We start from the raw sequence: 288358 nt of genomic DNA, 5'->3' as shown, positions 1-288358 counted from the left end.
GTATTTGTCTTGTTTATATATAATAGTGTTTTGGGACAACTCATAGAAAGTTACGTTTTAGTTTTAGGCTGGTGCGGGTGGTGGCACGTCATTTAGGGAGAGCTAGGCAATGCCTAATGGCAGTGAGGTATTGCAACACATAAGTTGCCAGCTATATGCAAGGTTCCCCCATTCAGCTGTGTTTATTTTTTCTAAATAAAGGTAGTTGAATTATCACATTACTATTGTGAGTTCATCCGGTTGTGGTTTGAATTCTTTCACCAAAATATCATACTAAATTTGTCTAACTTAAGTCTTCTCATGGCTAAGTGCCTGGGTGTGTTTGAAATTAGCGTGACTTACATACATGTCTAAAAACCGAAGGTGAGGGCCATCAGAGGGAGGTGATAATTGGGACATCTGAGGACCTCTGTTGTTTGCTAACACCCCAGAGGTGTCGGGGGTCGGGGGAGGTGTTCTTCTCAATGAAGTGCTTTTCTTTTTCAACCCTTTATCTCCATGTAGCCAACAAAAAGGATCGTTTTCCTACAAACAGTAGCCAATGCACTCCAAACCCTTTAGTCAATACTTCATAAGATTCGCAGACACATAGGTGTGAACTACTTTCAGCTTGGGTCGATTTTGCAAAAAATCAACTGTTTTCTCAGAGCTTTATCATAGGTTTGATCCGATCATATGAAAGGCTTAGGAGATAGGGTGTTTTATCTACTAATCAGAAATTTGGTGGCTCGGTCCCTGGCTCCTCCAACCTGCATGTTGAAGAATATTTGGGCAAGATACTGAGCCGGTGCATCCATCAGAGTGTGAGTGTGTGAACTTTAGGTTAAACATGTTTAGGTTTGACAAAAAAGGATGTGTCTGAAAGGCTTGTAGTAAGATCTCTCTCTGGGAGTTCAAAGTGAGTAGAAAAGCGTTACATAAGTGCCAGTTTGTTTACCATTTGCCATTCTTCTTTTGGCTCTTACACCAACTCTACATCCATGAATCTTTTCTGTGGTCTTCCTCTTTTCATCCTGCCTGGCAGCTTAATCGACAACACTCTTTGCCCAGTATACCCACTATACCTCCTCTGCACCTGACCAAAACATTTCAGCCTTGCCTCTCAGACTATATCAGCCCTAATTTCTAATCTTGTCTATCCTGTTCACTCCCAATTAAAATCTTTAAAAAATCACTACCTTGCTGCTAAAGTAGAGAAAATGGTACCTGGTAAGCTGCTTACTGTACTTTTTTTGGTCAATTAATCCACAGCAAAAATAACCAGGTTGAATTTGAAGGAAGGAAGTAGTACGATTTTGCTGGCCTGTGTCTTTAGTGCTTTCTTGCAACTTCCTGGCTTTTGCTTTTTGGTGTGAACCACAAGTAATATCTCCAGCTCTGCTCAGGCTTTAAGGTCTGATAGTAGGATGACATCATGTAGAGAGCTATTATCAGGGCCTCAGTCCTCGTTCCATTCCTACTAGCACAGAAGGAAGGAAGAGAGTCTGATTGAAGGAAAATGCAATGTGCTCTAGGTCAGACTCTGAGTAGCCAGAGTTCATACTACAAATGGCAGCCACATTTATATAATCTAAAAGAAATCACTGTGTTTTCTTGAACTTTGCACCAACCTCTCTAGGTTTTGTTTCTATATTAAGCTTTGATAGAGCTTGTTTTCCTAGCACTGGGTCTTCCCCCACTCCAACCTTGTGAATCTGTTGTGGAGTATGTTCTCATGGCCTCTTATATACCCTGAAACAAACAAGCATTTCAAATCAGAGAGAGTGAGAGAGAGAGCTCAGAAAGAAAAAACGCCCCAGTATCATGACAGACAAACATGCTCTGCCAACAATTTTGAAAAAGCTGCACGCTCTGACCAAACCACACCTCACCACATGTAGTAAGGATGCAGAAGGGCAAGTATTAACAGTACACTATGACTTGAGCTGAGCGTGTGCCTGATAGTTTTGACGTTTCTCACGGTGGGTCAGGTGCTTTCTTACTACAACGCTGCATGCCCATGCACATCTCCCTTTTATTTCCAGCAGTTTCCCTCACCACTCCAAATTTGCTTTTCTCTTGTGCAACACATTTAAAGGTGACTGCACGCACTCCCTCTTTTTTTTCCTCATTTCTCCCAGTGTTTCCCACACTTCGCGCACCTTGAGAGATCTAGCGCCCTTTGGCGCTCATCCATTTGGCTGTCATAACAACAGAAGGACCAACATGTGCGTAGGCTTCATAATAAAATAATCTTTGCCCTGGGGTGCTGAAACTCTGCAGCTACTCCCAGACAGTTTCACTTGCCCTGAGAGAGAGAAAAAAGGAATCGCTGAAATCTCGTAGAGACATGCACTCTCGCTTGTCGTGCAATGCTGTACGTTCGAGGTGAAATACAGAGCAACGGAATGTGCAGCCTACTTGTGCACAAGAAAGACGTAGATGTGTGTTGAAGAGCATGCAAAACTGGAAATGTATCCATATTTTATAATGTTTTTGTAGTTTTTGCTCCAGAATATCAAAATTCATATGGACATGTCAAGCTTGAGCTGTTGCTTTAGCACTTGACTTTACATGAAGTAAAAGCCACATCCTGGGACTATATTAAGGCAGTTTTACTTCCTTTAGTCTTAATATTTTAAATTGCATAAAGGTTTCATGCATAAAAACAATCTCTGTATTCTATTAGTAGATAATCATGACACAAGATGGTTTTATTTAGGTTTCTTTATACAGCATACTTATTTAGAAAAGGAAAACCATTTGAATTATTCATTTTCGATTCATCTTAAGAGAAATAACTGTGATTAAAGTAATTAAAAGAAACACATGCATTGAAAAGGAAATACACACGTACACACAAAACAAACACACAAACAGAAATTGAGTTGTCATTCACTTTCAGTGCAGCAGTAAGTTTTAAAATGCACGAAAGGTGTTTAAAGATGGGATGCATTTGAGATTATCAGTGCCACAGTTGGTTTCATCTGTGGTTTACAATATGAAAAAGCAGGTTCATCCTGTTTGCTTCCAAACTTCTGCTACTTGACTCCTTCGTGCAGGATCTAATGGCCCTGTTATTACAGCGTGATTAAGAAGCCTGTTCTATAAATTTTGTGTGTATAAGGGAGCCAGTGTAAACAACTAAAGCATTCTTTTCTCCTGGTTCTCATTTAATCTCTGGCAGCAGCAATTTGAATGAGCTGAAGTCATCTGACTGTGTCTTTAGGAAGACAAAAAGTGTCTGTTTGACGCATTTCCACCCTCCTGCTGAATCATGTTTGAACACAAGACTTATGGTTACATCAGTATTTATTTAAGGTGATAAATTGCTCATTTAGTCATAGCCTTAAAAACGCAGATCTCAGTCAACATGACACTAACATTTGTGACATGGGCTTTTAACTTTTTAGCCCTGCAATCAAGCATCTTTTATCATTTCTTTCCTGATAAATGTAATGTAATGGTTTACAACCTGAAAAGAAGTGACAAAGAAGTGACTTTTAACACTTAACACTTATACAAGGGTACTAGAAAGCTTGCACAAGAGAGTTCAGGCTGTGTTGAAGAATAAAGGCGGCCATACCAAGTGTTGAATTTAAAGTTCATTAGAAATACACAAGTTAGAGATGAGTGGAGCCATCCAAATATTGATATTATTGTAAAAAACATACTTCAAACATGCAATTTGAAAGATGTGTGAACCCAAAGCACTTTAAAGACAGGCACATTTGCATCCCAGGTCTCCAAAACAACCAGTTTCAAAAAACATGAAAAGCTGAAAGGTGTGTTTTATTCGTGTTAGCTAATTATTGTGGAAAGTAAAAACCAGCTTGATGATGGTTCATCTCGTAACTCAGGACACACAGCTCTCTCCTACATAAAATGTGTTTATAGGTTAAAAGTATCAGTATCAGCTGCAATACTGGTGCTGTAGTTGCAGTACAATTTGCAGTATTGCACACTGCAAACAATCACACAAATTCCAAACAAACAAACAATGTCCCCTTTACCTGGCAAAGAAATTTGGAGTGGCTTGAGACTTTTGCATGGTGCTCTGTGTGTAACACCCCTAAAGCAAACCTATCACTTTTAAAAATTGTTTATAAGACTAGGCTGTAAACATTTACCTTTTTTATTTTATTTTTATTTTTTTTATATTTCTGGCAAATTTAGCTGTCAAATAAAGGTTGTGGAAGTAGAAAGCTACAAGTGTAAGTATTTCTTTTAATGAGTGTTCTTTGTTTGCTTAGTTGTTTAGGTAGTTGTTTGCTGAGTGTTGGGGAAACATTCAGATCTTTTTTCTTGATATATTAGTCAAAGCAATAGCACCACACTGTAAAAATATGCCATTACAACCTCAGTATACTCTTATGTACATTTGGACATTAATTATGTGTTGTTACCAAGTATATAGTATATGGTATATTATACTATACTATAATGGTATTACATTATAATTTGATTTCTGTTACTGTTATGGTTGAATGCCATTTCGGCTGTTTTTAAAGGTTAATGTTAGTAACTAAATGGTTATCCTGTATCTTGATTTTCATTGTCTCAATTTATTATGAGTGAAAATTTAAGTATGTTTCTTTGGCAGGCTAGGAAGTAGATGCAAGCTTTAATGAAGCAAAGAAAATGGTTAAAAATCCCTATAAAATGCTGCTGTTTACTATTACCAAGTTTACTTTGAGAGGGACACTGTTTCTTCCCCCCAGAGAGGAAGCGTGATTTCGTCCTGTGTGGGAGGAGGGGAGGTGTGGAGGAATAGTGGGAGGAACTTGTAGAGTTGCCCACCGATTTCATTGAGAACTCGGAAGGCAGCAGGTTAACATCTATGAACTGAGTCCAGCTGAAGACTTTCTCTCACCCATCTCTCGCTGTTGGATTTACCTTCATATTTTTTTTTCTTGGATATTTATTTCAAGACAACACCTGGATTCATCAACTGCGGATCTATGCGAACCCAACGCGGGAGTCAACAACATTTGTGAAGTTGAAGAGGAGGAATGTATCGTTTCTTTGTGAAACTAACATTTCTGATTCCAGCAATCGCCATCGCACAAGGTAAACAATTTTTATTTATTTATTTATTTTTGAGCGTGCATTGCCACAGAGCATGACCGAGACTTATCTGTGATATTCGCAACAATTAAAGTGGGCTTTAGAGAAGTTTGTGAATTATAAAGAGGAAGAGAAAGACACTCGATTAAACTGATTTGAGTGATTTAAATGTGATGCTGTATAATTATGATCGGAGTATTAAAAAGTTGCATAAATAAATCTCGATGAAAGTTTTCCAGCTTCTCTTGGCCGTGGGAAAGTGAAGAAACCAGAAGCTGCAGTGCGCTTGGCTGGCTCCCCCGGTGTGCGCTAAATGAAGATGTCGCGAGCTATTTTGTCCGCTCATTGCAGAGCAGTCACACTAAAATCAGCTGAGCTTATGCGGTAGATGCAGCAATGTTGGAACCACGATCAAAAGCTAACTAACTGAACACAACATTTAATTTGTTTTCTTACTCTAAATTTATATCAAGAATTTTATCAACAAATATTTTTAATGCTTTATAAAAAAAAACGACATTTAGAGTTTTAGACAATAAACGGTCTATTTGTAAGCTGTTATTGGACCACTTTCATGTAAAATATGAGATAATGGAAGTTGGTGCGGAGGGACGCGGATTTTTTTTTTTTTTTTTTTTTTTTGGGGGGGGGGGGGGGGGGGGGGGTTGCAAGCACCTTTTGTCTACAAGTGTGGGAGAGTGTTGTGAGTCCCGGGTTGGCGGGGGGTGGAGGAGGAGGAGGAGGAGGTGCTGTTATTCCCGTCTGCCCGGTAAACAATACCCGAGGAGGGTGTTTTATGGCTCGTGCTGCACCACGATTTCTTTTGTTCAGCATCTGAGCCCCGCAGCTGCTGCGCTCTCCCCGCAAAAGCGTGCGTCCCCCCGCAGCCCCCTCCCCTGAATTAAAAAAAAAAGACGAAAAAAAGCCACGCACCACGCGCTTCTAGCCTCACCAGTGTCCACGAACAGGCTTCCCAATATCCCCTGCGGACACTTGTGGAACAAATCAATTTAAAAATCACGACGCGTGTGCATTAAAATTTGCTAATAAAGCTGTGTTAAAAAAAAACAACAACCCAAAAAACAAAACTTAACTGCTGGATAATTCCCTCATGATTTCACCTGCAGCTTAATCCCGATTAATCCCAGTGTGCTCATTTCCGTCCTGTGTGCACAGAGAAACTGTGCTGGGTAAAACATGTTTTGATCTATATATTTGTTTATGCATTCAACAGGTCTTAAATGCTCTCTACCCACCGAGGCATGCCTTAATGGAGGAAGATGTGAAGCCACCCCAAACGGAAATGGTGAATGCAAGTAAGTAACAGGGAGCCTAAGAGCAACACATGAAGATGCTGCTGCAGGCAGTGAGGAAACACCATAGCTATCGTTTTTGTGTGTTACTTGGAGCTTGTATGGTCGTAGTAGTGCACTGTGGGGCAATCGTGGTACTTCTTTACGGGTGGGGAAGAAAAAGAGGCCACATATTCCCCCTTTTAATTCCAGCCTTTGAGCGGTCTCTCTGCTCAGCAACCAGAGGCCCTTAAGTTTCCTCTGGGCTGCTGTGCTCCTGTACCCCTCCGAGAGCTGCATTGCTCTCTGCACACATTCCCTGAAAAGAAAAGACTTTAAAGGAGTGCAGAAATGAAAAGAGAGAGCAGCCTCAGAGTGCTGGGGAGATGAGAAAGGGGAGGCCGGACACACACACACACACACACACACACACACACACACACACACACACACACACACACACACAAAGCCCCCCCCCCCCCCCCCCCCCTTCATCAGCCCCTTAATGAATGCAAGTCCCCCTTCACCTGGCAAAGTGAGAGGACGCGTCCAGTCCTAAATCTTGTTTTTCTGCTCTTTCATGGGCGACAGCTGGGGCTCGCCCGCCGCCCGTCACCCATTGTCCTGCAGTCAGAATAATGCTGTGTGACTAATCTGAGTGGGGCTTCCCATCATGCCACAGCCACCCCAAACACCACAACACACACCAAACCCCTGCCATACCTCCCCCTCCTCCAAAAGGCTTCTCTCCGTCGTTTTGAATGGCTCTCTCCCCCAACCACCCCCACCTCACCCGCTTGTGATCTCCATTTGAAAGCCAGATGGCTGGGAAATGTAATTGGATTGGATGTCAAGAGAGTGAGATTAATTGGAATAAAGTGCAGAAATTTGAGGGCGAACAAGTGGGAATAGACAGGGAGGCAGCTTGTGGGGCTGTTTGTTTAGAGTGTGGATTGATGTTTTTGGGTGAGACGTTTTAATATGCAAACATATTCCCTTGAGCTGGCCTTCCTGTAAATTTTAATATAATGTAATGAGACACCAACTTTTATCTGGTCTGAGTTGGAAACTGATCCTTTCTGAAAGCATCTTTATGTGTGATTTTTACTTGTGGCGTCACTTTATTTTTTCTCCCCTCTTGAAAGAAACTCAGAGGTGGCCTGGTTTGCCCTGGGGCATGTGATCATGGCAGGCTCTCCTCTGGTCTGCGGGGACAAGGGAGAGCTATTGAAGGACCTACGCGAGTAGCCCAGGGGCACCAATTCACAATATGTGAATCTGCACGCTCTGCACACACACACAGTCACACACAGCGCCCTGCACGTGTGCGCACGCTCTCACACAGAAACTCTCTCCACCCTCCGATCCCACAAAGCTGTTATTGTGTTCTTCATCTCTGCTCAGTCCAATTAAAAACAGACAGGATAAGAGCATCACTTCACCCACCCGCGCTCTCTCTTCCTCCTGGCTTCCCGCTCATTCATCATTCATCCTTGCCAAGCTAAGCAGCTATCAGTCATGGGGACACTGTGAGATTCGGGGGGTCAGGGTAAAGTGTCTGTAGCAGAGAATCTTCCAGCAGTGGTCCATATTTTTGTGCCATGCTGTGTCACATCAAATTCGCTTTTAAATTTTGTGCTGCTGACACATAGGTGGAAAGTCGGCTGAGTTAGAAAGGAGGGGATGCCTGCACTGCGACAAGAAAAAGGAAAGCAGTGGTGGAGTTCAGCTGAGGGCATCTAAATTGTGCGGTCGCCCTCACGTGATGTTTAGGGGAAGGTCAGCAGGTTATAACACATCAAACCCACAGAACCAACTATCGGAGATACCACTGAATCATGTTCTGCTTTTGTGGTTATGCAGCATATGGTGGCACAGTTTTGAGTGGTTAAGACAGATCTGAATCCTCTTTTCGGCACAGTTCTCACGAGTGCGAGAGTCGAATCACATGCCGACAATGATGAACAACATTACACCCTTCCTCCCTCCCCCAATATTACTTCATACCTTTAGGAAATCAGGAAAAGGATTAGATTTGTCTTCTTTATTCATGTTGCATTCACTAGAATCTGCTTTTTCTCAAGCTGATATTCAAATGAAGGATTTTAAGGTGATTTTTAACCCCAACCAACTGTAAATTCAACAAGAGTCAAAACCTCTAAAGATGGTAGCTTTAATTCATTCTACAATCACAGCAGTCAGCTTGGTAGAGTAAGGTTAGATTTAGCTAAAAGAAATATAACAGCTAGCTGTGTGGTTGACTGATTGGCTGAGATAGTAAGGTTCCCATGCTGGTTTTAAAAATGGAACAAGAATATGGTCTTAATGTGTGTGACAGCATACACCTCCAGAGAAAATCGAAACACTCAAAAGGAACAAAGGGGGAACCAGCTTTAAAACCTTTAATGCTGTTTCCTCGATTGAAGACAAATCTCTTTACATTAAAAGACTGAGTAACTTTAGGGGAAGTCGGAGAGTTTATGTAAATTGTGGCGATATTGGACGCGGAAATAGCAACGAGTGTCTGCAGTGGGGAAGTACTCGGTTGCGATTCTGTGAATTAAGAGGTTATCTCAAGGTCTGGGGCTTCCTGTTTCCCACGAAGCTGCAGCAGTCTTTTTTAATGTAGGCAACTTTAAAGTTTGAGGGCACAAGCATAGTGTGAGTCAAATTTAGTTTCCATTTGTCAGACTGTAATGAGGGCAAAGTCAGGTTAAAAGGTTGTTGCCCTCGGTCTGGCCTTTACGTGACAGACTCACTGTTATTGCTGCTTTGCTGAAATGGGTGCCGTTTTGGTCAGAGATAAGTGTTAAGAATAAACATCTCAACTGTCGCCCCACATGTCTCGAATACTGCACTGACAGAAATAGACCACACGAGAGAATTTCACTTAATGTGATGTAGCTAGTAAAGGGAGCTGTATGGTGTTGTTTATTGACGATAATGCGTCTCAGTCACAACCTGAAATGATTTTTACACTCTTCCTCTAAGAATGCTGCTCTTCTTTTGTCCTCCTATAGGATTACCAGGAAGGTCTCTATAAAAGCTCAGCTCCCTGAATCAGGGACATACAAGTGCTTAGTGGGTTTAAGGTGCCTGCTGGTGTTGCCTTTTTATTTGGGGTTTAAGCTCTAATGCTGCCACTCCCCTGGTTGGGCCCATTCCCCAGATGCCAGGGGCCACATGATATAGCACTGAAAGAGGCTGGTGGGGGAAAAAAAGGTCCCATCTTCTTACAGTTGATGTGCAATTTTCAGATATAGAACTCCCAGAAGAGAACGCATTGCATATATAATGTAAAGGCATATTTTTTCACACCTACTTTGGAGACTGATCTGGAAACCTTCAAAGCAGGAGATGCTGATGCAATGCTGTCAGAGCAGAGCGATAAGGGCCTGTGTCACTCTAGTGGGTGTTGAAAGTTCATATCTAGCAGTAGAGGCTATCAAATGAAATAACTCTTCTAGCCAGAAAATGTGTGCATGTCTTGATATTTCTAGTAATTGCATGTGCATGGGGGGGAATGTTATCTGGTTGGAATGTGAGTCACCCTTTATAGCGACCAAACAAGTAATGATGAATGAATATGTTGTGGTAACACACTTGTGCCCACCTGACTTGATGGTAATCTGAAGTAATAGACTCCAGACTACTCCATCGGCTTTCACTGATAATCATCACAAGAGGTGGAATGGCAGGCAGGTGTTTTTCCTGGTTTTGATCGTGAGCTGGGATGTTTTTACAGCGTTGTTAAGTGAGTGCAGCAGAACAAGGTGCATGACACACACACACACACAGGGAATCAGAGTTATGCCGTCGGCTGTTTACCGTACTTTTATGAATGAAAGTGAGCTCACTGTCAGGCTGTGCTGTTATTCAGACAGGTGCCAAATTCTTCTCATTCTGACCGCCTCTACCAACTTCACTGATTTTAGAGAGTGGAACAGAAACCGCTTTATTATTGTCCAATGATTCTTCTAAGATCCCCTTTTTTGAAGATATATGTTACTTGTAGAGAGTAATTTTTTTGTTTAGGAAGGTGGTTTGATTTCCAAGCAATAATGCGCATTTTACCGAACCAAATGAGCATGATTCAATGTTTAGTAAACACTTTATGCAGTTTAGCCCTTTTTAGGTTCAACAGCCTGAGAGTGCACAATCTTTGTATGACTATTATACACCCTTTTAATATAACAGTGTTTCTCTCTCATGGATTTTATTGCTGTAGTGGGATTTGAGAGGCTTCCAAATCCAGTGCATTTCTCATTTTCTCTAGCTGGGCTACATTGCTCCGCTCTTGGTCTTACTAACAGATGTGGACCCCAGGGGTCACATCTTGGCTAATGATGAGACACATTCAAGGGAACATCAACTAACCAGACAAAGCAAATGAGGAGGAAAGGGCAGAAACAAATATGTAATAAAGACAAAAGGACGAGTGAAAATCAAAAGAGAGAAGAAAAATAGTCGGTGATCTTGGAACGTTGTCAAGTATCATGAAAGGAAAAACCAAGACTGACAACATTATACATGCCGTTGATTACTGTACGCCACCCTCAGTCATTTCACATGACATTTTCCACAGCGGTGGCATTTCCAGCGCACAGTTGGGCACGTTTTGTGTCAGAGCATAAAGTCACCCCCAGAGTGACAGATGGTAGATCAGGCCCAGCAGGGAGAGTGGAGAGAGGGAAGAGAAGGCAAAGGGGCTGTCCCACAGTCACAAAAGTGTTTAGGGTCAGAGGTCGGGGAAGCATCTGCTCTGGCCTGAGGGGACATTGCAGCGCTGGGAGAGACCTGTTGCCGTGGTGTGTGCTGCTGGTCTTTTCAGCGTGTGGGTGGATCTTTATCTCTGACTTCAGGACAAACAAGGTCTATTACAGTCAGTTTGCGTGGGAGTTAACCACACACACACACACACACACACACACACACACACACACACACACACACACACACACACACACACACACACACACACACACACACAGGATGGTACACACACACCATTATTAACACCTCGTTTTTATCATAGTGGGTGAGATTTTTGTACCTCAGCAGTGAATTACCTTTATAATTCACTCAGTGTGTTTTCCCGGTGACTTCAAAGTCACCTCAAATGCTTTTACAATCTTGCGCCAATTACAACTGTCTGGACTCCCTGTAGAGGCCCTGCTAAAAACTCCCTGTTGGTCTCACCTATCTAAGTCAACAATAGAGTTTTGAACAATCCGGTGCAACACAAGGGGAAATCTGCAAAAGGGAAACAGCTACGAGTTTAAAAGAAAAATGTCCCTTTAACAGGAAAAAATGATTCCCCATGGTAAGCTGAATGAGAGCTAAAGTAGAGAAAACTAGAAGGAAATATTTTATGTGAAAAGGGAAATAAACAAAAAAAAGGGAACAGGTAAGTAAGAGAGGAATTAAGAATAAGTCGTGTGGTTTGGAGGCACAGAAGTTGCAACAGCTGACTTCACATGGGTTCTTTATGTCCCCGGAGGAGAGGTTGGCTTTGTCAGCACCCCTGTCTGAGAAGGGGACAGAAGGGAGGGGGAGGAGGAAGGGGAAAGGAGGAGGGGACACGAGGATGGGGGAGGAGAAGGAGTCCTGACCAACAGCTGCCTTCATTAACATGCACACCTGCTCCCTGTGGAGATACTAGGAGGCCAACAGATGCCCTCCTTTACACATAACCACTCACACACTCAGGTCACAGCTACACACAGTCACACAAGCCTCCCAATTCAAATGTAAACACTTTTCTGGTGACTTTAAATGCTCCCTCACGTGACAGATGGGACTGCAGTGTTATGTACGGGCTGCATATCAAATAATGTCTGTGCATTTCATTAGCACAATGCTAAAACAGTCAATTTCTTGTACTCTTTGGTCAAAATGTATTGATTTTTTCTTTTCTTTTTTTTTACAAACACCCTGTAACCACAGTGGGCAGAACCCATCTTTGTGAAATTTATGAGAGAATTTGTTCAACTAATCAGCCACTTTGAGCTGTGTGACTTAGCAGTAACAGTCCTTGGTCTGGATAGGAGGGAAGCAGGCTTAGGGCCTGAATGCAGAGCTTCATATCAGTCATCCATGAGCGGCACATTCCCCTTGATCTCTACGGTCATTGTGGATGAGTATGGACAGCATGGGGACGAAAGGTAGATGGGAACAGGCTGTTAGACTGCTAGACTATTTTGTGGCGTCTGTTGTCCCGGCAGAATGTATTTTCAAGGTTCTGAGGGAAGCTAATCCAGAGAGACGTATTAGAACAACATGTTATCCCTGTCACACTGCAGTGGGACTTTGTTGGGCGGGAAACTTTTAGTTCCCTTCTACACCTCCCCCTTACACGTCAAACCCCTCATTTTACTCCCCTTTTGTTTAGATAATTGTTCCCATGCTAAAAAAAAAGTCATGCTTTTCTAATCATTGCTGCTCCCTCTCTTCGCTGTCTGTTCCCAGGTGTCCCAGTGACTACATAGGCAGCCGGTGCCAGTATCCAAATCCCTGCAGTCCTTCGCCATGCCGCAACGGTGGCGAATGCCGCGCTGTTTCCCATAGCAACACGTTCGATTTCCGCTGCGTGTGCCGCCTGGGTTTCACTGACCGACTGTGCCTGACCCCCACCAACCACGCCTGTATGAGCTCCCCCTGTCGCAATGGAGGAACATGCCATCTCATTGCCCTCAATGCCTACCGCTGCGACTGTCCACCTGGATGGTCTGGTATGTATGGAAATGTTCAAAACTTGTTTTGTGACTACAAATCTTTTGCCCTTCTTTTAAGCCCTTTTTATGATTATTTCACTTTTACTATGTTACTTTCCAGGTAAAACCTGCCAGGCTGCCAACCCGTGTGCTTCCAATCCATGTGCAAATGGTGGCCTGTGCTCAGCCTTAGAATCCACCTACATCTGCAAATGCCCACGCGCTTTTACTGGTCAAACCTGCAAGCAGGATGTAAACGAGTGTGCCCAGACTCCCTCTCCCTGTCTCAATGGCGGCGTATGCGTGAATGAGGTGGGCTCGTATCACTGCCGTTGTCCTCAAGAGTACACAGGCCAGCACTGCGAGAACCCCTATCTGCCATGCAGCCCGTCACCATGCCAGAATGGAGGCACTTGCGTCCAGAAGGGGGACACCGCTTACGACTGTAGCTGTCTTCCAGGTATGGCACAAACATGAATTTACAGAGTAATGGTAGCTGCCACGTGGAGTTGTGGATGGTTAGTGTGGTAACAAAACACACAATTGTTTTTCCTGTTACATCAGTTGACCTACAAACCAGCCTGTTGTTGTAGTAAAATCTGATTGGGTGGAGTGGAGTAATCTGGAATCACCGCTCTTCCCCTCTCTCTCTGCCAGCCTGCACAGGCAGGATGCAGTTGCACAGACGTTTCCTTCTGATAATCGGTAGCGAGCCCCTACAATGGCAGAGAAACCCACATGCACACAAACCTATAGATTTACACACCCTATTCACGAGATCACAGACTCGCAAAAATAGCTTGTTTTTCACATCAACACTGCCAGCCTGTCTGCCACATTTATTGCTCAATGTTGTGGTAACTGCTGTTAAGAGTCAGGACACCAGATGTGTAGAAAGTGCACACACACTACATACGTGTAGATGTGGGGAAATAAAGAGGAGAAAAAACAATTAGGGATTTTGCATCAAACCTATACAGTACTTATGTTTAAATTATTCATACCATGCTTTCTAATTTTTATTAGAAAGTACTGTATAATTTTTCATAGAAGGTCACAGTTAGTTCCAAAGGTCACAATCTTACTTAGTAGCAGTGTACATTGCGGACTCTTAGGGAAAGTATTACCTCCTTATCCCTAGCACACCACATCAGTTAAAATAAAAGGGTGGTTGGATCAAGCTTTAACTTGCCTGTGTTTTTGTCTCATTATGTGGTCAGCACAGAGCCCGTTGTTTGGACATGCGGATGAATAACTGATGTTGTGTGTCGAAGTTTTAAGTCACGCTGCGTGCCAGTTGCGGGTGTCTTTGCTGGAATGCGTTTAGATAGCGCACCAGTACAGGCACCTGTGGAGCTGTGGGTTGATTGTTAAGCGGAGCTATTGTGCCTATAAAACACCCACACAAGCCTTTGATGTTAACAGAGGGGACAGGCTGTGCTCTGCCACGAGCTTGTATATCTATTTTTATGCAGGAAGGAAAGGTCTGATTATTACCCGCAATCAAGTGTCGCAAGAGCTTTTCTACATTTTGACTCGTTTGTTCTCACCCCACGCCAATCCAACAGGCTTCACAGGCCACAACTGTGAGATCAACATCGATGACTGTCCAGGCCACAGCTGCCAGAACGGTGGTGTTTGTGTGGACGGGGTGAACACCTACAACTGCCGATGCCCACCTCATTACACAGGTACCTTTCACTTAAAGGCTTTAAAAAAATCATCCAATAACATTTTAAGATAATAAATACCAACTTTTTTTTTCTCTTTTAGGTCAATACTGCACAGAAAATGTGGACGAGTGCGAGCTGATGCCCAATGCATGTCAGAATGGTGGGACATGCCATGACACGCATGGTGGCTATCACTGCGTCTGTGTAAATGGGTGGACCGGCGATGACTGCAGCGAGAACATTGATGACTGCGCCAGTGCAGCTTGTCACCACGGTGCCACCTGCCACGACCGCGTGGCCTCATTCTTCTGCGAGTGCCCTCATGGACGCACAGGTATGGCTCTTGTGACCCCTCTGTGAATGCTATGCAGACATATCATGATCTTAATGTTTAGAGAGTAAAATGTAATACATCCATGGCTACAGGTCTGTTGTGCCACCTTGATGATGCCTGCATCAGCAACCCATGCCAGAAGGGCTCCAACTGCGACACCAACCCAGTCAATGGCAAGGCAATATGCACCTGTCCCCCAGGTTACACTGGATCGGCCTGCAACCTGGATATCGATGAGTGCTCTCTGGGTATGTTATTAAGCTACCAGTTTGTCTCCTTTAGTTTGGATTACAACCCTCTGATGATTCTGATTCTTTGCAGTTAACACGCAGAACTGATTTATTACATTTATTTATTACACCTTGCATATTTAATGTTTTAGGTGCCAACCCCTGTGAGCATGGCGGTCGCTGCCTCAACACAAAGGGCTCCTTCCAGTGCAAGTGCCTCCAAGGGTATGAAGGGCCTCGTTGTGAGATGGATGTCAACGAATGCATGTCTAATCCTTGCCACAATGATGCCACCTGCCTGGACCAGATCGGAGGGTTCCACTGCATCTGCATGCCAGGTAAAGCATCGGTTTGTAATACAAGAAGACTACTTTTCTTTTGACATGTTTTTTTCCTTTACTTTGTGGTAAGAAAAGAAACGTGACCTGACCTATAACTCCCATTTCAGGATATGAGGGTGTGTTCTGCCACATCAACACAGATGAGTGTGCCAGCCAACCTTGTCTCAACAATGGCAAGTGCATTGACAAGATCAACTCCTTCCACTGCGAGTGCCCCAAAGGTGAGAAATAATCTGATTACTACAGTAAAAACAGCCACAAAAATAGCTTCCATGGTATCATTTTAACCCTCCCTTTTTTTGGCAAGACAATGGGAGCTAAGAAAAGAGGGTGGATCATTAACTATCTGTCAATGAGTGCCGTGCATGCAGTCCCCCGATTGAACGTAAATGATTTACTTCTTCTAATAGTGTCAGTGAAGCATTTACGAGTGTGCTGGACAGAACAGACAGGGCTGCAGAAACATTAGCATATTTGGCGGGCTGGAGAGTTTGTGTAAGAGCTTAGCGCCAGAATTGGGGGGGTAGGGTTTGGTTTTTAGCTGGTAAGCTGTGGACTATTGTGATGTGGTTTGAAAGAAAGATTTCACTGCACAGTAAGAGCCCGAAAAAGGAGGGGTGAAGGGAGTGTTGTGGAATGATTTGTTAGGACTTTCAGCACCACGTGGCCTTTTTTAGATGCAAATTTCAGCAATTTTCTGCATTTCTGCAAATATATTTCCTCTCAATATTGAAAGAAGTTTAATTCTCTGTTTTAAAAAAATGCATCTGCAGGCTTTTCAGGGAGTCTCTGTCAGGTGGACGTTGACGAGTGTGCCAGCACACCCTGCAAGAATGGAGCTAAATGCACCGATGGACCCAACAAGTACACCTGTGAATGTGCTGAAGGTACACCAGACTAATCCTTTCTTCTAATTTATTGCGTAATCTTGTTTGTCTTTCTTAGAAAAAAGTTGCGGGTGTTAAAGCTGTTCTCCTACATTACAGGATACACAGGGCAGCACTGTGAGATTGACATCAATGAGTGCTACTCCAATCCCTGCCACTATGGCACCTGCAGGGATGGCCTGGCTTCCTTCACCTGTCAGTGCCGCCCAGGCTACACTGGCCGCTTGTGTGAAACTAACATCAACGAGTGTCTAAGCCAGCCCTGTAAGAACGGCGGCATTTGCCAGGACAGGGAGAATACATACATCTGTTCCTGCCCACAAGGCACTGCGGGTGAGACTTTAATATTATACAACTTTGAAATTCTTCCAGTGAAATATGCCTGCACTTTCTTCACCTTTTTTCTGCCCCTTATGTATATTCTGATCTACAGGTTTCAATTGTGAAGTGAACCTGGATGACTGCAAGAGCAAGCCCTGTGACTACGGGAAGTGCATCGACAAAATAAATGGCTATGAATGTGCATGCGAGCCCGGTTACACAGGTGAGCGCTGGGTGGAGTTTACAGGTGCAGGGGGGTGGTCACCTGAGCTTTGGGAGGGGCAGGTAGAACAGGTGGCTGACGGACCCATTCCTGTGGAACAATGGTGTCATGTTGCCTATGTGGGACGGAGGAGAAGAGAAAGGGAACACAGCCTGATACATGCACACAGCACACACAAAGCACTGACTTTGTTTCCCGTCTGAAAAGATTGTGACGTTGAGCTTGCAAAGACTCTGTAAACTGATACTTTGAAAGGAAAAGAGAGGCTGTCCTTTAATCACATATCTGATGATTATTAGTGTGTCTGCACAACAAGCCAGTTAACACTTGATTTACTAAGCAAGCCAACCTGTAATGCACTAAAATACAGAACTTTGGTGACAGGCACTCTTTAAGAAATAGACCAGGCAGGTCACATGGATCCGGTTCTGACTGGTAGTGGTTATGTGATTGTGCTAAAACCAGGGATGGATGTGTGGTTAGGGGGAATGTGTGTGTGTGTGTGTGTGTGTGTGTGTGTGTGTGTGTGTGTGTGTGTGTGTGTGTGTGTGTGTGTGTGGATGTGAAGGCTGCCTCCCCCCCCCCCAAAAAAAAAAAAAAAATCTTTTTGTGCTGAGTGTAGAGGGCACGGCAGGACTGAGACACAGAGGGACAGAGGGCTATTGTAACTGAAGATCAGGCAGTTGGGCCCTCCTCTCCTGACTGATGAAGAGCATAGGAGGAGGGAACCGGGTACAAGATCAGAAAGGGGGGTGGGGTTAATTGTTACTCAGCCATGTGTGAAATAAGTCTGGCCTTCTGTCCCTGTAAACAGCCCTGGGTGAGGTTAGGTCTCCTGGATGGGGGTGGTGTGTGTGTGTGTGTGTGTGTGTGTGTGTGTGTGTGTGTGTGTGTGTGTGTGTGTGTGTGTGTGTGTGCTCCCCCCTCTCTGTGATTCAGCTGAAGGGCTCCTTCTGCCTATTCAACAGGGCCCTATTCAATCAATGTAGGAGAGGTAAAAGAGCCTCCAGAGGCCACCAGGCTTGGTACACATTGTATTTGTTGAATATTGAGGGAGTTTGTCTTTTTGTTTTTCATATGCAAAAAAAACCCTGCACAGATTATCTCAGTGAGCAAACTGTAAGGCCTTAAATTATATCACATGGGAGTATCCAGCTGTTTGGCTTCGATAATGGCCAGCTTAGTTATTGATCACTTCAGTTCATCCAAAAGAAACGTTTGTGACACTGTTCTTAAAACCAGATTTACTGTCTTACAGGAGCAATGTGTAACATCAACATTGACGACTGTGCCATCAATCCCTGTCACAATGGAGGCACATGTGTGGATGGCATCAATAGCTTCACCTGCCTGTGCCCAGAGGGATACAATGATGCCACCTGTTTGTCCGAGGTTGACGAGTGTAGCAGCAACCCCTGCATACATGGCAGATGCCAGGACCTTCTTAATGGGTGAGTAGGGATCCAGGTTGTATGAGGAAAAAAAAGTACACACACACACACATATATATTTATATATATATCAATTACTGAACAAGCCTTTCTACTAAAGATACAAATGTACCTGTGACTCTGGCTGGAGCGGCCAAAATTGCGACATCAATAACAATGAATGTGAGTCCAACCCATGCATGAACGGAGGAACCTGCAAGGATATGACCAGCGGATACCACTGCACGTGCCGAGTTGGCTTCACAGGTCAGTGTTTGGCCCTACCTGCACTTTTCTTTTTTATTCGCGCACAGATTGAATGAGGAGAGCCTTGTTGGCCAACATCTAACCAAAGTGTGTTCTCTAATTCCAACTGCTGTAGGTCCTAATTGCCAAACTAACATCAATGAGTGCGCCTCCAACCCCTGCCTCAACCAGGGCACTTGCATCGATGATGTGGCTGGATACAAGTGCAATTGTTTGCTTCCTTACACCGGTACGACATGTAACTGCTTATCTCCCACTGTGAGAATTACAACTGCTAACTGGATTGTTCATTTAACTAGCACCTGCTTTTAGCTGTTTGCACAGGTCTGATAGCATGAACACAATCTTCCAAGTTTCCACTGAAAAAGGATTAGATTGTTATATTCCGTGTTGTTTTTGAAAACATCACCCAGCGGCTACTGACAGGGATGTCTGGTTTTTGACGTCTCTGTGTGGAAAGATCTGCTCGTCTGTTTTGCTGGGATAATAGCGTGTGTGTGTGTGTGCTTTTTGGAATAACAGGCCGTTGTGGCTAATGTAACGCAGAGACCCGGACACTGCTCCGAGCACTAGTCCCACTTCCGCCATGTCCTGTTTCCTGTCTATGAACAAACAATAGCAGGAAACAGGAAGGCCTTTCCTGTTTGGCTAAGATGTCATGGAAATGAATAAGGAAGTGGAATGGAAACTGGAATTTAAAAAAAATTGTGTTGCTTTTAAAATTGTGTTTTGCAGTCACTGAAACTGTGGTGCTTATTTTATTACATGCAGTTAGGTACTCAAAGGAGCTCCTATGTAATGCCAGAGTGATTCAATCAATGTTGGTTTTTTTGGTCATACCAGGGGAAAATTGTGAGACTCTACTGGCCCCCTGCAGTTCCAGGCCATGTAAAAATGGTGGAATATGTAAGGAGTCGGAAGATTATCAAAGCTTCTCCTGCATCTGCCCTGAAGGATGGCAAGGTATACATTTTTCCAGCTAGTGTTTTTCTTTTTTTTTGATTGTTTGGCTGAATGTGTGTGTAGTCAGTTAGTATATAATTACCCAACAGTACAATACATTTTTTTTTGTTTTCCCCTTCAGGTCAAACATGTGAGATCGATATCAACGAATGTGTGAAGAGCCCATGCCGCAATGGCGCCCTTTGCCTCAACACCATGGGAGGTTACCAGTGCAAGTGCCAGCCGGGTTACTCTGGCCAGAAGTGTCAGACAGACATCGATGACTGCAAACCAAGTAAGAAGCAAATCTAAAGCCTTTTAAGTTCCCACTTTGTGTTTGACTTAAAACAAAAGTGGCAATCATACTTCCTTTTCTTGCATTTCAGATCCCTGCAGTAATGGTGGCCTGTGCCGCGATGGCATCAACAGTTTCACATGCACCTGTCCGCCCGGGTTTCGTGGTGGCAGATGCGAGCAGGACATAAATGAGTGCGAGAGCAACCCGTGCAGGAACGGGGCCAACTGCACCGATTGTGTGAACAGCTACACCTGCACCTGCCCACCTGGCTTCAGCGGTATCAACTGTGAGATCAACACAAACGACTGCACTGACAGGTAGCTCCCCTCACTACAATCTGTTATTATTAAACTGTTCTGATGAACTGACCCAGAGGAAAGTAAGGGATTTAACATTTCCTATTTTCTTGTTTCAATAGTTCTTGCTTTAATGGTGGCACCTGTGTGGATGGAATCAACACTTTCACCTGCCTGTGCTTACCCGGATTCACAGGGAGCTATTGTCAATATGATATCAATGAGTGTGACTCCAAGCCATGCCTCAATGGAGGCACTTGTCTTGACAGTTATGGGACCTACAAATGCACCTGTCCTCATGGCTACACAGGGATCAATTGTCAGGTAGGGAGAAATACTCTTATCTTTGTCTTATCACATGCCTAGGCTTCTTTACTACATCTAAGTACCTTCTCTCTTTTTTATCCTAAATTAGAATCTTGTGCGCTGGTGTGACTCTGCTCCCTGCAAAAATGGAGGTTCGTGTTGGCAGCAAGGTGCCTCCTACACCTGCCAGTGTCAGACTGGATGGACTGGCCTCTACTGTGACATCCCAAGTGTTTCCTGTGAGGTGGCAGCTAAACAGCAAGGTACGCTCATTTCGATTATAAGGTGAAGCTTTTGATAGTAAATTTGCTATAGTCTGGTGGGCAGTTTGTACATTCTGAAACTCCTCGTTTGTCTTTGATTGTAGGTGTTGACGTGGCTCACTTGTGCCGGAATTCAGGCCAGTGTCTGGATGCTGGAAACACGCATTATTGCCGCTGCCAAGCTGGCTACACTGGCAGTTACTGCCAGGAACAGGTGGACGAGTGCTCACCCAACCCTTGCCAAAATGGAGCCACCTGCACTGATTATCTAGGAGGCTACAGTTGTGAGGTAAAAGGATATATGAGTAATTTAAAGATGAATTGATTTATTTAAGTTATCTTAAATAAAGTCCTGGACAGGACTCTGTCAGCTAAGCCAGCTTGATAAACCATTGTCACCAGGACACTGATTTATATTTGGTGCTATGACTCTTTTCTGGGAACTTCCTATATATGTGGTACTCGTAAGGCACCTCCCAACCCCTTCATGAACATGCATGGAAAGCAGGGAGCAGTGAGAGCAGTAGCAGAGAATACAACCGTTATAACAGTGATTAAGTCAGTTAGAGCATTAAATGAGGAGCTGGGATAGAGGTGGGTTGCAAAGTGATTTGCAGATGCATATGGGAATCAGCTGAGCCACCAAGTGATTGGTTGGCATTAAGACAAACTGTTCTGAAGGGATTGCAGCTGATATGGATTTAATAGTCACTCTGAAATATGATATAATAGATACATCAAGAGGCTGTTTATTTCTGGTAACCCTCTAAACTTGTTTCTCATTTAAATAACAAAATATGCTTGAATATCTTTTATTGTCAGTGTGTCCCTGGCTACCATGGTGTGAACTGCTCAAAAGAGATCAATGAATGTCAGTCTCAGCCCTGCCAAAATGGAGGGACCTGCATCGACCTAATCAACACATACAAGTGCTCGTGTCCCAGAGGAACACAAGGTATCTTATAGTTTAGCATATGTGCATACACACATTCCAAAAAATATACTTGATAAATGAATACCTAGGTATCCATGGTGTGTAACCCAACTTATCTGTTTCCCGTAGGTGTCCACTGCGAGATTAACTTAGATGACTGCAACCCCTTCAGAGACCCACTCACTAATGAGCCCAAGTGCTTTAACAATGGCAAGTGTGTGGACCGCATTGGAGGCTACCAGTGTGTGTGCCCACCGGGTTATGTAGGTGAGCGCTGTGAAGGGGACGTCAATGAGTGTTTGTCAGATCCTTGTGACCCCAGAGGCTCCTACAACTGCATCCAACTCACCAACAGCTACCGGTGTGAATGCCGCACTGGGTATACAGGTACTGAATGTGGATCAGCAGCAAAAGTACAGCAAAAGTCTAAATGTTTTCTAAGAGTAGCTGACACATGCTTTTTGCTTCTGTGCCACAGGCCAGCGTTGTGACAAGGTATTTGATGGCTGCAAAGGGCGACCTTGCAGAAATGGGGGGACATGTGCTGTTGCCAGTAACACACCTCATGGTTTTGTCTGCAAATGTCCACCTGTGAGTAAAACATTATAGCGTCTACTTAAATGTTAGCACTTAAAAAGTCCTTTTAAACCAAAGCATAGCACACTAATCATAAAGTCTGTGTCATTTCTGCCCCTGTAGGGTTTCACTGGCTCCACCTGCGAGTATGACTCTCGTGCCTGTGGGAGTCTGAATTGCAGGAATGGTGGCACGTGTGTGTCAGGCCACCTAAGTCCACGCTGCCTGTGTCCTTCAACCTTCACCGGGCCTGAGTGCCAAACTCCGACTGACAGCCTCTGCATCTCGAACCCCTGTTACAATGGTGGCACTTGTCAGATAACTCCAGACCCTCCGTTTTTCCAGTGTAGCTGCCCCAGCAACTTCAATGGTCTGCTCTGCCATATACTTGACTACTCGTTCGTTGGCGGGTTTGGCCGGGACATCACCCCACCTCCGGAGGTGGAGATGAGCTGCGAGATTCCACAGTGTGACGAGTTTGCAGGAAACCACATCTGCAACTCAGTGTGCAACAACCACGCCTGCGGCTGGGATGGAGGAGACTGTTCGCTTAATTTTGATGATCCGTGGCAAAACTGCTCCTCTGCTTTACAGTGTTGGCGATACTTCAATGATGGGAAGTGTGATGGGCAGTGTAATAGCCCTGGGTGTCTCTATGATGGTTTTGATTGCCAAGGACAAGAAGGACAATGCAAGTAAGTGTCACAGAAATGTCTTGGGTGTTTTTTTTAAAGATTTGTGGGGCGGTATCAGAATATTAACCCAGTCTTATTTTGTTTTTCAGCCCTCTATATGATCAGTATTGTAAAGACCACTATGCTGATGGTCACTGTGACCAGGGCTGCAACAACGCAGAATGTGAATGGGATGGACTGGACTGTGCCAACAACATGCCAGAGAAACTGGCTGATGGACATTTAGTTCTTGTGGTCCACATCCCACCAGATGAGCTTAAGAACCGCTCTTCAGCCTTCCTCAGAGAGCTCAGCAGTGTCCTTCACACTAATGTGGTGTTCCGCCGTGACGCCAAAGGAGAACCCATGATCTTCCCTTACTATGGCAATGAGCAAGACCTTGTTAAGCATAATGTGCTGAAGCGCTCTGCAGATGGGTGGCCTGACTGGGCTTCGATGCCAGCCAGTGTTTTGGATCAAGTTAAAGAGGGTGTGTCATCCATCGTCAGCTCCCGGAAACGCAGAGAGTTGGATCCTTTGCAAATCAAAGGGTAGGGCACAACATAGAGAGTTTTAGCTATGTTTAACATTTAATCACTAAATAATTACACTGATTTGTATTCACATCACAAAAAGGCTAAAAAAGGTTAATGCTAATGTGACTATCTATCTCTGCTCATAGGTCTGTGGTGTACCTGGAGATTGACAACCGTCAGTGTTACCAGCAGTCTACTGAATGCTTCCAGAGTGCCACAGATGTAGCTGCATTCCTTGGAGCACTGGCCACCAGTGGGAATCTCAATGTTCCCTACATTGAAGCTGTCACAAGTACGTGTCTCAGTTTCAGCCATAAGATTTTCCATACATATACACATATATGCATACACAAACACAATGCATTTCAGTCATGTAAAATAATTTTATTTTAAACAATCATTCCAGGTGTGAGACCCACTCCCTCTGATTCAGAGCTCTACCCCATGTATATAATCTTCCTCGGTTTGGCTGCTCTGGGTTTCATCTGTCTGGGTGTTCTGGTGTCCCGTAAGCGGCGACGAGAGCACGGCCAGCTCTGGTTTCCTGAAGGATTCAAAGCATCGGAGCCAAGCAAAAAGAAACGCAGCGAGCCACTGGGAGAGGATTCTGTTGGCTTAAAGTAAGTGCACTCTGAAAGTGGAATGTGAAGGTTATTGGCACTGGCAGTGGGTCACTATATTTCCTTGACTTGTATTTGCTTTGCTGTAGGTGCTCTAATCTGCAACCTCTTTTCAATAGACCAATGAAACACTCGGACATGAACCTCATGGATGACAATCAAAATGAATGGGAGGACGAGGATCCGGAGTGCAAACGCTTCAGGGTAAGAAGAGTTTTCCTTTGCACCAAAGCTGTCCATTCTAAATTTTATCATCTCTGATACTAACACTGACACTAACTGGTGTGTCTTTCAGTTTGAGGAACAGGCCATGTTGGATTTGGGTGATCATACAGATCATAGGAAATGGACACAGCAACATCTGGATGCAGCGGACCTGCGGATTGAATCCATTGCTCCTACACCTCCTCAGGGAGACATAGAGAATGGATGCATGGATGTCAATGTCAGAGGACCAGGTGTGTAACTGGAAAACTCACAATTTCTCTGTCAGGGTGTCACAAACGAATAAAACATAAATTATCTTTTGAATTACAACTGACTGAAGATGCCTATATACTCACTGATCCACTCCCCCTTCTTTTCAGATGGTTTTACTCCCTTGATGATCGCCTCCTGCAGCGGTGGAGGACTGGAGAATGGCAACAGTGAAGAGGAAGAGGATCCATCGGCAGAAATAATCTCTGACTTTATTTACCAGGGCGCCAACCTCCATAACCAGACTGACCGTACAGGCGAGACTGCCCTCCACCTGGCTGCCCGCTATGCCCGCTCAGATGCTGCCAAACGCCTCTTGGAATCCAGCGCAGATGCCAACGTTCAGGACAACATGGGTCGCACACCGCTTCATGCAGCCGTGGCAGCAGATGCACAGGGAGTGTTCCAGGTAAATGCCCTGGAAATCCCCTCAGGATTTTATTTTCAGGACAATGTTTGTCCCAGTTTGACCCAACAGTTTAAATTAATTTAACAGAAAACATCTTGTGTCCTTGCAGATTTTAATCCGAAACCGTGCTACTGATCTTGACGCCCGCATGCACGATGGAACAACACCATTGATTCTGGCGGCCCGTTTAGCAGTTGAGGGCATGGTTGAAGAACTTATCAACTGTCACGCCGATGCTAATGCCACTGATGAATCTGGTAGCTAAAGTTTTATCAAACTACAATCTCTACAGTTTTCACAAATGGCTTATTGTGCTAGGGGTCATGATAATAAACCCCGAATTTGCACTCTCTGCAGGTAAATCTGCTCTGCACTGGGCTGCAGCTGTAAACAATGTGGAGGCTGCTGTGGTACTGCTGAAAAATGGTGCCAACAAAGATATGCAAGATAATAAGGTATGTGAAATGATATGCATTTAATGGAGGTTTTCCACAAGCCTTTGTCCTTACATTTACAGTGATTATCTAGTGTATGAAGTGTTGTTTAATGAGAAGTGGGTATTTCCACCCAGGAGAGCATACCTCCCTGCTAGAACATGTACTTGTATATCCTTGATAAGAACAACAGGTATAATAAGTCATACACATAAAAAACATGAGATGCGGTGAAAAGCAGCTTAGAGATGCAGCAAAGGTAGGCAATCTTAAGCAGCTTAAACACTGTATAAAAGTCCTGTTTGAGATTTGTTAGTTAGATCAACAACAAAACAAAAAAAACTGTTATCAGCTGCTGTCTAGACGTCTACAGTCAATTGTTGTTGCAACCTACGTAAGTGGCCAACATCATTGGTGGTGGTGTGCCCAAAAAAAAAAAAAAAGAAATGCCTGTTTTGTTATAAATTTAATGTTATATTCGTTGTAATTTCTGCTGTCCTCTTGGCCAGATCTCTCATGAAAAACAATTTTTAAATGTCAATGGTTTTACCCAATTAAATGCAGGATATATAAAAGTCACATTGCTAAAAATCTGAGCATCTGTGATACATTAATATATCATTATTATTCCTTATACTTATTCAGTAATTGTTATTCTCACACTGATAAATTAAAAAACAGAGGAAAAAAAGCAGCCGTAAATGCATAGTTGGAATCAACTGAACCGGCCAATCACAAAAGTTATGGGCTGCATCACTGCGATGTGTAGTTACATTTCTAGTGAGGTACAAATCAGATTATGCCGTGGGGCTTCAGAGAGGTTTGTAGTTACAGTGGTGTAGAATTCCTGCTGAAGCAGAAATCCCCATTTACACTGACTTTGTGGCCTGCCTTAACTAATGATAATCTCAATATTTGGTTTCTTTATAGGAAGAAACGCCGCTCTTCTTGGCAGCCCGTGAAGGGAGCTATGAGACAGCGAAAGTTCTTCTGGAGCATTTTGCCAATCGCGAGATCACCGATCATCTTGACCAGCTGCCCAGAGATATTGCCCAGGAACGCATGCACCATGACATTGTGCGTCTTCTGGATGAATACAATGTGGTCCGGAGTCCTGGGCTTCATAGTGCACCCTTAAGCACCTCCACCCTCTCCCCACCTCTCTGTTCCCCCAATGACTATCTCAGCAACCTCAAGCCAAACGTTTCGGGCAAGAAGATTCGTAAGCCTAGCTCGGGTGGAAAAGGAGGAAAGGACAACGGCAAAGATAATAGGCTGAAGAAGAAAAAGTCAGTGGATGGGAAGAGTAACTTGCTAGACACATCAGGTGTCCTCTCACCAGTTGATTCCCTCGAGTCACCCCATGGCTACCTTTCCGATGTTGCCTCGCCTCCCATGGCTTCCCCCTTTCAGCAATCGCCCCCAATGTCTTTAAATCACCTGCAGGGGAATGGAGATTCCCATCCTGGCCAGATGAACATGGGTAAGGATCTGAGTTGCATGGCTTTTGATCCTAACCCACCCCGTCTCTCCCATTTGCCTGTGTCCAGCCCCAACAGTCAGGGCGCAGCATCTATAGGTGGTAGCAGAGGGGGGCAGTGTGATTGGGTCTCCAGGATGCACTCAAGCATAGGCCAGCAAGGAAGCTTCACCCAACCACCACAGATAACCCATAACATGATGGGTCCTCTGCATGGTGTCAGTACTGCCACTCTGTCTCAGATAATGGGCTACCAGAATCTGCAAACCAGCCATCTGGGCTCGTCCGCTCACATGATGCAACAGGCTCACTCGCGGCAGCTCCAGCACCAGAACTCTAACAACACCACAGCCACTCAGTCCCTCAACCAGAGTTTCCCAACTGTTGAGCTGAATGGATCTGACATGCAGCAAAACAACTGCTCAGGCCGCACCATGCCCATCCACACGGTGATGCCGCAGGAGACCCAGATTCTTGGCACCCAGTTTCTCACCCCTCCATCTCAGCACAGCTATTCAGGCCCAATGGACAACACACCTAGCCACCAGCTACAGGTGCCTGACCACCCATTTTTAACCCCCTCCCCTGGGTCCCCTGACCAATGGTCCAGCTCTTCCCCACATTCCAACATGTCTGATTGGTCAGAGGGCATCTCCAGCCCTCCCACAAGTATCCACTCGCAGATGAATCTAATCCCAGACCAGTTTAAGTAAAAACTTGTAAAATGGACTGAACTCTTGTGTGGACTACATAAAAAATATCCAATGTTCACCATGAAAGACACAGAAAAAACTTGTTTCAAGACTGAACATGTTCTTTTTTCTATTTTCAGTTTTTATACTAATGACAAGAACAATTTTAGTAATTTTGTATTTATTTATGTGCTTTTTTGACTGAAAGATAAAGATGTTTTTATATTTATGCTTTTAAATTTTTATTGTTTTGGGGGTTTTTTTTGTTCTGTTTTTTATGTATGGGAAGACTAGAACCCATAAAAGGGAGTGTATATCAGAAAACAGCTCCTGAGTGTGTACACTGGCTATTTATTTCTGTCTTCTGTTGGTATATTTACTCGATTTATTTTAATATTTGACGTATCGGTCTTGACAGATTTTATCCTTGGGTTGCTTTATGTTTGTACTTTTTAAAAAAAATTATAGATTATTTTAAAGTTTCAGTATTAATTATATTCTAACCTCGTTTGTCCTTTTAATTTCCACAATTTTTGTTACTAAACTACATTTCACTAAGTCTTATCAGAGTCTGCTTTGATCAGATTTGTACATAAAGCATCACCTTTCATGATGTTGCTTGCTACACTATTGTCTGTAAAAAATAATGGTGGAGACAGTAACTGAGCAAAGGTATCAAAGATATAATACTTTAAAAATGTTGGACCTTAAAGCACAGAACAACTATGTCCTGTCGGCTGAGAGCTGCTTTTGAGAATGAGTTTAAATCATCTCAGTAAATCTGAGCCTATTCTATTGAATAGCAGTCTTGGCTGGCAATGAGTAATAGATTTGTGGTTATTCGTGATGCAAGGACTGTTTCTTTATTGCATACTTATATCACAAATCAGTGATTACATGTTTAACCTGTTTTGTGTTAAATGGCAAACCTGTAGTAGAACACTGAAATGTTACATTTGCCACAATTTCAAATAGTGCCAGTGCTTTTTGAAACGCAGTGTATGTGTGTGTGAATTTTCTTGTAAAAAATGTGGGGCAGAAATTGTGAAGGAAGCTGGGACCTTTGTATGTTTAATGGAATCACCTGCACTTTTAAAGGAGTGTGGTTTAAGGTGTTTAAATGTCACGTTTTATAAACTAATCCAGAGGTAAAGGTGTTTTTTTTTTAAGAAAAAATAATGAATTCAAAATCAAACTTCATGCAAAGTTGTAGTTTGCTAAGAAATATTTGCTGAATAAAAATGTTTTGTAAAAATGGTCTTGATTCAATAAAAGCTATTGTTAAACTTTAAAATGTGTGTCTTTCTGAATTTTACTTTATTTTCTGAAAAAGAAAATGCCTGCTAGGGTTGCTGATAAACATTTGTGTGAAACATGATGTTAACTGAACTAGATAAGAATAAATGTGTGTTTGCTACTATCGCTATTCATGCAGTGGGCTTGCTAGCTAATCTGCTGAAGATTATAGCTGATTTGAAAGTATGCCACAAAGGAATCATGTCATTATTTACATCTCTTCAAGTTTCAGTGGACTTATAACAATATGGTGCATGTACAGAGCTGACAGTTTTTCTTCCTGGTGCCTACCAGACAGGTTTAGGCCAGTACCAACAGTGCTGTCACATTATAATGCAATACTTTTTTTAAGTACATAATTTTGCTAACTGGCACTATGTTTGCTTAAGCTTAATTAAACTAAAGATAAACCTAAAGTACAATATTTCATTCCTTTGCTGTATGTGAACCATTCTGAGTCAGATAGAACATGTTTAATTTTTATCTGAGCCACTGAGTGTACACGTTTTGCACACTCACAGCCCGCTATTTGTAACACGGGCTCGTCCACTTTTTACTTTTATAATTGCATTAAATTTTCATGGCACAGATTCAAAAAGGTGCAAGAAGCATTCTACAGAGAGTTTGGTTCATATTGACATGATAGCATCACACAGCTGCAGTTGCCCTAAAGATGGTTTTGTGGAAAAATCTAACAAGATCAACAGATTCTGAAATACCAAGAAATACCTGTCCATTTTACACCCACAACCCAACCGAAGTATGTTCATAGCCACTCACATTCTGATTCTCAGTTTCAAGTTCAGTTGCCACTATGTAATAGACTGCTTAGATATCTGAATCAGCTGAACACGTATACGTAATAAAGTGTCTGAGCCCCCCGTCCCTTTTTTCACCTAAAACATCTTATAAAATGTGATATCCTAACATAAGTACTTACACTTAAAAATGCTTTATTTTTGATTGTTTGATTTATATCTTTGTCATTTTCACACCATTATCCAGCATTCGTCCAATGTAACCACATTTATGGCTACTTACTTTTTTTTGCCATGAATTTACAATTAAATTGTTTTAGACATATAAATTGACCAATACCGCCCCCTCCTGGATGTATTCCTCAATGAAAAGCAGCACACTTGTGACAAAGCCACATTTAATCACTTTGATTATTGGAGGCTGGCTTCACTCGCTGACTGTGTGAAGTTTCAGACCCACTCCCCTGCGTGGAAAAATAAGAATATTACACCTTAATCTGGGTTCACCTAGGCAGAGGGTTCTTCTTTCACTGTTTTTACATGATGACGGTGAAAACTGATGTGTGAGCCACCAAATGCAGTGATTGTCGATTTTTCATATACCTCTTTGTACCATTTTAGGTAAAAACAGCAATTAAAGAAAAACATTTCGTTTCGTACAAAATATATTTTAGAATAAACAGCTTTTTATCCACAGCAAAAATAAATGTTTAAAATACAATGTTTTATGGACGAGAGAGATAAGCATCAATTTCATTCTGTGCATGGTGATCCTGCACAAGATCACATTCACTGCTTTCCCTGTTCTATGAGTTTGGGATGGCTGCCATCTCTACCGTTTTACTGTGCCTTATAAGTCACCGAGCTCTGTGTGCTGACTCTCACACGTGCTCATTTCTACAGTGGATATAATAAATAAATAAAACAATAAATAACATTACTTGTAGTTATGAACTTTTTTGTCTGTTTAAAACAAATATTACAACAATATCCAATAGGAAATTAAATCAAGCAAATAATTGCTTTATTAATTATATCCAGTCTTATTAGTTTTAACTTTTGGTATAAATTATTTAGTTCTAAATGATTGCCTAATGCAACAATCTTATGTTTTAGGCTTTACTTTTTTATTACGTTAATTTGTTCCTGATTTTTTTTCTTATCTTTTATTAATCTTCACAGCTGTTTTTTTTTTTTTTTAAAATAGCGCTGCAGCGCCCTCACCAGGTGGCTATATGTAACTGGCGGTAACACCCGTCCCCATAGAGACAGGCTCCTACAACAGGGTTGCTCGTGCACCGTTAGAATCGCCAGTCCTCCGTCAGAGACGATGACAGCCTCAGTATGAAAGAGCCAGCTATTTGACATTAATGATTCCATCGAAAGCAGACTTCTGTGGTGGTTGCCAATCGGAATTTTTATTATTACTGTTATTATTATAATTATTGGATTAACGACCATCAGCCACCAGGCGAAGCTTTATCCTGAGAGGCCGGAGATTTGTGTCGCTGGGCAGGGAGGAGTCTGTTATTTCAACGTTAGCTGAAGCCAGGCCAGCATGTCGGCGTTTTAACAATACATCCATCTCAAATACAAAGCTTCGGAGAGGATCCTAATGTGCTCTTAGAGGTGAGTCTTTGCTACATGTTATATTATTGCTGTTAAATGTTGCAACGCTAGCTAACCTGCCACTGATACAGTGGACATAGCGGTGCTAGGTTAATATTGGGTCGTTCTGTTCAACTGGACTCACAAGAACCAGCTGTCATTTACTAAAAAAAAAATTCTTTTTGGTTTCATTTTTGAAGCTAATTCTAAAAGAACACAGAGCTATCATTTATGCCCGGAAGTGCCCTATAGTTACTTCAGTCTAAGACATTATTAGCTGATAATCAGATAAATAGCCAACAGCATACATATAGAAGGTGTTTTGGGCTCATATGAATGGTCGTGCTGACTGACAGCAGAGGCGACTACAGCACCTGCAGGTCAGACGAGGTGAGTCTTTGTGAATTTCATGTTAACGGAGCCGGTGCTGTCAGTGAGCAGGGCCCCGGTTGTTGTCCTGAAATCGATGATGTAATGGTGTTGGCTTCATGAGAAGAAGTAATACCCGTGTGTCTCTATGTTCAGGATGGATGTGGAGGTGAGTGCTGGCAGGGACAGCACTTGGAGGAGAGCAGCGGCAGCAACAGCAAATGATGATGGTGCTGGTGGTGGTGGTGGAGGAGGAGGGGTCATGGAGGCTCAGGTTGTACCGCTGGAGCTGTACGACTGTGCAAGAGCCAAAATAGACGCAAATCTCCGCTGGTTGTTTGCCAAAGCCTATGGCACAGGTAAGACTTTCTCTTGTGCTGCTGAGACCTTCTTGGATGTCAAGAATGCAAGAGGATTCATATCTTTTTATATGGATGAATATTTTATTGTGCATTTTGTCCTAGTAGTAGAAAGAGAGAAAGGTATATACCCTACAAAAGGTCCATGTCTAGAATCACATCTGAGTTGTGTGTAGTTATACAGATGCTACTATGACACAAATGACAATTTTAATAAAATGAAATTTGTGACCTTTTCAGTTTAAACATTATTGATTTCTAACTGTGTTATTAAACAGTCAGAATAACTGAAAACATCAGGATATGTTGACGTTAGGTTTCAAGTTTCCAGTTACTAGTCCTTTGTTTATGCAGATTGAGACTTCAGTCTACTTGGAAATCCACTATCCTATTTTTTGAGTGTTGATTTTCGACCACAACAATTGCAAATGTATTTTATGAGAATTAACTTTTCATACCGCGACAACATAGCAGCACTCCAGAGCGTCATTCCTGCGAGTGAATCCTTGGGCTGACATCTCGTGATGAGTCTTTCATGCACAGGTCACTGGCTTTGTCAGCTCTGATGAGGTCTGTTAAAATATTAAAAAATGATTGCTCTACATAGGCAGGCTGTAAGTACTGCAAATGTCTGGAAATCACTCTTTGAATGTGGGTTTTTATGCCACGCACTAGCAGATCTATCAGGAATGTGATCAGGAGGTCAGCTGTGCTCTGCAAGTCTCAGTTTTTGTTTTATCAGTAACAATAATGTATTTGGAAGTTGATCCGGAGGCAGTCATTTAGGAACGGAAAACTCATTGTTCTCATATCCACTTTATGAGTCAAGCAGTTGGAGTGCCTGCAATTAAAGTGTATCCATTCCTGTAGATGACTCAGGGAATTGACGCTGACATGGGAACTAAAACTGAAAATGCAGGGCTTATAATACCATAGAAATGAAGCCGAATGCTAAATTCTGCTCCAATCTACACACTGGGAATTACTGTATCTTTCAGATGACAATATAACTGTCATCTTCCATCAGTCATGTCAGCATGAGCAATCTCACATAAACAGATGGAGCATTTTAGTGTTTTACCATGAATGCGCAAAATATTGTATGCTTTCGTTGTGTAGACTAGAGCTTGGTGTTTGTTCGGGGCAGCGATAAGATGTCCATAATAAACACCAAACCATTACCATTATCTCAGAAAGCTTCCTGCTTCCCTTAATCTCATTGGCTCTTCCTGATGTGTGCCAGGGACTCTGGTGTCCTGTTTTATGCAGGCATTGATATAAAAGTCTATGAGGATTATACCAATACTATATGACATGGGACTCCTCAGTTTATTAAGCTATCACAACTATTTAGGTAGTAGGGAAATGATGAGCTAGATTGTCGCCGCCATTTATTCGCAGCTGTCAATCATGTGGCGCTTATCATGACAGTCAGTTTTTGTTCCTGCTTAGCTTAATGTGGTGTGCAGCTAGCAATTATCACTTCGACAAAGAAGCAACTGAGACCATAATTAAGCAGGAAGTGGTAAATGTTTGGCACTTTTCCTTTAAAGAAATACTTAAATGATAAATTGAACACTTCAATAGATATACCTGATTGTTGTTGGACCTCGTTTTGCCTTCTGTCTTATTTCTTTATAGCATAGATTCAACAAACATTTCTCAGATTTTGGTTAATATTGGCATCATGCAATTGCTTTGCCAGCAGCACGTCCATGATGTGAATCTCCTGTTCCACCACATCCCAAAGGCGCTCTATTAGATTGAGATCTAGCGACTGCGGAGGCCATTTGAGTAAAGTGAGCTTATTGTTATGTTTAAGAACAAGTGTCTTCTGGAAGCAACCATCAGAAGATGGGTATGCTGTGGTCATAAACAGCTGGGCGCTTAGCAATACTCGGGTATCGTGCAGCTTTAAAAAAAATGTTCATCTGGAGAGAAGAGATAAGTGTGGAAGACAGAACCACACTATCAGAACTCCTATTAGAGTGCAAACTGACGAACACACCGACACAGCAGTGCCGGGAGGACCGTGTTGTCTGTTGTGAAAGTCAGCACAGCAGTCACATGATTAAGTGTTTAATGGGATTGGACCTGAAGGCCTGTGTCTCTGAACAACACAGCCCGTTTGTTTAGACTCATGACATGTTTATTAATGGCCTGTGGAGAAACACTGAACGTTCCTGCACTGGAAACAGTTTCAAAGAAGAAACAGATAAACGGATAGTAAAAGTGTGTCGCTTTCAAACTACATAATTACTTTTTATGTACAGTTTTAATAGCTTTTAACAGTTGGAGTCAACAGTCTTATGTTGTATAATTTGTACAATAGTGGGCTCTAAAGGTCAGGGATATTGCTTTTATATTTTCTCCCACATAATGCTTAAGTGCTCTGTCACCTACTGTACAGATCAGTACAGTCCATAGATTTTTTGTTCTGTGCTTTACTTGATAAAAAAAATAGTTTTGAAATGGAAACTGAATGCCGTTTGAATGAACCGATACTGGAATAGTTGGATATTTAGGTAGATGTGGAAGTGCTGAGATTCTCCTGGGGCGCAGTTAGTGCTATCACCTTTCAGCTTGAGGGTTTCAGGTTCGAACTTGCTGAGGTCTTGCTCTCAGTTTGTTTGCCCTCAGTAAGCCTACATGGGTTTTCTATAAGTGCTCTGTTTTCCAGAAGCAAAGTTTTGTTTTTGTTTGTGTTGTTGTTTGGTTACTTGGCATATCTGTATTGGCTTTATACTTGGATGGTAGCAAGAATGGTTGCCTGTGCTGTTCACTCTGGGATGGACTGGCCACCTGTTCAGGGTGTATCCTACCCTTTGCCCAGTGTCAGTTGGGATAGACTCCAGCTCCCCTGTGATTTCAGTTGGATAAGCAGTTAGAAAATGATACATGGATGGATGGCTGTATTAGTGATCTCTCATGCACAATAATAAATGCGTACAATTAGAATAAAGGATCTGGAAAATTGGTGCCCACCTTTTCAGTTCTGTCTGCTTTGCCATGCTTTCAGGTGGGATTGGCTTATTGACTTACAGGCTATGTTTGCCCAACATGCTGTCTTCAGGAGGACTGTTCATTGAGCCGTCTTATTGGAGAGAAATGTTGCATACCCCTGCAGAGCCCGGAGTCTGATAGCTCTGCCTTAACTGTCAGCAGGATTTCTGCTGGTCAGTCTGACCTTTGTGCTTGAAAGAATAAGAACAAAGACTCATACATGCACACTGGGCTGGGTTTAAGTCCTGGATCAGATAGACGATAAATATCTAAGCAGTATTAACTACTAGAATTATGGAGGAGAACCTCTCCTTTCAAATTTATTGCTGCACACACACATACACATGCACACATCTCCTGATGTCAAGGTCCGTGAATCAATTCACTGAGCAGGAGCCGGGACAGCATCCCAGCCCCCGCCTCCGGCCTCTCCATCACCACAGCAACCAGGGAGGAAGAGGAACCATTCTGGGACAGCTAAGAGTGAGGAAGTGGGGGTATTTGTAAGAGGAAAACAAAACAGAGGAGCTCAGACATGCAGGGGTGTGTTTTCTCACATGATCTAGAATTCTCATTCACATATGGCAGCGCTACATCAGCGAAGCGTGCAATAGATCCTGTATGTGGACCATGACAAGCAAGCAGTCTGTCGTAAAAGACACAGCTGAGGTCTTCGCAGTCAGATGTAGTACCGAGCCTGCTGTGTGTGCGTTTTCCACTGATGGATGTTTGTCTGTTACATCACAGTCAGCATCATCCCTAATGTGAAGCAAAACGAGAACACATGCTTTTGTTAACTGATGCAAGTATAGCTGCTTATCTTCTCTTCTCACACTTTTATTCATCACTGTCATCGCTCAGTTCTGGAGATGTTTGACTTAGAAACAAACAGTCCCTCAAGAAGCCTGGCAGGGTGTAACTGCTAGTCCAAACCAATCATTTGATAGAGAAACCATAGATAATGGCAGTTAAAAGCAGTGCATTTTAGGCATATCTGTGTATGCGGACATTACAATATTTTAACAAGACAAAGATGTGCAAGGAAGCTCTATCTGGCTACGAGGTTTGCTGTACTGTCAGAGAGATAATTTGACATTTTGGAGCGATACACTTGTTCATTTTCTGCTGAGTTAGATGCAAAGATCAATATTATTCTCTTGTATGCACACCATCTCTGAAGCTGGAGCCAGAAGCAGTTAGCTTATCCTTGCAAAAAGACTGTGCACAGAAGCAAACAAACAAACCTAGCTCTTCAAAGTTAAAAAAAGAGCTAGAGTCTCCTAGAGACCTCATCATTTGCTTGCCAACATTCCTTCATTTCTGTGGTTATTCAAACAAGATGTAATGTAGTAATAGCTGAGCTAAGAGGTGCTGTAGACACAGATTTACTGCTTCCCCCTCCATCCACTTTTACGTTAACCTACACTAAGCACCTTCTGGTTTTTATTGTAAAATAGATACCACTGTGCCTGCTACCCATTTACTGATTTATCACAGAAATAAATTATACAGTTATACACTTTGTTTAGAGCAGTACACACCCACTCATACCCCTCTATGATGGACAGAACTACTAAAATACTAAATCCACTACAAGTTCAGGTCAGTTTTACATTAGCTTGCATGCTTATAATATTCATTATCAGATGGCTTTGAGGGTTTTTTTTTTTGGTTTTTTTTTGGGGGGGGGGGGGGGGGGTGACAAGAAACAACAGAGTTTCAACACACAGAAATTTCGTGAATGCTTCGGGCCTTAACTCCTGGATTAACATAAAAATAGCTTTGGCATGTCCATGTGCATGAGCAGGAGCTGGAGAGTGCTAGGCTGGCTTGGACGACACCATTAGCTTAACTATCACCACTAAGTCCCCGTTGGCTAAGTGGCTTAGGGCTTCAGGCCCAAGTGCTGTTTAACCACTGACTTTGAGTGCTCTCCTCATGCACTGGTTTCTTCTTAGACGGTCTAATACCCTTTAAAGCCTGTGTACTAGGAGCTTCTCTGTTACATAACACAGCAAGGCATTGGTTGGACACGTGTTGTATAAAAATAGTTTGTGTGTGTGGTTGTAAAGTGTGATTTGTACCTTTATACAACTTTGATAGGTAAAAAAACTTGCTGCTCACATTGTGGCTCTCATTTTGAAAGCATTTTGTTTGCCATCAATCCTTCCCCCAGATCATGTTCCTGCAGACCTGCGGGACCCCTTCTACACAGACCAGTATGAGCAGGAACACATCAAACCCCCCATCATCCGCATGCTGCAGTCTGGAGAGCTCTACTGTCGTGTGTGCGGGCTCATCCTTCACGCCGAGCAGGCCAGCTCACTCCAAAACCACCAGTCTGTCATCCAGGCTCTGTCGAGAAAAGGCATCTATGTCCTGGAGACCGACAACGCGCCAGTTTCAGATCTGGATCTCAGCGCTTCTCCCATCAAAATGGTAAAATGTGTCTTTCTAGATTGTCAGAAAAAGCAGACTCAGTTTTCTGAAAGATGAGTCACATTTCGGCAACGTCCCAAAGCCAGATTCTGTGATTCATGTGTAGCAGTTGTAACAGTGACAAAATAACAAATATTTAATTTGCTTTCATTTCACTGATTTACACACCTCCCCAAAAATCTCTTTGTTTTTTTTCCCATTGTGGTTAGTATTCCTCTGTAATAGTATAACCCAGTAACCTGGCAACCCACACTTACCATCTGTTAACAAGCTAATCTGACTTTCCAGAGCCAAATGTGAGCTAGTAGTGTTGGAATAAATAATGCACCAATGTAACAGAATTATTCATCAGGCAAAATGGATCAAAAAGTTTTTCATGAATTTTCAATTTTCTCTTGATGATTTCCATAATCCTGAAAATGTGCTCTAAATGCAAAAACAACACGTAAAAGGGAATGATTATTATATAAAAACAATATTGTACCATTACCATTATACCATTACTACTATACTAAAGTGAATCTGTGATTCCCAAATATTTAATACATAGAAAGACTTCATGAATGTTGTCACAGTAGGGGGCAGGAAAAGTCATTTCCGCCTAAGGCTTCTCAAATGCTATGTATCTAATGATGGATTCAAAGATAGCTCTTTATCTGTTCTCCCAGAGCGCACACATCCACCTCATTGATTCCCTGATGATGGCCTATACGGTGGAGATGATCAGCATAGAGAAGGTGGTGTCCAGTGTCAAGCGCTTTTCAACCTTCAGTGCCTCAAAGGAGCTTCCTTATGACCTGGAAGATGCGATGCTGTTTTGGATCAACAAGGCAACAATTAAACAGTGTTATTGTTATGACAGTTGGATTTGTGTGTTCGTCTGTCTGTGCTAACCTGCTGTATTCTTTGGTGTTTTAGGTGAACATAAAGTTGAGGGAGATCACAGAAAAAGAGTGTAAAATGAAGCAACATCTTCTTGACTCACCGAGTCACCAGAAGGTAATGATAATATAATAACAACAATAATAACTTTATGTATATAGCACCCTTTAAAAACAAGTTTCAGAAAAATACACTCACTGGCTACTTTGTTTGGTGCACATGTTCTGTTGCTTGGGGAAAAGCCAGACTGCTTGCATTTGATATGATTGCAGCAGTAACTCCAATAACCACTCCTTACAACCAAAGTATGCAGATGAGTGTTTCTGAATGCAGAGAGTAGGGTGCAAACACCCTTGCAGATGAGCTACAGCAGCATAAGACCACACCGGGTGCCAGTCCTGTCAGCTAAGACCAGGAAATGGAAGTTATAATTCAAACAGGCACATCAGAATTGAACAATAGTAGATTGCCTGGTCTGATGAGCCTTATTTTTCTGCTATGACATTCAGAAGTAGTTTAAACGCCACCTCAGCATTATTGCTGATCTATTACATCATGGATGTGCAGCAGGCAGCAAGTGCATGATATTAACATGTAAATATGGACTAAAATCTCTGATGGATGTTTCCCTGTTCTACATAGAGTGAAGGGAGTGCTGAAGGCAAAAGGGAGTCTGAGTATGAGCAACGTGCACATAACAAAGTGTTCAGAGAGTGTAGCTTCCCCTGTCTTGAAAAGAGTCTGTCTTAAGTGATGTTTTTTGCCTTTGTCTAATGTCCTACATGTGTGCATCTTGTCCTTAAAATACATATTAATTGTCAAGTAATCAGTTCTGTCTTCTACTGACATTGTCTTGCAAACCTGTGATCAGATATTCAAACATTTTTATTTGTGTGTGTTTGCACCTCATGCTTAAAGGATATATATATCATGCTTTATATTTTTAAACTACTGTCCCTATTATTTGAGGGCTTTAGGATAATTAAGCTGTGGGATTCTTTGTGGGGAACCAGTTTTTAATGTATTATATTTTTAACATAGGGATTTTTTTTTTCAAATTGTGTCTGTCATCATTAAGTTTGTGCTGAGTAAGCTTTTGGTAGTTAGTGTTTTAACGTATCAACAGATGTGCAGACAGTTGCCGCTGGATTGACGCTTGCATTAACTAGCTGCATCATTAGTAGCACAGTGTGTCTTTTGAGCTATGTCTCATTTCAGTTGTTCCCCCCTGATTCCTGAATAAATAGATATTGCTGATGCTTTCATTCGAACCCTTTCCGGTTATCTTTAAGACCAGATCTGCCTCCTTCCAATCAGGAGAAGATTCGATTCCTTCTGGCTGTGTCTGACCCTTTACTTGTCTGTTGCTCTTCCTCTTTGTGTCTCCCTCCCAAATTAACTCCCTCGTGTGCCTCTTGGATACTAGTCTCCCTCCAAATGGTACTGGAAGCTTGTACCTGTAAGTGCCACTGCTTGCAATCACCTGTGTGAATGTCAATGTGTCAACTGGAGGTGTGTGAGGTTGTGTATGTGTGTGCATCAGATGTGGCAGCGTAATGGAAAGCTGGGAAAAAACTAGACTAACAGGATGAAGGAAAAAGGGAATATATTTATGGGTGTTATATAAATGCAGTAAATTGTATAAGGAAGATGACACAGTGGCCCTTACTGGCAAAGGAAGGAACATCACCATGCTCGTTTGCTTTTATTTTCAAATCCTTTTTTACATCCTTTAATATTCAGCTGAGCTCATTCAGTCCTCAACTTCCTCCTCCCAAACCATCCATTTATCCACCCAGTGTTAGAATGGCTCATGGCTTCTTTTATTTCACCATTAACTTCCTCCCAATATCATTTCTTTCTGACCTCACTAGCCTGATATATTGCATGCTCTGGCTCATTGCTTACTGGAACCTGTGGAGTTCTCTCGTGTGGTAAAGTATTCATCATTAACCCCTTTCGTTACTTCATTGTACGGTTTATGACTTTTTCTCTTGCATATCCACGCAATACTTATCTGTGTTATGCTTAGCTTAAATATTTTATATGAGAATCATTAGCACCCTTCCCGATTCGTATCAGCGAAGACACACATTATGCACCACATGACATGTCACAACCAAGAAGCCCTAGACCCCAGTTAGTGCTGAAGAGAAGCAGAGATTAGTTTACAGCATGTGAGATGTTATGTTTATCTGACAAGTGAGAGTGTGATTCAGTGATTCATTAGACAAATGTGTGCACACTGTGTAATCCTAGGCCTTCTCTTGGTGTGTAGGTGCGTTACCGCAGAGATCACCTATCAGGTCGAACGCTCCAGCACTTCCCCTTGTTGGACGACCTGTTGAAAGACATGTGTGATGGCACAGCTCTGCTGGCTGTGATCCACTTTTATTGCCCAGAACTCGTTAGACTGGAAGGTACTGTAACACAGCTCTATTCAAGCCAGAAGTGTAGCACATACTGTAGCTGTCAATTTATCCTAATGTTATATAAGTCAGGATAGTTTTACCAAGAGGTGAATTAAAAGATCAATACGACTGTGAAGCAAAAGGAGCAGTATCTATGAATTTAAAAGGTTTAAGAGTACAGAGTAAGCCTGATAGCGTTGTCCTGTTGTGTGCAGATATCTGTCTGAAGGAGGTTCCCTCTATCAGTGAAAGTGTTTACAATATCCAACTACTGATGGAGTTTTCAAACGAGTATTTGAACAAATGCTTCTATCTGAAGCCTGAAGACCTGCTGTACTCCCCACCGGTACTAAAGGTGAGCTTGGAAACATAAAACACTTTTATAGTTACAATAAAATCACTGTACATTTATTTTTGAGTAAAAGTAACGTTAAATTTAACTGCTTAACTATTATACCTCAACAAAAGACGTGTTTTATGGATTTGTCCTTGTGGTCCTGCTCCTCTTGCCCTCAGTCTCAACACCTGATAGTGAATTGCTTTAAGCGATGGATTAAATCTAAAGAATACATATAAAGCCCAGTGTGCCTTGATCCTGTGCTATGCTGCTTTTTTGTCATGTCTTGCTTTTCTTCCTGATAGCGTCAGTTTTTGATGTCTTACAGAATAATGTGATGGTCTTCATTGCCGAGCTGTTTTGGTGGTTTGAGATTGTGAAGCCAGACTTTGTTCAACCCCGGGATCTTCAGGATATCAGAGATGGTATGGCACACTTTCTGCCTTCATCCATCAGTTTTGATTGAATAACACAAAAAGCACAGTCGCTACATGTACACAGATTGATTTGATGACTATATATATATATTTGTATTTACTGAAATGTTAGTGGCTGTTGTGAAAACGTGCCATTCTTCTATTTCCACAGTGAGACTGCTGCTGCAGCCTAAAACTTCTCGATCCTATGTACCCATCTCCAACATCACTAAACGAAGTTTCCTGACATCATCGCACTCTGCTGACACCCTGGCCACGCCCACAAGCCCTGACCTCAGGTATCATTACAAAAAACATCTATTGAGTCACTAGTCCAGAAAAAAAGAGTTTGGCTGTCTTTTCCCTAAGATCAAAAACAAAACAAAACAAAATTAACTAATGTTTTAAAAGTTACACATATACAAAATTATACAACATTAGGGCTAAACTACTGACACGATTGAGGTCTTGGGTTTATTGCACCAGATCATTTAAGCAAAGTGATTGGCTTTTATATTTCCCAGTTTAGCTTTTGATTGGGTCTTTGGTCACAGGACCCAGACAAGCATCATCTTGGCTCTTCTCCTAAATGAAGATCTGTGGGATGATTCGGAGTGCGGTGTCTCTCTTTTGTGTCTCTGCGGTAGTGTTTTAAATGCCTCTGCACTAAATATTTAAGCAATGTAAACTTAGTAAATTAAGAGGTTATTAATTTATACAATGATATAGATATACAATAATAATTTACACAGCTAATATCTCTCTCTCTCTATCTCTCTCATGCAGCACTAAATCAAGCTCCACAAGCCCATCTGTGCTGCCTCTGAGACAGAGACAACAGAAAGTGGTTGAGGAGACCACTCCAGGTAAAAAAAAAATCATCTGTGTTCTGAGCTGAGGTTTCTGCCTGAAGTCAAGAAGTAAATATATTTTTTCCTAACATGGATCATGTATTCTTTGTGCAGATATAAGGCATAGGCCTAACTCTCTGATAGGCCCAGATGCGCAACATCAGGGCTCCAAAATGGCCTGGCCAGAGAGAAGGACGAGGTGAGTGGTATACAGTAATTGGTTTATTCAGTTTCATGTTGCAGAATCTATCAGTATGACAAATTCTTTTGTTCAGCTTACCTAACTCATTTTCCTCCTTCTGTACTATTATCTCATCCAGGCCTTTATCCCAGCCTGCATCCTATGCCCTGCATTTTGCCCCAGAGGATGATGCAGACAGTATCAGTCTTGCTCGCTCCATTAGCAAAGACAGCTTAGCCTCCAACATAATGAGCATTACTCCTAAACACATGCTGGGTGCGGGTCTGTCTCAGCATAGACTTAGTGGTCAAAGCCTGCTTAGTCACATGCGCATAGAGGATGAAGAAGAAGAAATAGAAGAGGAGGAACTGGTTGCCGTTATCCATCCTTCTGTATTTTCTAGACATCGAATCGGGAGCAACATGGAGCAGGACGAGCTGGAAATGCAGAGTGCAGCTCCTGCCTCAAAAGTATGTAATGCTTCTCGTCCTTCCTGTTTCGATGCGGGCCCTTTTACTCTGGACTGCCGAGGCGACAGCTATTATCTGGAGCCTTTGTTGCCTGCCATCCCTAAAATGGCCAAAGAGAAAAGCATCAGCCTGAACAAGCAGGAGGAGAGCGGTGAGAGTCGCTGCAGAGGCACGGGAAATGCAAGAAATGCAACGGCCGGTGTCCCGCGGACCTCACAGAGGAAATCCCCCAGCAGCTGTACACCCACGCAAGTGGTGGAATCAGTTCCTAGCTCTCTCAGGCAACTGATCGAGGATTCAGCAGTCGACTCTCAGCCTGGAAAGAAGCAATCTGAAGGCTTTTTCCTTCACTTGTCAGATGAGCCAGACCAGCACAGTTCTTTCTCCATAGATTGCATGCCAGAGGCGGGGCCCGATTCTGACTCTGACATCGCAGACCTGGAGGAGGATGAAGAGGAAGAAGATCAGATGGAGCTGATGAAAGAGGAGGTGAAGGGAGGGAGGGGAAAGTGCCCAGAAGAGGACGACACGGCTGAATTTGGAGAATTTGGAGAGGGAGAGTCAGCCAAACTCAGAGAAGACATGAAGGTAAGCGAGCGGGAGGATAAGGAAGATTGCAGTGGGCGCTCTAGCCCTTGCCCTAGTACCATATCATGGGCGAGCAGCTGCAGTGCTTCGGGCAGCGCCAGTGTCAAGATGACCAGCTTTGCAGAGAGAAAGCTCCTCAAACTTGGTCTCCGTGACGGATACTCAAGTACCAGCAGCTCCCAAAAGACAACACCTGATGGCTCTGATGTCACCCCCTGCCCTCCCTGGCAACTGAGGAATGACTCCACCTCGGGTTTGCTGGCGAAAGAACCGAGCACTGTGATGGGGAAGAATACGGCACTTAGTTCTCCAGTTGTGCCTTCAGAGCTACTGCAACTTCACATGCAACTGGAAGAGCAGAGACGCGCAATCGAATATCAGAAGAAAAAGATGGAGACGGTGTCAGCCAGGCAGAGATTAAAGCTTGGGAAAGCTGCTTTCTTGAACATTGTTAAGAAGGGTGGGGGGCGCAGCGACACTCTTCCTTTACCCCTCAAACACTCCAAGGAATCCTTGGCGCTAACATCTGCTGACAGGAGTAAATCAAAGAGCCAGACCAGCAGAGATGATTCTTGTCTTGATGCTCTAAAGGTTCGAACAAAGGGAGGTCAAAGAGAGGAAGGACCGATGAACACAGACAACAGATTAAACGCTCTCTCCCAGGATAACGGAGCTGAACCTGATATAAATGAGTGCTCCCGTTCCATAGAGCTGCTCAATGAAGCTATTAGTACTATTCAGCAGCAGATGATGCAACTCTCATTACAGCAAAACCTGCTCATGAAGCAGAGCGTGGCCTCCCCTCCAGACTTGGTGCCGTCAGGCCCAAGCACACCCCCTGACACAAACCCAACACAACAAACACCTTCTACCTCAGACTCCAGATCTTATGCAGTTCACTTTGTAGATATCAGTGCCGGCAGTGCTGCACCAACTCGTCGTCCTCCCAAGCTTAGCTCCAGCCAGCGCAGCAAAGCCCCAGAGCTGAAACAGAGTAAAGAAAACAGCAAGAGTGTCAAAAAATCAAACATCCAACTTCCAGAATGTGCTGAAGGGGAGGAGGTGGAGAGTACTGCTGAGAGCTCTAGGACTGAGAGAAGCCTTCAGAGGAACACCACCTTCAGGGTCCAAGACAGCACAGGAGAGGGAACAGGGCGCCTCTCAGACAAACTCAAATCACCAGACCCACCAGTTATCTCCAGTACGACTCAATTTCCATCACAGGATGGAGAGCAGGAGAAGGACGCAGCTGTCAGGTCAAGGATGGAGGTTGCCAGTGGGGAGGAGAGCACAAGAGTCAAGGGTCAGCTGATTGAAGTCGACTTGTCAGAGCTCAAAGATCAACTCGAGGATGGCACTGTAGACGCCCCAGACTGCGTGGCAGAAGGCGAGCAGAAGAACGTGTTGGGCTTCTTCTTCAAGGTGAGATGAAGATGTTTACACATTTTGTTGTACTGTGTTTTAATTTCAATGTGGTATATTGGAGGTTTTTCTTTAATCTTCCAGGATGATGAAAAGGCAGAGGACGAAATGGCAAAACGTCGCGCTGCCTTCCTCCTCAAACAGCAGCGCAAAGCCGAAGAGGCGAGACTACGCAAACTTCAGCAGGAGGCTGAGAGCGAGCTCAAGCGTGATGAGGCCCGGTGAGTTTGGACATGAAATCACATGTTAAGAAATGATAAGGAGTGGTCCAAGGCGTGGGTGGGCATCTGGCCGCTGTATTAACTTTCCTTCTGTTTGCTCAAGGCGAAAGGCTGAAGAGGATCGCATTCGTAAGGAGGAAGAGAAGGCACGGCGAGAGCTGATTAAGCAGGAATACTTACGGCGGAAGCAACAAGCCCTGATGGAGGAGCAGGGTCTGGTCAAACCTCGCCCACGGACCAAAGCCCGCAGGAACAGGCCTAAATCGCTGCACCGTGAAGAGTCCAGCGGTCTCTCCAAAGGATCCGCTACACGTAAGAGTGTCTCTAGTACTTAAGCAGTAAAAATGTGATCGTGTTGTCGTCCTCTGAGTATCTGTGTGTGTGCGTGTGTGTCGTGCAGGTAATTCTCTGAAGGTTTCCATGTTGATCAAAGCCCAGGACTCTGCAGCAGGCTGCAGGGGAGGTGAACCTTCTTAAGCTGCTCTGCATGATGTGGACACGACTGATAAAAATAGGAGTGGATTTCAGAATAGGAAGATCAGTCCGTCTTTTTTCAGAGCAGACACTTCTGATTGGCTTTGATACACTTGTTTTATTGTTTTATGTGCAGCTTATTGTGTCTCTTTGGTCTTACATGTGCTTTTTTTTTAACTACATTGTTCTTTTTTTAATTATTGCTGTGAAAGTGCAGTAGTTCAGGCATAAAACTGGGCAAACAGCACTTGGCTAAGGAAAGTAGCTGATGCTAAATCCTTCTGTCTCCATTTTCAGCCGATCTGAGCTGCAGTCATCGAGGATCAACACTCTCTTTGGCAACTGATGCAGACAGCGTTATCTCCGGAGGGGCAGAGTCAAACAGGTGAGAGTTTGGCTGTATAAAAGCAGAGAAAATTTGTGTCCATGTTGTTTGTCTTTGCACTAATTTGATTTTGGTGCATTTTTTTAGGGCTGGATCTGTGTGCTCTATGGAGTCATTCCCCCTAAGCAGGGCCTCCAGCAGGAACATGGAACGGGACTGGGAGAACGTCTCTATAGCCTCTTCCATTACTTCGAATGAGTATACTGGTGAATAGAAATGCTGAAAAAAAGATTTATTTCCATCATCACAAAACCAACATTTATTTTTAAAGATTGGTGCAAAACAAATTTTCTATTTTGTCACATTCTTAATGAAAGAGACATTTAGATAAATGTGTTTTTATGCTATTTGTCAATGAAACTGTGAAAAGGTTGATGGCTCTTCTGTATAACCAGGCCCAACAAAACAGTTAGCTTAGCCTTAAGCACAGATTGTAATATCCACTGGACCTCAAGCCATGACTTCACAAACTTTGCTACAAGCTTGAACAGCAGTTTGCCACTGCATCTACTCCCTCCTTCAGTTTTGATGCTAAGCTATGCTAGGCTAATCGGCTCCTTATTCTAGCTTTATAATTGCTTTAAAAATATGAGAGAAGCATTGATATTCCCATGTAACTCAGCAAGAAAAGAGTTAGGCCTGTTTTCTATTATAACCTAAACCACTCCTTAAACGGTTAGAGACCTGTATGTCATTTACTGATCTTCTTGGTTTGGTTCATATGCTATAGGTCCCAAACTCTTCAAGGAGCCGAGCTCCAAGTCCAACAAGCCAATCATCATCAATGCCATCGCCCACTGCTGCCTGGCCGGAAAGGTTAATGAAGTGCAGAAGAGCGTTGTTCTTGAGGTCAGTGAACACGCAGCAGTAATACCTATGAAACTGTCTGGGAACTTTGTGTATATCATAGTAAAACATTTTAACGTGTTATTGAAACAGTACTATGCAAAAGTCTTGAGCCACCCGTCCTTCCTTTCTATTTTCCTTTCAAGAAGCCAGACTTTCTAACATAAGAGACAACTTAGCTAAGGACCCGTTTTAAATTGCAAGCTCACAATTTTAGATTAGTTTAATGTTAATGTAATGTCAAAGATAACACAATTTGTTGGGCAAATAATTTCATTTTTCCAACAATAAGGTGATTCCCAAAGAGCTATCAGCTGGAAAGTTCTATCTCAGCATGGTGTGCAGTGGACAAGTGGAGGACAAAAGAAGAAGTAGTAGGCCTTAAAAACTATATACAACAGATGAACTTTATCTGAAAATCATCCCAATGTTTAAATGGTTGTTAATATATATGGAGGAGGTTAGGAAAGACATGCAACAATATGTGAAACACAGTGGAACAGGTGGTCATACCAAATATTGACTATATTACCATGTATGTTTGCACATTTCAATAAATCACTGCAGCTATTTTCAGCAGACTACAAAGAAATAAGTGGAAGCTGAAGACTTTTGCATAGTACTTTTAACTTTTTACCACATTCAAAAATTCAGTTTTAAATTCTCAGGAACTAGAAAAGTGCGAGTCCAATCACCTGATCATCCTCTTCCGTGACGGCGGGTGCCAGTTTCGCGCCATTTACTCGTACTCTCCGGACACTGAGGAGATCATCAAGTTTTCAGGCACAGGACCGCGCACCATCAACCGAAAGATGATCGACAAGCTCTACAAGTACAGCTCAGACCGCAAGCAGTTCACTGTCATCCCCGCCAAGACTGTGTCGGTCAGCGTGGACGCTCTGACCATCCACAATCACCTGTGGCAGGTCAAGAGACCAGGGAGTGCACGAAGAAAATGAGAAAGGGGGACATTTGTAACCATTTCTGGTCCCATCTGCTACTGTTGGGCAGGCCCCAATAAGCGTGGAGACGACTGTCATGTCATTAGAGGGTTCAGATATTCAAAAGTATTGCATTCTGTTGTATTAGCTTTTTATTCTGTATGTCACACTGCAGGGTTTTAATTTGTGGGGATATCCTACATTTAATTAGGCACTTCTTTTTATGTAGCACCCCCACTACTGAATCTACTGGTACCAAGTGCAAGTGTAGACACGCAGGGATGAACCTGACAGTGTCTTGTAACATTTACTGTTCCAGCTTGGCAAAGAAGTACCCGACTGCTGTGATTAATCCAGGCTGCGCATACAGAGGACTCTTCTACTACTCGTATGTGTTTTTATGACGAGGGAGCTTCGAACAGACTTTTTTTATGTCCGTGTGGAATGGATGTTAGCAAGTGGTAGTCTTCTTTTCTATTTAGTGTGTTTGGAGAAGTGCGTCAGTCTTTGTGTTAGGGGGAGGGGAGAGCAGACTGCAGTTCTTCTGCATTTGGCCCTGAATGTGTTTACTCTTTTGATTATGCTTTAAATCTTCTGACAACCAAGCAAATGTTTTTCGGGGGGGGGGTATTTGTGCTGCTGTTACAGTGGAAAACAAAATAATGTTGTTTTTACCTTAAGGGAAATTGTACTGGTATTTATCTCAAACCTGAAGCAATTTAAACACTGCATTAAAGGGCAGCCTACGGAAATAATCGCACACATATATAAACATATATTCCGATGTGAGCCCTGTGAGATCACCGATTAGCTCACATCACTGAACTAAAATTGACTGGTCTATGCCACTGAGCTGTTTGCCTCTCACATATAACCGCTGGCTGGATGTTGGCGAGATGTTCGTTTTTAATGCCGCTTCTGGCGCTTCACACTAGTAATTTCCTTGCAGTGACTGATGTCAGCAGCTGGTACAGTGTTTGGGAAAACTGCACAATACTTGATATTTGTTTGCTGCGTTTTGTACGTTTTTGAGCAGTATTTTTTGTACGTTGCGTACAAGTTATGTTTACAAAAAAAAACAAAAAAACAGGCACTATTTCGAGGTTTGTTCTGTTTCAGGCATACAGAGCTGAGTCTTGTCCGTGTTATATTGAATGTTTATTTATTTTGATTAAATATAATAAATGCAGCTAGGTACATTTTCTTGCTAAAGTTGCCTTAATGTGTCTTTTTTCTGCTCTCCGTTTCCACTCTGTATTTACTAAACGAGGGGGATGCACAAGTCCTTTTTATGGATTGCTAAGAACTACTAAATGCCACACAGTCAGCACCTGCAGCTGGCAGTTAAAGCTAGAAAATGAAGATCTGCGGAGGACATATGGTCAGGAGAGTGAGCAATAGTTATGGTTGCTGATCAGGAAGTACAATTAAGTCCAGTTAGAAAAACACTGCACAACTGTGACTTGTTTGCTATGGTTACCAGTAAGTACATCCCATGATTCAGTCATTTATAGGAGGACCTGAAATCACCCGCTAAACAACCATCACCCTCACATGGCCATGCTTAACAGTTAGTGTCCGGGTTTTTTTTTTGCTGATATGCTGTTTGGTTCTTGCCAAATCTGGTCCTCTGTATTATGGTCAACATCTCCCCTTTGGCACAAAAGCAAACGCAGCTTATCAACATTTATGGTCATGATTTGGATTTGTTTTGCAGCAGGTGATTTCAGGTGCTTCTATAAGCATGAAATATATCTGCAAAAAGTCCTGTGAAAAGTTTCTTTTTAACACAACTGTATATGCCAGTCTCTTGTACATTCAAACAGACTTTTTTGAGCAATTATTATTTAAAAATAATCAGCATATTTTTCAGACTTAATAATTACCTTAATGAAACTATCAGGACTACTAATAGATGTAGCTAAGTAAAACATTGTACCACACTGCTACTCGGCAGTGGGCTATTTATGATTATTTGGTTTTAATCAAATTTGCATTTTAATTACAATATTACGATGATTTTGTTGCCTTAGAGCCACAGGGAGCCAGTGGAAATATGCAACCAATCCATAGCTCCGGTGGTTCCCTGCGACTTTAACAAAAAAAAACTATCCCAGTACAAATATGGAAATGTTTTAAATGATTATAATTGCTGTAAATGATCTTTTATATTGTCGTTTATTAAAGAAAATACACTTAATGATGTACATAGAATAAGCAAATATCAAATTAAAAACAAAAGTCCTGATAAATTAAAGTCACTAAAGAAAATGGAGAATTTTACTGTACATCAACCGACAAGTTTGCTCTCACCATCTAACACTGATGGCTCACCGTGTGCCTTGTTTTCCCAAAAAGTGATTATTTTTCACCTATAATCTGTCAGACCTATCTCTCATTAATGTTATCAAGTCATTTTGTATTTGAAAGAACAAGTAAAAATGTGAAATCCCTTTTTAGCGAGAAAATTCCATTAAAAATGCTTCAAAAATCACCAGCAGCATAATTACAGATTCCAGTTTAGTGACGCCAATCAGTGGAAGTGAAGCAAAGTATACACCAACTAGCTCCTGTCAATTAAGGTAACCATGGCAATAGCACCAGTGTTAGGTGCATGGCTTTACATATATGTATGTTTTTTTGCATCAGACATACTTTTTAATACTCTAAAGAATGGTCTTTTAAACAGGGTACTTTATGGGGATTTACTCACTCGTGCAGTCAGCCTCAGCGGCCACCAAAGAAAGTTGACGACTTTCAGCTGCAGTTTCCTCCTGCTCATCGGGGCAAACACATTTCTCATAAAATCAGGTCAGGTCTCAAAAGCCAGTTAGAAGGAAGCTGAAGTGTATAATCTTTCAAACAGAGATCAGAGGGAGCGTCTCACTGATCAAACCCACTTCATGCATACATTCAGACAATTTATAAAACAACATTTCTCTATCACAACCAAATCATAACTTCCTGTGATGGCAACAACAAAAATCAGATTTCACCTTGAACGTATCCCAATAACTTGTTTTATTAAATAATAGGACTTTAATAATCTATAAATAATGTATTAAATGTCCCATATTTTCATGCAGGTACATAAGTGATTTGTGTCTGTGCATTTAGAGGTGCAAGTTTGTTCTTCGGTTTATTCATTAACTAGCTCTGGGTTGTTGAGAAAAGAAGAAGAAGGAATAAACAGAGGCTTGTATAAACACAATACACAATCCATAAATGATATTTTCACAATTCAAATAATTAAAAAGCCTAAATTAGATTTAACATGTTACTTAGCTCAGTCTGTTGCGGCCTCCGGGCAGGTTAGTTGCTCCCCCCATTTATGGTGCTTATCTTAAAGTAAGCTAACATTTTTATGAAATTATCTTAAAACAATTTAAGCAGTAGCATTCTTCTCAAAATTCTTGCAAAGTCTCTAAAGCATCAGACTATTCCTTTAATGTCATTGCTTACTAATAGACAGGTTTCTATAGTAAAAAAACAATATAGGCAACTTGAAATCATTTCAGTATGTTGTGTTCATAATACAGCACTTTAATGTGCGAATAAAATAAGACTCAAGTATAAATAAGTTCAACACTCAAATAAGTACGAAGTCAAAGAGTCAGAAAGACTCTTACATTAGGCCAAAGCAACCACAATTGTATATTATGAAGCAAAAGTGTTTCACTTAGCGGTGCTGAAAGAAAAATGGCGCTCTCTAATTACTAATATAGTGTTAATCAACTAAATACTTTATGGCACAATATTGAATACATGGCACAGCCTGTTTAAAGGGTTGAACTAAGCTCTTGTAGTAGTAAATACTTCATCCAGTCTAAGAAATGCACTGCAGCAAACATATAAGTAACCACCATTATTTGTACATGATACTAATCTACACCACTAAAAATCTACTTCTATTCTTCAGCTGCAAAAATTAAGCTTTGAGAGTTTAAAGCATATATTTTTATTTGAGTCATGTAGTGTTGCAAGTTACGCTTGAGTTTATGCGAGTGGTGGTAAACAGAAAATGTGTATCCAGGGAAATTCAAAATATGATCACCTGATATTCTCAAAAAAAAAAAGCAAGGAAAGAGGATTAAATCCTGAACTTCAATGTCACAATTTTTCTAATAACGATACTTCAAACCAAACCACCAGAGTTCTGTAGCTTTCAGTGACAAATACATATTTCTGTGCTCATACTTGAATGGCTAAATGAATTGGATTCATTCTAACCAGGGCCGGCTCTTTAGCTCTGATGAAACTGACTGGCATTCCTTCAGTTAGCTCACTTCACTTCATAACAAGCATGTCCCTGACTGCTCATTTTTATTTTTATTCCTATTTTCACTTGTATTTTTATTTTTATTCCTATTTATTCTATTTATCCCCTTCGTATATTTTATTTATATTGTCTCTGTATTTATATATGTGTGTGTGTGTGTGTGTGTGTGTGTGTGTGTGTGTGTGTGTGTGTGTGTGTGTGTATATATATATATATATATATATATATATATATATATATATATATATATATATATATATATATATATATATATATATATATATATATATATATATATAATATTCTGTAAATCTGTAACTTCTGTCGGTGCTGTGCTTTTTTGGAAATCGAATTTCCCAGAGGAACCCACCCGAGGGATTAATAAAGTTAATAAAGTTCTATCTAAAAAGAGCTCTCACAAATATCAACACACTATTTTTACAGAGTTTGTGGCAAGAGGATGAAAATGTCACTGATGACATCAGCTGTCACCTGACAAACATTAGGCACTCGTATAATACAGTGGCAGACTGCAGGTGCTGAAACTTTGTAGCACAAATTGTCCTCTTTCAGACTGGACCCGCATGGATGCAACGAGACCCCCACAGAAGCTGAAGCTGGGTTAATGAGTGTAGCAATAAAGGTTGGCAGGGTATCAGAGCTGGGTGTCCTCTCTGGTGTCCATGCTGGACTCGTGTCTCTCTTTCAGGCTGCTGCTGTGGACAGGGGGCTCTTCGGGGACGTGAGCCAGAGGGTCCGAACGAATCAAGTAGCTGGGTGGGAGAAAGAGAGCAGAAAGCAATGAAATGCTGATGTATCTCGCTCATTATTAAAACTGCTCCATACTCACTCAGCTCACTGAAGAATGAAAGGACCAGGACATCTTAAAGGCCTCATTGTATCATATCAACCCATTAGAGTGCTTTGCTCTAATGCTCTAGGAGTTACTGGTGGTTCCTAAGATACTTAAAAGTAAAATGGGAGGCAGATCCTTCAGCTTTCAGGCCCCTAATCTGTGGAACCAGCTTCCAGTTTGGATTCAGGAGACAGACACGCTCTCTAAATTTAAGATTATGATTAAAACTTTCCTTTTGATAATGCATATAGTTAGGGCTGAATCAGGTGACCCTGAAACCTCCCTTAGTCTCCCTTAGTTACGCTGCAACAGATCTAGAGTGCCGGGTGCTTCCCATGAGTGTTTCTTCACCACCTTTTTTCACTGTCTAAGTGTTTATACACCACTCAGTATCTAATAATTAGATATTATTCATCTCTCGCTCTCTTCCACAGCATGTCTTTTGTCATGCCCCCCTACACCTTAGCCTTAATTGGTCATGCCCTTCCCTGAGCCTGGTTCTGCCAGAGGTTTTTTCCTGTTAAAAGGGAATTTTTCCTTCCCACTGTCACCAAGTGCTTGCTCATAGGGGGTTGTCTGATTGTTGGAGTTTTTTCTCTATTATTGTAGCGTCTTTAATTTACAATTTAAAGGCAATTGAAGCAACTTACTGACATCACCTTTATTTACCCCTCTTTTATTTATATTCATAAGAGGTGTGCTTCTTGCCACCAGACAAAATTAAGTCCAGTACACTCAAAAAAATAACTCTTTGAATGAACATAAAAAATCATGGAAAGAATTTCCACGTAATTATATTGCTTTATTTTAGCATTAAGCAATTCTGTTAATCCAACTTAATGTACTTGAGTTGGACTAACTTGATTAATTAATGATGAATCAACTGTTTTACTACAGTTGAGTCCAACTTAATTTAATTGAGTTGATCCAACCAATGCAAATTACGTTAGTACAACAAAAATGCTTAATTGTGATAGAAAGCCATTTATTAATGTGGAAATCCTTTCCATGGTTATTTTACATTCATTTATAAAGTTATTTATTTTTGGAGTGTTCAACAAAGTGTAACAAAGTCTAGAGTCTTGTTAACATAAAATGTTAATGGATTTATAATAACTTGCACTCCTCTTATCTTTACCAGGGTTGCAGTGACACTGGGGCCTATCCCAGATGTGATAGGGTGGGAGTCAGAGTACTGGACAGGTCACCAGTCTATCGCAGAGAGACAGACAACCATTTGCACTCATGTTCACAGATATTTTAGAAACACCAATTAACCTAAACCTAATTTATGCATGACTTTAACTGTGGCAGGAAACCAGAGTACCCAGAAAGAACCCACTGCAAACTTGGCCAGATTGCAGATTTGAACCCAAGACCTTCTTGCTGCGAGGCAACAGTGCTAACCACTGTGCCACCGAGCTGTCAATATAGAGTTTAAAAAAATAGGGAAACTATGATTACAAGGCTTTATATAGAATTTTCTGTACGTTTTTGTCCTTTACAGGTTAAACCACAATAAATAGCTAATAGTGTGTGTATGGTTGTCTCTCTCTTCTAACCCCAGTGATTTTCCTGTGGTTTGAACTCTTGTCTGATCTTGTGAATTTTGTGAATCCAGGCAACTAACCACTCTTACTAGATTGTATCATGTCATCTCAACAAGAATAAATTAAGTTGCTGGATTTCATGCAGATCCTACATGATTTAATTACGTTCACCACAGAAACATGAAATTATTTTGTTCACATTGCAAGTTTGAATTTTGTAAACGTAACAACCACTCAATTTCATTTTTTTGAGTGTACTCTTTTCGATGTCTGCTCATTAATTGCAACATAATCTACTATAAAAACCAGCTAAGTCTTTATCTCTTTACAGCTTAGATGCCTAATAAACTGACAAAAATGTAAAGTTGTAGCATGTAAAATTAGTTAATATGCCATTTTTATGGATTTGCTCTACAAATTACATTCATTCATTAATAACATAAAAATATTGGCAATTCACTTTATTTTAATTATAGTGTGCACTAATATCTTACTGGCATTTTTTTTTCTTTTTCCCTCACCGTTGAATAATTTGATGTCATCAGACATGTAAATACATCGAAATACAACGATGTGGAGGAAGGGAAATACACAGCGCAGCAACATAAAGTAGTAAAACTTACACAACATCATTGAGCTCCAGCCTAGTGTCAGGAGATGGGTTAATAAGGACATAGGAGAGAGTATTTTGGTGATCGTTCTGTTCATCTGAAACACAAACATCACCACAGTCAAGCACAAAAGGCGATGCCATGATCAAACTGTATTTGCAGGATCATGAGTTGAATACCTTGTAGGTAACCCAGATTAACTCTGTTCATGACGTCACTGGCTGTCAGATTTGTCAGGTCATCTACAGGTACACAAACAGCAGTTAGATTAAAAACAATTAAATACCGAGCTGTCGGTTTTCTCGTGTCTATCATTACCATATCCAGATGTGGGGAGGCCCAGGTGCCTCATGCGGTTGCGGACCAGTTCTGACAGCTCTTCCCTCTCAGAGCGCCTGTAGAGGTTGAGGCGCTGCTGGGCAATGCGCTGGGCGTTTTCTTTGTTCGAATCCCGGCTCGCCCCCTGCCACCGCACACTTTTCTTACTCAGACGCCGAGCCCACTGCATGCTCTTCTTCCTCAACAGGGGGTGATCGGATGGGTCGTTGTTGCGAGACTCGTCCCCCTTATCCTTTGTGTCCTCGCAGTCATCAACGCTGACTGACACCTGCGACTAAGGTGGCGAGACAATAAGTTACATTTACACATCTTTAAAGAAGGGAGGCTGACCATAATTCATTGAGGTAAATCATTTTCTTCTGTTTTTAGTTTTTGCTCAAGCACCAAAATGAGATCTCAATGGAAATACATCACTGCATACATTCATTTGTTTTTTGTGTATTTAATAAATAAGTTCTTGGACTGGAGATTGATAGCCTGACATCTTGCTTAGATCTCACCTCAGAAGTGCAGAAAATGTGTGACTCAGTTCGATAGATCCCAATAGGAATTTCAGCACTAGAGGAGCAGAGCTTCTGGAACAGTCTCCCGTAAGTGCCAATCCACAGATCCTCCTCTTTCACTTTCATCTAGAACAGCACATGATAGCATATGCTATTAGGGCATATGGGCTGCACTGTGCTTCTTTCTTTTCATTAATTCTGTTCTTCTGTCACACTCACAGCACACAGGTATCCTGATCCTGGGGTGGTATCCAGCCCCAGCAGCAGTCTTGCAATAAGGATCATGTAGTCCTTCACAAAAGACTAACAAAGAATAGCAGAAGATTACTTGTATCGCTTCATACATACACATACACATAGCCATGACAGCTATAAATGCAATAGAAAAAAAAAAAGGGAAACCTTTTAATCAGTCACTGAACACAAGAGGGCACTTGTGCTTTATGATGGTAACACTGCTCACCATCTTCAGGTGATGCTGTTTTTCTGCTGCTATGAGCCATCATTCAGACATTACTCATTTCTTTCACCTAGTGTTAAAAAAGAGTCACCTCAGACTACGCGTTTCGCTGCAAGTGTGTACCAACCTGGTAGAGCAGGGTGTCCAGCATGCTGATACTGAAGACTCTGCCCGCAGCGAAGGGTAGGCGAAACATGAAGGCCAAGTTGGAGCCTTTGTCACGCTCCTTCTGTGGGGGAGAGACAGGACACACATAAAGCAAAGCATCTGTAAAGGCCTACAGGGCAACTAACCGTAAGCTCCCTCATGCTGTTTTTACCTTTTCCAACTTAGAGAGAGAGTATGAGTAGCAGTCCTTCGCTCTGAACTGCATGAATCTCATGTTGGATGGGTGAGTAAGCTCTGTGATTATACTGAGACTGGGAAACAACCTTGAGTGGGAGAAAGTGATAGAAAAAAAAAGAGGAATTAGAAGCTCAGGCATCATTTCATAACAAACTGACTGCGGTTCATGAATAATATATGAACGACTGGAAAAAATGCTCACTTTACCTGAACATTGTCTGCACGTTGACAATAGTTTTGGCATCGGCCATGTAATCTTCCTCGGCGCTCATGGTGCTCTCTTTATCCACAACGACCAGGTTATCGGCGTAGATGATCCCACACTGGAGCAGGCTGTCCAGACTGAAATATACACACACAATAAAAAAGCAGAATATAACATAAAAAAGTAAATGTAATAAATATCAAAACTGAAAATGAAAGCAGAAAATTATGTGACATTCTCACTTGTCTATGGATCCAGCCATGTAGTAGACCATTGGGAAACAGCAGATGGCCTCCAAGAAGTGATTATCAGGCCTGAGGGAAGTATATATGGTGCATTTAGCTTCCATGAACCTTATTACATGAATATATAACAGATTTTAAAGAGATAAGTGTATCATTCAAACATAGAAAAGTTGTAGCCCAAGCTTCCTTTCTCTGAAAACATGTTGGCTTCCTCTTGTACTTTTTAAATATTTTGCTGTGTGTAGCCACACTTCTGATATTATGTAAATATAGTGTTACTAATGATGTTTATCTTTCTGTCTTATGTAAAGAGTGTTGAACTGCTGCACTGTTAAAAAGAGCTACACAAAAAGTGAATAGTATTTCTTGTAGACATGCCATTTCTTGTCATTTTGTTTAATGTGCAGCGATGAATTATAACAACATGAGATGGGCCAAATTTGAAATATTGAGCATTTGATCATTCAAATCTCAGCTGGCAAAATGAAATAGCCCTGACGTCTCCTCAAAAAAAGAAGACAAACATAAAATAAAGTCTATTAAAGTAGAAAGCATTAAGATTTTTGACTATAGTAGCTGCTATGCTCTTATAATATGTGCAACAGTGAGCACAAGTTCCCCAAAGCACTTAAATGGTAGCTTTAATTCCCTGTTAGTGGCTTCAGGCTGAGGGATGAGTCCACTCAGAGAGATTTAGCTGCTGACAGAACGTCACTGCATATGCATCTGCCCAGTCCTGCTGACTAGAGACCCAAGGCTGTCGTAAATGCGTGGGTGTTTGTATTTGTATGCGTGCGACACCAATAGGAAGAGAGAAAGAGAGAGCGCCGCATGAACGGAGAGTTATTGTTATCTGTCTGTTTCCATGAGAGTCCTGAGAGCTGGCATGTGGGGGCTGAAAGGGACACATCAGGGCTGTGGATGAAAGCCTGCGTAGTGCTCTCCAAAGAAATCATTTTCTCCATCTTTTCCTCCCCTTGTAGCAATCTAAATCATTCAGGTTCAAGGCAAAGCAAGTTACCATGGTGACCGTCTGGAGGTACAGAGAGCAGTGTTTTTATTTTCTTTGTCACTCAAAACACACCGTCACTGCAAGCGGTACAGCACTAACCTAACATCAGGGCTGACAATGGAGTCCCGCCTCCACAGCCATGTCCTAAGTGCTCGGCTGACGCAGGCTTTTAACATACATAATGTTTCCCGGTGTGAAACGGTGAAGGATGGAGTGAAGGGAGAAGAAAGGGACAGTGTGCGTGTGGCAGGCGTGTGTGCGCGCCGCGAGGGCGAACTCACGGGTTATCCAACAGCAAGACAATAGGGTTGAGTTCTTTCCTGGGTCTGTAATAGGCTCTGAGAGGCACTATGAAGTTATAGAGACCGTTCCCTGCTGTTTCGGCTGAAACGATTATGAGCTTGTTTTTAAACCCGTACGCTTTGGCATCCTCGAAGCTGTTGTGCCTGCACCCCTGCAAAGACAGAAAAAACTCAGAAACATGGAGGTATTTCAGGATTGCTTTTATGAAGTGAAGGACAGAGAGAGGAGAGAGGGAGTGATTGAGGCAGTAAGTAATTTGAGTGACTAAGTTGAAGGAACATCGACTGCCCACCTGGTCCAGACGTAGGCAGCAAAACGGGGCTTTTTCAGCCAACAGATGGCAAAGGGTGGGCGAGCTCCCAATGTACGGAGAGTTAGGGGGATAACCTTTCACATACCTGGCAACGAATCCAAAAAGCATGAACGACACATTTCATAAACCATACAGGACTTTCCTTTCCTTTATTTTTTAATAAAAACACCCAAACTGGCCTCTGTTACTTGGAGAGAAAAAAGGAAATATGTACAGCACATTAGCACGGGCCACTACAGAAATCTAACAGGTAAGAAACATTGTTTGTTTGTTTGAGGGTTGTTGTTTTTTTGCATAATATATAGGCGGATACTACAAAACAGTGAAGAAAATAGTTGTATTAAACATTAAGTTTGTCTTAATTTGCACATGGATGTATGCCTGGTATTCAGAATGCTGGCATATATTAAATGTGTATTTTATGTCACCATGGCTGAAGTTCATGTTGTTCTTGTTCAAGTTGAACAAGAACAACATGAACCCATGCCAGCATGCTAAAGTTCATGTTGTGAACTTAAACAAGAATGCAAACTTAAAGCAAAAATACAAGATTACAAAAAATTATGTTCTATCTGAGAAAAATTTAAGCCTAATAAATAACGAGTAATCATACTCGCTAATAATACTCCCTGCTGTTTTTTTTTAAATCAGTTTCTTTAGGTGTGGTTTCTGCTCGGTCTCCTTGTAAATAGGTTTAAGAATAGACTGTATATAATAGATGGAAGTCGCTACCATCTAAAACTGTGTCATATTTTACAAAACAAACATCAGTGACAGTGACTAAGACCATAATATTACAAAGTTGTTAACTGAAGTTATAAATAAAATGAGCAATGGGCTCGTAGACTTCAATACCTTTTAATTGTGAAGCCAGATATTTTGAACCTTGCTGTTCAGTAAAAACAACGTAGATTCAAAAAAGATACATAAACACTATGAACACAGAGGCTATGTCCATCTTTTAGATACAGTTAATGGCTTTAACGTGCATTTTCACAGCAAGAGAGTCCTGGTTTTGAATCCAGTTACCATCTGCCACCTTTTTGTGTGTGTTTTTATGTCCTCCCTGTCAGCTGGTAATTCTCAAAGATGTGAGAGTGAATGGCTGGCTCTCTGAGAACAACATGAACTTCAGCCATGGTGACATAAAATACACATTTAATACCTGCCAGCATTCTGAATACAAGGCATACATCCATGTGCAAATTAAGACAATCTTAATGTTTAATACAACTATGTTTGTCTGGCAGGGTGTGACCTGCCTTTCCCTCTATGAGAGCTGGTTTAGACTCCAGTCTTCCCACTACCCCGAACTGGACAAGAAGTTAAGAAAATAGACTGGTGGTATTAAACTGTGTGTGTTTACACATGCACAGAAAACCAGAATCCTTACTCTGTAGATGAGTGGCCTTTTTCATCTGTGAAGACCGAGTCATCTTCTGATTGGTCACTTAGCAGGTCACATGGCAAGATTGAGGCAGAGTCTGCTAATTCCTGAACCGGAGCAATGCTCGGCCTACGACTTCCAGTTCCATTTACTGTAGGTGGGACCAGTTTACCTACTGGGGCATCAGGAGGGGTTGTATTCTGAAGATCCATGGCAACCGTACCTGTAAATACATCCATTCTGGTTCATATGAATCTCAGTCCTAAGTTTGATCGAACGTGATCAGTTTGTTTTCTTTCTCACCCATGCTGGCAATGATGCTGTGGACAGGAAGCTGTGAAGGCCCATCAAAGAGTCCCCCAGCAGGACCACCCTTCTTCTCCTCCTGGTTGAAGATGAAGGCTGAGTTTTCCTCCTTGGTGATGTTGATGTAGTAGCATGTGTCTGTAGAAGCCATGATGTGGCGCGGCCCAGGGTTTAACAGGATGCTCTTGTTGTCTTCCCTCTTTATACCAATCAGACAAACACCATACCTGGGGATCACATACCTGCCGTTAGACTAAAGCGCCTGAACGACCTGCTTGATGGAAGACTGAGGACAAAAGAAAAAGAGCAGTTCTACTCGTAAGTTTAAAGACTAGATTTTCAGATTGGATGAGCACAGAAACTTCAAATTAAAACTGAAAATTCAGTAGTAAGTCTTTTAATTGCTTAAAAGCTATTAAGAGCTTTAATAAGATTTGCAACCTTAAAGCATATTTATTGGTGTTTCTGCTCATTCTTTCTCATCTAAACAGATATATCTTATCAGAGATGTCATCAAAGAGGTATAAGTTTGAGGTATTATTAGCTAATTATATTTTACAGCATGAAAAAAAGAAAAACTTTAATTTGCATCTTAATGAGAGCTCCAAGATTAATAATTAACCTCCATGCATATTAAATGTACTTGTTATTCCTATATCAAATAAATTTTCATTATAGCACTTTGCTAAAATTATACAAAACAGGTGTTAAGAAATACTGAGCTTTCCTTGATAACTGATACAATCCCACAAAAGATCTTCTGACTGATATTGTTTTGCAGCTAGTTCAGTTGCTAATATGATATGCCGTTCTCTCTTAGAACCCGATGAATAGTAGATTTTAGTTTGAACACAACACTAATACCACTCCCTGATGGCAGGACTCTTCCAGCAGGACAAAGCGACTACTAGACTGTACATGAAAGACATGGGAACACAAGAAAACCCCCAAAGTGGAGCTTCTTACGTCCTATTTTGATGGAGCATCAGTATGATTCTTATGTCATGTCCAAACACAGCCACATGCTCCTTATCCAGGGGTTGAAGGAGGTTGGAACAATCCAGAATGGCATCTACAGTTAACGAGTTGTTACATCTGAGTGGTAGTTGCACAAAATACTGTCAAGCAACATCTGTTTTTACGAGCTGCATTGTGGTTCTCCTTTTAACTGATGCCACTGAGGGAGTTAAGTCAACAGATGACCCCGCCTGCATGTATCCTTTTTTTCATTTCATCCCTGCAATGCGCTCATGGTTCAGATAAGAAGTTGTGTTTGTGGTACTTGGTAAGTGGAGTAATTTTTTAAAAGTAGCACATAATTTCAAATTGAATGTTTCAGTCCATTTTACTAAAAAAGATAGTAAGAGCAGGTTAGACTGGGTAGTTTTTCAGTGATGTTGTTTAGTGTACAGTGATGAACTGTGTTAATTTAATTTAGTGTAATTTTACTTTATTTAGAAAGTGGGGCAATACACATTAATGAACATTTTAACAAATGTAAATATGAGAAGAGGAGTGGACAACAGAGGACAATACAGAGAACAATAACGGAAACACATCAATTATATTGCACAAACCCCAGTATTACACATGCCCTGACTGTCGGGTTATTGCACTGACCCATTACATTAATAGTTGTTTCCCTTTTTGTAATACACTAACTCTTTTTCACGTCTAATGTAAAGCATGATTAATTAAACATGATCACATGTTTGTGCGTCCCTCAGCCACCCTTTTAAGTGACTCTTAAAGATACAAAGACTTGTACTTTCCCTGACAGTGGAAGACTATTCCAGAAGCTCACTCCTTGATACGACAGAGCATTCTGTGAAAAGGTGGTCCGTCTAAATGCCCATTCACAATCACCTCTCACAGTGGCTCGAGTCAGTCGAGACCCGACAACACTGCTAGACTTTTGTTTAATAAGATCACTCATTGGTGGAGGTGCCAGACCATGTATAACTTTGTATATTAGACAGACAGGTGCTGAACTGGTGCAGGGCAGACTGTGGTATCTTTGGTCACTGCTAAATTAGGTTGTGTGTAGCACCAGAGACAGTGTAACAGAGAGACATGAGACACAATTCTAAATTGAAAATTATGGAACATTATTGGACGGAAAGAAGAAGCCCCTAAAGTCTTATGTGTGTGCAAAGCCAGCATAATTTTAGGCAGCCTTCATCAGATATAACTGAATATACTGGACATGAAGTTTTTAGGTCTCATTAACCTTTGAAATGAAATTAATTTAGATAAAGCTTCAAATTCATTCTAACTATTTAATCTTGAATAGTTTTTAAACTTTAAACTCTGCCCTATGCAGAACAGTTGTTTGATGGGTCTTAAAGCTGCTGATAGGTGGATTTAGATACCTTTGGACAGAGACAAGCTAACGGCTCTACTTATTTCCGGTTTTCAAGCCATGATTAGCTAACTGATTGATGCTAGTAGCTTTATTTGCAAAGGACGGATATAAGGATGATATGAACTTCCTTTTATAATTCTAGGCAAGACAGTATTTGGCACAGCTTTTTCTTCAAACAAGAGCAGAAGTGTTATTTAAACATGCATGAAATTAAAACCAGTGTTTTTGTAGTCTGCGGCACACAGAATATGACTTTCACCAGAAAAGCACTGCTGAAGCACTTAATGCTGTGTAACACTAAGCTAAACAGACAAGCAAACATTTTAATCTCTGAGGGAGATGCGTTTGCTTACAAAGCTACTCACTTCTTGTGAGCATGAAAGGAGGCATATGTGAAGCTTTTGCCATTGTACTCTCCAAAGAACTTGCTGTCACACACTTTGATGTGGTAGACCTCGTTGCCGGAGCAACATCCATACATCCTCTGCCATTGCTCCGGGGATTGCTGTCCTTCTCTGGAATCATTCAGAGGAAATACAGACGGATGGGTAAATTTAACACGTAAACCTATTCAGTCTATTCAGCATCAGTGATAATCATCAGTTGTGAAAGAAAAACTCTCTTCTTTGCTGCACACCTACCTCTAGACCCTTGGGGTCTCAAAAGTCTCCTGACGAAAGCAGGCAGCTTAATTTATCTGTGTCAGTCAGGCAGTTTTGTGCTAATATGCCCTTTGTAATGACTTCCGGTTATTACTGTAATTGTTCAAGTGCTTTGATGGAGTTTAATGGGCTGTGAGAGATGCTCAGAACAACCCCAAGGTGGTGGTTTACAGACTTGCTTCTTAGTAGTTATTAATATTTGCATAAGAAGACATGTAAATTGGATTTCTCACTCTAACTTTCATATTTCTGAGTAAAAGGAAAAATAACTTGCTCGTGACGATTGGTAACTCCTGATCCCCTTTTATTTCCCACTGCAGCGCCATGATGAGCTGCATGTCACTAAAACCTAGCGTTTCACACAAAACGCCCACACAAGCGAAGGAAACATGCAGAATGAAATACGGTACGTTCAGGTACATATTGTTACACTTGTGTGGAAAATGTCTGCAATTTTAAAAAATTTAGAATAGAAAATACACAAGCTTTTTTTTTTCTGAAGGGTTGACAGGAACACAGCAAGCACTAACTAAAGCCTATTTATTCTTCATTAATGCTGTTTCCCTTGAGCACTGAAATCAGCTTTTAAGCGAGATCTGTTTGCATGCTGTGAAAAAATCATTTTCCACTGGAGTGCTTTTCATACGGCGCTACAAAGGAAACACATGCTAAAAAAATCAATCTCGGTGGCGGCTGTTCTCTCTTTTGGTGCACTCTCTCCTACATCCTGCTGAGCTTCACAATGAGCTGGGACTTTTGTCTTTGGCTTGGCTTTCTCACCTCTCTGTGGCAGCTCCATGGGTCCTATTTATGCATCAGCAGACATGAAAATGTGAAGAAATTTGAACTTTGCAGTCTCACTAAGGAGTAATCAAACAGCCTGAGGAGGTTTTGTAGAAGAACTGACCGTCCACGGGAAGTGTGTACAAGGAGTGTAACCAAAGTGGAGGTGGCAGGACAAACACAGTTGAGAGCCAGCATGGCGTACTTGAACTCTTCCTCGCAAACAACATGATCTGAAAATGAAGAAAATAGTTGATCAGCAGAGCTGGCCGAGAACTACTCACAGTACTCTACAACTTGCACTAATGTTATAATGGGGTGATTATATTATGTGTCACTGTACAAAGTTGTATCAGCCCCATCATCACTGCAAAGGCAAGTATATGATAAGGCTTAGCCAAGGTCATGTGTGCATTTACTTGTGTGCACAATCAGAGCTGTCTTACAGATTTGTATTTGTTAACAAATACACTTAACTCCCCAAATTCTTGCTAAATCACAATCTCATTAATTTTTACAGTACATGCTGGTGTTATGGGGAGTTACACATTTATGCCGAGCTAAGCTAATCAACTCTTGGTTTTCGCCTGACATTTAAACCTGAAATAGCTAACTGTATGGGCAGTTGTTAGGTGTAAAAGAACAAACTGGAAGGTTTATAAATGTCTGATTACCACAGACTGAACAAAAGCTACTGGTAAATAGACTCACTGGCCATTTCATTATGTACACCTAGCTAGTACTCGGTTGGACCTCTTTTTTCTGAAGTACTCAGAACACCCATCTGGCACCAGCAACCATGTCATGTTCAAAGTCACTTAAATCAGCTTTCTTCTCCATTCTGATGCTCACTTTGAACTTCAGCACGTCGCTTTAACCAAACATGCCCCCTGAGCCAGGGCGACCGTGGCTCAGGGGGTTGGGAATCGCATCTCTAACCGGAAGGTTGCCGGTTCGATCCCTGGGCTCTCTGTCCTGGTCGTTGTGTCCTTGGGCAAGACACTTTACCCTACTTGCCTACTGGTGTTGGCCAGAGGGGCCGATGGCGCGATATGGCAGCCTCGCTTCTGTCAGTCTGCCCCAGGGCAGCTGTGGCTACAACTGTAGCTTGCCTCCACCAGTGTATGAATGTGAGAGTGAATGAATAGTGGTATTGTAAAGTGCTTTGGGTGCCTTGAAAAGCGCTATATAAATCCAATCCATTATTATTATCCACTAAGTTGCTGCCATGTGATTGATTAGCTGCTTGTGCTAACGAGATGTTGAACAGGTATACCAAATAAAGTGACCAATGAGTGTATATGAAGGGAAAGAAGTGGGCTGTAAAATAATTCCCCATTTGCTTTTTTTATGGGCAAAAAAATAATTTCTGTTGTTTTGTCTGAGCACACCACCACAGTGCATTTTAAACCACACAATCAAGCTTTGATTTAAAGTTCAGACTTTAATTCAAGGGGTGAATAAAAGGGTTTAATAAAAGTGTTGCACTAGCTGTTTAGGAATTACAGCCATTTTTATATATAGTTCCTATTTAGCCAGATGTCCAAAGGTCATTGGACTGATAAACAGTTTCATGGTCAGGTGAGGCCTCTCCCCTCATTATTCCATATCAAATAAAGCGGATAAAAACTCTCAGCTTCAGTCGACCTTAACTGTTTACATTTAAATCCACCATGATGATGTACAGAGGCAAAATTACAAAACAACTGTGTCATTGTCCAAAAAGTTACTGACTTGACTGAACATGTATTTGCGTGATTGCTTCATTATTTCATTTAGAAACTCTCACCTGCAAATTTAACATGGAACTTATTTTCAGGTTTGAGTATCTGGACATATAGGGGACAATTTGGAGCAAAGTCTTTCACTGCCCAAGCTCTCAGGATGGTCTGATGGTCCTGAGGGGGGAAACAACAAAAATTATGCAGCTGTCTCTGTGACAGACAGCATTAATTTCTGAAAACTCATAAATCAGAATTACAGCACAGTTCATAATTTGTCATTTGTTATTTTTTGTCTTACTGCAGCCATGCGATCCACCTCGTTACGGCTGCTCAATATGAAACAAGCCTCTGCATCATCCATTCTGCAGAATTGTGACAAAATTGACAAATTATTAAATGTCATGTTACACAAAAAAACAAAACAGCGGCAGAGAAAATACAACCCACAAAAGACAAAGCTGAAATGATAATAGTGAGGCGAGACAACAACAATCTTTGATTGAATTTTCAGATTAGCATTGCTCGCTTGCAGGCAGACAAAACAAGCTGAAATAATATATACTGTATACTGAAGGTGCTGAGAATATGGAACTGATTTTGCATATGATTAACAGAGCCAAGAGAGTGCAGAATGCAAAACAAAGTGTGGGAGGATTTGAAACAGTGCCAGATGCAGAATATAAGCTCTACACGCCCAGTCCTCGACTTCTAATTGCTCTGTCAGAAACCTGCCAAATGTATACAGTGAATTTACACAATCCATTACATCAATGTAATTTTGATTTGAATAAAGTTAGGACATGCCGTATGGTACAGCTGTACAGTCAGCACAGGACTGAGAAGTGCCAGGGTGTGTTTATGTTTACAGTTATTAATTATTATTATTAATTATTAATAAAATGTTTTCAAAGATGGCAGCTATGGTGGGGGATCCCCTGAATTTGCTCTCTAATTCTTATGTTTCTTTACTTTTAATGGAGGAAAACACATTACATAAAAGTTGCAGATTGATATGCATAATTTTAACTGAAATAAATAATTGAACCTATTCAACCTGTCTATAAAATCAGTTTTATCCATTCCCACTTCTCCACCACCACGCAAAACCAAATAGCTGCCGAAGAAGATCAAGCATAAGACTGTAGAACTGCACAAGGCTAGAATGGACTACAAGACGACAACAAGGTTGGTGAGAAGGTAACAACTGTTGATGTGATTTAGAAATGGAAAAATATATATATATATAACTTCTCTTCCTCCCCTCACAATAACAGGAGACCTGTTTTCCTTCCCTCATCCCCAACTGGTCGCGGCAGATGGCCCCGCCCCTCCTTCCAACTGTCAGCAAAGCGCTTGCTCATAGGGGATTATATGATTGTTAGGGTTTTCTCTGTTTTCCTGGTATTATTGCGGAGTCTTTAACTTATAATATAAAGTACCTTGAGGCAACTGTTGTTTAATTTGGCGCTATATAAATAAAACTGAACTGAAGTCACCACTGGTAACACACTATGCTGTGATAAACTGAAATCTTGCAGTGCCTGCAAGGTCCCCCTGCCAAAGAAGGCACACGTACAGACCTGTCTTAAGTTTGCCAGTGAACATCTAAATGATCCAGAGAGAGCGCTGTGGTCACATGAAACCAAAATCAAGCTCTTCAGCATCAACTCGGACTTTGAAGAAAGATTAATACTAAGTATGACCCAAAGTCATCCTCACAGTCAAGCACAGAGTTGGAAAAATAATTTGGGGCTGTTTTTCCATGACCTTGACCCAAAACATACTGCCAAGGTAACAGAGGCGTGGCTAAAGAAGAAGCACATTAAGTTCATATAGTGGCCTAGCCAGTCTCCAGACTTCAATCCTATAGAAAATCTGTGGAGGCAGCTGAAGCTTTGAGTTGCCAAACAGCAGCCAACAAACATAAAGGAGAGAGTTTCTGGAAGGAGGAGCGGAACAAAATCCCTCCTGTCTGCAACTACAAGAAACATCTTGCTGTCGCTGTTGCAAACAAGGGTACCAAGTACTAAGTTATGTTTTGCTTGAGGATCGAATACTTATTTCACTCAATCATATGCAAATCAGTTTCTAACTTCTGTGTAATGTATTTTTTCTGGATTTTGTTTGATATTCTCTCTATTAAAATTCAAATGAAACTACCATAAAAATCAAAGACTTTTTTTGAGGTAAGCAAACTTACAAATTAAGCAAAGCACCAGATAATTATTCCTTTATATCCTTTACTTTACAGGGAGTGCAGAATTATTAGGCAAATGAGTATTTTGTCCACATCATCCTCTTCATGCATGTTGTCTTACTCCAAGCTGTATAGGCTCGAAAGCCTACTACCAATTAAGCATATTAGGTGATGTGCATCTCTGTAATGAGAAGGGGTGTGGTCTAATGACATCAACACCCTATATCAGGTGTGCATAATTATTAGGCAACGTCCTTTCCTTTGGCAAAATGGGTCAAAAGAAGGACTTGACAGGCTCAGAAAAGTCAAAAATAGTGAGATATCTTGCAGAGGGATGCAGCAGTCTCAAAATTGCAAAGCTTCTGAAGCGTGATCATCGAACAATCAAGCGTTTCATTCAAAATAGTCGACAGGGTCGCAAGAAGCGTGTGGAAAAACCAAGGCGCAAAATAACTGCCCATGAACTGAGAAAAGTCAAGCGTGCAGCTGCCAAGATGCCACTTGCCACCAGTTTGGCCATATTTCAGAGCTGCAACATCACTGGAGTGCCCAAAAGCACAAGGTGTGCAATACTCAGAGACATGGCCAAGGTAAGAAAGGCTGAAAGACGACCACCACTGAACAAGACACACAAGCTGAAACGTCAAGACTGGGCCAAGAAATATCTCAAGACTGGTTTTTCTAAGGTTTTATGGACTGATGAAATGAGAGTGAGTCTTGATGGGCCAGATGGATGGGCCCGTGGCTGGATTGGTAAAGGGCAGAGAGCTCCAGTCCGACTCAGACGCCAGCAAGGTGGAGGTGGAGTACTGGTTTGGGCTGGTATCATCAAAGATGAGCTTGTGGGGCCTTTTCGGGTTGAGGATGGAGTCAAGCTCAACTCCCAGTCCTACTGCCAGTTTCTGGAAGACACCTTCTTCAAGCAGTGGTACAGGAAGAAGTCTGCATCCTTCAAGAAAAACATGATTTTCATGCAGGACAATGCTCCATCACACGCGTCCAAGTACTCCACAGCGTGGCTGGCAAGAAAGGGTATAAAAGAAGAAAAAATAATGACATGGCCACCTTGTTCACCTGATCTGAACCCCATTGAGAACCTGTGGTCCATCATCAAATGTGAGATTTACAAGGAGGGAAAACAGTACACCTCTCTGAACAGTGTCTGGGAGGCTGTGGTTGCTGCTGCACGCAATGTTGATGGTGAACAGATCAAAACACTGACAGAATCCATGGATGGCAGGCTTTTGAGTGTCCTTGCAAAGAAAGGTGGCTATATTGGTCGCTGATTTGTTTTTGTTTTGTTTTTGAATGTCAGAAATGTATATTTGTGAATGTGGAGATGTTATATTGGTTTCACTGGTAAAAATAAATGATTGAAATGGGTATATATTTGTTTTTTGTTAAGTTGCCTAATAATTATGCACAGTAATAGTCACCTGCACACACAGATATCCCCCTAAAATAGCTAAAACTAAAAACAAACTAAAAACTACTTCCAAAAACATTCAGCTTTGATATTAATGAGATTTTTGGGTTCATTGAGAACATGGTTGTTGTTCAATAATAAAATTATTCCTCAAAAATACAACTTGCCTAATAATTCTGCACTCCCTGTATATCTGGGCTGTTCCTGGTGTGGTTCTGTCTATTGAACACCTTCATCTTTATCACCTTTGTCACAACTTCACTGAAAGAATCCCTGTGAAGTTTTTCAAACAGCCGTACATAAATCAAGACTGTATACGATTACCACAAATATGCAAACTAACTGTAATGCGCTGTACAAAATTCCTGGATTTATCGCTTAAGCTTGGCTGCAGCTCTGCATACTGGATATTTGTCAAATTGGACTTGTATGAGAGGTACGACATAAATAAAATTCAACTGAGTCATAGATGTCATTATGGCTACAAAAATAAACCTGACTTGACATACAGATTGACAACAAGTTTTTATGCCTTTCATCATTGTTACAATGTTCCATAGTCTCCCTCATGAATCTTTCACAACTCCAAAGTATCAGAAGAATGTGAGACAGATTATGTTGCCTTTCTTCAGAAGAGCAGTCCCTCTATCGGTTCACTTTCAAAAGGAATGAGTATAGCTTGAATGAATAATTACAGTGTTGTCTGAGTATGAGGCCAAACAATAGCTCTGACAAGCCTATTTACTAAGAAAAGAAGAAGAGAATATCAGGGTAATATTAAGGATTGGTAGGACAATAGTCTTTTAAGTCCTACTGACAGTTTGCAAGAATTATCAGTACCTTTCCCAGAATGTGAAATATGAACTTTTGGGAGCCACTGTAGATGATTTAATTGGAAACAAATGAGGTGCAGATGTCAGATGATAAAAGGAATCCATAAAACTGTCTTTATGAATATGACACCAGTACATTATTATATTTTTAACATAACCAATCAACAGGAAACCAAGAAAGACAAACAAACTGAAAAAAACAGCACACAGAGCTATTTGACTGAGAAAAAGGGGGAAAAAGACAATTTCAACAAAGGTCAGTCTTGAAACCATTTCATTTTTCAACTTTCTCTTTCAATATCTATGTTATTCTTTGTAATGGGAAGTTTGACATTTATCTTAACATCTTAACTACGCATTTGATCCAAGCTGTATTTCCATTTGTTCATTTTCATTCTAGTAGCATTCTTTTGAAGTCAAGCACAAATACTTTGGGGCCCAATTGAATTTATTTAGAAATAAAATTCTCACATCACTCTGACCTCTTCTCAAAATGTTTTCTCCCTTGCCAAACACAGTGAAGCAAACACAATAAAACAGTATTTTATTATGACTATGTTTACACTTACACTTAACCACTTATAGTGGGTTTCTAAGGACTGCATTAACTAATAATATGGGCTTCAACAGCTCAACTCCCATCCTCTCCCCTCCCAATATTCATTCTGTGCTTTAATACTATTCTGCGAACTCAGTAAAGATTACACAATGATTGTAAAATTTTATATAATAAAGCAATTTTTAGTCTCCCACAAAATGAGCACCAACATGGCGCATTTCAGTAAATGATGGACAGTGTTCCAAACTTTTACCACGTCCCTAATCAATGTTATTGACTGCAATTTTCCTTCATTTCATTGATGTTTGTTGGCATTTGTGTCAGAAGCAGCTGTGTAGCAGGCAGAAGATGGATGCAAAAAGCAGGACTTGGAAGACAATGGGTAAACTTAAAAGCGGCTAAAATGCTAAACTTACACCAAGTACAAAATAATGCAAGTTAAAAACAAGAAAACCAAAACTTCTAGTATTCAAGGGAAATATAGAACTAGGAAAAATACAACAAAGGACAAAAAGGAGACTGAGGCTTTATATACAAACACAGGATAACATGGAAACAGGCAACAGGTGGGAAAACAGCTGAAACTAATTACAGATAATGAAAGAGGGGAAGCAGAATTGAATACAAAACACAAGAGACAAGAGGTTCCCAAAATAAAAGACCAGGACTAAGGAGACAATAAACTAACAGTGTGGGGAAAACAAGAGGGACATGAAACCATAACACCAAAAGAAAGTGCACCAGGCGTAAGGAAATAATAAACAAGATTGTAGATTTGTCTGGAGATCTTGGTCCTGTTGCACGACCCAGTTTGAGCCCAAGTTTTAGCTGTTGGACAGATGGCCTCACATTTGGTCTCATCTGTGCAAAGGGCATTGTTTCAGAAGTCGTGTGGTTCAGATGCAACTTGGCAAACCCGCTGTGCTATGCTGTGCTGTTATGTCGCTTTCTCCCTTCCAAACAAGCCAGACTTGTTCAGTCTTTTTCTCATTGTACTGTCATAAACCTTTACATTTAACATACTAGCTGAAGCCTGTAAAGTCTGAGATGTAGCTCTGGGGTCCAGTTTCTCTGAGAATTGCACAGTGTGACTCCTGAGGCTGTTGCATTGTTTTAATTGTGTTAAGATTAGCAAACTGACAAAATTTTGTAGAGGTGTTCTAACTTGCTGATGATCAGTTAATCAAGTACATTTGATTAGCAGGGCTAAGTGTTACTTACCCTCTTAATTCCTATTGGAAGCGGGAAGGGTGTGATTAGTTTCTAACAGGACTGCAAACAGTCCTGTGAAGAGTCTCTTTTTTTCACAGGATTATATATTGGAAAAAGTCACAGTTAAAGTATAATCTAGTTATAGGAACTGTAACTTACTTGGCTCTAAGCAGATCCTGATCTTTGAGGACAGACCCTTGCAGATAGATGACTCTTTGAGACCACAGAGGGATCTGCAGCACCCTTCGCACCTGGAGGTCCATTTCAGTTGGGCACAGGATCACCACATAGTAATCCTTGAAGATTATGTAAGAACCACATCAGTATCTCAAAAGAGGAATTTCTATGTAAATGGAGACACACCATGTCAGTCATTATCACTTGTAAGTAAACCTCGAGCACGTGTATGTAACGGTCGTTACCTGCAGTCGTGGATGAGCGTAGAATTCATTGAGAAAGTCCATGAGCAGGTCTATTTTGAGTGCGCTGACACACAGCACAACATGTTTCTCTGTCTGTGCTCTGTGGCGGCTGTAATTCCCCCCAGACTTCTGTCTCTCCATCCACAGGTAGATCAGCTCTTCAAACTGACAAGCAGCACGCGATGCAGAGGTCACACGAGGAAATGTAAACGGATCCAAAGATTATTTCAGTATCTTTGTACCTGAAGAGGCAGCACCACCAGGGCCACGCAGATCATGATGACTACCAGTAACTGGGAAGGCCATATGCGGGGAGTCACATCTCCGAAGCCCACAGTGGAGAAGGTGACAATGCAGAAGTAGAACGAAGTGAAGAGGGAGAGATTTTTGCCTGCTCGTTCCAGGTGCTGAATCCCACACGTGCTGTATACAAACAAATACGAAGTCAGCATATACAGCTACAGCATGTAGGTTGGTTATGAACCTGGACATAGAGGCCACAAGGAATAGATAAATAAATATGCTGTATTAACAACTAAAAGGTTTGTTTAAATATTAATAAAAAATAAACATTAAGCTTTTGTTTGTCATTTTGACTTCATAACTGATATTTTAATTCATTTTGAGCATTTCTCAGCTAGCAAAAATGGTTTGGATCACTCTTCACCGTTACAATTATACTTTAACCAGTAGTATAGAGTAGAAGAAATCAAAGCACAAAGCTGGTGGGTGCTTTTCAAAGTTTTCACTGTAAATTCTCTTCTTTTAAAGCTGTTGCATCAACCTCCACTGTATAATCTGAAAATGTCTAAGTTCCTGTACGGCTATATCACTGAAATGTGATCTCATACGCTTGTTTTGCACTCGGCTGCGGCAACGGTGTCACATTTACCAGGTCACAAAAAGCAAGAGTATACAGCAAGCTGAAATAACACAAAAACACGGTGGATGCCAGGAGATGTGACGTCAGCTGTCTCACTGTGATGGCATCAGCCACACATGGATAAATCAGTGGATTTGTTTACTTTATTGGTTTGTTTTGCAGTTTTCTTCATTAATATAATTATGATTATGATCTCAATTGCTAGTTTTGAATCATTTGTATAACATGATTTTCATATTTTTAATTTTATGGCCCCATTCAGAGTTAAATAAAGCAGGGTATATTTTGGAGTCCGCCTGCCTTGTGATTGGCAGGTCGCTACCATATGAGTGCACAGAGTCACTCGATTTCTCAGTCAGAGCCAACCATTGCTTGTCACCTCTGGTTTCCAAAAACCAAGACGCTGATGGTGAAAATGCTCAGCTCCAGGCTTCAAAACAACAGTTTATAAACAGCTCACATAATCATGGTTACATCTGTGTTTTACGTACTGTCTATGAGTTTAACTACCCTGCAGTGAACTAAACAGCACTGTCAAAGTTATGCTCCCATAATATTTGGAATTATCTGGATCACCATTTTTAGTATCGCTTAGTAATTATTAAAAATATAAATAAAAATCTGCACAGTTCTTTCACATTTTAGCAAACACAGACAGAAGCACAATATGTCACCACTCTGAACAGAATGGTTTTACAGTCCCTGTAGAGGCAGGCTCACCCAGTGAAGACGAGGCAGAGCAGGGTGCAGATCAGAATGAGGACCTGGTTAAACATGGCCGAGTTGGTCCTCTGGATCGCTCGATGGACATCGTTCTACCATAAACAACATACAGCAGTTATAGTTAAAAACCTATTCATTTTCTTCTGCTTATCAAATTCAGAGTTATAGGGGGAGGCTGAAGCCTATCACAGCTGTCACAGGACGAGGGTACACTGTTGTAGGGTTAATACACAGAGACAGATAATAGGTCACATCTAGAGTCAATTTAGGATCTCTAATTAATCCAACCCCATGCATGTTTTTTGGATTGTGGGAGGAAGCTGGAATACCTGGAGCAAACCCAAGCAGACACAGTGAAGGCATGCAATAGGACCAGTCTGGATTTGAACTAAGCTCCTGCCTGTTGTGAGGTGACAGTGAGTACTACCACTGGACCACTGTGTTTCCCAAGGATACAAATGCTTATAATCAGTGACACTGCGTCTACCCCTGTTCCATTTAATTGTGAATTCGTTTAGCGGTTGCAGATGCTTCTACTCTTGTATGCTCCCCACTGCAGTCTGCAGAGCAACATGATAAAATGCACACAGCACTGAAAATAATCCCTAATGAGCTCCCTCCTGTGTGCAGCACAAACAGAGCAGAACCAAAGAAGGATTTTTTGTTGTTACAGTGTGGATGTCGGGGAGTACGAAGGCCTTTATAAATCAGTGCAGTTAAAATGTCTGAAGTAAATCAATAAGCTGTTGAAAACTGGTCATTAATAGACAAAATTCAGTTAACTGCTTTGACTTACGATCATATTCTCCAAAGCACATTTGGCCAACCAGCAGTTGAGAAACACAGGAATGAAAATGTTCCTTATCGAGGGCCAGAAAATCTGAGGAGAGGTAGAAAACACTTCATTTCAGAGATTTCTCAAACAATAAAAATCTCACAGCAGTGGGTCATATGTCTGCAGCTTAAACGTGCTACCTGTGAAAATTAAAACTTTTAAGTATTATTGTGTAACGTTTTTATACCCAGAATCATTAAAGAGGAATACTCTGCACTGTCTTAGTCAGCTATGATGTTTGTAGTTCTATCTTCTCTGTCCATGTAGCTCAATCTGCACAAAATGTCAGTGTTACCTCTCTAGTACTTGTTGTAGTTGAGCATTTTCATATAAGAGCTAATCAAAGCAAGCATGCAGCATTAATTACAGCAAGGGCAATGATTTGAATGTTGATGACCCTCTTGTGACAGGCAGATGCACACTTGTCCTGCACATTGATGTAGTTTGGCACCAACAAACTAGTCCTTAATGAAACTTGTTTTATCTTTTAGAGTAGCAAGGCCAAGACTTCTTTAAAGAGACAATTCTGCTGAGCTTGAAATGATTATTTTTTTCTGGCCATCTGGCCACCACAAATCAAGGTGCCATCCATTAGAAAGTACACCCTCTTTAGATTCTATCTATCTTAATATAATATAAAAAACATTATCTTAAGAACAGATAAATACATTTGGAGTAACAACAACATGACAGTAAACCTAAGCAGAAGAGTGTGTAAAAAAATCCAGTACACCCTACCAATCGGACCTAAGAGGTTAAGTAGCAGCCAGGTGCTGATTAAGAGACCATCATTATGCGTGAGTACACCTAATGAGGGTATTACAGGAGCAGAAGTTTTTGCAGTTTGCTGGTCCAGAGCATTCAGTGTGCTTTAACACAATACGGAAGACGAAAGAACTCAGCAACTGATGAGAAGCAACTGCTGCTGCTCATCAATCTGGGAGGGAGTATTACGTCCATCATTTATACAATGCATACAATCCTTCATACAATGAGAATGATTCTTCAAAAGTGGAAAACATTCAAGATAGTAACCAATCTTCCCAGAGGTGGACATAGCATAACACCTTATACCAACTATCAAATCGTCACAGTAGAGGGGTGACGATTTGTTTATTTTGCAGCAACAGGTGCTGGGGACCTTGCAGTCTTAGAATCAACCACAAACTCCTCTGTATAGCAATAATTCCAGAGGCCACATGTTTAATGAGCTCAAGTAAAGCATCAAATCTATAACAAAGTTAAAAGGGAGTTTTTCCTTTCCACTTTTGCCAAAGTGCTTGCTCATAGGGGTCATATGATTGTTGGCTTTTTCTCTGTATGTATTATTGTAGGATCTACCTTACAATATAAAGCGCCTTGAGGCGACTGTTGTGTGATTTGGTGTTGTATAAATATATGGAATTGAACTGAATTGAATTAAAAGAGCTGTGCATAAATAAACTGCAAAACTCAGTGAACTGAAGCAATGTTGCAGAAGAGAGTGGGCTAAAATTCCTCCACATCAATGTGAGAGAGTGATATAATCATATAGAAAATGGTTGCTAACTATTAAAGTTATTGCTGCTAAAAGTGATTCCACAAGCTTCTGAATCATAGGATGTGCTTAATTTTTCATGGAGTGCTTCTGCATAATAAAGCACATTTCAGGGTTGTCATGGTAAAACTTTTACCGTAATGATGAAGGGAACTGTGTTGATCATCTCTAGAAGAAAGGACACCTGGAATATCTGCTCCCAAATGTTCCCCTAAAAGTAAAAACAGGCACAGACTTTTAACACTTTCATCTGTAAGCACACAAAAGACAGTGAGTCACTGCAGAGATTCATTGTTGTCTGTCACCCTGCAAAACCACTTATTCCTTCACCTCAGCCATATCCTGCAATTACTGTCTGTCTTTAATGTAGCCTTGACAAATGACTTGGTCTAATTGCACCACTTATGGATTGTCAATCTAGCACATTGTAAGTGATTAATTGTACAGAATGCATTAATCATGTTTGAAGCCAGAGTGCTTTTTTTAGCACACTCTGTCTTACCTTGTAACTCAGATACATTAGTAACATAGTCTCCAGGAAACTAATGATGGCCACAATCACCTGTGCAAAAACAGGATATAAGACATACTTAATTATTTACAACAGCGTTGTCACAAATAATCTTCTAAGAATGACGCTCACCATGTTTTCACATGACGATCAGACATTTATGGTTTGCATTAGACAGTCAAATATTTGGTCAACAGCACAATTGAAAGCAGAGATGGGATCACTCCAGTTGCAACACCTGTCAATATGTTGATGTTCTGACACACGACCCATGTAGTCACTGCTACACTGTTACCTGATCGTGTGAGTACACATGGGTCGGAGAACCCCCGTCTTTAAAAATCGGCCATCATTTTCAACTACACACCTGTAAAGTATCTTGAATCTTGCACGGTTGTGACGCTATGCTGTTGAAATCTGTCCACAGACAGACAGACAGACAGACAGACAGATATACAGAGAGACAGACAGACAGACAGATAAAGACCTGCCCGAGAACTCAAAATGGCTTTGTGGTAGTTCCACTTACAGAAGATGTTTCCAGGACAATTTGTCACAATGACACACACATGCACGCACACAGACACTCACAAGGTACAAACTGTACCAGCTGTGCCAATGAGGCCGGCAAACACACACACAAGTTTATGCAACTCAGTGAAAGTCATTGAAAGTTTTGCTTTATGTGCTCTTTCTTCTCTTGTGACTCACTTGAATGGCCCAGACAGGAAGCTTCCTATCCACCCAGAAGATCAACTCCCTGACAGAGAGAGCACACAACAGTGACAATTGTACTACATTTAACAACAAATTCCCTCCAAATCAAAGAAAAATTGTACATGATTGGTGTCTATACCATCAGTGACAACGTGAGATAAACAGAAGACCAAGCTGGCAGGGATCTCTTTACATAAATGTTGATAAAAAGGGAAAATCCGATAATGAAAACACTGATGGCCTGCCAGAATAACTAATAAGGTGAATGGAAGAAATGAGGTATCAGACCAAACAAAGAGCTGAAAGAAATCACACCTTTTGCTGCTTACCAGTTAATTTCTCTGTCCTGCACTGAACCGTTCCACTGACAGTCGACACTGTGGAGTAGTGATGATGGTAAGGGAGGAAGGCAGCAAAATAGCAGGAAGTGAAACATGAACATGGGAGGATTTCTGCAGCTGAACTAGATCGTAGACACGTCAGTTTATTAAAGCAAAGTATGAGTTCCTAAATCTTCATACTGAATTAAAATAGAATGCTAGATCTTTTCACACTTTTTAAAAATTTTAAAAACTTAAATATGAAACATACATTTATTTATTAATGATCATTTGATTTGTGTAAAAATTAAAGCACACAACAAGCCAATTAATCAAGTTAACCACCCAAAGGAGCTGGCCAGCTCCTCATAGATAACTGTATGGAAAAGAGAAAAGGCTTCCTGTTCTGTCCTATAAGCAAATCTTTGCTTTATCTATTGGTCCTATAAGACATATCTTCAGTCATCAAAGTTGAACCTTTGTTATATTTCTCATATAACAAAACGCTTTTATACTCACACCTACAGCCAATTTAGAATCACTGGAATTAGTATTAAACTGAAATGCCTGATGTTTGGACTGTGGGAGTAAGCCAAACTAATTCTGGGAGAAACCATGCAAGCACAAAGGGAACATGCAAAATCCACACAGAAAGGCCCCACACTGCTGGTGGAGTCAAGCCCAGGAGCTTCTTGTTCTGAGGTGACTATCTGTGGAATCAAACTCTGATTACCAGTTATTCATGGTCACAACAGCAGATAGATAAAGCACAGCAAAAAGTTGATGGGGCAGACACTGGAATGAGACATTACCTCTACAGATCACCACTGACTGGCCTAAAGTTATCTAGAGTCACTGAGAGGCGACTCTAGATGAACAGATGCAAACTGGGAGGTCTGCACTCGTTTGCGTGTAGCAGCTCTAGAATTGGCAGTTTTACACATAATATTTATTCAATTCATAATAATTTGGTTTTTAAAAAATGAGAAAGGGACCACTTTCATGAGTAAATCATAGTATGTGACATTTAGGTCTTATGATGCGTACAATAGATACAGTATCCTATATATAGTATCGCACATGAGCATGCTGTGTCATCTAAATGACACCAAAGGAGGCTGCTGTTGCTGTGATTACGCAGACTCCAGGGCTTCTAAATAGATATTATGATCCCGACCTGTGGAACAGTCCTCCTACATATAATATGCAGAGCAACCTTAACCAGTAACCTTATATTCAGTACTCAGTACTCGGCATTTTATTTGCAGTTTAGCTTCTTTTTTCACCTTTTTTTGTTGCTTTCCTTTAAAGAATTAATCAACTGCAATGGATGAATAACAAATCTTAACATTATAATTGTTTTTTTCATTTTTTGAGAGTGTTGTGATAACATTGCGTTAGAATGTGCTTGATAAAAATCCTCGACTTGACCTGAAAACCTTTATTTTAAACAAACCATTTGTTGTTGCCACTGGGAGCGTTTTGCTGTGCAGCGCTGTGGCTGGCGCCTGCGCTCTGAGCGGGGTTGTCTGTCATTACTCTGATGATGTACAGCAGACAGGTGAGCAGCTTCAGGGAAAAGTTGAACACACGAATCCTGAGGCCTGAAGGCAAAAGAAAATAAGATTTGTATAAATAAATCTTATTTGTAAGTAAGATTTATTGTGACAGTGTGTACATAGGCTTTCCTGTGTTTAAGTTTAAACTGTATTTAACACAGTGTCATTTCTTCAGAGTAAATCTCTGACAGGTAAGGAAAAAACATCTGGGATTCTCCACAGGTGTTCTCATACAATGGTGGAAATAATCATTTGATCCCGGGCTGAATTTGTAAGTTTGTCTCTAATTTTTAAAATATTTTTATAATTTTTATAGTTTTTTGGAGAGAGACAAAACATCAACCAAAAATCCAGAAAAAACAAATTACATGAATTATATCATTGATTTTCATGTCAGTGATTCTTAAGCAAAGTCTAACTTAATACTTGGGGGAGAAACTTTTGTTGGAAAGCACAGCGGCAATATGTTTCTTGTAGCTGGTCACCATGTTTCACACATCTCAGGGGGAATTTTAGCCCACTCCTCTTTACAGAAACTCTCTAAATCCTTTAGGTTTCGTGGTTGCTGCTTGGCAACTCAAAGGTTCAGCTCCATCCACAGATTTTCTCCAGGACTGAGATTTGGAGACTTGCTAAGCCACTCCATCACCTTAATTTGCTTCTTCTTTAATCACTCCTTTGTTGGCTCTGTGGTTTCTTTTAAGTCACTGTCATGCTGGAAGACCCATCTTCAGTGTTCTGGCTGAGAGAAGAGATTTTATGGTACACTGCCCAGTCCATTGCCCCATTAATCCGATGAAGGTGTCCATCATCGGATTGCCCCAAACAGCCCCAAAGCACAACGTTTCCACCTCTGTGCTTGACTGTGGGGATTGTGTTCTTTGGATCATATTATTATTAAATATTTCATTCAAAATAAGACACACAACTACAACGTGGGAAAAGACCCAGGGAAACCGAGTTGACGATAGAAACCCTGAAAACCACAAATTCCACACCAGAGTCTCAACTCTCGCGGCTTAAGATGGGCCTGTACATGTGCCCAATTGAGCAGGGGACATGGCCTGTATTTATATAGCGCTTTTACTAGTCCCTAAGGACCCCAAAGCGCTTTACATATCCAGTCATCCACCCATTCACACACTGGTGATGGCAAGCTACATTGTAGCCACAGCTGCCCTGGGGCGCACTGACAGAGGTGAGGCTGCCGGACACTGGCGCCACCGGGCCCTCTGACCACCACCAGTAGGCAACGGGTGAAGTGTCTTGCCCAAGGACACAACGACCAAGACTGTCCAAGCCGGGGCTCGAACCTGCAACCTTCCGATTACAAGGCGAACTCCCAACTCTTGAGCCACGATCGCCCTGCAGGGTGCAGCAACATATCAATCTATATCAATTCCTTACAGTGTAGTAGTATGTTACCAGTGGAGTTCTTGGTGACTGTGGCCTCAACTACCTTAAGATCATTATCAAGCTCCACCCATGTGGTTTTGGGTGATCCACCACCTTTCTCGTGATCATCCTATGAGGCAAGATCTTGCATGGAGCTCCAGACTGAAGGCGACTGATGGTCATTTTATATTTCTTCCATTTCTGAATAATCACACCAACAACTGTAGCCCATTCCAGCCTTGTGCAGGTCTACAATCTCATCCCTGATGTCCTTTGGCAGATCTTTGGTCTTGCCCATGGTGGTGGAGCAGTTGGAATGGATGAAACAGATTCTGTGGGCAGGTGTGCTTTATACACATAATGACTTGAGATCAGGACCATCTCTAATTGCTTGGCTGATTTTTTGATTGATTGCAATTGACACATACTACCAATCTGCAGGAATCAGAATAATTCTGGCTGGGTTGTAGAGGATCAAATACTTATTTCACTCAGTGACATACAAATCAATTCACAATTCTTCATATAATGAGTCTTTTCTGGATTTTTAATTGATATTAAAATTAATATATAACTACCATGAAAATTTAAAACTGTTCTTTAGAAGTCAGCAAATGTACATATTCAATCATTATTTCCCCTTCTTTACACATTTGGGTCTTATTATGCACAGCTGTCTGGGTTTGCTTTTGTCGCGTTGCCCTTTAATGTGCCCTTTCAATTAAGCAGCACTCATCGTAAGAACATGAGATGGTGGCCGGTACCATCCACTTACTTGATCTTTGGTTTTTGATGAAGAAAAGCTTCAGGCGCTCCTTGAAAGTGTTTTCGTTCACATAAAACTCTACCTGCACCCTAACAGGTAAGAGAGGGAGAGAGACAGTCACACAAGAATCAGCAGCATTAACAGAGATACGAAGATGTTTTTCAATACAGCGACCTTAATACAGCATGAATATTCATAATGCTGTTTTTGTAATTATCTGCCTGAGGAGAGTTATGTAATTATCTGTGTCTGATTTAGTTTCCAATTACATGACAGGACTCCTGTAGGCCACGCAGTTTCAACTGAAGAAACCAAAGAGCAGCTGCTAGAGTGGAGCATCATTTTAGCCAGGAGTGAAGTTAAAAGAGACGAAGGTAAATATTTTTGCACATTTTTTGTATGCAAGACAACAACATTCATATTTTAAAAGGAAAAGAGAAGAGAACAGAGCCTTTTTTTCTATTCCTCTGATATCATCATTAAAAAGGTCATATAGTAGATGGGAACAGTTTATGCAGATATCACTGTGTCAGTGACATCTATCAGTGGCATTGCTAGATTTCCATATCAGACCAAAGCATGTTTTATGATGAGAAATCCAACATCCAGAAATGGAATGAAAAGACGCGCTTGTGCATAAATGAATATTAGATTTGTTTCTGCACCATCCCACAGAAGGATTACACATGTTGTGCGAGACATTGTGCACACCCGTTTGTATTTGCTATTAAGAATGATTTAATGAAGATGAAAATGTATATTCATCAGTGACTCCTTTACAAATTAACTGTGGTTATTGAGAAAATATCTTGAGTGTGAGGAGATTCATTTTTATTCTGGTATGCCTTAGTAACATTTTCAGTATCTCTCATCCTAATCCTGTTGCTGCTCATATTTATGCTAAATTAGAAATCACTGCATCTCCCCACACAGCTGCGTTTGTGCACTCTCAAAGCTGTCAAAGACTGATCCTCCTGCATCCCTGTGACAGCATCAGCCCATCCATCAGGTTTTGATGTGGAGGTCCAATCTAGTTTGAGTGCCTGTGACATTTTTTTCAAACTGTCGTGACTCCCAAGGAAAAACAACACGGGCACAATGAGAACATGAAAACTCCCAAAAAGAAGACACTTCAAATGTAAGACCCTGTTGCCAACAACTGACTGCCTGTGCTGTTGCTACTGTATCGCTTGGCTTATTACTCGTGCCAGCTGGTGAGATGCTTGAGTCAATATAGTACTGTGCAAAAGTTCTGAGTCACTCCTATTTTCTTATATTTCTCTTTGAAGGAGGGAGACTTACAACTTCTTTAAGGTTGTCTTGAGGAAAGGTTCACCAGACTTTCTGAAGGTCTTTCAAAGTTTTTCTTGCTGTTTTTTCACTAATTCACATTGTGCCTACACATACCAGAAGCAACAAGGTGATTCCCAGAGAGCTCTTAGCTAAACACTTGGTATATATCTGAGGAAACGTGTTGCAGAGGAAACAAGGTTTGAAGAAACTGGACAGTCAAGTCCAGGATAGCTGAGGATAAAATCAGAAGTGGCAGGTCTAATGAAGTACCTATAACAGATGAACAGTATTTTAAAGTCATGTCATTAAGAAATAGGGAAGGTAAATCCAGCAAAGACCTGACAAAAGACCTGGGAGTTGCATCTAGCCCTTCCAATTATCCATCTTCCAATTATCCAATGAAACCTTATCAGAAATGGTCTCAGTACAAGGATGGCTGTCAAGAAGACATTCTTAAGGAAGCTGTTTGGCAATAGCTTCATTTTTCAGCGAGGTGATAATCCCAAACACAGTTCAGTAAAATCATACCACACAGTGAAAACTAAAACACACCAGGATCTGCTGAGAATTGGCCTCGTCCTATCCTGGCCTCAACATTATTGAAGCAGTGTGGGATCATATTGACAGAGAAGGGAACAAAAGGTGGCCAATATCCATAAAAGAGCTTTGAATGTCCTCCAAGAAGCCTGGAGAACTATTTCTGAAGACTACATAAAGAAATGACAAGAAGGCTAGGCTAAGCGAGTTGAGGCTGTGCTGAAGTTAAAGGTGGTCAAACCAAATATTGACTTTTGTTAGAATTCTACCAACTCTGTTTTATCTCATTTACCTTATTTCCATCTATGTTTGCACAACTCAATAAATCACTGCATCTGTTTCTCATTTTCCTAGTAAAGTATTAGGAAATGAAGAGTGACTCAAGACTTTTGCACAGCGCTGTATACCTCATCAAATTATGCTAAATCCAAACTAGCTGGGATTAGGAGAGATTCCTTGGGAAAAAGAATCTCGCTTGTAAGGGGCTGGATCTTAGCTGAGCTGACACGGGCTGAAAGATGGGAAGAACCGAGGACAGCACAAACTATTACAGGGCTAACACAGAAAGAAAGGCAACCACCACACACTCTCACATCCACATGTCCATCCAATTTAAAACCACAAATTAACTTAACAAGCATGTTTTTGGACTGAAAGAGAAAACCAGAACACCAGGGGAAACCCACACAGGTAAAGAAAACAACAGTGAACCAGGAGGTTTAAAAACAAGCTTCTTGCTGTGTGGCAAAAAGAGAGAAAGTGCAAAAACTCCTTTGATCGCTATGAATGAAAGAGAATTTCAGTGCTGTCTTTGCAGTACTATTTTCTGATGCATGGGCATGGGAAGGTATGAAAAGGAAGGCATGAGAGAGATTAGCAGGATTTCAGAAAGGGTGAAAAACTGCAACGCTTCACTGATGCTCCATTAATCTCAAGTTTTGGCTTGTGGCTGAAAGGATCACAGTGGAAGGGAAAGGGCGGTGTGGGTTGTTGGATGCGGCACTAAAATGGCTATTACAGTTCTTCACGACACTAAAACTACATCACAGTGATGGAAACCCTTCAGTGAAAAAAACTGAGAGAACCGCTCTGCGATGAGAACTAAAAACATCTGTAACATGGGGCCAGCAGCGGGACAGAAATGGGCTCTGGAGGCAGAAACACTTCAAATGAGAGGCTGTGCTGTCGTATATGAGAGTCCTACAGATTGATCTCTGTCTGTGTCTGTCTGTCTGTCTATCGCGTCCTTATACCCTCCCACGCATACATAGGCCTAATGGGTACAAGTAATGGCCCTTAATCAGCTCCTGTTGAGCACACAATTACGAACTGAAGAGGTCTGATATTAGTCATACTGCAGTGTCACGTCGGAGTTTCAGGCAACAAGACGCACACTTCTGTGACCAATTAGATCTTTTTAAACGCTTGCTTGTGGCTCAGCGAGTGTGTGTGTGTGATCATTGCCTTGCTTTCATTAAATCAATGCAGCTCGAGGGGTTCATCAATAACAGCATAGACCTGTTGCTTCCAATCCAAAAGGCCCATTCATCAATTGACAGAAAATATATGGATTAATATATATGTAAAAAGTCCTCAAGCAAAAAGTCCCAAAAATCTTACAAACTTTCAGTTAATTTGTTTTTTCTTCTCATTTATGTGACACTAAGCTGACTTTTAAATTACCGCTAAAACAAATCAATTATTGGTACGACTGAAACAAAATGTACAAAGATTCAGTTCATGTGCGTCTCAGCAGTCAACATTTGCGCGTTTTCGTGACTGAAGACCTTTCCGTTTTCGACTACTTTAAATAGTCACCTTGCAAATTCGCGAGTGGGGGTTTTCACACTTGAACAAAAGAAGTACAGGAGTAACTGAGAACATAATAATCCACAATAGCGACCTTAAGATACCGTTTTACTTTCTATAATAGCAGAAGTGTCGATGCGTAAAGAAGAAATGACTTTCTGATCCTGGCCCCTATAAATAAATAAATAGGAAGGTTTTTTTTTTTGTTTGTTTATTTTTCCACCTCTTATCAAACTCCTGCTTATCTCCTAATAACTCCTAATACGTAATAACTACGACTCTTCCCGCCTGAAAATAATAATTCACAGCAAAGAGAAGGGGAAAAAAAGCCGTGGACAGCATTATTCTCCCGCCTCTTTACCGGCGCATCCACTTCCATTAACATTTGGACATCGTGCGCACTTCGGAGGGTAAATTCTCCTCTCCGCGTGGCCCTACCTCTGCCCGGCGTCACCACTACCAAACGTGTCCGACCTCCAGGTTGGGATGAGGATCTCCGGATCCATCGTGCAGGACACCTGTAGCTGCGTCGTGCAACCAGTTTGAATTCCTACAGATGACCAACGTGCCTCACTGCAGCTCTAAAATACCAGCGCAGCACTGCCGGAGGATGAACTGATTTTAGCTTTAACTTATGAAACGACACGATAAAGATAAGAAGATAAAAATAAGAAACCATAGACGAAGCGGTTTTTTTTTAAATATATTTTATTTTCAGATGCTTGTTGGAATATTTTTAGAAATATATTCCCGCAGCTCGTTTTTATTTTTTATTTTTTCCCTTCTTTGCGCGGGCCTGTTGCCACAGCAACGTTGCTTTGACAGGAATAACCCTAACTGCTGCTGCTGCAGCATGGTCCTCTCCAGCAGCACAAAGCTGTAAACATTCACTGTGCCATATCAGAGAGATTGTCAGATGAACTCGGATTTGTTTTAATTTGCTGTTGGCATCAGCAGCATGTCAGCAGACTACCCTCAGCCTGTTGGAAGGAAGTTTTCATGACTCGGAGCTCGTACAGTCTCAATGAATGTGCCGCCTTACCGTCTGTTCTTCTGTCTGATCATGCTAAACACAAGTTGGTGATGACGCTCGCTTTGCTCTGCAGGATGTGGTGGATTGAGACAAAAACAGAAAGATGATGCACTTTTACAAAAAGAAAAATGAACAGGCAGTGCAGATGAAAGGAAAATCAAGAGGACTGATCTGGCAGTCACCCTCCCTTCAGTCTCCCACCTCTTTGTCTCCTCTAAATTTGCGATGTCTGAAGTACTAATTTATAGATGACCTTGCCCCCAGCAGTCAGTGCTTTTGAAAATAGGAGGAAAGGCCATCCCTCTTGAACCCCCTTTCGCCCACACCAGTACAGCCACTCAGTGTGGCTTCTGAGTTGCACGTGAACACCCTTACATCACAGCCTCTGCCTGTAAGACACCTCATGGTGTTCAGGATCACAAAGTTTAGATAAAAATCAGGTAGGGGATAGTCAAGGCAGGGCAGTCAAACATAAGGCTCGGGGGCCAGAATTGGTCTGGCAAAGACTCCAATCCAGCTCAGTGGAAGGCTTTGGAAAATCTAAAGGGGGGCATAGATCATGAACGTTTAACAGTATTTTCATGTTTTACAGCTTTTTCTATTAATAAATAACTTTATCATAGCCATTTATACTACTTTAAAAGTTACATAATAGATAAACAATTAATATCTACTTTAGATATTTTCTACTACAGACAAAACAAGCTTTAATATAACACAAGACAGTCTGGGCAGTGGACCTTTTCTGTTGTTTTACACATTGATCATGTAGCAAACTGAGACATATTTTTGAAATTGGACTCAGTTGTGGCAAATTATGTTGCCACTACTGAGTGTTGATTCCTTTAGAAAGGAACCTTTGAGTGAGGGATGATTCCCCGGACAGATGTGACCGGTGACATTTGGGGTTTCAAGACACAGCTCTTGACTTGACCACTGGAACGCTAACCTGAAGCATCAGTCCCCTATAAACAACACTATCTCCTAAGGACAGAAGATGCGCTCATTTGCAGGGACAGAACAGAAAAAAAGACGGGAAACCATTTAAATAGGAGCTGGAAAGGTTTGGAGCTTTCTCGAAGAGAAAACGAGGATAGCTGTGAGGACAGCTGGAGAAAAGGTCATTTTTGACTAAAAGCATTGGTAGAGCTTGTTGTTATTCCTCATCAAACAAAACAGATATGACAAATATTACAAACAGCTCTACAGTCTGAAATGCTTGCTGCTGCTGTTATCACTTCTAAAATTACATCTGATCATACCTCTCCAGCGGTCCATCTGGAGAACACGCGATTATGCACTGAATAAACATCCCGAGGACGTTTTAGCTTTTTAGCTGACTTACCCAAATTATGAACGTCAATTCACTTCAAAACGTTATGCTGTAAGAGAAAAAAGAGTGCCTAATTCTTATTCTTTGAGTTTGTGCTTAAACTAATGAAGAAGGTCTCTAAATTCCCTAGAGTAGAATGTTTTTTATTCTCAGGATGGAAACCAGTGAAGCAGATCTCAGAAAAACAGAAGCATCACACACAGATGCTGCAGCTGAGTAGAACGCTGAAGGCAGAAGATGAGGAAAGACAGATAGACCGACGGAGAGATCTCATTTTCAATTCTGACAGTGAAGTAGGTCGCAATGTTGTCGCAGAAAAGAAAAATGTGTTTCAAGTCGAACTTCTTCAATCTTCAAATACGTACACAGACACCTGCTCCACAGCTTCTCATGCACCTCCCTCTTATTCAGCACCACGGACAGCGCCGCAAATCCTGCTACGTTTCTGGCACCTTTTAAACACAAACGCCACTTAGACCGGAAAAAGAGAACACTTCAGACTGCGCTCCTACGTGCTAAAGTCTGGAGGGGGCAAACACTGGTAAACACTCCATGAACAAAGCCTTTTCAGCAACTACAAAGAGGTGAATCAAGTGGGATTAAACTCCAAATAACAGTATTTGTCAGGAATAAAAAAAAAAAAAAGGTCTGGCAATCAGCACGCTTGATAAGTGAAAGCAACATGCGCGGACGACCAACAGAGCTGTGATGAGATTTAATTCAATTCAATTTACTTGTTTTTTTCACCCTGTATATGTCTTGGGGCTGTTGCAAATAAAACACTAATAACTTACATAAAATTCAAACAGTTGGAGTCAAAAATTAACAACAACAGCAGCCACTTAAAATAAAACAGGGGGAATAATGGATGTGTGCTCTTTTTTTAGATGTCGTCATTTTACACTACTTCACTTAATGCTTTCATAACGTTTTATAGAGGCTACTGACCAACATCAATTAATCTGACAATTTATTACCACAGTTATTAGTAATAGTAGATTCATCTTCACAAAATGGTGCGGAAAGAAACCAAGGTCTTCTTTTCTTTATTATTAGATTTACCCCCAAATAGTCCACATTAGGAGAGGATTAAGCAGCATTTGTTTAAAGATTACAGCTGCTTGCTTTGGGATACAAAACAAAGTAGGACAACTAACCGATTCTGACAAAAAAACATCCACCGTTTAACTCAACTGTTACACTTGCTTGCTGAGAGAGTGCTTGTTAGCAAATAATGTTAACTAACTAACATTAATCATTCACTAAAGTAAAGCAAAAATGAGATCAATAGCCAATCTTATTGGGCAAACAGCTGTTTGCTAAACGTAAAGAAATGGTGCATTGAAAGGATAAAAAGCCGGCATGTTAGCTATAATACTTATAATACTTAAAGTAACAACTAAATGTTGAAATAACTCAAATTAGTAAACTACAAATAGCAAAACAGCTAATTATATATGACCAAAACCTAAGAGTTACAAATAAATGTTGCAACAGCTCAACTTAGATGAGTAAAAAGCAATAAACAGCTAACACAGGTAGCTCAGCTAAGGGTCAATAGTCAAAATAATTTGTTAAAAGTAATAGGCAAACAGCAAAAGTGCTGAATTTAAGAGACAATTACCTGAAATACGAAGCTAAATTCAATGTTGAGAAATTGCTAAACTGGTGTATAGACAGCTGAAATATTAGGCTACCTATAACACCCATTATAAAGGTTATATGTCTATGAGCTGATGCGTCTGTCAGAATTGTACAAATTTTAAGTTTGACAGTTTCTTCTCAGCTTACTTCTTTCGGTTCCTGACCACCTCAAACACCACGTCTCAGCCAAGTTTGTGTGTTATAAGCAGAGCTTCCTGCCTACCTGTCATCATTCGGGAAGCTCTGGTCCCCAAGAAGAAGGTCTCTGAAGCGGAAACGGGGTGGCAGAGGAGCCACCTCGCTCTCTAGCTGCTCCATCTTGAGAGTAGAGATGTCTAAGATAACCCCAGTACTGCGGCTGCTGTTTTTGGTCTGGAGTGGGGCTGGGGATGAGCTGGGGGGAGGGACAGGAGAAAAGTAAAGAAACAGAAGGCAGAGAAAGTTGTGCAAAAGTGAAGGAAGCCAGTTGAGCCAATGTTGAAAGGAAACAAGAAGCACAAGGAGAAGGAAAGGAGGCAAGGAAGGTAAACATGGGATGGAAAAGTGCAGTTGACGGGGCCTGGGTATGGAGTTACAGAAAATCAGACCAAAAAGGATAATGCCCCTAATGAATACTTTATATTGTACTGTAAAGTTTATATTTTTGTATTTTTAGTAAAGATAATCCCAAACAATGACCTTTGCAGCTAAAATCTTTGTGTAATGAAGAACCAGCCAACATATGTTCACCTGAAGCACCATGCATTGTGGCTTCTTCACTATCCTGGGACAGAAGCAGGGACAGGCTAAAATGCTGCTGCTGTGTGATGATTCAGGCTTAAAAGCAGAAATTAGCATGCATTCAAGGTTATGTCGCTCCTGTGCTGCTTACAGACCATAGAAGACAGACCTGAGTACTTTCCACAACTTTATTAATAGGATTTAACTTTGTTAACAGAAGTGTTTGTTTCTTTAGATTAACAGAGTATACACATGCTTGCATGAAATGGAAAAAAATACCCTTTCTTTTTAGACACAGATCAAAGTGCCTTCTTTCAATTCAGGGCATGTTCATGTAGTGGTATATTTTTTACATTGTTGTACTATTACTTCACTTTTCCAAAATATCCAAGAGTATTTTGTCCACCACCAGGTTCAACATATGGCTCAGCTTCAACCACACATCATTCATATTATGAAAGATGATTATGAATCACTATAGATTCATAACTTGGATTAAAGTTGATCTCAACCAGTGGGAAAGAAAGTAAAGAATCTTCAGCTGCTGTGTTTTTCTGAATGGCTGCAGATGCTGAGACACATCTCTCTAATGTGCAGCCCGAAAGCCTGAGTAACATGCAAAGGTTAACCCTCCTGCCATCCTTTAAAAAACTCACACCCATCACCCTAGGGACCATTCTCAGCCACGCCATAAAAAGACCATATATCCATATTTTATTCCACTTTAAATTAGCCAACCTTGTAAAACTACTTCTCCCTGAAATATTCATGTAAAGTTTTAATTATATTTTCATTGTTTTAACCCTTCAAATCCCAGTGTTATTACATGAGCGCCCTGTGTTATAAGCCCCAAAAACCAAAAAACGAAACTAAATATTTCCACAAAAAACCAGTTGAAGTAATATGTGATTGTCATTATAAGTAGGCCTTTAGATGGACCAAAGATTGGCACCAACATACATTTTGACCTGCCATTATTTTTTTTGCATTTTTTTTGCAATTTAAAAATTAAAACTTCAAGGCCCTGAGTCTTCATTGACATCCAAGAAAAGAAGAAAAAATAAAATCATATGATGATAATTTGGGGTTGAAAAATAGCGTTTATAATGGAAGTCAATGGGCAGAAAATGGTCCCCAGGGTGATGGGTGTGGGGATTTCTGCTGCTCAGCCATTTTAGGCTGATTTAAGGAATTCACACTGGAATATTAACATTGACAGGTAAAAACTATCCTGTGGCAAGTTTGGTTATATTCCACTGAACACAGTGGAAATGGCAGCCATTTAACACATAGCAGTGGCACAAAAAGGTCCCAAGAAGGCAGGAAGGTTAAGTACAGCATAGTGGGATTTTACCTTTACTGCTGGAGAAGATGATGTGGGAAGATGAACTGATTCTGTCGCTTGAAGAAATGAGATGAATTAGAAACTCCAGAGTGAAGTGAGCGGCGTTATTTATGCCTTAATATTTTTAACTGTGTGGCTGTCGCAGCATGGATGGATGCTTTTGTGAGATTACACTCTTGCTTTCAATATTTGTTAAATGATCAGCGCCGGTCAGCACATCACCTTTATAATTAAAATATTGCATCCTTTGATAAAATATGACTCATTGCAGGGTAGTTATTAATGCAAGTGAACCTGGTTTGGTGTGAAGACGAATAACGTTTTCAGGCTCTTAGAATTGCACAAAACAGAATCTCCATCACTGTGTCTGTCAGCTTTGGTCCTCCATTAACCTTGTCAAACTTAATGCATGATTGATGAAGGGGATGTTTTGATTTTGATACTGTGATTTTGTTTAACTCATCCATCTAAGCAAATACAACCCAGGAGTAAAGTTCACCATTCAGCTCTCATAAGATAAGTGAAGACATGAAAAATGTGTTATTACATTTAAATAGTTCAGCACGTATGGATGCATGTGATATATCTGTATGGCTTCAGTATCCATTTTTTAAGAGAAGATGGTTTTTGTTTTGGCCAAAAATCATCCCAAATGTTCTTAAGAAAGCATGTGCGTGCACGGGTCAAACCAGGCATCACCAGCCCTGGTAATGGATTCATATGAGCTGCAGATAATCTGTTATCTATAGGCCAACACTGAAAGCTGAGACAGCACACCGGTGAACAGCTGGACACAAAACAGGTGATGACGGATGAGCAGATTGTGTATGGATGAGAAAAACAATGCAACACGTTTACGTCACATCAGTCACATTATTCAACAGGCAAATTTCCTGATATTTTTTTTTTAGAATCAAATCCCAAACTAACCCGCAAGTGAATATACTTTAAAAAAATAAAATAAAATAAATAAATAAATAAATAAATATATATATATATATATATATATATATATATGAATACAGGATCTAACTTCATCCTCGTCAATCACATAATGGATGAAGTTCGCCGGTTGAGGCTACTTGTTGGAGTCTCTGAGCTGTTGCTTGTCTTACCGTGGCTTGTGGTCGTTCACGCTCCCGTCATCGTTCACAAATGACTGATTCACGTAACATTCACTGCACATTTTGGCCGGAGATCCGGCGCTGCCGTCGGACTGGAGTGCTGCGGTGGTCGGCGTTGAGTCTCCCTTGGCGAAGTCGTCTTCCTGGATTAATTGCATCGGAGGGTGATCTGCCAAAAAGGAGTGTACTCCTGGAGATAAAACACGCGCTCCTTTAAAAGTGATTTTGACCGTGCGCGCGCGCGCGCCCCTCTCACCTATCCAGGTGCATTTCGAAGGTGAGTTTGTGTCAGCCTACGTACAGACAGAGGCTGCCAGCGATGTGACAACCGCCCGATGAACTCTTCAAACGGACACGCTGAGTGAAATCATTTGGCTGTCAGCGTGTAGAGTGGGAAACACTGTGGGACGCAGAGAGGACAGGTCTGCAGCAGCAGCGAACATCACAGCTCTGCTTATTGGGGTGCGGGTACACCTCATGACATAACTGTCGAATTATCACCCAACTCTTGATGATGAGGGAGACAGAGACGGAGAGAGAGCGAGAGAGAGAGAGTTTAGCACCATCTGTTGGAGGCTCTGAGTCTCCTCAGAGACTCCAACAGAGCTCAAGTTGAAACGGGAACATTAACATTTAGGCAAGGACACAAGAGATCAGCGCATTTCAGCCTTCAACATAAGCATGACCACGGAGTCTGAACAACGCTTGGACTTTTTATTTATTTATTTATTTATTTATTTTAAAAAGCTTATATTGTGCTGTACTGCTGTTTTTATTGGATGTTTGCCATCTTAAGCAATTGTGGTACAATCAAGCAAAAATACTGTTTAAGGGGGAAATGCATTCAGAGTGCAGAAGAAAAAGTGTCAGCAAAATCCACTTCAAGCATCACAAGTAAACATCTGCAGGGAAAATAGCCCAGCTGTGCTTGATATATAGATATTTTATGAGGGTTGTGAGACAATGAATATGTTAATCAATCAATCAATCTAATCTAATCCGCATTGAAACAAATGCACACAAAATCAGTGAAAGCCATTATATTCCCATGGATAAAAAAAAATGTTGACCATTTCCCCTTTTAAAAGGAGTAGGAGGAAGCTAATGCGTATTATATCCTACCTCTGTTTAGCTCATCTTCTATATCTGCTTTGATCACACCTTACAAAATGTACATAGATGCTATAAATAAATATGGCTATGTAATACATGGTCCTTTGTTATATATATATATATATATATATATATATATATATATATATATATATATATATATATATATATATATATATATATATATATATATGTTATATATATATATGTATGTTATATATATATATATATATATATATATATATATATATATATATATATATATATACATATATATATATATATATATATATATATATATATATATATATATATATATATATATATATATATATATATATATATATATATACATATATTGTTAGATCTATGATTATATAACTACACCTGTCCAAAAGTACTGCTTTATCATATGTCATGAAATACAATTATCCATTTAATTATCCATTTTAATGTACAGTACAACCACATACATATTTAACACCCTACCTCATCCATATAGTGTATTATCTGCATGAACCCAGCCATACCACTTCATATACAGAATGCATTGCCATGATAAATTCAATAATTCTAACTTTCCTGCAACACACTGGTGATGGGTTTGTGTCTCTTGCTGCTCTGTTATTCCACAGCAAGTAATGCCAAGCGAGATGACAAATTATAATAACAAATTCATAAATGGAAAAAGACATATTTAAGAGTATTTATTTGCCCCCTTCCACAAGTCAGGTCATAGTATAAAAATGCACACACAGACACAGTTACATGATATGCATCTATAGACTAATGATGGTGACTGGACGATGCCCACTCAAATGAGCTCTCTCCTTTGTGCCTGCTGTCAGTTTTCTCTCAGGTGTAATGAGCTGAAGCAGAAAATCACCCTCCATGCAGAGGAAACCCCGCCATCTTTACCATCGCACAGCAGGGGAAAGATGAGAGCCCAGCAGCTTGGCAGGTATTAACGTGCAGCTTTTCAGATAAGACGTTTCAGATAAGCTTTATGTTTTAGCAATCATTGATACACATGATTAGTCTGGTCAAAATGCACGAAGACTCCGAATATGAAATCTTCAGACTAGCTGAGTCCAAAAACTGTTTCGAGATGTCTTTCAGTCCCTGTGTTATAATTTTATCCTTCAGGAGAAGGTCACTAATGATGAACACTAAACGATATGTGGGAAAAAAGAAAAAAAGAGCATAGCTGAATGATTTCAACAACACATCCAGAAGCGCCAGAAGAAATAATAAAAATAAATAAATCTAATGTACAGAGAAAAGATTGACTGACTGGATATTTTTTATTATTTATTTCTTTGTTTATCTGATGACGCAAGCTGGAGCAAGTATGTACAAGACGTGGGTGAGGTGATATGATTCACTGGGACGGCAGTGACACGAGGTTGTTGAAGAGTTTGAAGCCGTTTGGGATTGAGTCAGTCATTCTCACTCCGGGGAAACATTTCTAATGCTGTAGATAAAGAGTGCATACATGAGATTAAGGGATTCCACCGGGAGAGATGTGTAAAGGTTTGATATCGAAAATACCATCAAGCGCTTGCTCACAGGGAATCGTTGGGTTTCTCTCTCGTATATTACCAGGTGTAAGTGTTGTTGTGAACTGGCACTTTATAAATATAACTGAAGTCAGATTAATTGATGTGGATTCATTTTATATTTATGCCAGGCAGTAAAGTCCAGCAAAATGTTTGTAGGCTTTTGCTTGTCAGCTTGTTTTTCAAATACTGATCACAGATTCTAGATCAGAATGAAAGAAGATGGTCTTTGAAGATCTTCGAGGGCTTTTGAGTGTGTTCAATCCTTGAAAAGAACGTATGCAATGTGTATGGACATTCTTCACAAAGCACATTAAACACAACATTTGCGCTTCAACCAAAAACCTTTTGCATATGACTACAGTAACATCGTGCTAAAGCTGGGCTGATCTCTACAAATAATTACTGGATTGCAATATAGTCTTATTCCACTCATTCATTATCTCAGGTGAATCCAGCAGCTATGTATTTAGTATAGTGAAATTAAGTGTTAAGTGTTTGTTATGTAGGTTGAAAAAACTCCTAATACTTTCTTATACTTGGATTTTGTACTCTGACCTAATGTCAGCAAGCAAACATGTTCAAAATAAGATTGTGAGAATGGAAAAAAAGCCAATAATATTTAAAAAAAATGTCTACAGACATCTTATCTTGATTTTCTGTAATTTGTGTGTGTTGTTGGAGGAAAATATTAAGAACAACAGTGATTTTTTTAGCAGGATTATAGATGTCACAAGTTTCACAGTCTAACTGTGGGAAAGATAAAGACGCTCTGCCATCCAGACAAAAATTTGATGAACTACAATATTATATTATAAAGTATAAATTAGAAAAAAAACCCAAACATATTTAAGTGGTTGCTGGTGGCTTGTGAAAACTCATAAATTCTTCTGCTAATCAGTCTTGGTGCAGTTTCGAAGCACTTCGTCTGTTCCCGAGTCACAGCATAGAGTTGAAAAGTGATTTTTGTAGAACATCATGTCATTAAAGTGACGTTAACCTTTGCACATTTGGATAAAAAAAATCTCCTCACTTTAGATGTTCTTGTTAAATGTGGTAAAATCAAATTAACTCTTGAGTCATGGCCATAAACCCTAAAACAAACAAACACAAAAATCACAGCAGCTTCTAATATTTAAATTATAATTTACTTTTTCCTACAGCCTGAGTGAAAATTTGTGCAAGATGTAGTGATAATCCCTCTCAGGTTTCCCAATAATTTTCCCAACTAGAAGCAAGGCCACGGCTACGTTGAGCTTTGACTTCAAAAAACAAATCCGTTCTTTCCTCTTTAAGTGTGTGTGAAAAATTTGGAAGTATTTCAAATATACTGCATTTAAGAAAATGGGACAAACACACAAACACAGCAAGCTTCAGCCTCAGTCACCGAGAACACATAACTGTGTTCCAGCTGTAGATGCTACAGCTACAGAGCTGCTTACTTCACGTTCTGCCAGCTCTGTATTTACAGTTGTAGTGACGTGACACACCGATAAGGATGAAAACGACCAGTGTCTGTAACATCTATCATTAGCACAAACTGCACTGGTTTTATCTTCCGTGTCTAAAAGCTTACATAAGGTGCGATACTATCTTCAGTGAGAAGTTGGACCTTTCCCCTGTGCCATCGCGGTCTCCATCTGGTGTGCGGAGCCACTGTACTGCCCTGAGCTAGAACTCTCCACTTCGCAGAGTTCAAATTCTAAAGGAAACCTAAAACAGTAACACGACTGTTGCATTTGGTTTAATTTTTCTATGTTAAAATCCTTGTACTTTCCGATTTATTGGGTTTTTAGTTTGTTTAAAATTTAAATTGATGGGTTATTGGCAGAGAGATGCACTATGTCATTTGGATACTGCATACAACATAAAACCACTTGTTTACTACTTTATTTGTACCTTAACTAACTGGTTACTTTTCAGTTTACCTTTTATTGTTTTAATTTAAATAGTGAGAGTCTAAAGAAAAAAGCAATATAAGACACTTATAGGTTAATGACTTAGACATGTAAGTGGACACAGTATTCAGTGAAAGCAGTACTTAAAACCTATTTGCTTATTTGTGATTTAACGTGATGGTTTATAAAACACATTTAACAATATGTTTTCATATTAAAGTATATTTGTAGCTACTGCATAGCCCAGATTGAACTGAAAGTAATCTTGTAAAATCGCCACGATTTTCATTCAAACGGCCATCACGTTATAAATTTCACAGAGAAACAAAAGCAAAGATTGAAAAAGGTACAAAGAAATGAAAATAGCTGAAATGCTGCCCTCTGGTGGAGATGAGTAAAAAGTTTCCAGCTTCTGTCCTTGCACTGAATATATACTTAGAATATCTACTAAGTATTATCAATTTTTAATTATTATTGTGGTTAAACCAGGGCGTTAAATCATTTCCCATGAAAGTTCCCTCAATTTTTATTCATTAATTTTTTTACACTGACAGGCACAGAAGAAATGCTATGGAGAAAAAAAAAACCTTTTCCTCTCAGTCTCACCCATGTTATATTAGTTGGTTCCAGAGCTTTTACTTAGGTTCCCATTATGTGCTACATGAGCAGCAGAACAACAAAGTTAATCAAGGACCATAACATGGGTATTAAGGCAACAATTACAGTATTTAAAAAATTACTAATCCCCCAATACTATTATACAGTATGCAATGATGGAATAAAATATGTTCATTAGGGGGATTAAAGTTTATGAAAAGTAAAGAAACACACAAGTTGCGAGACAGAAACTTTAATTACAAAAAAACTAAAAAATGGAAAGGAAAAAATGATGAAGATGAGTTTTTTTCCTTTTAAATCGTTTGGATCCAAATACACTGATGTGGAATTGTATAAGTGTGTGGATGTTTTGTTTTCTTTAATTATTACTTAAGTATTGGCAAAGACGCTTAAACTAAACACCTTAACATAACACGCTATGTGGGGACTTTATAGATAAGACGTGGGTATGCTGGTATAGTACTCATTCATTCATTAAGTTCATCTTGTTTGACCTCTACTGTGCGCAGATGCTTTATGGGAAAAATATAGACTGAATTCAAGCTATAAGATAAGATACTCAAGAATTTGCTGATGTCATTGCAATCAAAGGAGGAAAGGAAATCAAAGCTGAATCTTTCATTAGAAACCTCTTAACTTTTTTGGTTTTAAACGCAAGCTTTCTGAGTGTAATTAAAAAAAACTTCATAGCAACAAAGTGACACATGTTTATTTGTTTAGTGGTTACCGATATGGTTCATGGAGAAACTTTTTGTTATTTTATAAACAATGATCTATGTACTGCAAACTGCAGTAACAGAATATGACTGAAGATAAGGATCAGGAGTTTAGTGTTCTGCCAAAAAAACTGATAATTATTGAATGTAGTGCAGCTGCAACCTAGCCGTGCAAGTACTGAAGATAAATTATTTGTTTCTAAGAACTTTTAATCAGCCTTTACATGGTAATTTTTTATCCAGATGCTGTAGGGTTTGCAGAGCATGTTATATTAATCCACAGGCAGATCACTCAGCCACTTATCCATTACTTAAGCATCAACTAGAAGCCCATGAAGTGCATTTGAATTGGTTTATTGTTAATTTGACTCAGTCCGCTCCCTCGGTGCTGACTGCGGCCACAGCTGAAACATAGTAAGGTCCTTCTCTGAGGTAAGACTTCACGCGGATGTAGTGCTGACTGCCCAGGATCTCAGCTGCTGTTGATGAACCTGCAAGTGCCCCAATCAGTTCAAACTTGGCATCTTTGGCCTCCTTCGTCTGGCCCGTTGAACGATCCAAAACGAACTCCATGAATCCAGGAGTGTTAATCATCAGCTTCTGGCCCCATGGCTGAGTGGCAATGGCCTGGCAGACACATATGCACAGACATCCAGTGATATTATATAAGACAGTGATATTATATATCAGAGCAATATACGCTTGTGCCCCCCTCCAAATATCACTATCAGATAGAGACCTTTATTTCTACAGGTAACCAGGTGGTCAGAGCCACAAAGAGGAAATATTAGAAGGTGAAAAACAAAAACAGTGCTTACAGTGAATATCCGCAGTGCTCCACAGTGCAGCTCTGGAAAGGGCTGAGTGCTGATGTTGCGAATCATGTCCATGGGCTGGCTGGACAAAAGGTGGAACCATGACTCTGTCAGGGCCAAAAGGTCTTCTGTCTGCTGCTCTGGCTGCGATGCATAAATTGACCAACTTGCACTTTTGTATCGTTGTTAAGAATTATTTTATTAAAAATGATTTTTCTTTACATGTCAGAAAAATACCTGTAGGGAGAGAAGTTGTGATATCGCGTCCAAGCTTCGAACTCTGAGCTCTGTAGGTCCAGAACTGGCAAGCTGGCTCATTTTTGACAACACAGCCTTGAACTTTTCTCCTGAACAAAAAGAAAACAGTCAAACCATAAGAATGGTCAAAAAATACAAGACAGTCTTGTTAGACCAAGACCTTTCAAAGTCATGTCAGAAAAAAGAGAATAACTTTTAAACTAAAATTCACTCAGATTCAATTTTTTTTCTTTTATAAGAAAATGTTATGTAGAAAATTTCTTTCATAAAGCCAAGGATACCGAGCTAACCTGTTTTCTGCAGGACCTGCTTCCCCTCCACATTAGATCCCAGTAATCCCAAAGTGTCCAGAGCCACGCCGATCATCACAGGGTCCGGATCAAGCGCCATCTCAAACACTTTGTTCTGAAAAGCTGGATAGGTTTCACAAACCTGCTGTGGACTGTCCATGATGGCCAAGTTCCCAAAGAACTTCACCAAACCTGCAGCAGTAATACTCACATCATAAAGTGCAGAATAATGCTGAACTGTATGGATAAGACTGTAAAAGGCATTACATTATACTGTTGTGTATTAGACAGATAAATATATATTTGGGTGGGGATGATACAGACACTCACCTGGAAGGTAGAGGGAAGAGAAGGGGTCAGTCTCGGCTCCTCTGATCATGTTTGAGATCTTATCCATGATACCTTGCTGGGCCAAATACTGCCGACCATGCTGACTGTGTGCAAGAGTTGTAACCATCTCTACAGCTGTGACCCTGGTAAAAAAGTAAAAAAACAAATTAACAGCATAAACGAAGACGAAATGCATATGAAAGAAGGAGAAAAGCAGTCAAACTTAGTTTGTACTACCTGACCAATACGTCGTCTCCTGTTAATTCGCTGAGCAGCTGAGAAATGAGGCCGCTGTTGGCACAGTAACCGAGAGAAATGGGAGATACAGATGAGATCTCCACCACCAGCTGCAAGCAGAAAGGACAAAAAACTTCATAAGATCATTTATATGAAAGTGTCGAACTCTGTACATGACATGTATACAATATATAAAATGACCTAAGTCAGTATGTGTAAGTAATGTCATACTGTCGACCGATTCCAACTAAGTAAATCGAATTTAAAATCATTGGGTTGCTGATCCTATGTTATAACCCAGTTTGAACATACCTCATATATTCTGTATCTAATAATGTCACTTGTGGCCATCACATCCTTCATGACTTGCAGCAGGTCAGTCTGGAATAATTTGTCTAATCCAGGCTTGGAATGACTGAGCTTAGACAAGGACTGAATCGCCTGAGATAAAACAAAAGAAAAGCAGATACTCCAGGCACTGACACTTTATAAAACATGAGGAGTGTAATTATAATGCTTTATTCATCACCTGCTTTGCCACAGCTATCTTCTCCTCTCCGATGCAGCGGATTGCTGCTCGGAGGACGTCGTGGTTGTTGAGGATTTCAGTAACAGCATCAGGGTCCTCCACCACTCTCCCAATCTGACACAAGAAGGTGGGATTAACTAATATTTTCAGTGTTTTACAAGATACTTTCTGTGCGTGTATGTGTGCGAGCAGCCTACCTGTGCCAAGGCCAGTATCTTAACAGTGTCATTTGGGTGAGTCAACCCCCCCTGCAGCTCCGCTCTGTAGTTCTGGACCACATGCACAGGGCTCATGGCCATTAAGATGCGTTCAAGGATGTCTACGCATAGCTCCACCTGCGTCCTGTGAGTATTTATTTATTTAACAATCAATATAGCTCCTTCTTATTTTTTATTTTAACTACGGTTATTCTGTACAGTGTTAGACAATGGTAAAATGGAAAAGTGAATGGTATATACCATTCACAGCTGTCAGTGTAGAAATATTTGATGTATCAAAGCACCTTTAAGGCCAAATTCAGTTAACCTTGAAGCTAAGGAAACCAGTAACAAGTCATTTGAAGGAAAGCATAAACCCTTGTATAGCGTAGAATAGTTCCTGCTATTACAGGTTAAAAATTACAACACTAAAAATGTCTTCTAAAAACTAGATGGGACCGGGAATGGCGATTATACATAACAGTAATCAAATCAATCTAAAAACAGTGCTTGGATGAACTCGTTCAGCTGCATGTTTACAATTCAAAAAAAAAAAACCTTAAACAACACATGTAGTTTAAATGCTAACTTTGAGCATGTTTGTAATCATAGTTCACCAAAAACCGTAGCAATTTCATTGTCCAAAAAGGGCACAGTGGTTAAAAACATGCTCTAAACATGAAGGTTGGTGTTTTAAATGTCAAACAGTGTCCTGCTGGGGCTGTGTTATTAGTAACACTGTAACCAGTTAGCTTGCTAACAATTAGCTCAGTTTCAAGCAGCTCTTTTAGGCTAACTAATAAACCCTTCTTGTACGTTAACCTAGTGTCAATATAGCTAACTGTTAGCAATACATATATTATACCCACTGACTGACTCAGCAGTTATTCGCCAACGTTTAGCTGATGCACAGAGCCAAACGCACCTGTCACTGGAGTTGAGCAGAGAGAAAATGACATCTAAACGCTGTCCTCTAATTGAGTCCTTCAAGACACTGACAGGAATCGCTAACAGAGCAGTTTTTAAACTCTGAAGTTCTTCAACTGGGTCTTCAACTCCAGCGATTTCCTCCAGTAGGCTGTCAATGGAAGCAGCCATATCTTCCAGTGTTTGGGGAGACTTCAGCCAAACGTATCCGCCAAAATGATTTCTTCTTCATCCGGTTCCGGATACGGTGGCTATCTAACATTATGGCACATTACCGCCACCTGCTGGACTGAGAAGGATGCTCCACTTATTTCGGTCCTTGTTTTCTTTTTCTTTTCTTTTTCTTTTTTAAAAATTATTTTTATTTCTTGCCAAATTCTTGCTAATAACCAAATTATCTAATAGTTATATATGTTTACTTGTTGTACGTCAGTATGGTTTGGTACTTTTAGACAATTCAAGGGTAATTTCAACATTTCTGACCAATGTTATATAATTTTTTTAATCAAAATTTTCTCCCCGTCATTCATTAAGCCATGAACATCATACTAGTTCAAAGAATGAGAAGTCACTTTCCCAGTCTGTCGAAAACTGCTCTGCTGACACACAGTTCATAGCAGTTCAAAGACTTAAATGTGCTCCCTGCACCTTGGCCAAGTTCCACTGTGTTTGACTGTCTTTCCACATCAGGTACAAACTCTGACAATAAAGACTTTATATTTGACTGATCATAGGGACACAGCAGTGGCGTACATGTTGGTTGGTCCTCAGGTTTAATCTGGCTCAACAGCCTTCATTTCTGCTCTACATGATCCCTGCCCTATCACCTCCTCCCTCTCCATGTGTCCCCCTTAATTTAAACAACTTGCAAAGTGTAACTTCAATAATAAAATTACGCTGTATTATAACTTTCAGGTTGACACCAACAACTGACATTATTACTGGTAATGGAAAGATCATGCATCTAATAGTGTTGCATTTTCTTTTTCTTTCCTTTTTTTTGGGGGGGGGGGGGGGGTGCATTTCTTTTTGTTTTTATTGTTATTTTTCTAAAGCATTTTATTTATCCATCCATTCGCTTCCGCTTATCCTTTACAGGGTCGCGGGGGGCGCTGGAGCCAGCTGTCATAATTAAGTTTATGACAATATACATTTATTTGTTATGGTTAATTTGTTGCTAAAACCTCATAAGCCTGTAGACCCTAAACCTTAGAGGAGCAGCCAGTGTCTCCATATCAGATTCAGAGTCTGTAATGTGAGTCTGTAATTGTAATCATGGCACAATATGAGCATTTAGGATCCGCAACTAGTGCTGAGTATGTACTAGTGAAAAGGGGCTAGAAATGGCAGATGTAAAGTTAAAGAGTGAGGTTGCCTAGTGTAGAGCATGTGTGAGAGGGCAGCACTCTGGTTACTCTGGTTACTCTTACTCTGGTTACTTCACTTAAATTTTCCCTTAAAGGCCACATAAACCATAAAATTGCATCTCTTTTAAAATAAGAACAATATAGCCTTCTTGCTAATAGACTATAGGCCCATTCTAAATACAAGTAATTACAGATTACAGCAGAAATTTTACAATGTTGGACTTATTTGACATTAATGCTACATTTGACTGCTACATTTGATGCTAGATACAGAGTTAGGCACTATATATATCATGTATACCAGCAGTCCCCAACCTTTTTTGCACCACGGACCGGTTTATATCTAACAATATTTTCACGGACTGACCTTTAAGGTGTTGCGGATAAATACAACGAAATAAAACCAGTACCGGCACCAAAAAAAGAAGATTTATTCATAACACATGGGAAAATACCAGAGAAACCGAGTTAACAATAAAAACACAAAAATAAATACATTAAAAACTGATAAAAAACCTGAAAACCATAAATTTCACACCTGAGGCTCAACTCTCGCAGCCCGGTACCAAACGACTCAAAGACCGTACCGGTAAAAGTGTGTGGGGAAGCGCTAACTGATTAAAGGACGGGGACTACTTTGTGTGACTTGTATAGTGCACAGTTAGACATTGTACAAGGATATATGATGAGGAGTTCTTCAAGGATCCATTCTGGGGCCACTTTTGTCAAACATCTGCTTTTTCTTGTGTAACCCAGATTAATACATCATACATAATTAAGATGTATAATAATTCTTTTAAATTAAATGAAAACAAAATGCAGAGTAATGTTTTAAACACAAAGATTAAAGTTATTGCTTAGTGCATCAGATGCTGACATCTTGGCATGTTGGTGTATTTTTGGACCTAAAGCAAAATTTCAGCAGCTACATTTGGCATTTACAAAATTAATTGATTATAAAGAACTGAAAAGCTTGTGTCTTGGCATGATTTTGGATAAACCTTTGCAAGGATTTGTGTTCAGTAGGGTTGTGCACTTTAATTATGTCTTTAGTTAGATTCTTTAAAAAGTAGCAGTTGAAGATATCCCAGATATTTACACTGGCTTCCTGTGTGGCGAAGCATTGATGTTAAAATACTACTATTGGTATACAAAGCACTTAATGGTTAGAGACCAAAAACACATTTGTGATCCACTGATGTCTAAAGTCTAAGATTATCTGAGACATCTGGTTTTCTTTCTATTCCCAAAGTCAAAACTAAACATTGGGGAAGCAGCATTTAGATTTTATGACCCGCATAACTTGAGCAAGCTCCCAGAAAACTTGAGGTCAGCTCTCGCGCTTAGTTTTTTTAATCAGACCTTAAATTTAAATGTGCCTGAGGCCTGATAAGACAGCATCTAGTTGTTGATCTTGCCAAACAATATACAACATATCACCATTTTAATAAGTTCTGTATGCTTCTAGAAGGAGGAGGAGTTTTAGTGTTTTGGTACTTTTTTTTAAAAACATTTATAACATGCAGAATAACTGTTCTGTTCCTTCTAGGTGTCATTAATGTTGTATGGAGGACGCAAGGTACACTCCTCTTAATGAGGTATTGACTCCGGGCTTCGGTGCAAGGTTACATGCTGCTAGAGTTTCATGAAAATGAAAACACTGTCTGTCAGCTAGTATTGTCCTAAAGCCGACCAGTGCAGGAGGTCCTCTGGTCATTTGTTACTAACAAAAAGAACAATAACAAGTTGATGGAAGAGGGTGTCATGCAGGTACAGAGTGAACTCTTTGCAGTTTTCAATTTAATCTAAGTTCTATTAACTAATAATTTTTGTTCTAATTGACTATGCTTCATCTTTTTATCTGCTGATCCAGTTCTGTCTGTGCAAGCTACGTACCCACCAGTGGTGCTTCCTCTTCTTCAATGTGCTGCTCTTCCACTGCTTGTTATTTGGGGCCGATTTCATCGAGGAGTACCTGCTGCAGCCTACGCCTGGGGTTTATGCTGATGGCACGGTTGTAGGCGTGAGAGAGAAAGCAAGGAAACTGGACCTGAGCAATGCCAAGGAAAATGTGTCACAGGCTTATCCTATCGCTAACCCTGATGTCTGCAAAACCTCTGACCTTTTCCTCCTCACTCTTGTCTTCAGCTCTCCAGATAATATCACCCAAAGAGATGCAGTTAGGAGGACATGGGCCAATCAAACACTCATCCAAGGCTTTCCAGTGCAGATACTGTTTATCATCGGATCAACTCAGACTTCTGCTGCACAGGAAGCCCTCGTGAGCGAGTCTGAACGTTATGGAGATGTGGTCCAAGGTCATGCTACAGCTGACTCATCCCTCCATGGCCCAACAGAGAAGACAGTGCTGGCTATCCGCTGGGTGATCACCTTCTGCCCTCTGGCACGCTTTGTCCTGCTGACCAAAGAGTCTGTGTTTGTCAACCTTCCTGCCATTGTAGGCTATCTGCTTGGCTTACACAGGCACCCTGAGGACTTCTATCTGGGCAGAGTGATCCAGAGAGACTCTCCTGACAGGGATCCCAATAGTCCTGGCTACCTGCCCCCATCTCTCTACCCAAGCAAATACCTTCCTGAATACTGTGAAGGGGCAGCTTACATTCTGTCCCAGGACGTGGTCCGAAAAGTGTATGTAGCATCCGCAGAGGTCCGCGCACCTGTGCCAGCTGATGTTTTTGTGGGACTTTGTGCTAAGAAGGCCGGTGTTGCACCAACACACAGTGCCAGGTTCTCAGGAGGAAAACACATCCGCTACAATGCCTGCTGTTACCACTATATGTTCAGCTCAGCAGGAATGGGGAGCCATGAACTAGACAGAGTGTGGACTGACCTGAGACAGAGGGATAGAAAATGTTCGCTGTTGCAGACCTATTACGGACTGGTGGCCTGCAAAACCCTCACCTATCTGGATAAACTGTCCTTCTTCAACTCAGAGGAAGGCAATTAATTTATATATGGTACAGACAACATGTAGAATGCATGTAAAGAAAAACACAGGGTAAATCTAATAGGAAAGTGCATGACTTTTTGTTCTATTCACCATTAGAATTGCGCACATAATTGTTGGGGCTTTTTTCTTAAAGGCTGGATGATAGGTAACGGTGACAGGCGGTTTAAACTATAATGAGTTTTGTTATCCCTGACCTTTTAAAGTTATTGTGCCTGTTTAGATGTGTATCTGGTCATTATAAAAGCATGGTTGTAAATAATAAAAGACATACATACGATTCCTTAAGTGGCTTTGGTTCATTTCCTGGGACTCGACATGCTGGTGCCTGCTGGCTGACTCAGTCTGTCACGAGTCACTGGAACATTTGCATATAATGAAGTCTTGTTATTAGCAGCATTTGTGTGTTTGTGCTTTGAATGAAATGTAAAATAGGCTCCCAGGGTGTCTTTCCTTTGGTACACATAAAGAAAAGCAGGCAAGTTAGGGGGCTGTTAGTGAAGAACAAACCGTATATGCCCACACAGTCCTAAGAAGAGGTTTAATCAGGCAAAAATAATTGAGAACCCCTGTGTGGGTGGACATGTGGCATGGCAAAAGAGGGACCAAAAAAAAAACCTCTGGTACAATATGACAAAAGTGGTCCTTTTTGTGGTTAAAATCCACTCTAAACGTATGAATAATAACAAGTGGTAACACAAATAACTGATAACTGATCTGAGCCAATAAAATCTAACAAGTGTGTGTAGTTGACATAAGGCGGGTTTCCCAACTTTAGGGAACTAGTTGCCTGCAGTTCACTGAAAACACCAAGGAGGATAGTAAGTGTCCCGCATAATGCATAACAGAATAAGGTGACATTCAGGTTTTGACTATCTTTTAAGGAAAAGTCAAAGAAATGCTTTTCTTGGTCTTAGTATGTGTTATTAGCTCTTTATTTGCTATTTAAAAAAATAAAATAAAATCTGTGAATCTCTCCTCATTATTACTGGTTTTAACTCACTATTTATAGAGCAAAATGAACAGAATCAGCATTTAAAATACAATCAGGGTAAACAAAAAAATCCAGTTTACTCATTTATTTATTTAGTTTCTGCTGCACTTCCTTTCTAGAGCTTTCTATATTGGTTTTGGCATTATGAGCTAGTTTAGCGTGAACACACAGCAATTAGTATTACAGGAAATTAATCAGTTCCAGCTCTATTTTAGATTTCCCTGCAATTTTATGTCCTTCAAATGTTGCTTACGCTGCTGCTTCTCTCTCTAAATTCCACAAAAGGAAGGTTTGGCCTCTGTCCCAGGCCACAGGCTGACCAAACTAAATGTTTGGGTGTTCTACAACCTTCTCCTCTTCAGTGGCTCGCGCTGCAATTCTTAAATCTGCCTTGGCCAGGTTCCATTGTGTCTGCAAAGTTCACCTTGGCTGTCTGTCTCCGTGCATCAAGCCAAAGTATTCAAAGAATAACATCTCAGCACGTCTACGATAATTCTGGCTGCTGACCAGCCATAGCAACAGTTTGATTGGCGTACCATCATCTTGAACCCAGATCGCTCTCCGGGATTAATCAGGATGAATTAGCATCAACACATTCAATCCACGGCCTGAACACCACATGATTTCTGGCTTCTCTGTCAGTCTGTTCCCTAACAACTGACCCCATGATGCTTTAGTTTTAGATCTGATGTCATGTTATGGTCGCTACCATTCCAGTTATGTCATGGCTTTCTCTGAAGTATAACAGAAGGTCACAAAAGTATCAAGGATATTCTCTGTTAGGGAGAATAAGGTTTTTATATTCCTATATTAATCAGGCTTTTCTTTTAGTATTGGATTGGTATTAATAGAAAAAAATGGAGAAAATGTGCTCAGCTCCAGTAAAACTTTTACTCTTGCACTATAACAGAGCTGCTTTACACAATTTCAACAGTTCAAAAATCCCCTTTTATCTTATACTGCGCCTCAGTGAAGCCCACTAAATTCATTAAATGGTCCATTTTAATTCCCTTCCACCTCCCTTTAAGCCAACCTTTCTTCTAATTGGCTGCACCCTGCAAACAAAACATTTGAAAGGCAGGTGGGTGGCGTTTCTGATCTGTTGACATCAAACAGATCTGAATACAAAATATCTAAAACGGAAGCTTAGAACAGTTAGATTTACAGGGGTTACTTGTACCTATGTGTTTAATGCGAGCTTCTGACAGTGTAACACTGAATGTATGATATAAAATCATGAAAACCTTCACAGTAATGCTTAATTCATTCTTTTGTAGCAAACCTGCTTGCTTTCAGTGCAGGCTGACGCTTTCTCTCTTTTTCTCTTGTGCTTCTTTTCCTTTCTTTTCTTTCTCCCTCTCTCCTCACTGTGTCTCTGTGTGGAGTTAATTGCTTTCCATGCTGTTTCGAGGCTCTCTCAGGTCTGTGGCTAGAGCTGGTTATACAGTTGAACACTTGTACTCAATCAACTATTCACTCACCTGCTGTATTTAAGAGAGGCTCATCCACCCACTTGCTGTTGCAGCAGTACAACGTGCTAAGCAGCACTACGCCAGGCTCCCTCAATTTTCTTGCTCAGCATTTGGTTCCTTGTGCTTATTCGTGATTCCCGCCTCAAAGTTCCTGCCAGTTTGGCCTTGGAAAACTCTCCTCTGCGGACCTCCCCTCTTGCCAGACTCACACCAGGGGAAACTATTTGCCACCTCAGGCTTTGCATTTATCTCTCCACCCTTGCTCTGTATTTTTGAGTTCATCGATTTCTTTGTTCTTAGTAAGATTTATACCACTGAGACCACTCATGGAATAATCCACATGATCCCCCATAAAAATCACTTTTTTCAATTTTAGTTGAACTGCTATGACAGGGAAAATTGAATTTAAGTTGCCGCTTTACCACAGTAGCCAGCGAACAGTAGGAAATCTGTCCTATAAACCCCATCAAAAATTGTGTAAAACACATCCCTGAACTCCATGCAAAAACCCAGATGTTCCTTTGCTTCACCAAGACTTGTTCCTCATTTGCTCCACACCTCACACTTTATTTGTGGCCTATTGACTTTCCAGGACTACACAACTGCATTTCCTTTCTACTTAAAAACTATAATCCTGCAGTTTTCATTGACTTTTCCACTGAAACCTTCATTGAAGGTTTAGTAGTAAATTGGTTTTCTTCTTTCAAAACTATCCCTATAGCCACACTTAAGAAATAAATAAATAAAGACCATAAGCGCAGATGTGTGTGTTTCCTTGCTACTGTAGAACTTAAAAAATAGTTGCCAAAAGCACTTGTCAGTACAGTTATTCTACACAAAGTCCTCAACACAAACTGCTGGATCAAAAAATTCTGTTGAGGTCTGGTAGGATTTTCCAAGGGAAAGTGGAAACATGGTCAGCAGAGTGGGAAAGCTAACAGACCCCCCAAAACCACACGTAGACTTGAGCGCATGCAAGCACACACATATGTAGATGCACACTGATTACACAGCCTGCAGAGATTGGTAATGTGAGGTTAAGGGCTCGGTAAACTGCATGTGGGTGGTGTGCTCTAATGAATGCTTCTCAGAGAGGCGCATCTCTGCAGGGACAGACTCATCAAACCAGAGAAGACTGTTTTATTTGGAGTGTTTACACCGTCCCTGGGTTTTTAAGCCACGGCCACTAATTTTAAAGGGCGTTAATGTCACAGCTGATGAAAGAAATAATTGTCAATTTTGCATGTGCATATAACTCCTTCAACAGGACATGTAGCGTGCGTTTTAGTACATAAGTGTAGAATCCCCATAGGCTGCTGTAAGTTTTATGTTTAGCGCTGAAGCCCGGTATTCATGTGGCCCTCCCGCCCACGTTCATTTACGTAGAAGCAGTAACCTCAAGGATAAACCCTTTTTTGACGACATCTGTGGTTTCTGTTGCTTTCCCTTTTTGTAAACTCCATAATCTTTCCTTTGAGGTTTCGGTCACTTTGCCAAGCCAGGAGTATGTGCCTCTCTGTGGAGCTGCTTTTGACTTTTTGTGTTTTAATTATGCATTCTATAGCTTTCGCCTGACTATTTTTTTCTCCAAACTGCTCCATCTGGTTGAAATTAGGTGCATTAAACATGAACGATTGACTCCACTCCTCTGCCTGAAGGTTCTGGGAGGGAAGGATACACAGATGAAAAGTATCATAGTGTTAACATCTTTTTTCGAATAGTGAAGTGAAAACTCAAAATATTAATGAAATATTAATGAAATATGACATATTACTCATTAAGCTGAATGTCTGCACTTTTATGGCTATTAATTCATAATAACTGACAGCTGAGGCATACAAGCGGGTATGACCATTGGATGCGCACCATTATAGATGTATACATGACTTATGGTGATGACTGATAATTTAGTTGAGTGTTAACAGCATACTATTGAGCCAACTCTCGATCTCAGTGTGAAAAAGAGCATTCTTTAAATCACAACCTTTAGGATAAAAGAACAAATAAAATGACTTAGTACTAAACACAGCTTGATAGAGAATGGCTTCAATTTTGAAGGTATTTGACAACAAAAAGTCTAGGTCTGATATAATCTTCAGCCTAATGACAGCAATAGACAAAAGTTTAAAGTCATGTGATAGCTAGTGTCTCTTTATCATCTGCTTCTTATCATTAAATCAGTCAGTGTAGATCAAGTTAAATAAAAACTTTTGTTTATAACTTTTGTGAGACGGTGATTTAAATCATGTGAGATGTGTTAAGATAAGCTCAAAGTGAGTGCAGCTCTGTTCAGTCCGGTGAGGTCTTTTTTTGACTGACGCTTGCATGTGCTTATGTATTGTACACCGCCCACGTGTCTCTAACATTACATAAATATCATAAAATAGTCTAGATACATTTTATTCTTGCAAGTCTGAACATTCAGCTCAGCTCTGCGTTAGCCGTTCTAATCATCATTCAAACACATGGCAGCAATTCAGTACATTCAGGCAGTTTAAAACCCAAATCCAAAATAAGCCAATATTTAAAAACAAGAATAATACAACTTCTCATTTCCAATATTTAAAGTGTTCTTTTACTGTTCCTTGCAGTCCTTCATTTTCTCTTAAACTTGTGGGAAATTAGAGTGAGCTGGCTTCTTTTCCCACAGACGTGCCAAGGTTTGAACATTTTTAGGCTGTCAATGCAAAAATAAATCTTTGGGTAATTGCTACTGGTACTGGTGTGAGCTCCAATGGGTTGGGCTCGTCAGCCCTGTCAGTGTCCCGAGGCACTGACTGATTTATCAAAGGATCCTCAGTCACTGCTGTCACGATCAGTGCTGGGTGGAGACTCAGTCTGCAATGAAGCATCACTTTATTAGAGGCTTGTACTTTATTTGTTTATGAGTCCTGTCTTGGCAGTGCAGTATTTTCCCTTTAGTTTCAAAAGCTCTATGCCAGACGATAAAGACATCTGTTAACATTGTAACACTTTTTATTATTTTTATGCCTTTTATTTCTGGCACTTACATTCAAGATACATTGTTTAATCAATTGACACTCTGTGTAACTAGAGGCACTTTAAAAGTACATTTCCAGTTTACAGTTTAATTAAAACCCAGTCATTAGTTATCTTGGCAGGAGACACTCTTCCTGGGTTCCATAATAGCTTAAATAAGAACCATAAAACACTTTATTAATGCCATATAACACACTGTAAGACAGTTCTAAATACATATAAGAAATCTGTAGAAGACTGTGTTCATTAACCATTATAAATTTTCCTTATGAATGCTCTGTTACTGATATACAGCTGTTTCAATATTGAGTGATCTTTCTTTTCTTTTTCTTTTGGCTGCTCCCCTTAGGGGTCACCACAACAGTTCTTCCTCTGGATGTTCTCCTCCACCACGTCCATGAATCTTTTCTGTGGTCTTCCCCTTTTCCTCCTTCCTGGCAGCTTCATATTAAAATCCTTTGTCCGGTATATCCACTAGCCCTCCTCTATATATATCCAAACCATTTCAACCTTGCTTCTATAACTTTTTCTCCAAACCTGAGCTGTCCTTCTGATGTACTCATTTCCCGTCCTGTCCATGTTTGTCCTTCCCAGTGAAAACCTTAACATCTTCAACTCTGTCACCTCCAACTCTCCTTCCTGTCTTTTTTTTTTATCAGTGCCAAACCATACATCACAGGAGATCATTCTTGCTGCTATCCTTCTGTCGCAAATAACTCCTGACACTTCACTCCACCCACTCCACCTGTCTGCACTCTCTCCTTCACCTCTCTTGTTATCTCTCAGGTGCTTTGGTGTTAACTCCAGGTACTTAAACTCATCTGCCTGGATTATCTCTACTCCTTGCAGCGTTGCTGTAACACTTACCTCTCTTTCATTCACACACATGTATTGTGCCTTGCTTCCACTGGCTTTCATTCCTCTTCTCTCGAGTATATACTACCACTTCTCCTTGCTCCTTCCAGCTGCCCCCTACTTTCAATACTGATAACAATTTCGTCTGCAAACATCATACCTTATGACCTCATTAGTCAACCTGTCCATCATCACTGCTAACAAGAAGGGCCCCAGAATTGATGTAATTCTACCACCACCTTGAACCCATCTGCTATTCCAACCACACACCTCACCACTGTCTTTGTCCTCATACATGTCAGTGATTTCCATCTCAATTCAACTTTATTTATATAGCTTCAGTTCACTATAACAGTTAGCTCAAGGTGGTATATTGCAAGATAAAGACCCCAGCAGTCAGACAATCCCCTGTGAGGAAGCATTTGGTGGTGGTGGAAAGGAAGAACTCCCTTTTAACAGGAAAAGAGTTTTGATCTATGCTCAGAGAGGGACAGCCATCAGCCTTGAACTGTTAGGGGATGAGAGTGAGAGCAAAGAAAGATTGCATACAAGAACAAATGATGTATTATAATAGAAATGAAATGTTTTAATCATTAACAGGAAGTTTAAGAACAGCTTGTAAAAGTGTTCATAACTCACCAAAGATGTATAAAAATTTTTATATCCATCTGTGATGTAAGCATGCTAAAGTGTTCATGTCCTTCTCATGAATGGTAAAAAAATTAAAGTAGGGGGTTTCCAGTTCTAAATGAAGTCTTTTCTTTTCTGCGTTGGTTAATGGTTGGGGTAGCAGTGTGGCATCGCTTTACCTGAAAGAAAAGAAAAGAAAAAATCCCAGGGCTGGACAGGAAAGGGTGAAAAAGCGATAGAGAGAGAGAGAGAGAACGAGAGCGTGTAAGTATTTTACAGGGTGGTTTGACTTGTAATAACAGTCATTATAAAATCTGGGTTTCCCAATAAAACCAACACATCTTATTACAGGTTCCTCCTCAGAAGCTCACAGGAACTGATGGGTTATCAGTGTCAAAATCTACGATGGGGTCAGGGATAGTTGTCTTTGAGCCCACGTGTAGAATCTCCATATCAAACCTAACACTTGTGGTGATGGTTGAGGTTTAACGCTCCAATACGCTGACCATAGATCTGTGCTTTTTTATGCTTGGAGCTACAAATCCCACAGCTTGATCCCGGGTCAGTTTTACTTCTCAATGCTACAAGTTGCAGATGAGCGTCAGTGTGGACACCACCTCGCTTTAATAGACGGGAAATGTGAAACCATGCCTGACATACAATTCACTGTTGCATCTCACTGTTGAGCTGTTGCTCTCAGCCCTCGTGGCAACAACATTTAATTGTATCTTCAAAAAAAGAGCAGGGAAAATGAAAGGAAATGAGACAGTAAAAGCAAAGGGCTGGCATATATTTGCTTGTTTGTGGAGAGTCATGGCATGCACACAAAGAAACATTTCAGCCAGGTTTTTAACCGCCCATCTCAGGCACATCTGGATTGGATGTGAAAGAAACAGTCGGAAAATAGTAACAAACTTTAAAATGTTAGCTGCTGAGCTTTTCAGGTGCTTAGCAGGTGCTCTTACTCTTGAAAAACTTCCTAAGGGGTGGCAGAACTGTTGTATTAAATCAAACTCTTGCAATTATTTTCAAAAACTGATTCTTTTTAAAAGTTGGAAATTCAGCAGTGCAAATAGCTATGCTGTGATTAATTGTGCTGTATCTTCTTTTACATGTAGATCTATTGTGCCAGCACGGCAGACGATCAGACAAGGAATGACGAAAATACACAGACTAAATACACACAGGACGTGATCAGGGGAAGTGGAAACACTTGGGGAAACAGCTAATGAACATAATGACAAAGGGGAAGTGAAACTGGACACACTGAACATGTAAACAGACTCTCCACAATAAAACAGGAAACATAATGAGATGCAGACATGACAACATGAGCTTGAAAACATAAGACGTGCACACATGAAACGCGACAGATTTAAACAAGCAGACTTAACATGACGAACAGACCCCCTTCGTGTTATCACCCCCTGTGTTTAAGTCTCCTTTGTCAAAGAAACAATGAACTATAATGGCAAACTAGGCATAATAGAAATGGGCTTAGATAATGTAATGAACTTAAATATAAACCATAAACATCAAAAAATGTTAAAACTCAAAACGCTGGGTCAAATGACCCATGACAAAAACAAACAACACTTTGGTCAACTTTGTTATATTATTATGTGCTATAGAAATACATTTTGATTTGACTTGATTTGAAAAATGTTCAGATTTAGGACAGTCTGGGCAATTAGCTGTCAGAACTTCTCCATAATTTTACACATTCTTTGTTTATTGCATCAGCCTTTCTCTTTCATGTAAAAAAAAAACCAACATCGTGTTTTTGTTTGTTTATTTGTTTTCTTGTTTTTGTTAGACTTTCATACAATAATATATTATATATATTTAGATGTCTCTGGGATTAAAAGTACAGTTAATCTTTATAGTGACAGAAAGTGACGTTTCACTGGTCTCACCTGCTGAAAGTAAGACTGGTCTGTATGTGGCCCATTGTGTAAAGTGAGTTTGTCGTCCCTGCTCTAAATGTTTGAAATGTGTCACAGTTTGCAGTTCAATCTTGAAAACGTTTAGATATGTCCTACTGGCTTTAGCTGCCCTCATCCCAAAGTCAATGCAATCCTCTCTATTCGGCCCTCAGAACTTGATCTTACCCTGACCTGAATGAGTTTTCGTTTCAGAGAGGTCTTTGAACCAGTCATATGTGAGGTAATCTGCACTAGGATGCTTTTCCACTGTGAGCGCTGCAGGCAGAGATTTCATAGCAGAAAGATTTGTAGCTTCAGCTAGTCAGCGGATTTTACTGGAGACTTTTATCTGCGCATAATATAGGCGCTCTTATAATACTTTTTTATTTGTCTCCCTGCTTGAAGCTTGAAGTTTACTTCGCATTTGTAATTTTCTTTTACTGAGTTTTTTTTTAAACCTCATTTTTATTCGAAGGATCTTCCAGTGGATGCTTATTGCTTAGGGATAAAAACATGCCTGTGCTAAAATGGACACAGCGTATTGTCTCTTTCTGAGGAAGAGAAACAACTATTCTGTAATGATAGCTCTGACTTGGTGCGGCTGTGAAGCACAAAATTATTCTGTCTGTTGGATCAGGTGCCAGTGAACTGGCTTTTGGATTCTTGTATGTCACTAACCCTCTTATTTCATCCTTTTTTTTTCCTCTTTCTTTTAAATTTTGAAAGACACTTCCTCACTTTCACTGCTCTCTCACAGCATTTTGCATGTCTGCATCCGCATACTCAGACATGCAATGACGCAAGTGAAACACAAACAGAGCAGATGAGTGACTGGACCAGTTAACAGTCACCAGTGTGATTCTAGCACCATGAACAGTGCCTGATTCCTATGGCCTCAGGACTGTCACAGAGTTAGCCTGCTCTGCTCTGTGTAAATCAGCCACAGTGTGAAGAATGCTAAAAGTGTTTCGCTGCTGTCTTGTCATTTCCTGAGGGTGTTCACTCTGTTCATCTGTCTCTCATCTCCCTGCGGGAAGAAGGGTTAAAGAGACACTCCACAGATAAGATTTAAGAAAGCACCGAAAACCTGAGCGCAAGCATTATGAAAAATGGGGCCAATCACCAATGAGTGTCTAGAAAGATTATAAGAAGTGTAGGATGCAATGTTTTTGGCCACACTGGGGACTAAAAGGCTAAATATATTAGGATATCCCAGGGTATGCCAATTTTAAAGACTTGTGATAAATAACAGCAGGAGTATGTATTTAATTCTGTAAATTGCGTTCTCTATTTCAGAGTTGTTCTGTGTGTGTGTTTTGAGGCACTGTCATCCCATTAGGTTAAAATGGTTCATTTCATTAACGATAATATTGTTCACTTAGTACTACTTTCTGCTAATTTTATGATTTTTTTTTTTACTGAACTTTCTGTACATCTAATATACATATTACCAGAATGTTCCCATGTAAGAGCCTCCTGAACAATATCAGACGCTGCAGCTTCAGCAGGGTGTGTGTGTGTGTGTGTGTGTGTGTGTGTGTGTGTGTGTGTGTGTGTGTGTGTGTGTGTGTGTGTGTGTGCGCGCGCACAAAAAGAGGCATACCCACATTCTCTTAAATGCATGAATAAATCCTACTAAATATACAGGGATCAGGCATAACATGACATGATAACACTGATCATCTCTTCATCATGGCACCTGTTAGTGAGTGGGGGCAAGTGGACATTTTGTCCTCAAATCTGATGTTAGAAGCAGGAAAAATGGACAAGCTTAAGGATTTGAGTGAGTATGGCAAGGACCCAATTGTGAAGGACCGATGACTGGGTCAGAGCATGTTCAAAACTGCAGCTCTTGTTCCTGGTCTTGGGTGAGCAATGTCTGTCAAATGTGAAAGTCCAATTAAGGAACAGTGTTGAATCAGCGACAGGGTAATGGGCAACCAAGGCCCCTTCTAATGGATAATACTAATAATTAAATTAATTGTGGAGGGTGCATCACAGTTGGTTGTGCATGGGCCTACATGGTAGCAGACCAGTCAGGATGCCCATGCTGATCCCTCTCCATTGCTGGATGTGCCAACAATGTGCATCAAAACTGGACCACAGAGCAATGGAAGGCCTGCTCTGATAGATCACATGTTCTTTTATATCACATGGATGGCTGGTTGCAGCATTTAGCTGGGGAACACCTGGCAAAGTTTTGGCATTTTGGAAGAATAATCCAGGTTTATCTACTGTGATTCATAGATATAGACATAATATAGTGGTCCATGTGTGGCCCTTTGCTCACTGTATTAAGTCAGTATAGCCCTCTAGAGAAAAATGTTGCCTACCCTGCTCTTAAAGGACAAGAGAGAGCAAGAGTCAACAACGTACGCAAACTAACCCACACTTAAAGGTCAAGTCATCTTTTTTCCCTTTAATTTATCACCTGCCTTTTTCTTAGCTCCACCTCCTACCACCTGGGTTAAAGCTTAGTCAAGCTTAGTCAAGACTGTGTAAGGCACATGTTTTATGTTTCAATCATAGCCTAGTGTTGCCTATATATTATTCTAAAGATACTAAACAGAAACCTTTGCAGCTTCATAAATATTTAAATGTTAAAGCATAGTTATGCCATTTTGCTGGCTGCATATGGACACTGTTGTATCTTCTATGGCAGGGGTGCAATTTCCTTTGATGCTCTGTGTGGTTGCAGTTTATGTTCTACATACAGCGTGTATGCTTGAAATGCACCCACACACATTCCTTCTAACCCTGAGGCAGGCTGAATATAGTCTTTTAATGGCAGGAAGAACGCTGCCTCTTTATGTAAGTTAACGAGCTTTCATTTCATTTTTCATGTCTTCATTGTAAAATTTTCGACCATCTTAAGGTCTAAGTAAAACCCTTCTTTTGTAAAATGTTGCTTTCTGTAACATTTTGCATAAACCCCCAGTTTATGCCTTTATTTCTTAGCAACAGTGATGATACATACAGAAAACATTGGGAGAGAAAGGAGTATGTGGTTATGCGGTAATGGACCCTAACCATTAAAAGGGATGCCATCAGTTTCCTCATAATCTGGAAAATAGGGCGGTTATAACAAATGTTTCAAGTAATAGCTATTGAGAGGGCAAATGTACTCCTACTCCCAAGACCGCTGTGAGATTCTGGATTAACCTCATATATCTGATTGACACTTTGTGGACACTTAGTGCACCTAAATAGCAATGAACAACATTATGGTGAGCCACAAAATTACCAGACATGTAGACATAATAATAGTGGTTGCATGGTTTATCATCCCCTGTGCAGGTGCGTGAGACACATTATTACCAAGTAGAACTTGAACGCAGGCTGAGGCCTTTCTGTGAGGAGTCTGCTTGTATCTGCGAGAGTCCTCTCTCGATACTCCGGCTTCCTCCAGTCCAAAGACTTGCACGTTTTGGTGGCCTGTCCAGCATCTACCCTGCCTTTTGCCCATATGACTGTTCAGATAGCCTTCAACCTAACCATGACCCTGAATTAACTTGATGGATGAATAGATGGTTGGATGGTTGGCTGGATGGAAGTACAAAGATATTCTTAGTTCATTTTCATTGTGTTGAAATAAAGCTATAAGTGCAGTTACACTGACCTGGTTTGAGTGGCAAACTATATAAGAACTCTTTGCAGTGCAAGCTGCTGGCCTGGCCACAGGGAGTCATTGGGACCCAGTGTTTTGCTTTGACAGGTGGAAAAGAGAAGCAAGCAACTTGGGAATTAATTTGTGCTTGAAATCAAATGTGCAATTTACAGCCAGAATTCAGAAAATCATAATAGGTTATCTGTATTGTTAGGTGTTTATTTACCATGGGCACCAAAAGTATTTTTATATCTCACCATAACAGAAAGCCTAGTAGTGATTTAACCCCCACATAAACCTCCGCCTTCACTGACAAGCTGAAGAAAGTGGCTCAGAGCTATTTCTATAGCTAGTTCCTGGCAGTGGCCAGTTGAGGCTGGCTCCAAAAGCAAGTCAATTACCATAAATGCCATGTGAAAATCCCCAACTCTTTAACTCGTTTCAGGTTGAATTTTGCTTTGTTGTTATTTGTTCTACTAGACAATGTAACGGGAAGAGGACCCAAATTTGGGACATTCAGAGTGAAAAACGGAGGTCCAACTTAAAAAAGGAAAAAGTTCTTGCTCGTAGGGGGTCATCTGATTGTTGGGGTTTTCGCTCTACTACTGTAGGGTCTTTACCATACTGCTGTTGTGATTTGGCACTATATAAACACGATTTTATTGAATTGAATTGAAGACCCGATTTCAGTGACTGAAATGATAGTGTTTTATTAGTATGTTACTAAACACTTATAGGGGGCATTCAAATATGAAAACTGAGATGGTGGTAGCTATACCTAAACTTCAAAACAGCAGTCATAAACCAATAGGGGATCACTGTCCATCTTTTACATACAGTCTAGTTTACTTAGCGAGGACACAGATGCATAAGAAGAAGCTTATTATTTTTATTGTAATTTATTTTTCACCTAGAGGACTTTTTATGGTTGATGTAAAACTGTACAAGCTTACAAACATGCACGTTGTCACAGCTGGGAGTACCCATGCAGCACAGACCAAGTATTTGATTTGCTGAGGTGAACATAAACTTACTTTTCCATCACGTAGCAAGTATGAGGACTTCATGAGGACTAGCATTAAGCATGAGAAGCAAGGAGCCGTATGCAGGCATTGCTTTCGATGTTTATGCACTGAAACATAAACAGATGAGAGAGTCAACAGGCCAGGCTTAGGGCAGAGGAAGGAGTTAAAAAGCTCAGCTTTCATCTCTGGTTAAATGAAGCCTTTTGATGGATGCTTTCACTGAAACAAGTCACAGTGATGCCTAAGTGAGTCCCCTTCATAAAGCTCGGCTCTGGTTCTACACAGACCTGCTGTTCTAGCGGGAGGCAAACATGGGAAATTCTCAAAAGTCCATCTGTCTCTTCTGACCTGTTTGGTTTTCTGCAGGAAGTTCAGCCAGCGAATATAGGTGTGACTGTACTATGATATTAATGAGTTTTGTAGAAAGGCCCTATTCAAAAATAGCCCCAGAAAAAAGAAGAAAAAATACACTGCCCCACTGGAATTTCACTGGAGCTTGGGTCCTGCCTGCTTCAGAGAGATCCAAGAAGTGGAATCAATTATAAACTGCACACTTATATTCAGTTTGAGTTGCTGAAACCCGAAACATCAAATGACAAATATTTCAGTACCCCAACCCACCCCTCTTTTCTTTTCTTCATTTTATTCCACAGCTGAAATAACACTTTCTCCCATACCCGGAAGCAAAAAACCTGAACAACAAATGAAAGTCAGAACAGAAGATATAGAAAATAGACATAGACAAATAGAAGTGCCCAGAGGCACTTTTACAGACTCCAGCTTTAGACAAGCCTATCATTAAGGTTTGGTTTACTGGGACAAGTGTGGCTTTTTCAGCCAGGAGGCTTCATATGACACAGGACTGCAGAAGACTGAATCCTTGTTGGGAAATGACAGTGGCCTCAGCCTGATTGCTGCCACTAAAAATATACTGCTGGGGATGGTTAAGGACTGGCTTTGAGACATATATATATAAAGTTAATTATCGTATATGCTCAAAGAAAAATATAGTAGGCTATAGCTTGCTACTAATTTTCTCTGTGTCTTGACTATTAGACTTTCAGTAACAAGCCCTCTTCATGTAAAATGCTGATTATATGGTTGTATTTGTGTAGTTGTTCCATATTGAGGAAATATTACTATTTTCCTGTTTATTGTAAATGGACAGTTTAACCCAAAATGAAACACTCGTTTTTAACCTCTGCCCTGTAACCATCAGGATGTATACCTTCTCTCAAATAAAGACATGGAACTTGCCTTGCGGTGCTCAAATAAATTTTTAAACCCAACAAGAATGTATCTTTTCAGAAATGTTGTCCTGATTATACAGAAAAAAAATCCCCACAGTTGTGAACAGTTGGGACACCAAAAGTAAAGTGATGACTGGTTAAATTATTTTAGAGAGCAGACAAACATATTTGCAGTGAAGATCTTAACAATTGGGCAACACACACCAGAGTAATCCAGATGGACAAATAGCCCCACATGTAAAAGGAAAATGAACTAGTTTGCAGGGTTAGGCAAACAGTAATTTGCCTAACCCTTAAGAATTGGTTCTGCAGCATGCATTGTGCACATGCAACCACCAGAGGTAGCATTGTTCCTCCACAGGGGTCTGTTCCTCCACAGACCCCTCGCTGCTCAGCTTTGCATGAACATTTGCAGTCTGGTGTGTGTGTTGAGGAATATCAAAGAAATACTCTGGAATACTCTGATACATCTTTGCTTCTCACTGATCCGAATTGTTGTAACTTTACTGAGTAGAGCATTCTGAAAACATTCAGGAATATTTCTAAATTTGAGAATGGTTTTGGTCATGCTGCTGGTTTAATGGTCAAGAAAAGACATGCTTCCACCTCTGCCTAAGACGTTGTGCCTTTTTTACATTGTGGTGTGCGCAGCCGGTGGCCACAGTCACCAAAGTGACTCTGAGAGCCTTCATTTACCTGGATCCAGGAAAAATGAAAGACAGCAAGGGGCAGTGGGAGGTTGTTTGTTGTACTAAAAATGAGAAGACAGGAAAGGAGGGTTGTAACAACACTGACAAGATTAGTATGCATGAAATAAGGGAGCAAAATGAAATGGAAGGAAATGTATTTAATTAGAACTGTAGGGATGGAGGGATTAAAAGGACAAGAAGGTAGCTAGATAAGAAGCACAAAAGTGATAAAGACCACACGACAAGCATGACTGTGGCCTTCTTCTTCTCCTCTACACCTTGAAGAAACTACCCATGAATCCGGGTTTTGTGATGTAACAGTGTATTGACCCTTGGAGGCGCCCCTACCAAAAGAGAGTGTTTTCTCGAACACGCAAGGACCTCTGAGCGCATCACAGCCTCCTGTGCTCTGAGAGGACCAGCATTTGTTGACGGCCACTGAAAATGGCACTGGAATGGCCCGTCTCCCTCCCTCCTGCAGAAATAACAGAGGCACATAGAGACTGCATTCAGCATAAGTATAAGTCAGTCCGGCTACAGTCGGTCACGTGTTGCCTGAGGTGCAGATTAACATGGCTCCTCATGCAGTGGGAGTCCAGTTAAGCACAGGCGAGCTACGGCCTCTGACAGACTGTTTGTTTGGAAGAGTATCACACCGTCTGTCATTAGCGTGGACACTGTTATCACATAAAGGCCAATTCACTCCTTAACTTAGATAGGGTATCATCACCACATGAAGGATCCCACTGAGAGCTGATGTCATGTCTTGAAATATCCCAGAGGTTAGACAGGCTTGCCTCATGAGATCAGGAGCTTTAACCTCCCTACAAGAAAAGCTGTGAAAGTGTGTCAAAAAAAACAAAACTGCAGACTAAATGTCAAATGTTTTGCGTCTTATCACTTTTATTTCAGTGGTTTAACCTTGTATTGAACCAGAAGCATTTAGAGTGAGGCCAGCAAGGATTAAGAGAATCTGGAAAAGGTGACTCACTTGAAGGATGTGCTTGGCCTTATCGTAATGTCTCAGTTTAGTGTGACATTAACCAAACTTTAAGTGCGTGAATGTTTTGAGTTTATGAGATTTCTGTTATCTAAAAATGGGGTCACATCCCATAAATGTTTGTGAGGTCCATCACTAGTATTAACCATTAAAAGACCAAGAGGAAATCAATAAAACAACAACAACAAAATAAAGTAATCAATGAGCAGGAAGATCAGAAATGTGCTGCATTACATCACAATGCACAAACTAAAAGACACATCATCACCGTGCATAAAAACGATCCTCGCCCATTTTCTTTTTGAGCAGAAATCTTCACACTTCTCTTATTCACTCGATGAGAGAGTGGAAACCAACAGAAACTGACAATAAAGACAATATGAGGCAAGATGGTGGGAATGTGCAATAAACGCGCTTACTGTTACAGTGATGCTATGGAACAAGCGCCTTCTTTGTGTGCAAGAAAGGCAGTTATTCATACGGTGTTGTAATTATTTCCGAAATTATTTGCCTTCAACCTTGGATCTGTTTTAATGCGACAATTTTGCAAATGTTCATTTTAACAGTTTAACGCTTGCAAAGTCATAAAACGATTCGACAAGGTACGGGAGGGTGAAATCTCTGGAATATGTGGCTGCTGTGAGTTTATTGCTGCTTTATTATAAAGCTTCATTCCTTCTGTCCTTTTCCTGCTCTTATCATTGTCGCTTTGCTTTACCGGTGCCCTTTCAACCCACTCTCTGATGTCTGTCTTTAGTTTGTGTCACCCTTTGTTTGATCAATGTTACTTCTTCCTGTTCCTGAGTCTCTTCACTTGTCTGTCAGCCCATTTTCAGTTTGGGTTCCTTTGAAATCTGTTTGGACTTTTTGGTTTTGATGCTTTGGACTATAACCTTCCTGCATTATATCTGTAATGCCTTCTGTTCACTGCATAAGTATTTAAGTTTTGCATCTGCCATTCAGTTTGCAACTGCGTCCACACTTGGGCAAATCATGCTACTACGTTACGTCAAAACCTCAATGAGTTCCTTTAATCCTAAGGATTCTTCCATTCCTGCTCATGCTTTTACAACGCTGTTGCTCAAATAACAATAATCAAATAACTCTATTCAGTTAAGTTTTACTTATATAGTATCACATTACAACAACAGTTAATCAATGCGCTTTATATTGTAATGTAATGACCCTACAAGCATACAGAGTCAACACCAACAGTCTGATGATCCTCCCCATGAGCAAGCACTTGGTGAAAGTGGGAAGGAAAAATTTCCTTTTAACAGGAAAAAAAGACGTGTGTCAGAACCAGGCTCAGAAATTAGGTCAGACAGTAATTACAACCAAGAGCTACTGTGCTAATGTGTTTAGTTTGGTGTGTTGAAATTTAATGTTGAAGGACGCCAAAGTAAACTAGCGATGAATAAATGTGTTGTTCCTACTATCAGCTTGGAGGATACGTAAAAAGTTAAAGTGAATTCACCGAAATCTGAGGAGAATAATAAGGAGACTTGTTACAGATGACCCGAGTTTCGACCTGAGGTGTCGGACTGGTCGGTTGTTTACTAGTATGTCAGAGAAACACTGAGATTGCAGAGCACAAAGGGCCTTAAAAACAAGGATTACATTTTTAAAATAAACTAGTGGCACCTGGAAGCCAGAGTATTGACCTCAATATATTGTGTTTTCTTTTATAATAAAACTCTGGAGTAGCTGAGGTTGATTAAGGAACTTTTTTGAGATTCCTGTGAACAAGGCATTGATACAGTTCATAAAAAAAACACAGATATATTTTCCAGTATCCACTTGGGTTTAAAAAATCCTATGATTTACAGTATTCCCTAGGTTTGCATACATTTCTGGACTCTAGGAAAGTATGTGAAATTTCATGCCTGTCCATCTGGCAGATGTCAAGCTCTTTCTTCCCTTTACTCAAGTGAATATTTTGACCCACTGGATTCAGCACTGCTGTTCCAAATTTCAAAACAAGCTACAGTAAATCAATGCATCCTTTGCATCTTATTGCAAACCATTCACTAGTTGTTCTGATATTCTGCATTGACCTGAACCAGGTCAACCTGATCAGCCATCAGTGTGGCTAAAATAACAAAATAAGCTAGGAACTACATTCAAAATCAGACCATGGGGAAATCACCAAGGCCAAAGTTTAACTCTCTACTTAGGAAAAATACATGAATTAAGGGAAGAGAGTCAGGGGCGCCTCCAGACATTTTATAGGTGTGGCCATATGGGGACCACTAAAAGTATTTGGGTGGCACACCAAAAAAGAAAGAAATCATGAAGGATATACAAAGTGACACAATATGATTGACAAAAATTGTATGTGCAGGAATAAATTACAAGTAAATTTTTTTTAAACTCATTTTAAGGTGTCTTCTTCTCTTTTGTGCTCATGGTTATTAAAATTATTACTAATACAGAACAGTCTTGCCAGGGGTGCCCCCCCCCCCCCCCCCTTTGCCAGGGGTGTCCCAATTTTGGGGGGATGGCCAGTGCCCACACTTGGTGATGCCCCTGACAAGAGCAACAATGTTGCTCATTTGTCCTGAAATAAATTAAGCATATAGACTGATGGGAACATTCTGTCTTGCAGCCTTCTCACAGCAGTATTTTTTTTATATTTAAATACAATACAGGTACACACACCATAGCTCAAGTATTATCATTACTAGTATTTATTTTGGCTTTGGAGGAAATGGTAATGTGTACTGGGTGTAACAGTCTGTTGGAATAATAGGCAGTTTGGCACTTTGGGCGTAAAGGGTCCCTGCGTTAGTCTGGCAAGATTGGAGGCAAAATATTCATAGATGATCGCTTACAAATATCTGCTTTATTAAAGCATTTCTAACTATTCACTTAATGACATTAACACAAGCAAGCACATGGTTCAAATGACGTCTGTGCAGTGTCAGGTTTCATGGTACCATGGACTATACAATTTACGTAGATTTCCCTTTTTGTTGTGTCACTTTGGGCACTACAGCCACTTTACAGGGAACAGAAAAAGCCAAATAAGCAGGCAAAGGCTGACAAATGACCATATAAAAGTCTAGAAAATTCCAGCTTGTTGTAAAACTGCAGGTGAGCAGAACCCACCAAGGCCAACAAGGATGCTTTCCTCTACGTTTTTTCAGTACTTTCCTGGCATTTGATCAAATCTCTGCCGTTCACATGGCTCTGATTTTGATGGGAAACATCCTTCTTTTTAGTTTTAAATATACAGTGCACAGTCACAATTAAAGGTCATTAAGTTCAAGCAGAGCCATGTTTATGGGCTGGGGAGGCTCCCTTAATATTTCCTACATGGAGGGTGGAACTTGTGTCAAGATGATGGAAAGCAAATTTGGGGGGGTTGAAAAGCAGAAGGCAAAGTTTCTCTTACCAAAATGCCCCCTCTAAAAGCATATTCTCAAAAATCTCTGTGGTCTTTATCCCACCATTATGGGATATGTGGCTTGGCTTTCTTCACTACAGATCCAAATGTAAAAACATACATACATCTAAAAAGTGCATCTATTGAATCAACCAAACTCTGTAATAATATTTAATAATAGCTGAAGAATATTTAAAAGCTTTTTGAAGTTGACTTTTAAGAACAACATTGCTTTACTGTCATCTCTTTGCTCAAACCCCCAAAACTCCTGCAGCAGATGGCCGGCACGCCTGGAGTCTGGAAGTCTCTTCCTGTTAAAAGGGAGCTTTTTCTCCCCACTGTCGCCAATAGAATACACACAGAGGGTTGTCACATCATTGGGGTTTACTTTCTAATATTGTGAGGTTATTGCAGGGATGTATAATATATATATAACTGAACTAAAAATATGTTAATACAGATTAAATGTTATTATCATTTAGCTAAGCTTTTTGATGTCTCCGGAAAAGTGACGAGAAAAACGGTGAAGGAATCTGATAAAACTGACACTGTAAAGTTATCAAGTATAATAGACTGCTAGCTTTTTCACACGAGCTGTGCAGCACCAAACATTGCAAAACATTCCCCAACAGAGGCAGATTTGAGAATGCAGATGACCAGGTCGCCTGTAACAGACATTAAACAGTCTTTGCCCTCCCAGCTCCCTAAGTGCAAACTCTGTGTAATGGGCTGATGTAAGAACAGAGGTAATAGGGTGAGCATCATGTGTGCTACCTCCTGCACACTCTATCCAGGCAGCAACTTCACTTAAACCAAACAAAATATTCCCAGTGATGACAGCTGACAGAATCAGGATCTTCTGCTGTGTGAGAAAAAGCAACAAAATCCTGTACATGTGTGAAAGTAGCTAAGAAGAAATTATCATGAACTGACATGCGCCTTGCTGAATAAAACATGTCTTCCTTTATATTCTTTGTTTAAAATAAAGCAGTTCAATCCTTCCCCAATAAGAACTACTCATACAAAGACCTTCAAATACCGGAATAAAATGAAGCCCAAGAAACACAGAATAACAAGCATTTTTTAGTGGCTATCTCTACTCTTTTACATCATATAAGCCTTCTCATTGCTCGCCAGAGGAAATGAAATGTTTATTGTATAACCCTTAGGGCTTTTCTGCAGAGAAAGTTTTGATGGACTTAAAGAGAGGATAAAGCTTTTCCCCTCTCCTCTCCAAACTTGGCTTTCTCCCGTGATATGTGAGAGGCACGAGGTAAAGGTGGGGTCACAGATATAGTAGAGTTAACACAATGAGGACTCTGCCAGTATCCCACACAGGTCTTGACCTGTACCCTCCACAGGACGTGACTAAGCAGAGTCCAGGTCCATTTGTCCAAATAAGACCTTTTCCACACCTGTGACACCTCTGAAGCATGTAAATCTTCTTGACCTCTGTATGCCATAGTGTTTTTGATGAATAAATCCTAAATTTGTTTGGTCTCTCACTTGCCCTGGGGATTTTTGATAAGTGAAGGTTTATCAAAACATGATGAAGCAGATAGATTTAGAAATAAATGCATTTAATTGGAGCCAATGAAGACCGCTTACCTAAGGGCTTGTTTTGCTACAGGAAACCTAATTCAAATGTCTGAATAGCAAATTTTGAAAGAAAAAAAAAAACAATCTTCTTATCTGTAAGTCTTGAGTTATCGTAGAGATGTCATTAATGGAAAGCCCAGTGCTTCAGGCTAAGAGGGGTACAGTAAGCCCCATATTGCTGTGTAAGGACACTGCGCTCCAAGTTAGGGACTTTTTAATAAGAAGGAGTATTCGGTTTGGCCACGCTAATAGTAACGGCTTGTGTCACGGTCCGGAAGAGGAAGTCACCTCACTGGTGTGGACAGGACACAGGGTCATATGGCTCCGTTACTCATGTCTATAGGAAAAATTCTCCAATTTCCTGAACCCATTGCAGCCACAGTGAGTCAGATAATATCCAGCAATCAGGACCATCTGAAAGAGATTCCCAGGCACAGTCACTGGCCTCTGAAAGTTTGGCTTAACAGAAGAGTTTGAAGGTTAACATACACATGCACAAAAACACACAAAGTTTTATGTACGATGCAGCTGAGCAGAAACGTGTACGCTGCTTATGTCACCCTGTACAGACTCACACACAGTCTTCAATCATTGTGCTCAGTCCTACTGAACTTTTATCAAATGCTCTAGTGGTCTCCATCTGTTAGTGCAACAGTTTAACATTTTGGGAAACACCAAATTGCTTCCCAGTAAAAATGTTGTCTATTAGAAAAGTGTGAGGGACTTTTACTGGACTCTGCTAGTTCTTTATTGCTCTAAGAATTTAATTAGCTAGCAAAAACTGGGAACAGTTATCAAATTACCACATCATCATGTCTTCATAGTTTATAGTTCATACTTCATAGTTATACTTGGCTTGTTAATCCACTCAAAACAGTATCAAATCAGTCTGCATGACAGCAACTCAAAGCAACAGCTCTCTCCACAATAGGATTGGGGTTGGACACTGGCTAGGCCACTCCATGAGCTTCTTCTTTAGCCACTCTTTTGTTGCCTTGGTGATTTGTTTTGGGTCCTTGTCATGCTGGGAGACCCATCAACTACCCATCTTCAGTCTTCTGCCTGAGGGAAGTAGGTTCTTGCCCAAGATTTTACGGTCCATTGGCCCCTCAACTGTGAGTCATCCTGTACCCTTAGCAGAAAAACAGCCCCAAGCATAATGTTTCCACCTCCATACTTGACTGTGGGGATTGTGTTGGGTCACATTCACCATTTCTCTTCCTCCAAACACGGCAAGGTGAGCTGATGTTAAAGACTGCGATTTTGGTTTCAGCTCACCACAACACCTTCTCCCAAACCTTCTCTGACTGATTTAGATCTTTACTGGTGAACTTAAGATGAGCCTGTGCCTTCTTGAGCAGGGGTACCTTGAGGGCGGTGCTAGATTTCAATCTATTGGTAGTGCATAACCAGTGGTGTCCTTTGTGACTCTGGTCCTAAGTGTCTTTAGATCAGCTCTTCCTGTTTTGCCTCATGGAGTGATCATCCTAAACTCATGTTGCCATTAAAATTAAATTACCATAAAAATTAGAAACTGTTCAGCTCTTTGTAACTGACCAAACTTGCAAGTTGATCAGAAGATCAAATAATTAATTAAGTTTGTCTCTGTGAGTCTCACAAAAAAAGTAAATATTAGCTTGTTCCTTAAAAACTACTATAATGACTGTGCCAGGCTACATTAGGAAAATGTATACACTCAGTCTCCTTCTCTTGAGGGAAACAGTTTGGGTAAAAAAACAAAACATGGAGGCTTGGCTCACCTGAATAATCTGAGATAGTAATATGTGCACACTTGCCATGCTTATGGTTTAGAGACATGAATCTGTTATGCAGCCACATTGTGGGGATTCGTTGTCCTCTTGACAGCAGTAAGCAACTCCTCATGATGAAAATTTGAAGGCAAAGACCTGGTTTAAGGTTTGGACATGTCAATATGAGGGGGTGTTTTTGAGTATAATGTCACCTGAAGTAATAAAAATATCACTCTGTGTGCGTGTGTGTGTGTGTGTGTGTGTGTGTGTGTGTGTGTGTGCGCGTGTGTGTGTGCGTGTGCGCGTGTGTGTGTGCGCGCGTGTGTGTTTGTATATGGAAAGGAAGGTGGGAGTGAGTGAGGAGGGTCGTGGAGCAGTAGCTGAAAAAGTGAAAGACCATCTGTTCAGAGGGATCTGGGGGTCTGAGGGAGCAACACTTCCTGCCCACTTTTGAAATATGTTAGATTGATGGCGACAGAAGAGTTACCCCCAAACCAAAATCTGAGCCCCCAGTGATTACTACTGGTCTACCTTGACTATCAAAAACATACTGTGTAGTATATTCATCTAAATTAAAAATTTACCACCTTGCTTTGCGTTAATATCCTTCTGTTCCTGTTACTTTGTTTTTAACTTTAATAGCTAACCTTTACACCTTTTTATTGGAAATGTTTCAGGAAGGAGACAGCAAGGATGATGGGGGGTGGGGGGGAGCCATCTCTGGGATGCAGAAACACTGAGCCTGGTGTAGGACACAAATCCATGGGGGGAGAGAAGTCCGCATCATAATGACCAAGCCAAATATTTGTCTAGTCCATATTCTGCGAGCATAATGAAGTCCTTTTACAGAAGGCATCACTGGAATCTGGACACTGATTTTATGCCAGGGAGAGCAGGTTTCACTAGGCCCTGCTGTTTCTACTTAGGCTACCCTGGTCTCTGGTGGCCCAATCCAAACTCAATACAGAGCCTTGTGTCCAGAATAAGAATGAATTATGGTCCTGTTTTACAGATGATAAGTACTGAATTGGAAATTGAAGCTGGATTTAATCAGGAGATGAACTGCACACTGAGGTGGGATTTCATTATAAAGAGAATTGAATAAGAACTTGCTTTGAATTTAAAATAAGAGCTTGTCCAACTCTACATGCTGTCAGGATCTGCTGTTTATGAAGGGAGGAGCTTGAAATGTGGAATTTCACAGTGCCCAATTGAGCCAAACACATATCTAAAACCCTGCATACCTGTGCGCATACTTACAGTGGGTACAGTATATTTTCTATGCTTATACCCAGGTGTGCACTAAGTTATTTGTACTTGCTCCAAAAACTGTGTTAAGAATGAAAACAGGAAAAAGCTTTGCTGCCAATCCTATTGCACCATTTCCAAATTACTTTTACAGGTTAGCAAGCATTTTCTGTTTTAGAGTTTTTCATAAAAGCATACACGGGGAATTGCTAGACATGAAGACGGGCCACTTTCTTTGAAGTGTACAAAGTACATTTTTAAGGCAAAAATATAATAAAGACAATTCAAAAACTGAAAATGTTCACTTAGGCTACGTCCACACGTACCCGGGTATTTTTGAAAACGCAGATTTTCCTATGCGTTTGCACCTTTCGTCCACACGTAAACAGCGTTTTCGGTCACTGAAAACTGAGATTTTTAAAAACTCCTGTCAGGGTGGATATTTTCAAAAACTCTGGTTTTGCGTTTACGTGTGGACGAGGTAAACGGAGAAAACGCAGCGTCAAAGGTGTGCGCATTTTTTGACGTCACACTGTGCGCCACGTTATTGTTTCGGTGAAATTAATTTCTACAATGGCAGACGTAGACAAAATACTGTGACTGTTAATTTTATCTTCTGCAGTGTTTAAATGCTTACATATACACACAGTTACTGTCCCTCCACACATATGACTCAGTTCTGCTTCTATGCACCATCTTTGTTTACTCTTTTCCACCCAGGCTTATTGACTTCTGATTGGCCAACATTTCTACACGGATAGGAATATAGCGCCACCTGCTGCTTTGGCATGTTCCTAGCAGCGTTTTCCTTCGTTTTTGGCTTTTATGTGTGGACGGGATTTTTTTTATAAACGAAAACGGAAAATCTTCGTTTTCAAAAATACCCATGTACGTGTGGACGTAGCCTTAAAGTGTTACGTTTTCAGCATGTTGTTTACCTGTCTGTCCCACAACTGGACTGTTTTGTACTATCACAACAGTTGAACATTCACTGTGCCCTACCTGCATAAAGTAAACGTGAACACAGACAGGTGGGCTTGCTGGTGATCATAGTGGCGCCATAGATTGCATATAGAGGTCTTTTTTGGAGCCAAGGTTGACCATATTCGAATTAGAGGGTGGGGTGTGCTAATTCATTACTAATAGCTATTAGCTAGGGAGATCTGAAATGTTTTTGTACCAGGCTGAAAACATGTTTATTTCTGTTGAGAAAACTTTTTTGCTATGGGAATGGGCTTGCTTTTGGAGACAGCCTCAAGTGGCACTTTGAGGAGCTTTGGGATTTGCACTTTGTCTTCATTTTTTAGTAACACCGGCTGTCACTTGAGTGGAGAATTTGACAATTAAAAAGCTTCACATCTTTCAAAGGAACAGGTAGTTTAAAGAGAAACAAGTGTAGTAGACTTTGTTGCCACAAGTAAGTACATATCATAAAACAAGCACTTGATTTTAAAGGAGAAGGTCTTCTTCCACACAACTGTTCATCATTCCAGCCATCCATCTATTTTCTGCCAGTTATCCATGTCCATATTCTAGGGGCAGCAGTCCAAGTAGAGATGCCCACACCTCCTTCTCCACAGTAACTCTCTCCAAGTTTTTCAGGAGGGACCCCGAGCTGTTCCCATGACAGCTGTGAGATGTAATCTCTCCAGTGTGTCCTGCGTCTACCTCGGGGTCTCCTTTTGATAAAACATGCCTGAATCCTTTATCTAGGAAGCACACAGGAGCAATCTTAATTAGATGTTCAGACCACCTCAACTGCGTCTTTCAGTGTGGGAGCGTAGCAGATCTATTCAAAGTTCTTCGCCAATCACCAAACTCCTGTCCCTATCTCTCAGGACCTGATGCCACATCACTTATACCTGCAATTTTGTTCTTTTGGTCACTTATCCAGAGCCACAAGACCATAATGGACAAAGTAAGCTCTAGAGAGGGCCTTTCTAGAAAGAAATATTAAGATCCTTTCAATCTCAACCACCACAGTGTAAAACCTACACTGTGGTACTTTAAAAGATCATTATAGGTTGTTTCTCCTGCCCCAAAGTTATCAGTTATTAAAGATTAAAGATTTCTAGTTATAATGTGAAATTGGCATTTCACATATGAAACCACAACATGACATAAAGACGGCCTTTACCTTTTGATGAAACTTTTTACAAAATGTTTAAGTTTTTGGGAGTCATATTTGACTTTACAGTTGTCCTGCTTTCTGTTCAGATGTTGCGTGATTGTGAACCTTAGGTCTGGAGTGATAAAGTTGCAAATATTCCCCCACCCCCAAACAGGGAGGGCAGTGTCAAAGGCATTGTGTAAGATTAAACGTGCATCAGCTTAAGAGAGGTCTAAACCTAAACATAAAATACAGTAAGAAAATTGCAAACACTGCAGAAATCGGTCTGAAAACAGCACATAGTGTGGAAACTTCCTTCATCTTTCACACTTCAACAAGTGCAGATCTATGTGGTGTTGACACTCCAGCCTAGCCAAGCCTGAGAGCCTGCCCCCTAAAGAGCTTGTCTCCCCCAGCAGGTTATTCTGGTGTTATTATGAGAACTCAACATGCTCATTATGGTTGTGGCACTGTTTTCAGGGTGGCTGTCAACACTGGTGTGCCAAAACTGGAAATGCTTGTGGTGAAGGACTGACAGGGACAGAGAGAGAGAAAGAGAACAGAGACATGGATGGAGGAGAGCGAAGGAAGCAGGGAGAGGATTCAGGAGACAAAAGAGAAGAAGATAGATGTGTTAGCGTGGGTCGACTGTAACAAAGACAAAGAGAAATGTGACGAGAAATATAAAGGAGCCAAAATGGGACTGAGAGGGGGGCAGAAAATCATTGCAGAGAGGAGCTTGTTTGACTGCTTGTCACCTCCCAGTACATCACCAAACCATCCCTACACAGGAAGGAGACAGGACCAGGAACACAAACAAGTGGATAGAACCACCTGTAAAGGAAAAACACAAACCACAGAGACACTCCACACACACAAGCATTCGCATACTCATACATACACTCACACATTCCTTTTATGAACAGTCTTCTTGTGTGCAGGGGAACTGAGCGAGACAGCACTGTCTGGTAAACGCCACCAACTCCATAACCTCTGCCACTGCCCGCCATGAAAACACACCTACACTGAGGTTGCTGTCTTTGCAGTTTAATTATTCGTTTGGTGACAACAGGTTATTTTAATGCTCCAAAAACATTAGCGTTGGGCTATTTAGCTAGCATCTTACCCATATCCTTTTATATCCTTGAATTTGCTAATACATTGTGACAAATGAAATTAAAGTTCAAGAGCTTTTCATGTGTCATCTGACATATTTTCATTACATAAGTGTTCGGTCACCTGGAAGCCATTCTACACATGCTGCTTATGTAAAACAGCAAGAGCTCTCGGATAAATATAAATCACGAAAAACATGTGGACACCCAACTAAACCTAGCGCCTAATTTTCTTAGCTTTTAGCCTGCTGTATTGGCTTTTTGTGTGTATTTACAGTATAGCTCACTGTAAACACTGATATCCAAATAGGCTATGCTGCTGTTTCCCTTGCCGTGCATCAAAGAGCAGTCTTGTGTCCTCACTAGGCCCAGGCTGCAATTTGGGCTCAAGGCGTGGCCCGGCACCCATTGGGCTGTGTCCGCCCTGCGTACCAGTAATGACCCCTTCCCTATGGGGAGTGTTTGATCTGGGCTGCTTGTGTGCTTCAGCAAGACCTATTTCTGGAGCGTGGGGGGGGATAAAGGGAGCTTTCAGACGTGGTGCCAATGACCATAATTAAGCAGCTTTAAGGGGTGGCAGCGAGCGCGCTAGCAAGTACAGAGTTTGTAATTTGGATGAAGGGGGCAGCGTCGCTGTGGCTCATTGGAAGTACATGGGAGGGTCGGGTGGCACCCAGTTCTGAAACACAAGGCATGGTGTGTGTAAAAGGGACTGCAAAGAGGATTTTAATGACTTGCATCCATTAGCACCCACCCCTGAGGCTAGCTGACCAACAGCTTATGGCTAAAATGAGGGGAGATCACCATGTGCTTTACACACAAGCAGTCAGCTTCAGCCTTACAGAGTGTCATTTAAGGTGACCTTTTTAACTGGTCAGTCAGCCACTAATGGTTCAAAGTCACTGACATCTTTAGCCTCATCAGCTAATTGTTTATCCTCCAACTTGGCTCTGTGGAGCATTCATCTGAGTAAGTGTTTGGATTCATTCATTCTGATTTTAGAAATTAAAGTTGGTATTTTAGTGATAAGATCAGAAATTATCCAAATATTCCCTTTAAATTGATTTAATTACAAGCAAAACACGACTGCTAAAAAAATATTATTTGGAGAATGAATTTATATGATGGGATGAGGTCCAAGTACTGTAGTGTTTCTCAGAAATGAACAAATGCACCCAAATAGCAAAACAATAGAACAAAAACATTTTTGTTGCTCAGCAGAGTTATGGTATCCATGCAGATATCTTTGGACGTATTTGTGAGAATTCCTTTGTATTTTTGCCTCAGCGCCTATAAATTGGACATGGATTATCTCTAAGGATAATCCACAGACTTTGCAGGGAACTGTTTTCAATGGCAGCACCTTCTGCTGAAGGCAGTGTGTTTCTTGGACTCATTTGCTTTTGAACAGTTTTGAAAGGAACTTAAAATATCATGTCAAATGTACATGTACGTGTTAATGAAGCACCTCAAACAGGTGGTGGGTGGTAATTACTGGCTCACGGTCCCTGTGGGGTGGTCTTGGCCGGCCTTACCCCGATCAGGCCGTGACCCCTGTTAAGGTAATGGGTGTTCATCCAGGTGCTTCTCCATTAACATGTCTCTAACATCATGGGCAAAACCAGTGTAAAAACAGTTGTCTTATTTATAAATTTAAAAGAAAAATCTCTGCAAACTGGCCCAATTTTACTGAATAAGTGAACTGAATGAAGACAAAGACATCTTTCCAGCCCGTGACTATTATCCAGAGGTGGGACCAAGTCATTGTTTTGCAAGTCTCAAGTAAGTCTCAAGTCTTTATCCTCAAGTCTCAAGTCAAGTCTCAAGTAATGTCAGGCAAGTCAGAGTCGAGTCTCAAGTCACTGGTGTAAAAGTCCGAGTCAAGTCACAAGTCTGAAACTTTGAATTTCAAGTCCTTTCGAGTCTTTAAAAAAAAAAAAAAACGAAAAAATAATGTTGCAGTTATATGCTAAATGTAAATATTAGACCATGTAATTTTAAAATCTGTGTTTTTCTCAACACATGACAAAATAGTGAACTTAGAAAATATACACAAATTGTGAAATTGCACCTCTTTAAAATGCAGCTCAATTAAACCTAGCTCCAAGAATAATTTTCACCGACAGTTCTGAGATAAGCTGCATGTTATTCTTGGATGCGGTTGTAGGACCGGCTTTAAAATCGCATGACAAAAATATCATACATATTAAAAAAAAACTGTATCACCAACATAGCCTGGACAACATTTGCTAGTTAGATGAAGTCAGCTATCTCATCGTAGCATATTTATATGCATATTTATAATCATACGGTTCTTGGAGTGAGTGCATACACTCATGAAGTTTAGTAACTTCCGGTCACTGCAACAAGCCCAGGTACAGTTTACCGACAGATGGGTGCAGGACCTTGAAACGCACCGTGTCGAACGAAAGACCATCGTACGTATCATAAGTTTACCAGTCTCACAAATCGTCGTCATAAATATACATTCCTTAACCGTTTATTAATAGGACCTTTGAGCTCAACGGTAATTAATCAGTAGTGGAAATAATTTCTGGTAGCATCACAGAAATGTAGCAGTGACAACAATATTGTATGCTGTAATCGTACTGGGCAATTAGTGATACAAAAAACCTGTTTTATCCTGTGAATAAAAGTATATGTTTTTGTCAATGTACCATAATAGCAGAAGCGAAACGCAATATTGTGTCAGGACAATTCACTATTTATGCACAATAAATAAAGGAGCATAGCGCGACAATTTCTGTTCAGCGCCAGACTTGCTTGTAACCTATATCACTAATTATGTTATGAAAATGACGTATTAACTACTAAAAAACACTGACCTTCGTGTAAATGCTTGGAGCAGACTAACCTGTGAGCTGGAGTGTTCTGGGACGTTATATTTGATCTTTGAATGGCTGCAATCCAGGCCATCCGTCGCATCTTTGTTACTTCGGAAACATGGCTTGAACAATTTCTCTTCAACGACGTAATCCGATAACAACCGATCTCTTTACCCGTCGGCTTCCCGTGGCTGTCATGCGACCGGCTATTGCAGTTAATAATACAACGGCTTCTTGACATTTTTGTGTTTCTTTTTATCGCTGTGTAACTGATTTCAATTGAAAGCCTGCGTGCGCTAGTACCGCTTGCCACGAGTTCCCAGAATCCTTTGCGGTTCTACCCGTGAATGACGTCACATTTTCAATCTCTATATAATATGCATGTTAAATTTTATATTTGGGGTAAAATATCAAGTCTTTTCAAGTAAACCGGTTCAAGTCCAATTCAAGTCCCAAGTCATTGGTGTAAAAGTCCAAGTCAAGTCACAAGTCTTAGAACATTTTTTCAAGTCAAGTCTAAAGTCACAAAATTAATGACTCGAGTCTGACTCGAGTCCAAGTCATGTGACTCGAGTCCACACCTCTGCTATTATCTACATTTTAAATATTATCTTCTGGTTATTGCTCAGTTGTTAATCATAGCTCTTTCCAAACCTCCCCTTACATTTTCCCAGTTTTTACTCCTTGGGGAGTTATGACACACTCGCCAAGTTTACAGTCATAGAGCTGGTATCTATCGTTACCACCTTTATTGGGAAAATCCAAAGCTTGGCCATATCAATTTTTCCATACATTGCAGGCATACTTGCCAACCTTGAGACCTCAGAATTAGGGAGACATTCAGGGTATACATATAGGGGAGACCGGGGATAGTTGTAACATTTTTGACATTTCTGTCTGTAGCTTGGAGCTCTTTTAAGGTAATGGATTCAAAATGTAATGCAAAGTATTTACATGTCTCTGCTATTAAATAGTGCAGCTATTTTCTCTGCAGCACAATTACCCATTGCATGGTATGCTCTCAAACACAAAGAGTGAAATGTTACAATTAACCCCATAGTCTGGGTTAGTTGTACCCCGGGGTGAGATGTAACACAATGAAATAAGGGTACTGACAAAATCTTAAGATGTAATCTATTTTATTCAACACCTGAATGCACTTATAAACATTTATGTAGCTATTTGTGTGTTTGTGAGTGTGTGTAGGAGTGTGTGACAGAGTGCAGAAATATAGATTTTGAACATACTGTAACAAAAACTTTTCACCAACTGAATTTTTCAGTAATTTTGGTTGGCCTTCATTGAGTCTTCATTGGCTCGGTGGGGATTATAACCGACAACTCTTGCCACATTTGAACATAATAATTAACCTGAAAAAATGTAGCTGTGCACCAGCTTCATCAAATGAACTGTATGTGTTTCTGTCAAGTTTTTAATCACCATCAGAATCACAGTGGTGACAGATGTATGGCTGTCCTGGAGTGCAGGCCTCATGAGCCCACAGTGCACAGGTCAGGCACTTAACCCAAGCTTCTTTTGGCTTTGAGTTATTGAAGTTTTCCATGCACACAATACAGAAATTCTCAGCAGCATCTGAGGAATCTGTGTTGTCCTGTTCAGTGTTATTCATTTTCTGATTTTTCTTTCGTGATGTGGAAAGCTTGGATTGTTTTAGGTTTGTGGGAGTGGACTTGCCTTGTTTCTGGCACAGCCTCTTCTTTGGAAAACTTATTTTCCTGCTTCTCTGGTCTGCTTCAAGGGCCATCTTAACTGGTGTATCAGTGAGTATTGCTGTTTGTTTCCTTTTTCTTCCCGTTGAAGGGGTTTTTCTAGGTCCAGCTTTTGGTAAGGGTCGCACATCTTCTGGGTTAAAGCCCAAGGAGGTCTGTGGGTTTTCATCACAGCCTGATGAGGGAGCAGCTTGGAGGTCAGTTGGGAGACTGGAGATGTGAGCATCTGGAGGAGTGGTCATGTCGTCAGCTGTAGGACTGGTGAGATGAGCAGCAATAGGAACGGACTGTTGGTCAGCTGGAGAAATGTCCATATGGACTGCTGGAGAAGGACGATCTGTGACCTGTGATGGAGCAAAGTCACTGTCCTCAAATATGTTTGGATTGTATGGCCAAATTCCACAGCACTGGAATCCAGCCTGTATATTCTTTGGTGTAGCTGCTGCTGGAAGTGCCGTCCTGACAAGACCTGGTATTTCATATATTGTTATGGTCTTTCCTGGATTCATTCTCATCCAGGAATCACTTGCACTGTTCACCATCTTTTTCAGTGGGCCATAAACACTCCTGTCAAGTGGTTGGAGTTTGTGACTGCAGTGAGGGGGAAATGTGAGCATCACAATTCCATTGCTCTTGCAGAAGTCAATGGCTGCAATTGACAGGTGTGAACTGTGGTTATCCATGAGAAGAATCACTTTTCTTTCATTGCTGACCTTGGTGTGGTTTGCAAAGTGCTTTAAAAAGATGAGGAACTCTGTTTCTTGCATCCATCCTGACTTATTTCCACTGCCAATACTTCCTACTGGCCCATCTCTGACAAAGTGGTCTGCATAACGTATGCGTGGGAACACAAACATTGGAGGAATTGTGTTGCCAATGGCATTAACTGCACATGCAAGGGTGACCAGTGAACCTCTCTCTGCCGATGTCATTGCACCAACTTGTTTAGTGCCACGTTTTGCAATCACTCTGTCCGGGGTTTGCACAGTTGTTATGCCAGTCTCATCAATATGTCATTTGCTGTTAAGGTGTGTCTCTTTAGCACTTCATCAAATTTTTTGAAAAACATTGCTACATTGTGTTGATTAAAACTGGTGGCCCGTGCCAGACTTGTAGCCTCAGCACTTCTAATGGACAAAGTTGGGTTTCATTTCATGTAGGCTGAGAACCAGTCTGGTCCAGCCCTTGAGAATTTGTCCCATGACTTTGGATATTTGCATCCATGTTTCACTGCAAGCTGATATGCCAGTTCTTTTACCTGTAATTTTAATCACGAAATATGTTAGTATTTCTGATATACTATATTTTAAATTGCTACCATTACAAATTTCTAACTTTCCCTTGTCTTATCCTTTATTGCTTCCTATCTGCTTACCTCACGTGGACATAGTCCATAAAATGCATCTGCAGCTCTCATCAGGTATTCTGTTAATTCCTTCTCTTGTTCATCAGTGAAGACCTTCTTTCCACTATGGTATCCTACACGTGGGAGTTCCATTGATCCCTGCTCTTCCACCTTCTTCCTCTCTTTACAAAATCGGTGCAAAGTGACATGGCAAATGCCATACAATTTTGCCACAGATCTGGTGGACTTTCCCTGATTTCTAACATCATTTGATGCTCTCTCCAAAATACTGAGAGGCACCCCTCGGTCAGTCTGTCTTTTCCATGACCTAGGCATACTGTAATTCAAAGAAAACAAAAAAATATGAGTTAAAGTAATAGTGGGGTAAGTTGTAACATTTGCATGGTTGTTACAACTAACCCAGGCTGTTGCTGTTACAACTGACCCAGACTCCTATAGCCACGATCTAGCTCGCATTACAGCTAACACCTAAAACATTAGCACTAAAGACATGCACAGAATATATCCCCATAGACATACAAATAACATCATTTAAGTTTGATGAGTTTAACTGCAAAGCAGTTAGTGCTATTAGAAAATGAAATAAAGTCAAAAAACTTACTTTTTGGCATACAAATTAGTTTCTTTCTTCTAAAATTGTCTGTGTTTGTCGAAGGGTGCTGATTTTTCACCAGTGATAGAAGAACTGAATTGCGCATGTACAGAGTGAATCACATGATTTGAAACTTAGCCCTGATTGGAGAAATTAGAAGTGTTACAACTGACCCACGTTACAACTATCCCCGGTCTCCCCTACATATATATACAATAACCTTGAATTTTACAATGTTTATTTATCGGATAAAATAAGCTTAAATGTCGGAAACAGGCCGGGGGTGTCCAAATTCAGAGGCTGCGTCCACCTGGGGACCCGGCCTTCGCGGTGTAAGTGGGCCCGAAACCGGGTAGACCGGAAATGAGCGACTGTGAAATTGAACGGTCAGGATTACGTCATGAGCTCTCTCGGTGGAAGGAGTGAAGCTCTGCCGTCTGCTCCTTTCTATCTAAAATATGGCGTAAATTTTTCGACCATCTCACACTTCTGTTTAATCAGTTTTATTCAGCTGTGTGAAAACCCCAGAGGAACCCTCCCGAGGGATTAATAAAGTTTTATTTAATCTAGTCTAATCGAATAACTTTAACTATTTACTCAGGAACAAATAAAACACCGAAAAAGGCCAAACAATAACATGTTTAAGTTATTTAAGTGACGTTTATATCATGTTTAACCTGAATAGCAAAAGACCGCGGGGGTTTGAAAACGATGTGCCGGGAGTTTGCTGCAGATATTTGAAGTTTACACAGCTACATTCTCGCCTGAAAATATGTTAAAAGTTTATTTTGCGACCCAGAAAGAGTAATAAGAGTGATATTAAAACTAAGTAGCTTCAGTAGCCATTGTTGGAAACTGGAATTGGCTGGGCCAATCTGGGATATGGTTTTCCAATTTTGATGTCGGGAGAATGGTGGCTCCGGGAGATTTTCGGGAGGGGCACTGAAATTCGGGATTCTCCCGGAAAAATCGGGAGGGTTAGCATGTACGTGTGATAGATAAATTAATAAAATAATAATAATAATAATAATAATAATTATTATTATTATTATTATTATTATTATTATTATTATTATTATTATTATTATATTTAAGCTGTAGCTGTAGGCGCTCGTTTCTGGCACTTTCTAGTGAAGTCCTTCCCATCGTGTCACCGTGCTTCATTCATATGGTTAGCCGGTGTTTTGGATTTGGGGTAAGATCCTTGTGGCCACCCCCTGAGAAGGCGTGTAGTTGCTCGATGCAACCGCTGGGCTTGTAACTTGACACCTGGCCGTGCGGTGCATTTGCCATCGCTTTACCCACAGAAAGCCTATTTAAAAAGGAAAGGGATGAGTCCAACGCTCCTGACTCCGTAACCCCCTTTCAAAAGAACCCAGCTTTCGCTCTCCCTCTCTCTCTCTGGCCGCACGTCCCTCCAAACTGGATCGGCATAAATGAATGAAACACAAGGGAATATCGACAGACAACCGCACAGGAAAACTCTCTGTCAAAGCAGCCTGTCAGGAGGAATTTATACTGGACTTGACAGGCAATTCAACATGAGTTTTTTCCTCTGGAACTTCACCTCAAGCTTGTCAAATGCGTAAAGCGGCGACCGGTGTCTTTTTTTGCCCCCCTTGCAAAGGAGTCACACTGTGATTAAAGGATCAGGTTTTTGACTGCCAGGACAAATGAATACAAATGAATTTAGGCACCCGAAGGAGAGATTGCAGAACCTCTCATCTAGACACAAAGTAAGTGACATTTGTTATCACTGTTTTATTTTATTTTAACGACTTTTTTATGTTATGTGAACGGGAATATTCAAAACATGTGTATCGAAAAACAGTTTAAAGACCTGGATGCCTCCATGTGCGTATCTGATGATGTGCCGGCTGGCTGTTATCCAGCTCACAGTGAAGAAATTATGTCCACATGGGGAATGCTGAGTCTCTGAATGGGGTCTGTTTGGACCATGGGTGTAATTTGTTATTTGCATGGAATACCAAACAACTCCATTCGTGCAGATATTTTTTTACCTCCCCTTTATCGGTTCTTACGTGAAAAAGCCGGTTCATTCGGACGCAGTTTGCGTAGGTCGTGTTTAATATCCGCACGCAGTTCGCTGACATTACTGGAAGTCATTAAAGTGACTCATCTGACAAAGCAAGCAAATTAGGGAATCATTCTTACCCATAAAGTTTCATGAGAGGTCCATCAGCATCCACTAAGCCGTTTGGTAGATTATTACGCATGCTTTTCATGTTTTTCCGTTTACGCGTTCCCCACATGGCACTTTTACGAAGGCTAAATAAAGGGATACTTTTTTAATGGTTAAAAACGTTTTCCCCAAACAAACAAGCCTAAACGAACGCATACGTTTCTGCGACAGCCTTAAAGTATTTAATCAAACATCTGCAACCGATATGAGCTTTACTAGAATGTGATATAAATTGCAGATGTTTTATGGACGTGTTTACAGCATAGGTCTCCACAGACAGTAAGTACACATGGGAGCAGCGCAAAGCCGTCTGTACTACACTGTTGACTTTTTGGTGAAGTTCATGCTGCAGCCTAATGTTGCTGAGCTTAGATGTCATCCATTGATCCATTTCTTTTTTGCATTCAGTTGTGCACGCAGGCGCGATTCTAACCTCATTGAGTACTGAACAGCTGGTTTATTTGACAGATTGCTGGCGAGATAGCAGCTGTACAGTCATTTAGGGAGTAGGAAAGTCCGGACAGTTGACCCATCGTCTGCTCGTTTTTCATTAAAACAAATTGGCGCAGGTTGTGTCGGTTTATCACACCTACCTGTCGCGCGTAAAGAAACACGGCTTTCAAAAGCTTTGCCTCCTCACTGTGTTAGTCACGACTCCACGGCGCTACGACTGCATTATTATGGACTGTGATGAAGTCGAGTCTGTCTGTCTGCGATGTGTGCAGAGAGTTTCATTCTCTGTGTGTCCACTTGGTGTCTCCCTTCGTGTCCCGCTCTTTACTTTTCACACGCAATCAATCCTCAGCAATGCATGATTTTTTATCCTTGAAATCAAACTGAAAAGATGAAGTTTTAAATTGATTAATTGATGACTCATTGACCAAAGGATTGATTAACTGCAGTCCCTTCCAAAATCCAGCTCAGAGCCTGAGTACTCTGTAGAACAAGGTGTGGATTATTTGAAAAACTGTCTGAAGTGAGCCATTAGCTGACTGCAGGGAGAAAAGTGGATTGACACTCTTAAACCCTCCTCCTCCTCATCAGCCCTTGTTAGTGTCAGCTCATCCACAGGAATTTTCCACTGTGTGTGAATGTGAGTTTGTGGTCAGGGGGAAGGATCACCTTTGGGAAATCCTTCAAGAGAATCAATAAGAAGGCCAAAATTGTAAATAGAAATGGAAACTACACTGGCCTTTCTGTGTTTTTCTTTTTCTTTTTTCCCTCTATAACTGCAGAGAGGTTGGTGCTTCTGCGTATATGTTTCTGGGGGAATGGTTTGTCATGGTTGTTGGGGGTGGGGGGGGGGGGGGTGTCTAAGAACACAGTGGAAATATTAGCAGAACATATCGTAGAAGAGAGGATATTTACTATTAAGTTTGCAGATTACTGATGCTGATTTTATAATGAGCAATACCTTTTTGCCACTTAGGGAATTGTACAAAGATTGCAACAGTTTCTATTCACTCACTGTCTCACTCCTTCCAACAGTTTATCACTCTGTTAAATTGGTTGTTGATCTCTTACCATTATTTTTCTTAAAATGGCAGATTTGTGGGCTAATCACTTCTTAATCTGGAGATAAATATGTTATCAGCAGTGCATGGCAGTTTTTCCCCCATTCTGTGCTGGGACTTCAGTGTATCATTAGGCAGCCTAACGCACAGTATGTGTGTTAGGCTGCCTAATGCAGTGGATGACTTAGGAGGAGGGATTGCTCATCCAGTCTGTATTTTGTCCACTCAGCTTAGGGAAGAATCCCCTCAGGGAGTCATGTCATAGCTCGCTGTTGCAGTATGAAAACCACACCACACAGGGTCAGCGTACAGATGTCAGTTTATTTGATTTAAATATCCACTGCATACAAATCCCCCTTCAGCACAGCCACCTTCAAATGCTCCACACAGGAGAAAATCCTGACCTGTCAGATGCCTTTCAAAAGCCCCCTCTCCTAATGAAAATCTAAACAAGCTACTGAGAACTTTTAATGTGAAAAGCCAAAGAAAATGGTGCTGTTTCCTAGGAAACCCGGTCCAGTTTCCACAGATGTAAACAGCCCGAGGAGTAGAATAAAAGTTGTCGGGGCTGCAGTAAAAACCTCATCATTCATGACTCATTTTCAGAAAGCGGATCTCTCCCTCCGCTGATAAGACACTGAGTCACACAAGTCCACACACATACACACACAGTGACACACAAACACAAACACATCCCGAGCAACCACAGCCAGCTGTGTGTGTGGATGACTGTGATGACGCTTCATTAGCAACTAGAGGATGGAAGGGTTGGAGACACAGACACCACAAATATGGATGTGAGCACACTGTTGCACACATGCATTCAGATACACACACACACACACACACACACACACACACACACACACACACACACACACACACACACACACACACACACACACACACACACTGGTTAATGTTGGAGCTGTAGAATTGTTTCTGAAGAGAGGCAGACACACGTCCTTGTCTGGGATAATGCAAATCACTCAGCTTATGCAACAGTCACCGTCTTTCCCACATTTATGTATTTGGAGCCCTGTTTGCCTACTGTGGCCCACCAGCAACAGCTGTTATACACATTTCCTCCTCCAGTGTGTGTGTCTGTGTGTGACCATGTGTGCCTGGATGACCTCCAGTGGTAAACAGTGGTTCCCCCAGCCTGTCACCAGATCTCGGACCCCTACTGGGATCTCAGTCCACTTGCCAGTCAGTTTCTTTAAGTTATGCTGCACACCTGGATGCGGTGAGGGTGCTGAGAGACATTTTGTTTTTGTTTTTTCTGCACATGTGTGTATGTACGAGCGCACATGCATGCACATTTGGTTGGTTTTGGGAGTCTACTACAGTATTTTTGTCTCCAAAACCACAATGTGTGTGTGTTCTTGTGTTTCAGAGAGATAGAGGCTCGCTGAGATCTAAGTGCTTTAGCAGACTCCTGCTTGTGCCCTCCTACTGTAAACAGTTGTGTCACAGTTGAACAATATGTTAAGGCATGCCTTCTATGGTTAAATGCAAATAATTACATTCATTAATACTACTTTTTTGTCAGGGTTGAGACAAGTGTCCAATGTATCTGTAAATTGAGATTTGTGGATTTATTATATGCTGGAACAAAGACTTTTGCATTCTCATGTTGTGACTTGTTAGACTGTTTGTCCATCAGGGACTTAAACGTAGGACCGGACTACCTCTAGAAGCACTATGAGGCTCTGCAGTTACCTTGGCAACACCTCTAAGTAGTTATTTGGGGTTAATGAGGCCAAGGCTCTATCTAAATGAATGGGGAGAGAATTATATCTTTAATGTTAATGGTAAAAAAAAAAGAAGTTTCTGGCTTTATTTATGACTCAATTCATGGTGCCAATATGATCAACATCTCTGCCTTAGCCAGCAATCACATTTGATTGATTGATCATAGTATGGATACAGTTAGTGAGGAATAACTATGAGAAAAAGAGTTAAATAGTCTGTCCAATACCACGTGATTGTTGCCTCTCTCTGACATCCTTCTCTTCTCTTCTTCCAGGAGAGCCCTATTGCTCTGTACCATTTTATATTGTACTTGTTACCTGGGACTTACACAAGTACCCTCTGAAGGTAAGCTTTCCATACTCACCTCCACGTACTGCACTTTCTGACCTCTTTTGTTTGTGCTGAAAAAAACCCCAACTCTGTAAGACTGTAAGGAACCCTGGTGAGGTTTTGCAGTTATTCTTTGCCTTTTTGGTCAAGGCCCAAGCACATAAACACTTTGCTAAGAGAATTGGGCCAGCCATTGCCATAACAACAGGTGTTGAGTAAGCTAAGTCCAAGGATCTAGGGAGTGATCAGCTCAACCATTCAATGATCCAATGTTGACCATTAATCTAAAAAAAAAATGTAAAATCTCATGTCAGTCAGAGGTTAAAGTCAAAATTTTGTCTGGACAGCTGCACTGCTGAAGACCCCACTTAGCAAAGCATTTGTAAAGGCTAATATTCTTCACAAGGGCAAAAGGGAAAAGTTTGACGATGTGAAACGTGTACTAGAATTCAGAGATGCTTAAATCAGGAGCTTGCCTCCACTTTGCAGAACATTTTATACAGTTAAGTTAATTCAGTTTTATTCATACTTTATTCATATAGCACCTGTTTACAAAGCATTTAGCGAGATGCGCCTTATTATTGTGCTCAGCTCTTTTGCAGGCATGTTTCATCTACCGTAGACATCCTTCTCTACGGTAACTGTTCAGTCTCCTAACAGGAGACTGAACAGTTACAGGCTTGCTGGTCAATATATAGTCAAGCATTTTGCAGCTATCTAAGCCACTGGTATTGGTCAAAAAGACTGCATAAGGACTTTGATGAGGCGAGCAGAGTCATTATCCAGTAATGTTTCTCCATAAATGCAGGATGTTAAAACATTTTCAGCTGATTGCTAACAGGCTTGCCTTTAACCGAGATCTTAAGTCAGTGTTACATTCACAATCTTGCATCCAAGTAGCCTTAAAAATCAGTTATTGCAGATTTAATTGAAAACGTTGAGTGTGTTTCTGTTTGATCTCCTTTTGGTACCATTTGGAAGTTTCCTCTGATGAAGAGTTATTGATACAGTCCAGTGAACTGCCCCCCTACTCTAGTCATTATGATTGAGGCTGACAGCACACAGACTTCAGTAGGCCCGACAAAGCAGTGACTGAAAACTGATGGTCGACAAAACCAAATGTCATTTCAGTTCATTACATCAAGGCTCTTCCACAGTCACAGTTCTGCAAATAAGCCTTTGAAAAGCTGACACTTCTTTAAAGTGTCTGGTGTTAACAATTAATGTAACATAACAAGTCTTGGTGGCGATAATTCACCAGAGGTGTAAAATTTAGTAGTCAGACCTAATAAAGTTAGTTGGACATGTTTGGCTCCTTTTTGAAAGCTGAGTTTAGTTTTTAGGCTCCGTTTCATCCTCTAATTAGCCTTTTTATTCAGTAAAGAGTCTCTGTTTTGAACTGTGAAATGCAATGAACTGTGAAAGGATGAACAATAAGAGGAGGAATGTTCAGCAATACGTTCTTGCTGATCAGCCTGTGAGCAACTCACTGTCCCCTGGCACACGGATACCTCAGTGCAGCCTAAGACTTCTTTTGGAGGCCAGAGTCAAGGATTAAGTTGTATATTGAACACTGACATGATTTTATTAGGAAAAAATTTAGCATTTTTTTTCTGCAGTGGAACAAATTTTAAAATGTAAAAGGGGAACAGCCAGGTAATGATTATGGTGAACAACATCTGCATTTGCACGTCATCCCTCACTTTCATTCTTGAGTTTCCAAATCATATGACTCCCCATTCAGCTCTCCATCCTTGTCTGTGTGTCTCTTGAAACATTCAAATAAATAAATTGCCAGAAGGTTGAGGAAAAACAGGAAAATTCCAGATAGACCATGTTTTACCATGTTCTGTCCCTTATCTAAGCATTGATCATAAGACGAAGACTTAGTTTCACGTTTTAAACATATTCAGTAGTCTAATAAGTGATGATTCCAAATATGATATTCAGGGAATTCAGGCAATATATTGCTGTGTTGATGATTGGGGATGATGAGGAAATATCATAAACTATTGTAAACTAGCACAGATCGGCCCGAAAGGGATTATTTCAGTATAAATCAGTGACTTCATCCTCTACAAGGGATACGATCAGAGAAAAGAGCCTTGGACTTTCACTCTATCCTGTTTGAGTGAATTGGCACATTGCGAGACTATAAACTCTGGCCATGTGTTAAACATGCATCTGCTCAGACACTTACAGTATGCTTTATATCTGAGACTGTGCTGTTAATTTATGCCTCTGTAACAGTAGAATAGAAGAATTGGAGACAATGTACAGAACAGATAGAGGTAATGTACCCGCCTGCCTCATTGCCAAGTTCCTGTTGTCCTTTAATGCATCAGAGACCACACAGAGAGTAATATACACCATGCACAGTGTGAATATTATTCCTGTTTTATAAAGCTCTAATGGTTTGAACTAAAGGGAAGTCTTACAGCCTTATACATAGCACGTAAGGACCATAAAGAACTTAAAGCAATCAGCGGAGAAAGAGTCGTTTAACTCAAGGTTCTGTTTTCAGTTTGCATATGTTTAATGTCAAAGTTTTCTAAACCTCTTTTTCTCTCAGCTCAAATATTCCTTCAAACTTTCCCTGCAATTATATGTATTTTCAAAGTCTGGGGCCCAACAGTTTAATAAAGCCAGCCTTGTATTATAGAAAGACAAGCATGTCATTCAAGTCCTCACTCTCTATAGTTTACCAGTGCAGCACATCCCAGCTGTCTTTCCCACTTTTTCTGGTATCTCATCAACACTGCTTTTCCATGGATTCTATACACATGTCCCCATTAGACAGGCCCCAGTGACCACAGGTCAGAGTGAGCCCGCAGACAATAAAAATGGTGAGGGGCCTAGGTCTGAGATCACAGGTCATGGAGAGAATGAGGGCTGTGGGACTACTGAGACTGAAACTCTGAACAGAGAGTCAAAGTTGGCTGAAAGGTTGGAAACTGTGCTCCGAACTCTCGAGTTGAGAGATGTTGTACTCACTTGTGGTTTCTGTGGCCATGTTCTGAATGTCCACGCTGACTACATACTGATGAGAAGGACAGAGACGAGATGGGAAAGAGGTTACATGATGACGCTGATGTCATTTAGTTCATTCCCTCGCAAATTAAAGGCTTAAAAACAAAGAGACACAAAGAAACGTGTCTATCAGTATAGCTAACATTGTCAGCACTTGAACATTAGCTTACAGTACAGCATGCATGCATTAATATGAACAGAGATGAATAAAATGTGTGCCTCAAACACACATTTGCAACAAACACATATTTGTCAGCATTACAAAGCATGCAGTGACCTCGCTTTTGCTTTTCAAGTGCGTTGGCCAGGTGGCTACTAAGAAAGGATTAGGTCCTCTAGTCTGCTTGTACGTTCCTGGTACTGGCTGGATGCTTTAGCCTTGACTCACCTGCAGTGAGTGCAATGCTTAATTGGTTTAGCATTCTATTTTTTTATGACCATATATCCATTCTTTTCTGCTCTATATAACCAAAATTTCATTTGAGGTTTATGGGGTCCAGAGGAAAGACAAAATTAGGATAATAGGCATACACTGGGAGAGGTGTTTAGGTTTAACTGCAACACATTTGGATTGTCTTATCAAAGGATTTCTAATAATTCCTGTTGAACGTTTGACCTTTTAAACTCTAATCACAGTAAGCTGAGATGAATCTCTATGAGTTTTAGTGTTATAGGGTTCAGTAAGGTTTTAGATTACTGGCAAAGATCAACATTATATTTCACTGTGAGTGCAGTACAGAATGTGGTGTACACACGCTGCCCTTGTGCGACACTTTAAGCTGTTCAAGGCATCACAAAAGCCAGACATATTGGAGCAATGTGAATTAGCAAAGCCACTGACATTTGAAGTAGACCTCTGTGCTGTTCAGCAACATAAGAAACAAGATTGCTACGTACTCCTGCCTGTCTGGACATAAATTTATTTTGGCCTAAAGTTGCTATAAACCATCTACAGAAGCACTTAGATTTGCTCAAAGTCTGCTGAGTTCATTATTGTTTTGAATCTTTCTTTCTTTTTGCCTGTCTCTTCACTCTTCAGTGTTTAAGCTACAGTATTTTGTGAACTGCTTCAATATGGACATGATGCAAGCCTCTCGTAGCATAGGAGTCTTTAGTTAAAACAAAACTTTGAAAAAGTGAAATGTTTTGCACCAAATTCTTATGCAAGAACTCAGATTGTCTCATTGACATTTAAATTATTTTTCCACAACCATTTAAAACATGTTACAGTTTGGGCACAAATTACAGTAAAAGTTTAAAACTAGTCCAGATCTCAGTGTGTTCTCTTGTAGTTCTTGCGTGATGTTTGATTTATATTTCTAAAGTTGCCTATGTTGTTTATTTTATCTTGTTCCTGATGATTACCAGGTACCAAAAATATGAGATAACAATAACCATAAACATCACAAACAAGCATGTTGTAAACACTGCTTATCTAACACAGCCCTTTTCTTCCTCTACAGATGTGGACATTCTCCAAAAGTTGGGGCTTAAGGGAGAGAGGACATCACGCATTCTGCCGGCAGGAGTCATTCCGTTCAGATCGGGGATCATCCTCAACCAGCGGGCGCATATTGAGGCTCCATTGCGATCAATCTTTCCTCCGGCCATCTGGCCTAACCTCACGCTGGTCCTGAGTGTACGCTCTCACCGTATCAACAGCGTTTTCCTTTTCACCCTGCTCTCAGACCACAAGAAGCTGCTTCTTGGTCTACAGCTTGTACCGGGAAACCTGGTCCTACACACGGGACCAAATACCTCTGTGGCACTGCCCTATGAGCCCCACGATGGCAAGTGGCACCAGCTGGGTCTGGGAATTAATGGACAGAGAGTGACTCTATATGCCTCCTGCGGAGGGCAGAGTGTTCATGCAGACTTTGGGTGGGACAGTGAAAAGGGGCTGGCTCCAGAGCTCCATGGCTCGCTGCTGCTGGGGAGGACAAGCCAGCAGCAAACTTCAGCACACTTTGAAGGAGCCATTTGCCAGTTTGATCTGGTCCCTTCTGCACAGGCAGCTCACAACTATTGCAGGTACATTAAGAAACAGTGCAGGGAAGCTGACACGTACAGGCCTAACCTTTCTCCTTTGCTGCCTATTGTACCGAGAGAAAGAAACATCACAGCTACTGCTGCTACCCCTAAACGTGGAAGCCCAGTAACCGCCAGGAAAACCACAGGGTTCAGCCTCGCCAGGAGCGCTGCTGCTGCAGCCTCAGCTGTCAGATATGTGGCCCCCACCCAAACGATAAAACCGAACCAAGGGACCATCATCCCAAAGACCCTGTTGGGAACTGTGATACCAGTTACAGACCAAGTTGGTTTGGTTTCACCACCTCTCAAGACCAGAACCAGCACTGTCACAACACCACTCAGGACAGGAGCACCACCCACGAAACCATCAACGGCAAGACCCTCCAGTCCTAAAGCTTTTAATCAGAAATCCTCTAAACCTACTCCATCAAAATCCACTTCATCAAAACCCACTCCCCCAAAACCCACTCCATCAAAACACAGTCCACCAAAACCCACTCCCCCAAAACACACTCCACCAAAACCCACTCCATCAAAACACACTCCACCAAAACCCAGTCTCTCTTATCCCACTCCATCAAAACCCAGTCCGATAAAACCCAGTCCCTCAAAACCCACACTCTCTAAACCCACTCTGTCAAAACCCACCCCTCAAAACAACCCAAAAAATGCAAGTGTGGGAGCAAGCAATTCAAAGAAACCTACGATACCAGTCAGTACCAGCACCAAACCCTCCAAGACAAAGCCTAAACCTGCATTATTAGACCAAGGTGCAGTCCCAAAGAAACCCCAACCCACCAGAGCCAGTAAAACTCCTTCCAAGTCTAAAGTTACATCATCGAAAGCCACTCCGTCCAAACCCAAACCAGATTCTCTAAAAGATGCTCCTTTTAAACCAACAACATCAAAGGTCAACCGCTCAAAATCAGCCACCCCCAAACCTACAGCTGCTAAAACCCCTAAGCCAACAAAGCAACCAATGACCACCAAGGCTCCAGTCACCCCAAGACCTACTAAACCTTCATACAACCCAGTTACACCACCTGCTACTGATGGCTTCCAGAGCTGGGAGGTGCCACCTACGCAATTCTCCATGCTGGTAGAAGCTAAGGGAGAGAAAGGAAATGTAGGACCGCAGGTAAGAACTTTTGGTCAACCTGAGCTGTTTAGTGAGACTGGTTGTGTGTAAATGCTACAAGAAAAAAAATCTATATCAGCACTGGTGTTTTGCAAAATCAAGGTGAGCAAGCAGTGCACAGACTATGTCTCATCTCTGTGCCTGCAGCTGTGTGTGGCAAGTTTACATTAGTAAAGCAATAAAAGTGAATGGAGCTTTTCTTTTAGCTCATCCCAGTCTGCCTTGGTCTTTGTCACTTGTAACAAAGACCAGTGCAGTTTTGATTTAGGTGTTTTTGGGTTAGAAAAAGACCACACAGATATTTAGGTTAATATGGAACAGTCTCCTTTGCCACAGAGGTTTGAAGCCCTGCTATATTTCTCTAATTCTTTTCACCTTACTCCATGCACAGAGCCTTCCAGTCTGGCTGTGACATGTCAGGTCTGACGCCTTGCCGTCTCAGCACCAGATTCCTCTTTCAGAGAGTTCTGGTGGAGGTTGCATGGTCTCGTTTCAAAGCCAGGTCCAGGTCAAAGGTTAAAGCAGTCAGCAAACATTCAGCTTCCCAATACAGGCGTTAAGTTAGGCGAGGCCCTCCTTCAGCATCAGAACAAGTCTCAGAAAATGTGCTTGTCTCCACGAAGCAGAGAATACCTTTGTGTACACAACTGTCTACACAGTTTCCCAACTCAAAATGTGGTCAGAATGATCAGACCACAATGTCTCTGTCAGTGTCTCTTGGGTGTGTTCATACTTGTACCTGTGATTAAGTCATCTTAGTGTAAAGTGCAAGCAGGGCCTGCTCGTTTGATACGTGTGCCTTGCTTATTCTTTGCAGCAGCCTGTCATTTGGTGCTGTAGACTGCAGAATACAGTGTGTCTAGGGCTCGCTAATTTACCTCTGTAGTGATGTCCAGTAGATGCTTTACTGTCATTAAGGTGAGCCAAGTTGCTGGCATTTAGAAACCAGGACCTGTAATCTTGATATGAAGTGCAGTCATTTACCGAAGAAAATAAATTGTAGAAGGATCAGTAAGGGAAGTTTGAAGATTATTTACCAAAGGACTGTCTGGCATATCCACAAGTGCTGATACTGTGCTGAGGCTTATGCTAAATGTAGGTTAAGTTGCACTAAATGTAGGGTAGGTTGTGGTGGAGTTCTGGCCCTGAAGTACAATAAAGCCATAGAAATGCTCTGGGCTTTATCTTAAAAGTGCATGAAAATGTGCATTTTGCCTGACTTCATAAGATATTATGAGACTGGAAGACCTATTTATTTTAAATGTGGATGCCTGCACATACACGTGCCTCCTGCTCTGTCTCTGTGTAACTGTGTAGTACCATCAGAGATCCCGAGTGAAGCAGTTATGGTTTCCTCTCAGTATGGATCTTGATTTTTTTTTTTTTTTTTACGCATGCCATTAGTGTACTGTGCCAACTCTTTTCCCAAGAGCACAACATTTTATGTGCACGCTTTTCTTGCACACCTTAAGAGCCTTTAACAGTTACAGCAGAAGTGTGATTTGGACTTCCTGTCGCACAGAAACAGAGCTCCAGCTGCCAGAAGAAACATCCAGCTCAGGCACATATACATGCTGCAGTCGCTCTTCTGAAGCACCTTTGGCGCCTCACTCCTACCATGAAAAATGGTTTCCTTTGACATCTGCTCCACTGCATTTTTTTGAGATTGAATTTGAATCTGAATTGACTGTATGGAAACATACTTCTGTGCTCAGTTAAAGTGCACTTTATATATAAGCTTTTAGAAAGGAAACCTTAAAAACGCGTTTTTCAAACTCGCCAAGCACGATTTTCATCGCTGTAAACGTAGAAACAGAGTTTATCGTGTATCAAAGGACAACTCTGTGCACAGCAATGCACAATTCATATATGCAGACGAGCACAGCCAGCATAACTGAAAGCATCCTTTCCAGAAGCCTGAACAAATTGTCTTAGAGAAAAGAAATGAGGTAAGATTGACAGGTGCAAAAAGGAAAAGACAGTGAAGTAAATAAACAAACCAGGCTAAGAAAGGAAGGCCGAGGCAGGGGGTGTAAGTGTGAAGACGGACACTGGTGTATGTTGACGTTGACAGGTCTTCAGGCCACCATAGGGCACACCACCTGCAACAGTAAGGGTGGTCTCTACTTAGGAGGTCATTGCGGAGGAGGAGATGGTTCCAGCACAGTTATAAATAAATAAATAAATAAATCAGAGAATAGACAGACACACTTTATGCAGGTAGTGACTATTATTAGAATAACCCTGAGGATCAGACATGATGTCTGTGTGTGTAAAGAATGAGTTGTGGTTTTCTTTATTTAAATTGTTTTTGAATTAGTCTCTTCTTTCTTAAATTCTTTTTGAGAGCTAAAATGAGTCAATATCAAAAAGCGAGATGCTGCTTATTTTTTACTACTCGACTATTTATCGATTTTTTTGAGGACAAAATATGTAAAACGTGTTATATAAACACTTTACTACAAGATGCTTTAACAACCAGAAGCCCACATTGTTGCCTGTTTTGCCAAAATGACCAAAAATACTGTTTTCCCTGATTTCTGCGTTTTCTCCCTCTTTTTCAATTAAAAGAAAACAAATGAGCACGGGCCTGATATAGACACACAGGGGCATTGAGCGGTGCAGGAAATGACCTGTTATTTCTAGTGTTTCTACGATTTCCTGCCGCAAGGGCTCAAATCCTCTCGATGGCTAAGGGTGAACTCTCAACACCTTGAGATGGAATTACTTCAGAGGGAAAAGGTGTCGCTTTGTGTGCGGTTTTTTCACCCTGTGGATGAATGGCAGCCTCTGTGATGTAGATGAATCCACCGAGAAAATGCATTGGATGAGAGTCTGGTTCTGTCAGTGTATGCTAAATGAATATACTTAGTCATTGTGCTGTATAAATGGTGTATCAGACTGCAACACTAACCAAATAATCTTTCTGTAGGGGCTGCCTGGACCTCCAGGGAAGCCAGGCGTGCTAGGCAAGAGGGGTCCTCGGGTAAGTGTCTTTGACCACCCCCTGACACCTCCAACCAGATCGAACACATTTTCATAAAAAACGATTCTGTCTGTTGTTGAGGGTTTTTTGTTTATTGTTTTTTTTTAAATAAATGTAAATAAGTGTGTGTTTTATCCTACCTGTTGACCTAAACCTCAAAGGCAAAAAAGCCACAATAACCAAACAAGACGCAGTCATGAAAATAAAAGCCTTCCAAGTCCCTCCTATCAACCCAGCGCTCACACATATACTCACACACAAAGTCTTCCTATGCAGACAGATTGACCATATTCAGCATGGGGATGCGAGTGCTGACCTCCCACCCCTGAGCATAAACAGGAAAGCTTCTATAAAGACGGTCTTTGAAAAGGCTGCCTGTGCCACAGGATGCCTAATAAAAGCACTGTAAACAGACAAAGAACACATGGCTTCACTGGACTTTCTACTTCCGACTGAACTGTTGCAGCAGACTGCACCAACACTCCATAGGAATCCCATTCTGGGCTAATGAAAGACTTCTTTTTTCCAAGGAAGTTAAATAAATCTAGTCTTCTTACAGGAGCTCTCTTCCTCTGTTTCTCACTTACTGTCCCATAAAATGTAAGGATTCAGCCTGACATTTGTTTGTAACCACGACGGCAGCACGTTTGCATTGCCCAAACTGAACTATCATAACCCTTTAACGGATTGTAATAAAATGTGTTCCTCTTATCCAGCAGTACCCATAGAGGGAAACAACAGTAGAAGTTTTAACACATACTGTGTTGATTTACATAAAATGTACCACAAAAAAATCAGAATTCTGAGGAATTCTGACAATTTTGGTGTCAATTTTTTTCTCCTTTTGTTTTTGTCTGAAAAATTACATCACCCCCACCAATCAACAACTTGTTGTATCCTATCAGCACATTGCATTATCCCCTAATGTCAATTACCTCATTGATATTAGCGCTTAGCACAGTTGTGCCTGTGGTATCCCTTATGTTCTTGGTGTTAAACTGTTAATTACAAGGAAGGTACTGCAAACCTGCATTAAAAAAAAAGTCTGACATTTTATGCACTACACAGTGATTTCAGATATCCTTTATATTTTTATTTGTTGTTGTTTAAGTATAATATGTACTACGTGCTTATTCCTCCATGTCTGCAAGACCGTTAAGCTAAAGTCTCTGCGATCCCCAGCGCCACTACATATGTATGAAAAGCTCTTTGTCTGGCTCTAATTAAAGCTATTTAAGCCCAATCAGCACCTCCCGTTCTGTCTGTAGTACCAGTTTCACCACATTGGTCCCTCTTGTGGGATTTCTTATGATCCAAATCAAACTTACCTGGAATGAATCCTAAATAGGGTTTAAAAATCTAAGCAGAGAGCTGCGTGAAGCCAGTCAAGCCAAGCATGAGTCTGAGTGGAAATATGTTTTGCGCAAGAAAGCTGAAACTTTCCTCCAAATGTATTTTGGAAATTTACAAGGAGAGCTGTTAAAGCTTTTCCTAAGGAACACTTTCTCTATTTTGGACTCGTAAGCAATGAATGCGTAAGATAAATGCAAATAAACAGAAGGATAACTTTGATAACTGCAGTAGTTCAAGCAGGAAAAATGTGCTGCAGCATAATCCTTAATCACTGGTTGGATCCCAGGCTGGGCTGGACTTCTCAACTCTAACTTGCCCTTGATAAAGCTTTAGCATATGGCAGTGACCCCTTACCATCATCATAGCTTAGAAGTGACTTTTGTCAAACTCAATAAACTATCTCAGCAACAGCATCACGCTTATGTCAAGAGAGATGTTGAACTGCTGGTGGCATTCTCAGTGGAAGTGGTTGGTTTGCAAAGGGCAAGCAATGAAAAGAAGTCATTTTCAGTAAGGATGTATTTATAAATCCAGGGGTCAGTTGCAAACGCGCTGCCAGTGTGATTTAGTTTAATCCACACACTTGGGCCCATAAGCGCTCATATGGGATTGTATGCGTGCTACAACACTAATCCCTCCGTGCAGCACAGACATACCGTATGTGGGTGAGTTTACAAACTGCCTATATAAAGAGTGAGAAAGATTATGGCGCTTTCCTGTAAACAAAAGCATTTATCAAATTTAACTGCTGCTGCCATGTGTGTGTGCAAACATAGAAAGCCACACACACACATGCTAACATGCACTCCGCGCAAAGACATGCTATGCAAACTCTCCCCTCTTAGCCAGATGTATGTGTGGTTTCAATTTAGGAAGGGAAATTTACTTGTTGGTCACTTAAAAATTTGAATATATGGTGCAGATTGCTTAGTCTGCAGGGTCACAGGTAGGTTCTTTTGTTTGAAAGACTAGTTTCTGATAAAAGAGCTCTACCAGGTTTGACCTTCTGTAGCCTGGGATTACTGGAAGTCTGCATGATGACACACAGAGCACCATTGAGCCCAAGAAGAACCAACCATGAACCTTGACCTCTCATCCCACACATGAGAGTGCGAGATGCCATCTCTATGGCAACAGATGTGAGTACAGAGATTGTTGCTCAGTACCCATGAATAGTCGGGCCGAACTTTTTCGAGTGTATTTGAGGGTATATAATGACGACGATGGTAGGAGGGTGTGAGTGGAAATGTGGATGCATCGTCAGCGCACAGGCCTATATCTATCTGAAGCCTGTGTGTGTGCGTGTGTGTTTGTGTGTTCATCTGGAAACTGCTGGGTCAAAAGGGTCTTTGTGTGGGTGAAAATATCTCTGTCACCCATCTTTCCTCCTGCATTCCCTCCAAACCACTCCTCTGTCGCTAACCAAATTTCCCCTACCCTGCTTCACCTGTATGCATTCAGATCCCAGATCGGCATACGGAATAGAAACCTGGAAAACTTTAAAGAACTTTCAAATGAAAACATGTGCTCCTCTGTTGGGCTCTTTCGGTAACACCACGCAACAGATCAGCTTTTCAAGGGTCTTTATAATCCCTAGAGTAAACTGTGTGAACGGGTCTTTCCTCTGGAACAACTTTGTAATGACCTCCGGGACTATAAAAATCACAGACCAATCCCCTTTTGGGCACTTTGTTTTGGCATAAAAACCACATCTAGGTTTCCATCTTAATTTCCAAACTCGTCATTCACATTATTAATTATTACTATTATTGTTTTAAATACCTAAATAATACTTTAGACTTTTACTCGTTATTTCCTTTTTCATATGCTAAAAATGTTGGCACAGAAGCAGTTCATTCATCCCCATCTGCTTCTGTTATTATAGCATTTGAGTGTAATTCATGTGGCATTAAGCTGCAAATTCCACTCTTTTTATCCAGCAGTGGCGAGGTCTGTTTTCAGACTTTTAACAAACAGTGAAATATCTTTAGGGGCAAAGGTTCGAGTGTCTGTGAATGCTTGGTGGAATCTTTAATTATGAGGACATCCAGCAGTTTCACATGCTCTCTTGATCTAATGTTAGTTAATCAGATACTGCCCCGTCTGCTCTCATTTGGCACAGCATCATACAGAATCTCTTTTATCTTTAATATGGTGGCTGTACATACATTTAAAGTCTCTTTTACGAGCTAGTGTTGAAAATCAGAGTATGTTTACAGCACAGCCCATCAAAAGGCCTCATCTAAAATATTCTGCGTGTGAACGTGACTTTGGCAGTGATGTCACGTATCCAATTTTAAGTGCGTATGGTGCATGTGTTGGCTTCAAGTTGCATATATGTTGTTGGGCATTTTGGTATATTTAAGCATAGGTATTTATAAGATAAGATAAGATAAGATAGAACTTTATTAATCCCTCGGGTGGGTTCCTCTGGGAAATTCGATTTCCAAAAAAAGCACAGCACCGACAGAAGTTACAGAGTTATACACACACACATATATATAAATACAGAGACAATATAAATAAAATATACGAAGGGGATAAATAGAATAAATAGGAATAAAAATAAAAATACAAGTGAATTGCACATTTCAAGTATTGAGTCTATTGCACCGTTGACTATTTACAAAAGTATTGCACAAAAGGTATATATACAATATGGTGGCATATGATGAAACATTAGAAGCTACCATTTGTTTAGATTTTCACCATTTTGTCTCCAAAGAACTGGAATAAATTACACAGAGCTAGCAGCACTATTACCGCAGGAACCACAGCAACGCCCTGTATTGCTGTTCAGAGGTTGGTGGCTTTTTATTTGATAGCCCTTAGCTTGTGTGTGCCCCACCCTGGTCTTCTCTAATTAGACACCTGTTGCGAGAGAGAAGGAGCAAGACGCGGAGGCGAGAGCACTGCAGCAAATGTTAGTGCCAGCCCATGCCTACTAGAGCACTTACCAACCTGTGGTAAGCCACAGGGTTAATTTTGAATCATGTAATTCAAACTTGTCTTGTTTGTGTAAGTTTATTTAGGGCACAACAGGGACCCTTAATGCTGTCTGGACAGACCAGCTCTCGAGGAATGCCAGCTGTATACAAAACCGAAAATGAAAAGGGAAGCATGTGGGAGGACAAGAGGCGAGGTCTTAACTTGAGAATGCTTGGAATGAGAGTATTTCAAAATCGTACTTTTTCTTATTTTCTTTCAGAGGCTTACTGCTACAATTGCATGTGCTCATCTGAAACATGGCCAAAAATTCAAATAATGAGTTCAGCGTATGTACAAATAATGCATGTAAGCCAAAAGCTCAGGCTTCAGACTGCTCTAAGTACTCAGTTTAGGGTTTTTTTTGTTGTTGTTGTTTTTTTTACTCATGGCTCTCTGTATGAAATCCTTACTAAGGTCATCCCAAGCATAAGAGAAGCCCTATTTGTTTAATTCTTTTGTTTGTGAGGGGCAACCAATCAGAAGAACGTTGGCTTAAAGGCAGTAGAAGGGTTGTAAAACAGCTTGTTTCAGACGAAGGGCAGATGCACAAAGACCCAGTAAGACCTGAGGACTCTTTTGACCTGTGAATCATGCAAAGTAAATGGACTGGTTCTTCTATGGCACTTTTCTACTTGAGCTTTGAAAGCGCTTTATACAGCATGCCTCATTCACCCACATTTATACAAACATTTTTTATGCCTAAGTGCTTTCTATCTAACATTCACACTCTGATGAATGCATCAAAGAGTAACTTCAGTATCTTACCCAAGAATACTTTGGTAAGTAGGTTGGAGCATCCAGGGATTGAACCTTAGTAGATGACCCGCTCTACATCCTGAGCTACAGCAAACAAATCAATGCAAAGTTAAATTGAATAAAATCTTTGCTGGAAATTCCTGAGTGTTACTTAATAAGAACCTCGTGTCACCAAGATGCTGTGTTCACCCATCACAAACTCTTGGTCACTTTCATCAAACTGTCCCTTAATAGAAAGATCCGTTCCATCAAAGGCCTGCTGTATGCTGTCATGTCATGTCTGATTTAAATGACCTCCTCAGCATGTCCTGAAGTTCTCCAGAGGCCTGGTAATGAACTAATCATTGGTTCAGGTGTGTTGACCCAGGGTGAGATCTAAAACCTGCAGGACACCGACCCTCGAGGCTTGGAGTTTGACACCCCTGCCTTACATAATAACTTCCTGATTTGTTTTTAGCCACCTCAGTAAAACCTGCTGACCCAGCTCTTAAAGCAGTTTTTGCTCTTTTTCCACATTTTGACTCGATCAGCCCTGACCCAGGACAGAGCTAGGTCATGGACCCAAAAATGGCATACCATTTGGAGGGAAGGAGTGAGCATTATACAGCAAACTCAGAAGAAGAGAGGGGAAGACAAACAGCTATCTAAGTGACGGGGAAATAGCAGCCTCACATGCTTTTTTTCTGCAGGCTGTTTTTCAAACCCAAGAAAAACTGGTGTGTTTTCACTCTCTGGCTTCCAACATCTTCTTTTAAACCTCCCTGTGGGGGTTACTGGACAGAGTGAGATGGTTTTACATTACAAATGTGCCGCCGCTGTAGATCTTGCTTTGTTTGAGCTCATTTCCTCACCAACAGTCGGTGCAGACAGAAATGCACACCAGTGATCGAATTCAAAATGTTATGAAATGAGATGATCTGTATTACTCATTAAGATCCCTGGAAAATGTGTGTTTGTTTGTGCGTGTGTTGGGGGGTGCTTGTGGAGTCTGTGGCGAGTGGGGGCAGGAAAACCACATCCATATGGTAAAGCAGCTCCTGAGAGCCCCATTTTTTCCATAAGCATCTACCCCCAACAACAACGCCAAATACCTCATCAGCACACTCACACATACACACACAGCTGATTTATAGGAAAACAGGTTGAGGCTGAGCTTCTCCAGACAGTCTTTACCCCCCACCTTCATCCCTGGTCTCATTCACAGAAGCAAAGCCACAGTCTGCGTCAGCTCTTTTTTTATGCAAATGCCTGCTCTTGATCTTGATCACCTTTTGATTGTGTTTTACTTTTTCTCATTTCAACACAGGGCCCCCCTGGTCCACATGGAAACCCTGGGAGACCCGGTCCACCTGGATTCAAGGTACACATCTAGTCTAACCTTTGGTCCTGCGTGATCCAGCCATGTCGATTTTCCCATATGAAGTGGTTACACGATTGGGTTTGCCTATACTGCTATTTTACTATGATGTAATGTGAATCATAATCCCATGAGAACATGTTAGATTTACATTTTTCTATATCAGCTGGAAACCCCTACAAAGCAAAACGGTAATGGAGTTTGATGGCAGAAAAATAAAGGAAACTTCAGTTCACAGCAGGGCTGCAAGTACCTGGCAGCTGGAGTACAGAAGCTGTTTCACTTTAGCATGTGTGCTGAAGAGATCAATGTTAGGATTCCCATTTATACTTGAATTGTTCTGCAGACTTTTGCAAGCGACTGAGGTTTTTATGTTGAAAGGTCTTGAGGTCTTTAAGGAGAAAATATATAAATATATGTATATATAATATTTTCTGCATTCCTGATGTAATGGATTTATGCCTTTGCAAATACCCTTAACCTCTGACATTGTGTGCTTACATGGTAGAGTGAGGGCCTGCACCTAAAGTGCATTGTGAAAAAAAAATGGAAACTTTTCCAAACCTTCAAGCTATTATCATACCCTATTATTTATTGATTGCACTCAGATTTGTTGCTTTCCAGCTGAGAGGTAGATTGGAAGGGCGATTTCTCTGCAGTGTAAGAAAGGCTGCTGGCTGCTGGTTAGCATGCTTAATAACAACACTGGAAACATAAGCAAACTGTTTAAAGAACCTCTAAGTCTCATGAGTTACAGATAAGGTCAGGCATACGCAAACACGATGGAATGATCAGCAGCAAAGGTTTAATGAGAACTTCGGTATATTGTGAGACAGACTGGGGTGGGCCAAGCTTCTTCTTCCTGGCAAGTGTGTTGAAAGAAAGATTATGGAGTGTTTGATGTCTCGGGGTGCACCACAATCTTCGTTCTTTCATCATTAATAAACGAGACAGAGTTGTAAATGGCAGGGGTCCGAAGGGGAAAGAGAGGGAGTCAGCACTCAGTGTAATTTCCGATCCGTGGCTTTGATGTGCTGAAACCCCATTATTGTTACCTGCTGACAATGAAGCTTGGTGTGTGTGTGTGTGTGTGTGTGTGTGTGTGTGTGTGTGTGTGTGTGTGTGTGTGTGTGTGTGTGTGTGTGTGTGTGTGTGTGTGTGTGTGTGTGGAGGCCACTAAGTAGAGCATGTGTGTTACTAAATTTGTCACACTACAAAGACGTTACTTGTTATCTTTAAGTATGTGATATAAAGAGGGACCCCTTTATGTCCTTTAAGTCTTCCACAAAAAGAAAATATGTTCATATTTTATTCATGTGTTAAATATGATTGACTTCACCGTGTGAGTTTGGTGAATTGTTTGTTTCTCCCAGGGGAACAAAGGTGACCCTGGAATCTCACCTGGACCAGCACCCAAAGGAGAGAAGGTATAATATCCTCCCTATACTTATTTTCCCCATTAATTTGTAATGATGTCCTGGGTGGCTCTAAGCGCATTTCTGATTGCTGTGTGTGTGACCTCACTTTCCTCCACACTTGGCCTTTAAACATTCCCACTTTGTATTCCAGGGAGACTCGGGGATCATTGGCCCAGTTGGAATGATTGGCCAGCCAGGTCGAAAGGTAAGACTTGAACTGCTAATGTCCTTCCAGAGCTTCTCAAAACCCTTTCATCAAGTTTACTCTCAGTAAACTGAAGTGAATTGTTCTTAAACGCCTATTTACCAACTAAAAGGCGAGCAAAGCGTTTGCATCTGCAAACTATGAGGCGAGGCCCGAGGCAATGCATGAGTCACAATGTGTATTGGTAATGTGTCTGTGTGTGGTGTTGTTTGTGTATAACCTGCTCATCTTTGTAAAAGTATCTCTACTCATCTTCTGCTTCCCAATTCTCTCCATTTTTGTTTTTCCTTTTTGTGCTCGCCAGTTTGTTTAGTGGATCCTGCAGAGATCTGGCAGGAAGGCTGCCACAGGAGATAAAGGGGTCAGACTTTTTTTCAAAGGGGAAAAGAGAATGGGAATCATGCACTCAGTCGTCAAATTGCTAGTGTCTTAAATCTTACTTAAGGCACGGCTTGAGTGATTCATAAGTCCAAGGAAGTAAAATGTAGGGCAGACCTTCTGGTAGACAGAAGTGTAACAAGCACAGACTGAGATTAAGACCAAGTTGAATGTCTGGGTTGTGTATGCGTCTCTGTGGGCATGAATGCATCCCTGTGTACTTATCTTTGTGAGCGCGTGTGTTACTACTTGTTAATACTTGTTCCCTGAGGGCGCGTCAGCAGTTGAAGTTTAAGTGAACGAATTTTGGCTCAGTACATGTGGAAAAGATACAAACAATCAGCCAAATGCAATGTGTCAGAATTAAATGTGGTTTCTTGGTTAGTGGTTAGAGAAAGGATGCAACCCATTCCCATTCCCTAGATTCATATTTTAACTCTAGGGGAACCATCTTTAACATCATTTTCCAATATACAGGGTTACATTTTAGCATTGCCAATGTGAGAAGAACAGAAAATTTAGGGTCCGAATTTAAAAGTAGGTTGGGTGGTGAATGACTGGGGCTCCTTTACGTTCACTCTCTATTTTTGACTTGCAGTTACATTCAAACAACTAAACTCTGTGGTTAGATTCAGGGGGAAAGTTAGGGTTGTCGTGTTGAACACACACTAAGAGCCCCATTTTTCCCATCTGCGTCAGGTTTCCTTCGATACCGTGGTTACGCATCCTTGGTTAACATAGTTACCCATTCTGTAACAGTGACTACGTCAGTGGACTGCTTTTTCCCCTTAATCAGCGTTTTAAACTCTACTCCACTGAAAAGTTGCAAAACGATGTAAAAATTGCCCAGGTTATTACAGTGTAATATGCTAGGTACCTGATCAAGTGTCGCTTTGTAATGACTTAGGAGTGAGGGCAGATTGAGGAACAAAACTTTGGCTGTAAAGACTTTAACTTGTAAACAATGTAAACTTAGTTATGAAGTCATATAACACAGTGAATAAACTACGAAAGCTAGAATAAAGGAGTGGAGCCTGACCCACAGTTTCATATAGTAGTGCCAAGTAAACTCCAGCTGATGGCAGTTAATTAAATTGAATACCTCTGAAATATGACAGATATAAACAAAGACCGCATGTGAGCCAGAAAAATGTTGGGAACCACTTCAGTTTAATCTTTGTGCTCGCTTCCAGTCAGCATCAAAATAGTTCCTTTCACCCTTTTTCCAAGTAAACTGTTGCAAACATATGTCTAATAAATGAAAAGACGATCCTATTAAAAGCTTCCAATCACATCATGCATCAAATGCAGCTGAGCCGTGCACATGTCTTAAACAAATTAGGTCAGTAATTGAATAGTGCAGGTTGACTGTATGCCTTTCAGACTAGGTGTAAAGCACTTCTGGCTGTATTTACTTTCTTCCCAGAGCCACAGTGCTCTGTAACACAGTGTCAGACTTCAGCCGGATGGCTACCTCGGGCTCAACATATGGCTTTTGTTAGGTGTCTGCTTTTCTGTGTGTGTTGTGTGTGTGTGTGTCTTAGTCCATTTGTATGTCGCTGCCTCTCTCTTTCACACACACTCAGCCAGAATGGAAACAAAAAAAAATGTAAGTCTGGTGAAAAACATTCACAGATTCCTTTAAAACTAGCAATTTGAAGATTTATCAAGAAGTTAGTGCCTTTTAACTTGGCCAAGGGTGACTACACAGATTAAGTCAGATTATTTAAGACAGTGATTTGTTTGTTAGCATAAATGTAAGATCACTTTAAAGTATGCACTGTATACTTACTTTTTTACCCTCGACAGCATTTTCCGCTTATCTGCATGCAGTCCAGAGGTGGAGCAAACTGCTTTAATAAAACCCAAGGGCACATTATAGCTCGAATTATCAGAATGACATCATAGACTCTTCACTAGGGGAGCGTAACCATAGCAACTTCATACACACACACACACACACACACACACACACACACACACACACACACACACACACACACATACACAGAGACTGACATCACCAAAGCATGCCTCAGGTATTGGTCAATGAACCACAGACAACTTGACTATAAAGGAAACTTGTTAAAGTAAGCACAAGGAGGCAACTTCCTTTCTGTACACAAACACAAAGAAGCTCATTAACCTGCTTCCATCCTGCAGTAAACAAAGCACAATAACTTGTTGTAGTTATCGGCTATCCACTGTAGCAGCAGTTTCCTTAAATGAATCTCCATCCTTAATGCAACACTGTGACAGGCGTGTGAGTCAGTCTCCAAAGGGTACTCCTCAAACAGGCCTTGTTCTGTTCATTTTCAAGGTGGAAAGTCCCAGACGCGTTTCGCCCTGATGTAGATCTCTCCATTTCCACAGAAGCCAGATGAATACAAAGAGAATGCAATATTTGAAAACAAATAACAACATTTATGGGCATTGGATTTCCCTCGTAGGCCACCCTGAAACACCTTCGTATTGCTCTTGTGTTTCTAGCTGTTTAACTTTCTCTGTCATCGTTTGCTTGTTTTTCTGTGGTTTAGGAAAACAGGACAACAGCAACTTTTCCTCTCTTCTCCTCTGTATTTTTGCCCTCCACTTTCTCTGTCTCACACACAAACACGCACGAATATCCAGCCTCTAATTCATCCTTAGCCGTGATGTTTCGACCGGGAATTCTGGAATTTGGCTTCTGGGTTTTTGGGGGGGTTTTTTCCGTGGAAACTTTAATGGAGGAAACAGTGGTACTTTAAATGTGTGATACTAGAGTGTGATTTTACACTGTCAGACAAGCCAAATATGTTCCGCTCTGTACAACATTTGTTCTAGCAGGCAGGCTCTGAATGGTTTTTCAGTATGGCGAGGCAGGGTCAGGGATAGGGGACATACACAGGGCCAAACCTCAACTACAAATCCACAGTACAAGCCACGCATCTCACCTTACTGCCTGCATGCCCTGTGTCCCATCCCAGGACTAGGTGATCCGTCTCTCCTCACTTTCTGCCTGTCTCTTAAAGTGTCCATACTTTTTTCACCTGAAAGTCGAGACATACCGTCGAGCAGAGCAATATCTATTTGCTGGGCCTTCATGTCATATGAAGCTATTTAAAACTATGTTTCTTATTGACATTGTTTGCATTGACAGCCTATAGGGATGTAAGGAACGATATATGAGGATTCTAAATTCACATTACTTTGTTAGGACTTTGTTATGTACATTACAGTAACTGGTTAAAACCATTTAACACAACAGTTTGAATATATGCACAATGAAATAGCAAAAACCTGCACTTTCCACTTCTTTTCCACATCTTAAAGTTTTCTGTTAATGACTGTAGGACAATAAAGGATTTATGTCCTGTGGGTGATGTAGGTGTCATCACACAAACCATGTATCTTGAACATAGCTGTAATGGGTATGTTAATCAGCACTGTCTTCGTTGCTGTTAGCAACTGAATCGTCTGAAAATGTTCATAATTTGCCAGAGATTGTGCAAACTTTTAAAGACTACGAGAGCATATCCAGACAGCTGGAAAGTAATCCATAAACACTCTTGTCGACTCAGTGGTTATGCAACATTGTGGGAAAATGTGACTGTCTTGAGACACTTTGTGGTGTTTATAAAAAGTCTCTATACTTGTGCTTTTCACATACGTGTTATCCAAATATGTGATTGTTTTACAGCAAGCAAAGTTTGGATACTCTGATGTTTTTCAGTTTTATACAATAAAATCCTTTTCAATGAATTCCAAAAGGAGAAGTAGCCTATAATTAAAAGGTAGAATCATATACTGTATTTCACTCCCAGTTCCAGACAGTGTATTAATCATCCTCGTTTCCTTTATTTGTGCATGGCAGTTTGTTGTATGACATTAATCTGCCTGGAGTCCCGTTCCAAACCAAACTCTCTCCATTAAGCTCCTGCTCGCTGTTCAAACTAACAAATGCTCCACATGCTCATCATCATCATAATTATGAGAGAATTCAAATCAACCATCATTTTCTTTGCGTGTTTTACAACAAATCACTTCTCTGTTCTCTGGTAGCAGTAACAGTGATACTGCATGCAAGGAAACATTGTTCTGAAATTGCTGTGCAGACAGGGATGAGATGAGGAATCTTTTTCCACTGGCTAAATTTCAGCCAAATTGTCCAGTTCCTTCGCACAGTTGTTTGTTTTTTGTCTGTCCCTGCGTGGAGCGTTTATGTTCTCCTGTACATTCAATGTATACATGGAGCCAGACGATTACGCCGAGCAATCATGTGGCTCCATTCTGTAGGGTTTGAAGCGATGAAAGCAGAGATTAATAAGGAGAGTCGTATATTTCTGCTACCAGGGTGCTGCACAGTTCAGTCAGATACGCATTGTTTGTGGAGTACAGTTGTTAAGCACACGTGAGGTTGGCACTCATTTGAACACCCACAATGTGGGTACAGCAAGTCAAAGGAATGACATGTCATCAGCAGACACGATGTGTCTTTTATTTTCTCTCTGCCAAAATGCGCTTAGCGTTCCCCCGGGGCACTCCTAGACTTAGCTGGGTGGAGGGTTTGTGCTTATAGAGTGCTACCGGGAGGCTGCTGTAAATGAAAAGCATTTTGGTGGGTTTATCTGATTGAACACACATGCTTGTTAAACAAGTGGCATTGTAAACACCGGCAGCCTGGCGGGAATGGCCACTCTCATTAGCAAGCTCATAATGAGTGAGATAAGGATCTAAGATGGTCTAGCTGAGGTTGAGAGACTATGGTTAATACACAGGAACCACGGCATCTGTGCATGTGTGTGTTTGTGGTTAGTGGACCTCACAGTACACCATGGGAACATAAGCCACTACACATGTTTGTACTACAAGTAAGCCATGTAATAAGATGGAGGGTATATTGTGCATAAGGTGCATGTATCTTCGTGTGTGATTGTGCATGTGCCCATCTGTGCGAATGTGCACACATTTGTGAACCTGTATATGTGTTTCCAAGCTTGAGAGAGGGTTTAGGTCACCGCTTCTTCAGAGAATATATGTTAGCGAAGAAGTGCATAGAAAACAGAAATTTATTTTAAGTAGTAATTAAAAGCCAGTGGTTGTGTCTCAGTATAAACAGACCATATATTTGGACACATGTAGGTAATCATCAGAAAAACACAAATGTTTACCAGCTGACCACCGTCATAATATTGCACTTTATAATTGGGAAGTTTTCAGACATGTGCAGCATGTGTCTCTGAGTCCATCTGTTCTCTTTAGTGATAATACTTTTGCAAAATAAGAAAACCCACAAAAATTCAAGCTTGTGTCACTGTGTCTGTCAGCACCTGCTAACATCTCTACTTGTTTATTTGTGTTACTCATGTATTTTCCTCTCAGCCAAAGGCATCTCCTCCTAGTGGTCTTTTGATGATGTGCACCAGATGATGTGAGGTGAACGTTTTCCAACACAACACAGGGCTTATATGTGTGTTAGACACAGATGAAAGCAGACTTTAAAAAAAAACATAGATCTGCAATGACAATTACAAAAGGTTTACTAGAAAACAACTCTTTGCTGACACAGTTGCTGGAACTATTAAAGCGCAGGAGGTGGTGTTTAAAATGCTGGGAACGGCAGTTTAAAGTGCTGCTGCGTAGTGGACCGACGAGAGCGATCGTGTAACGTAATGAGTAGAGGGATGCTGCGTCCTCTTCTCCTGCTGCAGTCAGTTGACAGAGCAGTGGATAGTTTACAGGAACTCTGGGAGCCTTGGCTTGGAACGCTGAAGCTGTGGTTTAGGAAAACGGGACAACAGGAGTCTTTCCTTTCTTCGGCCGTCTGTTTTTACTTTGTTTTTTTCCCCTCTCTTTCCTTTTTTTTTAAATCTCTCTCTCTCTCTTGCTCCCTCACTCTATCAAACTGTGGTCTGGGAAGGCATGTCTTCCTACCTTTGATTTAGTTTTTTTTCTTTTTCCTCCAGTCTTTGTCGGGGGTCTGTGGTGCTGGAGTCAGCAAAAACTGCAGGAAAGCACTATGTCAGGCTGTCTTCTGTGTTGCAGTCTGGCCTGCTGCAGGGGGAGGGCCTTGCTATCTGACTTAAACAGGAAGGCATTTATATCCTCAACATGCCATGATTTTGGCAATAGTCTTCTGAAGACCCTGCGAACACAGCCAGTGGAAAGTCTGATCCATTAACAGAAGGGCAGATTGATACCTCACCGCATATGGCACCAAATTTGTCTGTTGGTGCTGTTCGCGTTACCACTTCACTCCACCTGTCATTCCCACACATGCTCCTGTGTTTGTCAGGCTTTTTCCTCAACTGTGAATCATTTCAGACTTTCCCACCTCTTTTTTTTCTGTTATTATTTTATACTCACTTATCATGTGATATTTTGGTTTCTTTAGGGACAGAGAGGTTTCCCTGGCCAACCCGGACTCCCTGGAGACCCTGTAAGTATTTTCACAGGTGTTCTTTTTTACTTCTGCAACAGCCACCCTCAGAGAAAAACCCATGTTCATTTCTATATCTTGTATATTCTCATTATATATTTTGCTTCTTTAACCTTAAATCTCCCCAGATGAACTCTTTTCTTTTAGGCACTTCTCTCTACCTCGTGCACATCACATTATCTGCAATGCCATGCCTTCATTAGTGTCCACGTATGTCATTCACGTCCACCTCACTCAAGTCTAAACCCTTGCTCTCGCTTCATTCTTCAAAATTGAAACTCAGTCGTCATTCACTCCAGGTGTTCAACCTTTCACTCTGTGTGTATGTGTGCACGCACCGAGGATGCCAGCTGGGCAGCCAGATTAGATTAGCCTGTTATAAAGCACTGGTGAGGACAGACATCTGGCCAAAGCACTGTGTTAAAGCGATGCACTCCATGATATCAGAACGTGATGCCAAAGAGAGGAAAAAATAGAGGGAAAAGAAACAGGGACAAGCCAAGTAGGCCAACAGTGACACACTCAGTGGCTGCTACTCCGCAGTCCTGGAGAAAGTTTCCCTTTGTGTGTGTCTATTCTGCTCCGGGCTTGTCGTTCAACCGTCACACTGTCTTACAGCATGTCACACTATGACATGCTATGCTATTTTCTAGCAGGCCTTTATTCTTTGTCATATTTCCCAGGTCATTTATCTGTTTGACTTTCCTTAATCTGTGGGAATCCATTCAATGAAGTCTTTTATTCACTGCTAAGTGACGGAAGACATGACTCTGGCTGTTTAGTCCAGCCCAACACTATTTTTAAGCATGGAGCATCCAGCCTTGCGTCCAAAGTTATTTCCAATTAGGCAAGGTCATGCTACTGTTTGCATTAAAGAAAGATCTTAGTCATGAAAAGAGAAGTGGAAATTTCTCCTCACTGTCACAGCCGTGCTCAGGATGACGTCATCAGTTTGGGGAGTTCCTGCTCTAGTCATTGTAGAGAAGGTACTTTTTACTAATATGCCCTCCCACTCGATTCATCCTCAAGCGCCCCCCTGTTTCCCACATAGCTGGTTCCTTTTGATGACGATCACAGTGTAAATCACCATACTGTTGTGTGCAGTAACACAGTGTCTTGATGACACTGTGTTACTGTAATGCACCACAGGCTGTATTCAGAGCCTAAACCTACAGCTGGTCAGTTAAAGGCCCAAATGTCACAAAGCCAAATTCATGGCGTGTTTTAACTGGCAGCATCATACACATTTATCCGAGAGAGGGAATGGCAAGGAAAGTAAGACACAAACGCTTGTCCTCTGCAAATTTTAAACACAACCTGCTTCTGTGCACATGTCTTATGCCTTCTGACAGTGACATATACAGTACATGCATGCAAACCAAACTGCTAATTAGGGTCTATGGTCTGGAACACATCTGAAAAGTGAGGAGTGAAAGAAAAAAAAAGAAGCTTTTCATGGTAATCAGTGGGAACAATTCAGTGGGGTGGAATGTCACCAAGTTCATCTACACAAGTACTCTACTTAAGTACCAATTTGAGGTGCATATACTTTTCTAGAGTGTTTATTTCCTTGCCATTTTAACATAATAATAAAATATGATCTTTTAAATCAAAACAATTCTAAAAAAAAAAAAAAACGCAGCCGAAGGTTTTTTCCTGTTAAAAGGGAGTTTTTCCTTCCTACTGCCACCAACTGTTTGCTCATGGGGGGCAGCTGATTGTTAGCGTTTTCTCTGTACTACTTTAGGGTCTTTACCGTTGAACATAAAACAGCTTGAAGTGATTTCTGTTTTGATTTGACGCTATATGTATAAATAAATAAATAAATAAATAAATGACATTAAATTTAATTAATAAAAAGAACATATTGGAGACATATAGTTATTATACTTATCAATCACTGTATTTCATCCCATCTGCGTTGTCTACCTCACTGAAACCATTCACTGCTATGAATGGCCTGCTTGTGTGTGTTTGTGTTGCTGCAATTTTGATTGCCCACCCTACCGCTCTCTCCCTCTCCTCCACCTTCTTATTTGTCTCTCTCTTTCTCTCTTCCCCGCAGGGTGAGCAAGGTCCAGTCGGGAGCCCAGGTGCCAAAGGTTATCCTGGCAGGCAGGTGCAGTAAATCCTCTCCTGTGACTGGTACAGTTGTAGTCAGGGCCGTAGTAAGGGCAGAGGGCCAAGAGGGATTAGGTTATGCTAAGCAGATGGCCTGGAGGAAAAAAACATATTTGGGTAAATACTAAACAGAAGAAAATGACTAATAAATGCCTCAGAAATTAACATAGAGATCCACTTCAGTATTTAAGCCATAGCTGCTATACAGAAATGTATGGCAGTGTATTTTTGTACAGGAGTATTTATTATTGTGTCCTGTCACCTTTCCCCATTGGGGAGGTTTCTGTTATTTTTATAATAAACCTTACCAATTATAATATTAGGATGTATCTCTGTTGCATTGCTTTTTAAAATATTCCATTCTAAAGTTAAACCTGTAGACTTTGGTATAACCCAAATGAAGTACTTCAGGCACAGCTTCAAGTGCAGGGCTGCTAAATTAAATTCCTCTTTTTGATTTTCAGGGTTTACCTGGGCCTATAGGACCGATGGGGCCTAAAGGCGTTCGGGTAAGGAGTCAACTTTCTGCTCTACAAATGTGCTGCTCAAGCTTAGATCTGTCTAAATGACCAGTATTGATGTTTTGACAGGATCACTGAATATGCTTACTCGTCTCATGACATTTATTTAAAAAAAAATGCACAAAGAAGTTGCTAAATTAAGGGCCTGCTCACAAGCATTAGCATTTTGTGCTAGAAAGCTGTTGTTGGATGAGCACTTACTTGAATGCAACACCAGCCAAATGCTAGTATGTATGAAAGCATGCATGGCAGCAGTTGCACCAGCATCCAACACCGCACACATAAATAAACACACACTCAACTCACTGTTAATAGCGTGCTAAACTTAGGAGCCTTGTAATACAAACATTGTGTTACTGTATACAGACTCTTATTCAAAGACTGGCTGTTGATAAGCCTCCTCATGCAAACCAACACCCTTTAGGCACACAAACAAAAAAACAGACGCGGGTGACACAAACTGATTTTTATGTTGCATTTCAATAAAGGTTCTTTATCAGTTTCCCTTGGCTGCTCCGAAGCCTTCCCCTGCCCCCACTGGCTGGAATTTCCTGTTTAAGCTCAGTTTGAGGCCCTGCTGTCTTAAGGAGGCCTTCTAGTCCCCCTTTTGCTCACTGCACTACCTTTCTCTGTTTTCTGCTCTCTTTCCCTTGCTGACCACTACGTATTGTGTAAACTCATCTGACGCCTTGCTTCTAACTAGCACCTGAACTGTTCCTCCAGCGTTCAACTGTGGTGTTTCTGCTTGTTGTCGTCTGTGTGTGTCTCCACCATACTGACAGCCCAGTGTGATGTCCTGGCTATCTTCAGAGATCCCTGGCGTGAGGGTATGTGCCCTTGGACTACATCGTGGAAGCCAGCACCATGCAGTCCATGGGCATATACACTTGCCTCATGGCTTGGTTCTTCATGCAAGCCAACCCAGTCCGTGGTGGACCATCATCCACTGAAAACCAGCCCCAGAGCCATTAGGGGTTTTTTTCCTACTGCTTTTATACTATCCAAATACTCATCCATATTCCTCCTGTCTCCTCTTCTCTCCTTCAGGGTTTCATTGGAATCCCAGGCCTTTTTGGCCTGCCCGGTCCTGATGGCGAAAGAGTGAGTCCTTTTCAAATGTATATTTCTCTCAAGCAATCGGTAACTCAGAAAATGTACACAGACCAGCCGAATCCAGCTAAAGGGCCTGTGAAAGGACAGCATTTCTTCTTCAGCATTTTGTACATTCAGCTGTCTTGTTGTTATAACACGAGAAGCAGTCCCCAGCTGTCCGAGATGCTGCTGTATAAAGCTGTGTGGGAGTGTTGATGACTCATAATAAAAGCCGCTCTTTTAAGGCCTTTGAACTGCCTGAACTCACTAAGGCCTCTTACTTCTGTACAGCCATTTGCCTACTTATGACACGGTCCAGAAGGTTGCATCAGCACAGGATAGGCTGTAATCACAACTTGTACCATCTGTAGCCAGAAAGATACACATAAAGCAGAGACTATGCATAGCTCTCTTCTTCCAGCAGACTCTTTTTCTCATTTAATAGACATATGTGCACAATGGAAGCCTAGATCTCTCATAATAGGTTAGAAATATAGGCTAGGCTGCAGTCAGCTGCTGTTCACATCTGCTGAAGCAGGAGAGGAGACAGGCTTACGGCTATGGCTTTTTAATAGTGTGTTTTGGGCTTGAATCAGTTCTACCCAAAAGTGCTATGTTTTGATTTTGATATGGCTTTTTACATAATGTCTGACTCTGTCTTTCGTCTTCTTTTCACCCTTTCTGTTCTGCTTTCTTTTCTACTTCTGCTCTCTCTATCTTGTTTGGATTTTCAGGGTATACCCGGCGAACCAGGGAAGAGGGGCAAGATGGGTAGGCCGGTAAAGTTTTGTCTCAACATACTTTGCAGATAATCTTTCAAAAATGTGATGAATTGTGCTGGATGTGCTCATTTTGAATGTTTGCTTTGTTATGGATGCTGATTATAGCTTTTAGAACCTTAAAGTTCAGAGACAAGTTTGGAAAAAAAAGAAAAATTCCCTGTATTTGGGTCAGATCGAAACTTTTTCTGCAAAGAATCCAACACATATGAAAATTTATAAGGTCTGCATTTGCGTCATTCTTTCAATCGGCTAAGTATTTCCATGGCTGTTGGAAGGGTTAACTGCAGCCTGAATAGAGTGGAGTCCCACCAGCCGCATGTCGGGGTCTTGGATGTAACAAGAAAAAGGCTTTTGTTGGAGTAATGGGCTTTCGGTCCCCCCCAGCATGGAGCCAAGCCATTTGGAAGGAAGCCGCTGATTCTGTTGTGTGTGTCAGATATAGTGTTCAAAGTCAGTTTGACAGAGTGTTTTAGAAAGAGTGTGTAACCCCCGACACACACTGCTGAGATCATTCTGCAGCTGTTGCTTATTGGCTTTTCAGTAAATAAGGCATTTATTGGCCAAAACGTCTAAACACACGCAAGCGAGTGTCCACTATTGTGAGGCTTTTAGAAGTAGATGCTTATTCTGTTATTAGGCAATTGTTTAAGAAGCAGCTGCAGATACAAATTTAGCGCTTCAGAAGTTTGTGGGGCCTTTTGCATTTGATTTGATTGCATTAGATTTTTTTTGGAGTTTGTATGCGTGGGTGTTCTCCTCACTTAAAGAGGCCTGCATTATAAGAGAAGTTTTACAGCCATGAAAACGGCACAGGGATATAAAAATATCATTATTTTGGTCTGTTTAGTACCAATATCCGTACATTTCTTATGCATAACATCCTTAAAAGACAGCATTAAATGTACTGAAGTAAATTTAGAAATTAAGCACATTTCTGGCCTGCAAAAGCAACTGAAAGACACACACCTATCATAATCACTGTCATCTGGTTTCAGTGCTTTTGCATGGAAAATGGAAAGCATGGACGCTTAATGAGATGATCCCTCAGAGATCATCCCTCTGCTCCCTGATGGAACAGAAGAACCACAAGAACACGAGCCAGACATTTTAATGGCCATCACCAGAGCACTTGTACTCTGTTGAGGAAGCACACACACGCACAGTTTGCCATCTACCAATGAGTCAAGAGCGAATATATCTAAAACCATGGAAAGCTTAAAAAGTTTCCAAAGTGCATTGCCAACATTTCTACATAACTTTTTTTTTCTGTTTGGCTGTCTTTGTCTGTTGGTGGTGGTTGTCTTTATCAGGCTCATCTGTTGCAGTTCTTTTATATCAGTTCAGTATCTTGCAGTAAGTGCTGCTGTTGTTTGATCCTTTTTAAGGTTGAGGCTGATGAAAAGGGTGGTCTGACATAATGTGAAAGCAGAAATACACTAAAGGCTCACATGACTCTCCTCAAAGGCTTTTTAAGTACTTGGCAAATCCACGTTTCCCACATTTGTCCTCAGCTCGTACAGCAGCGGCGACAGCTATATGATTCATCTTTTGGGTCACTGTCATCCTTCGTAGATGTGTGTTCCCCCAGCGCTCACAATTTTATCGTACTATAAAGCAGGCTTCTGTTGCACAATGACCCTACTTTCTTCTTCTTCTTCGTTTTTAGGTAGCATGGTACTCCACCTGCTACAGAAACAATGTGCAATTACAGCAGTTAGTGCTGTTAGGATCGCCTCATTGACCTGATGCAAAGTTTCAGGAGAAACATTCAGAAAGCCTCAGTCAAAGGGATTTATTATTGTCTAAAAGTGAGGTTGAAATGGCATTTCGTTTTCAAGAAACAACCTGCAAAGGAGTTGCGTTTAGTCAGCACAATTTGCTTCTAAGTATAGACAGAGATTTAAATGCAGTATATCTAAATCATCTCCACTCTTGCAGAAATAACTGACATTTTCAGGAGGTAACAGTAATTGGCATTTTGAAGCAATGCATTGAGGCCAGAATAGCAGAACCTAGCCATTATGAGTCTTTCTGAATGGTTTGGTTTAAAATGCCTTGGCTCTACTGCTTTATGCAGATGTGGTTTCTCTGCGCTAAACCACCAACTGTTAGCAAAGCTCTGATTAGCTTCCCTGTTACTGCTAAATGGACAGGGTAATTACTTGGCTTACGGTAGAACAGTAGAACAGTTGGCTACACACAGCCTACAGCTGATAGATTTAATGCTTTTAATGGAGCCATTATACTCTTATTTTGCGCATATTTCAAATTACTTTATATTTAATGCTATATTTGACTCTGTGAAACTGTTATAATTGCCGCACTATTACAGTAGCAGCACTCTTGGCTGTGCAGCAGTCAGCAGTATTTGTGAAAGTGTGCTCTGTTCACTTGACTCCGTGGTTAAGGCCATTCACATTGGCATATTTCCCCCAACTACAATGCACTTTTTTTATTTGCATCAGTATTTGCACAATCAATGCAAATACAATTGCCTTGTGTGCACTAAAGTGACTGTAACTAAATATGCTTATTACAGCAGTAGATCACAAGACTTGAGATGACGCTCCAGAGAACGATCATCCATCTCCAGTGATCATTATCTCTGAAGAGCTTTGTACCATCTTTCAGCTTCTTGGTTTGTTTTTGCTTCCTTAAATGTGCTGCTTTGGTTCTCTCTCATTGCTTATCTCAATGTGTCATTTGGCCAATAAAGAAGCAACTGAAAACTTCCTGCTCAGGCTATGACAGGTTCCTTCAGTTAGTGAATCAGTGGATTTGGGGGTGGGGGTGTGGGGGGCAGATTACAGTGGGCATCACATGGCCAGAACCACTCCTATAATGAATAGTTGTGTCCCTCCATAAATTCTGGATGTGTCTATAAGGAGCTGCTCACCAAATCAATTTGAATGCTGTGTTCACATCTGCGCGTTTCCCCCAAGTTGCCCAAAAATCAGTTGTCTCTGAGCTGAACTAAAAGCAACAGGACATACATTTATGAATACCTATGTTTGAGTTGCTGTATGTCGCCAACATTAAAGTTCCTCTCTCTGTTTTCAGGGGTTTCCTGGTGACTTTGGGGAGAGAGGACCACCTGGGCCAGATGGAGAGCCAGTATGTCACACGCTTACTTACCCACACACACACACCTGATGTTTACTGTAACATTTTCACAGTGCTTGTGGCTAAATCCTCAGTTGGTCCAGCAGTTTGCCTCTGTGTTTGGGTTTTGTTTGAAGTTGTTCTCGACAAGCATCGCTATTGCATTTCATTTCGTGTCATGCCTCCAGCTGCTGTAGATCATTTTCCTTGGCACATATTTTCCAAAAAAGAAAAAGAAAAAGGAAAAAAGCTGTATTAAATGTAGCTTTTCCTATTCGCCGCTGTAAACTGCGTCCCAACACACGTATAGCTTCACAGCCATGAGAAGGCGATATCCAAGAATAGTAAATGATGTAACAGGATGCCATTTTGATGACTCCCCCCATTCATTAATGACGGACCAGCAAAACCCAGTCTGTGTAACTCCGTCCATATGGAAGACAAATAATTGGACCGTAGCATTTCCACTATTTTTGATATTCCTACAAATTTGGGACTTCATAAGCTCTGTTACGATTCGGTGTTGTCAGTGTTTTGTTTTAGGCGTGACTGTAATGTGTTTCCTGCTTTACTTTGAAAGTCTGTCTTATCTCAGTGTTTTCAGTTTACGCTTTCTTGTCTCGTCAGTTCTGATTTGCCCCAGCTGTGTTTCCCTCCTGTTGTCCATTCCCTGATTGCTCCCTCTATGTATTTAAACCCTGTGTTTCAGTGTGTCATGGTCGCGATCTCCCCCGTTGTAAATAGTTTGGTGTTTTGTTATAAATAAATAGTCTGTTGTAAATACTTTCGTTATGGGATATTTTTGTTTTGGGATTTTGGTGGAGAGCCTTCGTGGTTTTACTTTCTTTATCTTTATTTTTCTACGTTGCACCCCGGTTGCCTAGGCCGGGGTGTAACAAGCTCGTCAGTGAAAACTCTAGAACAAAAACATAAAAAGTTACACTTGATGCACACTGAACTACGCATAATAAAAGTGAAGTTAAGGTTTATGTTCTAGAAAACACTTCACCTATCCATTTCTGACTTTTCCAATGAGTCAGGCTTTTAGAGCAGGCAGCTGAACTGCTAATAAATCCTTTTTTGGGCTGTTTATTCTCTTCCTGAGAAAAAGACCCATCTTCCAAAGTGGATTACGCATTAGATTTTTCAAATGTTATTATGAAATAATCAGTAAGCTTATGGAATATATGAAAATATATTTATATATACTTTGCTTTTTCCTTCTCCACTCTTTGTTGTCTTTACTTGTGATGACATGTTTAATGCATTTTACTCCTGCAAAGCAAGCAGATTGTCTTCAAATCTTGATGAAGCTTAAAATGTTTGGGGAAAAAAGCAGAATATACTTATTTAATCTTAGATGCTTACTGGAAAAGTCAGACTCAACAAGGCTGTGCTTCTGGGGGGCATTGAGCTATCAGTAATTTCAAATGCAGAGGGAAAGCTATCATCAGTAGATGTATAGTTTGTTATTTGTTTGTGGGTAGCTGCAGTGGAGAAATGTCCTGTAGATGGATGTACCATCAACCTCCTATGAGGCCTATTGGGAAGTCATCAGATTTGCTGTGATGATGGTGTTGGTGATGGTGTCATAAGTCACCAAATAAGTAATCCTTTGAAGAAAAATGACCATGGCCATGGCTAAAACAGTCAACTTCATGATGGTGGTAAATAAAAGAAAATACCATTTAAACAATGACATCACCTACTGCTTAATGTTGTTGCCTTTTGATGCCACCAGTTTTGCTGTTGCCATGTTGGTGCTTTAAAACTGGGCATCATGAGCAATAGGAAACTTGTCATTAGCTAATGAGGTTATCCAGTGCACATACTTTATAATTTCCCACAAGTTACAAATTAAACTTTGTGTTTTCAATATAACCACCATTAAGTCATCAGGAAAGTGTTTACTGAGGTCACAGAACAAGGGAGCCAAGGTTTCTTTTCCCATAGACTTCTACACAACTGGAAGACTTTTTGCAACCAGTGGAGTCGCCCCCTGCTGGCCATTAAAAAGAAAGCAGGTCTCTTTTGCATTGGCTTCACGTTTTCAAAGTTTAGTGAAAGAAACTACTTTCTTTCACTAAACCTTTATGCTGTCTATGAATAAAAGTCGAAAATGACTGACATAGATTTTCTTTAACACTGAATGAGTATACTGTACTAACTCCTGGATATTTCACTGGGTTAAAGTAAAACCTGTTAATGGCCTTAATTAGGATACAGTCTCTGTCCTCTTGTCTTTCTTTCTTTTCTTTCTTTTTTTGAGGTAGAACCTGCATATTTGAAAAAGCCACAGTGGGACGATGGTCTCACATCCCTTTTACCTGAGACCCCTCACATATTCATGCACACAGCCCCCTCTCATAAGCTGCGAAGAACACTGAGCCACTCTTCTGAGCATGTTTGTTTTAAAAAAGGGCCAATAACCCATGAAACTTGCTCCTTTTCCCTCTCTCTTCATCTCACTAACTCTCTCTCTCCTCCTCTCCAACTAGGGTAACATGGGAGCCCCCGGTCCAAACGGAGTTCCTGGACTTATTGTGAGTTGTAGTTTGTGTGTTTTCTGTGCACAATCTCGGCTGCAAATGTTTAAATGAAACTGAATATACCTGCAAAACTGGGGGAAAAAGGAGAAAACTTTATTAGCTTGCATTTATGTCGCCTGCCAGTTTGGTGGGGATCTAATTCATATATTTAATATAGATATTAGGTGAATGTGGATGGTTCTTAGACGCCAGGGCTTTTTTCACAGTGAGTGTAAAGCCTGAATTGTGCAGTTTATATCTGCTATTTTCTCACATGAAGAACAAGGCACTCGTGTGCAGTTTATCAATCACACAGACCTTAACAGTGCATCTTGTCCTCCTCTTGAAGCGCCCTTTTAATAACTATTTTTAGAACAGAGCTGCCCCCCGCCCACCCATCACCTTGCCCTCCATGCTTGCCCAGCCCGACAGCCGCATAATTGTGTATGATTATAATGTCTCCCTGGTTTCTCTTGTTGCGTCCCGTCTTCACCCATTGCTGCCACTCCTCCCGACCTATTCTAGGCCACCGGTGGTGGTAGTAGGCCTGTAATTGAAGGACTCTGATTACAGCCCTAGTCTGAGCTTTGTGTCCTCTTTATCCGTCTTATCCGTCAGCATAATGTACAGTACGTAGCAGCGGGACGGAGCGCCACTACAAAGATAAAAATATACAGTCACTCTTCTTTGGGGACTCCAAAGCTGAGAAGCTTTGGGTGAAGGCTGGCAACTACTGAAGTAGAGAAAATGTCTAGACAACGACTCTCACTTAGAAATACACTCAAAATAGATAGTTTCTCTTTTCTTATTTTTGCTTATATTTAACAGTTGAAAAATGAACCAAATTTCATTGTGTTAAAGACTGCCATTCTGAAATACAAACAAGACCTACTTTGATGTCATGAAGCCTCATCTGTGGCAGTTTTTCACCAGTATGATGTTTCCGAGTCTATGATTATGCTAGGAATCACTGGAGTTCATTATCAGTCTTCTCCATTAGCTGAAATCACATCTCACATCACATGTAATCACATCTCACCATCTCTGTGTTTTATTTGCAATACGCTGACTGTTTATGATGCATTTTCACTATTAGTACAAGTGCATGCTACAATGCTGTTTGACATGTCTGTGCTGTTTGGTGTGCAATAGGATGTTTTTTCAATAAGTCCCATCTGGACGTAACGTTTTCAGTAGGAGAAACGTTTCGTCACTCATCCAAGTGACTTCTTCAGTCTCAGCTTACTGCAGGTTTCCCCAACCTTATAAAGAGTACATTTGAGCAAAAACTGAAACTAGCCCACTGAATGATCAAAACGCTATTAACAGAATCAGTCTTTTGCGATTTACTTACCTGGATGATTGAGCATGCATCAAGACATGTTTTTATAGGGTTTCATATGTGCATAAATACAAAAACAGGCCTTTTTAGCCTTTTGCTAGCTGGTTACTGGGCAACCTTTTGGCATCTCATTGTATCATGCATAACTGAAGTTTTGAGGCTACAAATGAATCAGAATCAGAATCAGAATCCGATGTTATGCTTGGGAAATAAAAATGATACGATTCCTTTGTAAGGTCTTATAGTTGTTAAAATGCAAAATCCAGGTTATAGATGCATTAGACAGATGGATTTCAATGTGTGCACAGAGCGGAGGCAAGTATTTCTCATTGCAGCAGCATCCTCCAAAAACACACACAGAGACACACAAAAATACATAAGGACCTTGCTCTTAGTGACCATTGGGTTTGAATACTTGAATACCCCAAAACTGCAAATCTGTGTCTTTCGAATGTGCAAAATTCAGTTTCAGAGTTCATTTGTGGGGAACAAAAGTCTATACAGAAGTGAATCTGCTGTTTTAAGAGAGCAGCTAAGTGTCAAGTGAGAGTTCAGGTAGAGTAATAATAGACAAGAATTCATTGAAAGTAAGATTAATGTGTTTCTTCATGCATTTCTAGCTATTTGTGAGCAGGAAATATGCCGTTGAAATTAACATTTAAGTGTGAGACTAGAGCACTGAAACTATAGAGCAGATCTTGTTGTTTTAGAGACAGATCAGTCCAGCAGGATATGACTTAATTATCAGGTATTAGATTCCATTAGATTAGAAGTTTGGGGGGAAGGTTGCCTTTTAACTCACAATACCAAATTAAGTGAGTTGCTCCGAGGTGCAATTTTGCAGCTTATATTTGATAACATCCTCTGTCGATTATTCACTGGGGCTAATGTTTGACACACTAAGCCAAGGCTACTCTTTGATTTAAGCTTCAGATGCACAATCTTGGCTTCTGACCACAACATCTATTCATTCTTCCCGATGTTTGAGTTGCTGTCCCAAAGAGCGCTCTTATTGTATATGTGTTTTTTACATTAATGAATGGGGCCTGGGCCACATCTTTGTTCGTTATGCGTGTGATATCACTATTTATTAATGTGTTTCTTGTTTATCCCATCTTCTTGCATTAGGGAGACATGGGACCTGTGGGACAGATTGGCCCGCCAGGACCTAATGGACTGAAGGTAATCTCTCACACACATAGAGATAGAAACTGTTGCCTTCACTGTCTTATTTTTATCAGTTATTGTATATGCAATAAAACAAGAGATTTTTAAGAAGGCCTATTTTAAGCTTTTGAATTTGGATTAGTTACCAGTTATGTGCCGTAAAGATGTACTTTTGATCGAATTTGGCTTTTGAGGTGCCTTTCAACCAGTTTGTTGGTGCTTTTTCCAGGGGGTGCCTGGAAATCCAGGAGAACCAGGACTGAAAGGTGATAAGGTGATCTGAATATTCCTGTTATTGACCTGTGTTTAAGCAGCATGTGATGGATATGTAGTCTTTTGCATCCTACCGTAGATATTTCTGTCCAGAGTTTAGGCCTTAAACAGCATGCTCATTAGGTGTCACCTGCAAATTAACTTATATAAACCTCTGAGGATTGTTTCTATTGGTGTAGATGAGGTTTCCATATGCATATTTTTGTGAAATCTATTATGGAAGCATTTTAATTTAAAGCAGCCAGCCAAGCTATTGAAGAAAATGAAAGAAAAGTAGACAGACATTGTCCTTGAAATTTAAAACAAACAGCAGCATGAAGAGACCACTCAGCACTGATGATTTAAGGAGGTTCAACTAGAAGGCCTTTTAAGGACAGCAGTAAAATCTGGCTGCCTCTACTAAAACCAGAACAGTGCACAATACCTTAATGATGGTAAAGCACAAATAGTCAAATCTGAAAGTGACTGAAAGACCTTCATCAGAGGCCTCATGTTTGAAATTTGGTTTATTGGACACTTCTCACTTTGCATTTGTAATTACTGCAGTTACTCATTATTACTCATTTGTTTTGTGCTGGAACGGCCTGCAAAACATGTGGTGTGACAAACTGCAGCAATGCCTTTTATAATACATACTGACACCACATGGAATAGTTGGCTAATCCAGTAAATAACACTCGCTGTGTGTGGATATTCATAAAGTGTAAACTGCTAATTAGTATTGTCTGTTTAAAAAAAAATAATAAAAGCTTGTATTTGGAAAAGTGGAACATTTCATTCCCCCCTAATGGTTTCCTTTTTTTTTTCTTTTTTTCTGTCCATACCTCATCCATCCACCTATGTATGCGTGTTCGTCTCCTCCTCTCTCTCTGTCAGGGTGAAATTGGGATTCCTGGAGAGCAAGGGGAGATTGGATTCAAAGGAGACAAGGTACGTCACCTTTGCAACACAGTTGTGCACGCCTCACATGCACACGCTCTCTATCTCACTGCTTTCTGACCTCCTCAGCCACCGTACGGAACGCTACCTGCAGTACACTCGTGTTACACAGCCTTTGTCTTTGCAAAATGACTTTTCCAGATGTCTGCTGTTCAGCTTAAGGAAATTCATGTGTTCACCCTCCACATTTGTCTCTGTGTGTAAGCAAAATTCAAATCCATCACAGAGCAGAGTGGCCTCAAGAGATAGCACAATCTTGAACAGAGAGTCATGCATGTCGAATGTCTGCTTTGCTAGAAAATAAATTAAGCTTCTGATCCTGTCTGACTGTCTCTCTGAGTTTTTAACTTTTGTTTGTATTGGACAGGGTGTCCAGGGGGCCCCAGGTTTACCAGGCATCCGTGGGAAATCGGGACCACAGGTTAGTTCTTGTCTGGGAATGTATTCATGAAAACCAGGAATACATTTAACTGTTAAAATGTGGATAAGCAATTAGATAAGCAATAGTTTAGTTTTTGTTTGTTTGTTTGTTTTTGCCTTCATTGGTCCTTAAGCTATTTCCTTAATAGCCTTTGTGCTAACAGTTTGGCCAGAAAACAAAACTCAGACATACCAGTTAACTTAGCAGAAAGCTGAAAACTGCAAGCTCAGCAGTGTCAAAAGGTCCAAAACCTGCACATTATGTAATCTTTAATGTTTAAAGTAGGGTTTTTGTTAATCAACAGTAAACATAACTATTTTTATAGCCTGTTATGTCCAGGACTATTTCTTGGCCTGATGCAACAATTTCCTATCCATGAGGTTTACAAGCATCCATTAGAGTGTCCAGGAAGTCGCTGCTCTTTGCCAGGAAACTGTCACCAGCATTATATCAGGTCAAGTGGCTCTATAGTGTAGTGGTTTCTATAGTTGCCTAACAAGTGAGAGACCCCTAGTCTGATCCTAGAAGGAGGCACAAACCTTTATAGGGTTGCATCAGATGTAAAAGAAATCTGCCAAATCAAACATGTGGAGCTACCCACTGTAGCAATCCCTTGTGAATAATGGAGCAGCTGAAAGTAGCATTTCAGTCTCTCAGGAAGTTAAGTCCAGCTTTACTAACCACACCCAGGACTGATTATGCCAGACTTGCTGAATCAAGAAATCACTTAAACAGAACCTGTCTGACAAAGTTAAGTAGATCTTAAAAAGCAGCACATCATGCCACGATGTAAAGAAACATCTGAGAAACAAAGTCAAGTGGAAAAGGGTTCCAGTAAACCACGGTGAGTGCCATTATTCACAACTTGAAACAGTGGTGAAGCTTCCCAGGAGTGACCGGCCGATCAAAATTACTTCAAGAACACATCAACGACTCATTTAGGCCTCATTTAGGCCTCATTTGCCTCAATTAAGGTCAGAGGTCATGATTAGAAAATAAGAAAGCGACTAGGCAAAAATGGCATCTGTAAAAGAGAGGAGGAAACCACTGCTGACCAAAAAGACACACAAAGACTCGTCTCACATTTGCCATAAAACACCTTGATGAGCCGCAAGACTTTTGAGAAAATATTCTGTGGACTGACGAGACCAACTTTGAATTTTTTGGAAGCTTTGAGTCCCGTTACATCTGGTGTAAAACTAACACAGCATTTCATAAATAACACCATACCAACAATCAAACATGGTGGTGGTAGTGTGATGGTCAGCATTGCTGGTTCAGGACGTGGACAACTTGCTGAGACTTGATTGATCAGTGAGCAGTGCTTTCGTACCTGTTGAGCTCATTTCAAACATAACCTGCTCCTGTCATGCGCCGTGGTGCGCGGGCACGAAAGGATCCAGGCGCAGACTCCGAGCTAACAAAAAGACACTTTAATAAAACAACGAAAGGCGGCCCGGGGAAAGTAGAGAGCAAAACAGAAACTAAAAATCCGGGGAAACAATGACACGAGGACGCCGGGATCGGGACGGCGGGGGGCTGCAATAGAAAGGGGAGATGATTACTAGGGAGCCAGGAAGCGGGGAGAACATATCAGGACTGAGTTAGAGTAGGGCCTTACGATAGAACGGAACCGTGGGAGCTCGGGAGGGAAGTGTGGCAGTCCGTGGGGGCAGGAAGTCCGTGGAATGGCGAGTGGGCCAGGTGAGCACCGCGAGATCCAGTTGAGCCGGAGGACAGGCAGGTAGCAGACGCCGAGTAGAAACCTGGACAGAAGTAGGCAGGTTAAACAAAGTTCCAAGCAGGAGAGACTGCACACTTTTCGTGGAAGTCTGGTTACCACTGTGGGGATGACTACGGACTGGCGTGGAGCATCCGTCAGCGCCGGATTAAGTGGATCTCCGTGTAATCACCGGGATGGAGAGCAGGTGTGCTGGTGATGGCCCAGCCCGGGGGTGTGGCTACCCGAGCATCACGCATTCCACAGACACAGGACCACGGACCATGACAGCTCCAGAAAAAGTTAGGTCTTTTGCCTTGCCAATGCACCCCATTAATAAGTGAACCACATTCATAAAACAGACAAACAAGTGGTAACACTGAAGTTACATGGATAAGCCCAAATCCTGCTTCGTAGTACAGGACTCAGCTGCTGGCTGTCCCAAATGCACAGACATTTGCAAATGTCACTGATCCTCTCATCTCATTTTCAGCATGAGTTTTTATTTCTTATCACATCCAACTGTTTCAAGTCTTTCTGTTTTACAGGGAAAGCCAGGAGAGAAAGGTCCCGATGGTACCCCCGGACCTCCGGGCCCTGAGGTTTGTATTTACTCCTTTGTTGTTGCATTTGATGTCTGTATTTCACAGACAGAATAATAATCGATGCCCTTTTTAATCTTGATAGGGTTTTCCTGGTGACATGGGACCACCAGGAGAGAACGGCCTTGAAGGACCAAAGGTTAGTAAAATCATGATCTAAGCTAAGCAGTCCCTAAACTAACTCATGATTCAAAACAGGGACAGAACTTGGCTAGTGCTCCACAGCAACACTGGGAGAGATACAGTGGCTCTTGAGCTAAATTATAACGCCAGCCCCCTAATATTCACATGATGATAATGTTTTTATATTTATATAAGTAGGTGTAATACCACTGCCTTATTTTAGTTTTGAGCATTACTTTTGCTTATACTTGATCATAAACTAAACATCATCTGGAGAAAGTTTCAGTAGATGGTGGCTCAAGAGTTGGCAGTTCGCCTTGTAATCGGAAGGTTGCCGGTTCAGTCTCGGTCGTTGTGTCCTTGGGCAAGACACTTCACCCGTTGCCTACTGGTGGTGCTATACAAATACAGGCCAAGGAACTGTCCGATAACACCGGAGTCATGAGGATTCATCCTCTGGGGCCCATTGTTGTCTGTCTCAAATTTTTATGGCTGTCCATCCAATCTAACTAACAGACCCGTATCATTTTCCCCATAACAGTGCTGCTACTGTGGCTCAAAACACATATGTAAATGCTACAATTACTTTTACAATTGTTTTACTGTCTTTTACCCATCAAGGGAAAACCAGGGGCTAGAGGTTTACCAGGCCCACGAGGGATCCCTGGCTTGGAGGTAAGACTCTCAGACGCCACCCACATAAGAATGACCCCACTGTGCCTGACAGGCATTCAAAGATTTATGGCACAAGGATTTTTTATTTATTTTTTGCTAAGAAACACTTAATGTCCCTAAACATAAGCCATGCTAAGATCAATATCATCTGTTTCCAGGGAGACGAGGGCCCTATTGGACCACCGGGCCTAACAGGACTCGAGGTGAGTTATTGGTTAAACACCTGCTCCTATGAAAATAGAGGATACGAGAGAATCAGAATCAGAATCAGAATCAGAATACTTTATTGATCCCTGGGGGAAATTATTTTTTGTTACAGTGCTCCATTTTAAACCAACATTAAGACAAGACAGACAATACACTAACTAAGAATAGTACAATATATACATATATATACATACATACATACATAAGTCACTTATAAATAAATATTTGGAAAAGAAACATGTGTAGCTGTAGCAGCAAACAGTGTGTTAAGTGGATGCGTTGTACAGGGAGATGGCCACAGGCAGGAATAATTTCCTGTGTCGTTCAGTGGTGCTTTTCGGTAATCTCAGTCTCTCACTGAACGAGCTCCTGTGACTGACCAACATGTCATGGAGTGGGTGGGAGGTGTTATCCAACATTGTCTTTATCTTGGACAGCATCCGCCTCTCCGACACCACCTTGAGGGAGTCCAGCTCCATCCCCACAACATTGCTGGCCTTACGGATCAGTTTATTAAGTCTGTTGGCATCTGCGACCCTCAGCCTGCTCCCCCAGCATGCAACAGCATAGAGGATCGCACTGGCCACCACAGACTCATAGAAAATCCTCAGCATTTTCTGGCAGATGTTGAAGGACCTCAGTCGCCTCAAAAAATAGAGACGACTCTGGCCCTTCCTGTAAAGTGCTGTGGTGTTTTTAGCCCAGTCCAGTTTATTGTCAATGTGTACTCCAAGGTATTTATAGTCCTCCACAATGTCAACACTGACCCCCTGGATTGAAACAGGGGTCAAGTGTTTCCTGGTCTTCCTGAAGTCCACGATCAGTTCCTTGGTCTTTGCCACGTTGAGCTGCAGATGATTCTGCTCACACCACGTGACAAAGGAGAAAGATAGTCAGGTCTCATGTAGGCCATAAAACAAGGCTCATTACTTTCCACCAGAGTATCGTAAGTTAGAACAACACAATGTGCGCATGTTTGATCAGTGAAAAACAAGGGCTATAATTGCCTGTTTCTGTAGTTGTATCGTATAATTTAGCATGTTTGTCTAAATTGTATCCCATGCAGAAGCATCCTATTTCTATCTGTGGTAAGCTCCTCACCAAAGATAGAGGGAGGGGAAGGGACAGAGCTATCACTTAGACTGTGAAAAGCATTGCAATGTGAGGCTAAATTTGTCCCCAAGCGTGACAATCAACTAAATTAATACTTACTGTTTAAATTAGCGTGGTGTTTGCACCCCAGGGTTAAACTTTTACTACAGAGTAGACAGTAACCTAACCACAAAGACAGAAAGAGCTATACAAGATCAATATGTGGCTTGCTTTAAATCATGTGTTACTCCTTTTAATTCTCAGCCAGCTCCATCGTACGTATTTTAACTTCACAGCTTTAGCTTTATGCATGCGCAACATTCGCTGTGCCACAGTTAGAGAGCATATGAACGGTGATAAAGTAGGCTCTCTTTGTGGGTTTTTCTTGCTTTGGACAAGTCAGAAGTCTTGTGTTCTGTGTCTTACACAGCCTCCTGTAGCCTCAGGAGATTTTACTCATGGTGCATGCAATTCTTGATCATGGCCACTAGGGGGCAATAATTGCAATCACCATGTTTATAGGTGGAACGATTTATAGGTGTCATAAAATGCTTGAAGACAGTAATGGGCCACTGCAGAAGCATAAGATTTGTGATTGTGACTATTAAAATATTTTTGAAATGACTGAAATTTTAAAAAATTATTTTCAGAATAAATATTTGGTCAAGCTTACACTTCACAGCAAAACAAACTCAGATGCTACCTAAGTAATTGTCATCCCATCCTTTCTTCCACTCATCTGCACTTTCTTTCAGCCTAACTCCCTCCACACTCACCCTCCTCCCACCCACTCGCCTGCATCAGACTCTAACCTCCTTTTTGTGCTCCTTCCGAGGGGAAGCGCCGTACGACTCCTCCGGGAGTTGTGATTGATCTCTGGCCAGGTGCCGCAGGTCCTCCTACTCCTCCACCTCATCAGCTAGCTGTCTTTCAGCTTCAGCACAGACTGACACTCTGTATCGCTGCATTAGCCTCTCTCTTTTTTATCCTCTCCCTCATCTTCTCATTTGCTCTTCATTTGTCTCTCTCTCTCTGCACAATGAATGATCTTCCTCTAATCTAAAAAAGATGATAAGAAGAATTCTTGGAAATCTCTAATTAACTGCAAGAATCTGCCTTCACCCTTTGTATCTTAGAGCCTTATCCAGCACTGCGTTGTATAAGCAGCTGAGCAAACCTGAGTAAAACTTTGGTACCGTTGAGTCACTCAATCAAGAACTATGGCTCAGGCATTCCTGACCTGAAGGTGGTACTACCAGTAAAAAAGTCCCCCCCCCCCCCCCCCCTCCAAAACGTCCTTACCTTCACCCACCTTAACCCCAGGAATGACTGTCTGCGCAAGAGGAGCATTAGTCATTCTATCACTTTTTTTACAGCTCGCCAAAATGTACTGTCAGCAATACCTGTAAACCGCACTGCATATGTACGTGCACGGTGAACCGACCGTTTCCCGCTTCTCTCCTCAAGCTGTCATCTCACAGGAAAAAGATCTTTTATCCTTGCTGAGAATCTGGGATTAACATTAATGATGCGTTCACTGGCAAGTGCATCCCTCATTATTCATCATCCTGTGCTAAAATCTTTCAGGGTAGAATGGGCAGGCAAGGATTCCCTGGGATACTCGGTACAGAGGGAGTTAAGGTGAAAAAAACCCACTTTTATTTATGATTTTTTTTTATTGCTTTTTTGGCAAAATACATTGAAGAACATTAAATTCATTATTCTAATCTTTTAAGTAATTGCATATTTCTCTCTGCAGGGAGAGGCTGGCATCACTGGAAAAGTTGGACCCATGGGAGAGAGAGTAAGAAACCCTTGGCGGCTTGGCTGCTTTTTACCAATTCATTAATTCAAACATCTATTAATTCATCCATTCAACATGTTTCAGGGCTTGGTGGGCTTCATTGGACCTGTGGGAGAGGCGGGACTGGCAGGAGAGAAGGTAATAATTTGCGGGGGTTTTTTCCCATGAATTTATTTCAATAGTCTTTACAAGATCACGTTGAAGAGAAAACACTGGACTTGTGCAATTTTAGGGAGATCGAGGGGAGATGGGCCTTCCTGGACCACCTGGAGAAAAGGGACCAACGGTAAGACAGAATGACAGCTAGAGTGTGGAGGGCTTTCACACTGAGAAAGAATGACGTTTGAGTCTGTTAAAACGTGACCTCAAGATTACATTTCCAAAGAAGGTATCTTGTCTTTGTTAAAAATCCTAAGAAATGGTCATTTTAGATTAAACTGTGTCTGTTATTCCCATGGGAATATAGTGCTGTGAGGGATTAAGCACACATGTACCACAAGAATGTGACAGAATATGTTGGTTTTTTTTCCTCAAAGCACAGCTCAGTCGTCACAGTTCAGGCAGCTTTAAACCCTGTATTCTAAGCAGTGGTTTGGCAATTGACAAGAGGGCTTTAACTGGGGAACAGAGCTTGTAATATTCATTCAAACAAAGGTGGAAATAATTCCAGTGAATCCGTTGTGATATTTTACCTCTGTGATGGTATTAATGGTCAGAAAAGTGCTGACAGTCCTGCTGGAAATTTTTCAAAAGAAAACACAAAAATAGAAAGAGGATATTGGTTTTTTTTTTCAGACATCGCTTGATAATTTCTCTACCGTCTGCAGGACCTCTGAGTAATTCCCTCAGTGTTGTACACTTTCTTTTACCCCAGGGGTGTCAAACATACAGACCGCAGGCCAGAACAGGCCCACCAAAGGAATCCAGTCTGAACCAATGTAGGATTTTGCAGAGTTTAAACGTTATTACAGTAGCCTTTCTTTATAATGACAGTGGAGTGAGACAGTCACTGGGGAAATGGCCGGTTTATTCATTGTCAGTGATTGTAGTCCATTATATTAAAAGAAAGGGTAACATTTAGAGATGTTTTGTTTTTTTTATAGTTTGTTATGCAATGGTTTCACTGGCCTGGCACGCTTGAGATCACATTGGTCTGTATGTGGCCCAGGAACTAAAATTAGTCTGACATCTCTGCTCAGTGGTTAGTACTGTCGCCTCAGGTCCTAAGTTCAAAATGCCATCGAAAATATCACAAGATAAACTCTCCCAAAGGGATTTGACTGAGGTGCCGGCTTAGAGCTCCACACAGTGGCTGCACGCTGCTCTGAATACTGAGGATGCGTTGAGCGTTGAGAGGAAGATCAATAAAGGATAACTTAGCTTAACCTGCTCTTTCAAACAGAGTTCGTCGACTCTTTATCGTGTAGGGTCTTTTACGGACTTGTCTAATGTATGCGACTTGCCGGAGTGGATAAGAATTTAGTCATCATTGTTGCTCAAGCAGAGAAGGTTTTCCTGCTGGCTGACAGCCAGTTAGATTTCTCAGAGGACTTCACCACACACACACATACTCACTCACAAGGAAGTTCTGTGTTGGCCAGCTACAAAACAGAAACAGACCCTCTGGAAAAGTCTGCATCATACAATGTGAGGGGAGCTGACCAGCAGACATCTATAGTCACTAACAGAGTGCTCATACTGTAGGCTTCTTTGTTTTATTCCTGCATGACATCAGAACCGCCTACTGTGCTATAAGTTTGTGTATTGGATAGATTTTTATTGCACTCTGCTGTCTTGAGTAGTTCTGACTGAAGTACTCCCCATTATATAGTTATGCTTTTACAAATGGCCTGGCCAAAAACGAGCTACTATAAAAAAAAAAAATAAGAGAGAGAGAAAAGCAGCCAAAAGTAGTATGTTTTCCTACATAAAATCATCACCTCATGCTGTCTATTTTCTTTCTGTTCCGCTTTCTCTTTCATCGTTACATAAAACATATTTTCCAGCGGACAGAGCTTTTCTCCAGATGTATGTTTGAACTACCAATGAGGGTGTGAAAGATGGACAATTTATTGCCTCAAACACATCTCAGTGCAATTTGGAGAATGAGTTTGGCCTTTATGTCAACACCTTTCTGCTTAAATAAACTTGCTTTGTAATAGGTGAAAGTGTCAGAATATCATCATTTTGTGTTGTTTTTGTGTTTTTTCCTGATGTGTATCAGTTGTAATCGATGTACTGAGTTTATGTTTATCTATGTTTGCACACCAGGGTCACCCGGGGGGACCAGGTGAGGCCGGACCTACTGGACCACAAGGAAGACCAGTAAGTCACCATCCTTTTGCATATTTTGCACTTTCTTTTTACTCATTCATAGTTGTATATGATCCTCTCTAATCATAGTGGTGACAGTGAGTGGTTACTAACAATAGTAAGTGTCTGTTTCATAGACATTTGAAATATTAATCAATTAACTTTTTCTTATTTTTTTTAAAGTATTTTAATTTCATTCATTCGTAGATTATATTTTAAGTAATTTTAGTTACCAACATTCTGTAGGTTTCTCTGAGCATTATAAAACCTGGCAGCCTCCCGCCGAATGTGCATTACCCTCCTGTCAGTCAAAAGCCCAACACCTATAACCAATTAGAAGCTTCCCCTGCCCCCCGTTCTTTGCCGTGGCCGGCTTTGACAGCGGGCCAATCATTGGTTGAAAGCAGGGGCCACTGAGCCACCAAAACAAATATAAATACGGGGGGTTTGGGGTGCAGCAGGACAGGATTCCAGAGCAGACCCTTTAATTGATGTGAGTGACAGATCTAACAACAAACCCTACAGTATGTTCCCGAGGTCAGGCTGCCCTGCAAGGTCAACAGCCAGGGGGCTCTGTGGTCTGTCAGTGTAAACCTTTGTTTTATTTCTGTCCCTCCCCCTTGTTTTCTCTTTATCCCCCATTTTCCTTTGTTTATCAGGGCCCTCCTGGAGCGACTGGGCCAACTGGTACCAGAGGGCCTAAAGGCTTGCGGGTAAGTCGAAAGGTTCACGTGAGTTTAGTTGGGGGGTTTTTTCTTTGCAGCTTAGGTGTTGACTGGCGTTCTGCAGTCACTGTGTCACAGATCCCAGCCTTGAGAACAGATCATAGACTTGGCAGAAGAGTGTGTATATACACCATTTTCTGTTTTGCATATCCTCTGCTGTGTGTTTATAGGAGATCTGTGCTACTGCTTTCAGAGCTGTTTGGTGAATAAGGTGAAGTGATGTGTGGCGGGATCTGAGCTGATGTTATAGATGTTTTAAAGGACGCGGGTGCTTCTGCACACATATGCAGTTTCAAAGTTGAAGAATTAATGTTTCAGCCTTTTTTGGGGGAGGGGGCGAACTCATTGTGAGCACTAGAAGAGCTCTGGTGATGTAAACCAAATGCTCTTTTCTTCATTCCATAGAAATGGAACAATAACTGGTGGTTATGGGAACGAGTCATTGTTAGTCCAACATCACTTCTGTTGTGGTTGGAAAATGGGATCTGGCTTTTGTTGCTCATCTGGAAGCTGCTTGCAGATAAATATAGTAAACTGGGGAAGCAGGGTTTATGTTAATGATTAACTAAGATTGGATTGAATTATTCTGCTTTAATAGCAAACTGACACATCACTCACAAATGCCACTGCTGAGGCTTTATAACACGACCCGTGACTAAGGGAGTAAATCCCATCCATCCATCCATCTTCATCCGCTTTATCCGAGGCCGGGTCGCGGGGGCAGCAGCCTAAGCAAAGAGGCCCAGACCTCCCTCTCCCCAGCCACCTCCTCCAAGGCGTTCCCAGGCCAGCCGAGAGATATAATCTCTCCAGCGTGTCCTGGGTCTGCCCCAGGGCCTCCTCCCGGTGGGACATACCTGGAACACCTCACCGGTCACTACGCCCCTACCCATAGGTGAGGGTAGGGGCGTAGATCGACCGGTAAATTGAGAGCTTCGCTTTTACACTCAGCTCCCTCTTCACCACGACGGACCGGTCTAGGTGCATTACTGCAGCTGCAGCCCCAATCCGTCTGTTGATCTCTGGCTCCCTTCTCCCATCACTCGCGAACAAGACCCCGAGATACGTGAAGTCCTCCACTTGGGGCAGGAACTCATCCCCGACCCAGAGTGGGCACTCCACCCTTTTCCGGCTGAGAACCATGGCCTCAGATTTGGAGGTGCTGATCCTCATTCCCGCTGCTTCACACTCGGCTGCGAACCATTCCAGTGCGAGCTGGAGGCCCTCACCCGATGAAGCCAACAGAACCACATCATCCGCAAAAATCAGAGATGAGATTCTGAGGCCACCAAAGCGAAAGCCCTCCGCCACTTGGCTGCGCCTAGAAATCCTGTCCATAAAAATTATGAACAGAACCGGAGACAAAGGGCAGCCCTGGCGGAGCCCATCACCCACCGGGAACGAGTCTGACTTATTGCCAGCAATGCAAACCAAGCTCTTACAACGGTTGTATAGGGATCGAATGGGGAGTAATTCCCCTGTAATTAAATAGAAATTCAATGGATTTTATTTGAAATTACACTAAAAACACTAGAATAAGTAACAATATTTAAGTACTGCATAAGCAATTATTAGTAGTACGCAATTTCATGCTAAGTTTGCAGAAAAAGAAACAATATTTCATCATCTTACATCATGAACCCGCTCTACTTATCATGGTGCAGGCCACATTATGGAGTGGATAATCTTGCCTTTTTACATCGCTTTATTTGATATTCATTATGTTGATGTTTATGATGGATGTTGTCTTATTCTATAATTCCATTAAAATGATGGAGCAAAGTCTAACTTAATTTTTGTTCTTTCGCAATTACTGTGTAAGCAAAACCTTCAAGCTTCCGAGCAGGAAAGGAGACGCTCCTTTCCTGCAAACTACATGGAAGTTAAACCACTTCATAATACATATAGTGTGCTTACAATGTAAGGTAGGGAAACATTGTTTGTTTTTCCACAAAATTACCACGAAATGACTTATGCAGTGCATGAAGTTACTTTCCATGAATAATTTCCTTTTCTATGAAATTCCTGAATTTACTTAAAACTACTCCTGCACTACCTAAAATTACTTACCGATTACTTAAATTTACTGTTTCTTTGTCTCCTTAAAAACCTACTTGTTGCCCTCCTATTCTTTCCCCCTTGTTCGCCCTTTTTCTCCATTTTTAAAAAAATCTCATTATTAGATTTTTGATATATTTTTTATTTTTTGAAACCTCGTGTAAATACATTAGCATTATAAATTGCACTTGTGAAGTTAATACTTATAAAGTGATAGGAGCAGCGAGTTACATTATTTTACACTGCTTAGTACTCTAGAGGAAGTTAGAGCACCTGTGTTTTTTTTTCTCTGTTACGACCTGTTTAACACTTCCCCAGTGTTGTGGCAACAAACTCTATGCAAATAGACTTCAGATAATTAGCAGACACAGATAATGCCAATAACAACACTGCGATTTCTTCAATTTCAGCGTTGCGGGAACAATAAAAAACACATAAAACTCCAGAGTGCTTTCTTGAAAGACGATAACCAGGCAAACAGGGACTAAGACCTGAAATAGTATCTGGATAAATACCATCAAGAGAAATTTCAATCCTCAATAATTGATGTTGCTCATAAAATGTGACATCTGGAACACCATGAAGCAAATAAATTCTTGAAGTCCCACTTAAACATCTGCTTTCAGGTGCAATAATAATGAATTCTGAGTAAGATAATGAGGACAATTTCTATAATTATGTTTACGGTGAGTTTTACTTCACAGTTGTGAACGTACCCTCAGTTTTAGCCTGTTTTTAGTTTGGGAACTTTTTACTGCTTTGGGTCCAATGAGCCAGCTGGAAAGTGGTGTAAAAAAGGGTTGAGCTTCTTCATCTGAAGAATCTATGGGAGATGGGCCTGGCCACGCTCTAAAATCTCAAGTTGTGTTTTCAGTTATTACTAATGTCAGCAGCTTCCACTGCCAATAAATCTGCCTGCTGCTACATGACTTAAATGGTAAATGGTAAATGGCCTGTATTTATATAGCGCTTTTACTAGTCCCTAAGGACCCCAAAGCGCTTTACATATCCAGTCATCCACCCATTCACACACACATTCACACACACATGACTTAGTACGCTGGGTCTTCCAAGACTAGAAACCTGAGCGTAGCAAGCCAGGAGTTACTCTCTCACAGACTCTGTTAGCAGCTGTGATCTTAAGTGTGCGACCGCAGACGCTCATATCTCACCCCCGCTGTCTAAATGTGCACAAGCTCAGTCCCAGCAACAGTTTTTAAAATAAAAAGCTTTTAGTGTATTCAGCATTCACCACGTTTAATGAAGCAAGTAAACACAAACTGATTGGCACGATGAAGTCCGAGCTGACACAAGCAATTTAATGTTCCCGTTGGACAGAAGAAAATGAAGTAAGGCTGTTTTGTAACAGCTCTGTATCAAAGACTTTGTCACGCTTGGATAAAGCATCTTAGTGTGAAATGAGACTGCATACAACTACCATTTGAACAGCATATGTGTTTTAGATTTTCCCTACTTGGATTGAAGCACGAGGCCTTGTGAACTGTGACATCTGGCTCTGCAGAGACTGTTTTCTGACATGCATATATTGTGGGGGAAAAAAAGAGGGAGATAAAACTGCACGCCAACATCAGCCTGTAGGGCGTTAGTGCCACTGCTGTCGTTTTCTGTGTCTGTTTTTATTTTCTAGTTTAAAAAAGAAGAAAAACTCCAGTAAAACTTGCGGATGTCAGCCACAAGGAGTCACCCAATCACGTTTTGTGTCTAATAACTCCTCATGACTTCTAATCACTAGAAATCCTCTGCTAATGTTTTCCATACTGAAGAGTCATCTCATCATCCCTCCCTCTTGGCATCATCCAAGACGGCCAGTTCATATAGATGCTGACTCTCTTGATGTGGTTAATCAAGTTTTAGGCATAAATATGTTTTCTTTGCCTAGATAGAATAAAATATTTTCCGTACATGTCAGCTAATTAGTCTATGTAAACGTAACCAGTGGGTAGCAGGTACCCCAGACAGGAATGTTAATGAGCGGTGCTCATCCAGCTCCATGTATAATAGGCTTATAGCACTTCAGCTAGCGTTGTTCTCCATGGGCCAAACTCCCACTGTGCCCAGTCATCAATCACTCTCACAACAAGGCCTCCTTTGTGGGGCTGTCATGTTATAGGCTTTTTGATTTCCACTCTAAAATATTTCAATTATCCTGAGAAAGGGGCAGTTAAACGCTCACTCTTTATAGCCACCGAGATCCGATCAGATCCGACTGACCCGTGTGGTGTCACACAGTCACAGTCAGTGAGCATCTTCTCGATGTTAGTGAGCCAGTATCTTCCACAGCGCTGACAACAGATATGGTTTGGATGCAGGTGCAGAGCAGATGGACTGCGCTGGTATACTGCCTGGTTCCTATTTATTTTCACTACTCACAGGACTAGCAGGCCTTTTAGTGGATTTACAATGATTATTTGACAGGTGGATACAAGTAAAGTAAAGAGACAGCTGTTCTAAAAATGTGTGTGTTTAAGTGTGAGCAGTATGCATATGTGCATGCCCTGACTTGTAATTGAAATAGATGGATTCATATATTTCCAAATTCCTTTGGAAAGATAAACCCCCGCGTATTAGCTTAAAAACGCTACAAAGAACCAAGGATAGAGGAGGATTAGATCTGCCTAATTTTCACCAATATTTCTTAGCCAACAGGCTTCAGTACATCTCAGGATGGTTAAAACGTACCTTCTTAAATGAGCCCTGGCTAGATGTTGAACAGGCACTATGCAAGGATCTAGAGATTTCAGACCTACCATTTATTAGCTCAAACATCAAAAGACATGAATGCTTTAAAAGTATCAACATCAGCTTTTCTCTAACAGCATGGTGGGAGTTTCTAAAAATAACGGCGTCTTCATTAATCCCATGCAAACGTACACCTATCTGGAATAACCCTGACATATTACAAAACAATAATATGATTAATTTCCCAGAATGGAGTTGTAAAGGAATTAAATACTTAGAACATATATTAGAGGGAACAGAATTTATTCCATTTGACAGACTAGTTGAACAATATGGGATCAACAAGACAAGGTTTTTAGAATATCAACAAATTAAATCCATAGTAAAAAAGAAATTTAACCTCAGTCAAGTTGAATTACAAACACCACTAAGTGCGGCACATTTTTTTACTCTTAAATCCCCCAAATTATTATCTAAAATATACAGAACACTTTCTAAATTAGATGAATCAATATCCCTTCCTACTGCAAAGTGGGAAGCAGATTTATCAGTCAACCTAGACCAAAACTTCTGGTCTCAGATTTGCTTAAAAACTTTCAAATTAATTAAAAATCCCAGTCTGCAATTAATACAATACAAAATACTTCATAGAGTGCACTATACAGGTCATCGGATGTTCAAGATGGGCTTTACATCTTCCAACAACTGCTCACACTGTCAAGGCAATACACCAGACAATTACATCCACGCTCTTTGGTTCTGTCCACCAGTGCAAAAGTTTTGGCGCGAGATATGTGAAGACTTATCAAAGTGTCTGAAATGTAACATTCCAACTTCCCCCTTAGTGTGTCTACTGGGCAGCTTAGATAATGTCACTTCAGAAAAGAATATAGCCCATATGATCTTCACTGCCCTATGCATAGCCAAGAAAACAGTCCTCATGAACTGGAAAAATAAAAATAATCTTAATTCTAACCAATATAGAAATTATCTATTAGATTACATTAGTCTTGACACAGCCTCTGCCACCACATCAGATCAATTGCTCTGGGCCCCTTTTATCAGCTCCATCACCTAGTAGGGGTGGGGGGTCATAGTTTGGTCCCGCCTTCACTGTTGTGATTGGTGAGGGGGTAGGGACAGGCTTAGGGCGTCGGGGGGTTCCCCGGAGGCATCTTCCTTGGGGGGCTCAACCCGGGGTAGCGGTCACGTCCGGTTGGGGGCTCTGTTGGCTCTCAGGTGACTGTTTCCTCGCGGCTGCGTGCAGCGGGGCTAGGGGAGGGTCTGTGCTGACGGACGTGGGTTACTGACCTGGCAACCGGGCTGCCCCTGGGTGGGTCCGGGATGGGCGTGAGGTTCTGGGGGCGCTCCGTCTCTGGGCTGGGGCCCGGGCCGGGCCTCGGGGGCTTGGGTCCTGGTTGGTGTGTTGCCGGGGTTGTGGGCGGGTGGGTGCATGGGGGCCCGGCCCTGGAGCAGGGTGCCGCCGGTGCGTCGAGCCGCCTGGGGGGCTCTTCATCTGATGGGGGGGATGGTCACATCTTGCAGGAGCTTTCTTCTCTTCAGGAACTCTCTGCGGGAGGGGGAGATACAGGAGAGGTGGAGGAAGATCTCAGCCTGGGCGTTTACCGTCTTATGTAGTCTGGAAGATGTGTGGATGGTGGGGTGGGTGCAGTTTTCTCTGTGGTGGGGTTGGGTGGACTGTCCAGGGCTCTGTGGAGCCGGAGGGCGCTACTGCACTGGGCCCCGGTCTGATGGGCCTGGGCCCCCCTTCCCTGGCGGGTCGCGGAGGGTGGGAGTGCCTACTGGGGTCAGCGGGGGAGCTGGCCCCAGGGAGGGGTTACCTGCCCCTCCCTTCCTTCCCTCCCCATCTCCAGCTGCCTCCCTCTTCCCGCTCCTCCACAACCACCCACACATGCAGGGCCTTGGAGTGGGGGTATGTCACCAGGGTGCAGAGGAGGCTACCCCCCCCCCCCCCCCCCCGTCCCCTTCTGGCTGCCTCTGCCTCAATTTTATCCCACAACTTAGACATTCACATTATTCACACTCTCATTACACATACATATAGGATCTTGGGGGTGGGCACAATCACGGAGTCCAATTTACCATCAGGGTGTATACCTCACCCCTGACGTCGTTGCCCACCTCTCAATTTTAAATACACTTAGTCATTGAGGGCTAGCAGGAGGGACTATGCGCTTACCTGCTGCTCCATGGCAGGTAGCTCCATGCCCTCCTGGGTTTTAATTGCACCTTAGAACACATATGCATCAACACTACAATGAGCGGGTGGAGGGAGGTTTGGAGTCTTCTCCCACCCCCATTCTCTGCGGCCTGCTGGAGCGGGAGGGCTAGTAGGAGGAGTTGGCCGTCCGACTGCGGTCTGGGGTGTGGGGCCTCCCTGCTGCTGCGGAGTCGGGGTGGTCTGCCTCTCCCCACCGCAGGGAAAAGGGTAACACCACCTGGGTCTGGGTGCAATTCCCCCCTCCAGGGGCAAGGGTACCTAGACCCGGTTTGTAGAGTACGCTTGGGGAGTGTGATCGTGTGTACAGCGTCTCTTTATGTCTGTCTCCACGTTGGTTGAGTGTGGAGTGAGTGCATATGAGAGCATGAGGGTGGGAATGGATGTTTGTGTCTGTGTGTGCCTGTATGTCTGTGTCTATATGTCAGGTTGGGTATCAGACGCCACCTCTCTGGGGACACCTCAGGCCCTCCAAGGTTTGGAGGCCTATCTCCACCCACCACCACTTCCCCTGCCGGTGGCGGACTCCCTCAGGTGTCGGTGTGTTGGTGGTTCTTTGTGTCTGGGGGTGGGCGTCCGGGTACACACCGGCTCACTCCTTGGCGGCCGCTTGTCGGGGCCTGGGGCCTGGGGCTCGCTCGGGCCCCCTTTGGAGGTGGGGTGCCCCCGGCCTCTCGGCCTGGGGCTCGGTCACTCAGGCGCAGCTGGGGGCCGGCGGAGCTCACGGGCGCGTCACTGCAACTCCCCCTGACTTCTGCTCCGCGGCTGCTGGGCGAGCCCTCATCTGGGACTCTCCTCAGCTCTTACTGGAACAGTGGCGCGGCTGCCCCTCTGTTGGTCTTCCATGGTCTCTTGTGTTCTGGGGGCCTCTGGATGTCTGGAGTTTTGATCTCCTCCATACCTGCTTCACACCCTGGAGGACGGGGCTGTGGCCCCCCCACACTCCCTAGCAGATCATTACATGGAGAAACCTTTGGAATGCAAGCATGCTGATCCACACAGGTATGCACACATGGGTATTCACAGACGCGGACTAAAGCTTTCTTGGCTGCTACCTCAAAGCACACTGTGCGCTGTCTATCTTGCGTGCTGCACAATATCGTTTATTATTTAGTAAATATTGATATCTATGACTAGCTAGTTTATTGTGATGGTGCTTTGTTTTCTCTATTATTATGTTGCTCTTTGTTGTTTGCTGTCTCCTCTGTTTGTTTTTTTTGTTTGTTTTTTTTTTTTCTCCATACAGGTGACCCAGGAGTTCTTTTTTTTTTTTTTCTCTCTCTCTCTTCCCCCCCCTTCTCACCGTCTCTTCTCCCCTTTGGTTTTCTTTCTTTCTCTCCCCCTCTTTCTCTCATTCATTCCCCCTGTCCTATTTATTAAAAAAAAAAAAAAAAAAAAAAAAAAAAAATGACAAAGGATGAACTGAAGCTCTGCCATCACGTAATGTCGCATACTGCTGTTTCTGATGTCATTTAAAAAAAAAAAAAAAGAAATAGTTTTACATGAAGCCTCTGTGCACATGTACATACATTAACTACAAGCACACAGATATATTTATTTTTGATATTTCCCTGATAAATGCAGGACACTGTAAGTGTTGGTGTCAAAGTGTACAGAGATGTTTGTTTACAGTATGTTGTGGCTTTCTGGCAGTATTACAGTGACCTCTGTTGGTGGAGTGACAGCTGTCTTGTGTTTCAGGGAGCGAAAGGGCCTGACGGTCCAGCTGGAGAGATTGGATTAGAGGGCAAGAAGGTAAGGACGCTGGGATATACTTTTATCAAATCACGCAGACACAATTCAGAAAAAAAGCATATAAGAGAACAAAATTGCTAAATAAGCAACGATCAGCACAAAAAATGGCTACACATCTTCTTTTTTCCATTCTGAAACCTGGAAATATGAAATAAACTGATGTGTCTGGACAGTTGCTAGCGCTCATCCTTCTTCCTCTCTGCAGGGTCCTGATGGTCCTCCAGGAAAATTAGGTTTCCCTGGACCGCAGGTAAAGCTCCTGCGGTACCTTTCTGATTTTCCACTTCTTCCTCTCATGTACTTTTTTGGTGCTTATGTTCCTCCCGAGGAGTGAGACCTCAGCATAATTTAGAGGACATACATGATACCGACAGTGTGGAGACCCACAGTCTGTGGCCTAGATTTACATATATGACAACTTATTGTTCATTTTATTTGATTTTTTTTTTGTTTGTTTTGAGACTTTGAGACTTACTGTATCTGAGCAGCTGTTGCAGTACCTTGTAGTGATCTTTATTTATAGAGATGGTTGTAAATGCAACATGATAGGAATCAGTGTAATAGATTTCACAAAGATACACTTGTTTGTATGGCTAGACAGGCAAATAACATATCGTATGTGTTATTACATCATAAGTTTATAAATACGCACTGTAGAACCGTTTTGTTTTAATTCTTTTTTTTATGTCTTTCCAGGGAAAGCAAGGAGAACCAGGAGAAACCGGACCTAAAGGATTTTCTGTAAGTTCATTATAATCATACATGTGAATGTTGAACAAATACAACTGAGGAAGGTTAGATGAAGTCATGAAACTCCACTCTCTCTATTTTATAGTTGCTGATGTCATTTTCTGAATATACTGTATCTGACATCACACCTGAAATGCAGTGCCATTCTTTTGATTTTTAAATGTGATTTTTAAATTTTCAGGGTATCCAGGGGCCTTCTGGATCTCCAGGGGACAAGGGAATAGCGGGCGAGCCAGTATGAACCTCTTCCATCTTCTCAAATATGTCTCTTGTATTCCTTCATCATCTTTATACCTTTCCTGTTTTGATATCTCCGACCATCCACAGTCTCTTTCCTTCCTTTTCAGTCTTTTGCCGTATTTTCATTGCAGCTCATCAAACTTCCTCTCCCTTCTTCTGAGAGTTTTAATATTAATAATTCTTTTTGGTAGAGTAGTTCACTCTGCCCAGCCCTGTTAGCTCCCATAAGCCAGGAGCTAGTTTATGAGACATTTTTGAGTGCCTATTAAAAATATATTCGCCTGTATTAAATGTTTCCTCTGGCACAGCCAGAGAATTGTCTCATTCTTTGCACATCTGTTCTGTAGTGACAAAAAACAAGATTGATCTTTGAAAAAGAAACTCCGCATTTATAGAAGCGCTAAACTGCTGAACTTGCAGGGAAGTAGACGTGATTGCTATTGCTATAATAGATCCAGTCTTTACTTTAAAAGATTTGCTCTCCTTCTTGTGGCTTTGTTTTATTGAACAGCGGGACAGGCAGAGCACAAATAGCGGCTCAGAAATGTGTCTGTTTGCATGCATACTGACTTTCCCGCAGCAGCACTGGAGACCCCATCCCTCTTTGTTTTCATTAATATGACAGAGTTACAGGCTGATATTCTCCTGTTTCCTGTTTAAGTAGAAAATTGATCACTAACATAATTTCTCTTGCTGTATACTCCACAGAGCAGAGAAAAATCGTATTTTCCATTCATTCTTCACAATTATGTTTCTTGTGCTGCAATCTTGTAGCTAGAAGGGCTGCAATGTACCCTGACATTATTTATGAAGTTTTTGTGCCAAAGCATCAGCATTTAAGAAGCTGGATCAGTGACACAATTAGTCTTTGCATTCAGAGCCAAACTGGGTACTGCAAGCGTGCTGATTTATCAGCCACTGGCACACTCACAGTAAACATCAGCCAGAGGTTCCTTTTTCTTTTTCTTTCTGTGCACATGACAATCTAGTTGATTTTAATTAGGCTGAAACATCTCTATTTCTCTTGTCATTTAGGGACCGGCAGGGCCACGTGGGACTATCGGACCTTTGGGAGAGACTGGTCAAAAGGTGAGAGACCTCGCTTACAGACAAGCGTGGATTCATATTCCACATGCAAAAGGTCACGCTATTTATTTGCATGCACAAAAAGGGTGTTGTGAAAACTAAATGAATAAATATGTGGCATCTGTTCCTCATCCTACCCCAGTAGATCAATAACGCTCTTTAATTTAACCAATCTGTCCGATTTAATCAGTCAGCTACATAACAAAGGGCTCTTTTTTTCCCCTCTCTCTCGCCTCTCTCTTTTGCCAATACATACACAAAAGTTGAGATATTATTCATATGAAATGTCAAAGAGTCATCTGCTGTTTTCAAGGGTCCTCCAGGAAAAGTGGGTGAACCAGGACTGCCAGGGGAGCCAGGGGAGAAGGTGAGAGAATAATATTGTTGTAGTTTTAGCTGGGCGTGCTCTATGTTTTTACTCTGTAGTGGTAAACAGGATATCAAAGTTTAAGAGCTATCTGTGTTTATGTGTCAGGGAGCCATTGGACTTCCTGGGAATATCGGAGAGCAGGGACTAATAGGACAGCGGGTATGTTTATCTGAATTATGCTGTACAGTCTTCTTTGTTCTTGTTTCTTTCATAAGCATAATATATTTATGTGTGTGTGTGTGTGTGTGTGTGTGTGTGTGTGTGTGTGTGCGTGCGTGCGTGCGTGCGTGCGTGCGTGCGCGCGCAGGGAGAGCCAGGTCTAGAGGGAGAAGCTGGTCCGGCTGGTCCTGATGGAACCAAGGTGAGATGTTTTTTCCCTTTCGTGATGTAACTGTCCTCCATGCTGTATTCCAAACCAAAGCATTAGTTTTGGTGTGTAAGAGTGCCGCTGTCCATCGTGCACCTTTAGGGGGAAAAAGGTGACATGGGTCAGGAGGGTGACAAAGGAGAAAAAGGTGAAACCGGACAAAAGGGAAAGGAGGGCCCCCCTGGAAGTCCTGGATTCACTGGTGTCAGGGTAAGTCACCTGTCTTTCTTTTAAAATTCATACACACACGCACAGACTTTTAAACCTCACTCTAAACCTTTTGTCATGGTAGGGTCCAGAAGGGAAGCCTGGCAAAATTGGGGAACAAGGCAAACCAGGGTCAAAGGTGCTAGCATCAAATAACCTAACAAGTATTCAGAAATAATAACAAATACACAAATGCTGTGTGCTCAGGTATATTCTAACTCTTCTTATCCTGTACGTTTAGGGTGCCAAAGGTAATCAAGGTCACCTCGGGGAGACTGGGTCAGTGGGGAAGACTGGACCGCCAGGTTTTGTTGGGCAAAAGGGTTCCAGAGGAACTATTGGTCATGTGGTAAGGTGGAATAGTAATAATGTAAATCACAAGCACTTTGCGTAATAATCCTTTAATAGATAAAACAATTGAAGATGCAACACTTGTATTCTATAGGGCGCTCCCGGTCGAATGGGTCAACAGGGGGAGCCTGGTCTTGCAGGTTATGAGGTAAGATTGTTTTGTTAAGGTTATACATCAGAGTCAGCACAATGAAGCATTTGTTATAGTTAGTTTAGATAATATGACTATTTGCGACTTTCTTTGCAGGGCCATCAGGGACCTCAAGGCCCCATAGGGCCTCAGGGACCAAAAGGTGAAAAGGTACGCATTGCTCACTTTACGTGGCGTGTTTCTCTTACTCTTTCACTGTATCATAGGCCAAATCCTTATTGTGCCCCTGGAATAAGCTGAATATGTAACACTCAGGGGGCATTTCAAAAAAGCTTAAATCATCAAGAAAGTTTGTATTACTCGAAAACATTTGGGTAAAATTTTTCTTACTTTTATGCTTAGGGCGAACAAGGGGATGATGGGAAGGTAGAGGGTCCTCCTGGTCCTCCGGGTGACATGGTAAGTCACACCCAACTTACTTTCCTTTCTCTTTCTCGTGTTTGTCTTTTATACAGTTGCAGAAATTGTGTCATTTTCAGTTTATTAATAGACTTTGTATCTTATCAGGGACCTCCAGGGGACAGAGGAGAAAGAGGGGAGCCAGGAGATCCTGGGTACAAAGTGAGGACCATCCTTCCACTTGATTTTTTATAATATTAATTTGTGATTATCTGTTTTATAATCTGTTGTTATGTTTTAGGGGCAAATTGGTGTGGATGGTGAGCGAGGTAGACCCGGTGCTCCCGGACTGCCAGTAAGTGCCAAAACTTGTGATTTTCAGGCATACAAACACCAGGGACAGTCACCTGGTTTGTCTTTACATGCTTTCATTAACACAGTTGTCAATTTCAGGGACATCCTGGACCTCAAGGACAGCAAGGACCCAAAGGGGGCAAAGGAGATCAAGTAAGGATGGGAAACAAAAATGATGATGTGTGTGGGGTTCAAGGTTCTCAGCGATATGTTACAGTTGGTCTACAGCTTGGGAAATGGTCCAGTCTGCATAATGGGTCCTTTGACATACAAAGCTAATATAAAATGCAACTATCAATGTACAATTTTTAAATGACATATTTGTAACATTTTGGCACTTTGGTGTAGGGAGGTGGTAGGATGGAGTACTTACTCCATTACTGGAATAAATAATGTGAACAGTTTTGCTAATAAAAATATAGGATGCTAGTTCAGTGCATAAAAAGTAATTACCTCATATAAATGCGCATCATATTAACTCTATTTATATAGAGACATAAATAGCTGCAAAAGGATCAGCAGGTTTCTGCAAAAGTTGAAAAATGAGCTGATGTTGTGCATGATCAGAAAAATTTACCAAAGAGTACAGCACTGTGCAATGTGGGCTAACAACAAAAGATCATCCCAGTAAGCATTTAATATTACCAGAGATGTGTTTTAAAAATGTCAGTACACACCTTTAATAATCAATACCTGTTCAGTAACTGCACACTTAAAACTTTCTATCTCTCATTCTTAAGGGTCAGAAAGGCAAACAGGGTCAGCCAGGACCAAAAGGAGCCAGAGGACCAGAAGTAAGTGACTTGTTTTCATACACCCACAGCAGGTTCATTTAGTGTTTAATTAAAAAGAAACATTTTTGCAAATTATCTGTCTAGAAAAAATGTGTTTTCGGTAAAATGGATTGTCTTCATTGTCAAGTAAAATGAGCTTAAATGATGCATTTCACAGGATTTGCTGTAGTTATTTGATGAGCCTGCTCTGCTCTGTAGGGTGTAGGTGGTCCTCCTGGTCCTAGAGGTGTGGTGGGCCGAGAAGGTCAGGAGGGTGTACCCGGGGTGGATGGAGTCCCAGGAAAAGATGGCAGTAAAGGAATCCCGGTGAGATGATCAAGGAAATCATATTATTAATTTCATTAGTGGCCATTAAATCCTGTTTCCATCCAGGAAATGAGTTTAAAAGATGCGAAACAGCCTGATGAATTTGCTTTTGAATTTTGTCTTCTTAATGCCAGGATAAAACCTTGTTTATTTTATCAGCTCAGTTAAACATGTTCTTCTTCCTCATTTTACCTTCTCAAAATGAATCTAGGGAGAGCATGGTGACGATGGGGAGGCTGGTCTTCCTGGAAAAGCTGGCTTGCGTGGTAAAACTGGCGTTCCAGGACTCCCAGGAGATCAGGGAGCTTTTGGACCAAAGGTAGGAGGGATATTCTTTTCAATTAGCAATAGCTACCTCAAATAAGGAATATACTAGTACAATATACTGTGTGAATGTGTGAATGAATGTGAGTGCGAATGGTTGTCTGTCCCTGTGTGTTGGCTCTGTGACAGACTGGCGACCTGTCCAGAGCGTACCCCGTCTCTTGCCCTATGACAGCTGGGATAGGCTCCAGCGCCCCCCGCGACCCTGAAAAGGATAAGCGGAAGCGAATGGATGGATGGAATATACTATACTAGTACAGTATGACAGCCTTAATAAAAATGCAGTCATTCATCCATTCAGGGTGAGCGGGGTCTTCCGGGTCAGAGTGGACCTCCCGGAAAAAGAGGCTTCAAAGGTGGAATGGGATTGCCAGGGCCACAGGGCGACAAAGGACCTAAAGGACAACCTGTGAGTGTCAGCAACAGATACAGTAGTATACATAACAAGGAGTAGATGTTGAGTTATATTTAATTTTCCTTTTAAATTAATTCTTCATTAAATTCTCACTCAGGGTGACACAGGAGAGTCAGGTTTTCCAGGAGTTCTGGGAGTTTTTGGACCAAGGGTACGTGTACAACAAAACACTAATAAAATTTTCCACACATATTTAAGGCAGTTCATTTACAGTACACAGTCATTATTATCTAGATGAGGACAGAATAGTGCAGGTAACTTAGACAACACGTGACAATGACATTGATTAAGACAGGAAGAGAACGAAAAGGAGGAGCTCAGATGGGGGTGGGTTACAAAGCGGCTTGCAGTTGCACAGCAAATGCAAACTCAAGCAGCATAAACAGTACGCCCTTTATGATAATTCCTAGTTGAAATCATTGAAGGGTAAGCCATCATCTGATCTGCCAGGACTTCAGCTGAACTTGACTTGGTGCCCTGTGTGAACTAACACTACACTTGATTTGTTGTTCAGGTCTAGACCAGATGTTGCAACTCCTGGCCCTGACTAAGCTGAAATTGTTGGTGCTTGCACAAGTTTGTGTTGTGTACTATTATAAACCTATAAATCACATTTTATACAAATGTCAAATAAACACTGGTGTGTGACTAATCATGTCACATGGCGGGGAAGACCACTATAGCTCATTTTTCCTAAATTCAATTCAATATTGAAGCCATCAGAGCTTATCCAGTGTTCCGAGATGAAGCAAAATCTATAGTCAGAGATAGGTTAGTGTAAACATATGTTTTAGGCCAAACTGACAAAGTGTGTAATGGCTGTGTGTAAATATGTATCACTTTCAGGGGCCTCCAGGAGACTTTGGGCCAAAGGGCATAAGAGGGCCAAAAGGGCCCCAAGGATCAGTGGTAAGTAACGTGATGATTTAGATCATTCTGATAAAAAGCTCTGGAATGCTCATTCTTTTTTTTTCTCCTTTAGGGTAGACGAGGAATTGTTGGTCCCGTAGGAATTATTGGTCCCAATGGAAGAGCAGTACGTTTTGTACATGACAGAAGCTTTGACATTTCTCTGCGCTGATGTCTTTCAGCATACTCACTGGTTTATGTACACTTTACAGGGTTCTCGAGGACAGAAAGGCAATCGTGGCGAGACTGTGAGTTTTCGTTGTCTTTTATCATATCTATCACTTGTTTTTTTCCCATTTGTTTACATTAAGAGTGCAAAAAGCAGAGTTGATTGCAGAATTCTGGCTAAAAATATGTTTTTCTCTCTCTGAACAGGGAGCTCAAGGTCCAAGGGTATGTTTGCACAGCATCGTCTTTCCCTCCTGTTACAATGGATTTTAATTTTACTGTGGTGACTTGAATGACAAAAAGTTAATATAAAAATTATGTTCTCTTCCCTGTTAGGGATCTCCTGGACCTCGTGGACCACCTGGACGTCCAGTAAGTTTTTTTTCCCTCAGCGTTTAACCAAATATTATTTTCCAGCTTGCATGACACATGCAAGCCTAATGCCTAATGCCTGTTTTTTATTTCCTTTAGGGTCCTCCAGGTGTCCCTCTGTCATTTGTAAGACATGTTATACTTGCTGGTTTCATTACACCCGATATGTGTTAGAAGATACAATGTCACTGATTAAATTCAAACTGGGGGTTTTTTTGATGTAGAAAGAAGATGGTGTATTGTTTATGGATTTACCCACCCCACTCAGGACTGAGGTTAGTGGAAAATGCTGATAGTGTTTCCCCATTGTTATACTTTATAATCTGTTGACAACTTAAAAGACTCTTGTGTTTTTAGAATAAGCCTGTGATGGACCTGCCGATGCTGGACCAAGGTGCAGAGATCTTCAAGACCCTCCACTACCTCAGTAACCTGATCCAGAGCCTGAAGAACCCACTGGGCACTCGGACCAACCCTGGCCGTATCTGCAGGGACCTGCACAGCTGTGAACAGAAGTTAAATGATGGTGAGAATGGTGTGCACGGCACAGAGGGTGAACAGTTTTGTGTATAGATAGTCAAATGATCCTAAAACATGTTTTTATTTTCAGGCACGTACTGGATTGACCCCAACCTGGGTTGCATGTCAGACACAATAGAAGTCACCTGCAACTTTACCGGAGGTGGACAGACTTGCCTGAAACCATTAACAGTGTCCAAAGTATGCATGAGATAGTGATATCCCCCAGTTTCCACAAAATTATAAAATATTTATAAAGGTTACACATAAAATAAACTTGTTAACCATCTCCTTTTCTCTAGCCAACAGTCAGTGTTGGTCGTGTTCAGATGAACTTCCTCCACCTGCTGAGCTCAGAGGCCGTGCAGCACATCATCATCCACTGCCTGGATGTCTCTATTTGGAGGTCAGCTGAGGATCAGCCTGTTGAACAGGGGTCTGTGAAATTCAAGGCCTGGAGTGGGGAGGTGTTTGAGGTGGGAGGAGAGTTGGAGCCAGAAGTCTTGGAGGATTCCTGCTGGGTAAGACTGAGATCCAGTTATCTTGTTTATTACATGTTATATCGTTACTGAATTTAAAGCATTCAAAGCATACCAAAAACTGTGGGTATAAAAAAGTTGCTCTAATTCTGATATTTTCAATATTTCAGATAAAAGATGGGCGCTGGCACCAGACCCATTTTGTGTTCCACTCCCTAGACCCCACACTCCTCCCTGTGGTTGACATTTACAACCTGCCAAAAGCTAGTCCCGGCTCTCATTACCACCTGGAAGTGAGCCCTGTTTGCTTCCTGTGAGACTGTGTCTTCAGAGCAAAGACGGATGGAACAAGATACATTCGCATAGGTGGAGAATGGCGCAATCTCCCAACCAACCAAACCATGTCCAAACCGTGGCCAAACACTGTCCAAGCAAGAAGATGCCACCAACCCCCAAACAGATCCTGCTTCGCTCTGCCAAACTCCCTGGACTGCAAACACAGAGGGAGGAAGCACAGGGACCTCGGGCTGGAGCCGGGGGCAAAGAAGGGCTGAGAAAGAACAGGGCAGTTCTCGCACTACAACCTTCTTCAGGCTCTTCGAAAAGGATCTTCTCATATACGCTTACTTGGAGAAAATAAAGGCGCTATGCCACAAAATCTCTCCAGAACATTTCTAAGTGAAGGGAGACAAAGGCCAAGTTAATCAGTGGACATTATAGTAACTTATTTTTGTATACAGTCTGTATACTGAGCGTACTTTTGGGGGAGAAATACCAGAAATTTATTTCTGCTAGAAGAAAAGAATTAAAGTAATCCGGATTAGTTCAATGTACATATTTATATATATATGCTTATAATTAACTTTTATACCTGTATATCTTATGTAAATTAATAATAATAGTAATAATAATAATAATAATAATAATAATAATATTCTTTAAGTGCAATAGAAAACGAGAAGATAATTTGGTGTTTTAAATCTATATGGAAGGATTTGTCAGGGGTGCCTTTTTTTTTTTTGCCTTTGGTGCTCATCTTCTCGTGATCCGGCATAGGTGAATCAATCCAGAGGGAGAGTTGTTTGCTTAAATTGAGCAGAAGTCACATTTATATTTGTTTTACTCCATTGGGAGATTTCCCTGATGTGGGAAACAGCCAGTGGCACACAGTTAGCCCTCAGTAAATTACATCCAAAGCCACAAGCCAATACCTATCCACAGGGGGTATATTAAATACTTACTAGACCAGATGCCACTGATGATTAGGGAGAATTTAGATGGAGATTAGGGGTCAGGTTTAGGGAGACTATGGAGCTCAGGTTCTCAGTAGTGTTTCTCTAACTGTGGAGTGTCCTTGCTTCTTTATTTATCATTTACAGTAAAAGGTAGGTGTTCTTTTTAAATCAGCATCAGTCATAAACCTCTCCTACCCCACCTATACAGCAATCTTTAGAGGGGAACTGAGCCACATGAGAGAGTAGTGTGAATACAGGAATCCAAATCAACCTCCATTTCTAAGCCTGTCGTCGCTCTACTGCCTGGTGCTAGGTAAACTGTTTAAAGTGCTAGCCATAGTGCTGTATTTACACCACTGTGCAAAAATATCCCAATGTTTATAGTGTTTGCATGCTTAAACAAATCAAAAAATATTGCCATAGCTGTATAATGCACTATAATAGCGATATCCCATCTAGCACTACAGAATTCCCATAAAGTCAGTCATCTGTCATTTATGTAAATGTGTTCAGTGCTGCAATTGTAGGTGTATTAGAGAGCTTATTACTGAAAAAAACCCAAAAACATTTCTGCTTTTGCATGCCCGCATAAATCTCAGCATTTGAAGTATTTTTTAAGGCTAAAATTGTTTTCTCTGTACAAAGCCCCTTCTCTCCCACAGGTGTATGTATTAAGTGTAGAGACACACTAGTGGAGATAGTTTTTACTAAATGATAATAATATTAATTAAAAAAAACATTTCTTTGATGTAGCTGGACACAAATGTGTATAATTGTGTAAACCTCGCTGTATACAATGGATCCCCTCTTGCTAATTTAATGTTATTTAATGTTGTTAATGTGGTTGCTGACTGAAGCAAGTTTCTGTTGGTTGAAGCAATACTACTCTTTCTGACAACTTTCGAAAAATCAGTTATCCCAACTGGTCTTGGAGTTTATAGATTTGTTTTATGTGTAAATTTGGGACTCCAGAGAACAAATTTATTGCAATGTTAATTCTTTTATTTTTGTAACTTTTTTTCCCCGTTATGTTCCTCTATGATAATCAAACATGTACTGTACCAGGATTGTGCTATTCTATCACTTGTGTTTTTAAAGAAATTATGCAAATATGTGAATTTTATTTTCCTTTTCCTTTTGTAAATCTGTTGTAGACATTTCAAGAAGCTAAGAATACCTCACAATTTTACGCAGGACTTGGACAAACGTTTTTTTCTTGCCTTTATAATTCAAATCTGTTTCGGAAATATCAGCCAAATGCAGCGAGTAAGTCCTCCAACTCTGAACAAGACGGTTTCTGTTGCCTTCATCGTTTCTCTGTCTACTCTTTAGTGATTGTTCGGTGTCCATTTGTTAAATAAATACTTTTAATTTGTGTCTGGATTTTTACTTTAACCATTGGCCATAAGCTGTGATGCAAAACATATTTTACTTATTTACCAACCTAATAAAGTTGCAAAAATGTGTGGCTTTGACATACAGTAAACAATATCGACACTCTATATCATCAATCTATATGTGCTGAACTATAAGGACACAAAGGCTTTTCGGGCCACTGGTTGCACAACTTAGCTATAATTAAACACATAGAGCGTTTCGACATTGCAATATGACTCCAGACGGGTGTAACTTTTTCCACAAGGTGACACCGTGGTGAGTTGATTCATCGCTCACACCTGAGTAGAGGCCTTCAGGATCCTAAGTATTGGAACATGGACACCATTTTTGTCATTTTACCTCTGGACATGGTCTTGTGGCTTCTCTGGACAAATTAAAAAATAACAAACTGATAAATTTTTTTAAAGACTCAAAATTTTCCGAACAGAAAGTAACATAAATCCAAATGTAGGGATTGTTTTTAACCATGATAATCATGGTTTTTTAATCATATTTAATACATCATTTTTTAAATACCTCTACATCATCAGTGTGTATGTGTTTTGTTTTTAAGAAACCTAAATGAACTGCACAATTATTGATGGCTCAGGGTTTACAGCTTTAATACTTTGATGCAATTAATTTGTAGTCAGTGACCATTTGAAGTCTGGACCTCACTGAGGGCATCACCTCCGTTCCTTGAGGTTTGAGGGAATTTTTCTCTGCACAGGCCCAACCACAGCATTTCTGCCAGGTTGAGCTCTTTGACTGAAACATTGCACCACCTTGATTCTTTTCTTCTTCAGCCAATCTGTTGTAGATTTGCTGCTGTGGTTTGGACCATTGTCCTTTTACATGACCTAGTTCCAGAAAAGCTTTAGCGGTCAGACAGATGGCCTCACATTTGACTCCAGAATACTTTGCTATACAGAGGAGTTTGTGGTGCACTTAGTGACTCCAAGGTGCCCTGGACCCATGGTAGTCCAAATCATCACCCGTCCACCACCATGCTTTACAGTTGATATAAAGTGTTTGTGCTGATATGCTGTGTTTGGTTTTTACCAAACATGGTGTTATGCATTATGGCCAAACATGTCCACTTTGTTGTCATCTTTGAAAAAGACATTGTTCCAGTCATTTTGTGGTTTGCACAGTTCAGATGCAACCATGCAAACCTCAGCAATGCTGCCGTGTTCGTTCAAACAATCACTACAATCTTCTTCTCACTGCACTGCCTGCTAACTAAAACCTCTAGAGTTTGAGATGTAGTTGTTCAGGTTTTTTGCGGTTTCTCTGAAGATTGTATGGTCTAACTTTGGGGTAAATTTGCTGAACTTCCACTCCTGGTAAGACTGACATGTCCTGAATATTTTCCATAATTGTTCTGACTGTAAAATGATTTGGAAATAACCTTATAACCCTTCACAAACTGATGGGCAGCAATAATCGCTTCTCTTGTCATAGATGATATTTTTTCTCCACGGCATTATGTGAACACACACCTGAATGCTCCTCATGAGCAAAATGCTAAAATGTTTGTTTTTATAGAGGTGCTCACGCGTTTGATGATCAGTTAATCAAATGCATTTGATTAGCAGCACCAGGCTGCTACTTACCCTCCTAATTCAATGGAAAAAGTGAAGGTGTATTGAATCTCACACCACTTCTGTATTTTGGCTTAGTTTTTCTTAAATAAATAATTGGCAAATGGACTGGTATCTATATACCAGCCTTTATTCAATTTGAGCATTCACTGTGCTTCCTACTAAAAGTCTCATTCACCCAATAACACACACATTCATACAGTGTTTTTTTTTTATCTATATCTATTCACTGTTTATCTAACATTCACACACTCACACTTTGATGGATGCAGTACTTTGCCCAAGGATGCTTCAGCATATGGACAGGAGGAGCCAGGGAGAGATCGGTAGATGACACCCTCAATCACCTGAGCCACAGCCGCCCTCATTTTAGATAATGACATGATAATACCCATAAATATGTTCATGTGAGATTGTAATTACTCAATTTTAAGACCGGCTGATGATCAGATGATTTTTCTATGTCCACATATTTGAAACCTTAGAAGTTAAAGGGATTAGTTTATTTTGGCCTCCAAATCTAGAGCAAGTAGTTCTCTGATGGTGGAAAAACGTTCTTCACTAATGCGCTTTGATAGAAAAAGAAAATAATCTAGTGATTTCTAGTCCATTTTGTGTTTGTATGAATTCACCTCAAAATGTGAATGAATAACATAATCCAAAACAAATGACACGCAAAGAACTGAAAGCCTTTAGAGATTGAGCTATAATGATAATAATAATAATAATAATAATAATAATAATAATAATAATAATAATAATAATGAATACAGCCTGAAGTTTTGAATTACACCACATGCTGTCGCTATTGTTCTCTGATTTATTTCATGTGCAGCAGATGCTTACACAAGGGAGGGCATAGATGTTTTTCAGAACTTGCATGGACGATAAAATACAGAGACTGAAGCCATTACTGTAAGGTCGTTTAACTAAATGTTGTAATTAGCCCACTTAGTGGAGCAAATGTTAATTATGCTGCGGCATCAAGCAACACACCCGGCGTCCCACTCACCACACACACATATAAATCATCCTAAAGGATGTTTTTACCATCCTAGTAAATATGCGGAAAAACACACAAATCTGTCATCTGGTTCATTTCCTTTTGGAGTTTAGTAAAATTAGTTTAGTCTTAATGCGCTCTCGGGAAGAGAAAGCGCCAACATTGATCCAAACTTACAGTTTTAGATCAATGCTGGCGCTTTCTCTTTTGGATCAATCTTGGTAATGATCCAAAAGTGGAAGTTTTGGATCAATACTAAGTCAACAGGATACGGATTATTGGGTAATATAATTAAAAAGTCGTCTTTTCCAATAATGGAGTTGTCGAGCACAGAAATATACCTTTGGCTGAATGACAGTTGGAAAAAAAAAAACATCCAAGCTGACAGCGTGTGTATTTTTGAGCCTTTATGAACCTTCCCACGGTGTTTGCTTTGGCCAATCGCTTTGTCTCTATATCCACCCAGCTCCGTGCTGCCTTTCGACCTGCTCGAAAAAATATCCCCACTTTGAGGTCATTAGCAATAATTATCTTGAACCTAACTGTATTTTGAACTAATGTTAACATGAAGCTTAAAATAAGAAGAAAACACAGTCTGGCTTGTTGTAACTTTACATCATAATACTAATCATTTCGGTGTATCACAGGCTAGGTTTCGTTACAAATATTTCCTGCAGCGCCTAAAGGCAGCACCAGTTTCCAACGTGCACAATGGTGACGTTTACCATATCATGATGGCGGTAGCCTGGACTATTTTGAATTCCGTCCCGCTTTTTGAACTTTACACTGCGTCCAGTCGGTAAAATGATATATTGCTTTGGCGAGAACAAACAATAAGTGAACCACAATTATGGATTCCGTCGTGGGGGACGATGTGACGCTCCCCGTTGACATCAACGGAAGGTAAAACAGTCAACAAAAGCTAGCGGGCTAACGCTAGCGTGTATGAGCGTTACTGTATGTTTTAGCTCTTCTGAAAACAATATTTTACATAGTTACCGCTGCTTGGGCCTGCCTATGAGACCAAAGCTCTCGAGTTGTATTGTTTTAGACACACAACGATACTAAATGAAGTTCTTTAACAGTCGTCTGCGAAAATGTCTTTGCTTAGCTTTTATTACTGTAGGTTTAACAAGAAACGTCTGTTTTATAATTTGGGTGTAGCAATATTAGGTCATCTTCTATTTAGGGGATCATACGTACATGTAAAATTATGCTTCCATGTTGTAGTAGCCATCTGTAATATAGATTTGATTATGAAAATGTGCTGGGGAAATAACGGAAACAAAACAAAAGCTACTAAATATATAATTGCCATAGATAATTGCTATATACACAGTTTTTCCCACTTTAAGTTGCTTGTCTGTCTGCAGCAGGTCATATTGACATACACACTATTTGGAAAAATATTACTCATATAAACAGTTAACATCGAAGTCCAGTAAATGCGTATCTAACGGTAGTAACGTTTCGTTTAGCTGGGAAGAAAATGCCAATGAAGGAAGGGGGAGGGGGGGGGGGGGGTGAATTGATAGGCTGTGAACACTGGTCCAGAAAGGATGCTCTGTACTGACCACTGCTTGTGGCACGGTTACGAATCATACTCAGCTCTGTCGATGTTGCTGTGATGTTGCCGCGAGTGGCAGCACGACGTGTTGAGCTGTCATGCAGAGAGTGAAAGAAAGCGGAAATTATGAGAAGCACTGTCAGACCGCATCAGCGGCGTCTCTGCCACTATTGTCACAAAATGAGGAGTTAACATTTTTATATTTATTTCCTTTCCTTTTTTCCCGCGTGCTCTCCGTTACGTGGAGAAAGAGCGTGATTGTGGTAGGTGAAGCGTTCATCATTAGCTTTGCTGCACTGTGCTCTTCCTGGGTAGTGCTGAACAATGTAGCTAGTTTACAGCTTCTTTTTCATTCTTACAGATAAGCTAGTTTTCGCATCTCTGCCTTAATGCGTTTAGTGTCCCCTTGTTAGTTTCCCTTTTAAGGACCAGGCACAGCTTGTGTTTGGTGGAAAAGCTTTCATCCAGGTGGTAAGCATACCTCAGTAATTCAAGATGTCAGCTGATATGTGTGGTGTGCATTGTTGGGTAATTCTGAAACCCGACTCACTTTAGTCTTTTAGTTTCGAAATTGTGACCTTGCTCGACTTAATGTTGTGGGGTTTTTTTTTATAATTACTGTGCGTGAGCTTAGCCGCGTTCATGATTTCCAGTAGCAGCTGAACAAAGTGAGAAAAAGAGGAAGTCACTGTTTACATGCTGTTACATTGTTTCCACTGGGTGCTGGAGGGGTTACTACAACTGAACCGTTGTCAAAACTCTGTCAAAAACACTCAAAGGGGTCAGTGTTAATGTCTTGGCTTCTTTATGGGAAGGTTTAATGTGAGATGCTGTTTTTGGAAGTTGTTTTACGTGTTTATGGCTCTTGCTTTACGCTGTTGCTGTAGAGTGCTTCCTCTGCATTTACACAGGAAGGGGTTTTTCTTGGCATGTGAAACCTCAGTGATGCAATACTTGTCAGCAGAGTTTTACCGACCTTCAGTGTGTTTGTGGAGGGATACTGTGTTCCTTTTATCCATGCACATGCACATGAACAAGCAGTATTTGACCGATTTGTTTTCTGGTTGCTGAATTGCATCAGCTGTGATTTGCTATTCTAAATTATAATAATAATAACTATTTTCAGTTGACGTCGGATCTTCGTTAAATCACTGTAATGTACCCGTTCCTCAAAACAAAGATGGGAAAGAGCAGTGTCATTGTGTTTGAGTCTGAAACTTTAGAAGCAATAAACAGCCTATTTATAGCAGGGACATTCAGTCTCCACAGAGTCGCAGAAAGCCTGGAAAAGGACTGAACCTGGACAAAATATTTTAATATATTTGTCTGATTAGAATTGTAAATCGACTCAGGGGAATTCAACGAAGAAGCAGTAGCACTGTGGTTTTTCTAATGCAGAGAGGTTTTGGAGGAAGTTATTCACTGCTGAACTTCATGCTATTCCATGCAACGGTCAGGGTGGAGGAACATGAACCTGGGCCCAGATAGTTCATGTTCCTGTTTATGCACATGATAGTTATTGGTATGCCCGGTTGTGGTGTAGCGGTGCATTCCTGGTTCCAGATGTGTGTGTTGCTGGTGTTTGGTGTATTATACTGTGTCAGTGAGTGACGCCACCGTCCCATCACTGTCTGACGCTTAGCTGATCAGAGCCACAGTGCTCTGCTTGTGCACAAATGAAAGCCATCTCCATCCATTGGTTTCTCTGTCTTCCAGGCTGCCACTGGCACATGGTCTCTCTCTCTCTCTCTCTCTCTCACACACACACACACACACACACACACACACACACACACACACACACACACACACACACACACACACACACACACACACACACACACAGAAAGGCAGCTCTACCATAGTGGATGTAAATAAGGCAGAGAGTCATTCTTAAGCTATTTATGGAGCATCCTTGGGGCTCAGTGGAACTGGCCAGCGTGAGTAATGTGTGAACATCATGAATTTGTGTTTTTCTGAAACACATGAATCGGTGTCTGCTGTGTTTGAGAGCTTTAGTTCTTTTTATTTTTTTTAAATTTGCGTTTTTTTTTTGTTAAATATGTTGGGAGTGTGACAGTGATATTTAGTCAGATATTCATAGTGACTCGGCTGCATGAATAACAAATGATTGTGTCCCCAGCTGCCGGCTGCCTGATTCCATAGGTGCTGAAGAATTTTCTGCAGACAGCATGTCAGGTACAGTAAGATTCTCTTTTGTTCTCCTCCCTGTTCATTTTTCATGCTCAGGTGTGTTCGTCTCATGTGTATTAATTAATGCCATTGCTGAATCATTGCTGTCACCCACCCCATGGCTTTTGTTTTCAGAGCTGCGATGAGGGAATAGCTGGATGATGATAATAAGCTAATCCCATTTATACTTTCTTCTTGATGTATGCCAAAAATATACACAGAGTTAGATTTATACACACAAGCCAATAAATGGTTAATTTATAGATATAGGTCATAGGGCTGCTCGATTATGGCAAAAATGATAATCACGATTATTTTCACTGAAATTGAGATCACGATTATTTGACGATATTTATTTAACCCTTTAAGACCTACTATAGAACCAAGTCCACCAGAGCTTATATTTTTTTTTTACATGCTGTAGTGCCATTTGTGGGAGCATTTCAAGTTGCTATACATCAATACAACTGTTATAGCCCATATTTTAATAATATGTATGCATTAAGTCCATAGTAATTACATAAATTGCAAAAAAGTGCAATAAACTACAAAAAAAATTGAAAATCGCTTTTGTTTTGTTTACATATATTTCTACTTGGAGAAATTTAAGAGGCTTATCCCTCAAAACTTTAAATACAATAAAGTTGCAAAAAATAGTTTACAACAACAGGAAATTTATTTTGAGTGTCTTCATAGTTTTATTTTGGAGATACAGCAATTTTTATATACTGCAGGAAAAACAAAAAACAATCCTATGATGCAGATTTGCAAAGAAAACAGCATGTGCATCATTTCACTGTGGGAAGTGTTACGAACAGCTGATAGGAACGGCAAAGCGTGTTTCTGGAATATTATGTTTTTGTTCCTGCAAGCGCTTTTTATGCAATTTTTGCAAAGCTATATGTGGAACGAAACCGTGACCGAGGACAAGCTGATGGCATCAGATGTAAGTACAACTCCTCCGGTTTCATATGCAAAACAAATTATTGCGCTAGCTTACACGGTTCAGGTTCTACAGGGATTTAAAAATAGTTACGCAAAACGGAGCGTGCTGCTCTGACCGGCTTTAAAGGGTTAACAATGACTTTAAAAAAATAATATAAAATAGTGTGCAACACCACTGAAGTTTTTTTTTTTTTTAAACTCTCTTTTCAACCAACGGCAGTCACTCTCCAAATAACTTCTGCTTAGCTTTCCGAGCTTCCCTCGGGTCCTCTTAATCAGCGGTCTCCAACCTTTTTTGCGCCACGGACCGGTTTATGCCCGACAATATTTTCACGGACCGGCCTTTAAGGTGTCGCGGATAAATTAGGGAGGGGCTAATAATCGGCTCAGTCATTTTTAATGATCGTTGAAAGCCCAGATCGTAATCGTGATTAAAATTCGATTAATTGAGCAGCCCTAATAGGTCAGCATCTGACTTATATTCCGACTGTTTTGCAGTGCTCAGACAGACACAAACAATAACATTGTTTTGACGACTGGATAAAACGACTGTTCTTGTTAGCAAATGTTTTAATATCTGAAATAAAGTGAAATACATTTTTTCAGCAGCACCTGCAGATGTTTAAACATCACAACAGTTTTATAGATGAATCCATAGGTTTGGATAGGCTTCCATATTCAAAACAAACCGCATTCCTAAAATGATAAGGCGCCGTTACCTTTTATTCACTTAAATACTTGAAAACAAATAACAGAAATAACTCTGGCATGCACGATATGTAAATAGCAGATATTGCAAATGTTTTTTGCAGCTAGTAAATGATTTTTTTTCCCCAGACTTTTTGTGCACATAACTTCATGGAGTGATGTATTCATGTTCAGGTTAGGTGATTGTGCAGTCAAACAAATAAGCTTAAGCTTGTGCTATATTTATGGCAAACTTTCAGTTATATAATGGCTTCTGTGATGTTTTTTTTAGTTTGAATTGACTGATTGGATGATGTTTGCGTCCAGATTTTGCTAATACTTAGTGCACAGGACAGGTGTTGAACTCCAGGCCTTGAGGGCCGGTGTCCTACAGGTTTTAGATGTGTCCTTGATCCAACATAGCTGATTCAAATGGCTGAATTACCTCCTCAACATGTCTTGAAGTTCTCTAGAAGCCTGGTAGTGAGCTAATCATTTCATTCAGGTGTGTTGACCCAGGGTGTTATCTAAAACCTGCAGGACTCCGGCCCTCGAGGCTTGGAGTTTGACACTACTGACTTAGTGGATTCCTTTCTTCTCTCTGTCTGTGCAATCTTTCTGGTATCACAAGTGCTCTTTTTATGTAACTATACTTTTAGTCATTATGCAGTCTTGGAACTCAACTGTTTCCTAACTTGGCCTTTGGGGACCGTGGCCAGTGTTTTGGGGCTTCCGCTGTAGCCAAATATTTGCATAACAGATATCGAGTTGAAGCCTTCCTGTTCCTTGTCCCGATCATTGTTTACCAATGTAGAGAAACTGTAAATAATCTAATCAGAAAGCTAAATGACTGTGAGACAGTAGCTGATAGTTTAGAGATAGCATTACATCCAGAATCGTACAGATTCGTCTGTTTTCTTTTTTTCCTAAGCTTTAATAATTCTTTCTTGTTTGCTGTTGGTGCATCAACACCAGTAAAGTGTGAACAGGTCAACTAAAGCTAAACCACTGCACATTAAATATGCACTAATATAGGCTGAGCATTAATATCAGCCTTGTTGACTATACGAATGAAATGACTTTTGCCTTTGGCAGCAGCCAGTGTTTATCTGAAGGTCACATCAATTTTGTGCTGGCTCTGTGTTCAGAAATAGTCTACAAAAGAGCTGAAAGGCACAAAAGAATTTACCACTGAGTATATCCCTGTTACATGCATTTTGCAGCGAAACTGAAGGTTTCCTTGTCCTTTCTGCCCAGAATTTTTTATCCTGTCAGAAAGCTTTTCTCCTCCTGAGCTTTTATTGACTCCCACAGTTTCCCTTAACTGCCATTTCTTAATGACAATTCAGACAGAGGAAATTGCATGTTGAACGCACTTTGATATCTTTTTTTAGCCTTCCGCTGCTCTGCAGACATCAATTAACTTCGTTTCACATCTCCATTCAGTTTTAGAGGAGTCCATAGTTATTGAGTGTTTATCAAGTCTTGGAGCTGTCCACAGCTTTCCTAATAACAAATCTTTATTAGGAAATGAATGGACGCTCTTATGAGTGGATGGACACCCACAATGTCATAAGTAGTATTTTATTTGGAGAAAAAAAACCCTAATGAAGTAAACGGTGCATTAATGTTTTAAGAAAGCTAATTTAGTGTTTGTTTGCTGCAGTAGTTTGAAGTAATTAAGCAGTAATTATATCTTAGTGAAAAATCCAGTAAAATAAAGCTCGTCCTGAAGTATATTTTTGAATGAACTCCTGAAAATGTCAAAAGAATCAGGTTGGAACTAAACCAGACTGTGCATGTGTGAAAACAGCTAATGGTTTTACCATAATAATAAACCCCACTATAGAGCTTCAGAGCTATGTTTTCATTGAATACACTAGGCAACAAAAATCAACATAATTTCTCTAAACTTTTGAAATAATGTGAACATAAACAAGTAAGTAGTACTTTAAGAGTGATGTGTGACGGAGGCTGTCTTGTGAAGCAGCAGCAAATGATGAATCAGGAGTTTGTGTTGTGAAATTTGTTGTTGACTAGTGTTACATGATCAGCTGTAAGCTGTTTCAACTGGTCTAAACAGGGCAACTCTCAGGGAGCTCGTCCATCTCTGATGCCTGTGCAGTGAAAACTCCTTTCTGTGTCTCTTATCTCTCCAACATAAACAGAGTGAGGATATATGTGAAAGCAGCAAGTATGACTTATTCTTGAAAGCAGGAGAGATTCTTTGAGCTATGCAGCCTATACTTGCAGTTGTGACTCGTTTTAGTAAAACTGCTTTCTTGATGTTTTTACAGCTCCATCCTTCCCTGAAAAAATGTCCCCTGTTAAAGCTCTCACCATGAAGGACTATGAGAATGTAAGTGATTTCTGTCAACTTTCTGTTCTGTATGTTGCATATAGGTGGTGATACTGTCTTCTTGCAGTAAGTTGTATATTTACAGCTTTTTAACGAGTAGCTTCAGAGAATAAGCTGTCTGGATGAGGCAGTCAACTCTCCCTCCTGTACAACAAACAGGATAAAAACCTGATTCTCCATTCAGCCGAAAACCAAACCACATTGACCATTTAAGGAAATTTAGTGATGCAGTTTTTGTGCAAGAGGAGGAGAAGGAGGATTGAGGTGGGCTGAAGTCAATATTTCAGCATTTGATTGGAATGCTTGCTTGAAAATTTCGGGCCCGTGCTGTCTGGCCTGCATGATTAGAGGTTTTTACAAAGGGGTTCAGAGTTCTGACTCCTCCCTTTGACTGTCCACCCAACCCCCACTACCAGATGTATGCTGTTCTGAGCCTAGAGCACAATGATGCACAGTCTACTTCACACACATAAGCATTTTAAAAATAACTATACACACACGGCCCCTTTCTGCAGTGTAAACATGTCGGGTAGCTTTTTTTTGATAAATGAAGTGCTCATATTTCTTCTTTGAGCCCAATTCTTTCTCTCAACTTGTTTTCTTTGCATTTAAAATAAATCAAGGAAATGCAAATTAAATTGCAGCTCGATGAAAGTTAGAAATGCATCAGTTGTTCAACTGCCTGATTGCATATTTATGGTTTGGTTTTTTTACATTGATCCCCAGCAAATCACAGCTCTGAAGAAAGAGAACTTTAACCTGAAGCTGCGCATTTACTTCATGGAGGAGCGCATGCAGCAGAAATGTGACGACTCCACTGAGGACATATTCAGAACGGTGTTGTATTTATTTTAGTGTTACAAAACGTGCATTACTCTGAATGTCTTACATTTGTCTGACACCACTCCCTGCAAAGCTTCATGTGACTCAGTGTTTCCCCTCAATTTTGAAATGAGATCACAACATGAGCAACAGCAGCTGGATTTTATTCAGCCAGCATCTTGCATTCATGACCTTGGAACAGCTGTCTTGTCTTTTTTCAACTATTGTTATGGTGGCAGCTTTGTTTAAGTGAGCACATTTAACCCAAAGTGTCATTTAAAAAATGTCATCTTTAAGAGGAAGCTTCCCCAGCCTTGTTTTTGTGCTTTGGTGTTTGAGATGACTCCAGATGGGAGGTTTTTACTGAAATTTTGTCTGTTTATAGAATATTGAGCTGAAGGTGGAGTTGGAGTCGATGAAGAGAGAGCTCGCAGAGAAACAAGAGTTACTCGTGTCTGCATCGTATGTGTCATTCTCTTAATTCGGTTTTTTGCTAGTCACACATGATGCCATTTAGACCAGTGTTAATTTTGACAGTATGATTTTTTTTGATTGACGTTTAGTCTTTTCACTAAAACATCACTTAGTTTTAGTTATAATTTAGATCATTGCTGATTGGATTACTTCCCAACTCATCCCGCATTTTGACACAACTTAATTAGTTCTGATTGGATCTCGTTTCTTTTTGATAATTTATCTGGTTTTTATTTGTTGACAAAAGTGTTAGTACTTTTGTTCGCGAAATAGTTGTCGCTCTGTTTTTGTCTGAAGAAAAAAAACAAAACCTTATCGGTCAACAAAATTAACACTGGTTCAGACATACATAAATGGCAGCACAAAGTAATGCGAGTCAGTATTTAAGAAATATGTAGGCTGATAAACTTATTCTTGTACGTGACTGCTCATCAGTAAAGCGCTGGAGAGTCTGGCTGGCCGAGAATCGGGAGAACCCCAGCGTGTGAAAGAGCAAGCTCAGAGGGAGATGGATGCACTCAGAGATGCATTTAGCAAGAGGATAGCTGACCTAGAACAGGTGAGTGACATTATAGCGCTAATTTTCAAATCCTGATATTGCAGTTCACTGTGTATATTTTGTTTGGTTCAGTGCTCATATTAGCCAAATTGTGTCTGCTGTTAGTTTCACTTGTTTTGGTGATAATTGTGTTGCCTTTTGTGTTTTTTGGCATTTTTACATCATGGCAGTGTTTACGAACAGCAGAGGAAGAGGTTGAAAAGATGGCCGCCATCGCTGAGCAGGAGAAACTTAAGAATATAAACATGGAGAAGCAGCTCCAAGCCTTGGGTCCACCCAGCACTTTAACCACTGGTCCAGTCCTCAGCCCCGTCAAAGATCTGCAGCAGGCTCTGCAGGAGAAAGACAAGTAGGGACAAATTAAAACAAACCAAAAAAAAAGCAGACTATGTGTATATACTGAAAAATATATTTTTGGAGAAAAACCTTAGCATTTTCAACATTTTCTACTCATCCCAGTATCATTGAACAGCTGAAGATCACTTTAAAGAACCAGGATGCTGTGATCCATCAGAGAAACAGCAGAGACAGGCAGACAGATGCTCCATCGGCCGACACTGTTAAACAGCTATCTGCTCTTATAGCTGATAAAGATCAAGAGCTTAAGGTGAGAAGCTTACATGTTCATAAAGATGTGAAATTTAAGAGGTTTTTCTCAGTGATGCCTCAGAGATCAGTTGCTTACTGGTTTTGTGCATATATTTAGTTTTTGTCATTTACAGCAATAATAGGCTACTTAAATACTTTTGAATATGTTTACTTAGTTTCTACACTTCTTCCAATATGAAGCAATATTTAAGTGAACTCTCACTGTTTACAGGCACTGAGGGACGAGCTTGATAGAGAGAGAGATAAAACTCAGCCGGACCATCAGGTTGGTTTTATTTTGATACAGAACAAACTACCTTAAACTACTCTGCAATGGCACAGACTGCAGTTGGCTACTTAGAATCTCTTTCCTGTTTTTTGTCTGATTCTTAAACTTTTTTAGAGCTTTCATTCTTCCTTTGCTTCCTGGTGTAATGGTTAACACATTTGCCTTACACACCAAAAGTCCCCACTCATAGCTCAGGGTGGTCACAAGATGTTGTATTACTAACGCTGGTTCCAAGTCTGAATAAACAGGAGGGTTGCATGAGGAAGGGTATCTGCCCTAAAAATCTATGCCAGATCAAAACATGCAGATCCAGCTGCTGTGGTAACCCCTTGGGAAATAAGAGAGCAGCCAAAAGTACCTTTTTTTGCTGTATGTGTTCCTGCCTTGTTATTTTGCTTTGTTGTAATAGGTAAGCCACACACAGAAAGCTTTTTTTGTTTAACAATCATTTCATGTGTCAGATCATTTAAGCTCACAGAAACTTTTCTCTGCATCTGTTGCTGGTTTGATAGTTGAAATGTGTAAAATGTGTGTCTAGGATTCTTTTTTTTTTCCATATTTCTTTTTTTCAAATGAATTCCCTGTTCTAGTGTGAAGGTGTTATTACTTTTGTTGTAGTATTTCTGACAATTTCACAAAAAAACTTAAGCTTCATTTAAAAAGCTGAAAGTTTGCATCTAGTAAAGTGTAAAAAAATGCATCTGTGAAGTGGCTGGTTGTAAAGCCTTTGACTAATGATGCTACTAGTACTAAGTTGACACTTGCTTTTTTTAACATTGAAATGTCAAACAAAAATAATTAATTATGGTGGTAAAGTGATGTATTTTAGTGTTGCACAGATGTTAAATATCAAATGCATATTTTATCCACTTAGAAGCAATGACTGCGTAGAGAGAATGTGTCTCATTTAATCACAGTGTTGTGCAGGCTGCTGTGTTGCTGACGTGTAAAATAGAAAGCTGTTAGCTGGGCAGTGTCCATGGTTCCTCTTTAGGCGTTGGCGTAAGACTCGGGCCATAGGGTTAAGGCTGGATTAGTTTGCTGTCTGAAGACGCTTCCTCCGGGGATTGTTATTGGCTTTCTTTCTTTAGTAAGTGGAAAAATGGTGTAGGCAAGAGGTGTTCATGAGCTGTGGCTAAACAGTTGAATGTGTTCCATTCATTGTAAAGGATTTTGCAACACTGGGGAAAAACCTGTTTATCAGGGATGCTTGACAGACTTGATGCTTGACTTTTTGTAAGTTAAAGATGTAATGGAATATTGCAAAGTAACGGTCACCAGAAAGTACTCTGTAATCTTAAATCTTCCATGTACTGCCAGGAAGGATCAGCTCTATCAGAGTGATTGGCTGATGCCATCACTACCTGCTTGGTGCCAGCTTTTGTGTCTGATGCCTTTTTTAAGGTATTTGGGAGAGTGTTTTCTAGAGATGGTCTGGCATGGGCCCTAACACAGATCACTGCAGCAGTCCTAGAGGATTTGTTGATTTGATTGCATGCATGAGGGAGAGTGGAATAGAGGCGGGAGCGGGGATTATTGAGGCTTAGGGCTTACAGTGCTTTGCTCTCAGTCTTTCTCCTCTGTGCTACGCTTGCTGGTGTATTGAGAGAACATGATAGATGGCTCTGTCTGGCGAGCTGATGGCCATTAAGTCACTAGACAGTTGGTGTGTCACTGACAGATTTCTTGGACTCAGTTTAAGTGGGCGAGTGTGGAAGATCTAAGGTGCCATGAGGGATCCATGTCGCATATGTGGTGTCCGTTTGGTGGGAAGCCAGTGTCGCTGGATTTTCAGCTCATCAGGAAAGAGGAAGCTACAAGTCATCCTGTCCCATGTGCTGGGGAGAGAGGTGACTCGTGACGGGCATGGAGAGTTCCTCTGTGGAAAATGTGTGTTCCGGTTGGAGAAGGTTGTGCAGTTTGATATAAACATTGGCAAACTGCAGGAGGAACATGGCAATCAGATCCAAAAGCTGCAAGCAGAGAAGGAACACCTTATCCAGTGCATCGTGCACATCTACAACAAAAACAACCCAGAGCGCAGTGAGAGGGAAAATGCAAGCTCCAAGGCTTTGCTCAGTTCTTCTGGGGTCCGCAGTCCTGATGATGAAGCTGCATGTCAGGTGGCTCATGAAGGACTGCAGTTCCGGGAAAGTTGTTATGTGGAGAATCGCATGAGAAGGTGTGTGAGTCTGGATAGGATTGTCAGTAAAGGGGCATTCTCCGGACGTTTGAGCTTAAGGAGCAGTAGGCTGGGATCAGGGGCGGGGCTGGACAGCACTATGAGAAGTTTTGGGCTCCGGGGCACACGCCACCATTCTCAAAGTATGTACCTTGACCTGATTCAGCGTAAGGGAACCTTGGCTAGACCCGGATTCAGCCGCCGCTCCACATCACTGCAGTCACTGAATCGAGAGCTTTCCTCAGACACCCCGACAGATCCTCCGCTCAAACGAAAACTGAGAGAGGCCAGGGTGTTTTTTGCAAGGTATGGGGCCACTGATGACTCGGGAGGAAAGGCTCAGGCCAGAGCACTGCTCCAAAGATCCTCAAGTCAACCTTCGGTGATCTCTGACCTGATTCAGGTCCTGCGCTGCATCTCAAAGCAGCAGGTGTCTGCCCCAGCAGGATGTCACATCCCTGTCTTGAAGAGGTTAAATGCTGGCTCTGTCAGCACCCAAGCCAAGCGCAAACATAGAGTAGATCTGAAGTCTCTGCATGACCTTTCTGAGGAATTTGATGATGAATACACTCCTGTCAGAGTGAAGGTAGTTCATTTCAGTAATCCCACCATCTATGCAAACCACTGTAGCACTGGTAATGATCTGTCCCAAGTACCTTTGTTGATAAACACACTTCTCTAATTAATTTCTCCTGTTCTGTTGTTTGTGTGTTCTCTTGCTAAGAAGAAGAGTGATGTTAATCAGTTGGAGTCGATCAATAAGCTGCTGACGGACGAGCTGAACCTGGTTAAAAGCACCAGTGAGAGTCTGGCAAAAACCCTGGAAGATTCCCAGAATCAGAACAAGGTAGTTCACATGTTCCTCTATTAAATATCCCTAAATTGTATTAATCTATTACTCTGTATGAAATCACTAACTGCTTCATGTAAACAGACTCTGTCAGTGATGTTAGAGGAGAAGGAGAATGAACTAAACTCTGAGAAGAAAAATGCTCTAAAGCGAGATAAAACCATCCAGGGACTCACTCAGGTCCTCAGAGAAAAGGAAAAAGAGGTAATTTATTATTTACTTTGTTATTGTCATTGTATCTCTTCTCTGTATTATGCAAAGTTTCAGGCCCAACCTGTCTGTCTTTGTATTGCAGATTGCTGAGCTGTGTCATGAGATTGAGGACAGAGATGATGCTTTAGCCAAAGCTAGAGATGCAGCACATAAAGCCCAACTGCAGAAATACCAGGTATGTTATATACACCTTTTATATAGAACCAAACTTTATACAAAGACATTCCTCATAATACTGTTACCACAATGTGTACTCTGCTCTATATGTGCCTTAAACAGATAGAAGTCAATATTTTTTTTCTCCTTCAGGGAGCAGAGGAACACCAAAACCTATTAATGGAAAAGCAAACAGAGCTGGCCCAATTACAGGGGGAACACCACACCAAGGTGCTTGAAGCCCAAAAACTGCAGCGAGCACTGGATAGGAAGGAGCAAGAGCTGGCTGACTTACAGCAGGCAAAGGATCAGCTTGAGGTGGAGTTGGAGGACCTGCAACAACAGAAAAAGAAAGGAGACAAAGCGCTTAATGTAAGATAGGAGGATGACAGGACTGTATCCACAATAAAACGAGCAGGCATTCTCCTCTTAATCGTTTTGTTGTTGTGTTGATTTTTCATTATCTGTTTAAATATTGACTTTTGTGTGACATTATTATAATTTCCTCCACAAGGATTTACACAATCAGCTGAAAAAGCTGAGTGGGGAGATCGGGGAAAGGGAGAGTGCTCTGGAGCAGCAGTACCAAGAGCTGCTGGACCAAACCAAAACAAAGCTGCAGGCCCATGAGGTCACCATCCAGCGTCTCACATCCACCTTGGCTGATAAAGAGCAGCAGCTACAGGTGACACATCATCACTAAACTTATGCAGACAGACTTTAGCTCAAAAGATAAAAAAATGAGTTGCTTCCTTTTTTACTTAGCCTAAGTATGTGTAAAAATTGAATTTTAGCCCATTACTGCTGTTTCGAGCCACCACACATGATAAAACAGTAATCATAGGAGAGCAGTTAGCTAGCAGCAAAGCCTGTCAGCTGGATTATAAGCATGTCATGAAAGCAATCGGAGCCAAAGAGAAGTTGGTGCTCCAAAGTGACATCCAGTTCTTCTGAGTGCGGTGTATTTAGTAACATTGTTTTTATGTGTTTGTCAGGAATACATGAACATGGTCAGAGACTTTGAGCAGAGCAAAAGTCCAGGAAGTAACGACAGTATTCTCTCCAAACTGCGGCAAAGGTTGAAAGAAAAGGAGAAGGCTTTGGAGGTGGGTATTCCTTCACTGCAATCTTTTAACCATGGTGACTTTGCCTGGTTTCTGACATGTTTGTTTGTTCTCTTACAGCAAGCACTTGATGAGAAATTTGCTGCTATTGAAGAAAAAGACAATGAGATACACCACCTGCAGCTGTTACTAAGGGAAAAAGAAAGAGACCTAGAAAGACTCAACAACTTGCTGTCTCATAATGAAGAAACTATCAATGTAAGTATCCGGAACTGGGATCTTTTCTATTGATTGATAATCACATAGTTGTGATTAAGTGTTATGCATACTCCTTTCTACTCCTTTCTTTGCAGAATTTTGACAGTCTGATTAAGGAGAAGGATGCAGAGCTGCAGCATCTTGCAAGTACCCTAAAGAACCTTCAAAGAGCCAAGCAAGATGTGGAAGACAACCTGAACAGATCACTGAGGGAGAAGGACTCCATCATTAGCCAGCTGCAGCTCTCCCTGGAGGGCAAGACAAAGGATATGGAGGTTGGCTGACAAATAGTCACTCATTAAGGCCAGGTTCCTTATAGTTTTTACTGTTCTGGTTTATGTCATTTGTATTTCAGTGCTTATTTTTCCCCCCTCTGTCCGTAGCAAATGTCTGAATCATTGCTGAACCAGTCACAGAGCCATGCGCGTGATCTGGCTGAACAGATGGGCCAAAGGTTAAAGGTCACAGAAGCCATGCTGGCTGAAGCTGTCAAGGCCAGGGAAAGACTGGTTGCTGACAATGAGAGTGCTGTAGAAAGCCTGTTTGCTACAATTAGCAGCAAAGACCAACTTCTGAAGGTTAGCATTTATGACAACAGGGCACGACAGAGTGTGCACAAACAACGCTAACACTATTAACTTTGACTCTTTGTCGTCTCCAGGAGTCTGCAGAGCACTACAATCGCATGTTGTCTGAGCGTGCTCAAGAGATTCAGGAGCTGAAGAAGCAGCTGTCTGATAGGCAGCAGGAGCTTGCCACTGCTGAGAAGCAAAGCTCCTCAACAGCCCAGGAGAGTTATTTAGAGACCGCGCAGCTCAAAGCCCTGCTTGCTGAAAAAGACAGCCTTATTAACGTAAGATCCTGTGGGATACAGCACAGCCATTCAGCTGTAAAATACTGTATGTGGAAATCCAAACTCCCAAAGAGAATAACACATTCTGCCCCCCAATTCTATGCCCTGTTTTGAACGTGTTTTAAGATATTACCTGTAAACATTTGAATGTGCTGATTTTATATCTTTATAAACTGTCAGAAGCTTCTTCAGCGTGGTCAGGAGAGAGACCAGTTTCTGGCAGAGATGAGGCAGAAAGCAGAGCCAGATCAAGTGTTGAATCTCAGACAAACTATTCAGATCATGCAAGAGAAGTTGGACGAGAGGGAAGGTAATGGATTTAGACCTGTAACACCCTCGCGCAGGTTATTTAAAGGTAGACTGCATGTTGGTGCTACGTTTGACTTTGTTTTGTCTGTGCTGAAGCTGAGCTGTCCAGGAGAAACAGCGAAGACAGCCAGGAGAACAATCCACTTTCCAAGAAAACAGTGGTCGTCCTGAAGAGGGAGCTGGCACAGAAAACTGAAGCACTGAACAAAGCACTGAAAAGGGAAAATGAACTGAAGGTCAGTGAGTTAGAAGCATTTAATTAATCCATAATAGGATACAGTTCTTAAAAGTGTCAATCATAATTCCCTACATCCCAATTTCTAGATTTCATTGGCTGAGCTTCAGTCAGCGCTATCTGAGCTGAAGGGTCATAGTGAAGGTCAGGCTGCTAATATTGAGTCCCTCACTGCAACTCTAAAGACCAAGGATGAGATTATCAGTGTAAGGATTCCACACAGTGTCAAAGTTGTGTCAGCAAGTGAAGGAGTTTTTCTTCTGATGTTTAACTTTTGACTTTGAGCAGGTTCTCCAGCAGCGCCTCAGTCAGAGAGGCCACACATGGCCTGATCATACCCAGGATCACGTCATTGTCTGTGGAATGGAGAGGTCCCTGCCTGTGCTTCCACAGAGGGAGAGTACCATGATCGGTGGAGACAGCCAGCAAGAAGTAAAGATGACCTGCTTTTTAAATTTTTTTTAGAGCAAAACATTACAATCTTGATGCTTTGTCTTTTAAGATAGTTTCTCTTCTCTCCTCAGGCCTTGCCCAACCTCACAGCTTTGCAACATGAGCACGATGCTCTGAACAGAGCCCTGAGGGCTGAACAGCAGCTCTATTCCAGCCTGGTAAAGACTGTGAAGGAGCAAGACAGGTAGTTATGTGCAACAGCTGCTTTAATGCAAAAAGGAGAAACAAATGCTTTGCGCTAACAGACCTCTTGGATGATTTGCAGTGCCCAGCGTCTCCATGCTCTACAGTTGGAGCTGACAGCAGTGCAGCTTCTCAGGCAGCAGCTAGAAGAGAGCATCAGAACTAATGAGGAGTTAAGGGGTGACTTGGAGAGAGAGATACACAGAGCCAAACTCAGAGAAGGTGCAGTGAAAACACACTTGGTTGTAGATGAGGATGGTGACTGAATGAGAGGGAAAGAAATAAAGGAATTATAAAGGAGTGAATGAGAAAAGAAGTGCTTGTTATCATTTATTGTGGTTAAAATGGTAGAAAATATAACTCATCATTAAAGGGAACCCCTAAACCCCAGTCATCTTTATATAATATGTTTACTCGTCCTGCCAACAACTTCCATGTCTACTTTTTGTTGTGTTCTTCTTCAGCATGCACACCTGGTCCCTCCACTTTTCATCTTTGTCTGCTTTCTGTCTCTTCTGCTCTCATCATCTCCCAGTTATCTGCATGTTTTTGTCTATAACACAGTCGCTCCCCTTTTCACTGTCTCTCAGTAAATGTATTGATTTCACACCTGTCTGCTCTTTGTCCTTCATAAAAAATAAATAAAGACCTGTCTTCTCTGTCTCTCACTTTCAACATGCTGTTTGTTTGTTTTTGTTTTGTCCCTTTGCTTCTTGATTGCATCACTTTAGCACGCTTCTGGTTATTAATCCAACCCATCCAACCATCTGTCACATGAATATCATTTAAAAGCATGGTTGTGCCATTTTCAAATGATTTAATAAAGGATATTAATGTGCAAAGTACCACATTAAAAGAGCAGCTCTCCAGAAATAGAGCCTAATCCAAAAAGTGTGGCATTTATTTTCCTTTGACGTCATGCAGTTAATGTAATTCAGCACAGTTTGTCCTTCAGATTTGTTGTGGCATTAATGCACAGCCTTAAAACAGATTAAAAGTGTCACTCTGCACTGAGGTCTAAGCCAAATAACTTGGACCATCCACTTGTCGTGTGCGCTCAGGCGACCACACACGTGCATGCTCCTCCCCACACCGCTGCCTGCAGAGAGCCAGGTGTAAAAATAGGTCAGCTGTAAGTAACAGGGACGCAGCTCACATTAGCACTGACTGGCAAGATAGACGTAGCAGGATGATTGTCACTGATTACATTTGCACACTTCATGCTTTGGTTATATAACCAACCATTATGATTTGTTTGCATAGGCTACATGTTTACACACTTATGAAAAAGCACAATAATAATCATACTTTGTGATTGTGTATATTGTGGGTGTGCATTTTAGCTCCTCTACATATATTTTGCATATCTGACTTGGATTTTTTTAGCAAGCCAAGATCCACTAACTGCACAATGTAAATCCACCATTTTTGTTTTTCATATTTTTTTTTTTTACATTTTTCATTTATAAGGATTTTTTTAGTTTATTTGTTTTTTTCAGTATTTTAATTAAAGAACATTAGATTGTAGACATCATGAAAAATATGAAAGTGAAAGGTATAATCCAAAGGTGTGTGTGCTGCGGTGTAAAACCTCAGCTTCGTGGCTGGTCTGTGTTTGTTTTTAAAGTTGTGAAAAAGAGCTGAAGTATACACCCTCTTTATGACATGTTAGACATACGCACATGAAGTCTTAAGTTAATGGTGCCTCATGGGAGCTGCTGTAATGCCCTGTCATGCGTGGCCTTTTGTAACCCTCTGTGTATCGTTTCAGGTATGGACCTGATTGATCCTAAAGAGCTAGAGAGCATAAGACATCAGCTTGAAGATGCCCAGCGTTGGAATGCATCTCTGCAGGCACGCTTAGGAGCAATTCAGAACCGTGGAGGAGGGGTTGGTGGAGCCAACGATGGAGGTAAGACGAGAAAAAGACTCCAGATGTCATATTCCAGTTTATATACAGACAACATTATAAGATTATTTTAACGTTTTTCAGGCGACTCTTTGAGTTTAATTGGAGATCAGACTTCCTACATGAGTATCTGTGTAGGAGAGGGACTGGATGACAGCTTGTCTCATCTGTCTGCTCAGGAGCTTAAACAGAAGGTATTTTACATTTTGTTGCTTTTTGTCTCATTCTTATACAGTGTCACGTTGAAGTTAATTAGTGTGCTTCAGGTGTCACTGTACCAACTGTAAAGCTGGAAATGTGTAAAAATGATTTCGCTCTGTGTTAAGGTGCTTGAGCTGCAAGACCATGTCAGCAGGCTGCAGACCTTAAACAGTGAACGGCAGAGCCAACTTTCACAAATTGAGAAGTCAGAGCGTGACACTGATGACAAAGAAGACAAAGACCGCAAAAAGCAGCTGCAAAGAGACGAGGTTGTACACAAAGTTATGGCTGCAAAGTTGTTGTTTTTTGTTTTTTAGGTCTTCCAAAAGAGTGCACGTCTTGTCATTTATTAGTAATGTTTCTTCCAGAGTATGTCCACATTTAGAAAATACTTGAGAAATCACGAATCATTGTCTAACATCCTTCCTGTAATAGCTCCTTTCTAACCTTAGAACTTATAGCCTAACCTCTGTTCTGTCTAACCTGTTGCTAATTTCTCTTCCCTCTGTGGTACTAAATGTCTGAATTTTTTAACAAGTGTGTTTCTTGTATGTAGTAGAGTAAGTACCCTCTTTCTCTTTCCTTCATCTCTCCTAATCAGTCCCTGTTTTATCTTTATCTCTGTGTCCCATAAAACGGTCTCTCTTCGCCATGCTACATTAGACACATCATGCCATTCTGCTGTTGCTGTGCTGTGCTTTATGGATTCTGTTCCCACTTTAAGTTTTCTTTTACCGAGCCATGTGTGTCATACTCGCCTCCCATCCCATTACTCTAGCAGCTCAAGAAGACGCTTGAGAAGCAGCCTCTGGTTCAAAGTAACAAGACACATCTCTCTGGTCAGGACAAAGAGAGCCAGACATGCAGTAAACTAGGACAGGTATGAAACTGATGGTCATTAAACAACTGAGTGCTTAAGTACTATTTGAAGAGTTTATAAAACCTGCTTTCTAAATAATCACTCTTTTAGATGTTGTCGGAAAAGCTTTTGGGTGATGTGAGCATGGACAGCGGCCTCAGCCAGAGTAGAGAGCGTGCTCACTCTAGCAGCGACATCTTGGACACTGGGGAGGAATATTCTAGGGAGATGAACACAGATTTAATGGCACTTAAATCCCTATTAGCTGATTGTGGGTCAACATCTGTCTCGCACCTTAGGTAGGTCTTTCTTTCAGAGTCTACTCCTTATTTTCCCCATTACTTGGTAGTTAGAAGTCTGAACTGTAATCTGGTCGAATGTTTCTCATTACAGAGCGGAAATGCTCAGGCTCAGATCAGAAAATGATGAGCTGCGGGGTCTCCTGAAGGAACAGAAATCGTCTGAGTACAAAGAAAAAGAGAGCACCGATGCCTCAGGGAACAGCAGTGAGGGACAGGCTGAGTTGAGGAAGAGTTTGGAAGCACTGGACACAGAAGATGCAAAGGTCACCAAACTGTCAAAGAAGAAGGGAGGGAAGAAGTGGAATGAGATTTCAGACAGGGAGAGTCCCATTACCAATGTCAGCACTGCAGATGACGAGGAGAGTCCAAGAACTAATTGCCAGCCACACAGCAACAGTGAAAAACAGCATTTTTCAAAACATAGGGTAAGTTTTGTACTGCAGAAGAAATAAAAAGACATCACTCTTTCCTGCATGAAGGCGTTTTGGGGTTTTAATGTCTGTTTCTTGTGTTTGTTTAAATTGTAGTCTGGAGGCAGATCTCGCCTTCCTGTGCCTGTGAGGCTGAGGGTGGAGTCTAACAGCAGCAGCAGGAAGCCTGGAAGCTCCGAGCAGCTCAAAACTGATGGACTTCAGCACCTTGATTCAGATGATGTCTACTGGTCTGACCAGCATGTACACACAGACTCTGACACTCACACATCACTCCAGCACAGCACTTCCCCTTCCGCCACCCTTGGATACCCTAATCGTAGCTGTAGTCCAGTGGGATCCGACAAGGGCTCTGAAGCCAGAGCATCACTGGATCACACCCAAGATGATTCTGGACTATATACTCAGCTGGAACTTCTCCACCAGGAGTGCCAGGAGAAAGAAGCACTGATCAACAAGCTGAGTGAGCAGCTTGCTGATTGGGAAGAACTTCATGCACAGCTCCGGGAGAAAGACAGACTGAACTCCCAGTACGTAGAGGCTTTACAGGCAGCAGAATCTACCATCGCTTATCTGACTGCCTGCAGTCTGGACAGCCAGGGTGGATTTGGTTCACACACAGGTTCTGGTTCTGTGGGTTCTGATGCGTCTCTCCATGGTAGATGCGTTGAGCTGCAGAAAGCCTTGCAGCAGAAAGAGGAGTTCAACAACCAGCTCATAGAGCTTCTGAATTTGGCAGAGAAAGTCATCAGCTCTGCAGAAAGCCAAGAAAAGAATCCTGAAATCAGCGATCTTTGTCAAAGGATTGAGGGAGCTTTGCAGCAGCTGCATAGCTCTCCAAAGGAAGAAAGCACCGGAGGGGTGCTTCAAGGTACCGAGGACTCTCTGCGTGAGCTGCAGCGTCATGCAGACTCTTTGCAAGAAGCACTTTGGGAGCAGAATAGGCTCAATGCAGAGCTGCAAGAAAAACTGAGGGCCACAAATGCTACTGCACAACACGGATACACCAGTGACAGAGTAGCAGCAGAGTCACTTAAAGAAAATGAGGAAAAGGAACACCACAGTCCTGATACTAGTTTAAATCAAGAGGCGATTGACGTTCTAAGGAACTGCTTTAGTGCAACAGAGTCCGCTGTTGCCTCTTTAGCAGCACACTGCACAAATTCTGGCTCCGTGACTGCTGGCAGATCCCAGATCAGCTCTGACTTGCAGATAAATTTAGACAAACTTCAGAGAGCCCTCCAAGAGCGGGAGCAACTTGGAGAAACTGCCCCACCAATCTCCGAACCCAGCAACAACCTGTCTACTGCTTCAACTGGAACAAAGGTACTAGAGCTTCATCGCCATCTCTGTCTTCTCTATGAGGTCTTCAGTGATTACTCTCAGAGGATATCTGAGCTCCAGGCTTCCCTGCAAGAAGAGAGGGGTCACAAAATGGAGAGGGAAGCCCACAGGGCAGTGCAGGACGGCAAAGGGTTACCGCCAAGTGTTCAGGTTGAACTGGAAACACTGCACAAAGCACTGAGGGAGAAGAAGAAGGCATGTAAAAGCCTGGAGGCGAAACTGGCCACTGCTCTTACCAGTACATCCTCTCCTGAAATGATAAAGAAAGGTAAGCTGTTGAGCAGCTTTCTTCTACATGTGCTTGTCCACAGTAATTCAAACGATTTTGTGATACTGCAAATCCCAGTTTGGTCAGGAACAACATAAGTAGTGATAGAGACATATGTGAACTCCTTGATTGATTTCTTCCTAACCAAACATATATTGCTTCCAATGCCAGCTCCTGAGCAGGATGACAAAGGCGTGCAGGTGGATTTGCAGGACCTGGGTTACGAAACCAGTGGCAAGAGTGAGAACGATAGGGAAGAGAGCAGTAGCACAGGTAGACAGCCTTCAGACAGACTCTGCATGTCTGTCTGCTGAGTGGATACTAATCTCAAGTGTGGACAGCTTCTCTTAATGTAGAATGTATGCATGAGGAGTGAACAAGGGCACGCTGTCTCTGAAAAATATTTTCTGCCTGGGTCTCCGTAACCACACAGTCTTTTTCTGGTTTTTAACTGTGGAATTTTCTTCACCCTTCCTAAATTTGAATGGGCTGTCTCTATTCATGCATGTTTTCACTTAAGGTTTGGGAATGTCTTTTGAGCACTCATTAACCTTTTACCTTGATTTCTTGTCCTATTCAAATTTGGCTGTATCACAAATGACTTCTTTCCTCACACTGCTCAAACACTGTTTATTTTCTACAACTTGCACTGGACTCCTCCCCATAGTCTAATGTTTTTGTGCTTCCTGTGTTGCCAGATTTAGAGGTTGGAGTAAACCCTAGTTGCAGTGGCTCCAGTCTGCCTTCCCTGTTGAAACACGAACAGGCCAATTTCTCCTCTACTGAAAATCTGGACTCAACCTCCAGCACCCCATACCCTACTTCCCCAGCTCTCAGCTCAGCCAAGGTATTTATCTTATTATTTGCTTATTATCTTGTTCCTCACTCCCAGCACTCCACAGCAAAGTTCACTAGGGAATGATGGGGAATGTCACTACTGTGGTTAGCTCAGATGCAGAGCTGTGTCTGTGAACACAGGAGTCCTCCTGCTGCTCAAACCTTCTGTTTGTTGAGTGACGACCAATCAGAATAGAGGAGGACTGGGTCTTAGGTTTACCAAGGCCTAGTGTAAGATAAATACATTATTATGAACCATGATTCATACAGCAGTCAAGTGAATAACACTGATTATCTCTTCATCATGGCACCTGTTAGAGGATGGAATATATTAGGGAGCAAGTGAATATTTTGGGAAAATGGGCAAGCGTGAGGATTTGAGCGTGTTTGACAAGGACATCCAAGGCTCTTTCATGCACATGGGAAGCAGAGTCTGGTCCCTGTGGTCCAGTCCAACAAACGAGCTACCGTAGCTCAAGTCTCTGACTGCTGTCCATCACCGATTACAACGGACTCGTGAGCCTCAGAACTGGAGCGTGGAGCGATGGAAGAAGATGATGAATCACTTTAAATGATGAATGCACTATGGGAAGAAGACGCAGAGGAGGCAGTGTGATGCTTTGGATAATGTTCTGCTGGGAAAACTTAACTTATTCCATCCATGTGGTTGTTACTTTGATCCATATCACCTACCTAAGCGTTTTTGCAGATCATGTGCACCCTTTCATGGAAGCGGTATTCCCTGATGGCTGTGGCCTCCGTCAGCAGGACAATGCGTCCTCCCAAAATGGTTCAGGAGTGAGTTTGAGGTGTTGACTTGGCCTCCAAATTACCCAGATCTCAATATAGGTGAGCATCTGTGGGATGTGTTGGCCAAAGACCCGATCCATGGAGGCCCCATCTCACAACTCACAGGACCTGAAGGATCTTTTGGTGCGAGACACCACAGCACATGGGTTTAGTGAAGTCCATGCCTTGATGGGTCAGAGATGTTTTGATGGCAAAAAGAGGACCAACACAATATTAGGCAGGTGGTCATAATGTTATAACTGATGGGTGTATAAGGCAACTCAAGCAGATTCTAAAAATAAATACATGTATCAAGAAATGAGAATAAGGTGTGTTTGAGAACATTTACATACATTACAGTCATTTTAAACAGCTTTGTGAGAATCAACAGTGTAACAACAATGATCAGAAGTTACAGCATGTGTTACTGGTTTGATTCCATTTAACATTAGTTTTCACTTTCACTTTCAAAATCTGAACCTTCTTCCATCTATTTTATTTTTAGGTGAGTCTGAAAGGTCTGCAGGTCTATAGTGAGTATGGTGTTTCTGAGGACCCACTGCAGCTTCAGGGACAAGTCAAAGAGCTCAAGGTCCAGCTGGAAAACCAGACAAAACTAATCCTCCAAATGCAGAGCCTTCTGCATAGGAACTCCCTCTCCAGTGACTTGGTCAACAACACCTCAGACCCGTCTGTGATCAAGGATCAAGAGGGTGCACAGAAAGACGACCGTAGTCAAGATGGCAGCCACAGAAGTGGGCAGCTAAGTGGGAAGAAGGCTGGGGAGAACCAGGCAATTAAGGATAAAAGCAGCCGGGTAAATATGGAGCTGGAAGGAGAGAGGAGGCTGAGCAGAAGCATCAGTGAACAACTGCAGCCATCCCGCAGCCGCTCCACATCACCTGCTAGGTTAACCATCTTTGAAGTGTTTTATTAGTACTTCACCTTCTTTACTTTAACCCTCCTCTTGTGTTAGCTTTCTGTTATCATCTCTTATGTTAACGGGTCGGTTTTGACCCGTGAATTAAATCAGCTATAAAATACACTAAAAACAATAAGTGATCATCCAATTTGTTTCTCATCTCTTGGTTATCTTCTTAGACTTCCTTATCCATGAAAATGTTGGTTTTAATACTTTCGGTGTGGGCCTCTGGGTCTTTTTTTTTTCACTATACCCCTCGATTTCAATTAAAAAAAAATAAAATAAAATATCACAGCTGATATTGTGATCCTGCAGTCCAGTGGTCATATCGACGACCACACATTTTCATTGTTTCTTCTCAGGGATGCCACTCGCAGCTTTGACTGTGAAAATCTGTACATTCCAGCCATAGTTGGTTTTTGCATCACAGGCTTCCCAGATTTTTCTGCCGTATTTACCTGGCTTACTGGGTATGTATTGCCGGTAGGGGCATTTTCCTCAAAAAGTGGACAAGACGTTCATCCACTGTCACCTCTGGCCCTGGGATGAACATCAGTGGAAGAAGCTGCACCCATCTCTCCCAGACATCCCTGATGGGAGCAAGCTTGTCAGACCTCGGTCTGATCTCTTTGTTGTCAAATCTGATGACTCTTGAATCAAAATGATATCAAATGTGTGAAGTGACATCGTTGCCCAGAAAATATCTCTGCCTGTTGATGCGTCCCATAGACTATCAGTGGCCTCATTGCAGCATCTGTACACTCCAGCAAGAAGAACACCAATGAAAGCATCCAGGTATTCCTCATCATGTCGCTATGGACTTTTTTTTCTCCTTCAAGGTTCATCATAGTAATGATGATTCTTTTTAGTGACAATGGCATAAATAGCTCAAAACATCTCTTGATGTCACTGACTTTGGTCAGAGCAAACCTTGTGATTCCAGGGGTCATTTTGATGACATTTGCAGCAGCTGCCCTGCTATGTAGATCATGAGGTACTGAGCTCCAAAATATATTACCATTTTTGGACTTGAATCTTTCAGCAGGAGTAGCTTCAGCACCAGCGACCTCCACCTCTGATCAGATGTGTCTGTGTCTTCTGGATGATAGTCCACATTGTCTTCCTCCTAGAAACCTGCCCATCTGAATCGCTGCTCTGTGTACTCTCCTTCATTTTCACCAAAAATATGATGCAGAACTTGGCTCACTGTGAATCTTCTCACTTTTGTATGCTGCAAATTGTAAATGTGCACTCTGGAAGTCAAATGGCCACTCAAACTAGAAAAATTTGCATTTCCTGCGAAAATGCAGTGTGGATGCTTAAAGCTGAAGCTGTATGCAAAAACTAGCTGAAAAAGCTGAAAAGTTGCAGAAATTGTAAAAACTTTGCAGAAGCAAAAGAAGTTTGCTAAAATGGAATAACTTAGCAGAACTGCAATATCTTAGAGGAAACATAATACTTGGCAGAAATACAATAGCATAGCAGAATTTATCAGAAATATTGTAACTTACCAGAAACATGATAACTTCTCAAAAATACAAGAATTTAGGAGAAATAGTATAAGATAACAGAAAGAATATATTTAGCCAAAAATACTTAAACATTACAGAAACACTATGATTTAGAAAAATAGTACAACATAGCAGAAATACTGTGATTTACCAGAGACACTGTGATGAACTATGAATATTGTAATTTTAAATTAAGACTATGTTTTAGCACAAATATTATAATTTGGCAGAAATACTATAATTTAGCAGAAATACTATATTAAGCACAAATCCTATAAAAAGCAGAAATGGTATGATTAAGCATAAATACTACATTTAGTAGAAATACTTTGTTTTAGCACAAATCCTATAAAAAGCAGAAATACTGTACTATGATTTAGTAGAAAAACTATAATTAATCAGAAATACTAAATTTAGCAGAAATACTATATTAAGCACAAATCCTATGAAAAGCAGAAATAGTATGATTAAGCATAAATACTACATTTAGCAGAAATACTATATTAAGCACAAATCCTATAAAAGCAGAAATAGTATATTAAGCACAAATCTTATAAAATAGCAGAAATAGTATGATTTAGCACAATAGTAATAAGTTAAACAGAAAAATTGGAAAAGCAAAATGGACAGCTGAAAAAATGCTGAACATGCTGAGGGTCCCTCAAATATACTTGTTAAATGACAAAAATCTGCAAAAAAATCTATAACAGCCACACAATTACAAATATGTACACATGAGGAAACACACATGCACAGAGAGACACACACACAAGATCCAATTCAGTCAACCAGTCTAAATATATTGAATTTGAATCTTACAATGAGATCATCCCATAAAAAGGCTTCCTCTCTCTCTCTCTCTCTCTCTCTCTCTCTCTCTCTCTCTCTCTCTCTCTGTCACACACACACACACACACAAACACACAGAGGGAGAGAGCTGCTGAATTTGAATCCACCAATCAGAGTGGCTGTGTACTTTTTCCCGCCAAAACAGGTGCTTCTGTTTACACACGCAGCACAGAGAGACACAGGATTATTGCAGTCTATTTCTCATAGTGAGGACTCCCCTCAAACAAATGACCATAATTTCCTAACTGTAGGGGCTAGAAGGGTCATTCTTACACGGTTTTGTTCAGAAGTGATTGGGGAATCTTCAAGTGTTGACAATTTATCATTAAAATATGAATTTTTAGAGATATATGACATGGATGACTTATTGACTTATAAGCCACGAATTCCCCAATATGCAAATTTGAATGCCTGAGGCCACATATATGATTGGCTGGCTGGGAAGCCGTGCAGGCCCTGATTTGTGGATTTGAATTCCTCAGCCCTGATATGATTGGCTGGCTTAGAAGCCATGAAGGCCCCAATATGCAAATTTGAATGCCTCAGGACACATATATGATTGGCTGGGAAGCCGTGCAGGCCCTGATTTGAAAATTTGAATGTCTCAGTCCTCACAGAGGATTGGCTGCCTGGGGACCTGGCAGAAATATATAGAAATACTATGATTAAGCATAAATACTACATTTAGTAGAAATACTATGTTTTAGCACAAATACTATAAAAAGCAGAAATACTATAATTTAGCAGAAATACTATATTAAGCACAAATCCTATTAAAAGCAGAAATACTATATTAGGCACAAATCCTATAAAAAGAATAAATAGTATAATTTAGCAGAAATACTATATTAGGCACAAATCTTATGAAAAGCAGAAATAGTATGATTTAGCAGAAATACTGTATTTAGCACAAGTACCGAAAAGTACCAGAAATACTATGATTTAGCAGAATAGTAATAACTTACAAAATTACAAATATGGAGGCATATTGAAACACAAATGCACAGAGGGACACACAAACACAGGCTTTAATCCAGTCAACCAGTCTAACTATATTCAATTTAAATCCTACAATGACATGCTGCCAAATAAGGGCAGGGTCCTCTCTCTCCCACTAAACACACACACACACACACACACACACACACACACACACACACACACACACACACAGGGAGAGAGCTGCCGAATTTAAATCCACCAATCAGAGTGGCTGTTTACGTTTTCCCGCCAAAACAGGTGCATCTTTTTACACACGCAGCACAGAGAGGCACAGGATTATTGCAGCCTATTTCTCATAGTGAGGACTCCCCTCAAACAAATGACCATAATTTCCTAACCGTAGGGGCTAGAGCGGTCATTCTTACACCGTTTTGTTCAGAAGAGATGGGGGAATCTCCCCAGTGTTAACAATTTATCATTAAAATATGAATTATTAAAGATATTTTACTTCTAATGCACCATAACTGAGTAGAGCGAAGCAAAAACTGCCTTGACTTGCCCTCAAACAACGCTTTGTAACTCTAAATCTATTTGGAGTATCGATATCATTCTTTCACCGTAAGAGACAGCAGGCTTTGGTGAACAATCATGGAAATTTTCAGGTCTCTGTGGAAATCCAACAAAAAGTTATGACGAGAGAAAAAAGTGCTTCATTTCCACAGTTTGAAATCTGAAGAAATCTGAGCGACGGACGAATTTCCTACCCTCAAACAAGTCCAACTCATTTCAGAACGGTAATAGGTGAGAAAGAAATTCTTGAATTGTGAGCGTCAGGAGTGTCTGAAGATATACCGGGACAAGCCTCATGTCTTAACTTTGCTTCGTTAAGGAGATATGACGATTCGAATATGCCTCTCATTACAGAAATCCAGCGGTGATTTTGAACAAACTCTCCATTGACTTTGTATGGAGAGTTTTCCGACATTGTGTTGGTCTGAGGAGATTTGCAAATATTCTATGAATCCCACAACAATGATAGTGACATTTTCTGAAAGCCAGCAAAAATACCTACGTTTTGATGTATAATTTGTGGAAGTTGAGTGAAAATTGAGCAAGTAGCAGGAAGTTGTTCGGACATGAAGTGAAAATTGCAAAACCTTCAGTGGCACACTGGAAGCCAAGAGCATAGCAACCATAACAACGCATGTATTTTGTGAAAAATCACGGAAGTCCCAAGAGGAACTCAAGAGGAACTCAATAGTGTGGATGCTTAAAGCATCCACACAATGAGTGAATTCACCTCACATGTCTTGACATGTCCCGTCTTTATTGTGTGGAGTTCCTCTTGGGACTTCCGTACACTTTTTGGCACTTAACTACTTCCACAATTTTCAGCCGATTTTCACCGTTCAAATTTTAAAATATTCTGCTATTTCTGCTAATTCCTGCTATGTCTTTTGGTATTTTTCACTATTATACTTTTTAAAATATTAAGCTTAATTTGTCCCATTGAAATGAATGGGAAACTTCTGCAATTCTGCTAAAATTTGCTTGTTTCTGAAACTTAACTACTTCCTCATATTTTCACGTAGAACAACCATTCAAACTTTAAAATGTTCTCAAATTATTGGGCTATTCAGGTATGATTCAGCTTTTTCAAATCTTTTACCGTTTTACCTTTATGCCTCTTAAAGTTTTCAGTTGCACAATTGTGATTTTTCACAAAATACATGCGTTGTTATGGTTGCTATGCACTTGGCTTCCAGTGTGCCACTGAAGGTTTTGCAGTCTTCTCTTCATGTCCGAACAACTTCTTGCTACTTGCTCAATCTTCACTCAACTTCCACAAATTATACATCAAAACATAGGTATTTTTGCTGGGTTTCCGAAAATGTCACTATCATTGTTGTGGTATTCATAGAACTTTCGCAAATCTCCTCAGACCAACACAATGTCGGAAAACTCTCCATATAAAGTCAATGGAGAGTTTGTTCAAAATCACCGCTGCATTTCTGTAATGAGAGGCATATTCGAATCGTCATATCTCCTTAACGAAGCAAAGTTAAGACATGAGGCTTGTCCCGGTATATCTTCAGACACTCGTGACGCTCACAATTCAAGAATTTCTTTCTCACGTATTACCGTTCTGAAATGAGTTGGACTTGTTTGAGGGTAGGAAATTCGTCCGTCGCTCAGATTTCTTCAAATTTCAAACCCTGGAAATGAACCACTTTTTTCTCTCGTCATAACTTTTTGTTGGATTTCCACAGAGACCTGAAAATTTCCATGACTGTTCACCAAAGCCTGCTGTCTCTTACGGTGAAAGAATGATATCGATACTCCAAATAGATTTTGAGTTACAAAGCGTTGTTTGAGGGCAAGTCAAGCCAGTTTTTGCTTCGCTCTACTCAGTTATGGTGCATTAGAAGTCAAATATCTTTAATAATTCACATTTTAATGATAAATTGTCAACACTGGAAGATTCCCCCATCTCTTCTGAACAAAACGGTGTAAGAATGACCGCTCTAGCCCCTACGGTTAGGAAATTATGGTCATTTGTTTGAGGGGAGTCGTCATTATGAGAAATAGGCTGCAATAATCCTGTGCCTCTCTGTGCTGCGTGTGTAAATAGATGCACCTGTTTTGGCGGGAAAAAGTACACAGGCTCTCTGATTGGTGGATTCAAATTCAGCAGCTCCCAGGCTGACCTAGAAACTTACTTCTCTCTCCCTGTGCATCTTTTTGCTGATTTTTTCATTTAACAAGTATATTTGAGGGACCCTCAGCATGTTCAGCATTTTTTCAGCTGTCCATTTTGCTTTTCCAATTTTTCTGTTTAACTTATTACTATTGTGCTAAATCATACTATTTCTGCTATTTTATAAGATTTGTGCAAAATATAGTATTTCTGCCAAATATAGTATTTCTGATTATTTATAGTTTTTCTACTAAATCATAGTACAGTATTTCTGCTTTTTATAGGATTTGTGCTAAAACATAGTATTTCTACTAAATGTAGTATTTATGCTTAATCATACTATTTCTGCTTTTCATAGAATTTGTGCCTAATATAGTATTTCTGCTAAATTACAGTATTTATGCTTTTTATAGGATTTGTGCTAAAACATAGTATTTCTACTAAATGTAGTATTTATGCTTAATCATACTATTTCTGCTTTTTATAGGATTTGTGCCTAATATAGTATTTCTGCTTTTTATAGGATTTTTGCTCAAACATAGTATTTCTACTAAATGTAGTGTTTATGCTTAATCATACTATTTCTGCTTTTTATAGGATTTGTGCTTAATATAGTATTTCTGCTAAATTATAGTATTTCTGCTTTTTATAGTATTTGTGCTAAAACATAGTATTTCTACTAAATGTAGTATTTATGCTTAATCATAGTATTTCTATATATTTCTGCCAGGTCCCCAGGCAGCCAATCCTCTGTGAGGACTGAGACATTCAAATTTTCAAATCAGGGCCTGCACGGCTTCCCAGCCAATCATATATGTGTCCTGAGGCATTCAAATTTGCATATTGGGGCCTTCATGGCTTCTAAGCCAGCCAATCATATCTGAGGGCTGAGGAATTCAAATCCACAAATCAGGGCCTGCACGGCTTCCCAGCCAGCCAATCATATATGTGGTCTGAGGCATTCAAATTTGCATATTGGGGAATTCGTGGCTTCTAAGTCAACAAGTCATCCATGTCATATATCTCTAAAAATTCATATTTTAATGATAAATTGTCAACACTTGAAGATTCCCCCATCTCTTCTGAACAAAACGGTGTAAGAATGACCGCTCTAGCCCCTACGGTTAGGAAATTATGGTCATTTGTTTGAGGGGAGTCCTCACTATGAGAAATAGACTGCAATAATCCTGTGTCTCTCTGTGCTGCGTGTGTAAATAGATGCACCTGTTTTGGCGGGAAAAAGTGCACAGGCTCTCTGATTGGTGGATTCAAATTCAGCAGTGTGTGTGTGTGTGTGTGTGACAGAGAGAGAAAGAGAGAGAGAGAGAGAGAGAGAGAAGGCCTTTTAATGGGATGATCTCATTCTAAGATTCAAATTCAATATATTTAGACTGGTTGACTGAATTGGATCTTGTGTGTGTGTCTCTCTGTGCATGTGTGTTTCCTTATGTGTACATATTTCTGATTGTGTGGCTGTTATATATTTTTTTGCTGATTTTTTTCATTTAACAAGTATATTTGAGGGACCCTCAGCATGTTCAGCATTTCTTCAGCTGTCCATTTTGCTTTTCCAATTTTTCTGTTTAACTTATTACTATTGTGCTAAATCATACTATTTCTGCTATTTTATAAGATTTGTGCTTAATATACTATTTCTGCTTTTAATAGGATTTGTGCTTAATATAGTATTTCTGCTTTTTATAGGATTTGTGCTTAATATACTATTTCTGCTTTTTATAGGATTTGTGCTTAATATAGTATTTCTGCTAAATGTAGTATTTATGCTTAATCATACTATTTCTATATATTTCTGCCAGGCAGCCAATCCTCTGTGCGGACTCAGACACATATCACATATCAGGGCCTGCACGGCTTCCCAGCCAGCCAATCATGTCTGAGGTCTTCCGTTTCCTCTCTCGTCATATCTCAACGACGGTTGTACAAAGAGCAATGAAAATCGCAGTCAAAGTACACCAAAGTCCGCTGATTCACCCAGTACAAGAATTATGCCTCTAGTCCACCTAGTTTTTGAGTTACACAACGTTTTGTAACTCCAAAAAACGGCGTTTTTCGCCTCTCACCGGGATCTAATTCTGACTGCTCATCACCCTGTTTTTCAAAACGGCTCCTCTCTTTCCCAGTGGCGCAGTTGGTAATGACACGGGTCTGCAAGCCAAAGATCGTGGGTTCGATTCCACCTTGGTCAACATGTTTTTTTCCCTACAAATTAATACACTGTCACAGACCAGTAATTCATATTCATCATTTATTACAATTCTGCAAACTTTTATGATTTTACCAGCTTTTCTAATATGGACCTCACATTCTTAACACTCCATGGCACAAATACTCTTACCTTTAGGCTCTGTGTATGTGTGTGTGTGTATCAATATTTCTCCCATTTTAAAGTATTACTCCTCCATAATTGTATTTCTGTTAAATCAAAGTACTTTTACTACATCTTAGTACTTCTGCTCAATCATAGTATTTCTGCTAAATCATTGTTATTATGCTATATTGTAGTATTTCTGCTCAATCATACTATTTCTACTATATTATATTTTTCTTTCTAAATATAGCATTTCTGCTATATAATTGTATTTCTGCTATGTTATAATATTTGTGCTAAACCAGAGTATTTGTGCTGTATCATAGTATTTCTGCCAAATTATAATATTTGTGCTAAAACATAGTCTTAATTTAAAATGACAATATTCATAGTTCATCACAGTGTCTCTGGTAAATCACAGTATTTCTGCTATGTTGTACTATTTTTCTAAATCATAGTGTTTCTGTAATGCTTAAGTATTTTTGTCTAAATATATTCTTTCTGTTATCTTATACTATTTCTCCTAAATTCTTGTATTTTTGAGAAGTTATGTTTCTGGTAAGTTACAATATTTCTGCTAAGTTCTGCTATGCTATTGTATTTCTGCCAAGTATTATGTTTCCTCTAAGATATTGCAGTTCTGCTAAGTTATTCCATTTTAGCAAACTTCTTTTGCTTCTGCAAAGTTTTTACAATTTCTGCAACTTTTCAGCTTTTTCAGCTACTTTTTGCATACAGCTTCAGCTTTAAAGCATCCACACTGCATTTTCGCAGGAAATGCAAATTTTTCTAGTTTTGTTTTGTTTTTGTGCAGGTATACTGCAAAAAACACGCAAAACAAGAATCCCCTAAAGCTCATATGATTAGGAGAGGAGCTTGCTGTCAATGTTTTAGCTGACAGTGCACTTATGATTTCAGTTTTGGCTTTAATTATTGCTTTATACTCATAATATTATACCTGGGTCGAAACCAACCCTAACAACACAAAGGTCATAATTTCAACTAGGGCATTTTATAATTTAGTGAAAATATTTTTTTTGTTTTATTTTGTAGAAATAGAGGTTCCTGACAAAGTCAAAAAGCCTTGATACAATAAACAAATGTTTGTGATTTTTTTTTTTTCTATGCATTTGAAATTTAAAATGGGTTGGTGCCAACCCTAACACAAGAGGAAGGTGGAAAATCTGCATGCTCTTTTTCTTTCCTTCTTTTTTTAAATTGTCCCTAATTTGGTCTTCTCCACAGCCTGGACTCCCTTGTGAAGTCACAGGCCCGAGAGCTCTCGCAGCTGAGGCAGCAGATCAAGGAGAGCCGCAGGCTGGGAGCCCTGCACCGGCGGCAGCTGGAAGAGCTGAACCAGGCCTTCAAAGAGCTGCTGCAGGCTGAAAAGGTCGACTGCTACATGGGAGAGGTGGTTAAAGAGCAGCTGGACAAGAGCCTGAGCATTCTGGACAGGCTGGAGGGACGGCTGGACAAAGGTAGCTGCTGCCGTCATCGTAATTGTAGTAGTTGCTTTGCCTAAATTATTATATAGATCCATGATGAGGTGTTGTTTGTGTAGTATCTGCCATCACTGCAGACGTGTATTTGTGGTTATGCGACAGTATTTACTTAGTGTGCTTGGAGGATGTGTGTTAGTGCCGTGGTAGTATAATGATTGAAGGAGACAAGTGCAGTTACAGCAAAGCCATTTTAGAGCATGGAGGGCATTATTTTAATGAAAGAAATTACTTGATATGGTGATCAATTAACTTACTGATGATTTCCTTCATTATCAAAGAGTAGTTTTAAAGGCAGTTGTTAAAATTATGGGCGGGTACAAACTTGACTTGACAGTCTAACAAGGGGAAAACAGACGCCACCAGAAGAGAAACAAAGACAGAAGAGCAGCCACTCGTAACTGATTTGTACAGACACGTCCATGACAGCGTCTTTTTCTGTCTTGTAGGAGAGACTCATCTGGATAATGAGGATGTGCCAGCTCTTGAATTGTCTCGCAGGTACAAATACATTATTTCTTTATTTTTAGTGTATGCAACAGTGGGTGAAACATTTATCACATATATATGTTATATGATGAGAAATTGGCTCCTTTTTTTAAAAAAAAGCTGGTGTTTACTTTTCCATCCTTCTAGTGACCTAGACTGTAGTCCCTTTGTTAAGGTCACATGTGCGACTGTATTTTTGGGTCATTAGCTGAGCTCTTTGAGATGTTTGTCATATTATGACCCTTTTAAAACTGCCCCCAGCTATTTGCATTATGACCCTGGGCTGTGCACGTGAATAACTGTCCTGCTGTTGACCTATTTTGTTTCTGTGTCAGCCAGAAGTAAATTAAGGCTCTGCTGCCCATCACTGGGTCAATATTGTCACTCTGTATTCCCCATGCTTTCAGTTTCACATCATAGCCATCTTAAACTTTGACCTTTTTACCTTTTTATTGGCAGCAAATGCTCTAAGTGAGCAGTTAATACAACAATAATAACTGTAGACTTGCAAAATTGCAATTTGTTTGTTTTGGACACAGTACAATAATTGTATCCTTCCATCCTTGATATGAATAGGTAATGCATTTTTTAACCACACACTTGTATCAAATTATAAATTAAGGTTGCTCAGAGCCACGCGCATTAATCCATATTACTACTGATGTGGCAGTTTTGGGGAGCTTCAGCAGACATCACAATCACTGCTGTCCTATGAGGAGTGCATGAGAGGTCCTCCTGAAAGCTTGTGTAGAATCCAGCAGGAGATAGATTATCTGCGTCTGGAGCTAGAGGGTGAGAGAGAGCTGCTGCAGCAGCACGTCGCCCTGCTCGTCCAGCAAAACCTCACCCTGGCTGATTGCACCAGGGAGCAGCTGGACCTGTGAGTGGGTTTGATCCAGACAGCATGACGTTTGCCGTGAGCTCCTGTGTCAGATTTCCCAGCTGTGTGTTGTTTGAAGCCCGCTGGTTTTAGGAACATAGTTTTCTTTACTTTTTGGGGTTGCTGTTCCTTTTTCTCTCCCAGCAGTCATACCGAGGCCTCCCGACTGGTGTTAACACGCATCATTCCTTCTCCTTCCAGGTTGGCTAAAGAGCTGCAGGAGAAGAACCGTCTCATCCAGAGCCTGCAGAGCCAGATTAGACGCCAGAGTCTCAGCAGCCACCACAGCTCTCACTCTGATCTGTCCCACTCAGACAGGACTTCTTCCTCCTGCCACAGCAGCCCAACCACACAAGGTGGCAATCGAACCCACAGTAAGTATTTCTGGATCCAATGCTTTAAGTCTCAGAAGCCTTTTGTCAGAGTTTTACCCCTGATACTGCTGGAGATTTTGTGCCAGACTAGGATTAATTCAGTTTGCTTCATTAAAAATGCATATTTTCTTCCCTTCTTGCCCGTTGCACAGTCATTGAGATCAAACGGGTCCTCTTCTACGTGCGCAGGCAGTCTAGTGCCTGCCTGTAATACCACTTATTGTCCATTCAGATCCTTTCTGTTGCAGTGAGGCGTTCTGCAGGACAAAGCTTGCCAGCCAATGCCAGAGGAGGTGTCCAGTTTCAATCCACTGCCACTTAAAGTTGCATTATTCAGTGGCACATATCTGTTTCAATCTTCTGATATTTTGTGACCAAGAGGCTATTGCAGAGACAAGTGAAGTCCTTTAGAAGCACCTGGAGACAAAGAATAATAATAATAATATGCAATTTGGATTTGAAGTGTTGGATTACACATGTGTTGTTGTCTTCCTGTGCACGTTCAGGTCAACAATTACACCCTGATTGGACGGGTGCAACTGTGTCACCTATAGGAGGAGCTCAGGACGAAGGTGTGTCCGGTCACAGAGATGCTGGCGGCAGACTGCAGGGCCTGCATAGGGAGAACGGGCGGCTGCAGGAGCAGCTGAGGAGCAGCGAGGAGCTTAACGCCACCCTACGCAGCGAACTGGACCTGCATCGCTCTATCATGGCCCAGACCACCTCCCATCATCAGGAGCAGGAACAAGGGCACGACCAGGAGGGCTCAGGGCCTCAAACAAAGGCACAGAAACAAGATGGAGACACGAGCGCACAAAGGAATGCTGGAGGACAGCCTCATACGATGAATTCAGGTAAATATAAAGCAATAGTAGGCTGATTAGCATGTCAGTTAATGACTACATTATATAGAGAAATGTTGTTAATTATATGAGCTGTGTGAGTTTGTTGCTAATGTAAAGAAGTAAAAAAACGACATGGAATTTCCCTTTAAATGTGCTTTATCCACGTGTGTCTGTTAGACCTGCTGGCAGAGCATCTACAGGAGATCAGAGCTTTGCGACAACGTCTGGAGGAAAGTATTCGCACCAACGACCGTCTCAGGGAGCAGCTGGAGAGGAGACTAGCTGAAGTGGAAAAAGACCCAGGTACACACCAAAAAACTGTCTTTGACTATTTAGGGTCTTTTGTTTCCACATGTCCAACATGTGTATGTGCCATGTCCAGCAGCCACCAACATCTTCATCCACGGCAACGAGGAGCAGGGTCAGCTGACTCAGGAGGTGCGATTCCTCTGGGGACAAAACCAAACTCTGAAGGAACAGCTCAGCATGGCATCCAGAGGTATCGCTCTTCTTATGTTTAGTTAAAAATCACATGATTTTCAGTAAGAAAAAAAGAAGAGGAGAGAAACGGATGCTAATTTCTTTTGTTGTCCTTGTTGATGCTGATCTATAATACCCTAAATATTTTTCCATTATCTCCGGGAATTACATACTTAACAAGGTTTACAACCTTTATTTCCTCCAGACAAGCAGAAGGAGAATGAGAAGCTCCGGGAGACCCTGGCCAGGCGGACGGCCAAACTGGAGCAGAGCAGGAGGGAGTGTGAAGCTCTGAGGCAGGAAAACAGCCAACTGCAGGAGCGACTGGAGCACAGCAGCCGGGAAAACTCCCAGCTGCAGGATTCACTGCACCGCAGCAGGGAGGAGCTGCACAGGTACACACACACACACACAACATCAGTCCTGATGGGGAGCACACATTTCTACACCACACGCTTAATGTCATTAAAGCACTCATTTGTGTAACCTGACACTCCACATAGCTACTAATGGCCATTCTAAAAAGTCATTACTGTTGCCATTATTCCTTACTGTTAGTATGTCTCTGAAACCTGAGCTCATCACTTGAAGGCTCATCCGTGAACACACACATGCACACGATGCTAACAGTGATGGTATGTGACCTCTTGCCACGGGTCCTGCTGACATGAGGCTGACACTCGAAACCAGGAGTGTAGATTACTGTCAGATCTCCTCTCCCTTTCATTCACCTGAGTGTGTCACTTTGTCTAATGTATACACGTTAGGCTTGTTGTAGGTAGTGTTTCTGTTTTATATGTGTGTGCCTATATATAATATGTATGTATGTATGTATGTATATATGTATGTATAAATATACATACATACATACATACAATATAAATTTTTTTAATATATCGAATTTTAAAGGCAAGGCATCACTTTAGGCTGAATTTCTTAATAAGTGTTGGCTGCGCTTTCAATCACTGTCTCCAGGTTGCAGTGCGAGGTGAAGCTCCAGAGGCAGCAGCTGTCCGACTCCCAACATCTCCTCCAGACGCTGCGGGTGGAGCTGCAAGTTTACGAAAAAATAAAGAGCGAGTCTAACAAATACAACGGTACTGCACGATTTCCGTTTTTGTTTTTCAGTAGCTGGAGTTCTTCTGAAATGTTTGTGCTGTAGTCAGATTTTCCAGCAGCTTGCACGAGTATTGGAGGAAGAAACTTTTACTTTTTGTTGTATAGAAAAAATTTTGGATCATGTTTGGATTGGTGTACTGACAAGATGATAGATTGTAATGAGAATGTCTAATGATATTGGCTAATAACTGGTGTATTGTTTTTTTTTGGATGAAACATGGCCACATGGGGGCAGTAAAGAGGGAGACAAGGAGATCATCTTCAAGAGGAAACCCTCCAAACTTGTATTCAGTTTTGTTTTTAGCATTTATGGGTGTATTTGCAGAATCTTTTGATTGCACTTTGTCCACCAGATTTGACACTGTATAAACTAAGTAATGGTGACACCATCAAATTTCAATTAACTTCAAATCCTGTTTGGAATTCCTGCACTACAGTTTCTCAACCCTTATCAGCCAACATTCACAATAATTTATATGCGAAATGTTCCTGTTGGCTGACATGATCAAATTTAAGGCCTTTACACACCAGACGTGTAATTTTGCAGCATTTATTTTTTCAGATTCAGTTTGATTTGGATTTTTTTTTTTTTATTCTTTTGTTCTTATTTCTCACATGCGAATAAAAATATCTGACCACAAGTTTGTAGAAATGTACCTGTGGGGTTGCAGCAGTTCTCAGCCTCAGCGTCACTAACAGGAGGATATTTCTTTCTCATTCGGCGTGCAGAATCCAGCGAGGTGGCCCAGGAGCCATCCACTCACGCTTCCTCCGGCTCAGTGGACCTGGCCGAGCTGCTGTCAGAGATCAGACACTTGAGGCTTCAGCTGGAGAGGAGCATCCAGACCAACACGGCTCTGCGGCAGAGACTGGAGGAGCAGCTGCTCAGAGGACCCGGCCGCTCTGAAACCATCAACATTAACTATCTGCTGTCCTCTCCAGGTAAACGGAAAGCACGTTCCTGCATGCCGATGAGCTTTGATGGATTCAGAAGGCCACGTAGGCACTGCCAGGTCATGGCAGGTCAGGTGTTTCATTTGCTTATTTATTTTTTATCACTCTTAGATGAAGGGGGCAGGTCGCCGGGCCGAGAAGACACTGTCCATCACTCGTTCCAGACTCACAGAGAACACACCAGCATCCACCACGGTAAGAAAAGCTCTTCAAAGCTGGTCCTGAAGCCAAATCACATATTTCTATGAAAGCAAATACAGACTGGTGACATTTGAAGTCTCCTGGATCTGCTATGTTGGATCTTTTCAGATGTGAGATATCAATCTCTCTCAGAGGTGGATGGTGGCTCGGTCAGCAGCAGCTCTGGGGACAGCATTTCCGGTGCTCCCTCTCGGCTGGTGCCGGGTCACCGGATGTGGGCGAGCCGCAATGGGCGCCACATTTTGGGCTTGATTGAAGACTACAACGCGCTCCGCAAGCAGATCTCAGACGGCCGGAAGCTGTCACGCAGTATGGACATGCAACTGCAGGAGTGCCTGCACACGCTTCAACAGCAGGGCTGTGACAACAAGGTGGGGAGCTCATCGTGAGGTTTAAATAGGCTGAACTTTACAGAAAGTAGAAACGTGATGTTAGCCTGTCCACATCTTTGTAGGTGATTGAACAGCAGCATCTGAAGAGTTTATCCTGCAGCATTAACACCATGCACCAGGTGCTGGAGGAGGCTGGCCGACTGCTCAAACTGGTGTGGAGAGTATCTTTGCCAGTTGGGAACATAGCAAGAGACAGCTGCAACAACCAGCAGGTAAACACACGCACAGCACACATTGTGTATCCGGGCTCTCCAGTTAAACATCTGCAGACCAAATCCTTTCTTTCCTGCTATCCTCCAAATCAGGATGAGCTGCTGAGAAATGAGATAGCCCGACTGAAGAGCCGGCTGTCTCAGCAGGAGAGGATGCTGAGCGGAGCCATCAAGCGTCTCCGCACCACCAACCAGCTCAAAGAGGGAATGGAGAGAGTCATCATCGATCAGTGTAAGTTCATCTGCTTTTACTTTTAAGCTGCACAGAAGATGAAATGTGTGGTTGAAGCAGTTTTGCAGCTATTTGAGTTTATTGATGGAAGTATTTGTCAAGTCAGTCTCTCTGCTCCTGTTTTGTAGTTTTTCTTTGTGTGATATTATTTTATAAAGTAAATGTCAAGTCTTGATACCGGTATAATTATACAAGACTGTGGAAATGAATTGTTTTATTTTTGTCCTTTGTAGTGTCTCTGACCCATGGAGTGTTGAAGAAAGCCAGGGGGAATTTAGAGGTACGCCTACAGTAAGAAGTGTATGACCCAGTTATAATATGTCAGACTAATGCTGTTACCCACAGTGGTATTTTCTCCATTAGTGAATTACTCCTCTTTTCCCCCTTTTTTCCTCTCTGTGAAATATCGGTAGACAAATTACTGTACCCAGTTTGGCCTGAAAGGCCTGTCTGGAGGACCAGACGAAGGTTAGTGTGGATGCGTTGCTCTGGTTGTTTCTCCTGCATGAAGCAAATACCAGAATTTAAACGTGTAATGAGACACAGTTGTTGGGAGGATCATACCTACAACTGTGTCCTCCTAACACTGTATGGACTGTGTTAGGCTTTTTGATTTACACTCACAGGGGTGTGTTTTGCGTGACCTTACAGCAAACATACTTTTAACTTTGCAACTATTCATTTAACAAGATGACAGATGCATGTGTCTGGAGATAAGATTGGAAAACTTACTTGAAATATTTTTTGTGCCTTAAGCATTGTTTTTGTTTATCCTGCATGTTTGTGGCCAAAGGTGTAAAGTGACCATTAAAGCCAGTCGTTTTTTTTTGTTTGTTTTTTTTACTGTACAACCTCAACTTCTCTTTTCAGGAAGTCCCAGTCAATGGCCAGTAGTAGACACTACAGACCCTCAGCCTGAGCAGACGAATGCCCCAGTCTCCAGGCAGACTTCAGAGAGGCACTCTGAATCCTCGGAGGATCCCAACAGCGACAACTCTTTGCAATGCAGCTACTAAAGGTGCCAGCAAAGCACTGACGCAGCAGCTTCCCAGTCTGCATCCTGCCTTTCCGTCCTGCTGTAAAACTGTCACCTTAACCTTAGAAAGCTAAGCTTTTCCTACCTTATTGCACATGCCCCGCCTTTACTTTGATTTCTATAAAAAGGTACTGAAGTTGTAAAAGTTCTTTAAATGCAAGAGTATGCCTCTGTAAATAATCTGTGCTATTCAGATATTTTCCTTTTATTCGTTTTATATGACGCATATGACAACATGACTGTATTTTATTACTGACTTCCAGTTTTTACTTGTTGTCGTCACCTGTCAGTTTATGTACAGGATTGTTTAGATCAACTGTGTTCTAGCAAGTATGTGCAAATGCAGTAAAATAAACTGAATGCTGAAGCCTTCGAGTCTGCAGCAGTTTGATTTTACAAAGTGGATTCAAAAAGAAATTCTAATCAGAATTTGTGGTACAAAAGTTCCTTTATTAGAATATGTTTGTTTAAGTAGAAATCACAGCGACCACATCAAAACCCGTACACTGAGAAGCACAAAAAAAGAAAATGGCAAAGATCACGACTTCAAAGACATGAGAATTAGAAAAGTGTTGAACCGCTTTACAGGATAGGTTTTTCTATTACACTTAGACTAAAAAGATCAAGTGATAAAAGGTCGATTTTTTCTTTTTAAGTAGCACTTGAAATGTGTCTGGGCCTTCCAGGTTGTCAAAGTGACCTATAAAACTAGGTCACAACGTGGGACCACAGTCGTTGGTGTTTTATTGTTTAGTCATAGCACCAAGATCCCAAAGACTCACTCTTCATAATGATGAAGACATCAGGCAGCTTCTTGTGTTGACTTTTTAAATGTTTTCGTTGTGGTCATGTGATAGATTTGGCAAAATTCGGCTCCGAGTTTTAGACAACGTCCTCTGTGCAGCTAGAACAAGTACGAACTAATGGCTGCTGCAGAACGACTATTTGTTCAGGGGGAAGACAAAAAAAAAAAAACTGCCTATGTTATGGATATCCACACCTATCTCTGCACAAGTCTGACGAAAGCCTGAACAAGCTGGATGAATGGCTCCTGACCCTCATGACTCGCCTTGGAGCCCGGCGTAGGTGGTTTGGACTGGGTAGAGGGGAGGATGGCACTGGCAGGAGAGGATGGCGAGCCCCTCCGGAAATGGCGGAAGAGGCTTGAGAGAAGAGTACTCTGAAAGAGAAACGCAATCAAATGCATCATGCTAAGACATGGAGTAAGCATCCTTTATAATACAAGGCTGCTGCTATTTTATGTCTGACAGATGAGATGAGGCATCCTGTTTTAATACTGTAGAAGGTGCAGTTTAATGCCAGCTTCATGATTACACACTAGCAATAACTGGATAGAATTCATACATTTTTCACAGATACACAGAAAAACACACTTGTTGTTGGTTCTTGTGTTTATAGCAAAAACCCCAAAATGTTTGAACAGCTTTGGGTTGGAACAGATGTGCCGTCTCACCAGTTCTGAGCTGAGCTCTTGCTTGAGCCTCTGTTTGTCTCGAGGGAGGATGGAAGGATCTTTGAGGCACCGAACAGCCTGAGAGATCAACACGTAGAAACAGTTCTCCATGGTGAACATGAGGAGTGACCTGGAGGGGAGACACCAGTTAATCATTTCAATATTTGTATTTGACAGTAAAACAAACAGTATCTTGGAAAAGATGCAATTGGCTTATCGTAGCAACCTGTAAGGAGAAACAGTTGCTGGTCATCTTATGCAACATGAGAGATGTGTCTGGAAAGGTGTCAAACAAGGCCTGGAGGCCAAACACTTGGCCCACTGAGCAGCTTTGGAAAATGTGAAGAAGAAATAACTCGCATACACATATTTCAGTTTAACCCCAAAGCGTCGTCCTGACAGATGTCTTTTATTTACTTCAGCAGCTTTTTTTTTTTTTTTTTTTTTTTTAAATCGTGTAGAAAGACTGAGATGTGCTGTTAAAATCACATTTCATTTTCCTATATAAAGGTCAGAAATTAAATGTGCATCTAAAGATCTTTACACTGACAGTGGGGGAAGTTTCGTTGGTCTGGCCTGGTTAAGATGCTAAACTCCACATTACTTCTTAGTTGCCACGTACCAGAGTGTCTCATTTTCTCATTAACTCAAAGCAAAACCTCCAGTTTCATTTTCCCACAGTCGGTTTCCTTGAAAGTGTTTCATATCTAGTGTTACACGCCATATCACTCACTTCAGCGCTTGGATCTCCTCTGATGAAGCTAGTGATGCTATACTCAGGGAAACCGGTTCCTTCTTCTTCTCCATCTATTAACAAACAGCAGAAAATGCGAATGCAATAAGCTGTAAAGACCTTTGATTATAATAATAAAGAATATAAACACCTACCTCGCTCAACATGCTCAGGCTGACATTGATGGTGGCCAGCAGGGTCCCAAATGAAGGAGCAACGTCAGGGTCAAAAGCCGGAGTTGTGAAGCTAAGCACGAAGAGCGTGCTGTACTCGGCCAGGTCCATAGACTGATACAAACACAGAGACAGTCAGCATCTCATCACCTTTTTTTTTTTTTCTTTAAAAAAAAAAAAAAAACGCCTGTTTTTAAAGATCTGCAGAAATGTCACCATGCAGCAGGAACAAACAGACCTGGTCCAGGAGTATCTGACAGCAGTCTGGGGTGAAGTGCTGCAGAGTTGCCAGGGTTTTGCTGAGGATCTTTAGAAGACTGCACTGCACAGCTAGCAGTGCCTTCTGCTCCGCCTCCTCCCTTTCCCCTCCACCTGCTGCTTCTTTAGTTGACGTTTGAGTGGGCCGCTGTGTCCTGGGTAAGGGACCAGGGGGCAAAGCCTCACCGTTTTTAGCCTAAGAAAGAACAACAGAAAACAATCAGCCATTTATCTGAATGTATAAACAACAATCTACAAATTTATATTAAAGAAGAAAAAAAAGACTAAGTTTCTGACCTGGAGGTAGTGATGAAGCATCTTTTTGCTGTGGAGCAGATGGGTGCAGGTCTGGCACAGATAACAAAGGTTTACCTGAAGAGACAGATGGAAACAGAAACACTAAATTACCAAAAGCTGAACAACAATTGGAGCTGTGCTCTCCTCATTGATGTGGTGATTTCCTTTTGACTTGCCTGAACATCTCTGAGCAGTTTGGGCAGGTGAAACTGCCACTCCTTACAGAAGCTCGAGAGCTGCAGCAGAAAACCAACTGTGTGATCGGCCTCATCCAGGCAGGCCAGGCTCTGCACGGTCCTCACTGCATTCAGACACTGAGCGGGAGAGAAAGTGACGACTTTATTTAAAAGATGCCAACAAAAAGAAGACTGCAGGCAGTAGCTAGATACAACATAACAGGAATACAGTCCTGTCCAAGGGTCAGGAAGCTCAGTGTACTTAACAGGTCCACAGTTGTGCATAAGCTGCACAAATAACTGTTTATTTTTGGAACTGCAGGAGCACTTGGGACTGAGGACTCACCAGGCACTGCACTGGGTGGTCAGGTGCTGTGCTCATAAAAGACTGTCCATAAAAGGACAGGGACAGCAACAACACTCAGGTAGGCTGTGGTGTTTAAAGGATGCTTGGCTAATACTAAGGGGCCCACTGATACTTTTGTTGCACATATTTGGAATTCCTGACTTAAAACTAAATACTTTACTGCTAGACAGACAAAACAGGCAGGCTGAAGATGACATCTTTAGATTTAACCTCCTAGGACCTGGCGTCCACCTATGTGGACATCACATTTTGGGATGTCCAGACCAAAATAATACATTTTGCTCTACAAGGGCCTGATATCCAGATACGAGGACATTATACTGCCACTGTTCTATCTAAATTCAAAACAAATGTCCTTATATGTGGATCTCATTTCTCTCAGAAACAAAAATCAGTTCGGGTCTTTGGAGGTTAAGAAATTCGATGGGTGTCGTTCTAGTTTTACACCCACAGACACATTTAAGAGGCAGCCCTAAAAGAAGACAAGCATGATGACATGTTTTTGTCTTTTCCCTTGTTAACACAGTAAGTTACTGCAGTCACACCTGTAGTATACGTTCCTGATGCACTCCGACAAAGTCCAGGGCTTCGTTGATGAAGTTGTAGCGCAGCGTCTTAAGCAGACTCTCCATTAGAGACATGCAGAGGCGGTACACCCCGGGCCAGCAGGCCAAATCCTGGGACTTCCGGGAGAAGCTCTGCTCAGAGACATGTACACACGATGTTAACTTGACATGAATGCACCATGTCCTCCATCATCAATCCATGCTTTTATGTGCAAGGTGGGGGAAAAAAATATTTCACCTGTGATGTGCCATTTGGTGAGACCTCATACACACTCAAAAGAGGCAGGCAGATGGTCTGAGTGACTCCCGCTCCTGCCACAGCTGCTGCCCCCTGAAGGAAAACGGACAACATCCTCAACATCTGCTCAAATTCTTCTGATCTATAAACTGGGTTTAAAGTACTAAAGCGTAAAAGGTGTGTTTGTGTTTACCTGCGGAGTACGGGCCAGCGTGAGCAGCAGGTGAAGTGCAGCCTCAGTAAAGTACAGGTTGCGTTTCATGCGAAGGCTCAGTTCAACGGCACTGAGCACTGAGGGGAGGAGGGGGACCTTCCTCATCACTGAGACCCAGTGCTCACCATCCTCATCAGTGCGGCACAGCTCCTTCGCCAAGTGGAGAGCCAAAACACACACCTGATTTAAAGGGAGGGAAAAAAGTATGTTTATACAGTACATGTTGGGACAATTGATCTAAAATAGATCAGAAAACTAAATAAACTTGAACCTTCATCAACAACAACCTCGCCACGCTTACCCCGTCTCTCTGGTCCTTCTGTGGGCCCCGAGGAGAGTCCGTCTCCATGCTGTCCTCGTCCTCCACCGTGTCTCCCAACTGGCTCGTGTGTCGCATGTTGTCAATAAGTGCCAGGGCCTCATCTTTCACCGTCTCACATACAGACAGCAACAACTGGGGCAGCTGGGAAATATCTCCACCTAGATGTCAAAAAACACACGCCAAGTCATTACCGCTCCGACACTTTCTTAAAACACAGACAAACATCAGATGTGTGCTTCTTACCGTCCAGTCCCTGAATCTGCAGCACAGAAATGAGTGCGGAGAAGATTTTGGCTTTGGTCCTTTCCATCAGCTGCTGGTCAGCCTGCAGGACACTCTCCAGGATAAGGGAGAGGGGAGACAGGATGTCCGGAGCTGAAGCTACCACACTGGAGATAAAGATTTAGAGAAGATAAAGGAATGAGGCGACAGCTAGTGCGCAGTGCTGGGCCTTCACTTGTCAAAGGCATGAGTACACACCTTCTCCACTGTTTAAGGAGGATGAGAAGTAAAGTGGCCATCATGGATCCAAGTCGAAGACAAGGCGCAGACGTGGGCGTTGTCAACTGAAAGAGTGACCAAGAGTTTAAAAAGTAAACTAGTGATAAGAGAAGAAATAAAAAGTCACAGAATACAGGAAAATATTTCATACTACGGTAACTTACAGCAGCTTTAGTCCCATCTAGGACATCCATGAAAAGGGTCAGCTTAGTTGAGTCCTCAGTTAAGTGCATCACATCAGACTGAAAAAATAAAACACAATCACACATCGTTTTCATCTGAGCTTGTTCTAGACAGGATTATCAAGACGCAGTTAAAGTCTCAAATTCTGGGAAATGCACAAATTCTTTTTTCTACAAGAGGCGCATGAGAAGATCAGTACTTCTCAACTCCCATTAAATATGACTAAACAGCAAAAACAAGCCTGTTAGCTTAGCTTGGAGTGAGGACTTCATGCAGAGGAGAAATAGTAATAATGATACTTCTTTTTATCCTTACACATCATCAAATTTTCACTTGATTAACACTGTCAAAATCTGATGATGATAATATTACCGTAGTATAACAGCTACAGAAAATTTGTACACATAATATCATTATTTACAGGAATTAAACTTAAAATGCAAGTGAAGGAAGGTAGGTTGCAGTACCATCATGAGATCAACGTTTCGCTTTTAAACGTAACTTTCGGGCCATGATTGTGTGTACTTGAACATACGTGGTTAGTGGAAAGAATCAGCAACATCCGCCAGGCAGAGATCAACATCTGGGCCTCTGTGAAGTAGCAGATGCCTTCTTCCTCCATCTCTGCCACATGGCACACCAGTGACTTGACGTACTGTGACCAGTACTCATAGCGTCGTGCGTTGGAGAACTTCTGAAGCCCGTCCTTCAAGGACTGTTCCAAAGAGCCGCTGCAATAACACAAATATTCATCAACATTAAATATGTATAATCTAAGACATCATTGTAAATAAAGGGATATGTATACAAAGATGTATTTAATATTAAAAAATAATGTTATTATTATTTGATATGGACTCTGAAATCACCTGACAACATAGTAGATCTCCAGGCCGATGATTTTCATGACAAAAGCGCAGGTCTCCAGAACGCAAGGCTGGGGGACAAGTTACATTTTCATCATTTTACACGTTTACTGACTTTTAAGTACTCATGGAAACAGTGTAACTAAGCAACACAGCAAAATACCTCTGTGGTGTCTGAAGGTGGGGTGAGGGTTCCAAAAAGAGGTGTCGTCAAATTCTCCCAAAACCTCTCTCTTTGGTTTAAAAAAAAGAAAAGAAACAAAACACCATACAGCATGTTAATCATGTGGTTTTTCACCTTCACATGTTGTTCCAACTCAAAGTGAGACTGAGAACATTTACTTACTTTGTACGTAAGACAGAGATGGCACTATCCCTGCGATCCTGCCAGAGGGCCAGGAGGAAGGCCAGACCTGCTCGGTGTAGCAGCGGGGGGCACCAGTACTTGCCCTGCTGTTTGGAGTCGATCAGGTCCAACACGACATGAAGACAGCTCCACTCACCCAGCAGGAACTCCTACAAGTTTAAAACAAGGATGTCTTTAATGAAGCTGCAGCAGTGGGAAAAGTAAAACCAAAGTTACTTCCTGCACTTTATACCTTTGATCCTTCGTTTCCATCTTTGACTTCCAGGTTGAGAAAAAGCTCAATGAGGCCAGGCTGGGTTTCCACAGCGACGGTGAGAAACTCAAGGATCATGACTTTGATCCTCATGTCTTCCGTCTTGCTCTGCAGCCGAGTGAGGAACGCATCGCGGATGGCTGCTGCATCGCTCCCGAGACAAGCGTAGACCGACATGGGAGCCACCTGGCAACACGAGGTCAACGTCAGTGTTTAGTTATGTAACAAAAACACCAACCACATATTCACATATTGTTTAAAAGTGGAAGTCTTACTGTGGCGAGCCTTTTGAGCAGCTGGATTGCGAGACGAGGGAGTGCTGGATCGTGTTTGTGGTAGATATATTTAGCTAGGACGACTATTAGGTTATTGCCGTGGCCACCGTGCTGTGTCAGCGCCTGCTCCAGTGGGGACACTGTGTCCGAAGGCGGTTTCAAACGGATTACGTTGTTTGTGACAGAAAAGGCCAGTTTGACAGTCTGGATGAGCATCTGACCAGGACCCTCAGAGCCACAGCTGGACAGCACCAAGAAAAAAAATATAATACAACTAATGTCAGTTAAACAAATAATAATAATGGAGAGCTGAGTGCTTACTATGAGGAAAGGTTGACTGAACACATCCAACTGCTCACCTGCTGGGTTGTGCAGCCAGGACCACATCTATGGTGTCAACTCCAACTCCCATTATATTGACAACTGCCTGTCCAGCTTCTGTATTTGCAAGGCTGTAGATACACAGAGACTGCAGGCTGGGAGCGCTGCATTAACAAGGAAAGGAGTAAATAAACAACTACATGAGTAAAAAGGCAACTGTTAGTTAGTTGCAACCATTATTAATTAATCGACAATTTTATGATTGTTTGGGCAGGCACAAAGCAGGTGCAGTTACAGCCTGTAAAGTGTAACTTTAATCCACACAGAAGTGCCAAAAGAGATCCACTTAACACCAAGAGCAAATCAATCCTCAGACTTCCATTGTAAAATATTCAGATTTAGAGCAAACAGACATTTTTCTAGAGATGTTTGTGTTTAAGAAAAGAAAAGAAGACATTCTAGTTCTAGTATGTCAGCACACATTAACAGCTGTTTATCTCCCTAAACAAGCTGGCTAGTGATTCCCATCCTCTCATCCAAATATGGTCCACTTCTTGTTCCCAAATAGCAAGAAAGAAACAAAATATTTTTATTTTAACAAACTGGAAAGATTAATGCACATTTTACACCATTCCAGTATTAGAGAATCGTCATATAAGCACCCTTGTTATGTTTAAGGTTATTACCCTTAAAAGCCTGTTTGTAGGACCTGACTGTTTAGCATTGTGACATCAGAGAAAATGTGCAGGTGACAGAGTTCAGACACTGTTCCTTACCTGCCTTGGTCCTCTCCCTCTGGGCTCAGATTGAGAATGGCATGGATCAGCTCCAAAATAAGACAACCTGCAGCAGCACAGAGAAGCCAGTTTGTATACAAGTTTAATTTGTCTCCAGACAAGAAGCAAAGGGAAAACACCCTCACCTATCCTCTCTCTGACACCATAGGTGTTGTAACGCCACTTATGGTACGTGGGCAGCATCTCCTTCAACACCAGCAGCACACAGGGGATCAGACCTTTGTTCTGAGTGCTGCCGAGCTGACCCTATGATAAAAATAAGTACACATGATGCACATTATAGTAGCAGGACAACATTTTGAAAGATTACATAACTTTTAAAAAATGTTACCTTAACCAGAGTTGTAATGAGACGAAGGAAGGCAATAGTCACAGCATATTCTCCCCTGGGCTGCTCAATCTGAACTAGCAGGTTGCCATAGTTACCTGCCTTCATCCCCTCAGCACTGAGGGGAAAAATAAAACAGTTGAGTAAAACGCTGATATATCCAAGGCATATTAAGTAATACCTGGCACTCTGTTTGGCCTCTTTACCTTATGCACTGGGCCATGCTGGTCAGAGGGTTGGAGGCAAAGGGGAGGAAGCCAGTGTGGTGCAGACTGGACCACACCTGAAGATTGATTAAATAAATAAATAAGATATGAACTGGGTGAAGAAAGTTCAAAAGCACTGGCTTTAAATCCCTCATTTTACTTCATGTTCACACTGCGAGCACTGAGCACACCCACCTTCCCTGGCATCCTTGCAGCCAGCACAGAAAGGCAGTTTACACAGGAAGCAATCACATCCACTGGGGGGTTGATGACGGATGTTAACCTGAGAGAAAAGACAGATTATAATACCAGAATCATATCAAGATTATTTCTGGCAGAGCAAACAGCACAAAAAGTTTAATGTGTGTCACTCAAAAGTTTACTTTACCTCTGCAGCAGCATGTAAATGCGTGAGGTCAGAGGCAGGAGGCAGTCAGACACTGTCCAGTCTGTGCTTATGATCTTATGGACTAGATCCAAGATGGGCTTCACGCGGGCACAGTGGGCTAAAACATCTGGTAAAAATATCAGTCAGTGATCAACAATCAGCTGATGAATGTGTTTCTTCATTAAATAATTCATTTTTAGGCATTTGGCTACTCCAGTAACTGGTGACATCAGCTACTGAATCATTGTATAACTGAGTGGAAATCTTTACGTGCAACTGTGATTATTTTAAACCTGTTGTGCAGGTTTTACAATTACTGTCATACCACATGATCATATGGCCTTATGGATTTACAAGTCTTATCAAGTTGTTTTGCTTCCCAGAAACTCAAGCAGAACTGTATTTAATAGGTTTTAACTGAGTATATGAGGTATATATTGTGAATGTTACGAGAAATGCAAATAACCATATTTCTTGTCATGTTTATCACACTCCATCCTCTTCTCCTTATCCAATCTGGTCAGAGTGCAGAAACCTATACTAGTTGTAGAGCCAGAAGCAGGGCAAACCTGGGCAAACCTTATAAACAAAATTAACTGCTATGTACCTGCAGTGGAAACAACATGGAGCAGCATCTCCACCTCACATGTGAAGAGAGTCCAGGAGCTGTAGGAAAACTCCCAGCGTACCACGTAGCCTTGCTCACCTGGACTCATCACCTGGCCCAGCACTCCCTGTGGCATCCACAGGTTTGTCTGGCCTGTGCCTAATGGTTGAGAACAGACATCCCCATTTAGTCACACAAGAGAAACACAGGGAAAACTTTCATCTATACTCAGATTTAACAGTAATAATAACACACTAACCGAGAGGATAGAGGAGTTTGGGAGCTTGCCTCCTCCACAGTGTCTCGTCGTCATTGGAGATGATGTCATTAGACTTATGTTTGTAAACTTGAGTGTAGAAGGACATTTTATCCAAGAAGTTGTACACCTTTCACAAGGAAGTCAAAGTATATCAATAAATCATTTACAGAAAGATACGTTGCATGTGTGTATGTGTGTGCATGTGTGCCATTTACCTTTTTAACAGTCGACTTGTTTGAAAGCAGTGCAGTTAGAAGCTGCAGCAAGGGTCCGATCTTATGAGGAAACATCCCCACTGCGCTGTCCAGGATCATTCCCAATCCCATGTTTGGCTTCTGGATTAAACATTTAATAAACGAGATACATCATCAACATTTATAATTCCATTTTATTTTTAATAAAAGATTCTCTTCTGTGTGCTTTTCCCACCAATTCCCAAAAGATTTCAGCCAGACTTGGAGCAGAAAGGACCTCACAGGCAGCATCGATAAGGTGGGAGCTCTGAGTCGCCACACCATCAGTCTGTAATACACATCATAAGAAAGCAAATTATCACCACATGTTATAAATAGGTCTGTGAGGATCAAGACATGTAGAGTCAAGGTGCATACCTGTAAACTTTCTTCTTCAAAAGAGGTGATCACAAATGAGAGGAGACCATAGACGCACATTTTTGCTGTGCTTGCTGTACACTGAAGAAATAAAAAGTGAAAAAAATGACGGAATTTTAATGGAAAACAAGACAGTCACCACTCTTTGAGCAAATGTTGGTTGCTACTTACATTTCTATCTATAATTTGTAAAAGTGCAGCATTACTTTACAGATTTTGAAAGAAATCATTATGAAACCTGAGGTCTGAAGTTTAGCACAGGTCTTGACAAGGAAACTGATGCATGATGATCAGTATAATACATTACTATTGTAACAGGAGGTTTTCATTCTGGACACTTCATTATAGATTGGTTTCGATCTGCGCACTTAGTGATTTCATTAGCTGCTGATGACAAACAGAAGCACCCTGAGCGTTCTTTACCACTACTGCTCATGCTGCATGGACTTTATTTAAAGCATGGCTTATGATTTGTGAAAGAACAAAGGTGTGTATCAGCAGGACATAATTTAAAGCTATGTCAGATAACAGAGGCAGCATAACAGATGACAGAGGGAGTTCTCCTTTAATTGAACAGAATTTTTTTGTAAATTTGCTTCTTATAAACTTCTAAAGGGTCAATCAATCTGAAATATCTTACATTGTTCCCTGAGACTCCAAGACCTTTGAGCATTGTTGAAAGGTACTTGAAAACACCCAGCTGGAGGGCGGTGTTGCCTATCCTCCTGATCACAGGGCTGGTATCATCTGGTCTAAGTGTGTGTCTTAGCAGGACCCAGGCCAACAATACCGGTGCGTGATGAGGGATGTCACCAAATGTCAGTAGCAGCTGATCCATTTCCTAGAAGAGCCAACAATTCTTATGAGTATTTAAACACATTCTCATTATATGCTCTGCGTGAGTTAACAGAAGCCTAGCCAATTTTAGCCTAATTTATTTAAATGTTTCACTTTGTAAGACAAGTCTGTGAACCAATATTAACATTAAGTCTATGAATGCAGCAGCCAAAAAACAAACTGAACCTTAACCACGGCCGGAGCACTAGAGAACTGGTGCTGATCTGTACAATCCTCAAGAGCACACTTGTGCAGGAAGTCTATGTCCATTCCTTCAACCAGGATGAGCGCGCTCAGGTATCTGCCGGGCAGAGAGACAGACAGGACATCATAAACTACGGAAGGAATGAAATATTTAGGTTTCTGACATATCCGGTAAAAAAAGTCTATTGAATATGAATCAACTGATGATTACTCTCTGTATAGGAAGACATCATGTCACTGTAATAATGAAAATACTGAAATGTCTTCATAATGTCTGTCAATTAAAAATATCTGGGAAAGACATGAACCGCACATAAACTTTGTGCCTCTTACCCGATCCGGTCGACCAGCGCATCCATGCTCTTATCTACCAGGTGTCTGTTAGTCTGCCGCAAACCGAAGCCTTGTTCTTTGAACATCTTGGTGAAGTTCAGAAGGTCAGATGGGTTCATCTCAAAGTAAGCATAATACAGAAAGATGATCTCGAGCAGCAGAGACTGTTCTCTCAGACACTGCAGGAACCATCTTGACACCTGCCGCTCCGTCTGAAAAAAAATAATATCTACATTATTTTGCATCCTTGACAGGAAAATATCTCCCACAGCTACCTCGCAATAGGAAGGATATTAAGCCAACGCCAACCAAACTTGTGTCATCACCATGAGGTTTCCGTGAGTTTCCCATGTTGGTGCCTCTGCCTTGAAGAGACTCTCAAACTGCAACTGGTATTTGCTCACCAGGTCCTTCTCCAGCTTTTTGACACAGTCACTGTACTCAGCCTAAACAACATAACATAACTAAGGTTACATTACTAAAGCAACAACAATCCCAAGCACAATTAGTTTTTTAAAAGCTGTGTTCCACAATTTAGTGAGTAATGCTAAGACTGGAGCTTCTCACCCTGTAGGGATGTCGCTCATCCTGAAAGTATGTGAGCAGGAGAAGGACACATCTGAGCAAACACATGCGTTCCTCATAGTAATAGTCTGCTATCTGCAAAAACAAACACAAAAGCTGTCATACTTACTGAACTAAACATGTGCTGTGTCAAGAAAAGCAGAAGATCCGTGTACTGACCTTAAGCAGTAGTGCCTGGCTTTGCCGCTCATCCTTGAGTACAACCTACAAAAAAAAAAAAGGTATTCATTTAACATCGAAACGTCTTTCACAACATCTTTTTACGGTCTTACATTTTTTGTTCCTGTGATGCAACGGCAAATCTCAGTTACACTGAAAGCTACGAGTTCAGACAGATTTCACAATGAAAATATCTGTCAGGACAGATACCTTTAATGAATCACGGGTTCCTCTGTAGTCTTCCTGTAGGTAGCACTGCAAAAGCTGAACACTCTGCTGTTCATCGAGACTCTGTAACATGAAATCATCATTAAATACACACTACAAAATAAAGACTGGAAATCATTCTTGATTGACATTTTGAAGTCTTACCAATAATTTACTGATCCTTAGACCAAAGTCCTTCAGGGGCTGTGCAACATCTTTCTTCTCTTTTACTTTCTCAGCAGAGGATGAGCTGTAACAGGTGATGCTTGCAGTTACCTTTTATATGGTTACTTTTATTAACTACAGTAAATTTGATGTGAAAATAACTGTAACTATACCTGGGTGGCTTGTAGTAACTAAGTCCTTGATGAAGTCTATCCCAGTGTCTGTCGAGCTCTACCTCTATCTGAGCCTGTGACCATCCAACATTAATAACAGAGAGAAAAATCACTGTGATTGTTTTATTACCTTTAAAAAAGAAAACATTACAACAAGCTATTTTTTTGGAGCAGTAAAGAGTCCAGCACACTTGTTATGTGCTGGACACTTTTCTTCAACAAGGACATACCGGCTCTCTCAACGCAGACCTCCCCAGCAATATGGTCCATAATTCCCTACAGCTCCTGGGAAACAAATTGGTTTATTTTAGAAAAGCAACGATTGGGATTAATGCATTAAAGTTTTTACAGTTATTAGAACTGAGCCTTTTAACTAAAGAGGGATGAAGGTGTGGGATTTAATAAGTGTGCACTTCTGTCCAACCTTTTTCAAATATGTAAACTAAATCAGCAAATGTGTAGCAATATTGTACCCTGTTTTAGTTTATTTACAAACAGCTATTTTTTGTTCAATTAAAAAAAAAAAAAAAAACTTTCTATGAATTGGTTACATGTTTGAAAGAAACTGAACAAAGCAAAACAAACTTGCCCTGATGCCATCAAACAAAAAGACAGACCTACTTCCCAAAACTATAAACACTTCCCCCGTTTTCGTACATGACTCACTTTTTGTGGGAAGAAAAAAAAAAGGATAGAAAACTCAGTATGTCCATAGGGTCCAGAAAGATTTCCATGGAAGCATTAAAAATAACGATTATCTTTATATTTCTAATCATGTTAGTTTAGAGTGTGTGAAAATGAACAGACTATTTAAAGCAATCATCGTAATTCCTACACAGTTAATGCAACTTTTTTGGTAAACCTTGTGCAAAATTAAAACTCAAAGTGTGCAGTTTGATGACATTTTAGTTATTTATTTTACATCTACTGTGGTGAGGTACTAAGACAACAACATAAAAATGCTGTCCATGGCAGCATAGTTTTTGACCAGACTTGAGATGTCACCGGTACTTTAAAGCTCAATACATGTTTGCATACATAAACATTTGTTGGGGTCCTCAATATGAGTCTGTTGTCTTGTTATTATGATATCCATGGATATGTTTTAAATACCTCTCTTCAATGATAGCCCTTCATCAGCGTTCCCTAAAACTAAATTAGTTTATTTGTACTTACAGAGATGGATAGGCTTTTGCGATTTGTTGTCAAGTCTAACTCTTTTTAGTTTGTTTTGGAGGTCAAGTTTAAAGATTTTAAACCTAACTCAGCTGTTTTCCTGACCGTATCAAAACAGTAGAGTTAGCTTCTCAATTAACACCAACTAAGCAAGCCCAGCGGTTACTGAATGTAACGGAGAGTCGACGGCTTTATCTCGCTGTAAGTACGGTGTCTTTAAATAAACCAGCGCCGTTAATACAATATCTAATGTAAACAGTTTGCAGTGGCGGTATGCTGTTGTTGACATGCGGCTGGCACACCGCGCTACTGAAAAGCCATTCAAATCTTTAGCGGCTAGTACTTGCTAAGCTAAGTCAGCGTGGTGCTAACTGCTCAAACGCAAAAAGTGAAATATACACATCACTGCTGGTCTGATTTAGTAAACAGGAGCGCTGTGTAAAAATGATACCCACTGGAAAACGCTGCAAAAATAACTCAAACAACGCACGCTTTAGCTAAAGTAAGTTGCTATGTGCCTACCTGACGCTCATCTCCGATTCCGCCATCTTCGCGTCTGCTATGTGATTGGTTGTTGTGCTGGCTCATCAGTGACGTCGAAAGCGCCTTCGTCACCCTCGGAGCCAACGGCTGGGCGCCTTGTTCTTCTTCGTAAAAGAAGATGTTTACTTTATAATAAACTTATTAGTTATCTTAGCTAAATTTTATTTTCACAAATGCAAATACAGTAACAAAAAACCTAATTTTAAACATTACTATAATGATGTTTTATGTTACATAAAATTGATTAGTGGATCACTTAACAAAAAGGCTATGAAAACTATTACTATTTGTAGTAATTACAAATTATTTGAATGTATGTAATTCTTTGTATTACACCCCCTGGCATATGTTAATTTTGTTCTGATTGTATACATGTTCTGTATACTGTTTCTTAATAAAGTTTAATATTTTGAAAAAAAAAATTAGGTAATAAAAGAGTGAACGAGCACGTATCTGAACTTATGAATAAACAGTCTGCGATTCATCAAAAAAAAAAAAAAAAAAAAAAGCCTTGTTCTTCTTCGTGAAGCAGCGGCCGTCCTGAGTTCAACTTTAACGCCATCCTCTGGAGTAAAATAAACACATCCCAATCGCCTCCATACCTTTTCGAAAATATTTATGCTACATTTTGGCAAAACTTCTGTGTTTCCCCCTAACTCCATAATTCAGTATATCATGTATCAAAGCGATCCTCTGGACTTACGGGTAATTAATTTTTACAAATAATTATTCAAGTATTACATGTATAAAATAGCCTGAGAAGTCTGAATTTGACCAAAATAAATAAATACATATTTTTATTTATTTATTTAAAGTATGCGCTTTATAGTGATATAATTATTTCACAAATTTTAAGATTAAAAAGTAAATTTAAAACAATCTTTAAAAGTAACGACTTTAAGAGATACTTTTTTAGTGTACCACGTGACCCGGCTGTCAAAGATGGCCCCCTCCTACTGGGTGTGAGAGGACCGACAGCTGACAAAGGAAACAAATCTGTCCAGAGAGGACGGCACCGATTCATAGCGATTCACTGCACACGTCCGCTCAGACAACGCAGCGCTTGTATGGTATGTACGCTTGTCTTTGTCAGCCTGTATTGTGCGTCAGTGCTGCCAGTAGTTACTGCTGGCGTTTTGCTAGCTCTGTACAGTGAGCTTGTTAGTCTGCCGTTAGCTTGATGCCGTCAGAGGTTAAAGCATCCTCGGCTGCCAGAGAGACGCGTTCCTCGGTGTAGGGAGAATTATCTGGCCCCATTGGGCTGTATGAATGAATGAAACAAACTGGAGTTTTATTGTTTTGATTTTCTTTCCCTAATGTATCCTTCAGCTTTCATAACCATTTGTTAAGCATAGCCTCCATAGCTGAAACAGAACTCACACTACACAGACAGCTCAAACTCCGACCCCCACAGGAACAAAAGGTTGCAGCTGATGTGGAAAGAACATGTGTTTCATGTGTGGCCTTTTACTCGTGCTATCTGAGCTGTGTGAATTTCTCACTGACGGGGTGAATTTTCAGTGTGGTCATAGTTCATGGCAGGAAGCAGATAAAGCATGATCAAGGTTCAGAGTTAGAATAACGAAGAAAAGACTCAGCATTCAGTACAGTAGCATTTGAATCTAATTTTTTCACATTCTTCTGTTTGTTGTGATCTGTATTTTTTTTTTTCTCTTAAATGCTAACACTTTTTCCCCTTTTTCCTCGAACATCCATAGCAAAGGAAAGTTACCTTCCAAATGATGAAGCCTGTGAGAGAGAGGAAGTGACAGAAGAAGGCCTTCATTGCTGCACACCATCTGTTCAGATCAACCCTCCTCCCTCTTTGTGAGCGCCCACCCTGCAGCCATGCAAATCAACCCGGTGCACGTGGAGTCCACTGTAGTTTTGGCAGTGGTACTATGTGTCCACATGGCGGTCTGGAACCAGCACTCCTGGTGCAGCATAGCCCTGGTGATACAGGCTTTCTATGTGCAGCATAAATGGGACCGTCTGCTCAGGTCTGGGGGTGCTGTGTTCCAGTTTCGCCCTTCAGCGAACAGCGGCATTGTTCCGGCCTCTATGGTGATGCCTTTGTTGGGCCTGGTACTGAGAGAAAAGTGCTCTGCCTCAGGGAATGTCTACTTTGAGCGCTTCTCCATGGTGGTCACCATCACAGGCATGATGCTAGCCCTGTTCCTCTCCCTGATTGCACTGGGAATCACAAGACCTGTTCCCACCAACACTTGTGTAATTGCAGGGATGGCCGGCAGCGCAATTCTCTACACCACAAAGCAGACCCTGACGGTGTCTGAGGTCATAGAGGTCTTGGAGGTGCTGCTGATCTTTGTCTATCTCAGCCTGATTGTGCTTTATCTGCTGCCACGCTGCTTCACGCCCGGAGAGGCACTCCTCATTGTCGGTGGGATCAGCTTCATCGTGAACCAGCTAATCAAGCGCTCCCTGAACCTGGCGGAGGTCAAAGGTGACCCGGTGAACTATTTCCTCCCGGTGTTAGTGGTGGGCTCGCTGCTGCTGGGCGTTTTCTTTGCCCTGCTCTTTTGTTTCATGGAGTCTGAGAGCTGGGGGTCATCGCTCTTCTTTCACATGATGACAGCCGTTCTGGGTCTGGGGATCTTGATGCCCTGGCTGTCTTTGTTCATCGGTCGCCACCCCCTCATGTGGTTGTTGGACTTCATCACGTTGAATGACAGGAGACTCTGCCTGCTGGCGTACTGGGTGTTTCTGTCTGTCGTGGCAAGTTGCGTTGTGCTACATCAGAACTATCAGCGCCAGTCGGGTTCCAAGAAGCACCAGGCGTCGACCATCGTCAGGAAGTACTTCCATCTGATTGTAGTGGCCACCTACATTCCAGGGTTGATCTACGACAGGCAGCTGCTCCATGTGGCATCTGTGGGTTGCCTGGCGGTTTTCTTGTTCCTGGAGTATGTGCGTTACTTTCGAATCAGGCCTTTCGGTCAGCTGCTCAGGCAGTTGCTCACTCTGTTCCTGGACGAGCGGGACTCTGGGCCTCTCATCCTCACCCACATTTACCTGCTACTGGGCATGTCTTTGCCCATTTGGCTGTTTCCTGGACCCTGTGCCCCTAAGGGACTACTTCCAGGGGCGGGTGGCCTGGTGCCCTACGCAGGTGTGCTCGCGGTGGGAGTTGGAGACACTGTGGCCTCTGTGTTTGGCAGTACCATGGGGGAGATCCATTGGCCCGGCACCAAGAAAACCTTAGAGGGGACTGCGACATCTGTGTTCGCCCAGATCATCGCCGTGGCCATGTTTCTCATCTTTGACAGCAGCATCAATCTGAACACCACCTACTCATGGATTGTTGGCTCCATCACTCTGGTGGCCATGCTGGAAGCCTACACCTCCCAAATAGACAACCTGCTGCTTCCACTCTACCTCTTCATCCTCCTGTTGCTTTGAATGGACCGATCATACAAACAAGCAGATCCACTGCCTGTTTCTCAGCCATTTCTGGTGGTGAACTTGGGACAAAAAAAAAAGCTGTCTTTCGTAGTCTGTGGAGATGATCGGTAGTTATTTTTGACCAGCACAATGCGATTGAAAGCAGTCAGATTAACCGACCAGGGTATCGACAAACCTTTACATGCGACAGTGTTGGCATGACAGTCTGTTGTCTTTAGATCATTTTCAGTATCCTTTCCAATGACCAGTGGAACATTTTAGATCAAGTCTGAGCCTTGCGACAGAGGTGGCGTATGTTTTCTCTGCCACCGACACCAACAGCTCCTAAATTATGCAACGGGAGACTCAGTTTAGCAGAGTGTGGAGGGGGAAAAAAAGTGTTTCTTAAATAGAAATCCTTTTTTTTTTTTTTTATAATCGGCAAGAAACACTCAAAATGTCCTGTCGTTTTTATTTCGTAAACAGATACATGCCTTGTATTGCCTTTCGAAGAACATAAGTTAACTTTAAATTATTGATATGTCTTTTAATCAACTTTCTCACGTCTTTATTATTATGTTTGCCTCCCTGATGGCAATATGAAGAAGTTTCTTCTGAAAATACTTGCCTTAAGAAGTCTATTTTCTATCACACACAACCTACCATAATAGAAGCTGTAGACGCTAGCATGGCAGCCCATTTCAACTCTTATTTAAAGGGCTGATTTATACTTATATATGGTAGAAACACACTATGCTCCTGCATGAGACTGATGTGATAATGCAGTACTGTAATGTGTATGCCGGTTGTCCTACCGCATATATTTTTGTCAGATAAATCAACTTTGCTTACCGGTTTGTGGTTTAATGGGACCCTACACCCCTTAAATATCTACATTTCCTTGTAATACTGAGCCTTTAGTGTTTTGGGGGTTTTTTGGACATTGTAGATATGCTTTTGGGCCACACCCATGCACACAGGCCTTTACGTTTTGGCAACTTTTACAGCAAGAGTTACTTCTAAATTATTGTTTTATGTGCTTTATAGCAATATACTATAATTTCTATTGGGTTTGATCTCGTCATTTGCAGAAAAGGAAATGGAGCTGTTTTCAGTTCATCTGTAAAAAGTGTTTCTTTTTTGTATGTTTGTTTTTGTTTGTTTGTTTTTAATGTTCTGATGATCCTGCTGGTGTGTTTCTTTTTCCAACATTCTTACATTCTGAAAGAAAAATTTAGTATTGCATGTTTCAGAACATCTGAGAACAAACAAAGCTTGTTTTGGGGTTTTTTTTTTGGGGGGGGGTTGTTGTTTTTGTTTTGTTTTTTGAAGATTGAGATGTATGTGAGCGACTGTATTTTAACAACACAAAGATTATCCCTTCGCTTTTTCACTTTGATTTGTGACACTAACACGAGGAGTTTGAATGCTGCGCTTAATAATTACACGTACATAAAGCTTTGTCTTTTTCATTTTAAGTTGGGTCTTAAAATGAACATACTTGAAAGCAGAGATGCTCACTGTTGTCTATAAATGGAGGAATTCATTGTCTTATTTGGGCACAAATCATTTAAAAAGATCTTGCACAAGAATAAAGCTGTTGACAATGCTGATGAAGAAATGCTTAATAAAGGTGGGTGGAAATGTCAGTTGCACAGTGAAATCTCCATGGAGACTTGATCAAAAAAAATGTTTATTTAAAAAAAAAAAAATTTCAGCCACAATTTAAAACACTTTTCCAGCAAATTTATAATTAAGTTAGAAAAAATTATTAGTCTAAATGCTGGTTAGTAAGGAACCAGAGATTGGCCAAGCTTGCGATTTTTTTTTTTTTTTTGTGATAACTTGACATAAGCAGACTGGCTAAGCCAAACTGGAATACTGGCGGAAGAACAGTATATTTTCCTAAGGACGATCAAATCGGCACAAAAATGCAAAAATTTCAAACACAGTATATCGGATGAAAGCAACACTGCTGCAGGTAAATCAGCAGCGTGTGAGACTGATCGAAAACGCGTTGTACAGTATGTAATTTAAAAAAAAAAAAAAATCCTATGAATGTGTGTGTGCTTTAAGTGTTTTGACTGAAAAAGTGCAATATCAATAAAGTCTATTTAAAGCCAGGAAGGAAAGCTGGTTAAATATGGAGTTAACAGACTTATTACAATGTTATTAAAACATGGTTTCAAGTGTTAACATAATTATAATGCTGCATGCTGCAAAATCAGTCTGGTGTTGAGCTGTTTTCTTGAGGCATGCAAGAAAGTTTAGGTGTAGTCTTTCAACTGCAAACCTGCTGCTGTTAACAGCCTGAAACCTGCAGAGAACACAGCAGCTAATCCATGGCCTGGACTTCCTTTAAATATATGGTTACTATACACGTGATGAGCATGTGTCACTTTTGACATGACCAAGGAAAAAAATGCATCTCAAAGCCTCTTTCCCAGATGTACACCATTTCAAAGAAATGCTCAACTGGGTCTTCCTTCCCTCATCACTTCCTAAAGGTCGTGGCACATGGTATTCCCTCCCTGCTCCTGGTAATTCTGAAGCTTTCTTCCTGTTAAGAGGGAGTTTTTCCTTCACACTGTTGCCAAGTACTCACTCATAGGGAGTCATCAGATTGTTGGGATTTTCTCTTCATTATTGTAGGTTCTTTACCCTAAAATATAATCTATATTTTATATAAATATAAAACTGTGATTTAGTGCTTTATAAACAGAATTGTATTGAGTGGCAAAGCATATCAAAACATTCATTTTGAATGTCCCCCAGAAGAACTATTCTGGAAGTTTAAGATATTAACAAAAATGTTTTGCAGACAGCACAGCACAGGGTTTGTGATTGGGGTTGGGGACCACCTCTGTGGAGTTTGTCTATTCTCCCTATGCCTATGTGAGTGATTTCCAGGTAATCCGGCTTCTTCCCACACTCCAAAAACATGTAAGTTAGGTTAACTGGTGGTTCTAAATTGACCATAGGTGTGAATAGACCGCAATAGACTGTGAACCTGTCCAGGGTGTAGCCACCTCTCAGTAGCCCAGTGACTCCAAATTGTTCAAGTTTAGAGAAATGGATGGATTTACATTACCAGTCAAAAGTTTGGACACAAACTATTTCAGGTGATAACCTCATGAAGCTCATTGAGAGACTGCCAAGAGTGTGCAAAGCAGCAATCAAAGCAAAGGGTGGCTATGTTGAAGAATGTAAAATATAAAACATGTTTTGAGGTATTTCACATTTTTTTTGTTAACTACATAATTCCATGTGTGTTCATTCACAGTTGCAATGCCTTCAGTGAGAATCTACAATGTAAACAGCCATAAAAATAAAGACAAACCATTAAGTCAGAAGGTGTGTCCAAACTTTTGACTGGTAGTATATCTTATTTATACATGTCTATTTTTTCTATGTCTTTGCTATCATGGGTCATGAATAACACTTGGCTACGATCGATACAGGAACAATAGGCTGAGCTCAGGATTCAGCCTATAGTTTTCTTGTGTAATAAGATCCTTTTACCCTTATCAGAAGAATATTGCAAGCACAGCCATTCTTTGGGAAGTTAATGAAACAGTATTATCTGATTTTTTTTCCTTGATGATAATATCATAGATGCTGGTTATTCTTTGGGAGCAGCACCGGATGCCAAAGAATCCTTCAAGTGTAGAGAGGTGGGAAAGGGAGGTCTTCAGTGGGCTGCAACCTTACAGGACCAAAGAGATGGAAATAAGATGGACAGGTCAGGCTTGGGAAATTTCTTTGGAGCATCTTGTTTCATAAAGTTTGCATTAATGAGAGAACACTGATTTTCCATACAAAACTAAATGCTGACATATACAAATCTAGATATGTTGTATGAACACACACAAGGGTTGCTCTAAACAAATCTGTGCTTATTTGAAGTCTACTTGACGTGTGCATCAACACAAAACTGACATTAAACAAATTAATGAGGAACATCTCTATTTTACTACATGTTAACTGAGACAATCACTTGCCAGAAATATGTAGTCAAATAAAAGAAATGTCACAAGGCCAGCCCACACGGATAAAGTCTCACCAGTTGTCAGGGCTCCAGCGGGTCTGCTGGGCTTCCATGATGTGGAAGGTGTAGACATGACGAGACTCTTCAGAGGTGTTTTCAGCACTTCGATGCACCACCTGTCCGTGGATCAGGATGACACCACCTGAACAAGGGAATTTATTTAAGGGCCGATGGCGCGATATGGCAGCCTCGCTTCTGTCAGTCTGCCCCAGGGCAGCTGTGGCTACAACTGTAGCTGCCTCCACCAGTGTGTGAATGTGAGAGTGAATGAATAGTGGCATTGTAAAGCGCTTTGGGTGCCTTGAAAAGCGCTATATAAATCCAATCCATTATTATTATTATTATTATTATAACAGTGCAGAAAAAGAAAAAAACTCATGGCATTTAATCTAAGGTGAACTGTCCTGAGCTGTCGACGGTCAAAAGTTTCTTTATAAGCAACAACATTTTTTTTTACAATTTCAGTTGCAAAATGTCACAAAATTCAAAAATGCATCCATCAATCACCGACTAAATTTAGATTTATGCTAATGACCTTTTTTCACTGGTGCGGCAACAAACTTCTCGTCATCGTATGTCTGCTCTCTACCGATAAAGTCGGTCAGGGGAAAGGTGCCCTTTGGAGTACGCACCATACGTCTAGTGATACCGCCTGGGGCAAAAAGAGAAAATATTAAATTATAACATGCAATAAATAAACCTTAAAAACTATTTCAGAAATATGTGGCAGAGCAGTAGCTGGATAACATATACACTATACAGACATTCTGGTAGATACTTACTGTTGTGTGATCCTGGGATAAACCACAGACAGCCATTGTTAATAGTAGCATCTTCCAGGGCAATCCACACCCCCATAACTCTGCCCAGGGGCTCCGTGTACAGAAATGTAGCATCTTGGTGTGGAGTCACTAAGAAACACATGAGAATCCGCTATGGATATAATTTAAAATTATATGAATGTATACAGACAACCACCTCTAAACTGAAGGTTTTGTTATAGGTTTTGCATCTAACTAACCAGATGAACCGTATTTACTTTGTTAATAGAAGCCTGACATAAAATAAATCTCTAATTTCCTTTCCATAAAACCGTATTTTGTCAGTGACACTGGAATTCCCAATCAGCTATCAGCCAAAAGTGTGCAGTGTGTCCTTAAAGAATTTGAGGAAACTGGACAGAAAGAAGTGGCAGACATGGTGGATGCTCTGTCATCGTTTAGGGATAAATTTCTAAATTAAACATTTTCAGTCATGGGATGGCCTCCCGAAATATAGGTCATATTATACAGCATCTGGAAAACACTGAACCTTTTAAACTTTAACAAGGTTCCAACTGCGACTTAAATTCAGCTTCATTACAAAACAAATATTGATGGGATTTAGAATAATGCTAACCTGTGTTTAGGCTAGTCACTTTCATGCCTCACTTTCAGTAGAATGAAATGTCATGGCAGTATTTTGGCACCCCGTTAACATAAACTACCATCAACAAAAGGCAAAAAGATGTAAGTTTCACAAAAGGTGGAATTCATGGCAAAACAGATTTTACCGGTATTCCTAATAATGTGGCCACGGCGTAAATGTTCCATTATTTACAAGGTTTTTATGTCAGTTTTTTTGCTTTTACTTTCGTGTTTTTATACCAAATTTGAGTGTCTTTAATATGAGACAGAAATAAGGATAAGAAGGGATCTTTGGTTAAAAAATGTGATCGGGAATGTGTACTCATTACTGACAAAAATATTCTGCTGAATTTTCTTACCTTCCCCACCGATGCCTGGTTGCTGTAAAAGATAAGGTTCTTATTTCAGTCTTTACGTTTTAATAAGTCATTATGTAGCACTGTCTAACAGTATAAGGCCATTTACCTTAAATATGAACATACTTTGGAGAATCACAGGACTCACTAGGCCCAGCTTTTTAGCTATGCCCTAGGAGAATGACATTTCATTGGACAGTTAGTTATTCTGTGACTCAGTAAATCATTCTTTCACTCCGTCAACCTGTTAGCTCACCTGGACTTTGGGCGAATGTGTAACCTTTTCGTACAACGGCTCATAGGCATGCAGTGCTAAAAGAAAAAAAAAAACCTAGCAGTTAGGAGATTTTTATGCAACAGTTTATAGGCTATGTGTTGTTGGAAAACCCCAAAAGCTCACCATGTCCAACTTTATTTAGTGACCGCTGCTTGGGTACAATAAACTCCCCTGCAAGGTGAGAAAAGCATCATCTCATTTTGGAGTTTCACAGCATGAGAAATGAAAGACAGTGTAGAAAGAATTTCACTGGAACTCACCTTTGTCATCAAAAACCCCTTTCTCAAAGAAGAATCGGATCCTATCTCCACTTGTGATGAAATAGTCAGCATTTCCCTGCAGGTCAGAGGGGAAAGACACCGACACTGACTACACTGTTGACATAAGAGTCTGCTTGCAGGGTCAAAGAGGTCGAGGCAAATAACTGTAAATGTGAAGCTAATTTTGTAGAAAGACTACAGGAGGGTGCGCACTCAGCTGCCTTACCTGCATCTGCAAGTGGTGATGTCATTGGAAGCATGTGAAAGAAACATTGTTCAAAGGAAAGCTGACAGTGTTAAAGATCCTGTGCAGCGTTGGTCATTGGGTCACCTGTGTTTTTAGCTGCTCATCATGGTAGGTGGAGAAGGTGGTGCGGCAGTGTTCGGGGACATCCATCCGCTCCACAATCTCTGCCATCCTCTGCCTCAGTTCATCACACTCCTGGGAGGTCAGCAGCCCGTCCAGAACCACGTATCCATCCTCCTGGTACTGTCAAGGAAATTTGAGCCGTTTACAGACAGAAGGAGCAATAACTGAAGCACCGAAGCTCGTCCTTTCGACCTTTCATGCCTGCTTTTCACACAAAGGTCTCTTTCACATTTCAAACTGAAGTCACACCCAGAGTTTAATTCACAGCCATGAGACGTGAAACACATTCTACATATTAAGGCCGGTTCCCAGTTTAAAATTGCATAATTACATTAAAACAGCTGCATAAAAGATTTGAGTTTTGTTTTTTTTATTCTTGGCTAATGAGTGTCTTGTGTTACTGATTTCTTAAGGATGACAGCTGCATCATAATCCAACAAGAGGAAAAAAAACATGTTTTAATTGTTGTCCGCCCTGCAGCATTGTTCTGTTTTCTGCTGCGTAGGATTTAACCCAACCGGAGAGAATGTGTTGAAAAATAGTTGCCATCGGATAGTTTAAGTACATATATATTTTATAAATATTATCTTATAAGCTTGCAAACTACGGCAAGATTACAAGACTACAGCATGGCCTGGGTTAGTTCCTGCTTTTCTGTAGCTTACAAGAACAGAGTAAGTGTTGGAAAATGGGGAATTTACTCCTGAGGGCACATATGGTGTTTTCCTAGCTGAAACAGGGGGCGTTTACTGACGTCAGTAGACCACTTGTGGCTGCAGGGTGTTGTGCATGTGAAATGTGCATTTCATTTGAATACAGCGACAAAATACAATCTTATTACCATATATAATACGGAAGAGGCTTCTGATGCACAATCGACATCGCAAAAGTAAAACTGTTTTCTATTCGAAGCAAACAGTGATCAAATTGCTAATTATTTAACTGAGCATTGGTAATTTAACTGTAAACTGCACTTCCATGTCATTTTCATCGGTATGGGAAAGTAATCCTCACCCTCTGCACATCCTGATCTGTCATAAAATCCATGGCGTTCCGCTGAGAGAAATCCACTGCACGGGACCGATGCGCCTGCGTCTCTCCCCCTGGTTGAAGCACAGCCTGTTCGTATCCGACCACGTGACGTGTCTACTTAAATTAAAGTGTTATCATACAGAGACCGTAATAGGATTTCTGGACCTTTGGCTGTATCCCAATTCAGGGTTTGCAGCCTCAGAGGCCACATTTTAAGGCCGATTACGTCACAGCGACGCGCCGAAGGCTGTCCCAATTCAAAGGCTGCTCGAAATGCGTCCCTCAAATGCGTCCTTCATTTCCCTGAATTTTAAGGATGTAGCGGTGTAGACTTCATGGCCCAACATATCCCAGACTTCATAGTGCGGCGGTGGGTGTGGATAATTTTGCCGAAAAAAACGGTGGAAGCGGAGCGGCCAAAGAGTAAACTTTCAAAAGTAAGTACTGAATATTATGTCACTTATTTGTGTGCAAATGTTTAATAATGAAGAACATTAAAACATTACTGCTGGCCACATGTCGGCAAAGTTATGTGACATTAGCGATGTTTGTACTTTCAGCGTTTACTTGGTTTTAAAGCCTTTACTTTATACGCCGTTCGATAGTTGACCTTAATCTTACAGAGAATCTGATGATTTTTGTGGATAATTAAAGTCAGTCATACAGGGGCGATTCTAGGATCAGAGCTTTGGGGGTGCTGAGCACCCAGAGAGCTGCCCATCCAGGCAAGGTAAACTTTATTCATCACGATGAGCCTTCTTCCCTGTCTCTGTCAGTCCCTGCATCCCTAAATGTCTCCAGTTGTCCCGAGTTCCCTCTGTTCCTCCCTGTCCTCATCGTCTGTTGTCTTCATCTCCATTATCAGTCATCATAATTTTACCATCTCTGTGCAAGTCTGCAAATTTCTTTATTAAATCACAAGATTCTTAAATTCATCAAGTCTCTCTGTGCCTGGGTCCTCGTCACAAAACATGACATCACTGTTTTGTACATTTTAACACAATTTAATCCCACATTTGTGCAAGAAAAGCTAAACACTTTTTTGACCAGTCTGTAACAAAACCATCAAATCTGATAAAGGTTATTTAAATGCTGCTAAAGAAGAATGGATTGGAATTTAAAAACAAAAAAACAAAAACTGATGATGACAATGATTCTCATAGTGAGTAAAAAGTAAACTGGGTGCATTTTTTGGACAGAGATTCACTTTTAAAGTGTATGTATGATATAATACAGATATATAAAAAATACACTCCAAAAATAGAAGAGTCCTTGAAATATACAAAATATTATTAAAAGATTAAAATAAAATGAGACACCTTGGCCTTTGGTACAATGTATACAATGTATGAAAAGATGTTTAGTGCAGATGCTACTATGGCTCTGCAGATTTTTTTCTTTTCTTTTATCCTATGTCGCCTCACCTTGAGGTTGGCAAATCTGTCTATCACATTTTGGTGGTCAAGTCTCTCCAGCATCTCTTTCTCAACTGACATCACAGCCAGGTGCTGGAGTCTGCTTTGACCCATGGTCCTTCTCAGCCAGGTATGGAGCTGACTCAAGACACTAAAAGACCTCTCACAGCTATCTGGGATGGCACCAGCCTCACTCTTGAGATTCAAAAAGTTTTTGGCAACCGTGACTTCCTCTGACTGAAGTTCAACATGGTAATGCAGTGCTAGGGCTGACAACCCAGTTTGTTTTGCAGACTCTGTATAGCAGCTTTAATATAGGGAGAACACAACTTCCAGATTGTACGAGTAAAATTAGTTGTGTGTTTTTTTCTTTGCCAGTTTAACAGTTTCTGTTGTGCCTGTCACTGTTCCCTGTCTGTTTTCTTACCTGGTTCTTCCTGACCTTGTACTTTTCCCTCTTTCCTCTCTCCCTCTTTGGACTGACAAGACAATCATACACAAATAGATTGTATTCAATTAGATTAAAAAATACTATTAAGATCACTAATAAAAAAGTCCTCTCACAGTGTACTTTCAACCAAAAGACAAATAACCAAACCACATAAAAGATATAAATACTGAAACACTGATCCAACATTATCCTTTATTGACGGATCATTTGATTTTATACTTTTACCTGAATGTGGCTCCTTTTTTGAAAAAACTTCCTCATATCCATTATGAACCTGGCTGTCTCTCTGTACACACACACACACACACACACACACACACACACACACACACACACACACACAACAGCAGTTATAAGGTTAATAGGAATCCAGTCAGTTAGCTAGTTAGTACCTTGGGTTTAATATCGGCACATGACAAAATAACCAGTTTCTCTCATTACATTTCAAACAGTTGTAGCAACAGTGGTGACAACAGCAGGCTACAGACAATGTTAAGTTTTAGGTTTTAAATAGGCTGTATACATTTCAATGAGATTAACAGGACGGTCAAATATCGCTGATTTTACTACAGAGCAGGACGGATTGTAGAGTAGCAAACATAGTCGGAAAACAAGTTTTCAATACTGCAGGTTACCTGGTGTAATGTTTTTCAGCTAAAAAGAAACATGGTCTGACTCCTACCTAACTATATAAAGAGTAACTGAAGGTTAAAGGCAGCTAACATGTCCTGTTTTAAGCCAAGTACCCACATCTCCGCTCTGCTGCGTCTCAGCCACCATCTCTCTGGCAGCAACGGCGCTAGAGCCAGAGCAGGGGAGAGGCGAGCTGGAACAAACCATTTTGGGAGGGGGGGTTATCTATACTTTTGTTGTTAAAATGTTCCATCTCAATTAAGTACTGTATGCTTTTTGTATTTTTAGTAGTGTGTCCCACAAACAGCAAATATTTTCAAAAAAAGTAAGAAATCTTTGGGGGTGCTTTGATTCATTTTGGGGGGTGCTGAAGCACCCCCCAAAATGGGCTAAAATCGCCCCTGCAGTCATATATCCACAAACACAACAAGCTGAAAGTCAGTGATGCTGCTCCGTTTGCAGTCCTGAATATCACGGCACAAGCAGGATTCACTGCACTGTTAATGTTAGCTATGTTATATTGCTGCCTCTGTTCAGTGGTGTCGAGCCAAACGGACTTTAACGTGTGTTTGAACG

General features: G+C 41.2%; 10 protein-coding genes and 1 long non-coding RNA gene across 14 annotated transcripts; 6 read left to right on the top strand and 5 right to left on the bottom strand.

Moving 5' to 3' along the window:
- The first annotated feature begins 4791 nt into the window (after nucleotides 1-4791).
- Nucleotides 4792-28988, top strand: notch1a (notch receptor 1a). Its single transcript, XM_080868026.1, has 34 exons — nucleotides 4792-5049; nucleotides 6281-6362; nucleotides 12807-13069; nucleotides 13173-13511; nucleotides 14620-14742; nucleotides 14825-15058; nucleotides 15151-15306; nucleotides 15441-15626; nucleotides 15737-15850; nucleotides 16403-16516; nucleotides 16616-16849; nucleotides 16950-17060; nucleotides 18319-18511; nucleotides 18612-18757; nucleotides 18873-18986; nucleotides 19601-19720; nucleotides 19842-19994; nucleotides 20086-20314; nucleotides 20416-20617; nucleotides 20709-20862; nucleotides 20967-21151; nucleotides 21685-21817; nucleotides 21926-22183; nucleotides 22275-22387; nucleotides 22496-23067; nucleotides 23157-23597; nucleotides 23729-23874; nucleotides 23989-24202; nucleotides 24322-24406; nucleotides 24498-24660; nucleotides 24790-25088; nucleotides 25198-25345; nucleotides 25446-25543; nucleotides 26453-28988. Exons 1-34 carry the CDS (start codon nucleotides 4992-4994, stop codon nucleotides 27713-27715), a joined length of 7443 nt encoding a protein of 2480 aa, XP_080724152.1. The 5' UTR covers nucleotides 4792-4991; the 3' UTR covers nucleotides 27716-28988.
- Nucleotides 28989-31042: 2054 nt separating this feature from the next.
- camsap1a (calmodulin regulated spectrin-associated protein 1a) lies at nucleotides 31043-49149 on the top strand. 3 transcript variants are annotated; one of them, XM_080876685.1, is made up of 20 exons: nucleotides 31043-31377; nucleotides 31882-32084; nucleotides 37264-37526; nucleotides 38195-38356; nucleotides 38445-38525; nucleotides 39835-39867; nucleotides 40687-40828; nucleotides 41035-41174; nucleotides 41485-41581; nucleotides 41745-41871; nucleotides 42359-42438; nucleotides 42538-42622; nucleotides 42744-45084; nucleotides 45169-45305; nucleotides 45409-45617; nucleotides 45706-45768; nucleotides 46077-46164; nucleotides 46252-46370; nucleotides 46895-47013; nucleotides 47679-49149. In XM_080876685.1, exons 2-20 carry the CDS (start codon nucleotides 31883-31885, stop codon nucleotides 47967-47969), a joined length of 4779 nt encoding a protein of 1592 aa, XP_080732811.1. In that variant the 5' UTR covers nucleotides 31043-31377; nucleotide 31882; the 3' UTR covers nucleotides 47970-49149. The 3 variants fall into 3 exon arrangements, with proteins under 3 accessions (XP_080732811.1, XP_080732812.1, XP_080732813.1); XM_080876686.1 differs by lacking the exon at nucleotides 39835-39867; XM_080876687.1 differs by lacking the exon at nucleotides 45706-45768.
- A 3611-nt stretch (nucleotides 49150-52760) lies between these two features.
- On the bottom strand, nucleotides 52761-90076 carry kcnt1a (potassium sodium-activated channel subfamily T member 1a). The gene is made up of 30 exons (XM_080874560.1): nucleotides 89967-90076; nucleotides 82104-82183; nucleotides 79831-79978; nucleotides 78384-78431; nucleotides 78049-78097; nucleotides 77329-77388; nucleotides 76963-77037; nucleotides 75251-75334; nucleotides 74452-74546; nucleotides 73091-73271; nucleotides 72849-73013; nucleotides 72586-72722; nucleotides 66498-66561; nucleotides 66265-66373; nucleotides 64600-64708; nucleotides 63396-63545; nucleotides 60663-60892; nucleotides 60366-60582; nucleotides 58952-59057; nucleotides 58638-58810; nucleotides 57342-57413; nucleotides 57102-57236; nucleotides 56869-56980; nucleotides 56677-56778; nucleotides 56309-56392; nucleotides 56087-56215; nucleotides 55566-55860; nucleotides 55427-55489; nucleotides 55260-55344; nucleotides 52761-53003 (listed from the first exon to the last, which is right to left on the bottom strand). The coding sequence occupies exons 1-30, from the start codon at nucleotides 90059-90061 to the stop codon at nucleotides 52886-52888; spliced, it is 3570 nt and encodes a 1189-aa protein (XP_080730686.1). The 5' UTR covers nucleotides 90062-90076; the 3' UTR covers nucleotides 52761-52885.
- Nucleotides 90077-98336: 8260 nt separating this feature from the next.
- Nucleotides 98337-102642, bottom strand: psmd5 (proteasome 26S subunit, non-ATPase 5). Its single transcript, XM_080864785.1, has 10 exons — nucleotides 102418-102642; nucleotides 101493-101637; nucleotides 101296-101409; nucleotides 101079-101207; nucleotides 100767-100876; nucleotides 100530-100672; nucleotides 100200-100391; nucleotides 99889-99998; nucleotides 99655-99795; nucleotides 98337-99463 (listed from the first exon to the last, which is right to left on the bottom strand). Exons 1-10 carry the CDS (start codon nucleotides 102588-102590, stop codon nucleotides 99206-99208), a joined length of 1515 nt encoding a protein of 504 aa, XP_080720911.1. The 5' UTR covers nucleotides 102591-102642; the 3' UTR covers nucleotides 98337-99205.
- A 2843-nt stretch (nucleotides 102643-105485) lies between these two features.
- b3galt9 (beta-1,3-galactosyltransferase 9) lies at nucleotides 105486-107016 on the top strand. The gene is made up of 2 exons (XM_080874912.1): nucleotides 105486-105556; nucleotides 105660-107016. Exons 1-2 carry the CDS (start codon nucleotides 105536-105538, stop codon nucleotides 106752-106754), a joined length of 1116 nt encoding a protein of 371 aa, XP_080731038.1. The 5' UTR covers nucleotides 105486-105535; the 3' UTR covers nucleotides 106755-107016.
- Nucleotides 107017-138380: 31364 nt separating this feature from the next.
- Nucleotides 138381-141357, bottom strand: LOC308392952. Its single transcript, XR_013970881.1, has 2 exons — nucleotides 140956-141357; nucleotides 138381-140246 (listed from the first exon to the last, which is right to left on the bottom strand). It is a non-coding gene; the product is annotated as an uncharacterized lncRNA (long non-coding RNA).
- Nucleotides 141358-142233: 876 nt separating this feature from the next.
- Nucleotides 142234-214218, top strand: col27a1a (collagen, type XXVII, alpha 1a). Its single transcript, XM_080865961.1, has 61 exons — nucleotides 142234-142682; nucleotides 146693-146763; nucleotides 151242-152947; nucleotides 155880-155933; nucleotides 162337-162390; nucleotides 163761-163814; nucleotides 163957-164010; nucleotides 170762-170806; nucleotides 172872-172925; nucleotides 173392-173436; nucleotides 174496-174549; nucleotides 175275-175319; nucleotides 178383-178436; nucleotides 180923-180967; nucleotides 183423-183476; nucleotides 183691-183735; nucleotides 184611-184664; nucleotides 185041-185094; nucleotides 187363-187416; nucleotides 187502-187555; nucleotides 188161-188214; nucleotides 188373-188417; nucleotides 191101-191154; nucleotides 191273-191317; nucleotides 191402-191455; nucleotides 191550-191603; nucleotides 193589-193642; nucleotides 194290-194343; nucleotides 203054-203107; nucleotides 203313-203357; nucleotides 203804-203848; nucleotides 204039-204092; nucleotides 205133-205186; nucleotides 205497-205550; nucleotides 205659-205712; nucleotides 205861-205914; nucleotides 206023-206130; nucleotides 206213-206266; nucleotides 206369-206476; nucleotides 206573-206626; nucleotides 206726-206779; nucleotides 206972-207028; nucleotides 207137-207190; nucleotides 207270-207323; nucleotides 207422-207475; nucleotides 208063-208116; nucleotides 208315-208422; nucleotides 208634-208741; nucleotides 209048-209155; nucleotides 209259-209312; nucleotides 210008-210070; nucleotides 210144-210197; nucleotides 210283-210318; nucleotides 210446-210463; nucleotides 210575-210610; nucleotides 210710-210736; nucleotides 210835-210885; nucleotides 210968-211136; nucleotides 211221-211330; nucleotides 211432-211650; nucleotides 211779-214218. Exons 1-61 carry the CDS (start codon nucleotides 142630-142632, stop codon nucleotides 211923-211925), a joined length of 5490 nt encoding a protein of 1829 aa, XP_080722087.1. The 5' UTR covers nucleotides 142234-142629; the 3' UTR covers nucleotides 211926-214218.
- Nucleotides 214219-217515: 3297 nt separating this feature from the next.
- Nucleotides 217516-259337, top strand: cdk5rap2 (CDK5 regulatory subunit associated protein 2). 2 transcript variants are annotated; one of them, XM_080872818.1, is made up of 51 exons: nucleotides 217516-217730; nucleotides 220538-220593; nucleotides 224517-224578; nucleotides 225305-225415; nucleotides 225786-225862; nucleotides 226310-226433; nucleotides 226604-226782; nucleotides 226893-227040; nucleotides 227254-227307; nucleotides 230220-230339; nucleotides 230427-230546; nucleotides 230638-230730; nucleotides 230865-231083; nucleotides 231226-231396; nucleotides 231707-231817; nucleotides 231896-232033; nucleotides 232129-232308; nucleotides 232417-232611; nucleotides 232695-232886; nucleotides 233067-233196; nucleotides 233292-233431; nucleotides 233520-233636; nucleotides 233719-233862; nucleotides 233955-234067; nucleotides 234149-234288; nucleotides 235838-235978; nucleotides 236060-236169; nucleotides 236302-236445; nucleotides 236955-237056; nucleotides 237147-237334; nucleotides 237429-237762; nucleotides 237865-239380; nucleotides 239552-239653; nucleotides 240079-240227; nucleotides 241512-241915; nucleotides 251503-251735; nucleotides 252206-252257; nucleotides 253327-253499; nucleotides 254006-254353; nucleotides 254522-254647; nucleotides 254727-254843; nucleotides 255030-255219; nucleotides 255800-255921; nucleotides 256673-256885; nucleotides 257009-257092; nucleotides 257207-257469; nucleotides 257553-257702; nucleotides 257796-257934; nucleotides 258168-258214; nucleotides 258348-258402; nucleotides 258805-259337. In XM_080872818.1, the coding sequence occupies exons 1-51, from the start codon at nucleotides 217678-217680 to the stop codon at nucleotides 258948-258950; spliced, it is 8835 nt and encodes a 2944-aa protein (XP_080728944.1). In that variant the 5' UTR covers nucleotides 217516-217677; the 3' UTR covers nucleotides 258951-259337. The 2 variants fall into 2 exon arrangements, with proteins under 2 accessions (XP_080728944.1, XP_080728943.1); XM_080872817.1 differs by having other exon boundaries at nucleotides 230217-230339.
- Nucleotides 259338-259399: 62 nt separating this feature from the next.
- nup188 (nucleoporin 188) lies at nucleotides 259400-274187 on the bottom strand. Its single transcript, XM_080875008.1, has 43 exons — nucleotides 274112-274187; nucleotides 272644-272698; nucleotides 272414-272487; nucleotides 272241-272325; nucleotides 272079-272159; nucleotides 271869-271913; nucleotides 271692-271784; nucleotides 271451-271570; nucleotides 271125-271336; nucleotides 270774-270888; nucleotides 270391-270591; nucleotides 269751-269831; nucleotides 269569-269661; nucleotides 269355-269474; nucleotides 269140-269266; nucleotides 268881-269039; nucleotides 268274-268400; nucleotides 268081-268168; nucleotides 267886-267962; nucleotides 267683-267797; nucleotides 267477-267597; nucleotides 267331-267397; nucleotides 266593-266718; nucleotides 266234-266474; nucleotides 265938-266144; nucleotides 265685-265854; nucleotides 265502-265571; nucleotides 265342-265409; nucleotides 265008-265203; nucleotides 264454-264531; nucleotides 264269-264354; nucleotides 264032-264177; nucleotides 263768-263946; nucleotides 263446-263646; nucleotides 263253-263345; nucleotides 262994-263146; nucleotides 262082-262219; nucleotides 261906-261980; nucleotides 261589-261804; nucleotides 261333-261464; nucleotides 261178-261251; nucleotides 260445-260574; nucleotides 259400-260150 (listed from the first exon to the last, which is right to left on the bottom strand). Exons 1-43 carry the CDS (start codon nucleotides 274135-274137, stop codon nucleotides 259971-259973), a joined length of 5241 nt encoding a protein of 1746 aa, XP_080731134.1. The 5' UTR covers nucleotides 274138-274187; the 3' UTR covers nucleotides 259400-259970.
- An 881-nt stretch (nucleotides 274188-275068) lies between these two features.
- Nucleotides 275069-278017, top strand: dolk (dolichol kinase). The gene is made up of 2 exons (XM_080868480.1): nucleotides 275069-275202; nucleotides 275851-278017. Exon 2 carries the CDS (start codon nucleotides 275981-275983, stop codon nucleotides 277550-277552), a length of 1572 nt encoding a protein of 523 aa, XP_080724606.1. The 5' UTR covers nucleotides 275069-275202; nucleotides 275851-275980; the 3' UTR covers nucleotides 277553-278017.
- Nucleotides 278018-279291: 1274 nt separating this feature from the next.
- phyhd1 (phytanoyl-CoA dioxygenase domain containing 1) lies at nucleotides 279292-285504 on the bottom strand. The gene is made up of 11 exons (XM_080868489.1): nucleotides 285266-285504; nucleotides 284213-284371; nucleotides 283882-283957; nucleotides 283745-283792; nucleotides 283601-283656; nucleotides 283454-283516; nucleotides 283348-283369; nucleotides 282365-282493; nucleotides 282118-282234; nucleotides 281598-281724; nucleotides 279292-281240 (listed from the first exon to the last, which is right to left on the bottom strand). The coding sequence occupies exons 1-11, from the start codon at nucleotides 285296-285298 to the stop codon at nucleotides 281195-281197; spliced, it is 876 nt and encodes a 291-aa protein (XP_080724615.1). The 5' UTR covers nucleotides 285299-285504; the 3' UTR covers nucleotides 279292-281194.
- Between the last annotated feature and the right edge of the window lie 2854 nt (nucleotides 285505-288358).

Source organism: Rhamphochromis sp. 'chilingali' (assembly GCF_963969265.1).
Source record: "Rhamphochromis sp. 'chilingali' genome assembly, chromosome: 2".
Lineage (NCBI taxonomy): Eukaryota > Metazoa > Chordata > Actinopteri > Cichliformes > Cichlidae > Rhamphochromis > Rhamphochromis sp. 'chilingali'.
Note: the sequence above shows the minus strand (reverse complement) of the source record. Positions and strands in the feature narration are given on the sequence as shown.

Bases quoted from the DNA above. Each gene is read 5' to 3' on its own strand.
- dolk (XM_080868480.1), top strand. From the start codon at position 275,981: ATGCAAATCAACCCGGTGCACGTGGAGTCCACTGTAGTTTTGGCAGTG.
- col27a1a (XM_080865961.1), top strand. From the start codon at position 142,630: ATGAATTTAGGCACCCGAAGGAGAGATTGCAGAACCTCTCATCTAGAC. The intron at 205,915-206,022 runs GTGAGATGTTTT...GTGCACCTTTAG, and splicing joins CTGGTCCTGATGGAACCAAG to GGGGAAAAAGGTGACATGGG. The intron at 211,331-211,431 runs GTATGCATGAGA...CCTTTTCTCTAG, and splicing joins AACCATTAACAGTGTCCAAA to CCAACAGTCAGTGTTGGTCG.
- notch1a (XM_080868026.1), top strand. From the start codon at position 4,992: ATGTATCGTTTCTTTGTGAAACTAACATTTCTGATTCCAGCAATCGCC. The intron at 5,050-6,280 runs GTAAACAATTTT...TGCATTCAACAG, and splicing joins AGCAATCGCCATCGCACAAG to GTCTTAAATGCTCTCTACCC. The intron at 25,544-26,452 runs GTATGTGAAATG...GTTTCTTTATAG, and splicing joins AAGATATGCAAGATAATAAG to GAAGAAACGCCGCTCTTCTT.
- psmd5 (XM_080864785.1), bottom strand. From the start codon at position 102,590: ATGGCTGCTTCCATTGACAGCCTACTGGAGGAAATCGCTGGAGTTGAA. The intron at 100,877-101,078 runs GTATGTTCAAAC...TTCTGCTTGCAG, and splicing joins TTAGATACAGAATATATGAG to CTGGTGGTGGAGATCTCATC. The intron at 99,999-100,199 runs GTTAGCTCGGTA...CTTTTTGTTCAG, and splicing joins GCAGGTCCTGCAGAAAACAG to GAGAAAAGTTCAAGGCTGTG.
- cdk5rap2 (XM_080872817.1), top strand. From the start codon at position 217,678: ATGGATTCCGTCGTGGGGGACGATGTGACGCTCCCCGTTGACATCAAC. The intron at 234,068-234,148 runs GTAGTTATGTGC...GATGATTTGCAG, and splicing joins ACTGTGAAGGAGCAAGACAG to TGCCCAGCGTCTCCATGCTC. The intron at 257,093-257,206 runs GTAAGAAAAGCT...GGATCTTTTCAG, and splicing joins ACACACCAGCATCCACCACG to ATGTGAGATATCAATCTCTC.
- kcnt1a (XM_080874560.1), bottom strand. From the start codon at position 90,061: ATGGAGCAGCTAGAGAGCGAGGTGGCTCCTCTGCCACCCCGTTTCCGC. The intron at 58,811-58,951 runs GTGGGCAGTCGA...CTGTCTTTGCAG, and splicing joins GCTGCCTACGTCTGGACCAG to GGGTGCAGGCACAACAGCTT. The intron at 56,779-56,868 runs GTAAAAACAGCA...TCTCCCCCACAG, and splicing joins CTCTCTCTAAGTTGGAAAAG to AAGGAGCGTGACAAAGGCTC.
- b3galt9 (XM_080874912.1), top strand. From the start codon at position 105,536: ATGGAAGAGGGTGTCATGCAG. The intron at 105,557-105,659 runs GTACAGAGTGAA...CTGCTGATCCAG, and splicing joins TGGAAGAGGGTGTCATGCAG to TTCTGTCTGTGCAAGCTACG.
- phyhd1 (XM_080868489.1), bottom strand. From the start codon at position 285,298: ATGGATTTTATGACAGATCAGGATGTGCAGAGG. The intron at 284,372-285,265 runs GTGAGGATTACT...TTTCCTTGACAG, and splicing joins CAGATCAGGATGTGCAGAGG to TACCAGGAGGATGGATACGT. The intron at 283,793-283,881 runs GTGAGTTCCAGT...CTCACCTTGCAG, and splicing joins AGGGGTTTTTGATGACAAAG to GGGAGTTTATTGTACCCAAG.
- nup188 (XM_080875008.1), bottom strand. From the start codon at position 274,137: ATGGCGGAATCGGAGATGAGCGTCAG. The intron at 270,592-270,773 runs GTTCAGTTTGTT...TGGCTCTTCTAG, and splicing joins GTGCTCCGGCCGTGGTTAAG to GAAATGGATCAGCTGCTACT. The intron at 264,178-264,268 runs GTGTGTACTCAT...CTTTATCTCCAG, and splicing joins CTCCTTAAACAGTGGAGAAG to TGTGGTAGCTTCAGCTCCGG.
- camsap1a (XM_080876685.1), top strand. From the start codon at position 31,883: ATGGATGTGGAGGTGAGTGCTGGCAGGGACAGCACTTGGAGGAGAGCA. The intron at 38,357-38,444 runs GCAACAATTAAA...TTGGTGTTTTAG, and splicing joins TGCTGTTTTGGATCAACAAG to GTGAACATAAAGTTGAGGGA. The intron at 40,829-41,034 runs GTACTGTAACAC...TGTTGTGTGCAG, and splicing joins AGAACTCGTTAGACTGGAAG to ATATCTGTCTGAAGGAGGTT.